The following is a 282,803-nucleotide window of genomic DNA, read 5'->3' as shown; positions in this document are numbered from 1 at the left end:
TTTTTTGCTGTAAAAATGCTTATTGGCAATAAATCTCATATTGTTGGAAGACCTGTTCATTTCCCTTTACACGGTTCCACATTTGTACAAAAAATACATTGATATTTTGCCCTCATGAATATCTTGCCAAATCCTCTCTGCCAATGCCAAACATTTGATTCTTGTCTGGTGTCATTTATTGGATGGCATGATTGAGATTTAAAGCAACAAGACACATTAGCAATTTACAAACTTATTTTTTTACAATACAGGAGCCTCAGTAAAGCATAGAATCTCTCATGCTGGTCACCAGCTTGATCAGCCAGTGTAGTTGAGTTGGTCACCTTGGCATGAACAGGACGCTCAAGCTGGTCACAAGTGTTCAGCTGGTTCAGGTAGCCTCTGATAAACCCTGCTCTGTGGGGTGAGCATTGCCTTCCTGGCAGATTATTCAGTCTCTAAAAGGGAAGCTATGGGATTGGCAATGGTGGCAAAATTTTATCAAACCTCGTTTTTCCAGTGAGGGAGATGTCACTCAACATCATCACACTGCCTCCACCAGAAGCTGTTTGGCACTGGCAGAAATGATTTAGCAAGCTGTTTTTATGGATCCAACCCACATGGCCAACTAAAATGCATTTTCCTAACAAGTGTGGCACAATTTCAGATGACCTGAACTGGATTTCCAACACCAGATTTAGAGGTTAGAAGCAAAAAAACTATACCCAAAGTAACTTACTCTTGTGCTGTTTGTTTTACTTTATGACATATTGAACTTGAATTCATGAGACAGGTGTGTCTGACTTTGTCCTGGTAACAAACACTCTCAACCCTTTTAAAAACCTCTTTAACAGATAGACTTCAAGCTGGGATTTTGACACATGGCTGTGTCAAAGGCACAGTAGGTGTATTTTCTCAAAAATAACACACTGTCTAGGCAGAGAACTGAGTTGAAATCAAACCACTGCTGTTATAATTTCAGCCCTGCAAAACAAGGTGGATTATAAGGGAAACGATGCAAGGCATGTCATAGACATCGTTTTCTGCCATTATTGGATGGGTTTGTATAACGGATGTATTTTACCACTCAGAATAGGATATCCCGCACATTTTATGTTTCAAAGCCCATATTGCCTGATGACGACGACCTCGGTAGAGTGATGATAAAGCTCCGAAAGAGAAGCTTTCCTCTCAAACCTCCTTCCCAAAACTGCAAAGAGAAGCCCCTCTCTGAGCTACCTCTGGTCGGCATACTGTTAAGGAATACCCCACTGTGGGCCACAAAATAAACCTTTATCAGAGATTTGTCACTCCTCCCTTACTTCTCGTTGTAATTCTGTGACGGCAAAATGAAAACGACTACACCCTTTACAAACTCCTTAAAACCAACACGCGCCGTTGCTCTGGAACACTGCCGCTTGTCGACCAATCGCTTTACAGAATGGCTCATTTTATCCAATTGTAAGGCATGTTGTTGGTAAGTGGGCGGAGACTAAAAATTACAAACCGTTCTGCCTCAATTTCCAGAAACTCAAGAGATTTGTTGAAATACAGAATAGAGACAGATGCTTTGAGCTTCTTATCTTCCACACAACAAAGGTAATAGTTTAACTGAATTAGAAATTCTGTCTGGTGTGTAATTAATTGTTTTTATCACAAAAACAAGGCTAACGTTTACTAGCTAATCACCTGTCGGCGTAAAGAGCTGCTCTGTTTACGTTCACAAATGTTTCTATTAACGTCATTTATTGGAAGCACAGTGTTTGCTTTATGTTGCAAAGACAGAGCTGTTTTTCTTTTAGCTTTACACTTGTTGCCATTCAATGAGCGCCCAAAAGTTAACTCTAGAGTAGTTAAAGCTTAACTGAGGATCGAAATGCTGGCGAGGAGAAATCTAGCAAAGATGTGTTCAGCCTAAAGTATCTGATCCAATTACCAGAGTGTGGGACAGAAACATAAAATCCCGATAACTCCTACAGTGATAATCAGACGTTCAGTTACACAAACCAAGGTAGAATTAGGCCTGAGTGCAGAGATTAGACAGAAAATCCCCAATAAATTCAAGTTTGTTCATCCAGTTCTGTACCAACACATTTTGTCAAGTTACAAACTTCATTTTGTTATATTGAGATTGTATGTGGTAGACCAATACAAAGTGGATGGGTAATTGTGAAGCTGAAGGCAAATGAAACATTGATGCATTTATTCAAAAACCTGAAAAGGATGTGTACTTATTTATCTGGGCTCTCTAAATAAACCCCAGCGCAGCAATTTACCGCCAGTCACTGTGGACATGTCACAGAGCACTCAATCAATTATACAAAAAATGGAAAGAGTCAAAGTGACATTTGGCAGTGGCAGCATCGTGCTGTGGGAATGCTTTTCTTAAACAGCCACAATAAAACCAGCCGCCACAGAGACAGTTTCTCTGATGAACATTTAATAGAGTACAGAACAACTGCATACTGAAGTTGCAAATGCACCTTAGTATATGTGTATATTTAAGGACATAAAGATATATGCATAAATATATTTAAAAACCCAGAGAGCAAAGTGTACCAGAGTCAAATTCCTTGTTTGTATGCATGAACTTGGCAATAAAGCTGATTCTGATTCTGATGAAGCTGGTGAAAGTTGATGAGAAGACAGCGCTAAATACCAGGTAGTTCTAGAGACAGCAACCTTAAACATACAGCCAGACCTGCAATGGAAATGTTCCCAAAAATGCATATTCATGTGCTAGAATGGCCTAGTCAAAGTTCAGACATAAATCCAAATCCATCTGTGGCATGGCTTAAAAAATAAAATTAATGTTCACAGATGCTTTCCATTCAATCTAACTGAGTTTGAGCTGTTTTGCAGAGAACAGTGGCTGAAAAATGCCAGTCTGTAGATGTAGAAAACTGCAAGAGACGTACTCCAAAGACTTGCAGGCTTTATTGCGGTGAATGGTCAGTAAATGCAGTTTAGATTGGTTGAGGACATTGTGTGATTTCTTTTATTAATTCCATTTCCCAAATATGTGCAGCTTTGTGTCGGTCCATCACATAAAACACAGCGAGGGTTTTCTGTGTGAAAAAGTTAAAGTGGTGTAAATGCTTTTGCAGAGAACTGTACTCAGTCAACCCGGGGAAAAAGAAAGGTTCACGTAAATAATAAATGCCAAAACAATAATGTGACCTTGCCACCGACGAGTTTGTAAACTTCTAACCAAAACTGTACTTTACTAAACCTTTACCCTCCTCTCCTGCTTTGTTTGCTTCTTTCCAACCAGTCAGGAGGAATGGAGTCTGCTCCTGTAAGAAAGAGAGTAGGCTGCGTGCGTCAGGAGAATGCCTGCCTGATCACAGAGGATGAGCAGCTCATCTGTGACCTGGATGCTTTGCAGTATGAACCAGGAGTTTCCAAGCTGCAGGTATAACATGGATCTCCACACAAAAGAAATATGACATATGCTTCAGTTCTATGGGAGCAGATGGCCAGATGAAGGAGGTGTCAAATCCAGTTTTTTTTCAGCTCTCACAGCCATTGTTCACCACATTGCTGAATTACTGTAACACACTGTATTTTGGAGTCAGTAGGTCCTCCACTGGACATGTGTGTTTGGTACAAAATGCTGCTGCATGTCTTTTAACTAACTCACACAAATGCCTCTTTATGTTTCCATTACTCATTTTGTCAGGCCTAGTATCTGCTTTTTTGAGACCTACTCAGGAGCAGGTATGATCCAGGCTGAGTAGGGACTACATGTGATATGAACAGACCGCTGTTCACTGATTGGTTATTGGACCAGTAGATGTGACAAGGTTTTCTCTAAGGCAGTGCAGGAAAAAGTTAACAACTCTGGAGCAGCAACAATAATATTAAGGACCAAAATCACCAGAGCGGTTCAAACCGAAATATAAATTTACTATTTACAAATCATAAACCATGCCTGAAGGCCGAAATAAAAGAAAAAGGACACATCAGCTTTCTGAATTACACGGAGGTTTGGTTCAGAAATTTATTGATGGTTCTTAAGAGAACCAGCGTCCGCAACATGAGGGAGCAGGCAGAGAGCAGCTGCCTGTAACATGACTGCCAACGTCGGATCAAATGAGGGGAAGACCTCGCTGAATCTGCAGAGCACGAATATCCAACATCCAACCTACAACTAACTTCACCATGGTCAGAAGTCCGTTGTTTTGTGGTTGTGTGGTTTTAAAGTCCTGTCAGTCAGTCAGTCATTTTCTACGACTTTTTGCATGGTGTGTTGTGGGGGAGCTTGTGCCTCCAGCTTGTATCTCCAGCAGTCTATGGTCGGGTAAACCCTGGACAGGTCCCCAGTCCATCGCAAGTCAACACACACACACACACACACCTGAGGGCAATTTAGAGAAACCCATTAACCTAACAGTCATGTTGTTGGACTGTGGGAGGAAGCCAGAGTACCCGGAGAGAACCCACGTATGCACAGGGAGAACATGCTAACTCCATGCAGAAAGGCCAGACAGAGGACAGCGGCTGTCCTCTCATCTCATCTCCTCCTGCCACAACCCCCTCACGTTAGAACCCCTGAACCTTATTTTATAAGTTCTGGCTGGGCTGTGGTCCAGTAATTATCTCAGTGGAAGATTTTAATACATAAAACACACATGTATAAGATATTCTTGCACATACAATAACACAAACATTATTTTCATTTTGTTTATTTATGTTTTTATTCTTATTTATTTATTATTTTTTATGTTTTTACGTAGATTGCTTTGATGTGACAACGTCATACAGTGACATTAATAGCAGCACAGCACACTGCACTGACTGCTGGAGGCAGGGCTTCATGTCCTAACCTCCTCCGTCAGTGGAACCACAGCAGGTACCATACGGAGTAGAGAGAAACCGAGTGAAGTAGAGCTGTTGCGGAGTTGGAACCCTCCGTGGAAAAAGTGCAACATTTGCCCAAATTTCACTGGTTTTAAGCTCACTGCACTGGTTGGTTGCCTGTTAATTTAAAAATTCTTGTATTAGTTTTTAAGTTAAATGATCTTGCCCTTCTCTACATCTCTGAGCTTTTACAGCCATATGTGCCCCCTCATTCTCTCAACTTTGTTGAGCGGCTGCTTCTGTCAGTGCTGAGAACCAAGTGGAAGCTCAGAGGAGACCTTTTCTGTAGCTACTCCCAAGCTTAGTTTTGAATAGCCTGCTGCTGCACATAAGCAGACTTCCTCCCTGACAGCCTGAAGTCTCTTTTAAAAACCCACCTTTTTTCACAGGTTTGTAATCCCCAAAATGGCATTGATTTTATGTTGGTTTTTGTATATTTTATTTTATTCATTTTATGCCTATATATATTTACTTTTGATCTATGCAGCAGTTTGATTTTACTGCGCTTAATAAATAAAGTTGGATTGGATTGAATTTGTTTGTACAGAAAAGTAAAGAATGTGATTTTCTTTGGCAGGTCCATCCCAGCCTATCTAGGGTCAGGCTTAGCAGCAGCGTGGCCGCCATGAGTGAACACATCCTTCAAATGGAAGCTGAACTGGAGACTCAGACTGAGGAACTAAAGTAAGCTTATTGATCTCCTGTGAAAGGCCGAGTTTCACATATATAAAACTTGGTTTCTGAACAAACTTAAAATGTTTTCTAATTAGAAGGAAGACATTCTTATTTATTAGTTAATTACTACTTTGAGGGACTGATCTTCAAAGATCTCAAATAGAGGGTGCTAATTTGTGTATACTATAAATAAATTGCACGTGCAATAAGTGGGTGTTTTGTGTGCAATTTTCAAAGATTGCGCGTGCAATGGATAACAGGTGCAAAACAGGTGCACACCGCCCTATTTAAATAAGTAAATTGTGTATGCTACTGGCTGGAACAAGAGGAAAAGCAAACAGATCCTCTGCTGTGTTGCTAGATCCAGTTGGTGATTGTTTCCTTCTGTTTTGCCCTTGTTTTTCTGGACTGTTTTTCTTTTTTTTTTTGGAGTTTATGTTTGAAGAGTTCGGAGTTTATCATAAACAGCCACAATATTTAAGCCTAAACGTAATATTAGCAACATAAAAGTAGATTGTTGTAGGAGTTGGTAATCCGTATGTTATTGCTTTGCTAATTTTAAAACATAGCATCACGTAACTGTCCTGCAAAAAAGTTAAATAGAACATTTATGTACGTAAAAATAAATTATTTTCCAATGATTTTACTAAATTAATTTTGTTTGTTTTGCCAATATTTTAACAATATACGTGCGACTGTTTAAATAGTTTTTTGGTGTCACAAAATAATTTTTAACTGCATAAACAGAATCCTCCCCTGGCATATGTTCACATTTAAACAACGTAATCAAACTGATCCAGCTCCGATTGCCCTGCAGTGACATAACGCTACTGTCAATAATGCTATGTGTTTTGTTTAGTGACAAGGTTAAAGCATACATTGTCTTTGTCACCACATGGAAAAGCTGCCTTAAAATGGTGATTTTTGACCTGCTAAGAAGTGATTTTAGCATCCAGTTTGCAAATGAAGGATTTAATCTGCCATATAATGTCTTTAGTTCTTTTATATTAATTATATTGTCAACATCAAAGCACAGTGGGTCTTTTGCATGATGTGCGATTACAGGCTGATCAGGTTTGTGCGTGTTCAGCAGATGATCAACGGCAGCGATGTTACGCTGGAATGATGTTGAATGAAGTGTTGCGAGGAGTTTTACCATAGGAGAAATATCATGGCATTGTTAGTGATTGGCTCCAAATCAGAGCTTAGATAATCCTACATAGAAATCCTCCATTCTCCATTCATTGATTTTGCAACAATCCCTCATACTGAGCATGCATTTAGCAACAGTGGAGAGGAAAAACTCCTTTTTAACAGGAAGAAACCTCCAGCAGAACCAGGCTCAATGTGAGCAACCATCTGCCATGACCAAAGGGGGGTTTGAGAGAACAGAGCAGAGAAGGAAATAGAACACAGAAGCACTGATCCAGGAGTACTTTCTATGGGAAGGAAAAGTAAAACAATGGTTGTAGCTCCTTTAGAGTCTTCATCTGGGTGAGAAAGACAGCTAAGCAGATGAACTCTGAGCCAGTTTTCAAGTCTAGAGGACGAAAGTGAGCGCATAAATCCTTTAGTTTCCATCCATCCCGTCACAACCGATGTGCCCCAGGACTCTGTCCTCAGACTCCTATTTTTAGTCATTTAACTTCTTCCCCTTGGCAATATCTTCCAGAAATTTAACATCCATTTTTACAGTTATGCGGATAACAACCAGCTCTATTTGTCTAGTGTTAGGTATTATTTAGTCAACTCAGAGGTAAGAACGATACAGTCAGAGTTACTTGCAGCAAGGGTAGCCCACTTTGCAGTGAAAACTACAAAGTTTTGACACCCTATCTCTTTATTTATATACACAATTCAACAGACAGTTCAGACAGGGTGTGTATGTGTGTGAGACAGAAAGGAGGCTGGTTCACACAGAGATAACTATGATCTCACACACACAGGGAGGAAGGCATAGTGCAGGTGCCTTGCAACACAAAGTTTTTACATGAGTGATAACAAGTTTTTGCACCCATCCAACAGTCCCTCCTTTTATCACAAGTAAAAACATTTAATATAAAAACGAGTAAGAAAAAATATTCTGTATGAGCGAAAACCCACGGACGGTAAACAGATTATATTTTGTGGGAAATACTCATACGGCCCCGCCGCCCTCGGCAACCATTAAAAGTTAAATGTTGATTAATACCTGAAATCATAAAAATAAAAGAATAATACTTGAAATCATAAAAATAAAAGAATAATACTTGAAATCATAAAAATAAAAGAATAATATTTGAAAACATAAAAATAAAAGAATAATATTTGAAAACATAAAAATAAAAGACTTGATGAAAACAGTAAAACATAATAAAGGAATTTAAAAATCTGCCCTGTTTATGTCATCATTGTACTTTTTCTCATTTCACTTAAGCAACAACTTCTTTCGATTTTCTGCTGTAAGGTCATTTTATGAAATACAATGTATGAGTACACTCAGGCTTTTGATGTGATTTATTTACAACATGTCATCATAATCGTCCCCTTCATTTTTGTGCATTTCTACCTGGTTCAGTGTTGCATATGCCACCGTGACTGACTGAGTTACTATTCTTTGTACCATGCATTTGCAACATGGGATGATACATATTGACAGGAGACACAGAAGGCCCATGCATGCTATTATTGCAACTAGGAGAACCTTAAAACAGATTTATCCATCCCCCTGTGAGCATCCAATCTAACCAAGAAGAGTTAGGATCTGGGTGGTCATGTGCCATGACATTTTGCAGATTCCGTAGGTTGTTTAATGCTCCCGTTATGTTTGCAGAGTGTATATTATCTGGGATATATGTGCAACAGGTGTTATTCAATAGAACACAAACGCCCCCCGTTGATGCTGTTAGAATATCCAAAGCCATGCGGTTTTGAATTATCATGGCTTGCATAGCGCTCATTTCTGTGTTTTGACCCTCTTCTACTATTATGGAGTTATTTAGAAACAATCCAAATCGATAACTTAAAGTTTCCACGCGCAGCATTAATTTGCCCACACCTAACCAGGGTAAGAGAGATAATAATGTTTTATCATCTTTAGACCAAAGTTTAAATTCATCTGGGACATTGGTTCCCCAAATGGGGTCATGTGGTTTAACATCTATTTCCCTTTTTGATCTCCTATGTGGTACAACTATAGTCTGCTTACTAAGTACCACAGTGTGATCTGATGTGAAAACTGGGGCACATACACCATACCAACTGGGTGGAAGTACATAAACGTTATTATCACATAACCATGCCACCCCTTCTATCCAGTATGTGCCGTTTCCGGGATTATTCCTGTAAGTGTAGAAGTAGTTACATTTCGTAGTATTCCCTACAAAATGAGTATGATTCCCTGTAATATTTTGTCTTATGCAGTGTCGATGGTTTCCGGGGTCTGTTACATATGCTTTGAATGGTTCTGATATCCCTGTAATGTTGAGAGGTTGCCATTGTTTTCTGTCGCAAGTGCAGTTTTCTGGGTCACAACTATAATTTAATCTCTGGTTACTGCGCAGTGTAGAATTCACAACGATCTGATTTTCATCTGTCCACATTCCAGAAGTGTTAAATATGAAAGATTGGTTTTGCATAAGAAATAACTTTTTATTTGTATATCCTATCAGGCCCATTGATATGGCGCAACTTGTCTCGGTGAGGTTCATAACTTTGACATATATGGTGGGGCCTTGGGAATGCACGGGCATTATGGAACACACATAACAATCAGTTTTATTTTGAGTTTTAGCTGTGTCATACACATAACGATACCAGTAATTTTGCAGAAATGGGTGTGTGTCATGTCCTTCCGTCAGTGGTCTGAGATGGGTCCCGTCTGATGTCCATCTCTTCTGGTTCGGTATCACCTCCTGTGGATCCTGCTTTAGATAGAGAAAGAGTCCTGCTACCAGAATTAAGCTCAGGCTTATCAGTCCTGTCCACATGTTACAGAGAGCCATTTTATAATTGGGCGCAGATCAGCTTTTTTCTTCACCGGTTTGAGACGCTGGGCCATATGGGTCCTCCAACTCCTTTGAACCCGGACTTCCTCTGCTACCCCGTCGGTTGGTTTGGCTCCTGTAATGGCAAAACTGGCTTACAGTGGCTTTTATGGATCCAGGAAGGCCTCTCTGCTATTTTCAGAGCTGTGGGCGTTGTCAGGAGTATTTGAAACGGCCCTTTCCACCGAGGAGTGCTCCAATCCTTCCTGTGGAGTGTCTTAATCAGGACCAGGTCTCCAGGCCTCAGGTCGTTCTGTGGGATAGGAGCAGAGATTATCGGCAGACAACTAGACATTTGTTCTTCTTTTGTCTGCAACATTTTATTCATCCACTCAGCTAATGAAGTTTTCTGTTGTGCTTTCTCTATTTCATTCATGTCAGAGGGCAGAGAAAACGGTCCGCCATGTACTATTTCTTTGAGAATACAAATTCACATCAGCAACTTGGTGCCACGTGATCTCAGGCTCAGAACACAGTGGGTGGAGTTATACAATGATGTACAGTAGGTGGCAAATGGAGTAAGACCAGTTTGATTTGGAGTTATTCTCATCCATAATTTAACCAGGGATAGGCATTCGGGCCGTGGCCTCCCTGTTTTTCCATTGTTTTCCTTAATCTTTAACTGAAACCCTAATGCATTAGAACTTAGTTCTATTAATTTATTTACAAAATGAGTTCCATTATCTGACCTTATGACCTGTGGGATACCATATGTGGGGAAGAAATGTGTCACTAGGTACATCTATTACAACTAGGCAATATTTCTTCCCCCGTGTTTGCAACAAATTATGCATGATCTGCAAAAATTCTTTGTATAGTCAGAAAAATTTATAGTGTAGGATTAATGCTTTACCAGATGTGACATATTCCCCCCTTGACACGTGGGTCTTCCCAATGTGTCACTGTAGCCGCTGTGTTGTATAAATGTTTTTGGGAGGATTGGTTTATCATCTATCTGATAGATGTCATCTTTTTTCTGTGCTCCTCTCTTTGGCCAGGCCTTTATTTCTGTCTCGGGTGCTGACTGTTGGGCGTCTTTCAGCACGTCTGTGTCTATAAATAGCAGATCTGACATTTTCTCTTTAATATGTTGAAATGAGTTAGTTCTGTCCCTGATGATGTTTAAAACCTCTATTTTGCCAAATCTTAGCATGGTGATGTACTGATCCGAAAACGTATTGGCTGTCTGTGTATATAGTAAGTATTTGTCCCTCATGTAATTCACATGCTCTTACTACAGCATATAACTCTGCAGTTTGGGCTGAGCATGTATTGGGTGGAGATTTAGCTTCTATTATTCTGTCGATGGTTGTTACTGCATAACCAACTCTATTCTTTCCATATTCATCTTTAGATGCTGAGCCATCTACAAACACAACACATGAATCTGGTATAAGGGTTTGAGAAATGTCTTGTCTGGGTTTTTTGTCTTCTTCTTTGCTTTATAAGAATGTGGTTTTCCATCTTCTGCAGTAGGTATTAGAGTACTTGGATTTAAAGGGCACATCTTTTTAGAGTTATGTTTGGCTGTGATAATAATAGTGATGTCAGTGTGATATGTCTTGCATGTAGCGTCAGGTGCTTCTCTTAATATTCCTGACTTCAACATATCTTGTATTACTGGCTTAGTACCTTCTTCAGCTTCTGGCTTTAAGGGGTATTGGCGGACTAATGGCCTTTTTTCAGATATTAGTTTAACCTTGTATGGTGGGAACCCCTTTATAAGTCCTACATCAGTTGATGATTGGGACCACAGTTCAGGTGGGACAGCAGCTAGGGCAGGATGCATGTTGCTCTCTTTGCTCTCAGCTAAGCCCTGTATTTGTCCCTCTGCCTCATCTAAATGTGTCCTTGGATGGACTTTGACTGTCCACGCCAGAATGAGCTTCCAGATTCCTGTATTAGGATCCACTTTCGACAGTGTCAGTGCTGTTCCTGCAGAGGTTTAAAGCCTCTGTTTTTCCAAATTCTTATTATTCTTTTTTATCATATTTTATATGTCCTTATTACATTTAAAAATGAGATCACTATTTTTGGTAGTTGCTATTATTTTAAATATTGCTTGGTTTAGTTCTTATTAAAAATAAAAACTCACTCACTGATGAACACAAAAAATGAAGGGCATATTATATCTTATAATCTTAGTTTGTTTTACCCAGTTTTATAGATACAACATCCAGTTTCAGTCAGCTTTGTATTTAATTCAAGTAACTAAAGTTTGTTTCAATTAACTAAAGTTTTATCTATTTCAGTCCAGTCCAGTAATTCTGTTAAGGTTCATTTCATCTTATGTTAAGTTTGAGTCTAATTCAATCATTTTGAACCTGACTGGAAAAAGTCTAAACATCTGTTAAAATCTTTTTGTTTTACCATAGAGAACTGACCTAATATTATTATGGTATGTTGAGGACTCTAATTTTTACATAACATGAAACAGACATTTATTTCACAAAAACAGAAAGTCAAACACAGACATTTGGCCACATGAAAGTTTAAATAACCTGTTTGTAAAAGAATTATGAAAAATTGAAGACGGGTCTATGAACTTTCTTATGTTCATCAGTATTTTCAATACAGGTAGAACCTTTGCTATCTTTATATGATTTTTCAGAAAAGATTCTGGAAACCTTATAAAGATATAAATTTGGCAAAGATCATCAGAACATCAGACCTTTATTAGCGCTTTTAAGGTCCCTCAAAGATGCATTACAATGAAATCAGTCATTCCCATTCACACACATTCACACACTACTTACTTGTTTCTCTGTCAGAGTCATTTTATTTGCAAAAATGTGAACATAATTTGACTTCTATTATTCTTAAAATGTACATTGTTTCCTCATAACCCCTTTTGTTTCCCCTAGGTCTGTTTTGAACGCTTCAATTCTTTTTTTTTATTCACCAAGAATCAATAAGGTGGTCTTAGTGGGGTCCACCTTAAAGGTGTTATCTGTTGGGTGTCATGTTATCATTGTCAGGTCAGTGAGGTTCATAAGTCAGTCAGAACATTGGTCATTTGTTCTGTGCACATAATGTTTCATAGATCCAGCCTATGATTAGTCAGCAAAACTTCCACCTATAGGAGAAAAATTGATTGTTAATGAATGAGCTGCATTTCCTAGGAACACTGTCTTCCTCCTGGATGAGCATCACCTGTTGAAAAACTTTCATCATTGTTTGTTTCACATATTCAATCAGATCTTTATATTATACCAGTAGGTGAAGTTGTTAGTATCTCATGTAGACTGACATATACTGTTGCATTTGGAGAAGATCTCAGATTAAATAAACTTAGTTAGAGCTTCAATCCAGGTTCATTTTGTGTCTGCAGACTTTAGCCAATTTTTCTTTTCTTTTTTTTTTATATATATAAAGAGCAAGATTCAAAACATTTTCAAAAGGCAGATTGTGGCAGAATGTAGACAAAACTATTTATTGATTGACAAAATAACATTCAAGCACACAATCACCATATTAAAAGGCTCTACTTCTAGAGAATCACTAAACTTCTGGGGTCCGGTTTTGGCCCGCGGACCTTGAGTTTGACACATGCAGGGTAGAGTTACAATTTTTTTTTAGACCTTTCAGCAGAGACAGGCTTCTGCTGTTTGCAGAAGTTTTATCTTTGTTTTCAGGCAGCTGCATCTCTTTGTCAAGGTCGTTTCACAGAGCTGAAATTTAACTTCTCTCAAAGAGGAAAAATCAAGAATGCACAAAATCTGAGCCAAATATGGAATTATTTCCCTGTAAAATGAATCTTTTGCATTTTATCATGATATCGTTGGTAGTATAACACCATAGAATGATTTTTAAAGCACCTGTTTCTCACTAATGCTTGCCTACAAAATGTTTTACTCTCAGATTACTTCTTTAACAACATTCTGTTCTCCCTTCTCTAGTCATTGTTCACTGGGTTGTCCAGTTGGACAGTTTCCATGTTGTCCACATTGTCACCTCCTCTTTTAACTTCCTTTACCACGTCCTCTAAAACCACCTCTTAGTCTTTATAATTTGGGGCTACCTTGGTATTCTAAACTGGGATGGGTGGCGGTCCACCCCCCTTTATTTGTTTTCAGTTAAGCTGAACGTTTTTTCCTGTGCTTTTCTTAAGGCCTCAGTATTATGGCTATGTCAGTTAAAAGCTGCTCTTATTGTTGTTTTTTTAATTAAACTTTTTGTTTTAATCTGTTTATCAACTGTGAGCACTCAGGGACTGAAAAGTCCCCTTTGAAATTATAATCTGGCAAGGTTTTTTATTGTCTCTTGAATCTTTTGAATGCATAATCTCCAGTTTAAGATCCCCGTGTAGTTTTAGGATTTCCGTGATAATTAAGTTACCTGAAAATCCGTATTTTTATGCCATCGTGTACATATTTCTGTTAAATCAGAGATTTTTCTCTGTTCTTTCCCCATTGTTCTTTGTTATTTTTCTCTTTTTAGTTTTCATTATTTCTAATTTTAGATCCCCTTGTAATTTTAAGACATCCTTTGTATCTAATTTGCCCAAAAACCCATGTTTTTTATTTTTTATTCCATCTATGACAGATCATACCGGCTCCTTTTACATAGTTCTCCATAAACGTTGCCTCCCCTTCTAAGTCAATTAGTTTACTTTGTTTCTTCCCCATTATGTTTTATGTTAGTTTAATTGTAGTATAAATGTCCCAGATAAAAGGTCACTGGCATGAGATTTATGGAGAGGACATTAACACGGCCTTCTACTGCGACTAATTCGCAGCGGTGTTCATTTTCTGGAATGAAATCCGACCTGAATCTCCAAAGTCACCAGTACGTAGTTTTAATCTGGGCAAAAGAAAACACAGGACTAGCAGAATCCTGCTGATTCTATTAAAATGCTTAGTCTTCCATACACACACAACACAGTCACACAGTTAGTTTCAGGTACCTTGTAATTTTTCTAAGTTAACTTGGTGTTATTTTATGAGCTCAATTTACTCCGTTCTTTTTACTTTTATAGCGCTTATTCTATTCCCTCGCAGGGAATAACCCTTAGTCGTTTTATTTGGCCCCCTTCTTGGCGGGGCCCTACCTTAATTTGTCACTATTTCTTTCACGGTGGAATAAAACCATCCTAATGCAGCGTCCTTACCGGCGACGCACTACCAACGACTGTTAAGTACTTTTCCTATGAACTGTATTTTAAAACTGTCTCACCTCGGAGTTGACTTCTTGGTGACTCTCTGGACCCTGTGAGAGTCACCCCGCGCCGAGGAAGGCGATAACCCACTGGCCAGGTGTGAATTCACACACACCGGGACTTTCAGCCACTCCGGCTAAAGGAGGCTGTGCAGCGGTGCTTCACTCGACGTCAGGCTTCCCCCACGGATCCCAGAGTCACTGTTAAAGCAAAGAGACATAAGGTTATTGAATTAATCCGGCTACGAAGGACCAATAAATGTTAGGTATTATTTAGTCAACTCAGAGGTAAGAACGATACAGTCAGAGTTACTTACAGCAAGGGTAGCCCACTTTGCAGTGAAACTACAAAGTTTTTGACACCCTATCTCTTTATTTATATGCACAGTTCAACAGACAGTTCAGACAGGGTGTGTGTGTGTGAGACAGAAAGGAGGCTGGTTCACACAGAGATAACAATGATCTCACACACACAGGGAGGAAGGCATAGTGCAGGTGCCTTGCAACACAAAGTTTTTACATGAGTGATAACAAGTTTTTGCACCCATCCAACATCTAGTTAGCCAGATCCTATACTCCCACCCTCACTTCTCACCTTTCTGAAATAAAATCTTGAACCTTTGATCCTCCTTTTCCATCTAGTTTACTGTTCCTTCTGCCTGCCTCAGCACCATGGAGAGCAGGGCTTTCTCCCCCTCTGCTCCCAAACTCTGGAATTCTTTTCCTCCGGACAACGAAAATACTAACACTGTTTCTGTTTAAGTCTAAACTCAAAACCCATCTGTTCAAGAGTACTTACTCACTGTGATTGCCCTGTTCCATGTAACTTTCAATTATGTGCATTTTTCTCTGGTTTTATTGTTGTTTGCTGCTTGTATAGTGTCCTTGAGTGCTCTGAAAGACACTTTTAAATAAAATCTATCATTACGATGATTATTATTTTGTTTTAACTGTATTTTTCTGGGATGTTGCACGTTCTATAGGGCAGCGGAGCTGAGGGTGGAGTGTAGTCAGGAAGCTTTAGCTCACCGTGATGCTGTAGTTGCCACAGTGACTGAGGAGCTGAGGACGCTAAGAGAGCAACTGGACAACAGAACATCATTAGGGAAGAGGTGGGGATTTTACACATGCTTACATCTGATTGTAATCTGACACAGTGCTGTCTGATTGTTGTCAACATGGGTTTTGTTGGAATAGTTACTTTCTTTTATTGACTTAAACAACTGAGTCATTTTACAGTCAGATCCCTTTATTCTGATATCTCAGATTTGCCTCCATGTTAAGCTCCCACAGTATGTTCAACACCTTTCCTTGCAGAGCTGAGCAACAAAGGAACCAAGCCCTTCAAAATGCAGAGAAACTCAAAGAAGCTTTCAAAAATTACAAAGACACAACTTCTGTTAAGCTACAAAAGGTACAGTTATTGGAATTGTCTTGTTTTCAATACAAACAAAGCCATTTTCGCCTGTTGATGCTGGAAATGTTTTATTTTGTTGTGCATTCAAGGTGATTGAGAGTGAGAACAAACTGAAAGAGAGTCTGATTGAGTCTGACAGGGAAAAGGAGGAATTGGGGATGAAGTTTTCTGTGTTGGAAAGAGAGAACGCTGCAAAGGACCAGACTATTAGGTACTGATTATCTTCTGTTGAATAAAAATGAAAAAGGAGGGTGTTAATATGATTATGTTGTTTTCTCAATATGTATTGAATCAGTAGTGTTTTTTTCATATTATTTTCATCTAGCCAGCTGCATGAGGAGATAAGGCAGACCAAGGCTGCCGCTGCTCATCTCCAAGCCCAGTTGGATCAGGTAGGACAAAAAGCCTCCCTGCTGGAGCAGCAGCTGTCAGAGCGAGGTGCAGAGTGCAGGGCGATGGCCTCTCTGTGCAGGGAAGTGGAGGAGCTTCGCACTCTGACCCGTAGTCAAGAGCAGAAGGTGGCCCAGAGCCACAGAGAGGCTGAACAGAGCCAGGCTGAGCTGGCTAGCATGGAGGCAATCCTGGCTCTGCTGCACCAACAAGAGGTCGGCAAGCTTTTAAACTCACACCCACATTCTTATGTGATCTCCCATTATATGATTTATTTTAGTGTTAATGACTGCATTAAAACCTAGTTGCGTTGTCAGTTGAAACCTGCTCCTAGAGCCAGGTTAGTAGTCGAAAAAATGTCTATGTGTTTATCACTGATCCTGCAGAAAGGAGGGAACCTGAATATTCTCTTTTACGTTTTAATTCATTTAGGCTCCTGCAGGGCCAATCTGCCTTAATCCATGCATGCTGCCCCCTGTGGACTATTCAGGAGCTGCACATCTGCTGAAACTAAAACCAGGTAGGCTCTAAATCCTTATGCTGCATAAAGGCAACAGCCTCATTGTTTGGCTGTGGGTGAGTTCGCCTCTTTACTAATTAGTACTCTTATTTTGTGTTGCCATTTAATCCCTTCTTCCATTACTAGTAAACAAAACATTTCATTGATTGGAGTAGTTGACCCTTATGAACTATGACTAATTATGATCACTGATTGCAGAGGATAACTCTGAATGATAGATTGTTTGAAGTCAAATATCTACACTGCCTCATAGTAGACTCCGAGGAAATCATAGAAAACTAGTCTTCATACGTCCTGGCAGGTATCAGTGTTTAGTAACGCACAAAAACTGACCTTGAAGATACACTAATGAAGCTCATCATTCTGAACAAGACTGTTGAGAAAGTCTTGAATATTTCAATGCACCCTGAGCCTGATGGTTGCTTCCAGCTGGTTTCTATCATTTCATTTGAAACTCTCTGAAAGTGTAAACAAACAGGTTTAAAAGAATAATGGCTCTCTTTGGCCTTGGTATGATAAGGTGTGGCAAACAATGCTGGACTTCTGTATGCACAGAATGCAGACATAGAAAGAGAACAAGATGAGATATGATTGACCGACCAGCTGACACACACATAGAACCGAGTTCTACCTAATCAGGTTAACCGAGCCTGGAACAACAGGGTTGAATTCATTCAGTTTGTTTTTATTCACCATAACCTCCCTGGACAAACAGTGACAGTGAGCCTTGGCTTTTCATCCACATTCAGCCTCCCCAAAAGAGGTCTGCTCCCAGAAGAATCTTCAGGTGATGTGTTTGGGCAATTAAAGTCAAAACATTCCTGTCCATTACCAGCTCTTTCATTATGTATAAGGGTTTTTTCAAAGATGTTAAAGCATACAGAGAGAGGGGGGGATCTTTGTCCGTTCTTCTTTGCTCAGTTTGTCCAGAGTCCTGAGTCCTCTCGGATGCTTCGGATTTCTTCAGCTCAGACAACAGGATTCCAAGAGAAGACTCAGATGACCATGGGAGATGGTTAATTTATGTGTCAAGTGAATCATTTCTGTCTTGATTTGGCCATAAGTTTTGGATCACTATTTTGATGGTAGACCCAACGACGACCAATAGTTTGCTGGTAGAGTCCACCTGATTTGTATTTAGAATCTCCTGGTATTTCAAACAGTTCATGATCACTGCACTCTACAAGTCTTCAGAAGGCAAAAAGACCCACAGGATCACACATCCTCCCCTTAACGAAACTGTGAGCAACAACCGGTATAAAAGCTGAATTTTATGCATGCTGTGCATTAGCTGGACATTCGTTTTAGAGGTGAAATATTGTCCAAAAAACTGTAGTCATAGCCTTCTCACTTTGACAAATATATTTGGTTCTAAAAGAAAAGTATTTTAGGTTATTTTTGCCAGAATAAAGGACTCATTTTGTAGGGGTTTTATACGGTCTTCATTTAAATGTCAACTAGCTAGATAAATAGGTAGCTAAAAGACAGTTTAGAGATCGTGGAGAACTTGTTTTGTTGTAGTGCTAAGTCACATGATCAACAGTACAGATTAAGGTCATTTGTACAATATTATATTTGAACATATAAATTATTATACAAATTCTTTCTCCCTCCATATCTCACTCCTTCCAGGTGAAGGCTACCAGCAGCTGCTCCGGGTTCTGCAGTTGAAGGAGGCTGAGCGGCTGAAACAGAAGAACCTGAACGAGCGTCTTCAGGAGCGTCTGAGCAGAGCCCAGGAGGAGATCTCCTCCCTGCAGAGCTCCATGGCCCAGAGGGCCTCCCACTACCAGAACCTCCACACTGAGCTGCTGGACAAAGTTAGCCAAGCCACTGACACACAGAAAGAGGTGATTATGTTTTCTTACCATTTCTGCTGTTAACTCCTCAGGCTTTGATTTCAGTGCAATTAAGCAGGACCAAAGAGGGGAGTCTGAGCACATTGTGTACAAACAGTGATTGGATCTTTGAAATGTTTGCTATTTTTTTTTACCTGCTGACTACCATTTTCAAAAACATCAAATGCCAGGAGAGGTTGAGTTTTGGAAATAAAAATGATTGGGCCCAAAATGTGCTTTTCTTTCCTTGTTCTACCTCAGTTAAAAAGGAAAAGTGCCCGGGTAGCGGCGCTGGAGAAACAGCTGCAGGAAAAAAGCTCAGCATACAGTCTGGCTGCTCTGAAGAACACCGAGCTGGAAAATGAGCTGAAGGTACATCCAAGGTCCTTGCTTTTTTATTTCGGTTTGATCAAACAACTACCTGAGACTCAGGTTCTGCTCTGGTCCTTGATTCTAATTACAGGACAAGAGCAGCAGCATTCAGCATTACCAGACTCTAATTTCGAAAAAGCAGAAAGAGTACCAGCAGTCATTGGAGCAATTTAAACAGTCTCACTCTAACCAGCTGGCTGAGCAACAGCACAGGATAGAAATGGTAACCTGAACTCAGCACACCTTCTATAGCAGTAATGTTAGTTGGACTAACTGTTTTTATGACCCCCTGCAGCTGCAGCTGTCTGTGGAGGAGGCCCAGTCTCAGATGGTGGAAATGGAGCAGCATTTGGGTTCTCTTCAAAGGGAGCGAGATGAGGCCCAGAAAGCAGCTGTCCTGCTACAGACCTCTATAGATCAGCTCAAACAGGTAAGGGCACAGGTATGTTTCATACTCATACAGGACAGAAGAGTTTATTTAGTGATGAAATATTATTTTCCTTATTGCAGGAGAAGCAGGTTGAATTTGGACACAATCAGAAGTTGCTACAGAGTTTTAAAGATCAGGCTTCTCACTCTGCCACCAAGGTTTGTACAGGGTCCATACACAATCTGGAAATGTCTTAAAAAACATGGAATTAAAGAATTTTCCATTGTCTGGATAAGCACGGAAAAATATTCATATTTCTAAACTTGATTTCCTGTCCGACTGTCTTAGAGTTGCATGCATGCTTGAAGAGACTGTGGACATTAGAACATTGAGTCTGGAAAAGTGTGGAATTTAATAAACATGAAAGTCTGTTTTGTGGGCTGAAGCTTGTCCCATACTGGGTCGTGCAAGTTGAAAACGATCCTAAACACAGCTGCTAGCCTGCAGTGAAAGGTGGGAAAAGAAAATAATCACGGCGAAGCAATAATCCAGTTCAGAACTCATCCTAAAAGAAATATAATGACACAACAGCCCTGCAATAATAAATGCCCTCACACCTCAGTAAATCCACACTTATAAAAACTCTGGAAATCTTTAATGCTCTGAAAGACAGATCAGGTCATTTTTAATACTCTACAATTGCTGCTAAAGGCGATTCTGCATGTTTTTAGGTCATGGGCTTAGAGGGGAATATTTCATATTGTACAGGAGCCATGGCTGCAACGATGCTGATGCCACCATCTGCTGTGTGTTTCTCCATAAGGTATCTGAGCTACAGTCCTGCCTGTCAGCATGTAGAGAAGAGCTGAACTTGTACCTGCAGAAGATGGAGGAGCTAAAGAAAAACTATGAGACTGAGCTGCAGAAGAAGAATGAAAAGGTACACCATTAGATGCTGTAAAGACATCTTTCAGTTTATTTATCGGGCTGCAAGAAAACAAAAACACACATGTCCCCAAAACATGACCCACTTCTCAAACAGTTGTCCCTCTTTGTTGTTTTTAGTTGTCTTCTCTGCATGAGAAGCTTCACAGCACCAGCCTGGTTTGTCAGAGCTCCAGCGAACAGAACCTGCAGCTGCAGATGACTCTGCAGCAGCAGCAGACCATGCTGACTGAGAGCACGGCTCGTGTCTCTGAGCTGGAGGAGACCCAGAGCAAACTGCAAAGACAGGCGAGTTTGACACACAGAAATGATGTCATGAAACTATATTAGTAGTAGCAAGATGTAGTAAATTCAATTCAATTCAAAAATACTTTATATTAATCCCAAAGGGAAATTAAATGTTGTTGTAGCTCATTATGAAGGTTTCCTCAAAGAGACATTGTAGATGCTGATGGCTGTGGGCAGGAAGGATCTCCTGTAGCGCTCCGTCTTACAGCAGATCTGAAGAAGCCTCTGACTGAAGACACTCTGTTGTTGTAGGACAGTCTCATGAAGAGGATGCTCATGGTTCTCCATAATGTTCTTCATTTTATGAAGAATCCTTCTTTCCACAATGATCTCCAGAGGTTCTAGAGGAGTCCCCAGAACAGAGCCAGCTTTTTTAATCAGCTTGTTGAGCTTTTTTAAGTCCCTGGCTCTGATGCTGCTTCCCCAGCAGATGATGGTAGAAGAGATCACACTCTCCACAACAGACTTGTAGAAGATATGCAGCATCTTGCTGCAAACACCAAAGGACCTAAGCTTCCTCAAGAAGTAGTCTGCTCTGTCCCTTCTTGTAGATGGCTTCACAGCTGCATCTCCACTCTAGTCTGTTGTCCAGGCGAACACCGAGGTATTTATACTCCTCCACAACCTCCACCTCTTCTCCCATGATAGAAATAGTGTTTGACTTATTCCTGTTTCTCTTAAAATCTACAATCATCTCCTTTATTTTAGTCACGTTCAAAATGAGATGATTGTTTCTACACCATGCCACAAAGCGGTCCACCACCTTCCTGTACTCAGCTTCTTGTCCATCTCTGATCCACCCCACGACTGCAGAATCATCCGAGTATTTCTGCAGATGACAGGAGTCTGTCTTGTACTGGAAGTCTGAGGTGTACAGAGTGAAAAGGAATGGTGAGAGTACCGTCCCCTGTGGTGCTCCTGTGCTGCTGACTACCTGGTTAGACTCACAACACTTCAGTCTCACAAACTGTGGTCTGTTTAACAGGTAGTCTTTGATCCAGGAGATTGTTGAGGCCTCCACCTGAGTCTTCTGGAGTTTCTGACAAAGCAAATCAGGTTGGATTGTATTAAATGCACTGGAGAAATCAAAGAACATGATCCTCACAGTGCTGCTGGCTTTGTCCAGATGACAGTGGGTTTGTTGAAGCAGGTGTATGATGGCATCTTCAACTCCAACTACACAGCAATAAGCAAACTGAAGGGGGTCCTGATGGTTTACTGTTTGCTTACTCAGGTGGGCCAACAGGAGTCTCTCTAGGACCTTCATGATGTGGGATGTCAGGGCAACAGGTCTATAGTCATTGAGGACTGATGGGTGAGTTTTCTTTGGTATCGGAACAAGACTGGAGGTCTTCCACAACACCGGAACCTTCTTCTGGGCCAGGCTAAGGTTGAAAAGGTGCTGCAGAATCCCACAGAGCTGCTCTGCACAGGCCTTCAGGACTCTAGGGCTGACATGATCTGGACCTGCAGCCTTATTCTGATTCAGTCTCTCCAGTTGTCTCTTCACCTGACTTCTTGTGACACACAGGTGGAAGGGGGAAGCAAAGGAAGCATCAGCATCTTCTGATATGGGTGAAGTCAAACATGTAGAAGCAGAAGGGTCTGGGCTGAGGTGGAAGATAAAAAATGTGAGGTGTTACTGGACAGCTGTGGGTCCTGTGGGTCAAAGGAAGATGGAATGTCTGTTTGGCTGTGAGCAGGAGAGGAGGATGTGAAGCTTGTTTCTGAACTGAACCTATTGAAGAATGTGTTCAGTTCACTGAATGTACTTCAACTGAACATAATCCGTGTGACATGCTTTATAAAATCAAGGCTTTTGACAGTTTTGAGGTCTGGAGCATCAGGTATTTGTTAACGCTCTTTCCAAACTATTTGAAGTTCATCATTCTGTAGAGAAAAAGATTATTACCAGCTGAAAAACATGAAACAGCAGTCAGTCGTTCCAGGAATGGACGTCCCAACAAATTTACCTATGGTTCAAACTATGCAGTTCTCAGAGAAACTGTAAAAAAATCGAATAAACAGGGTCTACTGCTCAGACTCTACAGGCTGCAACTTCCATGTTAAATGTTAAAGCTGGAGGTTATAGTTAGGAATGAACTGATCGAATACTACCTGCTTAGAAATGTTCCTAAGAGAAATCTTATAGCAGCACAATTCAGGTTTGCAAAGTTGCATCTGAATCAAAACCTGAATACCTCTGGAACAATGACAACAAGGCTGAGATATTTTGTCATGATGCACATGACCACATCTGGACAAAACCAAACATATCAGCACAAACGCCTCATACCAACTGTCAACCATGGTGGTGGAGGGGTACTGATATGGGCTTGTTTTGCAGCCAAAGAACTGGGCCACCTTGCAGTCATTGAGCCCATCAGGAACATCTTTGTATTACAGTATTTTAAAGTCAAATTTGAGTACATTTGTCTGATAGCAGAAGCTTGGTGGAAATCCCACCACAGTGTGAGACACTGATGAAGCCAAATAGAAAACAGCTACCTTCAGTTATTGGTGCTGAAGGTACGTAGTTCTTTAGGTGTACTTAGTTTTCCCCCATAAAGCCTTTTCAGTTTAGTATCAGCGCTAATGGTTGTGTGAAATCTGTTGTGTATTTTTTCACACTTGGGATTACATTTAAGTAAATTTAAAATTTTGTGAAGACGAGATCATTTTTTACTACCCCCTGTAATATTAAAGCCCTTGAATTGAAAGATGTATTTTCTTATTACCTTTTTGTTTCAATTTAATTCAATACAACCTGCAATTATATCTACATTTTAAACACAGTGTCAGACCTTGTTTCCTGCTGATCAGTTAGTGTTTGTGGCCGGGAAGAGAAATCAATTGATTATGAACATCAGCAAAATATTTCCATTTAGTTAGTAGAGCCATAGAAAGTCAGTTGCAGGATTGTCAGGAAGTAAATGTATCTCAACAAAAATCCTCTTCTTTTCAATTTTTATTCTCATAATGTAGAACATGAAAAACAGTTTCCTGGCCCCTTTTAGTCATCAACTGGCATTGCTTGGTCTGTTACAGGTGTCCAGTTTGGAGCTACAGCTGGAACGGGATCGGGCTTCTCTGCAAGATGAACTCCGGAGCAGAGAGCTGGAGGCGCAGGCTGCTGATAAGAATCTGCAGGAGATGACCCAACATAACAAGCAACTCTCTAAATCCATCAGGTCCAAACTAGTAAACATGTCTTCGAAAATAGAGCTAGGATTTTAGAAAGCTTCTCAAAACAACCTATTTTAATGTATTATCCCTTTGCTAAAAGACAAATATTTGAAACTCAAATGCATTTAAATTTTATCATTATGTGTAACTTTTGTAATATAGCGGAAACTACCTTTAAAATCTTAGAGAGAAAAGGTTGGGAGATCTATTCAAATCTCAAGATCACCTTTATGACCCTTCAGCTTTGCCAGACAGCTGCCTACCACAGTAGTCAAAACCGAGTACCGTACTTGAGATCCGACTTGTTGCCTTTTCCACTCTCACAGAACTGTGCAAACTCGAGGGATGGACTCCTTCTGGCACATAGAACCCTAATAAAAAGAGGATTACAACATAAATACACTTACTGAGTTAGGCTGAGCACGTTCTTTGGGGCCACCATCACTTACTGGTAGTGGAAACCCTGGAGTGCGTGATTTCTTGCTCTTTTATTCAGACGTTTCTTTATAACTACTGGAGAGAATTTTTTTTTCTAAATTTCCCGTCCGGCAGAGTAGCACTCAGAATGTTTGTGCCAAAACAAAGCCCAACAGATTTATTTTCACAAGTGGAGCATTTCAGCTAACGCTTTAAAGCTCTACTTGATATTTGTAAAAGAAACTTTATTCAAAAGTGCTTTGGTATTATTTCAAGTGTTACAGACACGGAGACAGAAAGAAAGAAAGAAAGAAAGAATGAATGGAGGAGAGAAAGATGGATGTAGAGAATACAAGATAACACTCTGCTTGCTCCTACACCAGTAGAAACATTCACATTAACAGCTTTTTTTTACCAAAAAATGAACGGTACTTATGAATGCAAGATGTATTTTAGTGCGGCTCAATATAGAACATTTGTGTATCTGTAAACACCTGAATCTAAACAACTGTGGGTGTATGTGTTAGTGTGCTTGTGTATATAAGGTTTCTCCATAAAAATATGCAACAATCACACATTACCACCCTCATGCGTAAAAACACTCACACCCACACACCCAACGTAAAGACACACAACAATGGAACCTCACTCACACTCCCCATACACACTCCATACTCCCAGGTTCATGTACAGATACCCCAGATGGGCAACCAGCCCCCAGATCCAGGAGGTGGACACCTTCATTCTGAGATGGAGACAGGCAGACCACCCCAGTCCTGGTCAGCACTAGTCTAGACTAGTGCTGACACTGCCGTAACCCGAACAACCCCGGTCCAGACCACAACCCCAGCCCTCAACGACCTCTGTCCCCATCTAGAGAGGGGGCCACCTGGTCCAAACGAGCCCGCCACCCAGAGACGTCACAGGGCAACACAGTCCCAACCCCCCCAAGGAATTCCAATCTCAAAACCCATGATTCTCTCACCCTCCATGAACCCCAACATGGATTTTCTCACACGGCCACCACAAACCAGGAGACATATATTGCTACATGCCCCTGAACCCAAACGTCATGAATTCCCTCCCCACAGGGGCACACCCACTACAGATGAGCTCCACCCCCGAAAAGCCGATGAAGACACATCCACACAGCGCAAGGTCCCTGCGTAACGTCACCCCAGCCTCTGCCCACAAGCGCAACAGTGCAAACACCTCAGAGCACCATACACACAATGGGCCCCCGACCCTACACCAAGACGGGTCAAACACACACTGCAAGCAGTCCCCGGCTGGGGGCACACACCCGGAGCCGACGGCTCCCACCATGCCCCCGCAATCACACAAACACACCATCTCACTGCCACTGCAACGACAGTCCAGGGAGAAACACCAACCAGCTAAGCTCTACCATCACTGCTCAGCTGATCCAAATGCTGGTGACCACACATCCAAAAAGAGGACACAACCCTCCATACCACACCCTGCAACCCCTCCACGCCACTCTCCAGCCTGCAGCCCCGATACCGCCCAACGCCAGCAGCCCCAGCCGGCCCGTCCATGAGAAAGAAAATAGAAAAGATTTAAGTTAATATGCTCCAGCCGAGTACCTGCACCTGGCCCGACCAACCGTCCCAAGCTGAGCACAACCCGCCAGCCGCCTCAGCGCAGATACAAGATGCGCTCCACCGCCCCACCTACCCAACTATGCCCCCCTACCCGGCGCCCGGCCCGGGCTGGCCAGACCTTTCCGTAAAATCAGTTAAACTAACTTTAAATGAAAACAGAAGGAATCTTTCAAACAGAAATATATAAGCGTATCTGTACCTTTTGCGTCAGTTTAGTGATCCAGCATAGCTTGCTGGCAGTTGAAGTCAAACTCATGCTCAAACACATAATGTCGAACCACATTGCAACTTCAGTGCTGCACACATGCTTCAGAATTTCAGAATTTTCATACAGTCTTTGGTGCTTCAGTGGCTAATTTTAGTACAGTCATGCAATTCTCTCAGCTCTGCAACACGTAGATGGAGATACAACCGAATGAAAGCACTTGGTGACACAGCCTTATGATTGAACCACATCTCATCTATGTAAATATTAGTAATGATCAGCCGTTCACCTTTCAGAAGAATAAATCTGATTTATTGGGGGTGATTTCACTCTCTGTGCAGGACAGCATGCTGAGCTTACTTTTTTCCTCTTCTTTATATGAATGTTATGGTGGTTAAAGAACCCCATCCAGAAAGTAGATTGTGTTGTTCAGTCTAGCATCTGGTACTTTTCTGAAGCGCTTTTCTTCTCTTTCAGTTTCCAGCGGAGAAGAGAAACAATAATGCACTCCATGTTTTCTGTTTGTTTTAGAACTAAAGTATTTCCACTGCAGCCAATTTCAGTTAAAGCTTAAAAGTTTACCACATGCTTTGCTTTTTTCCCCTGGGCAGCCATCTCACATCAGAGATGTTAAAATGTCGAGCTGAGCTTGTTTCTAAGGAGTCGGAGTTGGAGCACCTGAGGAGCCAAGCTGCCATAAAGACAGAGCAGATCACTGACTTGGAGCAGAACCTGCAGGACATGAAGAGCCAAATCATCAGCAAGACTGCAATGGGTAAGACATGGAGGATTATTTCTATGAAAAGCTTGAAAGCAAATGGTCAATATTTTATAGCAGCTTGACTGCTTACTGGGCTGCAGCATGTTCTCCATCAGTCTCATCTTTATCCTTTATCAACCCTCATCTTTCTCCAGTTGAAGATCTTGAAGAGAAGCTCCGTCGCTGTGAGGCAGAGCAGCTCAGCAGCACGCAGGAAGTCCAGGTCCTGGAGGGCCAGCTGCGCTCTATGCAGGGGGAGTTGGCCGACAATTTGGGGCAACTACAGGAACTCAAGGATGTCCTACAGAGAACCCAAACAATCTCTGACCAACGGCAAGCCCAAGTGGACAAACTCAGTGTTCGGCTTAGGTGAGGACAAGGCCATGTGTGAAATATCCCTCTGTGCACGGACACAAACAGAAGATCTATGATGAGTTTTCCTTTCAGTGAGTCTGCTGTTCTGAAATGCCCAGCCAGGAACCTTGGTAGTGTTTCAGTTGTTGTCTTTTTGTTAGAATGTTACAATGTCCTGGCTTTACTGACAGAATACTAATACTTCTCTAGTTTCTTAGGTGGAATTATGCCTTGTATACATCTGTGCAGCGAGTTGTTTGCTGTTAAATATATATATATTTATACAACTATGAAGTATTTAGAAGTCAAGTAGAACTTGATTACTATTAAACAGTGCAGTCAGATTCAGTTTATTATTCAAATTGGTTAAAACATTTTCTATCTAAGGAAACCCAGCAATCCCTCATACTGAGCATGCATGTAGCGACAGTGGAGAGGAAAAACTCCCTTTTAACAGGAAGAAACCTCCAGCAGAACCAGGCTCAGTGTGAGCGGCCGTCTGCCAACAATAACTGGGGGTTTGAGAGAACAGAACAGAGACACAAAAAGAACACAGAAGAACTGATCCAGGAGTACTTTCTATGGGAAGGAAAAGTAAATGTTAATGGATGTAGCTCTTTTAGTGGTTTCATCTAGGAGAGAAAGACAGCTAAGCAGGTGAACTCTGAGCCAGTTTTCAAGTCTAGAGTATAAAAGAGAGCACATACAGTGCCAGGAAGGTGCCACAGCTAAACACAGAGCCAAGTCAGATGTAGCTTCTAAAAAGAGAAAAAAAACAGATAGAACATAGAGCTTAAATAACAGCAAATAATGCAAAATTAGAGAGTCGTATGAGAATGTAGCAGAGAGAGTGAAAGTGGTCATTATGTCCTCCACCAGTTTAAACGTATAGCAGCATAACTACAGATCCAGTTGTGTTACACAGCTTAATGCAGGTTCCACAGTTATTGCACATCAAGCACTCAATTGCATAAACATGAGAAAAATCAGAAAACAAACAGGGTGTTATGGTTTATTGAGCTTTTTTTTGCCATTAGTGGCCTTTATTTTTTTAATTTTTTTATTTAACTTTATTTTTGACAGTAGGCAGATAGGAAAGAGGGGTAGAGAGAGGGGGAGACATTCGGCAAATGTCGCCGGGTCCGGGACTCGAACCCGGACCCGGCGGGACGGCCGCTTCGAGGACTGTAGCCTCCTTTTATGGTTGCGCACTTAACCCCTACACCATCAGCGCTGCGCCATGGTTTATTGAGCTTTTAAACTCTGCCTTTAAATCTACATCTAGGGCTGCAGGCACCTATATACAAGTGGAGTGTTAAAATTGGTTGCTTTGAACTCAAAGACCTGCAAAAACCTGCAAAAACTATAAAGAAAAGTCCTTATTTTGTCTTCTGCAATTCAGATGTTGTTACTGTTTTTGGTTTCTTTGACTTTCTAACTGCCCCTGTGAGTCCTAATAATCAGACAGTTGGTTTATAGTTTTATCAGTTCAACTGTGTGTGTGTGTGTGTGTGTGTGTGTGTGTGCAGTGAGACCCAGAGGGAGTTGGACAAGAGAACTCTTGAGGTTTTAGACATGGACAATATACTGAAAGAAAGACAGGGGGAGCTCCAGCAGAGAGCAAAGCTGGTACAATATATCTTCTGTGTACCTTGTATTCAATTCCATTACTGTTTTGCTGCCACCTCTCCTCACTGCTATCTCCTTCACGTTCACAGCTCGGCCAGTTGGACGTAGCCATCAGGGAGCACAAGCTGAGAGGAAAAGGAGAGCTGGAGAGGAAAGTCCAGCTCCTGCAGCAGTGCCTGGAAGCCCGGGAGAAGGAGCTTATGGACAGAAACACAAAGGTCAGAGAACCTGTTTTCTTTGCTTTTATTGTTTTAACCTCAAGTTTCCTACCAAAGATTTTAAGAAAGAGCAACAACTGCAAAAAAAACAACCCCAAAACATATAGGTAATATAAAAATTAAAGTTTTAGGTAAGTATAAATGTAGGAATAAATCTAGTTCTAATAAATATGTTATCCTTTTTATTCAACTTAATCATTAATTAAAATTATATTTCTAATTTAATAATTAAATTTAATTCCAGTAGGGTCAAACTAACCCACACCCAACTGCACAACACACGGACGGCATCTTCGACGACCGGGGCACCAAAGAAGGTACTCAATATGGCGGCGGCTAGAGTTCAGTGAGCGTGTGACGTCAGCTGCAAGGCATCTATTAGTGGGTGAACAATCCAACGCTTGGTGAATTCTGATTCACAATGACCAGAAAAGCCAACATCGAAGGATCAAACAGCGGCATCGCTTTGAACGCTTGGCCGCCACAAGCCATTTATCCCTAAACCCAAAAAGTCAGAAGGATTGTGAGGCCCCGCTTTCACGGTCTGTATTCATACTGAAAATCAAGATCAAGCGAGCTCCACAGGAGGTTTCTGTCCTCCCTGAGCTCGCCGTAGGAAACCTGCATTACCGTTTGACAGGTGTACCGCCCCACTAAAACTTCCTACCTGCCGCTGTCCCCGGAGCGGGTCATATTTACCAAGAAGAATGGGCAAAAACCTCCGCTGATAGCAACATGCCCCAAACGCTGCTGTAATTAACGCAAAGCATGGTTCAGCAATTATTGACTCGGGGTTGAACATAAACACACCACACCATTAAGATCTTTGTTTAAAAGAAAGCTGTATCATTTTCATTCCACTTCACATCGACACTAGTTTGTGTCTGTCTATTAAAATTCTGATAAAGTACATAGATGTGGCTGGTTGTAATGCAACAAAATGTCAGTCAGTCAGTCATTTTCTACCGCTTATTCCATAGTGGGTCGCGGGGGAGCTGGTGCCTATCTCCAGCAGTTTATGGGCGAGAGGCGGGGTACACCCTGGACAGGTCGCCAGTCCATCGCGGGGCAACACACAAACAACCATGCACACACTCATTCATACACCTAAGGGCAATTTAGAGTTACCAATTAACCTAACAGGCATGTCTTTGGACTGTGGGAGGAAGCCGGAGTACCCGGTGAGAACCCACGCATGCACAGGGAGAACATGCAAACTCCATGCAGAAAGACCCCCGGACGGGAATCGAACCAAGGACCTTCTTGCTGCAAGGCAACAGTGCTACCAACAGGCACCGTGCAGCCCTGCAACAAAATGTCAGGGATATAAATAGTTTTACAAGGCACAGTATATTGTTCAGACCTCCCAAAATTACTTCTTCCCAGGAATTCTTTGGAATATGATGGTTATCACTAATTTAGACAACTACTTTGAGCTGATGGATCTTCCTGTCTGTTGCTGTTTTTGTGCTTTTAGGAGTCAGAGGAGTTCAGCCAGCAGCTGCGTGAGTGTCAGCAAAGGCTCCATAAGGTGCTTGAAGAACATGAAGCATGTCAGCGTCACCATGAGGCTCTGACCAGAGAGCTGGATGCCACCAAACTGCAGATCAGGGAAACGGTGAAGTCAAAGTGCTTTGTTGTAGCCTGAGGGATTTCAACTGTTATCACTTGATCACAGTTTATTTTCTTGGCATTAACAGAAATAGTCTGAGAATGAATCATTTTTCCATTCAGGACAGCTGCCTCAGCGTTATGCTCATGATTTAACCCTCAGGTCTGTGTTTTTGCAGGAGGCCCAGCTGTGTAGTGTAGAGGAGGAGCTCACACTGAAGGAGGCGCAGTGGCTGCAGGAGGAAGCCAGGCTGCAGAGCACAGTCACTGCTTTGGAGCAGGAGCTGGAGTTGGAAAAGGAGCAGCACAGCAAAGAGGTACAGCGACACTTGATGCTGCGATGCTGGTGTCCACATCCTCCACTGCACGTGTTAAACTTCCCACTTTAAGCAACTGATTGCAGAACCTCTGTGTTTGCAGCTAAAACAGTTGCGCTGCAGCATAGGTCACACCCTCCTCTGATTGAGGAAAGGATATCATGCATGACATTTGGAAATAGTAATGTTATCAGGAAGACCTGACACCAGTTTTTCATAAGAATTTCTGTCAGGTTCTTATCAGTCCATGTGCTTCCTGTTGATCTCTGTAAGATCAGCTGTTGTGTTGTAGCGACTGCGGTGTTCGCCTTGTTCCTCAGTCTCTTCTGTTCTGTCTTCTGTTTCTTTTCCTCTTTTGATATTTTTTTCTCAGGGAAACATTTTTACATTTTCTCACATTGAAACAGCAAATTGTGTGTTATTGGAGTTGTATGTGATTGACCAATGCACAATATTGCCTAACTGTGAAGTAAAAGGAAAATGATTCATATCTTTTTATCATTTTTTGTGGGTGTTCATTTCTAGTCTTCCTCTCAGAGTCAATAAAAGATTAAATATACTTTATTATTCTTCAAAGGGAAATTAAAACGGTCACTGCAGCTGATCACATATAATCTTAAAGGACCCATAATTATAAATAGAATGAAACAGCCTGTAGATATTTACATTATTAAAATAAAAAAATGTTAACCATTTCATCAAACTGCAATACTTTGTTTAACCTTCAATTCTTATGGGGTATGTCTATTCCAGATTTGTAGAGCTGTAGACTGAAGCTTTTGCTTAGTATTTGTCAGATTGAATGGCGAGCGTATTGACTCAGAGTCTCAATTGAATTTAGGTCTGGGCTTTGACTGGACCATTCTATAAAATGAATATTCTTTGATCTAAATAATTTCATCGGTACTCTGGCTGTATCCTCTAACAGGATTTCTTCAAGAATTTTCTTGTATTAAGCTCCATCCTTCTTCCCACAGCATGATGCTACCACCGCCATGCTTCATAACAGGCATGGTGTCAGACTGTCAGTTGCCACATCTTGGCAGATTTGCGGTTGTTTCATCCTCTTTCCATTTACAGATGATGAACAGTGCTCCATGAGATGTTCAAAGTTTGGGATAGTGTTTTATAACCAAACCCTGCTTTAAACTTCTCAACAGAGAAGTTTAAAGCAGGGTTGACCTGTCTGACCTGTCTGCTGTGTGGTCCTTGGTGTGTTGTTGTGAGGTTTGTTCACTAATGTTGAACAACAAACCTCTCAGACCTTCACAGAACAACTGCATTTATAAAGAGGCTAAGTTGCTTGGCTCTATTTAGTATTTAGGTGACTTCTGAAGGTTGTTGGTTGCTAGAAACAAATCCACACCTTTCAGTTCTGTATTGGCAAACAAGTTGGAGAACCGTGTGTGATTTTCCTTCTGTTTCACTACTATGCATTACTTGAGCTGTCACAAAATCCCAGTGAAATCCATTAAAGTGTGTTGTTGTGACCTGTATGAATACTTTTGTAAAGCACTGTATCCTGAACATATGTTGTTCTCCTTCATCTTGCAGCTGGAGTCACTGCAGCACACTCGAGGCCAGCTCCTCAAAGTCTCGGAGCAAATCTCGTCCAACATGCGCTCCTCCCAGGAGCAGCTCACAGTGAAGCTCCAGCAGAGCCAGACCCAGCTGGAGGAAGCAAAGGCACGTTGCAGCCAGGTTAAAACCCAGCTGGACCAGGCTATGGTTGAGCTGGATTACAGCCACAGCCAAACCAGTCACCTCCAGATGCAGCTGGACCAGAGCCAGACACAGCTTCTGCAGAGTGAAACCGAGCTTGAGGAGAGCAGAATTCTGTATGAACAGACACGAGTTCAGAACAGCCATCTAAATGCACAACTTGAGCTGCTCTCTGCTCAATTAAAGCAAAGCAGAATGCAGGTATCTCAGCTCCAAACTCAGCTCCATGCATCTGAGAAGTCTGTGGAGACATCTGCTGATTCGCTGCTCATCAAGGTACAGTTTATCCCAGGATAACATATTGACTGTTCTTTCTTTTTTAAAGTAATTCATGCTGATTTGTCTCCTTACTGTCTGCAGGAATCTGAGGTGACCCGCCTCCAAGCCAGGATCTCCAGCATGGGACGAGCTGCAGAGCGGCAGAGTCTGCACAATCACGCTGTTTCCCTTCCTGCCCTGCACACATTCACAGGCCCTCTGGAGTTCTCCAGCTCTGCTCACCCAACTCAACCTACCCCCAAACAGTTACAAACCCCTGTCCCCTCTTCTTCATGTGGAGATTCAGTCCCCCGACACTCCCCGACAAACACACAGCCTTGCTTGTCTCCTCCTGCTAACTCATATCCTCAGTCTACCTCAGCTCCCCACCTGTCCGAGAGCCTCCCACCCTGTGATTGGCTTCAGAGCAGCAGTATCAACTCCTCCATGAACCTCACACCTAGCCTGAAGGCCACACTGAGGGTGGCTCTGTTCAAGCAGCCATGGGAGTCTTCCTCACCGTCTGTTTCAACTTTCCCAGAGACAGCTGACCACAGCTGGAAGGGACTCAGTGCCACAGAGGCCTCAGCGATGTCGGATGGCTCATTTAACCCGCTGACATACATGATGGACACACACAATGACACACACATAAGCATGGAGGCTCTCACAGTACAGCAGGGAGAAGATGTGCAGCACAGTGAGTCCAGGAGAGAGACTGGAAGTACCTCAGTGGAACAGGAGGAGGAAGAGGTGGATTTGAGCTCACTGACAGGGATGCTGAAGTTTGTAAATCAGACATTAGCCATGCAGGAGGATCCCTCTGCATGGAGCTCTACAAAGAAAATACAGACATGACAATCTGCTGCACAGCCGGTAAAAATATGTGTTCAATTAGCAATTAGTATTTATTATGTATAGGTATTTATAAAAGCTTTGTTTTGTTATCTGAAATGCAAAGTATCAGTGTAACAGTTACTGATATCTGGTGGTCAGGTTGGAGATCCCACCATGATTTGCAGCACAAGTTACAGTTACAGATTCTCTCCAAGCAATCTCACTGAGATGAGGTATTTTGGAAAAGTCTCTGCATATTCAAAGCTGGTAGAGACATACCCCTGAGGACATGTGTAGCAAAAGGTGCTTGTATGAAATAATCCCTCATGAGAGGGAAATGCTAGTGCATGCCGTACTTTTCAGATTTTTATTTGTAAAAAGATGTGAGAACTAAGTATCCTTTTCCTTCTGTTTCCCAGTAATGTGCTGCTTAGTTTTGATGCCTATAAAAAAAATCCATATACAACACTTTCAATAGTTATGAATACTGTTTATCTCCATCTGTTTCGTCTTTTATCATCGTTGTTTTATTCAAGTGATAGATGCCACAACAATATTGAATCTCCAGGTTTTGGCTTCTTGCAGTTAGTTACGCACACTGTTGCTTGTTCTTGCATAGTGCAATGAGCTTAATGTTAATACTTAAATATAAAAATGCAATTGAATAATCAATCCATAAGGCACCAAATCCGCCTTCCTGCTCCACACAGCCTTTAAACGAGTCTATTTGTAGTAGAAAGATGTTTTGCAGGCTATCATCTTCATATTAGCCACAAAGTCTTTTACTTTGTTTAAAAATAGTGACACACTTTCAGTCACACTGATCGTTTTCACAGTCACCTCTGTGGGAGGAGAAGAACACAGGTCCCACAACAGCAGGAACTCATTTAGTTTGTTTCTCCGTTTATCTTTAGGTGGGTCATGTTTGGCAAATAAGTATAAATTTATATGAAGTGCCTTGCAAAGTATCTGTTGTCATGTTACAGCAACAAACTCAGTATATATTATTGGGCTTTTATGTGATAGACCAACACAGAGTAGTATATTATTGTGAAGTGGAAGGAAAAGTATGTGTTTTTTTTTAAAGTTTTCTAAAAATGTGTTTCTGAAACGTGTGGTGTGCATTTGTGTTCAGCCCCTCTGAGTTAGCACTTAGTACAGCCACATTTTGCTGCAAGGATAGTTTTGAATCCCCACAACATGATGCTGCCGTCACTGTTTCCCTGTGGGTTGGTGGGTTCAGAGCGATATGTTAGTTTTTTGTCCAAAAGGTTTAATTTTGGTGTCCTCTGACTAGAGTACCTTCTACATTTTTACTTTGTCTCCTATTTGGACTGTGGCAAATGCAAATGGCCTTTTATGGCTTACTTTCAAAAATGGCTTTCTTCTTTCCACGCCTGCTTAGAGGTCGAATTAGGAGTGCACAACTGATTGTTGTCCTGACGACACATTCTCCCACTCCTCTAGAGTTGCCATTGGCCTCTTGGCTGATTAGTGCTCTCCATGCCCAGCCTTTCAGTTGCAGATGTCTTTGTAGGTTTGCAGTTGTGCCATACTCATTCTGTTTTCAGATGGTAGATTAAATCGAGCTCTTTGAGATGTCCAACTTTGATGTGGTTCTTCAGTTTGTTAGCTTGTAACTCTGTCTGATACAGCTGCGTTGAGATAACAGAAGGATCTTTCTAATAAAGTCTGAATGATCAGACTCACCATGTGACAGTTTTCCTGCTTTGCTACTGGGTTTCCCAACATGTTCTTTCTTTTTATCTTTTAGGGAGCTGTTTACATGGGAGGCATGCCAAGTTTTTATACACATATGATGTATATATATTCTGAATTTATGAACACTTTCCATAAACTATCCTTTTCAATGACCACTTTTATTGGAGTTTGTAAAAGAAAAACTCTTTGCTTCAGCAGAATGTAGCATTTACTTTTTATTTTGTTTTGGTTCTTGACAAATATTTCTGAATGTGAATCATTTTCTTATTAAAATATGTAAATTAAAGAGTTCTTACATAAAATCAGTTGAGTCTTGGTGAGGATCTATTTCTACTACCTCTGGAAGTTCCCATGCTGTGTGTGACTTTGGTGGAGCGTCATCAGGCTGCTCTCCGACCACACAGCTCCAGCTGGTTAAATTCAGTTATGATCACATGTGAACACAGAACAGAAACATCAGAAAGGTTTGGTTGTCAGAACCCGTTTGGATTGAAAACATTATCATTGAACTGCTTCTGTTACGTTTTGTAGGAGCTTGGTAATGTTTTTCTTCACAGCTCTGCACAGTCATGACCGAACGTTTGGGCAGTTTGAATGTTTTTAGTCTCTTTTACATATTTTTATGGTATACTGAAAAACTTCACATTTAAAAGGTTTCAGCAATTTTTATCATTTACAATGAAGTATCAGCAATTCCAGTGTTGATAATTCTTCTACAGCAGAAGTTACCCATTCTAGGTTTCTACTTGTTGACCACATTTTGTTGGCTTCTGCTTCTGCACCTCAGTCGGGTTAAGATCTGGGGAGTTTCCTGAACACAGGCCCAAAGTTTTAGTGCTCTGATCATTGAGTCTCTTCATAATTTTTGCCTTGTGATGTGTTCCTCCACCATGTTGGAAAGTAAAAGATAATTAAACTGTGAAGAACTTGCCCTGGCCTGCTCTTCACACATGGATGTTATTAGGAGGTTTTACTGTTGGGACCCCATCAGGTGCTTTGTTCTCCAGACAAATGATCCTCCACGTGTCCCATTTTACCAAAAAGAGAATCATCAGGGAAACACATTTGTACCGGTCTTCTGCCGTCCACACTTGTACGTCCTGCAGACTCAGTCTGTCCTGGAAGTTTTTATTGGACAGAAGGAACTTTCTTACAGTCCTTTTTGCCACAGAGTCATTGTCGAAATGTCTTTTCCCTCTGCGAGCAACTGCACTCACACTCACCTTCTGTCAATGCTGAACAAGCTCTACACTGGTGGCGACACAATTATGTGATTTGGTCATTAGGAAGAGACGGTCCTGGCACTCTGTACACTCTTCTGGACGTCCTCCATCCGTCTTTGCTGCAACTGACGCTCTTTTTGAAGTTTTCTATCCATTTTTCCCTTTATGCTTTCAGCTGCAATGTCCTTAACAACAGTTTCTTTCTATGCATTTCCAAACACTTTGATGCAAAGAGTTTATGCAATTTTTTCTCTGGAAGTGTGAATCATTTATTTTCATCAATCAAAAACATGCAGTGAATGATCAAAAGAGAAATCTAAATCAAATCAATATTTGGTGTGACCCCTCATTGCCTTCAAAACAGCATCAATTCTTCTAAGTACACTTGCACACAGTTTTAGAGGAACTTGGCTGGTAGGTTGTTCCAAACATCTTGGAGAACTAACCACAGATCTTCTGTAGATGAAGCCTTTCTCACATCCTTCTTTCTCTTCATGTAATCCCAGACACACTCCATGATGTTGAGGTCAGGGCTCTGTGGGGGCCAGACCATCACTTCCAGTAAGTCTTGTTCTTCTTTATGCTGAAGATAGTTCTTAATGACCTTGGCTGTATGTTTGGGTTCGCTTACTTAGCATTTAGTGAACTGTTAAAAATAAACAATCATCATTTATAATTCTGAAAGCATTCTCTGTTTACAGCATTTTTTCACACCTGCCTAAAACTTTTTGAATAGTACTGTACATCAGTTTCAGGGGGACTCTTTCACAGTATCAACTAATGCTGATGATGTAGCTATATTATGTTTATATTGTAAATCTAAATTCTACTGATCACTTGTGCGTGCAGAAAGACAGTGAAAAGCAGTTTTTAAATTTTTTAAGATAAGTATTTAGTCATTTAGACATAGGTCAGAGATATGCCTATATGTTGCTGTGATGTAGCCCTTTGTAAGCTTAGACTTAAAATATTGTAATAAGTCTGTAAATCATTCAAAAATACCAAAAAGCCTAAACCGAAACCTAAAGAAAGTTTAATTTGATTCAGCATATAAAGTATTTTATTTGTTTCTTTACAATGTGATAAAGATATAAATTTACAGAAAAGCTATTTCCAATGAATTAATCTGCATCTGATCACTACCCAATGATCTAAAAACATTTTACCAAATACATTGACGTCACTGCTAGACTTTAAGTAATGACTGTACATTATCAGGATGTTTCTGTTAATAATCACTGACTTAAAGCAGAAGTGTGCATGTGTATGATTATAGCTGACCTTTGAACTTATGGTGTCCAGAACTTGGTTTACTAGATGTAACTGACAATGATTCCTGGAAGTTACTGCATCAAGTCGGGAAATAGTATCATCTTATTACACGCTCCCACACAGCAAATGAAACTCTGTGAAACTCGTGTTTTTTCTTTTGTAATGAATCATAAAGCGATCTCTTTATCGGGACAGAGCTTGGCCTGAGGTCTGCTCATTTATGAGCAATCAGCAGAGTGTTTTTCTGTGGACATTGCTTTCTGTGCTGATTGGTGAGCTCTGATGGTCTCTTTTTTTAAAATTAGGAGAGAAACCTCTAACTGCATACAAGGTTGATGTGTACCTGACATGTTTTTTAGAAAATGATCAGGTCTAAAATGCAACTTGGATTTTTAAGCACTAATGTCAGTTATGTGGGCCTAAAGTATTTTTTCACAAATAAACCTCATATGTTGTTACATAAAGACTAAGCTTAATCAAATATTTAACCCTACAACTTTAATTCTTGGTAAGAGCACAAACAGCAAAGTATTGCTAAATATCTGTGAACATAAAAGTAGTCTCAGATGTTTTGCCCCATCACGATGCAAAGATCCTAAATAAAAGTAGATCTTTCTAAGGCTATATAACTGATAACATATCCCCCTATTTGCATATGTTATTTTTATCTTAAAAAGCACTTCTGACTTTCTGTTCTTGTTTTTTCTAACTGATTTAGTTCAAGCTGTAAAGCATAGAGGATGTGGTCTAAACAGTGGTGAATGGCGTGCAATGGTGCTGTGCTACATATCCCCACTGAGACTTCCTTTGTATTAGGCTGTCAGAAACGACTCTGCTATACTGTGTACTATCACTGCATGCATATACATTTGCACAAATAAAATGCTGCAAATATGATGATCACATATGATGGATTCTGCTAGGTGTGAGCGATGCTTAATTTGAAAGAGAAACTATTTTTTGGTAAAGAATCCAGGACATTTAAGTAGTGCCATCTATAGTCACAGTGCAGTCAAAGAGAACATAAAATGGAGGAATATGAGTGTTTTTAAATTGAGTATAATTTAGTAAAGTAAGAGTTATCGTAGAAAAATAACAGAAAATTTATATTTTTAGCTCCACCCCTATAATACATCTGCTCCACCCCATAATACACAAAGTGATAGGCCACAAAACAAATCATACTGTGGGGTCAGCAGATGCTGAACCACATGGTGTGCAGAAGTCACCAACTTCTTCAGGGACGTATTGTGCAGACTAGCTAAAGAACAGTGAGAAAAGAGCTTAATGGAATAAGTTTGTACAGCCAATCAGCTGCATCCTAACCTTACTGTACATCACTAAGTAGAATTCAAAGCATCAGATGGTCTCCTGGCAGATCTTTTTCCATAAACACATACCTAAACCTTGTGGACAGGCTTCCCAGAAGAGTTTAAATGTTAAAACCTGTAAATGGGCATTTTACACATTCTACTTCACTGTGCCCAAACATGTATCCTGGCCACCTGGATCACTGATAAACCTCCCACCCTTAGTCAGTGGAAGCAGACTGACTGGCATTATTCCGTGTGAAGCTTTCTCTACAGCTTTGAAGGATATAGCCTATTTGTTTCATCTGATTTGGGACCCATTCCTTGTCTACCTGGGTGGCGCTGGATCTTCTAGCCTGAGCTAAGTGCCTATAGATCTGGCCTGGGAAAAACATGCAGAGACATAGCTTGATATGATATCGAGCGTCAGTTTGTATTTTGCTGTCCCGTCTTTGTCTCCCTGAACTGTTTGTTTTGTGTTGTATCTGATTTGCATAAAAGGTTTAATAAATAAAAACAAAAACAAACAGAATCAATCTGTAAATGGTGGATCAACTCCATATTAAAGTTTTTCTATGTAGAATAGGATATCTTAAACCATGTGTGTGTTAACGGAGCATCTTCATAGTTTTTTCAACATAGTGTATTTTACTTCTGGCCTGGGAACATGTAAGGATCCGTGATGTTATCTCTATGTTCTGTGATAAAGTTGATGAATAAATACAGTGGGGAGAACAATATACTCCTGATTTTGCAGGTTTTCCCATTTGCAAAGCAAGTAGAAGTCTTTAATTTTTTACCATAGGTTCTCTGCAACTGTGAGTGACGGAATCTAAAACAAAAATCCAAAAATCATCTTGTGTGATATTTAGGTAACTCATTTGCATTTTACCACAGTCTCAGAGAAGACCATTAGTAACACACTACGCCACTATGGATTAAATTCCTGCAGCACACAGGTCCCCCTTTTCAAGCCAGCTCATGTCTAGGCCCATGTAAAGTTTGCCATTGACCATCTGGGCCAACAACTTCCTTCCCTCAGTAAGGGCAATGACGATGAGTCGTGGCTGGTTCTTCCAGCATGACAACGACCCGAAGCACACAGCCAGGGCAGCTAAGTAGTGGCTCCGTAAGAAGCATCTCAAGGTCCTGGAGTGACCAGCCAGTCTCCAGACCTGAACCCAATCCAAACTCTTTGGAGGAAGCTGAAAGTCCGTATTGCACAGCGACAGCCCCGAAACCTGAAGGATCTGCAGAAGATCTGTATGGAGGAGTGGTCCAAAATCCCTGCTGCTGTGTATGCAAACGTTGTCAAGAACTACAGGAAATGTCTGATATCTGTAATTGTGAACAAAGGTTTCTGTACCAAATATTAAGTTTTGTTTTTCTGGTGTATCAAATACTTGTCATGCAATAAATTGCTAATTAATTAATTAGATTAAAGACTTCTACTTGCTTTGCAAGTGGGTAAAGAACAAAATGTTCGGTACATGCCCAATGCTGAGAGAGTCCCATCCATCTGCCTCTGTTCCCCTCTCCATTACATGTCATTACCTTTTTGTCTCTCTCATTGTTTGCTTGTTTTCTCTGCCTTTCTGTTAGTTCCTGAAATTTCTGGTTTTAGTGGGTTATGTTTGTTCTCTAATCCTCGGGCCACTACTCTGCTGGGAGCAGCTCGCTGTGCGTTGTTCTCTCTGTAAAGTCCCCTGAGATGGATCCATTTTTCTCACCTCTCTTTATTGATTTTCAACATATTCGAACTAAACATGCAACAGAAGGTATAAGTAGTATCCAAGCTATTTTCATATAACCTCAAACTTCAGTAAACTAATCATCTCCATAATATACAAGTCAAAATGAGTAGGTTAGCAAAGGGTACTGTTGAAAAAGATTTATAAATACACTTGTACACAACCACCCATATATACATGCATACCTATAAATAAAAGAATTAAATTAAGTATTAATAAAACAAATAAATTAGGAAGAATAAGTGGATTAGCTAAAATCTGCCTGGGTTCCGGTTAAAGTAATCAGTGAATGGCTGCGAGATTCTACAGAACTTTCTTTCCTGTTTTTTTACTGAGACTCTTATGTCCAGCTCTAAATGATTCATAACGTCCGACCTTAGATTTGTACAAGTTGGGGCTATATCTTGTTTCCACTTGTGTTAAATCAGTCTTCCTGCAGATAGGCAAACAAATGAGACCATTCTATGTTCCATCTTGTTTTTTAATTAAGTCCTAGAAAACAGCCACAGGATCTGCACTACGTGGCCTGCATAAAAGACATGTTGGATTAAAATTATCATCAAATTAAAAAGATGTATTTTGACAGTTCCAGTATATAACCTTGATGCTGGTACCAGTCCATACCTGTTACCTAAAGCGTTAACGGAAGTGCATTATTTAAAATGGCAGAAGTCCATGTCATCCTGCCAGGAATTTGTGGTAATCTGCAGTCGCTGTACCAGACAGGTTTGGCGGATTTTAATACAATTTGGATGTTCCTCCCTTCTTCCAGGGATCCTGCAAAGGTAATGATTTCAGGGAAAGGGTAGGAGCATTTAGGTTTGATGGGTTGTTCTGTGTCATAAACCTATGTACCTGTAGATGTCATATTGGTAAATCAGGTGACTCTAGTACATGAAACAATTACAAAGGCAGAGTTCAAGTTAAACTGATTTATTGATAAACAGAAAAATACAACGGGGTCGTCTGGGAATCTTGGTTCTGCTGGTCGGTGCACTGAGGAGTAAGTGAATACAGGTTGCTGGAGGTAATGTTCGACTGTAAATGTTTGTAGATGAATCTTACTGTTAGGAAGAAGAGGAGTTTCCAGGGGAAGGTGAGTGAGGCCACTGAGACTGAGTTTGACCGATGAGGTTGTGTTGAGGTGGTGATTGTTCCTTTGGGTTTCCTTCCAGGAGGTGTATATGAAGGTGAAGGGTGGACAGGTAGGAGTCTTGCAGGCAGGCGATTGGAGGAATTCTTTAGATTTGCAAGTTCCACGAAGCTGAAGGAAACTCTTGGTTGGGGAAGCACAGTGAAGTACCTTTGGCCTATTGTGAACTCGGGCTCAGAACATCAGACGGAGACAATCCAGGTCTGGGTCTTTGGAGTCTTTTCCACTCTAAGGTACATACATTCCAATCAATCCTAACCATTGAACAGTGCAGTCAGATTCAGTTATTTATTCAAATTGGATAAAACGTTTTTCTATCTAAGGAAACCCAGCAGATTGCATCAAGTTAGAGACTTGCAGCATTCTCTCCTCCTGGATGAGCATGTAGCGATAGTGGACAGTCACTGGCGTTGACTTTGCAGCAATCCCTCATACTGAGCATGCATGTAGCGACAGTGGAGAGGAAAAACTCCCTTTTAACAGGAAGAAACCTCCAGCAGAACCAGGCTCAGTGTGAGCGGCCATCTGCCACGACCGACTGGGGTTTGAGAGAACAGAGCAGAGACACAAAACGAACACAGAAGCACTGATCCAGGTGTCCTTTCTATGGGAAGGAAAAGTAAATGTTAATGGATGTAGCTCCTTTAGTCGTTTCACCTAGAAAGAAAGAACAGATAAACTCTGAGCCAGTTTTCAAGGTTAGAGTCTGAAAGAGAGCAGATATAATTAGTTACAGTTAAGCTTAGTCAATCGCCATGTCTAGAAGAGAGAAAGTGTTAAACACTGAAAGACAGGGCCATGTGGATCATCGGTAGAGGGTGAGCATTAAGTTGTTGCCAGATATGTGCCTCCGTTGCATTGTCCCGTGAGACACACGGGAAATGGCAATTAAACTTTTTTTTTCGCCGGATTTATAATCCCGGGTGATGTCAGAGCTGTGATGTCTGTTGAGCTGTGCATGTTCAACTGTGCGACCAAAAGGGATGACTCCAACAAGGCTGAGGATTAAGTTGTTGCCAGCAGAAGCTTGGACGAGGCCCCTCTCCAGAAAAGTGTCACAGGTACCACACAGAGTCAGGCCAGGTGTAGCTTCTAGGAAGAGAAAAGAGGGAGAACATAAAGTTAAAAACTGAAATAACAGCAAATAATGCAAAATTGGAGAGTAGTGTGAGAATGTAGCGAAGAGGACATTTTCTTTGTCCTCGACCGACATTGTAGTCAAGCACACAATCTTCCACTGCTGCCAAGAATCCATTGTGTATCCAGAGAAGAACGTCCTGTCTGGACAAGAGGGTCTCCTTTACCCTGTCTTCCTGTTGAAAAGAAAAAAATTTGATCAATTACGTTGAGAGTCCAGCTGACCAAATCCATAATTTAAAAGTTTGGAGGATATGCAAAGCGAGGCTCTGAGAAAAATACAGACAAAAAGCAGAAGCAGGGATCAGCAGGGAGGGAGGGAGAGAGAGAAAACACGTGTGTCTTCCACCGAGAGCAAGAGAAAAAATATTAAAGCAATGGAACGTTGCACTGAATAATATAATTTGTGAACATATTCCTTTTGTTTTTAAATCTACAAAATGATTAGATGCATATCATTATCAGCTTGTATTTGCAATTGTACATTTTTTGTATGTGTAATACTTCCCTGTAAGGTTTGTGCAATTTAAATGTGTCTACATTCAAATATTAAAAATTTTCTTCAACTTAAGCCACTGAGTCTTTGCTTCAGAAGAAAGTCCAGTTCTGCATGCAGTTGCGGCAACAGCCAAATGAGAACCATGGCAAAGAAATTAGAGCAGGGACTGTGTGCCAGGGTTAACCACATTGGTAACTGCACTCTGCAGCAGTATTGAAACGTGTGCCTAGCAACTGAGTTAACCAGAGAAGGAAACCCATAAGGTCTCAGTTTTTCAAACTGAGCATAACAGACTGAACAGGACAATGGATAATAAAGTAATAATGGTCATTGTTTGCTGATGGTAGAATCAGGATGTTAGCTCTGTGGGCTGTGCAGTTCTTATTTGTGATGCAGCAAAAGACAAACGGTCTTTTAAAGGAACAACGTTGCAGCTGCAGATTTGTGTTATACAGATATTCTGCATGTGTCAATGCACGACACCCTAACTGCTTCCTTTGTAGCATTCACAGAAATAAACTCTCGTCTGCTGGTACATGTGTTCTTTTTAATTTAATTTCAATTCAGCTTATTTATTTAGCGCAAATTCAAAACACATGTTGTCTCAAGGCACTTTACAAAGTCAATTTAATTGAATCATACAGATTTCAAGTCAGGTACATACATTCCAATTAATCCTAACTATCAAACTGTGCAATCAGATTCAGTTTATTATTCAAATTAGTTAAAAAGTTTTTTTTATCTACGGAAACCCAGCCGATTGCATTGAGTCAGAGACTTGCAGCATTCATTCCTGAATCCATACCACAGATTGTTTTATTAGATTTGAATGGCCTCACAGAAGGTTGGCATCAACCTGTTGTTGCTTTACTAGGCAAAGCAATAAGGGTTGCCTCAACATTATTAAACACTATTATTAATGGTATGTGCTGTTGAAAGGTCAGTGTTATCTCTCTCCACAGCACTTAACATGCACCATGGCTGTTACAGCTCACAGCCCTCCCCTACACTAAAGTAAACCTTGACACAGAGGTGGTGGGGGGGGGGGGTGTGTGTGGCTTTTCTCGTTTTGTTGTTTTATGACAGTGCTGTGTTAGGCTGCAGCCTGAAGCTTTGGCTGCAGCAGACATAACAATCGCCTGAGCTGACTGGGTTCTGCTGTGGTTTTATGTGGGGATAAGGTTTAGACATTAATATGTGAATATGTCACATAGCTAGATAATTTGTGATGAGTTATTTGGAAAATACATTTCAAACAGTGTACTAACTAATGACTCTGTCTCCATTTTGCAGTACCTTGCAAAGTATTCATATCCTTTGGACTGCCATTGAGTAGTTGAAAAAAATTATCTGTTTTTCAAATAGAAATCTGAAAAGGGTGGTGGGCATTAGTATTCAGCCCCCTTGATAATTCTTTGTAGATTCATCTTTTGCTGCGTTTACAGGGACAAGTCTTTTGGGGGTATTCTCTATCAGCTTTGCACATCAAGAGACTGAAAACAGTTGGATCCTATCAACTCTGACCAGCTTACCTGCTTCTGCTCAAGGAAATCCTCCCAACAACATGATGCTGCCATCACCATGTTTCATATTGAGGATAGTATGTTCAGGGTGATACCCAGTGTTTTGCTACCAGAGCACCTTCTTCCACATGTTTGCTGTATTCCCAACATGGATAGCTGCAAGCTGCAGGACTGCTTATAACTTTATTTTAATAGGCGTTTTCTTTCTGTGGCTTTTTCAGAGAGCTTTGCAGAATGCATGACTAATAGTTTTCTTGTCAGATTCTGCCAGCTGAGCTGTTGAACTCTGCAACTCCTCCAGAGAGAATTCCATTTATCATTTTCCTCCCGCTTCACAATTATGCTCTACTAACTGTGGTTTTATCACATAGAATCCCAATAAAAATACATCCACTAAAAGTGTGAACACCTTTCTGTGTCACTTGTTGAATTTTGAAGGCACCTATGCCTCCGATGATAGGGATCTAATCCTTGTTTGGTGGGGTGCATTGTCCATGAGGATGTACATCGGGCGATCAGCAAAATGGGGCTTACATGACACATCCTGTTTGATTCAAACATCCACAACCCACCCACCACCAGCAAGTTGGCAGCAGTGAGCTCCCATTGCCAAAAGTAAAAACAAATGATGCCATCAAGATGAAACCAATACTTTTGTCACTACTTGTAAATTAATTTAAGGAAGAAACATAGCTGGGAGTGCAAGTTGATCCCAGGTGATAATTTGGCCCTGATGTTTCCTCCTTTTTTTATTGATACATTCATTCAGGTACATAGAAGCTTTTGGTTATTTGAGTGCCATATAACCACTCAGTGACAATCTCAATATCAATTAGTTATTTGGAACCTGTTCACACATTAATTTTCACTTAAAAAATTGGGATACCCATTAAATATTCAGTTCTGTATTGATAAATGTTCACAAATTGATGTCTAATGTTGCCTAGTTTGATCTCTGGAAAAAAAGTGATCTAATTTAAAAAAACAAAAACAAAACTGTTTTACTCATTAAACAAAAGATATGAACAATAATGTTCTTTTTAGTGGAGGAAACTGTTAGGACACCCCACCCTTAATAGCTAGTGTTACCCCCTTTGGTGAAAATACGTTCAGTGAGAAGCTTTTTGTAGCTATCTACCAGTGTTCTTTTGTAGAAATTTTGACCTACTTCTTACTTTCAACTGTTAGATGTTTGTTGGGTTCCTTGCATGTATAACCCGTTTCAGGTCACCCCACAGCATCTTAATGAGATCAAGGTCTTGGGCTTGGACTCGGCTCAGGACTTCACATTTCTTCATTCTCAACCAGTCCTTGGTGGATTTACTGGTAATTTTGGGTCTTTGACATGTTGCTGTCATGTATGGGTGGCAAATGACTCAAATGCAGAGCAAACTAAAAGTGAGAACATTTAATAGACAGACATTAGGCAGAACCAGTAGGAGCAACTGGAAACATAGAGAAATTGAGTATGGAGAAATGGAAGGAACCAGTAAGGAACAAAGAGAAGTGATAGGTATATATACTGAAGAAGGAGTAGAGAAATGACAGGCAAACAAGAAGAGATAACCAGATGGAATGAATTGCAGCTGAGGCAGAGCAAAAGCACAGCAATCAGAGGATACGTGGAGCAGCTGAGGCAGAAGTCAAGACCAGAGAAGGGGAACGAAAACAAATGTCAAGCAGAAATCTAACAGGAAATGTCTAAATGTACAAAGGATCTTAAGAAAAACACAAAATAATGAACTGAAGAAATACTTCTAACAATAATGGCCACAAGAAAATGAACTTATATGGCAAAATCCAAATGGCAAAAATAACAGAGTATGGCAAGATCTATAGAACATAGCAGGGTAAGTGCTGAAAACCACAAATGAAAACCATAACTTACCTCAGGATCGTTACAGTTGAAAAGTCTGTGTCTGCATCAGAATCTTGCAGTCTGCTTTCAGGGTTAACTTGTTTGGATGACCATTTATAAAACATTGCGTAGAATCTATAGTAAAAGTGTACATACACTCATGTTGCCCTCATGTTCTGCCCACACACCCACATTCACACATAAATGACCAGTGCAAAGCAACTCATCAATGTCAGTGTGTATTTAAATAAGCTGGCTGGTCAATGTTATTTCATGGTTAACAATGACAGCCACGGAGAAAAGAGCAAAAAACACAGTTTTAAATTTATTTTTTAGGCAGACAGGAAAGAGGGGTAGAGACATTTGGCAAATGTCGCCGGGTCCGGGACTTGAACCCGGGACGGCTGTCCCGAGGACCGCAGCCCCTGCACACGGTTGCACGCCTAACCCCTACACCACCTGCAAAAAACACAATTTCACTGAGGAAGAAATCAAGGTGTTGGTGAGTGAGGTGGAGAGTTGAAAAATTGTCATATTTAGTAGCCACAGTTTATGGTAATCTGATCTATCATATTAACAATACCATCCAGGATGGCAGGCAGTATTGCAATTAGTGCTGGCTGCGTTATCCCAGACCTGTGGGACATATGTTGTTCCTAAATGCTGCTAATTCAGGCGGAGAGTGAATTAATTGCTGACAATGTTACACACATACCTGTCGGCTAATTCGTGCTGGTAAGAGCCGGTTACTGGGAACCCCAGAGTTGTTAACACCTGTAATTGAACAGGGATACCATGGTTCTGCCGCGTTGGTCGCTCAAATACACATATATCCAAGAACAATGCTCTAGGGCAGGGTGGGCAACTCCAGTCCTCGAGGGCCGGTATCCTGCAACTTTTAGATGTGTCTCTGTTTCAACACACCTGAATCAAATGTACAGCTCATTACCAGGCCTGTGCAGAACTGGACTGCATACTGAGGAGGTAATTCAGCCATTTCTTTCAGTTGCCCGCCCGTGCTCGAGGGAGTCTAAATCAGCATATAAATCAGCATATTAGTCAGTCTTCATCATGGGCCAGGAAACCTTGGTAATCCCTAAAATGAGGTCCCTCCTAATTCTCCCATTTGAAAGGTCTACCAGCAGTACCAATGCATCCATCACACAGCATTATGCACGAGTTTCACCACAGAATTTAAATGTTTACAGCAATCAGTGTTATTGCCTCACACCTTGTCACAGTTTATGTGTTAATCTTTGGTACACATCACCCTGGTGATCATCGGGGAGAGGAATGTGAAAATGAAAAAACTTAAGATTTAAGTTGGCTTATATGCATTTTTTTATTTATGTGAAAGGTCTAGTTATGGCTCACCAGCATAAGGATAAGTAACACTGCAGTTTGAATGCTTATGATAATGTTAATCTATGATTTAAGTTTGATATGGAGTGAAATTGAATGTCTAAGAGCTTCAATTCCCCACCTCACAATCTGTATTGCTAGTTTAACCTGTCTCTAAAACGAGCGTACCCATTGGTCAGAGTTTCAGTGAGGGACCACACATTCTCCTGTCAGGTTGGTTTTTATAGATCACAACCTTTGCGTGGAAAGTGACGTATGATGGTTTCAGACCCTGTATTGTACGTCCAGGTTTTTAAATGAGACCCCTGGGCATGTTGACAGTTGTTTTAAAACTTGCTCCACTTGTGAGCCATTTTCACACATTGGAATGGCAGATTTAACATTCTTTTGTGACCTCTATAAATCCTCTACCAGGCTCATGGGAAATATTATTTTTTTTAAAAGCTGAAAATAATGTTCTTTTTTGTTGTTTATTTGGATCCCTTAGATTTTTCAGTACTGTGAAAATTATGTGTAAAATATGTTTGTCCAAAAAGGCTAGAATAACAGACAGGCTTTTACAGGCCATCCTCATTTTTCACATTATTGCCTATGAGCTTTGCTTATTTCAATGAATCTACAGTTTGGCTTGACTTCATCGGTGACACATTCTGTCCAAAAATATTTTTAGAAAGGATCTTTCTATATTTTCAGCTTCTCCACAAATCTAACATGATGAAATGCTTTGTGGATGCAATGAATTATCCAAACTAACTTCTCTCTGCACTGCTTTCATCACCATCAGCAACCTCATGTTGACATTAGGCTGGACTGCATTCAAGTGTTTGCTGCATCCTCCACATTAAACCTTAAGTGGGCTGGGGAGCAGCGCTTGGCATGGCAGTAGAGCATGTGACCCATATACGGAGGTTCGAGTCCCAACCCCTGAACTGCATGTCCTCTACCTCTCTCCACCCCACTTCCTGTCTGCCTACTTTCAACAAAATAATATAATATAAATAAAGGCCCCTGGTGCAACAAAAAATGTGGGCTGATGCAGACCTTATCAGTACCTGCAATAAAACGGAAGAGCTACACATCACACAAGAGAAATTCACTGGAAGTTCTTCTGAATTCATTTGAACCTCTGTCTAAATTTGTCTGCGATCTTTGAGGAAAACTGCTGTTATCTGGAAACATATTACAGCAGACTTATCATAAACATCTTTTCCCTGGTGAGGGGCTGACCAAGTGGTTCGTGCTGAGGCTCTTGTCCAAATGGATGTGTGGCCTGCCTGCCTGCCCTCTCTTCTCACTGTGAGGTATACATCCACATATGACATGAGTAAACATGCCATGTAAAAGACAAGAGTACAGCAGACATATGGTGGATGTGGCCTGTTTGAGCATGCAAGATTAAACTGAGGACTGATGAGTACACACACTGAGCTGCTCAGCTTGTTTTGACCTGCTTGCTAACAACAACAACAAAACAGTTGGCAACTTTTTGGCCTGCTTATAAAAGGATAAAAACACCTTTTTGTGATGGGCTGTGTGGACTGTGTTGTCTGTAGGCTGTTCTTTTCCAGCAACCGGACGTTCAGAGAAATATCGTTTCTCATAGTGGTCAAAGGTCATTTCTTTAGGCTTTATTAAACAATGCTAATGTAATGATAAACAGTAACTACAACCTTTTCAGTTCTGTGAAACTTAATGCAAATAAATCCTGCAGTCCTGGCCTGTTCCTTTAACATAACAGGAACTCAAACAACACCTTCTGTTCATTATTTTTTTAATTACTTGCTTCTTGGAAAGCTAAGCACACCTTTATTAGCAGCCACCTCCAGGAATCAGAATCAATTAGCCAGAACATTATGACCACCTCAGTACAATTAGGTAGGTGAAGTTACTTAGGCCCGAGCTCTTTCAGAATTTATCTACAGCCACAAACCTCAATGTATTTGGTTATAATTTTATGAGATAGACCAAAACTCTGAAGTGTAAGAAAAATGATACATGGCTTTAAAAATTGTTCACAACTAAAAATTTGAAAAGCTTTGTGTGCAGTTGTATTCGGTGTGCTTTAGACTGATGCCTATAAGTAAAACCCGGTGCAATCATCTGCATTCAGAAGTCACTTAATTAGTACATCCACCTGTGTGTAATTCAACCTCAGTATAAATGCAGCTGTTAGAGAACAAACAGCATAATAAAAACCAAGAACACACAGCGTACAGATCAGGAAAACTGTTGTGGCCTTATTTTCAAAGAAGTTTGGGTTATACAGCAATATCCGAAGCTTTGAGTATTACACAAACTTCTGTTCAATATGTTATCCTAAAGTAAAAAGAGCGCGACAAAACTACAAACCTACCAAGACATGGTCATCCACCTTAACTGACAAGCCGGTCAAGGGGAACATTAATCAGAGAAACAGTTAAGAGGCCCATGGTAACAGGAGAAGCTGCAGAGATCCGCAGCTCAAATAGATCCACCGAAAAGTGGTAAGAAGGCCAGGTAAGGGACACATCAAACACATGGAAGAACGTGCTCTGGTCCATGCTATGTGTGGTGGAAAAATAACACTATCACCACAATGAAACAGGGTGATGGCACCATCATACTGTGGGATGCTTTACTTCAGCAGGGGCAGAGGAGATGGGAAGATAGATGTGACTAAATACAGGAAGAAAAACTGTTAGGGGTTGAAAAAGACATAAGACTGTCAGGAGGGTTCACCTTCCAGCAGGACAACAACCCTAAAAACACACCCAAAGTTACCATAGGACAGTTTAGATCAAAGCATACACATATGTTAGAATGTCCCAGTCAAAGTCCAGCCAAGAATGAAAAACTGATGTTCACAGACTCTCTCTATTGACTCAGGGGGATGAATATAAATGCACAACACAATTGTCAGATTTTAGCTGTTAATAAAAACCAAAACAAAATATCTAGACCATATTTCTTATCACATTACACTTATGTGTTACCTTGTTTTGGGCTCTATCCATGCAGGTGCCCATGTTTCCATCAGTCAGTGCCAGTCACTCACAGGGCGACACAGCAAAACAACCATACACTCCCAGACCTAAGGGCAATTTGGAACAATCATGGTTAATTCATGATTTAGACTGTGGGAAGAAGCTGAAGTACCTGGAGGGAAGCCATGTATGCCCGGGGAGAACTTAAGTTGGCTGGGTTGCATGCAAACGCCATGCAGAAAGAAATTTACATGTCCCTCTCTCCTTCTATTGCAAGGACCTGGCAGCAAAACAGCTGTTCCATCGAGAAGCCTTGCGTTGGTCTATTAGATAAAATCCCAATAGCACATATAGATTTTTGGGGTTGTAACAAACTGAAAAGCTTTAAGGAGTATGTTAGGGCACACTAAAGCATATTAGGTGATCCCCAAAGAGAACAATGCCAGTTGGACACACCTCAGATTGCTGGCAGAGTATTCTGAATGTCTGATAAAAAAAAAAAAAAGACCTTCTGTTTTGAGTTTATCATACAAGAAGGCAGACCGCTAATAACCCGATGTGCAGTTTTTTTTAATTTTTACTTTTGGTGATCATTATGTTATGGCTGATTGTTCCTGCCCTCATCAACACTCCATACAGCGTCCGATTCGCACAAATTGAATGAAATCTGCAGAGCAGTGCTGTGCTGCGCAGTTGAAGTTCCTCAATCTGAGTGACAAGACCATCTTTACTTCTGCTGCTCTTTTGGCCCAATCAGTGCGCCTTTCTCCCTCTCTGACACGCGTTCTCCTCCTCCTCCTCCTCCTCCTCCTCTTTTTTAACTCCACAATAAAACACAAAGACGATTCGCAGACGCCCCACTCCCACACTTCCAACTTCAAGTAGCATTCCGCGCCTCTGTCTGTCTCTGCTGTGTGATTTATCCTAAAAACTGTGAGTGAGTCCAGTGTTTGATTGTTTTTATGCATGCTTTTACTGCACACGAAGTGACATTCGGTTCAGTTTTAACGCACGCTGTGTCTGGTAATTACTTTTATAATTCTGACTTGTCTTCTGATCATATGAAGCTCGTAAGGACTTGGTTGTGTGGGACTCGTAGGATTATTGGGGAGCTTAACGAGATTTTCCAGCTGTGGGAAAAATCTTGAGTTTGTTGGGACGACCGCAGAAGGAAAGGAGGGAGGGAGGAGGATAAACCGATGATGTAAAGAGAAGATTGGGGATCTGTTAATGCATCTCTTAAAATTATGTGTAATGTTACTAAACAGCGTAAAAGGAAATAAGAGCGCAAAAAGGCAACAGTTAAAGTGCGGAAAGTTGTGCCGTGAATGTTATGCAATACTCAAAAGAGAAGAAAAAAAAAAGAAAAAACATCGGAAGCTTGAATCTGTTGTTTTTCTTTTGTTCTAAATAAATGCACATTTCATGTTAAAATAATTAATTAAGTGTTAATTGCTGTGGAAGCAATACATTAAAAGGAAAATCTGAAAGCTCCTCCCCCGCAGTCGGGTTCTCATTACTATGATCCATCAGTGTTACTCCATCAGTGTTACTCCTAGTGCATCTGTTAATGTGCATTAATCTTCTGGAGTGTGGAGACTCCATGATGGTTGCACTTACCGATCAGGAGAGCTCTTACAAGAACTCCACTTTCCCATGAAACTTGAGCCAGCTGAGCTGACACTCAGCTGCGCAAACTCCTCTGTAATAACAGTTTTAAAGGTGGGTACATTTGTGTATTTGCTACTGAGAACAGGTTTTCTTGTTCAACATGGTGCAAATAATACAACCCTGTGGATGCGAAAAGGGAAGTAAATATGGTGACAGGCTCCCATAGTAATCCTGCAGCCACAAATGTGTAATCTGGCTCTTGTGTAATCATGGAAATGACAGTCAATGTAATCTTCCGTGTTTGACAGTGCTGACACTCACTTTTCCGTTTGCATTCAGTAAGAGTCTCAGACTTATTTATGCTTAACAGAGCCGGTCAGGCGAAAAGGCCAGTGGTTTTCAAAGTGGGGGGCCGCGGCCCCGTAGGTGGTCGCCATGGGGCGCTAGAGGGCCTCAGAAAAGAATGTATTGATTATTGAATAGTGAATAAAATACATATTAAAAGGTTGATGTTTCTTCACATAATTTTATTAAACTAAGGAAAACACCTAATATTAAGCATAAAGAAATGAACTGAGGAACACAGTAGTTGAAGAACAACGTAAGCAGTAAGGATATGTTCAAAATACACAAAAATTAAAACAAAACAATGTCAGGATTGTAAAATTTTGTAAGAAATGCTAACGATTTATTGACTATTTTACTTCTTTGCTCCACTGAGTTTCCATTAAAACGCAGCACTGACTGTGGAATATCCCAGTCCCAACAATGTGTTTAAAGCTTTCAGACTAATTACTACAACAATAATTATACAATATGTAATATCTTTTTTTTTTTTTTTTTTTTATTTCAGACAATGATTTCGGTAAATAAATCAATTTCAGAAATGCTTATAACAAACGAACAAATATCCAAATACCATACAAAAAAGTGTTTGGTAAACATTAAATTAAATTTCCAGTTCCAAATAAATTAAATTAACTTAAACACAAATAGCAACCAGTAAAATAAACATAAAATAAACATATTCCAACAAGCAAACTTGTCAGTATATTTAACTTGAGATCTGACATTGATTATTAATTAATATAAATTGTCTGAAAAGGGGTATGAAGAAGTAAAACTTATTTTTAATACCCCTTCTCCCTCTAATTGCACTTAAATTAACTGAGTAACCTTCCTAATTAACATCTATGTTTTTGATCCAGAATTCACAAACCAAAAACTAATAAATAAATATATATACACAATTATCTATATATATACATATACACACATATACACATATATATATCTACACATATATACATACATACACATACACATACATACATGCATATATGCACATGCATAAATACCCACACGCATACATACACATACACACATACATATATATATATCTACACATATATACATACATACACATACACATACATACATGCATATATACACATGCATAAATACCCACACGCATACATACACATACACACATACATATATATATATATATATACACACATACATACATATACACATGTACACATACAGACAAACATGTACCTCCACATATGTACATGTAACTGCACACATGCATACCTACACTCACAGAAACACACCACACATTAGGCCTAAATCCACATTCACATTCTTGTATATCGGCACTTAGAGACCCCCCCCCCCAAATCATCAGAGCCACAATCCAACACCACAGCTCCACCACCACCAGCTCCCCCCACCAATCCCAACCCCACACCCCATAGTGCAAGGTGGCAGACAAGATCCCCAGGACCCCCCTGAACTAATATCTAATTTTATTGTCAAACCAGGAAGCTCATGAAATTTATTGTTGGCTCGTTGTTATCTTAAATACGCAGCATTCTGTGAGATGTGGTTGTGTGGTAGAAAAGTGGTCCCAGAAATCAATACCACAGAATTCAGCCTTGATCCGGCCCCGAAAGTTAACGTAGCAACTACTTAGAATGTGCTGTGACTTTAAAATGTTGTCCATTCACATCGCCCTGACTGTTTATTTTAGCAGAGATACCAATTAGATATCTGCTGATAGCAGCATAGAGGCAGTGATGTGGGTTTATATGGATTTTCAATGTATATTATAAAAAACGCTCTTTATACCTTTATACTTTTATTTAATTACACCTCCAGTATAGAATACTATTTTAGTCTATATTAAAAAATAATTAAACACCAAGTTAGGCACCAAGAAGGAAAGGTTTCTATGGATGTGATGTGGCAACCATGCACACCAGTGATGCCTATGTAAAGATTTAATTAGTAAGGTGCTGGCAGCTTCGGAGCATTCACCAGAGGGCAAACAGTGCAGGTCAGACGTTTACACACACTCATCATCAGTATGAATATCATAATACTTTTGGAGCCTTTAGTGATGCAGCTGTTTTGTTTTGTTTTTATAGGGTGGAATTACTTTCCAAAAAATAACTTTAAAGAATTCCCATAGCAAGAGGTGCACAAGTTTGAAATTAATTCATCTTCTGTCTAATCAGATGAGAGTCAGAATTATACATACAGGCCCAGTTTTATCCAGACATGCTGACTTATAGTTGGATAAACGTCTGTTGATAAGTTCCAGAAATACACATACTATTTGTAGCTTTTAACAAGGTCCTGGCGAGAATTCTGGTTGGAAACTTGGTTTGATTTGCTGGCACAGACCCAGCTTTTAAACAAGGTCTATACATTTTGAATTTTAATTAGGTCAGGGCATTCTAAAAGCTTAATGTTGGTCTGTTTTATTCATTCCAAAAGCAGGTTTGGTGTGTTTCTGGGGTCATTGTCTTGTTGGAGCTACCAGATAACAAATGGCGACTTTAAAAGTGAAGCAGTGATACAGGCACTAACTGGAGCATCATACAATCAGCCCCAGACACAGAGGATGCCTCATATATATGTTAGACAGCATTACCAACCCTTGGTGGAATTTGATAAGGGTCACATTTTTGGTTCACTGGGGCCATTGTACAGTCTGTGCACCTTAGATACTGAACATTTGCAGGACACAACATATATGCCTATCATCTGTGTATGATCGGGTATTTAACTGTTTCTACCAGTAAGCATATCAAAAAGCTTGCTCATATTAGTTGATTTTTAGGGATCCTTATTTTCAACCACCTATTTACACCCTTTATTTCACCAAACTCCTACCTTATAATTTTACATTTATATTCAAGCACCAAATCTTTATGTTTTTACATAAATTGATGATATTATCTGAATGATTCAGGCAAACAGGCAGCAGCATTTGCTAAGACAAGCTTTATTTGGCCAACCAACAACTTCTCCAATCTATGCCTTAAAAGCTTGTCTAAACTAACTCACCTCAGTAGTAAATGACCATTCAGTACAATTCCTTACCATCACATATGACTCATACAAGTATTGTCACACAAATGTCACTGTCATGTGTTTTCCCCAAAAAGCCACAATATCCTCAAAAGTGAGCACGGTGTAGGCCTAATGGCGCCATTGCTTCCAGCTGTAGGGCAACCAAAATACAATATATGTATTTTCACTTCCAAGCTGTGTTCAGAAAACGATTAAAGCACACGTCTCCCTCTTCATGGTCAACACAAAAAATTGATTTGTCATGGCTGATTTCAAAACTAAAGCTGATTTTCTTATTTTCCATACAGACATGCCAACACCACACAAGTTACAATGATGCTTTTGCCTATGTTACCATGAAGTACTGAATGGATCACCCCAATCTGTTTTTCTGGGCTGTCTCTTGGATTGAAATAATGTCAGTTTATTGAAATATAAGAGATGAAACAGTAACATACATAAAAGAATATTGCTTTATTACATTATTTCTGAAATTAGTAAAGTAAAGTTCAGTTAAATAAACAAAATTGTGAGTCTCAAAATTGTAATTAAATGTTTTTTTTTATTTATTTGACCTCTCCTGGCATCTCAGTGTGGTGGGTCTGGTTGCCATACAGTGTCAGTGCAGAGAGGGGAAAATGAGATATTCCTCCTCTTGCAAAACTGAGTTTATGGAATCAATGGAGCAACAGAGCATATCAGGTTCAGGCCACATCCATTATAAAAACAGAAACATAACAAAAGATATAGAGGAATAAAAGAGGTGATATTTTTCAGAAATTGCCAAAATTGCATTTCTGCTCATTGGCTTATGCTCTTGATGTATCTAAAAGCTTTAAAGCAGCGGATGACTAGGGTCTCTCGTTTTGTAAATGCACCAAATATTTAAATAAGGCAAGAGATCTCAAGTTAAGAACTCATTGCCACAGCAGGTTCCGCTCTCTCTTTTCTTACCAAGATACACTATGAGCGCTGCTCAGGAAACACATCATGATGTTGATGCTAAAAAAAAAAAAACAACTTGTAACTTTGTGGTTGTAAAGTTTCTGTGTTTTCCAACTCTCGCGTATATCTACCATCTATCCTGTCATTATGTTCACAAGTATCTATGTGTTGCAAGTTCTTGCAGAGCCAAATCAGTTTAAACCTGCGCCTTTGTCTCACCCACATCTCCATAATTTCCCTTCTTCCCCTCAGAGCCGCCATGGTTTCCCACAAGGAGTTTCAAAACGCAGGGAAAGGCCCGGGGCTGCAGGTGTGGCGTATTGAGAACCTGGACCTCAAGCCTGTTCCCAAAGCCCTGCATGGCAGCTTCTACACCGGGGATGCCTACCTGCTGCTCTTCACCACCCCAGCACCATCCTACAACATTCACATGTGGCTGGGTAAGATTACCACACATACTGTACATAAAACTTTAAGAATGGCCCTAAGCATACAGCCAGGGCTGCAATGGAATGGTTTAGATCAAAGCATATTCATGTGTCAGAATGGCCCAGTCAAAGTCCTGACCTAAATGCATTTGAGAATCTGTGGCAAGACCTAAGACTTTTCACAAAGGCTCCCTATAAATGTGAAAGTGTTTGAGACAATTTACCGAAGAAGAATGAGCAAAATTGTAACAGCAACAAAAGGTGGTTCTGCAGAGTACGGGCTCAGGGGGACTGAATAAAAAGGCATACCACACACAAAAAATAGCGAAAATCATGTGTCCTTTTTTACTTCTACTTTACATGTATGCAGAATTTTGTGTTGGTCTAAAAGATAAAATCCCAATAAAACATATTTTATGCATTACAATGCTTTTTAATGTTAGCTGCAGATTGTCTGCAGTGGCAGCTTTAAATGTCACTTCCTCCAAAGCTGATGCAAGTATTGTGCATATAGTAATCATTGTATCATGTTCAGGCATCATACGATGCTTACACACAAAACCACTAAAACAAGGTAAAATAGCAAGGTAGTTTTATTTTAAAATCTGAGGTTTCTCCTGTAGGTGCAGAAACATCCTCTTTTGAGTGATGAGCTGAAATAATCTACCCTGTTGTGATTAAGAATCTGTATAGAAGCCTACTTGTTGTTTGGATGATACTGTGTGCAGCTTTTTGCAACTTTCCATCCCTATGATAGCGCTGGAAGTTATTAAATTTGTCTGACTTGAATTTAAGTAACATGACTTGACTCCACATCTCTGATATTTTCTTCTCATTTTCCCAGTGCAGGCAGTCAGCTTTAACTTCTCTGAACTTAAATCCAGAGTCAGTTCCCATATCCAGTAAACGTTTCTGCTGCAAAACAAGAACAGGGACACAATAGAACCCACTATGTGTTAGCAGGAAAATCCCTTTAAACCACAGAAACGTAGAAATGTAGAAGTTCGAAAGGTAGAACCATCTGCTCTCTGAGTCTTGTCTGAAGAGCTGCAGCCATGATCAAGATTCAAGAGAAAAATGTACGTCCATCTGTGTGGTATATCAGCCATGTAAAAAGCACAGAGTAATATCAATAGATGTGTTATTACAGGATATGTGTTTATGTAGTTAATGTGACCTAACCAGCCTATGTGCAATGGTTTGCTCTGAAAGAAACTCAGTCAGTTTGTTCTCTGCAGGCAACGAATGCTCGCAGGATGAGAGTGGAGCGGCGGCGATCTTTGCTACACAGCTGGACGATTTCCTGGGTGGTGGGCCAGTCCAGTTCAGGGAGGTGCAGGACTACGAATCCAACATCTTCCTGGGATACTTTAAGTCAGGCATCAAGTACCAGGTGAGCTTTACAGGTGCTGCACAGACTGATATGGAGGGAGTCTGACACAGCACAAGATTATTTGGTCAAAATATATTTATGACGCAGTCCAAATAAGACCAAAACTTCAAAAATGACATTAAACAGATTTATCTTTTCCATTTTTACCATTATTATCACTATTCCTTTGTACTTGTGGCTAACAGCTTTTACTAAAATGAAAATAATTATTCTTATTGTGGTATACCTTTTTTATGGTTGACCTTTAAAAGAAAGTTGGAATATTTCCTGTCAGGGAATAAGATAAAATTTAAAAATAATTGAGTTACCATGAATATGTTGAAATGTAACCTTTTAGAAAGTCATTATTTTATCCCGTAGACTTGTTTCATGTTGCAGTTATTATTATTTTCCTTTATATGTTATATGTGGAAAACCAAAACCCATGTGGTAGGTTTAGGAAACTGAGTAGCAAGTTAGGATTCATAAAGAAGGGTTGAGCTTAAGAAGAAGATCTGATTTGGGTTTAATAAGAGCACCCACAACCATTACACTTCCTGTGTCTTTGAGTCATTATACAAAGGCAAAGTCCCTGCCTTCCTTTGTCAAGAAAAGCAGTTATGAGATCTAATATTGTATTTTCATCTAAAAACTACTGAATTCTCTGAAAACTGTTCCAAAACGGCGAATACCCCAATGAAGCTCAGTTTTTTAGTGAGAATACATGAATACAATCAGAACCTTATAAAACATAGAAAGAATAAATGAGCGACATGCTAACATGAACATAGTTCTAGGAAGGTTAGAACCAATGATACTCAAGCAAGTGTCAGCTGTGGCTAAGGGAACACCTAAAGTGCCATTATGGCTTTTTTATACTACACACGTTGTGCCAAAACCAAGTGTTTTATGCTTCTTGTGAACAAAATAGATTATTTCAAGAATTCAAAAGGGGAATTACTAGGGCATGGTTAAAAGGTAAAAACACCTCATAAGGAAAGCTCGTTTCATGTGATGCAAGATTTCTATTTTATGTAGAAGCTAACATTTTCTGTGGACTTAAAAATTATAAATTTGAGAGATGGTGGAACTAATAAGATCAGACTTAGTGTGAAACAAAATATTTGGGACAATTCTCTGGTTATGTATTTTGCTGGCTACCTGCTTATTTGTTTGTTGTAAACACTTTGTTCTGTTATATCTAAATCATTTTTTAAAAGGATGTTGTGAAAGAAGAACAAAATTTTACATGTACGTTTTAACTATTGTATAAGTAAGTATATGTTAAATGGATTGCAACATGACCCTCCTTGAACCCCCTCCACCATAACGTGGTGGCAAACAGGCTCTGGGTGACAGGTCAAAAAAAGAGCGGTTCAGACGCTTTCATGGGAACCATTAGAGGCACATGACATCGCCGGTACGGCAGAGCCGGAGACCCACCCTGGAGCCCATCTCCCAGTGGGCCTACCACCTGCAGGGGCAACCATGAGGGACCGATGCAAAGAGGATCGGGCAGCAGACGAAGGTGGAGACCCAAGTGTATAGTAAGGGTCTGCTGGGATCATCTGGCGGAGCCCTCAGCCAGGGATATATTCAACTCCCAGCTCTGGGAGAGCTTTGACCAGATTCCGAGGGAAGTTGGAGACATAGAGTCCGAATGGACGATGTTTTCCACCTCTACTGTCGATGTAGTTGCTGTGGCTGTAAGGTCTCTGGTGCCTGTCATTGTTGCAATCCCCGAACCCGGTGGTGGACACCGGCAGTAAGGGACGCTGTCAAGCTGAAGAAGAAGTCCAATCAGATGTGGTTGGCTTGTGGAACTCCTGAGGCGGCTGGTGGGGACAGTAAGGCCAAGCGTGCCCTGACCCAGGCTGTGGCAGAGGCAAAAACCCAGAGCTCGGTGAGGCCATGGAGAAGGACTACCGATGGGTCTCGAAATGAATTTATTTAAATCAATAAATAAGCTGTTACCAGCCTGTAGCTTCATAACCCTTTGGTAAGACTACTGTACCATGGTGCAAAAATATTCATACCCCTTTGACTTTGGTTCATTTTGTTATCTAACAACCACAAACGTCCCTGTATTTTATTGTTTTATGTGATAGACCAATGTGGTTCTTCTGTCTGACACATATCTCATTATTTAATAATATTACTACTGTGAGAAGGGTGCATTGTTTTAAAAAGAAAACTCATCTAAAAGTCTGACAGGTGTGGCATACATTTGTTTTTTCACTCCAATTTACTGTGGTGTTGTTAAATAAAATCCAGTGCACAAAACTGCATTCTATAGTCACCTGTGTTTAATTTAGTTTTAGCATAAATCTGGCTGTTCTGTTTCTGAGCTCAGAGGTTTGTTAGAGAACACTAGAGGACAACAGCATCATGAAGACCAAGGAACACAGCAGAAAGGTCAGGGAAAAAGTTGTTGAGATGTTTAAGGCAGAGTTAGGTTCTAAAACGACATCCAAAACTACGGACATCCTACAAAGCTGTGTTCAGTCCCTTATCTGAAGATTGAGAACAACACTACAGCGAACCTAGCAAGACATGGGCGTTCACCTAAACTGACTGGTAATATGAAACCAACATGACCATCTTTGGTCCACATGCAAAATGTGCAGAGAAAGGTTTCTGTTGCATGTCATCCTCAACACACTTTCCCCAAGGGGAAACATGGTAGTAGCAGTATCATGCTGCAGGGATGCTTATCTTCAACAGGATCAGGGAAGCTGGTGAGAATTGATAGAAGATGGATTGAGCTAAACACAGATCAATCCTGGAAGTAAACCAGTTGGAGGTTGCATCACACCTGAGACTGGAGTGGAGGTTTAACCTTCAGAGAGAACAACCCTAAATATACAGCCTGAGCTACAATAAAATGGTTTAGATCAAAGAATATTAATGTGTAAACAAAAATAGGAAATAATTTCAGTCTCTAGATGTGCCAAGCTGGTAGAAACACACCTGACAAAACTTGCAGCTGAAATTAACAAAAGGTGGTTCAGCAAAGAATTCACTCAGGGGGGCTGAAAACAAATGCATGCCACACTTTTCACATTTTTATTTGTGGGCCCATGTTAGCCATGTTTCATTTTCTTTCACAAATATGAGCTTTTTTTGTTTTGGTTGATCACATAAAATCCTAATAAAGTATATTAAAGCTTGTGGATGTAATGTGATAAAATGTGATAAAGGTCAAGTTGTATAAGCACTTCTGCAAGAAACCATAGTATCTGAAAAACTGTGACTGGTGGCACCTATTTTTTATTTTTATTCTTTTTGCACAATATGATCCACCTTGCAGTATTGTGTGAATAAATTAATAACTTGTGCACACATCATCAAACAACATCAATGTCTCTTTAGGTGATAAACAGTATTTATTTCTAATTAATATCTGCTGATTCAATGGTGTATTTTAAGCTTTATGCATGTTTAATATCAGCCTGTTGGCCTCGATTATATGTTACTATGCTGATTACAGTATTCAGTTCAAACCACGGCTGCAGCTATAATCCCAGCATCACACAGCTACAGAAAATAAGTCACTGTGACTGATTGCAGGTAGACAGCTTTTTATTTTCTACAAACCAAAAGAAACGTCCGCCCCAAGTTGATGACTGAATTATGAAGTAACTCTCGTTTTGATATTTTTATTGTTTCTAGTTAAACTTTTACCAGTTTAATGACAACCAAATTCACATACACTGCGAGGGTCAGAATGACTGAAGGCATGAAGAAGGAGCTATAATCGATTGACCTAAACTGTTTAATGATTGTCATGTTCACCTGAACTTTGCCACAAAGTTAAGCTTATGATTTATATGTTTAGAGAACACACCACACATTCCCCTAAGAGCTCTTTTCGCCGTTAGGGTGTGTCTAATTGTGATCGACTTTAACCCAGGCAACCAACTAGTTCAAAAGAGGACATCTGAAGCACGAAGCTAAACCACTTTTACCAGTCATGTGTTTCTCATTTCCACACAAACACAAAAAAGAACAACTACAGCCATACACACAAAGCTTGGTTGAACTGAATGTAATTAGCTCAACGTCTTGTTTACTACTTTGGCTGGAGGTTGGAAACTCTGCGCTGCACATTTTGGTCCACATGCACCTTCGCAGCGAAGAAACAGAACCAAACTTCATCTACTTTTCCAGGTTTGGCAGCTTCGTTGTTAGAAAACAACAGGGGCCTCACTGTTACCACGGAAACCTTTAAAGGCCATGCAGCACAAAGAACAGCAAAAATCTGGTATCCATTCGGAGGTCTAAATAGCGAATTCCTCTGAATTTAATGGTCTGTCTCTGGTTAAGGGGCTGACTCATGCTACAGAACACATCGCTGAACAAACCACTAAACGAGAAATGTTCACTTTTATTGTTGTTCTCGTGGAAATGACAGCTTTAGTTTCCATCAGCCTCAGCTATCAAAGTCACAGAATCCTCTCCAGCACATCGCACCAGGAGCTCATATCCAGGAGCTGTTTTGCATGCTGTCCAACCCTTTTTTACTTAATTGTTTCACCCAAACCAGCACATTGTATCAAAATCCTGACCCACATCAATGATTGTTTTTTTGATCCGAGGCAGATGTTGTGTAATTTTTTTCTTCATTTCAGAATATTTGTAACTTTGTCGAACAGTTTTAGTTATCTACAACAGATTTTTATCTGTGACGTTTATCTATCTTTGCCACCACTGTGCAGCAGTTCTGTGCCTCATGTTAGTTCAGCAAAGTTACAAACAGTTCTTATGGCTGATCTGTGTGTATGTATTTATCTTGCCCCCACTTACACAGTGAGCAGGAAGGTAAGGGAGGTAAAAAATGTCCAAAGTTGTCAGAGAATGGCAGCACAGAGTGGCACCTCTTAATAATAATCAGTGACTCTGTTGGAGTCGTCATCTCTCAATATCAGTGATTTTGTTAAAAACAGCTACTGTGGCACAACTGTGGCTCAGTAGGAAAAGTAGCTGTCTTGCAATCCAAAGGTTTTTGGTTTGATTCCAGCTTCCTCCTGCCGCATGCCGATGTACTTCTGGGCAAGGCAATTAAACCCAAGTTGCCTACCTATCATCATATTATGCATGATTGTGTGTTTGTTTGTCTGATTACCTAAATGGGTGGGTATGTCCAGGAAAGCACTCCATAAATTTTGTTCATTTACAATTTATTTCTTTAATAACAGATTTCTTTTTCATACTGGATATATTTATTCAATGTGAGATTATCCTAATGTAATAAATGGTCGATTTTAAAGCATTTTACGCATCTTTTACTTATGTTCCCACGTCTGTGGGACGTACTGTGCTTGTGACAGAAACCACAAATCTAAAATGAAAGAAATGCTTCTTTGCACCGAAAGTACATGTTTCTGGGACTGATTCATATTTGAATCATTCATAATGTTTTCCATCATTCATCTGTTACTTTCTTTTGCAGAAAGGAGGTGTGGCGTCAGGTTTCAAGCACGTGGTGACCAACGACATGAGCTTAAAGCGCCTGCTTCACGTAAAGGGTCGTAGGGCCATCAGAGCAACAGAGGTGGACATGTCCTGGTCCAGCTTCAACCAGGGAGACTGCTTCATCATTGACCTAGGAAAGGTAGGATGCCTTTTAACCTGTAAATGTCCAGCCAGATGTATTATAGCTTTTTAATAGTAAAACTGTATAAGGAAATAATTTATTTGAATTAAAAACTGAAAAAGATGGATATCATTTTAATTCTACTGGTGACTTTCATGATTTTACAATGCAACAAATTGTAGATATGACTTCATGGCTTAGCCCTAAGCTGTATTTCTGCATTGCTGCAGCCATCTTGACAAGCAGCTCAGTACTAAAGTCAAGTAGCTTAGCGGTTTGCACAGAGAGCTCAACCAAGTCATGTCTAAAAGATGAGTTTATGAAAAGAATTCTGAACTAATAATGTGTCTGTTTGCCACCTTACAGACAGAGAAAGGGTCTAATTGTCTAATTGTCAAAGGTACAAAGCAAAGTGGTTAGAGCTGATACAGCCTGGCCAGCTGCTTTTAAACGTTTACCTGTAAACGTTTAAAAGCAGGCCAAGAAATTGATGTTAAAGGTAGAAAAAGCTGGAAAACATGCTGTTGTGACAAGGAGCACAAGTATAAATACTGAGGCAAGTGAAGACAAACAGAACCCAGGTGGGAGGTAGTCAGCTGATCTCTAAACAGGTTTCCAAAGGAGATAAGGTGACAATTCTTTAGTTTCAAAGACAGACAGGCAGTGATAGAATAAAAATCCCACCTAAAAGAGAGAGTCCATGAAGGTTAAGGAGGCTGAATACACTTTTCTATCTCTAAAAACTGTAACATTTTACTTCCATTCACAATTATGTACTGCTTTGCCTGTCGCATAAAATCCCAATAAGGGAATAAATACTTTTGCAAGTGACTGTGTCTGGTACTGTATAAATGAATGAGAAAGTGGACAGAGGGCAACGGCTTCTTAATCTAGACTTAGAAAATCTTTTGACCTCTATGTCAAGAAATGATGCTACAGGTCACGAGCCTGTCCTCAAATTGCTCTTTCTAAGGTGTCTTTCCAGAAAGATCAGGGTTTAAATGTCCTTTTCCTTTCTTTTCTCTTGCAGAACGTGTATCAGTGGTGTGGCAGTGAGTGTAACCGTTTTGAGCGGCTCAAGGCCTCCCAGGTGGCCATTGACATCAGAGATAATGAGAGAAATGGCCGAGCCAAGGTGCAAATGGTCGAGGAGGGGGGTGAGCCTTCTGAAATCTTAGAGGTGAAACATGCGCACATTCCTCTTTTTGTCCCTTTTTCTTGATGAACTACATCAAACCTAAGCTTCAGACAGGATCTTTCTGTGTAATTAATGTTAGTCAGCGTGGGAACGAATGGACGCAAAGATGCTCTTCGTCTCTGTGCCAGTTCTGTGCTAGGGTGACATTGTAAACAGTTCCTTTCCATGGAAGAGGCCTAATGAAGCTGATTACAGGGGGGAGGTTTTAGATTTTGTTTTATTTTTTATTATTTTTGATCAGAGGTTTGTTGGGCAGCAGCCTCAACAAAGCAAATTGCTGCCACGCTGTTGGTTTCCTGTCTGAGTTGATTGGGACACAAACACTGCGATTTACTCTTCAGCTTGTTTGTGCAGGTTCTTGGACCCAAACCCACCATTGCTCCCAGCACTCCGGATGATGACATGGTGGACTCCTCCAACAGGAAGAAGGGTGCCCTCTACATGGTAAAAAAAAAAAACAGCTCTTTTGAATTATCTGTGGCTCTGACCTTATTCGAAGTTTTTTCCGGAACCAGAAGAACATTTGATCTGGATATTTGGGAAAGAGTTCTCCAGTGTATCTTTGGAGCTGTTTTATTGTAAAGTTTCACTCCACTACAGTTTAAAAACCATAAATCAAAGGTTCCAGGTTAATTTGAATACACGTCTTTATTTGCTTCAATTTAATCGGATGGTGTGTTTTCGCTCTTCAGATCTCAGATGCTTCTGGTTCCATGAAGGTGACAGTTGTGGCTCAGTCCAGTCCTTTCAAACAGGCGATGTTGTCCCCTGAAGAGTGCTACATCCTGGACAATGGGGTGGACAAGAACATCTTTGTTTGGAAAGGTACCAAAAGTGTTTATATCCTAATAATGTAGCAGTCATTTATTAAAATTATGCTCCGGCGTTGGCCAGAATGCCTCATTCATTCGACTCTTAATGTTTTATCTGAACTGTTAATGCAACATACATCCTTAAGGGCTGCCTGTAAAACAATAACAGGGAAAACAAATTCAAATTTACTTTAAAAATTATCTGATCCATATAGGCTCAAATGTATACATACAGGCTGAAGAATGTGTATATATCCCCCTAATTGTTTAATAAAATGTTCGTTAGCAAGTTGCAGACAAACCAGTCCGGTCCATAATGCTGGTTGGATATTTGACCACTCCTCTTATCAGAAATGGCCCAGCTAATTTTAATTGGTTGTTTTCCATGCATAGACTTAACATTTATTTAACCTGAACAGGTCCGAAGGCCAATGCTTCCGAGCGTAAAACAGCCATGTCTGCTGGGCAGCAGTTCATCAAAGACAAGGGATACAATGACAAGACACAGGTAAGGTCCAGGTCTTGCTTAAGCACTCAAAAAGTTCTACATAGTTTCACAAATCTAAAGCTAACAGTCAACTTCCACTTGCAGATCCAGGTCCTTCCTGCAGGAGCCGAAACCACCTTGTTCAAGCAGTTCTTTAGTGACTGGAAGGACAAGGATGAGACAACAGGACCCAGCAAGGCCTACACCATTGGCCGCATTGCCAAAGTGGAGCAAGTGCCCTTTGATGCCTCCTCTCTGCACACAAACACAACCATGGCTGCCCAGCATGGCATGGTGGATGATGGCAAAGGCCAGGTCCAGGTAGGAATGTGTTTCTAAAACAACCTGGCACAGAGAGTCATGGTGACAGACCTGTGTGAAAAGACTATTCTCTGGTGTTTAGATCTGGCGTGTCGAGGGTGGGGATAAGGTACTCGTGGATCCTTCAACCCATGGTCACTTCTACGGTGGAGACTGTTACCTCATCCTCTACAGCTACAAACAGGGAAGCAGGGAGCAACACATCATCTACACCTGGTGAGGAAACAAAGGGTAGAACCAATAAGAGATGTTTGAGACACAGAGAAGAAGAGTTCCTCAGACTGTATGTGTTCCTCTGTCAGGCAGGGGCTGAAGTGCACACAAGATGAATTGGCAGCTTCAGCATTCCTCACAGTGAAGCTGGATGACTCAATGGGAGGATCCCCAGTTCAGGTTGGAACATGACACGCACACACAAACACACACAAACACACACACACATTTTGGGGATGTGAGCAAACACAAATATTTGGTATCGAGTTCTTGATAAGTCAGATAAAATTATTATTTTATTTAAGCTGCAGTGTTGATTATGCTGAGTTATTTCATTCTAACATTTAAAGAAATAAGACATTAAAACCCACAGAGGAATTGTAATATGAAATTTGTTTTATTTTTAATTTATTCAACCAACTACCTGCTAAGGAGACTGAGATGTGCAGCAGGTGTACCTTCAACCTTTGGACCTTTCTTGACTCTGTGGTGGCATCAGCCATCTTCAGTGCAGGTGGTGGGAGACAAAAGAACTCTGGCAAAAATAACATCACCATTAGACAAGGTTTCCTACTTCATGCATGAACTGTTGCAGAACTGAAGAGCTCCCTCAGTGACAGACTGCTGTACCCTAGGTGCACAAAGACGTTTTATCACAGACCCTTCCTGCCAGCAGCTGTCTATAACTGACTTTATAGCCATCACTGCCGCCAACAAACACAATAAGTTTGCATCCCTGCTGTTTTTACGTTTCTTGCACATTTTGTGCATTTATAAAGTCACCCTACTCAGTGGCACATTTCATTTAGTCTGAGTATGCTGTTTTTAGAACTGTATTGTATTTTATTTTTTACCTATGTTGTAAATCTTTGCCTTACTCCTTATTTTTTGCTTTTATATTTTTTACCTTTGTGTGTATTTGCATGCCTCTATTTGACTTTCACTTTGCTACTGATACACCTAAATTTCCAATAGAAAGGATAATGATGAGCATAAAAGATATTTCTGTGCTGTTCCTTGGACACAACTTGACACAGTAGCTTTAGTACAATGCTTGGTGAATAGAAAACTAAATGGTTTTAGTGATGGTTAGTAATGCTTAGTACATTTTTATGTGGACTCAGTTTAATTATTCAACTTTATTTCCTGGTGATAACTCAAACAAAATAACTACTCATGATATCCTGCAGAGGGCAGTGTTTCTTTATCTTTGACATGACCATATTTTTACAGCAGCCCTTCTAGAAGGACATCAAGGTTTTCTCTCCAACATGGCTTAGACTTCTGAGACTTCTGTAGGTGATAACAAGCTGAAGCCAAAGTCATGCTAAAATCAACCCACACTACTGAGTTTAAATGTTTTGGCTCATATGTTTTTGGCACATATATATTGCATAGTTCCATGTAATGGTTAATCCTTTAATTACCATGCAGCCTTGGCAACAAGTCAATAAACAGGGAATTACAGGCATGGGAAAATTGTTTAAAATAAACAAAATATAGTTTCCTAGCTTCTAAATTTAAGCTAAGATTTCTTACATGTTTCTGATGATTTTATTATCAAATGAAATGCATTCATATTTTTGAGAAGTGTTGATAGATTTGAGTTTCTAGACCTAGTCCTGTCAAGGACTAAGCCCTCTGTATATGGGTCGTGCGCTTAACCCCCTACAACACTAGCGCTGCGCCCAGAGGAGGAAGTTTTGATCGCATTATTTATTTATGGATGTTTTCCAGCAGAATCGTGACGAAGCCCACTTATTTTGAGGCGAAGCATACCAACACCTGGATTAAATCAGGATGCTTTTCTGTTTCCATAACAAAATAACTTGTAGTAGTTGTGGCTTTTCTACAAATTATTTTTCAGATGTTGCAAACCGTGAGAAAATATCAATCCAAATAAGTTGTCTTCTACTGTCTATTTGTGTTCTTCCTGCCAAATTCCAGTGGGTCATTGATATTGTTCACAGACAGAAGTGGCTTCTTTGTGTCTTTCTTTCCCAAAAGTAATTACCTCACCTGGAATTCTAATTTCCCCTCGGGGATCAATAAAGTATCTTTGAATTGAATTGTATGCTTACCTCAACCTTGTGGCAGGCTTGAGAAAGCTCTGTACTGTTGACAGCACAATTATGTAGCACTCTCCTCAGTCGTGACACTTCCTGGAGACTCTTTAATGTCCTGAAGCTTCTACCCTTCTACCAAATGTCTTATCTTGAAGTTTTTGAAGATCCAAAAACTGTTCTTTGAGCTGCAAAATTCTCAGCAACACTTTCCCTCCTTGTTAGGGTATTTTGATGCAAAGCCATGACTGCTAGTTTTCTTTGTAGGTGACTATTGCTAACACAGAAAGACAATGAACCCTTGTTCTAAAATACAACTCCTTTATGTGTTTGTGTAATAACTTTATGTGAACCTAATATCTCTTTTCAATAAGTTCTAAAACCTATGACCCAATGGGAGAGGCTGCTTCCCTCTCTTATGGATTTAAGAAATAATTTTGTTCCACTTGTCCACAGGTGAGGGTGTCTCAGGGTCAGGAGCCTCCTCACCTGATGAGCATCTTCCAGGGCAAACCTATGATCATCCACAGTGGAGGAACTTCTCGTAAAGGTGGGCAGTCAGAGCCAGGCAGCACCCGTCTCTTCCACATCCGCCAGAGCTCTTCCGGCGCCACCCGTGCCGTGGAGGTAAGTTAGTTTGCAGAAATATGGATTTATGTGAGTGCACAGGTGGTGTCGTTTGTTCTACGTTTTCTTAACTTGTGCCATCAGGTCAAGGCCTTGGCTTCCAATCTGAACACCAATGACGTGTTTGTGCTGAAATCCCCGAAAGGCCTGTTTGTGTGGCGAGGAGTGGGAGCCAGTGAGGAGGAAATGAAGGCAGCAAAGCATGTTGTGGACTTTTTGGGTGGCAGTCCAAACAATGTGTCAGAGGGCAAGGAGCCAGGTTGGTCTCAAACTCACAGCTGGCATAAGCGCCTTGTGACAAGTTGAAAAGTTAGGTTTAGTTTAAAAAATGGTCACTGGGGACTTTAACCATGTGATTTTGAAAGAACATGAAGGTATAAAAGGAAGACAAAGAACAGAAAAACAAATAAACAAAAAAATAAAAGCTTAGAAGTAAAAGTGGGCACATGTTTCAAGTTTGGTTTCAATTATACTTGATAAAGATGAATTATCTTGTCTCCAAAGCAAGGAGGCTGTTGTTCATTTCTGTTTAAACAAGCAGGGGTAGGCTGTTGTGCGAACCTCACAACTGTCAAGGGTTCCTCCTGGCCTTTTTTAACCATCTCACTACTTTAGGACTTTAAATTACAGGACTGGTGTACTGAAGAATCGGCCCATTCCTACAAACAAGCATAGTGGCAGTTACTCTGATGAACCAAACTACTTTCAGCTAATTGCAGTTGTGTTCTCTTCCTTCCCAGCTGATTTCTGGTCTACACTGGGTGGCAAAAAGGAGTACCAGACCTCAAAGAGCCTGCAGAGCACAGATAGACCCCCTCGTCTGTTCGGTTGCTCCAACAAAACCGGAAGACTTATTGTAAGTTGGAAGTGATAACAGCAGAATGCTAAATAGATGCTAAATAGATATATGTATGTTATCATTAGGTTATAATGCATTAGTAAAAAGCTACATACCTACAGTACATGCTGTCAGAGTGTATTTTCATTTGCACTGGCGCTCAGGTGGAAGAGGTACCAGGAGACTTCACGCAGTCAGACCTGGCCACTGATGACGTCATGATCCTGGACGCCTGGGATCAGGCAAGATGAGCTTTTTTTCACACCTGAACTGTCATTTTAGCACTTGAAACTCTGCAGACTGTGCAGCGTTACAGTTTTGATTTGAACATCAAACTGGGCTGTAGACTACCAGACTGGATTTTTACTAAATGTGTCTCCTTCATCCCTGCAGCTCTTCCTTTGGGTTGGTAACGAGGCTAATGCAGAGGAAAAGAATGGAGCTCCCAAAATAGGTTGGTTATATTAAAGCTGGAAGAACAGAAACAAATGCAGGGTGGATTGTCTTCTCTTAGGTGTTCTGGGTTTAGAGCTGGTTCAGATGAAATTAAGGTTTGAAAAATTAGAAAATGATGAGAAACATATTGTGTTTAGGTAATTTTGGCTTCTAAAGAATTCTCACAAAGTTACAATACACATCTAACATGTTTTCATTTAACATTGCTGGAAGTTCGAGTAAAATCATTTTGTTTAAACCAGACTAAAATATTTAGAGAACAGATAGTTGTAACATCTGCAACCTTCACTAAATTCTGCATGTAGTCAGCCATCTAGCATGGTTACCAAACTGTGGTTTCCCACAGAGTTAGCCTAACAATCCGCGGTTTATTATTCAATATGAAAGCTCGCATATTAAATGTAGTAAAGGTGGCTGATATTAACGATTTATTAGCCCATCAGTTTGTATCTGTTTAAAGCAGTGGGGCACATATTGCAGTAAAATGGTATTAGTGAACATGTGCCTTTTGTTTTTAAGTAAATAACACTAATGGAAATACATTATTATTAGCTTGTATTGCTAATAGCATTTAGCCACCACAAGTAACAAATCCCATTATTTTCAGATTTGCATCTGGAATGTTCCACACTCAGGCATGACACCATTTCCAGCTCAGAGCTCTTACTTCCAAGAGAAATCAAAAGCAGCAATAGCCCCTCCATCTTTTTTTGGTTCTGACCCAGGGTTCCCTCCCAGTTGGATGCATTTTGAAAACTATCAAAGGGCCCCAGGCAACAAAGCCCCTTACTATACCTTTAAGGCAGAACCCAGCCACCCCATGCTGAGGAGATGTGGGATCTGAAATGGCTTTCTCTTGGTCATGATCTGTATCTTAGGACCATAGGTGAAGGCTGAAACAAGGAAGTACCAGTAATTTAAAAGCTCCCCTTTTTTTGGCTTTTCTCCTTTTTTACCACACTTGTTTCAGACAGAGCCACAAACCACCTCTCTACCTCTCACTCTGTCCACCACTTATGAACAACACACCAAGATACTTGAATTCCTCTGCCTGAGACAGACTTTTCTCACAATGCAGAGGATGCATTCCAGCTTTCTTTGGTTCAGAACCATGGAGTCATACTTCAGGGATAAGCTGACTTCAAACCCAGGTGCTTCACACTTGTCTGTGTACTGTTCCAATGCATGCTGAAGTCATGATCTAAACACATTCATGAAATTATCAGTTTGCTCCAAAATGTGCTGAAATTTTTTTTTTTTTTTTTTTTTGTTAAAATAGAAACCTTCCTTGGCTGGAAACCCTGAATGTTTAAAGATTCTAGAACTGTTTCTGAAACATTGCATTACTCAGACAAACAAGAGAAACACCATATGTAGTTAGTTACTTATGTATGATTTGGCATGATTTAGCAGCTAAAGAAATATATTTATGTCAGAAACATACTGCTTTTCTTATTTAATAACTGGGGTTATGTGGAAGCCCTGTAAAGTCAAAGTATTCTCAATTTCTTAATTTGCAGAATTGCTTAAGATATGGATGAGCTATAACCGCAAGTCAAAACATGAGCAAGAAAGGTTAATTTTTACCATCAAAAACAGCTCTAAGCACATATACTGTACATATTTATTTCAGTGAAATGTCTTTTTAAGTATTTTGTTTTGGCATTTGACTTTTTTCTGTCAGACAGCTATTGTCCTAAAGAATCAAAATCAGTGTGACTGTCAGCACAAAGGCTTCTCAGTATATCCTGATGCTGGCTAGCTTGATTTCCCGAGTCATTTTAATCTGATACAAAAGTAAGGCACGTGTTGTAAATTGGTACTATGTAAATAAACTGAATTGAATAAAAAAACAATAAAATTGTTTACGTAAACTGCAATCATACTTTTGCTATTACACAGTTTTACTTTTAGATCTCAAAATTACTCTGACTTTTACATGTTCTGTTTTCAGCACATGTTTCACACAGGCAGATTGTTGGTGGTGTAACTACTGCTACCAACTTTTCCTGTGTATAAAGTCAGCAGTTTTTCCTTAAATAACGTTCCTACTTGGACTAGCCATTAGCTTTAGCCTGCAGGAAAAGCTAAACTGGATTTATACTAAATGAAAAACCCAGTAGTTATCTACTGCAGGTATGACATTAACAGTTCATATCATTTTAACAGAAGCTTACTTCAGAATCCTGAACTATCCCTTTATGTTACCTACATTAAATGTCTATTGTCTGCAGAGTAGATGCTATAAAACTCTCTGTTTCTACTTTTCACTTCTCGTCATACAGCCAAAGACTACGTGGACTCAGATCCGTCTGGTCGCAAAGGACTGCCCATCACCACCATCAAGCAGGGGGCAGAGCCTCCTACTTTCACTGGCTGGTTCCAGGCTTGGGATCCTAAGATGTGGGAGAAGGATCCCCTGGACAGAATCCGTGCCAGTTTCTGAACACAAAACTCCAGCCTTATCCTTTGCACTGTGGCTCTATACCTATCAGCTCTTCATGTTGCAGTATAATTCCTGCTTTATGCAAATACCTAAGTGCCAGTAGCAATGTTAATACAGTTATCAGGTAGAATGATACTGCTATGGTTCATTCATCTTTCAATCAGACCTTGTTGCCTTTGTATAGACAGGAATGATAATACCTACCAAGAATCTCAGGTAAAAAAGAACGAAAAAACTGCAAGTTTGCTCTGTTTCTGTCTGCTACCCCTGCAAACTTCAGTTGATCAACTACTACAGCAAAGGTCAACTCCATTACTTCTTATATCTGTTTGTGTCATGTTTAGTACAAGAAGGCTGTAAAAAACATATTCCAGAAGTTCCTGCACGTTCGTGTCAAATTTCCTGCTTGTGAATTTAGGACATACCATTTGTAAAGGCTACTTGTGTTAATTCCATTTTAAGCAACACTGAAACATTTTTGTGAATGGCTTTTAAATAAAACGTTGCCATGTCTTGGTATGTTCTTTGTGCCATACTCTTTTCATTTTCAGATGATGATTGATCAGTGCTTTGTGAGATGTTTTAAGATGATCCCTAACCCTACTTTAAACTTCTCCTAAACTTCATCTGTCTGGTATGTTCCTTGATCCACATGATGCTGTTCGCTCACAAGTGTTCTCTAACAAACCTCTGAGACATTCACAGAACAGCTGGATTTATACCAAGGTTAAATTATACACACGTGGTCTTTATTCTTTAACTAGGTCACTTCAATGAGCAGCAAATGTGCACTACACTTTCAAGAGTTTCTTGGTTAAAAACTTTGAAAATCACGTAACCTTTTCTTCCACATCACAATCAGGTGCTACGTTGTGTTGGTCTACCAAATAAAATACCAATAAAACACATTGTTTGTGGTTTATGACAAAATGGGAAAATATTCCAAGGGCAGGAATACTTTTGCACAGTGCCATAAATGCTGACATGGTGAAATCTGTGGAGTTTTGTGCACTCAAGGTTTGATTTCAATAATTTTGGAACCTATTGAAGATCAGGTCATTCATGCACTGACACCATAGAATAAACAGGTATGTAATGGAGGGATGCTAAGAAAACTGACGTAGAACATATCAACTAATACGTACAATAATTAATTCAATACTTATGTCTCTAGTTGATTGTGAGGAGCTAGTTAAAACAGAACAACAACAACATACATAAACATTAGTTTACATTAAACCAGTCAAATGTTTTCAGTTTATTTTTATTTACAATAAGGGTATTTCTCTGAGTAAACCTTTATGGTTTAGCTGAAGCTGAAGGTTGAGGGTTTAGCTCTCTTCAATAATCTGTTCTTGGTTGCACACCCACATACAGGGTGAAGGTCATCAGCCAAATCAAAGCAGAGTGCACCTTGCCAAGATGTTGCATTCCTGCTTCAAATGGAAGACAGCTACACCACACATTTTTTCTTTGCTAAAACCAGTGCAAAATGTAGGGGAACTTTCCACTACTCATAACACTCATATCTCAGAAAAATCTACTTTGGAATGAGAACCTAGAATGCAGGTTAGGGTACAAATACAAGTTAATTAACAGAATCTGCAAAACCCATAGAATTTGAGGCAGAGTGTAATGGCAGGAAGAGATTGAAAGACACAGGGATGAAAAAGGAACCAGGAGAATCTGACAGTAAATGAGAAAACCTGTGAAAATGGAAAGAGTGTTAGTGAGAGGGGACTGCTGGTAAGAGGAGCTGAGAAACTAATGGAATTAAGGAAACATAAAGAAGACCAAACAATTCAGTCCAATAAATTTAATGACAAATAATGCACCAGTCAATCACAAAATTAACATCTTAACCCTGTTATCATGATACTGATGTTTGAGGTACACCAAATCAGAATCAGAATCAGAAAAGCTTTATTGCCAAGTACGTTTTTGGACATACAAGGATGTGTCAGGCAGGCAACAAATCATACCAATTTACCATGTTTTAAATATCCGCTATCAACATTGACTGATCATACTTAGGAGATGTTAGCAGCATATAGTTGCTGTTTGGACAGCCTTGGTGTCAGTCAAACAGGTACTGGCAGACCCCAGCAGGACCTACGTCTCAGCCAGGCTTAGTGAGCAATGAGTTCCAACTGGCAAAGCTTCTAAGGGCAGGCTAGATTTGTCCTCTGCACAGGCCAGTCTCTCTCTGTCAGAGCCTGTGTGTGAAGTAGAGCAGTTCAGTAGCAGTTACCTGAAATGTCTCCACTTTCAGATCTACAGAGAACCAGTGAGAGAAAGTAGCTCCAGCTTCAGCTTTCTGGTACACAGATGTTACATTAGCAAAGGAATTGGCAAAGCCCTGATCCCAGGTCATATAAAAAGAAAAAAAAACATGGTCAAACTAAGTAAAAGTAATCTCTGTGAAATATTAGCTATGATCTGGCCTTATTTGTAAATATCAGCATCTGCCAGACAGAGCCAAGAAAAAGCAGAACTGAGCTGCTGCTTAGGGGTCCTAGAACAGGAGGGCACCCCGAATTGAGCTTTGATTCTCTCACAGAATCCAGATTACAAAAAGGCATATTGATTATCAATCCCATCAAAAATGAGCCTACTTTGAAATTTGCTCAGAGGCTGAATAGCAAAAAAAAAAAGCATTTTAACTTTAAATTTAACATTAAAAAGACTCATTACATTGTCTAGATGACGTCACACTAAAGAAAATATTTATAATTTGATTAATATGTTAAAAGTCATTATTTATCATACTTTAATAGATTCTGATGCTTGTCTGTGCGGGTGTCACATGTAATGCACAAATTAACAGTTTTTTAATACATCTTACAAAAAAACATTTTTCTAAACTTATATTTTGGAAACACCTTTTAAAGATGGCATCTCCTTGCCATTGAAATGTTGCACATCGAACAGGAATGCCAGACTAAGAGTCATAAAACTAACTATGCCTCTAATATTGATTCACAGCTGGGAAATGGAACTTGCAACATCTGCCAAAGAAGGAAGACAACAGGAAGGCACAACCTACATCTGCACTGTCATTTGAAATGCACCGGCAACCAGATTCCTTCTGAAAAAAAGGAGCAGATGCAATTTGACCTGATGGAAATTTCATGTTCTTGTAGCATGTATTATATTTTCAATCTTCTTCCTCCAAAGTGCTAATTAACAATGGGAATTGACTTGTCACATTCTGTCATAAAGTCAGTATCACTGACTTTCTCATTAATTACATACTCAGAAAATTTTAATATTGCACAATAATATTTTACACAATAAATTATTTTTTTTTAATACAGACATGTTCTGTTATGGACACTTTTTGGTCTTTACAATAATGAGGTTGTCCAGAAGTCAGTCACTGACACCCTCCACAAGGAGGATAAACTAGAGAAAGCCGTTGCTGAAGAAGCTGGCCGTTGACAAATGGCTGTGTCTAAGTATGTTAATGGAAAGTTGAGAGGAAGGTAAACAATGTGCCAGAAAAAGGTACACACAGCAGCAGAGAGGATTGTGAAACAAAGACAATACAGGAATTTGGTTGAAATTCCCACGGCATGGACAGGCGTCAGAGCTTTAGGAGCCACTACACAGACATTCCCATGACAGGACCTGGGCTACAACTGTCACAGTGTGCGTGTTAAGAGACTGCCAAACCAGAGTTAACGTCAGAACTGGCTTACAGCAGCTAAGGAGAGAAAAAAAAAGTGGACAATTGATTAGTGGTCCAAAGTCCTCTTTGCAAATGAGAGTACATTCTGCATTTTATTTGACCCAGAAGAGAGTGGAGAGGCAATGAATACAAGTTGACTAGTGACCAGTGTGAAGTTTACACCTACAGTGATTTATGAAGTAAAAAGTCAGCTTTCCACTGCTGACAAGATTTATGAATATGCTTTTTTCTTTTCCACGCAGGTCCTGCTCACAATTCCAAAAGTATCAATACCTGTTCAGGATGATAACCTCCATGGCACGCTGCATTGATGCAGTACTATATGCAAAGTACTGAGTGCATATACTGTAGAGTAAATGGACAGGTTTTTCATTAGCTCCACATTCCTGTATGAAAAATCATTTTTCATTGGTCACTTTTAATATTCTAATTTTCTGAGAACCTGAATTTTGGGTTTTCATTTGCTGTCAACTATTTCCATAAAAAAAAAAAAATACACGTTTGAAATAGACCACTCTGGCTGTATGAATCTCTATAAAATACGAGATTCCCTTTTTGAGTTAATTAAACCTTTAAATATTATATTGCGATGCACCTGCATTTTAGTTGTTAAAACAAAAAAGAATGTGAACTGACAAAAGACACAGATTATTCTGTATGATTATAAATCTGTAAAAAAATGGATTAAAACAAATCAAGCAAATATTTTAAAGATGTTTTGTTTACAAACTCGATTGACGATGAACTCATAATACTGGAATTAAGCATATAAAAAGGCCATCCTTATTCAAGTGCATTAAGAGCAGATGTCCATGGAGAGTGCAATGTCGACTATTTAACAGTGTAGGTGGGATGGGACCCTGAAAGCTTCCTTTAAATAGCCCCGCAGGCTGTCCTCGCACAACAGGGTCGCTATTCCAGGCATCTGGCAGCACCGTAACCTGCATTTCTAGCCTCTAATGCAATGCGGTGGCGCTCCACAGATCATCCCCCAGGTCTAGTGTGTGTTGGCTGTTTGGGGATAAAGCACGGCGCTATTCGGTCATGTGATTCCTGCCTTTTTCTCCTCCTTCTAAGTTGAAAGGCAGGAGCAGAGCGGTGGAGGGGCCCAGCTCAGCTCGTCTTTCCTGCTTGTCGCGGATGCAGCGTTTTCTCCCCCTTTTTCACCACAGTGATATTTCTTTTTAGCTCGGGTTTTTTTTTTCTTAAACGAAACGTTTTTTTTTTCACAATGACGGGGGCTATCATCGAGAATATGAGCACCAAAAAGTTGGTGATTGTGGGAGTTACTCTGCTTTTGTTCCAGGCGCTCGCCTTCATGGTCGGCGGGTTAATTGGTAAGTTTTCATCCTTCACTTTATCTGCTGCTTAGCTAATGCTCGCGCCTGCTGAAACACGGACGGAAAAATTGAGAAAAAACGCGGAGTTTAAAGTTGAGTTGTGGGTTGTAGACCCAACTTTTATCGGTAACAAAAACACCTTTCACAGAAATAACAGCCGACCTGTTCTAACTTGTAGCTATAAATGCTGGTGGAGGACACCTCAGCTAAAATCACTGCTGCCTATCAAGGTGTTTGCTGCATGCTACAACTGCTACCCTGTTTTCTTTGAACAACACTGGAGGTAGGGCCGGATTTAGCAGGATGTGGGCCCCTGGGCTAGAGCCAGTATTTGTGCCCTGCCCAGACAAGTGTTTTGATTTATTTATATTTTCCCAAATACAACAGATTGATAGTTACACATCAGTTTCTAGGTTTTTAGGTCTTATTTACAGTTTTTCTTAAACCATCTTGGTAGTTTTTCCTAAATGTGCCTTATGAACATGGCATCTGTTCTAGAAATGTGTTCATTCATAATAATAAATAAAATAATGTCTTAAAATGTTAAAGTAGCTATGCCATGCCTGTATGTAGCAATGTAACAGTCACTGGATGCTCTTCTTAAGTTACCCAACGATCACCTAAGAAGAAATCATGACAAAGTACTGTGGAAGGAGTTAATACCTGGGATTTTTCTTTAACCAGACAAAAGGAATCTAGGGTAATTTGTGTGCTTTTTGTTTGCACTGCTCTAAATGGCCATGGAAAATGTATTTAAATCAGTCTAATGATGTCTGGGGAAAGTTTTGAAGAAAACAGCACCACACCTCCAGTCCAGCAGGTGGCACTAATAGGAAACCAAAGGCCAAACAAAGCACAACTGGCTTTTTTTGCTTGTGGTGTTGTGACACATTTTATTTGTAAAAGTGTGCCTTAGTATGAATCTCGCATAAAGTAGAAAACAACAACATGCAGGTTTTAAATATGGCGGATGGGCAAGAAAGGGTCCACCAATAACCGTGCCCTTAAAAAATCCTGGAGTAATCTGAAAGTCCCCCCCCCCAGAATCAGATTGTATTATTTCATCATAACCTGCTGATGCCTCAAATGTGTCATAATATAGCTAGCGATCACACAGACACCCTAAAGTTCACCATATCTGGTAATTCATTGGCTTTGTTCATTATTTCAGGTATAATTTCTATCTCTAGATTTAAACAACTCTATGTTAATATCAGTCAAGTGGTTGAAGTGTGTGTCCGGTGCTCTGAACAGGGCATCTGAGGCATGCTGTGGCTGAAGCGCCGTAGGAAACATGCAAAGCCCACAAAATGGTGCTCATCCACTGAAATCCAGAAAAAAAAGAAAAGAGTGTGTGACTCAGACTTGAGGACATCATAGCCTACTTTATCGCTCTGCTTTAAAACACCAGGGCTGGTCTAACGTAAAAGCAAACTTTGCAGCTGCTCTGGGCCCTGTGTTTGACTGGGGCATTGACCGATGTGCAAGTTGTACGCATGCAAAGGAAAACCTTCATAGCTTGAAAGCTATGTTAACAGAGTCAGAAAGCTAAATGAATAATTTCTGCTCGTGTCTGACCTCAAAAAACATTTAATGCACACAGTAACTTCTTGCAGATCAGTGAGCATTAGCCTTTTTTCTGTGGCGGCTTACACATGGCTCTTTAACATCTGGTTAAGAACCTATGGACTTGCCATTGTCATGTTTGAATACTATTAAAAAAATCAATATTTTAACAGACGTAACTAGGACTGCACAATATAAAGCAAATGTAACGTCATTAGGATACAGGTGTACACATAAATCATGTTTAGTCATTACTGTTTGGAGTGGAATAATTGCTAGCCAATTTATTTCCAGTGTTATGAAGGGACATGTAGTATTCAACCTGCTGGATGAAGTCTCATAGCAGTAGATGCCCACAGATGATACAGATAATAGTCCCCAAGATGCTAAAAGTCAGTGTTGGAAGCACAGAACAAAAAGAGAGGAAGAAGGGAAACATATAGACATCACAACTGTTATAGTTATCACAGTATTGACAGTAAAATCCCTGTGGCAGATTTTCTAATATGGTTCAGGCCTATATGTAACATTGCAATTCGTGAGAGTTTAATAAAGTTTCACAAATGAAGCTCCATTGTCTGGAAATGTTATTAGATGTTATCAGTGATATCTGCACTTTTCTGTTCTATTAGACTGTGGTAGTTAGAACAAACCTCTTACTACATGTGTCAATAGAAGACAAACATGAATACCAGACCCAGATCACTGTTTGCATAGGAAGGAGATCAATGAATATCCTCAGATTTATTTTTTTTCCCTCTGTGGAAAGCCCCACTGGTTCCTCCTGTATATATATTCTGCCTGCTCTGTGTGAGGCCCTCAGGCAGCATCTCTACCTTCCCTTTACTCCCTCTAGCGTCTTCTCTTTTACTCAAAAGCCTGCATGTTTCTTCCTCTTTCTCCCCCAACGTTGATGCACAAAAACTGCACACCCAGCTGACAAGCTTGAATTTTGCCTTCAGGTTTGAATAGGAGTTGCTGTCAAGTTTTCTCAAATCCAGCCTCCCACACTCAGTTTTTCTTTTCTACACAGACACACATTCATACTGAGGCACAAAGTTAGAGGTTGAGCTCTTACTACAGGTGCCCAAATTTTTTGTGGGCTGAATCTGGGAACATCCAGAGTCTGTCTCCCTCCCTGCAGTCCTTAGCCCAGTACTTTGCTGATAAATTAGCTTGTTTGGCTCTTTCCTGGCTGAGATGGTTTTAATGAAGCCAGATTCCTTTGTGTTTGCTCGGTAGCTTGGGGCTGCGGGGGTAATTGAGAAGAAAGGGTTTTTTCTCCCCTTGTTTCCTGACAAACCCGTTAGCACAGCATGGGGTCAAGCGAGCTGAGGGGATGGCCATTATTGGGGACCCGCTGCAGTGGTGACTCGAGGAGAGGGTGGGCTGCTGGACTCACAGGCTCACTAGGTGTTCATATTTAACCCTGACTAGTATAATCAGACTTAGTTTGTGTCCATGGAGGTGATTGCTGCCTTGTTGACACTGTCATGTTTAAAACTTGGATATTCCATTTTTTATCCCCCTAGACCTCGATCAGACCTTGCACTAACATGGCTCTGCTAGAACCAGACATGAGTGTTCTTACCTACTTAAAATCTGACCTGAATGCTTAGATCTGTTACCTGTATATGCAACTCAGAATTGAGCCCTATGCAGTGGGCTGTTAGCAATGCTTTCAGCAGATTCAATTCAGTTTATTTATATAGCGCCAATTCACAACACATGTCGTCTCAAGGCACTTCACAAAAGTCAGGTACATACATTCCAATTAATCCTAACCATTGAACAGTTCAGTCAGATTCAGTTATTTATTCAAATTGGATAAAAAGTTTTTCTGTCTAAGGAAACCCAGCAGATTGCATCCAGTCAGTGACTTGCAGCATTCACTCCTCCTGGATGAGCATGTAGAGACAGTGAACAGTCACTGGCGTTGACTTTGCAGCAATCCCTCAAACTGACCATGCATGTAGCGACAGTGGAGAGGAAAAACTCCCTTTTAACAGGAAGAAACCTCCAGCAGAACCAGAACCAGGCTCAGTGTGAGCGGCCATCTGCCACGACCGACTGGGGGTTTGAGAGAACAGAGCAGAGACACAAAGAGAACAAAGAAGCACTGATCTAGGAGTCCTTTCTATGGGAAGGAAAAGTAAATGTTAATGGATGTAGCTCCTTTAGTTGTTTGTTCTAGAAAGAAAGAACAGATAAACTCTGAGCCAGTTTTCAAGGTTAGAGTTTGAAAGAGAGCACATAGTTAGTTACAATAAAAGCTTAGTCAATTGCTATATCTAGGAGAGAGAAAGGGTTAAACTCTGAAAGACAGGGCCATGTGAATCATCGGTAGAGGCTGTAAGAATTATGATTATTGATCAATTAATATCTATCAAGAAATATAATTTAAAATCATAATTTGAAAAAAAAAAATTTCTTATCAAAAAATCAGAGATGTCCTCTGGTGTTGTGATTATGTGCTCAAAGCTCTTTAATAATTACAATTAGCTATTCATCATTAATTGATAAATTATTAACCAAAACCACAAAATGTCAGTTTATTCAACCACTTCACCAAAGGTGCGGGAACTTTGACCTTGTTTTTACAGATAAATCACTCTTGCACAAAATAAACACAAACTATTCTCTTAATTATATATATGAAGATTTATTGAAGCCAATGAAGCCTATGAAGATCAAACCAGCAGTTTTGTGGACAAAATGTGCAATTTGGGTTAAATGGAAAGAGAAATCCTCCTGTTGTGCTGATGTTTCAATTGCAGCAATCAGCTGTTAAAACAGTGGGGCCACGCCCCTTTAGCCGTACAGCTGATTGCCCCAAATCTCGAACAAAGAGTCATAAAACTCTGAGGTGGAAACTCAGTGGAAAAACTCCAGTAATAAACTGGAACAAAGGAGTAGTCAGACGAGGCTCAGACTGCAGTTGCTTTGAATGAAAAACTTTTAAAAGTCCAACTTCTAACTCCTGGCTGATTTGGGATCAGCCAGACAAAACATGAACACACATGATTCAGCAGCGCTTGTGCAGCAAATCAAAACACAGCTCAGTATAAAATACTTCAATCAGTATTGCATGCAACAAGTTGATACCTTGGATTAACTACTGGGGATTCTAAAATCACCTTAACTATGCCTCATCCTGCCCAGACCTCTAAATGCACCTATCCAATTTAATATAAAAAGAACGGAATTACTTTGACGTTGATTTCTTCTCTTCACCGGTTGGGTCAGGTCTGAAGAAAAACGAGGGAGGGGAGATCATGCGTCCGTGATCACCTCGAGAAAAATACGGTAAACTTCTCCTCCATCCAGGAGGGGAAAATATGAAAAACCGTTTAGTCGACTGAATCAACAAGGAGGAAACTCATCTCCTTGGAAATAAAACCTCTCTGGGTTTTCACCTGCGTCTTCGATTGGCGAAATAATATTCTGACCACCTTGTATCAGACAGATTTCCAGCTTTCAAGCTCTTTCGGGAATGGCCATGTGGAGGAAAAGTTAGCCTGCGAGCTTTTGTTTCTCCAGATATGCGCCTCCGTTGCGTCGTCCTGTGAGACACGTGGGAAATGGCAACTAAACTTTTTTTTTTTTCCAGCGGATTTATAATCCGGGGTGACATCAGAGCTGCGATGTCTGTTGAGCTGTGCATGTTCAACTGTGCGACCAAAATGGATGACTCCAACAAGGCTGAGCATTAAGTTGTTGCCAGCAGAAGCTTGGGCGATGCCCCTCCCCAGAAAGGTGTCACATGTAGACACAGAGTCAGGCCAGGTGTAGCTTCTAGGAAGAGAAAAGGGAGAGAACATAAAGTTAAAAGCTGAAATAACAGCAAATTAAAGCTGCAAGCAGCCTTGAAGGCCCTCGCACCTCAGCGCAACTCGGTCTGTGCGGCGACCGCGGAAACCTGGCATCGCCGCCTATGCATTCCACACATCGCCACTAGGAGGGACTGTGAGCGACATGTCATATTATCTTGGGACATGCAGAGTTGTCATCTGGCGAGAAGCATTTAAAATTTGGGGGAAATTGGAACTTCCAGATGGAAGCTGCATTGAGTTTTTTATTAGTTGGCGGAGCTGAAATGATGTCATGAACTGACTGTGGCAACATGTTCAGCATTGATGCCTCATGATGTGTACTACATTTGAAGTGGATCCGATGATGTATGAGGGAGATATAGCCCTTGAAGTGTCCTAGGGGGCGCAGTTGATCCAAATTCCAATGTAATCCAATAGAGGTGTTTGGGGGCTGACAGATATCAACTATATTTATTTTGGAGTGAATCGGACCATGCATGTGTAATTTAGACCCAAACGTATGGCTGTGGCGTGACATCAGAATTCGCCACAGCATCATTTCCACACCCTCAAGCTAAAGCAGTCATTACTGGCGACTGTCTAACTGTCTAAGACCATCATGTTATCTGTTACTTAGGACATTTTCACATTGATTAAGTGAAGAACATCAAACATTGTCTATGTAAAGGAAAACGTGATACTTCCTGTTGTCAGGGGGCGGGGCTTCGATGATGTCAGCATCTGACCAGTGAATATTGTTCAGGCCTAGAGGCAGATCAATCCCAGAAGGTTTCATGTGTCTGTGACTTTCCTTGTAGGAGCTATATGAATTTCCTCTTTTATGGCAAGAAGTCATATTTAGAGGTGTGGCCACGCCCACACGATTTCATGTATCAAAAAGTTTTTGATAACTTTTGATCCCCAATGCCTTAAGAGTATACTGAGTGATTTTGAAGTCTGTAAGTCAATAGCTGTAGGAGGAGTTCGCTCAGATACGTGGGCTAGAAACAGCAAAAATGGTGTCAAAATGGCAACTTCAATCCAAAATGGCCGACTTCCTGTTGGGTTTTGACCAATGCTCCAAGAGACTTTTTTGTAGGTCCTGAGAAGTTACATATGTGTACCAAATTTCAGAATCCTCGGTCTAAGCATGGCTTGGGGCTGATTGTAATTTTGTAGGGGGCGCTGTGGACGAATTAGGCCACGCCCACCAAATATGGCATCAGATCTCTGTTGGGGACTGGACAAGGATAAATCACATTGAATTTGGTGCAGATCAGATGATGTATGTGGAAATTAGAGCCAAACGTATGGCCATGGCGTGACATCCAACTTCGCTGCCACACCCTTTTATGAAAAGTTACTGTGCGTCAAACAAAGTTAGACCCACTAGTTGTCTGTCTTCTGACACACTTTCAAGTTGATTGGGTCAAGAGGGTCAAAGAGGCACCTTTGCAAGTGAAAAAAGTGACTTCCGGTTCTCAGGGGGCATGGCTTTGATGATGTCAGCATATGACCCCATAGGATCGTCGGGAACCCAACGGTCCTCCTTCATGTCAACTTTGGTTTGATTTGTCGTTTCTTTGGAAAAGTTATTGCATCTTTTCACTTTGAGCGCGAACGCCAAGTTCGTGTCCCGGCCACGCCGCCTAAACATGGCCGAAAAGTCAGGATTTTTTATCCCTCATGCCTTATCTGCATATTGACCAAATAAAAACGGCCAAAAATCGGCCTTTGACCCAAAATGGCCGACTTCCTGTGCGTTTTAGGGCATACCCCCAAGAGACTTTTTTTCTTTGTTTGAGGAGCTTTAGCAGTGTGCCAACTTTCAGATCTCTACGACTTACGGTTCGGGCTAACTCACGTTTGGGGGTGTGGCTAAGTGGTTTGGCCATGCCCACTGACAACTACATTAAGGATCAAAAATTTTAGTCTGGGACAATTTTGTGTAAAATTATACGTGTTTTGGGGAATGGCAAAGCCCCCATATTGCCCCGCCAAAAGTCCCCGGAATAATAATATTAAGAATTCTAGCGATTACAATAGGCCCTTGCAGTTTTCCTGCTCGGGCCTAATAATGCAAAATTGGAGAGCAGTGTGAGAATGTAGCAGAGAGAGTGAAAGTGGTCATTATGTCCTCCAGCAGCCTAAGCATGAAATATGATCTCTTTTTAATTTTCATCAGAACTCTTGCTGCAGCATTTTGAATCAGCTGAAGCCTTTTAACTGCATTTGTGGACATCCTGATAGTAAAGAATTACAATAGTCCAGCCTTGAAGTAACAAATGCATGGACTAGTTTTTCAGCGTCACTCCTGGATAGGATATTTCTAATTTTGGCAATGTTACGGAGATGAAAGAAGGAAATCCTAGAAACTTGTTTAATATGGGATTTAAATGACATGTCCTGGTCAAAAATAACACCATGATTTTTACTTTATTACCAGAGGTCAATTTAATGCCATCCAGGTTAAGTGATTGACTAAGCAGTTTCTTTTTTAAAGACTCCGGTCCAAAGACGACAACGTCTGTCTTGTGTGAATTTTTAGAAGCTAAAAAATTTAAAGTCATCCAAGTTTTTAATGTCTTCAAGACATGCTTGTAGTCTATCTAACTGGTTGGGCTCATCAGGATTTATGGATAAGTAAAGCTGAGTATCATCAGCGTAACAGTGAAAATTTATCCTATGCTGCCTGATAATTTGACCTATTGGAAAAAAAAAAATGGTCAGACAGGACAGGGTTATGAGAAAATATTATGTCTTTACACTCAATGCCATATGTCAGCACAAGGTCCAGAGAATAAAGACAAAGGAGGGTAGGTTTGTTAATGTTTTGAGCAAAGCCAATTGAGTCTAAGATAGCATTAAAGGCTATATTTAGGCTATCCCTTTCAGTGTCATCATGAATGTTAAAATCCCCCACAATAATAACCTTATATGCATCTAATGCTAAATCAGATAAAAAGTCTGAAAACTGATCTAAAAATTGTGAGTAAGGACCTGGTGGACGATACAAAACAACAAACAAGTGGTTATAGTGCTTTGAAATTTTGGATGAAGAAAACTAAGGATTAAATATTCAAAAGAGTTGTAGCTATTAATTGGTCTGGGACTAGTCAATAAATCGGACTGAAAGATGGTTGCTACTCCTCCTCCTCACCCAGTATTTCGAGGAATGTGAAAATTTAAATAATTAGGAGTTGACTCATTCATAGTAATGTAATCCTCTTGCTGCAGCCAGGTTTCTGTGAGGCAAAATAAATCAATCTGATTGTCACAAATCAGGTCACTAACTAGCAAAGTCTTTGAAGAGAGAGATCTTATGTTCACTAAGCCACATTTAATTGTTTTATTGTTTTGTTTAGCCTGAGTTGTGTTTATTTTTATTTGATTTTTCTGATTTACTCCTTTTAGATTATTTTTTAATCTATTAAATTTTGGCCGTGGGCGAGACACTGTCTTAATAGGGTAATGGGTGGGTAGCAGTACAGAAGCTGCAGAGAGGAGTGTTAAACTACGACCCTGCTTCCTGGTCTGAACCCTGGGTTGTCAGAGTTTTGGAGAACTAATAAATTCGGCCAGATTCCTAGAAAGAAGAGCAGCTCCATCCAAAGTGGGATGGATGCCATCTCTCCGGATCAGACCAGGTTTTCCCCAAAATGTTCGCCAGTTATCAATGTAACCCACATTATTTTCTGGACACCACCTAGACAGCCAGCGGTTGAAGGACAGCATGCGGCTAAACATGTCACTGGTCAGATTGGGGAGGGGACCAGAAAAAATTACGGAGTCCTACATTGTTTTGGCAAACTTACACACCGAAGCAACACTAACTTTGGTGACCTCTGATTGACGTAACCAGGTGTCATTACTGCCAGCATGAATTACAATCTTACTGTATTTACGCTTATCCTTAGCCAGCAGTTTCAGGTAGGAATTGATGTCGCCCGTTCTGGCCCTTGGCAGACATTTGACTATGGTCGCTGGTGTCTCTAGTGCCACGTTTCTGACTGTGGAGCTGCCAATTACCAGAGTTGGCTTCTCAGCGGGTGTGTCGCTGAGTGGGGAAAATCTGTTAGAAACGCAGACGGGTTGGTGGTGACCTGTGTGCTGGGATCTAGGACTATTCTTTCTACGTACTGTCACCCAGCCGGCCTGAGGCCCCGGCTGCGCAGGCTCTGCTGAAGGACTGCTACTGGGAGCTACCCATTAGGTTTACTAGACATAATGTAACTAAAATATAACCATAGACTAATTTGTGACTCTATAAAGCTTCTGTGAAATCCCACTGTAGCACAGGGCAGGATGATTATAAAGGGTGAAAACCTAGATTTGTTATAAATAATGTGCATGGCCTATAATATAGTTTTAAACACGAGTCTTGATATTTAAAACTTGTTTTGAAAGGGGTGGAGCTGATATCAAATCAGACAGTATGCTGGCAAGAGATATTCTGGTACCAATTAGGGCTGCTCAATATATCGCAGTATCACTACACTACAATTGGCCAGATTTTCAAAGATTATAATAAAGGAGCGCTAAATTGCTTGCTCCAAAAAAAAAAAAGTGCACATGCAGTAACTGGGTGTGTTGCTCACGATATATTGCTTGCGCAATGGATAACGGGTGCGAAAGTGGTCTTATTTAAATGGAGGAATTTTGTGTGTTTTTGGATGTCAACATGGAGAGTGACGGAGAGCAGAGCAGCCGTAAGGGAAACATGAAGATCAAAGCCATGGAGTTTGAGCTAATAATAAAAATAATTATAAATTGCATTTATATGTCTCAAAGGACTTCAAAACAACAGTAAAAACATTTAATAACAATAACTTTTTGATTTAAAAAGAAATCTAATGATCTAGAATGCAATATGCAATTGACACATTATGCACTTTTTTGTTTGTGACCATTTTCACTACAATGAAACTGTGTTGATGTCAAGTCTTCCAGAAAGCACTGAGCATTTAACATGTTGATGTTGGCATCTTCTGCTAAAAATGTTCATGTGCGCACTAAAGACATGTTATGTTATTGCATTTAAAGCAATGAAATTATAATTTTCTTTTTAAGCAATTGAGTTGTTTACTTGCACCTTCACTTTCATGCATTTCTATCATTCATAAAATAAAATTTAAATTAGAAGAACAATCTGCGGAATGCTCTTTTTTTTATGAGATTACTCAGGATACTTGATTACTGAAATAATCATTAGCTTCAGCCATCAGGTCATTATATTTAAGTAACATGCATTAGGGCTTGGTATGCCTGTAATATCTTTGACACTTACAAAGTTTTAGGGGTAAAGAGGTGGTCAAGTCCGTAAGCAACACTTTTTAATTATTGTCATGTCATGTTGTTTATCTCAAAATTCACTAATTTTCTTAATATTGTGCAGCCCTACTACCGATGGTATAACAACCATTTATTTGGGACCCTGATCTGATTTTTGTAATTATTAATTACAGAATTTTTCTGTCCAGTGGAAGCAAATGCTGAAAAACTATTAATTTGGTAAATGGAAATATATGTTTAGCTACAATCCAACTACAAAAACGTGCTATGTCTTTAAAAATAGTTTGCCAGTTTGAGGGCTGCTATTAAAAAGTTAAAATGAAGGTTTGGTGTATTTGTATTGGTTTGATTTGGTAAGATGGTTGGTTCCCTGTTTGCTAGAACTGCACGATAATAAATCATTACTGGTACCAAGAAAACACTTAGATGCAATATTTGGTGGGATATAATATTTCAGGTGTCATCAATCCAGTCTCTACTTGCCAATGATACATTTAGCCAAATACTTGGATTTTCACAATCCTTTATTCTCATACCTAACCTGGATTTTGTTGATCATGATGCTAAAGTTCAAGGAGAGTGTTGCAGTCAATGAGATGATGGCCACGGGAGGGGTGACCATCTGGGGTTGAAAATTGATCACTATTCACAGTCTACAAGTGCCCCCAAGTGGACAGATGATTGTGGCTCCATCTATTGGATCTATTTTCTGATTTAATCAGAAAATAGATTCAACTCCTCTGCCATGTCATTCACTTTAAATGTTGGACATGCTAAGATAAGTGAATCCTCATCATTAGAGACAGAGCACCTGTGTAGTATAGCATGAGAAAAGGTAATATTATTATTGCTATTGGGTTTTTGGGGTTAATGAAATTGGGTTGACATTTATGTTGTGCCAATGTTAAGCAGTAGAACATGTAGTAGAATCAGAATCAGAATCAGAATCAGAAAAGCTTTATTGCCAAGTACGTTTTTGGACATACAAGGAATTTGTTTTGGCGTAGTCGGTGCAATACAGTACAAATTAAACAGTACAAACATATCTACAATATAATATAAATATAAGTGCACAGTTTTAAGTGAGTGAGAGTAAATATAGAGCAGTATAAGATGCAAGAGCAATACAACAGTGCAGGTGATCATTGTGCAAGTAAAGCAGTGCAAGTAAGCAGGAGTCCAAGCTGAGCGTTAATGTAACGCATAGAGTTACAGGTTACAGGTGTCCTGTCAGCAAAAAAAGGGGGGGTGTGGGGTAAAGGGAGAGTGTCAGGGTGGTTTTCGGGCTTTGTTAACCAGGCTGGTGGCAGATGGGAAAAAACTGTTCTTGTGGCGTGAGGTTTTGGTCCGGATGGACCGCAGCCTCCTGCCAGAGGGGAGAGTCTCAAAGAGTCTGTGACCGGGGTGGGAGGGATCAGCCAGAATCTTCCCTGCCCGCTTCAGGGTCCTGGAGGTGTACAGTTCCTGGAGCGACAGTAGACTGCAGCCAATCACCTTCTCAGCAGACCGAATGACACGCTGCAGCCTGCCCTTATCCTTGGCTGTAGCAGCGGCGTACCAGATGGTGATGGAGGAGGTGAGGATGGACTCAATGATGGCTGTGTAGAAGTGCACCATCATAGTCTTTGGCAGGTTGAATTTCTTCAGCTGCCGCAGGAAGAACATCCTCTGCTGGGCTTTCTTGATGAGGGAGCTGATGTTTGGCTCCCACTTGAGATCCTGGGAGATGATGGTTCCCAGGAAGCGGAAAGATTCCACAGTGTCAATTGTGGAGTCACAGAGGGTGATGGGGGCAGGTGGGGCTGGGTTCTCCCTGAAGTCCACAACCATCTCCACTGTCTTTAGAGCGTTGAGCTCAAGGCTGTTCTGGCTGCACCAGTCCAACAGATGGTCCACCTCCCATCTGTATGCGGACTCGTCACCATCAGAGATGAGTCCGATCAGGGTGGTGTCGTCCGCAAACTTCAGAAGCTTGACAGACTGGTGACTGGAGGTGCAGCTGTTGGTGTACAGGGAGAAGAGCAGAGGAGAGAGAACACAGCCTTGGGGGGAACCGGTGTTGATGGTCAGGGAGTCAGAGACGTGCTTCCCCAGCCTCACGCGCTGCTTCCTGTCAGACAGGAAGTCAGTGATCCACCTGCAGGTGGAGTCGGGCACACTCAGCTGGGAGAGCTTCTCCTGTAGCAGAACTGGGACGATGGTGTTGAAGGCAGAGCTGAAATCCACAAACAGGATCCTGGCGTAGGTTCCTGTGGAGTCCAGGTGCCGGAGGATGAAGTGAAGGGCTAGGTTGACTGCATCATCTACAGACCTGTTGGCTCTGTAGGCAAACTGCAGGGGGTCAAGGAGGGGGTCGGTGATGTCTTTTAGGTGTGAGAGCACAAGGCGCTCAAAGGACTTCATCACCACAGAGGTCAGGGCGACGGGTCTGAAGTCATTAAGCCCTGTGGTCCTTGGCTTCTTGGGAACAGGGACGATGGTGGAGGACTTGAAGCAGGCTGGCACATGACATGTCTCCAGTGAGGTGTTAAAAATGTCTGTGAAGACTGGAGACAGCTGATCAGCGCAGTGCTTCAGGCTGGCTGGTGAGACAGAATCCGGACCAGCAGCTTTCCGGGGGTTCTGTCTCCTGAAGAGTTTGTTGACGTCCCTCTCCTGGATGGAAAGAGCCGTCCTCGGCGTGGGTAGGGGGTTGGGTAGGGGGCTGGTGGGGGGGAACTTCAGGGTGGGGGTTGGACGTGCCAAGGCCCCTCTTGAGGTTGGGGAGGTGGGGGTGGTGGATTGTGGCTGCAGCTGTTGGGGGGCGTCGTGGGAGATGGTTGCAGGACTGTCCCTTTGTCTTTCAAAGCGGCAGTAGAACTCGTTCAGGTCGTTGGCGAGGCGTCGGTCGTTGATGGAGTGGGGGGCTTTCGGCTTGTAGTTGGTGATTTGCTTGAGCCCTTTCCAGACAGACGCAGAGTCGTTGGCTGAGAACTGGTTTTGGAGCTTCTCAGAGTACAGTCGTTTGGCCTCTTTCACTGCCTTGCCAAACTTGTACTTGGCCTCTCTGTATACAGGTCCTTCTCAAAATATTAGCATATTGTGATAAAGTTCATTATTTTCCATAATGTCATGATGAAAATTTAACATTCATATATTTTAGATTCATTGCACACTAACTGAAATATTTCAGGTCTTTTATTGTCTTAATACGGATGATTTTGGCATACAGCTCATGAAAACCCAAAATTCCTATCTCACAAAATTAGCATATTTCATCCGACCAATAAAAGAAAAGTGTTTTTAATACAAAAAACGTCAACCTTCAAATAATCATGTACAGTTATGCACTCAATACTTGGTCGGGAATCCTTTGGCAGAAATGACTGCTTCAATGCGGCGTGGCATGGAGGCAATCAGCCTGTGGCACTGCTGAGGTCTTATGGAGGCCCAGGATGCTTCGATAGCGGCCTTTAGCTCATCCAGAGTGTTGGGTCTTGAGTCTCTCAACGTTCTCTTCACAATATCCCACAGATTCTCTATGGGGTTCAGGTCAGGAGAGTTGGCAGGCCAATTGAGCACAGTGATACCATGGTCAGTAAACCATTTACCAGTGGTTTTGGCACTGTGAGCAGGTGCCAGGTTGTGCTGAAAAATGAAATCTTCATCTCCATAAAGCTTTTCAGCAGATGGAAGCATGAAGTGCTCCAAAATCTCCTGATAGCTAGCTGCATTGACCCTGCCCTTGATAAAACACAGTGGACCAACACCAGCAGCTGACACGGCACCCCAGACCATCACTGACTGTGGGTACTTGACACTGGACTTCTGGCATTTTGGCATTTCCTTCTCCCCAGTCTTCCTCCAGACTCTGGCACCTTGATTTCCAAATGACATGCAGAATTTGCTTTCATCCGAAAAAAGTACTTTGGACCACTGAGCAACAGTCCAGTGCTGCTTCTTTGTAGCCCAGGTCAGGCGCTTCTGCCGCTGTTTCTGGTTCAAAAGTGGCTTGACCTGGGGAATGCGGCACCTGTAGCCCATTTCCTGCACACGCCTGTGCACGGTGGCTCTGGATGTTTCTACTCCAGACTCAGTCCACTGCTTCCGCAGGTCCCCCAAGGTCTGGAATCGGCCCTTCTCCACAATCTTCCTCAGGGTCCGGTCACCTCTTCTCGTTGTGCAGCGTTTTCTGCCACACTTTTTCCTTCCCACAGACTTCCCACTGAGGTGCCTTGATACAGCACTCTGGGAACAGCCTATTCGTTCAGAAATGTCTTTCTGTGTCTTACCCTCTTGCTTGAGGGTGTCAATAGTGGCCTTCTGGACAGCAGTCAGGTCGGCAGTCTTACCCATGATTGGGGTTTTGAGTGATGAACCAGGCTGGGAGTTTTAAAGGCCTCAGGAATCTTTTGCAGGTGTTTAGAGTTAACTCGTTGATTCAGATGATTAGGTTCATAGCTCGTTTAGAGACCCTTTTAATGATATGCTAATTTTGTGAGATAGGAATTTTGGGTTTTCATGAGCTGTATGCCAAAATCATCCGTATTAAGACAATAAAAGACCTGAAATATTTCAGTTAGTGTGCAATGAATCTAAAATATATGAATGTTAAATTTTCATCATGACATTATGGAAAATAATGAACTTTATCACAATATGCTAATATTTTGAGAAGGACCTGTATGTCTTTGTCCCCACTCCTGAAGGCCTCTTCCTTATCCAGTCTTAACCTTCTGAGTTTAGCTGTGAACCAGGGTTTGTCGTTGTTGTAACTCACCCTGGTGCATGATGGTACACAGCTGTCCTCACAGAAGCTGATGTAGGAAGTCACAGCCTCTGTGTACTCGTCCAGACTGTTGGTAGTAGTCCTGAACACATCCCAGTCTGTACAGCCTAAACACGCCTGGAGATTCTCCACAGCCTCACTGCTCCACTTCCTTGACGTCCTCACAACAGGTTTGCAGAGCTTTAGTTTCTGCCTGTATGCAGGAATCAGGTGGACCATGATGTGGTCGGATTGGCCCAGTGCAGCACGTGGGACGGCGTGATAAGCGTCTCTGATGGTGGTGTAACAGTGATCCAGAATGTTGTCCTCTCTGGTCGGACATTTTATAAACTGTCTGTATTTGGGGAGTTCGTGGGTCAGATTACCTTTGTTAAAGTCACCAGCGACGATTACTAAGGAGTCCGGGTTGGTTCGCTCCACACTCAGTATCTGGTCGGCGAGCATGCGCTGTGCGACCTGCACGTTAGCTTGTGGCGGGATGTAAACACCGACCAGGATGAACGAAGCGAACTCACGGGGGGAATAGAAAGGCTTACAGTTTAAGATGAAGGCTTCCAGGTCTGGAGAACAGTGCTGCTGAATCACTGTCACGTCGTTGCACCAACCACTGTTGAGGTAAAAACAGATTCCTCCACCTTTCGCTTTGCCGGAGAGTTCCGTGTCTCTGTCCGCTCTGTAGAGCTGGAATCCTGCCAGCTGCAGCGCAGAGTCCGGTATTAATCCACACAGCCACGTCTCCGTGAAGCACAAAACTGCCGATGAATAAAAGTCCCTGTTTTTCCCCAACAACAGTTGTAGTTCCTCCATTTTGTTGGGAAGTGAGCGCACGTTAGAGAGAAATATTCCAGGTAACGGTGTTCGTAGTCCACGCTGGCGAAGACGTACCAGCACCCCAGCCCGTTTCCCTCTCTTCCGGCGTTTCACCGCGTGAACAAAGGTGAGCGCACCTTTGACCAGAATGTCCAAATATTCCAGAGCAGTAGGCAGAAAAGTGGGAAATAACTCCTCTGGTGTAGTAGCCCTGATGTTCATGAGTTCTTCTCTGGTGAGAGAGCTCCGGGTACCATCACAGAAGAGTAGAGGTGGTATTTGAGTTTTGATGCTCATGATATGGATTTTCTCCACATGTATGTAAAATTAGTGTTTGCTGGTGATCATTTTACGTATGTTTCAGTATCGAAGCGTAGAAAGGCAGTTTAATTGTTAAACATTTCATGCATTGTCAAATATTCCTACTTAGTGGAACCGACTGGATTTAGCTTATTTACAAGTTTTGGTCCGTCTGACAAACAGACTGTCCTGAGTCCTGCTTTTTGTCTTAGTGTGATTTATGCAAGACCCGAGATTGTGCAGGGGGGTCCATTTGCTATTGTTGCACCTCTATGGCACCAAATGAGGTATCTGAGTTGGTGAGTAGGTATAAGTTGGTGAGTGTATGACAAACGGTGCCGCTAACACTCAATAGTTCTGCTTTGCTGGCTTCATTTTTTTTAAGCACAACTTGTCACAGGTGTCCGAGCTACCGCACCCTGTTGCCGGTCAGACGCCTCGGATCTCCCCCGAATTCTTTTTCCCTAGAAGCGTCACCACTGTTTACAATCACTTTCTCTTAAAAGTAATGACTCTCAAACTGTTCCAAACTCTCAACACTTTTATTCTAAACAAGGCAAAGGAATGTTTTATAGAGATCAGCGCTGATGGCTCCCGTCCTTAGTCCACTTGGTGATTGAATTGACGAAACAGCCTCGAAAGAAGGTCACACGTGGTTTTTGTCTCTGGTACTCCCTGCAAGGGATGTAAACTCCCTCAGTGTTTATCAGTAGACTATGTGTCACCATGCTGGTGTCTGTCTGATAGTGTGCAACAGCAGGTGTCCAACCCTGAATCTAAGTGTGGCTGCAGCAATCTAATCGCTCCTGTTACAATTGTTCCACAATCAAATCCAATGCACTAAACTTTATGTCAAACTGTATGTCACTGAGGATTATTATCCATAAGTGAAAACATAGCATTTATACTTTATCATTCTGGTCTGTGTGTGAAAGGTCATCTATAAGTAGTAGTAAGCAAGGTTATTCCTAACACAGGGCATGGCTGACTCTAGTGGTTGACTTCTGAAAGGTAGAGACAGCCTTGAGAGGGTTACCAACTGTTCTGTGAAGAAAAAGGCTTTGAGTGAATTTGGGTAAATTTCTTTAGCCATTGCATTCAGATCTCAGGAAACAAGGCTATAGAACTTCCTTTAATTTGAGGTTACACCTGGACTTTGACCTACGATGCCATTCCCATCCCATCTTGGGCTCTCACAGCAGGAACTCAACTTTTTGGGGGGGGTGCTAGTGATGTCTTTTGAGTAGCAACTAGCTGCTTCTTGTGAAGCTCATAAATCTCAATGCATAAATGCTTCAAGTGGTGCCTCTGAGTGTTTAGCGATCCCCCACTTGCCTCTTAAGGCCCCTTTCCATTAGTACCTCCTCTAATTGACTTAGAGTGAAATGAGAATCAGAGAAGACTGCGAGCGGCTACATGAAACACTCTGGCCCAGTACAGGAGACGGAAGCCATGGAGCGGTATGAGCTAGAGGACGTGTGAGGTGTAGCTAATGCTACCTAATGCTAGCTTGCTGTTCAAAAACATATCTGAAACATTACGCATTAAGGTAAAAGTTATATTAATTGCAACATATGTCTGCTCCAAGTTCCTTGGAGCCCGAAGAAAATATGCGCGAGAGGTACATTGGTTGACCCAGCTGGAGCAAGACTGACTGGAATGGAACAGAAAATTTTAGTTATTCCGTAATTTGACGGAGAGCGGGTCCGTCGACGGTGACGTTCGGAGTAGTCACGGAGAATGTGGAACTGTTCTCATTAATTAACATACAACGGAGTTGCTCCGTCGGTCAGAACAGAGCAGGAATGGAGGATGTGGAATTCTTTCGCCTCCCTCTACGAACAACTATAGCAGCTTCGCAGGCAGGAAGGAGCCGGCGGTGTTGGTTTTTCAAAATAAAGTAAATTTTAAGGTTTCATGATATTTAAATTTCAAACTCTGTGATTATGGTTAGTATAAGTGCGTAAATAAAAAGTAACAACGCATATATACACTCACCAGCCCCTTTATTAGGTACGCCTGTAGAAAAATGTTAACTGCTCGTAAACGCAAATTTCTAATCAGCCAATTACATGGCAGCAGCTCAATGCATTCAGGCATGTAGACATGGTCAAGACGATCTGCTGTAGTTCAAACCGAGCATCAGAATGGGGAAGTGACTTTGAACATAGCATGGTTGTTGGTGCCAGATGGGCTGGTCTGAGTATTTCAGAAACTGCTGATCTACTGGGATTTTCACTCACTACCATCTCTAGGGTTTACAGAGAACGGTCCGAAAAAGAGAGAGAATATCCAGGGAGTGGCAGTTCTTTGGGCCCAAATTCCTTGTTGATGCCAGAGGTCAGAGGAGAATGGCCAGACTGGTTCGAGTTGATAGAAAGGCAACAGTAACTCAAATAACCACTCGTTACGACCAAGGCATGCAGAAGGGCATCTCTGAACGCACAACACATTGAACCTTGAGGCAGATGGGCTACAGCAGGAGAAGACCACACTGGGTGCCACTCCTGTCAGCTAAGAACAAGAAACTGAGGCTACAATTCGCACAGGCTCACCAAAATTGGACAATAGAATATTGGAAAAACGTTGCCTGGTCTGATGAGTCTCAATTTCTGCTGTGACATTTGGATGGTAGGGTCAGAATTTGGTGTCAACAACATGAAAGCATGGATCCATCCTGTCTTGTATCAACAGTTCAGGCTGGTGGTGGTGGTGTAATGGTGTGGGGGATATTTTCTTGGCACACTTTGGGCCCTTAGTACCAATTGAGCATCGTGTCAACACCACAGCCTACCTGAGTATTGTTGCTAACCATGTCCATCCCTTTATGACCACAGTGTACCCATCTTCTGATGGTTACTTCCAGCAGGATAACGAGTCATGTCATAAAGCACAAGTCATGTCATAAAGCACAAATCATCTCAGACTGGTTTGGGGACTGGTTTGTACATGACAATGAGTTCACTGTACTCAGATGGCCTCCACAGTCACCAGATCTCAATCCAATAGAGCACCTTTGGGATGTGGTGGAATGGGAGATTCGCATCATGGATGTGCAGCCAACAAATGTGCAGCATCTGTGTGATGCTATAATGTCAATATGGACCAAACTCTCTGAGGAATGTTTCCAGTACCTTGTTGAATCTATGCCACGAAGGATTAAGGCAGTTCTGAAGGCAAAAGGGGGTCCAACCGGGTACTAGCAAGGTGTACCTAATAAAGTGGCCAGTGAATGTATGCGTGCGTGCGTGCGTGCTTGCTTTTATATTGCAGTGGTGGTGCGCCATGATCAATTACATGTAGCGGAAACCTTGAGTGACGCCGCCCCCTACCTAATCAGTGATTGACAGTGTTATGATGTTGCGTTTTCAGCCCTACTCGGCCCACTTGGAACCATTTCCAACCAGGTACTAAAATAGTAATGGTTCCATTACAAATGGAAAAGCCTAAAAAGAGAGTGGAGCCATGCCAAACTGCACTGAGTAGGGGCTAGTTAAAAGGGGCATTATTACCCCATTGTGAGCAGAGCTTTCTGTCTTGTAATTGTGCGCCTGCACCCTTCGCTACTCCACGTAACCCCAGGAGACTTAATAAAAACTCGTTCATTCGGACTCCTTTTTTGTTGTTCTTCTCATCAAATGCGCTGCTTATACGTCACATTGTATGGTACGCTCAGAACGGCACACATTCAAACTGCAAGTGAACTGCTCCAAGGTTCGGATAAACCATGCCAAGACCGGCAATTGTAACAGTAGCGGGGTACGGTTCTCTGGTCCATTTATGGGTCTGGGACAGGTTCACACTGACGTGATCCGCTTCAGAAACTGGACTCTGGCACAGTATAAAGTGTTCAAAAGGTTTGGTTTGAAAGCACAGAAAGATTTCTAAAAGTTGTTTGGAAAATGTTTGAACTCTTCAGTCCTAACTTTGTTAATTTATTGATTCATTCAAACATTTTGTGTAGTTTGTTAGTTTCAGCATGAAGCATGATCTCAGCAGGGCACTGAAACACTTTACTGAAGTATTTTACTGTGACATTAATCCTAATGCTTCTCCCCAACATATGTCTCACAGCTCCCAACCCCACCAGTGCTGTTGAATACATGGCGACAAAGTGTGTGGACACAATCAAGCGCCGACAAGAAACCAAGTGGTTCATGCCTTGGGGTCCTAACCAGTGTGACAAAATCCAGACCTTTGACGAGGCCATGGCAAAGGGGATTGAAGCTAACAACATCGTGTTCGCTGTGCATATTCCTATGCCCAACAACGAGATGAGCCCCTGGTTCCAGTTTATGTTGGTCATCCTGCAGTTTGACATTGCATTTAAGATGTACAACCAGATCGGTGAGAACCAAAGCAGCTTTGAGTTTTGCTAAAAGTGCTCAGGTTTCAGCCACAAGACATAGTTATACAAGACTGGTGGGAAGTACAGTAGGTTATAATTAAAAGGTATTAACTTGAAATTTAAAGAACAATGTAAATAGTTTACAGAGTACCAAGTCATTTTGTAAAGGTCTTGTTACAATTTCCACATTACTTTTGCATGTTTGAAACCAGACCTTTCCACACACTGTATAAGATACAAAACCGTTTTCTTTTCTTGCTCTCTGACATTACACCAGACTAAACTTTCCTTGTTATAGGCCAGTTAGGATTATACAAATTATTTTTATTTGTTAAATGCCTAAATGATTTTATTGCTTCAAATTCAGAGGTTTAAATGCATTTTTAGTATGTGGTGGAATTGTCTTTGACCTGAGTCATACAGTTTAAAACATTTGGGTTTCCTTTCACAAGCCTTTATGATCATTTGCTGGAATCTTTGCCAATTCCTCTTCATGGAATGCATCAGCTTTTTGCCTTGCTCACTCATACACCTTTTTTTAATTTTGAGTTTTGATTAGGGTCATTGTCATTTTGGAAGATCAATATGTGCCCAAGCTTTATCTTCCTGACTGATATCTTAAAATGTTGCTTCATTTCCACATAATATTCTTTAATGACTCTATTATCAGCAACAGCTAGCATCCTCACAGGGTATTTCGCTTATGTTCTACAAAACACATTAAACTCGTCGACACAGAACCTGTCTCCTTCCTTAACGGTATGATCACTGCACATTCCCATGCTGCTAATACTTGTGTATAAGTGTCTGAACAGTTGGGTGTGGCACCTTGAAACATTAGAAAATGTTACCCAGGCATAAACCAGACCGGTGGAGTTCTACAATTCTCATCCTGATATTGACTTAGCCAACATTTTTATTATAAGTATAAACTTACTGTATGTAATTTCCTTTTAATATGAAGAAAGTAATAAAAAGTTCTCAAAACAATTCTCATTGTTCTGGCATTTAGCAAATAGAAATATTTTTGGTAATCCTAACTGACCTAAAACGAGAAACATTTGTCCACTTTATAGTCATACAGTAAAAGCTGCAAAAAAACGCTTTCTTTTTTTTCAGCGTGTTTAAATATGTGTCAATATTTTGTCCTTGGTGGTTGATTGTTTCACAATCTGATGGAAAATATTAGCAAAGCCTCACATCCATGACTAAGATGGTGTGAGCAATATTTACACTTTGGCAAATCTAATCGCCTTCATTGTGTATTCTAGTGCTGTCACTGTTTTTTCACATTTGTTTGTTGAAATTCACAGGAATTCATTTTTAGTAGATTGGGATTGTTATCCTGAAAAGAAGCAAACAATGAGGGGTCCCTTGATGTTTGTTCTGTGTAGCCTCATAGCCTTGAGGACTTTTAGCCAGACAGTTCAGTCCTAATATGGTAAATTATTGCAATGTGAAGATTATGGCAATTTAGAAAGGAACAATCTGTTTGTTTTTGTAATGTTTTTGGTGAAATATTCAGTAAAAGTGGGTGATTTTGTTGCAGTTGCAGCTCTAAACACTGAATGCAGAGTGTTAGCCTAGTCACAAAGATCATTTACTTGCTCACATTCTTGGCCACATTTCAGTCGAAATGTGTCGGGGGGGGGGGGGCTGAGATGTTTATAGGCTGGCCTGCTGACAAACAAATTAGTGATTCAGCCAAGTCCACAGACAGATCTTGTTGCCAGATGCTACAGACTAATTTCATTTCATCTTTTTATCTTTCTGAGGAACATGATGAGCTGCTGGAGACTGTGGGAGACAAGTGCTCTTGGTTCTATATTTCCAACATTGTGATGCTGTGTAAAATGTAGCACAACTTTTTAGAAACTCTTAATCCACAAAATCCAACACTGAAGCAATCAACCCAAATTTATAAAGCTGCAGTGCCTTGCAAATATTCATACCCGTTAAACTTGAACTGTAGGAACAATATGACAGAATTTTAGCAACCTTAAAACCTCAATGTTGATACACCTTGATACCAGTGGCTAGTGTTGTAGATGTTCTTATCAAAGTGAGAGAGAAGTCAACTCATTAACAAGAGAAAGACCGGACTTTGTCTTTATAAGTTTATTCAAAGGCATTCAGCGTTTGAAGACCCTGTCACTGAGTTTAGTCAGTGAAGCAGAGCCCCGAACAGAATTTACAGACAGTATTTAAACAGTATGTGGGTGTTACCTCAACTAAAAAGAGTTTGGAAATATAGCCCCTAGACCCCACCCCGGGTCAGAGGTAACAAAGTTATGTAGGGCACCCATCTACCATCCCTTGAGATATAACACTTCAGGGAGTGTTAACCATAAAACTCCTGATAATGAATTTAGAGTCCATCTGCTCTTATGTAAGCAAAACACAGAGGTCAGAGAGGAGAGAGGGTAAAAAGGAGGTCAGACCATTAAAAAGAATTTTCCATTCAATTAAAAAATACTTTATTAATCCCAAAGGGAAATTAAATGTTGTAGCTCATTATGAAGGTTTCTTCAAAGAGCCGTTGTAGATGCTGATGGCTGTGGGCAGGAAGGATCTCCTGTAGCGCTCCGTCTTACAGCAGATCTGAAGAAGCCTCTGACTGAAGACACTCTGTTGTTGTAGGACAGTCTCATGAAGAGGATGCTCAGGGTTCTCCATAATGTTCTTCATTTTATGAAGAATTCTTCTTTCCACAATGATCCCCAGAGGTTCCAGAGGAGTCCCCAGAACAGAACCAGCCTTTTTTATCAGCTTGTTGAGCTTTTTTAAGTCCCTGGCTCTGATGCTGCTTCCCCAGCAGATGATGATAGAAGAGATCACACTCTCCACATTAGACTTATAGAAGATATGCAGCATCTTGCTGCAAACACCAAAGAACCTAAGCTTCCTCAAGAAGTACAGTCTGCTCTGTCCCTTCTTGTAGATGGCTTCACAGTCCTCCTCTAACAAACAAATGTCTTTTTTGTTTGTTATTCATTTTTTTATTTTATTTGGGGCACTGGTGGCATTCATTTTTGTTATTTTTCAAAGTTTCGCACACAGGAATTGGGGTGTAGAGCAGGGGAAGACAAACCCAGGAAAGCTGCTTTGGGTTGTGTTCTCTACCGCTACACACGTGCCTTGCAAATATCTTTTTTATGGTTAAATTGCCTTTTTTATATGGTTAAAATATAAATTGGCAATTACTTTGTATCTCTTGTTGGCATTTTCATTGTTCTGGAATGTCAAAGACCAGTTCCTCTCCCACGATTGTGAGTAGACCAGCTAGAATACCCTGGGAGAAGAAAATTGCCTGCAGCTGCTATTAAAAATTTTATTCTGAATTTTTTTATGCTATTCAGTTTAAGGTTGAAGGTAAGGATGGATTTTTCGTTTAAACCCTAAAGGAATAAACAGGAGTAAGTGGCCTTATATACCATCTTCTTTTGTTTTCCAAAGCTACAAGGCAAATTAGCTCCTCCTCCTCGTCCAATGACGGCGTGGCAGAAAGTGTGGGAAATGTATGAATTTGAACATGTGAAATGAAGAAATTTGGTTCACTCGACCAGGGTGTTTTTAGGATCATGAAACCTTGTGGTTGGTCAACAACTCCTTAGGAGGATGATAGAAATAAAAGGGGAACACATCAGCAACTGGATCATGCATAATGATGTAGCGTAACAACCCCCACATGCCTCAAGCACCACAGCAGAGGGGAATAACCTCTGACCACAGGGAGGCTTGATTACATTCAACCTTAGTGACGAAGAACAACAGAAATATCTCACCCTGAGCAGCGTGGTGCAGCTGTGTGCGCCACATGACATGAGAGAGCCCACACAGGGCAGAGGAGATGAGACATTGCTTCCACCCCAGTTATGAGGGGAAAGATGAAGCCAATTATCACCGAGCCTCTCTAAGCACTCCCATTCAGCAACCAGCCCCAGAGACGGATCAGTGTCTGGCCTGTCTCTGATTGCCCCTTACATCTTGAGGAACGCATCCTCCCTCCACAGAAGCTGCCACGGGCGGCCTGATACTAACTAACTCATGTTTGGGAACCTCGGTGCTCCTGGGCTCTTGGGGGCTGTAAGAATCAATGACAGCTGTTTCTCCCTAACCGCTACTGGAGCAGTGGGATCAGCAGAACTGAAGGAAAAGCCTAAACAAGCATCTTTGGCCATGGACTGAGAGCAAAGGCGTCCACTCCTAAAGGTGGATCCTCTCTTGGACTCGGTGAGAACCAAAGCTGGCACTGCACATTCTCCCATGTAGTGAACAGATTCACTACTGCTCTGCTGAATCTGCTCCAGGTCTGATAGATCAGGCTAAGGTGGAGCCTCCAGTCACCGTGTCAAGGATAATTTGTCTGTTCAGGATGCCAGGAATGTACACTACTTTGTAGAGCTAATATGTGTGCGCCCAGCTCAGAAAAATAAGTGTAAAAAAATCAATATACAAAATTAAGTACACTTAAATACTATAAATAACTAAATCAACAACAATTGGTAATATGTACACTTAAGATACATATTTACCACAATTATCAACCAAGGATAAATTCAGTTTGCCTCTGACTTTTATCTGGAACTGTTGACAAAACATCTTTAGCCCTGGAAGCCCAGGTCTAACGATGCGCCTGCGCTCCACCATGAAATATCAAACGTCACAGTACACTCGCAGTATACCCGCTCTGTGGGAGCGTTGAGAGTGAACTGAAGCCAGTTGAGTCAGGTGTGCCTCATTTAATAACTCGGCCTTTTAAATTTGTTATAATCCTGATGAAAGCCATGATGTCAAAGTTCAGCTGTTTCTGCTGCTCTGCCTTCTCACAAATGAGCACAAAGCAATTTCTTTCTTAGCTGCCCTGTCTTTCAGTTTTTATTTGGAGTTCTGTTCATCCCTGAGAAGAGCAATGCCCATATTATCCTTCCCACCCACCTGCCCGCCACCAAGCACCCCTTGACCTATGTCCAGCAATAACACAGCTGTTGAGCAGGCTTAGTTTCTGTGGTAATAGTCTCTGGGCTGGAGTGGAATGTTTGCATGAAGAGAGCTGACATTTGAGGGCGTCGGGCTCGACCAATGGCACAGCGGAGAGCATTACAGAGACACTCGGCTACCAGGTCTCATCTAGTTCTCCCCCCTTCTTTTTGTCCCTTTTCTTACAGCACAGGCCACTGGGTTTCTTTCTCTTTTTTACTCTACGTTTCCTCTCAGCACAAGAGGCAGTCTGGAGAGCTGGAGGAGGGATCTTGGCTTTGTAATGTGATCTAAAGATGTAGTTTAATAGATAACTTGCTGAGTTGGGCTGTTGAAAGCCAGCTTGAGTTTAGTTAAGGTTTCTATAAAGCAGGGATGAACAAATATGGGCCACTGTGGTGAGAGCAGGCTAAATAATTTAATATACTGCCATATTTTGGAAAAGAATTATTAAAATTTGACTGCTGGACCAATTGTTTTTATTTTTAAAGGCATAACCACTCATTTTCTTCAGCAATTTGAACTGCAAACTTTACTAAATCTTGGACTTCTTCTGAAGAGTCCATCAACTGATTCTGCTCTAAAACCTCGTAATAAGCAAGATATATGGGATGGAAAGTGTGCTTTCTGTGCTTACATTTCATGTTCAATTGAAATATCAATGTCTGCAATATCACAACAGCAAAGAACTGCTTTGACACAATATTGTGATATTTCAGTTGCCATGCATTCAAACTCTGCATCCCAGTAACATATTTGGCCATTTGGGTCAACTTGCACTGTTGTTTACGCCTGCGCTGATAATTTAGTGACGAAGATGCTAAAGCTTTCAGAGTGGTGGGAACCAGTGGGGATGGACATTCTGGGTTATTCACAATCGATTCTACCAAAGTATTCAATAAAAACGCAGGAAAAAAAGCAGAATCGGTGGAAAAAAAGTTACTGCTATGACATTACAAGGTGCTGCAACATTTAAACTTTTCTAGATTTATTTTTATATAAGAAGACATTAAAATTGATTATTGCAAACCTTTTTTTAAAATTCCTTTTTAAAATGTTCAATCCAGTTGAATAAAACAGGGCTATTGTTATAAAATGAATCTGATCCATGCAAGATGCATCTTAAAAATTAAAGAACTTAAAAGATCTACTACTAACAGACTTTCAGAGCTTTACAGTTCATGATTTGCAGTTTCCTTTTTAAATAGCTTCTTACATCTCTGTGCATCAGCTGACATGGCCCCCAAGACGTTGATTTAAAATGTAATTTAAATGTCAAATTTAAACTACACCAGACAGTGCCTTGCAAAGTATTTGTACACCTTGAACTTTTTTTCTCATTTTGTCGCCTTACAAACACAAACCTCAGGTTATTTTATTGTGATTTTATGGGATGGGGACTACATGGTGGGGCAGTTGGTAGCACTGTTGCTTTGCAGCAAGAAGATCCTGGCTTCAAATCCTGGCCTGGGGCCTTTCTGCATGGAGATTGCATGTTCTGCCTGTGCATGCATGGGCTCTCTCCACACACTCCAGCCTTCTCCCACTGTCTAAAAACATGACTGTTGGGTCAATTGAATCAGCGTACTCTAAACTGCCCTTAGGTATGAGCCTGTGTGTGTGCATGGTGGTTTGTCTTTTGTGTGTCTGTGTTGTGTGTTCCCTGCCTCCCACTCAATGACTGCTGCAGCCCCCCCTCAGCGACCCTGCAAGGATAAACGGGGTATAGACAATAGATGGATTTATGGGATAGACAAAGACCAAGTAGCACCTAAGAATACATGGTTGTTATATATTTTAAAAATAAAAACCTAAAAATGTGACAGATTTGTATTAAGCCCCATGAGTCAATTTTTGTGTAGAACCAACATTTGCTGTTGCAGCTGCAGGTGTGTTTGGGAAGTCTCACTAGTTTTGCTGCAGATGCAAAATCCATTTGGATTTAGGTCTGGACTTTTACTGGACTATTCTGGACTATATAAGATATAGTCCAGAATATCTGGACTACATCTTATATAGTCCAGATATTGCAAAACTTTGTTCCTCCATCATAGAAGGTGATCTGCTGAGATAACGGCCGTGTGAGCTTTCAGTTCATACAACTGGGGTTGTGGAATCAAATGGGCATTGATTGGGGATTTCCGCTGAAGTTTTTCCAGAGGCCTCAGCTTTGTGTCGTGCAAGCTGTCTGAACTGTGAACTGAGCAGTCGCTGCAGTCCACTATTTACTTTTTCACACTTGATCCCATATTACCCCTTGCTGGTCATTCTGGTGACATGTTTGTGGCTGCCTTCTGAGATGGATCAGGATCATATTATTGGTGGGGAGACCGAACACCTACTCCATGTAGGCATTTTCAGTTGATTGAGGCATAACAAAGATGACAAAAAGATGCTCTCAGAGGGTTGTTATGTTTAGGACTGTTGTCCTACAAGAAGGTAGAGCTCCTGAAATCATTTTACAGCCAAGCAGGTTTTCTCCCAGTATTGCCCCTGTATGGAAGCTCCACCCATTTTCTCATCAACTCTGACCAGCCTCCCTGTCCCCGCTGGAGAAGAGGATCCCCACAGCATAATGCTTCCACCACCATGTTTCACAGTTTGGTGTGTCCAGCCCAACACGCAGTGCTGGTTTTCTGTCTCATGTAGCATTTTCCATGTAGAACAAAAAGTTTTGTCTTTCTCTCACCCAGTCAGAGCACATTGTTCTACATGTATGCTGTGTTCCTTACACAGCTTGTTGAAAACTTTAAATCATATTTCCTATTGCTTTCTTCCAGTATTTGCGTTCTTGCTGCAATTCTTTCATGAATCAGATTTGTGGAGTGCATAACTAATAGTTATCTTGTTCACCAAGTCTCCCATCTGTGAGTGGAGATTTACCACTGGCCTCTTGGCTGCTTCTCTGATCAGTGCTCTGCTTGCAGGCCTGTCGGTTTAGGATGGCCATATGTTGGTATAACATGTTCAATTTACTCACGGGGGGGTGATAATTATGTTACTTCTGAAGACAGTTGATTGCACTGTCTTTCCTTAGGGTGTATCAAACACATGCAGTATTTTTCAGATTTTTATTTGTGAAAACTAATTGGTTTTCCTTTCATTTATGTTGTGGTCGACTTTGTTGGTAAGTCACATAAATACCAAATAACAATATTGATCTCCAGTTTGTTACCAGCAGAAACCTTTGTAAGATGCTGTAAATAAATGTGAGAATTTGGTGCACTGGTTAGGTTAACAATACAATTAACTGTTACGGTGATGACTCATTTCCAGCTGAAGGAGCGGTAGTCACTATTGATGTTGGCCTGGCCTACCGAGATGATTCATTCAGCGAGTGGACAGAGATGGCTCAATCATTTGAACATAGGAACCTAAACTGCAACTTTACAGCTGACAAGGTAACGAAATGTTGCAGAGGTTTTACAGCATATTTGTTTTTTACTCCTGCACTGTTATAGCATGTGAAAAAGAGGTTGATCTAAAAAAAAAAAAAAAGTTTTCATTTCTTTATAGTTTACATTTATTCATTTTAAGCATTTTCTAGATGGGGAAAAACTGCCAAATAACTGAAGCTTTGCACCATTTTGGTTTTTGTTCCTGTTATTCATTTTTTCTGGTTTAGAACAGATTTCTTCAATGAAAAAAATCTATCTTAAATAGATGAAAGTGTTCCAACCTGTTGCTGTGTCTTTGTGTTTGTCAGACCTTTGAGAATGAGGGCCGTTTCTATGAATGTGACCCCCTACCTTTCTTGGAGGTGGGGAGTGTGGCTCATAAATACTACCTCATCAACATCCGCCTGCCAGTCAACGTGCGCAAGAAGGTTAATATTGGGATTGGGGAGATCAAAGACATTCGTCTTGTGGTAAGTTTGCATATGAAAGCATCAAGCAGCGTTCCTGGTAGTTAGTCGCCTTTTATCTGGTGTTTTTTTTAAAAGGGGGTGAAACAGTGATTGTGTTGTTTGCATTATGTTACAGCTCAAAAGAATGTATCAACCCAAGTCAAACACTAGATGTTTGATGCTTTTTTCATTTTCTCAAGGGCATCCATCAGAATGGAGGCTTCACTAAGGTCTGGTTTGCCATGAAGACGTTCCTCACACCCAGCATCCTCATCATAATGATCTGGTACTGGAGACGGATCACCCTCATGACTAGACCTCCTGTCCTCCTGGAAAAGTAAGGCTCCTATTTCCTCAACTGGAGTTGGAGTAGAATATAATCAAATAGAACAGAAATATCCTTTATTGTCACTCAGTGGGGAAATTGAGAGTTATATTGCCTTGGAGAAGTATCTATTCAAATGGAACATTTTTACCTTTTTGTCACAGACCAATCACAAACTGAAATGTATTTTATTAAAACTGGGAGACACCAACATAAAATATCCATGTAAAGCAGAAGGGAAAAGGTAAATGTTTTCTTTAAATTAAGTCTAATTGGTAAATGGTCCATCTGGATCAAAGATAACCTGAAAAAAAGAACACAGTTGAGAGACTGAAGTATTGTGTGCCTGACCAGGTGCTCAGGAGCACCATAGTGGACTTTACTCTCACTACTCCTTGTTCTGGATGTATGAAGTGTACAGAGTCCCGTCATCTGCAGACTCAGATGTCACTGCAGTTCTCACCCGTAGCAGAGATGGACAAGAAGCTCAGTACAGAGAGCTGGTGGCCCACTTTGGCAGGGGGTGAAAGAAATTAGGTCAAGACCTAATTTCATCATGGGAGAAGATATGAAGGTGGTGGAACAGTATATGTACTTCTGTGTTCACCTGAACACCAGACTGGACTGGAGATGCAACTGTGAAGACATCTACAAGAAAGGACAGAGCAGAATGTACTTCTTGAGGAAGCTTCCTTTTTTTTTGCAGCAAGATGCTGCATATCTTCTACAAGTCTGTTGTGAAGAGTGTGATCTCTTCTTCCATCATCTGCTGGGGAAGCAGCATCAGAGCCAGGAACTTAAAAAAGCTCAACAAGCTGATAAAGAAAGCTCTGTTCTGGGGACTCCTGTAGAACCTCTGAAGATCATTGTGCAAAGAAGGATTCTTCATAAAATGAAGAACATTATGGAGAACTCTGAGCATCCTCTTCATGAGACTGTCCTACAACAACAGAAAAAGTCTTCAGTCAGAGGCTTCTTCAGATCTGCTGTAAGACAGACCACTACAGGAGATCCTTCCTGCCCACAGCCATCAGCATCTACAACTTGATGAAATATAGATGGTTCAGGTTACTATTTATAATCTTCTCTCACAATTCTGTACTTTGTGTTGGTCTATCACATAAAATCCCAGTAAAACAAGTTTTTAATTGTGATTGACAAATTGTGGAAACGTTTGAGGGTATGAATACTTTTGCAAAGCTCTGTGCATATTGGTCATCAAGCCCTTGGAAGGACCCTCATTCTCACACTTTAACATCATAAAGCCAGTCCTTCACTGTTGACCCCCACACATATTATGAGGTCATTTGGACAGAGTCAGCGTGACTTTAAGTACCTGCAGTAGAAATGTTGCTACGTTAAATAAGTTAACCAGACCCTCAACAGTTGTAACAGCAATCAGTGTGTTGCTTTTTTTGCCTTAGAAGTGGATTTGAAATGCACAAATTTGTAAAATTCCTCATCCAGATGTTGTAAAATCCAAGTATTAGCCACATTTGCCTGGACCAGGTAGTTTTAAATGCCATGCTGATAGAAATCTGAAGCCATAGATGGAGCCCAGTGTCGGGACAACCTCCTGCTGTGCTGGGACAATGGATCAGTAAAAATGCAGCAATCTGTGCCGCAGGAAGCACCCGACGAAGCGTGAAACATGTTACGAAATCTTCCAGCACTCAACAGATGCAATTACATGCATTCTTAGGGCGGTAGCACACACACACACACACACACACACACACACACACACACAGAGCCACTTGCACACAGTCTTTCCATCCCACTTGTCTCTTCCAGCTCAAGGCTTAATTCCCAGATGACCAGCAAGCTCTCTAGAAGTGTGACTTGCTGTACCCTATTTGTGGATAGTAGATGATTTTTTTCATGCTGTAAAAGCTTTGCTAGAGGTTTCTGCCATGCTTACCCACTATAAGGTATCAGGATGGTAAACCTCAGATTCCCTCTAAACTTGAGTGATGTGAGGAAAACTCTTTTTGGTTTAAAAGGCTGACATAAATTAAACTCATAAACTACATTTAAAATATGGGATTTTTGTGGGATGGCTAGATGTAAGAGCTCAGGATATTGTTTTTCATTAGATTTGAAAAAATGAAAGCTAGTCATTACACACACTGATTTTATTTCAAGCTTTAAGCTCTTATTTCTATTCATTTTGATGGCTATAACTTACAGTTCATGAAAACCCCTAATTGAGTTCTTTAGAAAATTAAAATATTACATAATGTGTAAAAATATAAACGGCTAGTCCCAGACCATATGCCAAATCAGCTGCCTGGTTACTGTGCTAGACTGTAAATGTGCAGTCCTAACACAGAACGTTTCTTATTTATTAAAAGGAGTAACAGAGTGTATATATTAATACATGGTCACAGGTCCCTTGCATTGGTTAACACTGTAGTCACATAACGACAAGCTTATCTACTGAGCAACAAAGTCCAGGACAGTGCTTCTGTTGTAAATAGCAATGCTCAGGTCACAGGTGAGTGTGAGGTGGGGGAGTGTGTTAATCTAAGTCATTCTGTAGCAGAAACAGCACAGTGCTTTAAACAAACTTGTCTAAACATCATGATATGTAGAGAACACTTGCATTGTGTCTCCCTTCTTTACTAAGCATGTCTTAAACAATTAATGAAAGTGCAATAAGAATGAAATTAAACATTTTCCAATATTCCACATAAGACCAATAAAAAGGTATTTTTAAATCAGCAATTTGACCCTACTGGAAAAATATGTTCTTGTACCCTCCAGTATATGCATTCACCACTTGGAGGCGATCATTCTGTGGGTCTGGTGAGGTGTTCAGGAAGCCCAGGTTGCTTCTATGGTGGCCTTCAGCTCATCTGCATTGGTATATATTATCTGAGTTTAGGTCAAACCAGTCAAGCCAAGACACCGTGGTCCATAAAGCAGGTACTTTTGGCAGTGTGGCAGGTTCCAAGTCCTGCTTAAAATTGAAACCAGCATCTGCATAAAGCATAAAGAAGTGCTTCAAGACTTCCTGGTGTAAAGGCTGAGCTGCATGTTGGACTGAAACACAGTAAAGCAACACAGGCAGATTAAGTGGCATCCCAAAGCATCACTGAGTGTGGAGACTTTTCACTGGACCTCGAGCAGCTTAAATTCTGTGCCTTCACTCTTCCTCCACACTGTGGGACCTTGATTTACAATAAAATGGAAAAATTACTAACAGGAGACTTGGGACCCCCAGCAACAGTGCAGTTCATGATGTCTTGATCCAGGAGTGGCTTAACACAAGGAATATGGCTTAACCAAAGGAATATAACCATTGTAGCTCAATTCCTGGATACATCTCTCTCTACAACTCCAGCTGTAGTCTGTCTTGTTCATCCCCCACCCACACATTTAAATGACCTTTGTATGAGAATCCTCTCAACACTGCAGTTATCTCTGCTGCATCCAGTTTTTCCTCCCACTCAACTTTCCATTAAAATGCTTGTCTGTGAACAGCCAGCTTCCAATGACAGCTTTCAGCAGTCTTCCCCATGATTGTTTGGGCCACAACATGACCTTTTTGTATTCCAAATCATTTGTTTGGTCTTGTGTAGTATTTAAATTTTCAGAGAAACTACATTTTGGATCTTATTAGACATAAGCCAAATTAATATGTGAAATGAACATTTGACATTTGCCACGGTTTAATGAATTTATATCATGGCCTATATTAGTTTTACTTTTTGAATCGAATAATAAATTAAATGAATAACTTTCTCAGTGAGATTCTAATTTACTGAGATGCACCTATAGATCAACCGATCCTCAGCAGTTGGCCATCCAGCCTGTCGTCTATATCACGCCATTCACCATCACACACATATCATCGAAGACCATCTTTATCTCTATAAAAATCAGACCAAGCCCTTGATGATGGTAGATGGAGCCAAAAATATTTTATATTCCAAGAGCGGCATCTGCAAATGTCATTCTCATGTGTATTTTTTACTAGTACTGCTTGAGCTTCTCCTGGTGTCTTGGGTTAAAATGTTCAGTATAAGAAGCGAGTAACCTCTCATTACCTTCATGCTTCATTTACAAGCTACATTCAGAGACATGGTTTATTTGAGGTGCGTGCCTGAAACGTCGTAAATCAGAGCTTTGGCCTATACAGGTTTCCATACTGTGGTACAAACCACCATGGCTGATTTCTCTTCCTCCATAGTTTTTTTTTTTGTTATTTGTTTTCTTTAGAAAAATTATTTCAAAATAGTAACTTTACTGTCAGAGGAAGCGGTCGGCCCCGCTCGTCCAGTAAAACTATCAGGGGAACTTTTGACGTTTCTCCATGTCCCCCCGCTCCTCATGTGTGCGTCTACATGGCGCAGTCTTACATTGAGACTTAAATAGGCGTGTTCCTCCATAATGTTTGAAGCGGAGGGGAACCTCACACTGCTTCGGTGCTTAACGGGCCTGCTGTCCAGCTTGGACTCCAACTGAAACATGGACCATCTTGAAGATGGGAATTAAATGCCAGTAACCTCATTTTGTTAAGTAGCAGACGTCTTGTTGCCAGGAGGAACAAGGATCCATCTATACAAAGAAATCAGTTTAGTTTCTTCAGTTTCTAAACAAATGTTTCATTATTTTTTTTTGTTTTAAATTACCGTACTTTTATGTTTTTTTTTTTTTTTTACTTTTCAAAGGCGTGGTACCTGACAAACTTGGTACATTTCTCCATACAGGAACAGATAGTGTATAATTGACAATTAACTCCAGCGACAGACTTGGCACGTTTTTGTCTCAAAAATAGGCAATAAGTACAAAAGAAAATTAATTCCTAATGATATCTACTAACAAGTACATACACAGTATAGGTAAGCTGTTAACCTAGTAGGGGTCATTATCTTTTTATATGGTCCCAAAACCTGTCCCAAGGAGTCATTAATCTACTGAGCATACATTCATAGGATGCAGTTTCAGTCATGGTCCCAACCCATTCTTTCACCTGTGGGCTTACTGATGCCTTCCGATGTCCTAAAATTACTCGGCAAGCTGTTGTTGTACCCACTGAAATTACAGAAAAATTACTTTTGGTTATATTGGGTAACTGAGATTTATCCCCAAGTAAGCAGAGCACTGGATTTGAGGGGATTTCTGCTTCAAATCAGTTGCTTAAAATATCTAGAATATTAGTCCAAAAAGGTTTTGATTAAAACACATTCCCACATACAGTGGAGGAAAGTACCAACCTCTTTGCATTTCCAACACAAACCATTGTCCAGGAGCTTCATCCTATACAATCTAGATGGGGTGTAGTACCTATGCAATATGTTGTGTAAGTTTACCCCTCGTCTCTCACATATTTACCACAATCAGCCACAATTGTTCTCCATCTATCATTCTCAATCTCTCTTCCAAGTCCCTCTGCCAGATCATCTTTAATTGGTTAGAGTCGCTGAAAGAGAAGTTGGCTATTATGTAGAAGTGTGAGGCTTTTCATTCTCCGCTTTGAGAAAACACAACTCCTCGTTTGCAGAAATGATCTTGTCCCACCAAATTACATTTCTGCCTCAGTTTATCATATGACAAAAGCACCCTGTGTTCAAAAAGGTCTTTAAATGTTACATTTATGTTTTATTCTTAGGGTCATCTTCGCTCTGGGCATCTCCATGACATTCATCAACATCCCTGTGGAGTGGTTCTCTGTTGGTTTTAACTGGACCTGGATGCTTCTTTTTGGAGATATCAGACAGGGTATTTTCTACTCCATGCTGCTGTCCTTCTGGATCATCTTCTGTGGGGAACATCTCATGGTACTTTTATTTGTCAAACCAAGTTGTAACACAGTCTTATCTGCTAAGATCTACGAGTTAAAAAGGTTATTAACTCCATGGCAAAACATTTCAATATAGAACGATGTGCAAAAGTCTCCAAATCACATAATACTGTTACGCTACAGTCATTGTAAAAAGTGTGTCGAAGCAACGCCAGAGGAAAAACATTGGCAATAACAACAGAAAAGCAATTTCTGCTCCCATCAGAGAGAATTATAGGGCCTTTTCTGAACAAACTGAAGTCACAAAAGGCCTTCTAGCCCAAGACATTCTACACAGAGGATTGTTCACAAATCATTTAAGACAGCTGCCAGATTTCTCCATCAATGGGTGCTTCTGCAAATTGAAGGTCCTCTTAAAGCCTCTGACTTCCAGTAATAGTCTCAGTACATCCAACTACAGAATATTAGTAGTTTCTGTACTTTCATTGTACAGTTTCTTGTGCTGTGGATTTCCTAATTTTGCTTTTAGGCCCCTTCCTGATGCTTCAATGTTTTTGTTGGTCTTCATGTTGGTTTACGTTCCACTTTGTTTGTTCTTGCTCCGAATTATAGGAAACCACTTACTTATTGGTTTAGGATCCTTTTTGAATACATTTGAAAATCCTTTAAACCTTTCTTTTACAAAACTATTTAGACGAAATCAATCAGTTTAACTTTTTTGTTTGTTCTGAAAAGTTTTTGCAGGGTTTGTTTACATGTATTTGCAGACAGTGCAGCTAAATAAATTCTAAATGAGCTCAACATGGTCGTGTGTAGATCTGATGACCTTGTAATCACAAAAAGCAGAAGTATTTTGTTGAAGGACTTTTATCACAGTACTGTCTGCAATGCAAAAGAGTTTGAGCACAAGACTTTGGAGTAAAAACTGTTTTTCTTACTTCCCTCTCAGGACCACATGGAAAGAAACCGCTTTTCTGTCTACTGGAAGCAAGTTGGACCGATTGTGTTTGGTTCCTTCTGCCTATTTATCTTCGACATGTGTGAGAGGTGGGGAACAAAGGCTTCTTTTTGTTCTCAGGCTTTACTTCAACACTTATTATTGGGGATCATTGTGAATTATTGCCATTTTGTCTACGGTCTTTACAATTATAGATTCTTAAAGAGAGAAAGAAAAGATGTTTTTTACCGATAGACATAAATCGTCACTCTGTTTGTCTTTTTGTGTCACTTAGAGGTGTGCAGCTAACAAACCCTTTCTTCACCATCTGGGCCTCAGATGTGGGAACCGAGCTAGCCGTATCCTTTTTAAACCAAGTTTAACAGAACCATGACAATACTTTAGTTGTTCAAGCAGAGAAGATGGAAATCAATGTATAAGTGGTCATAATTTGTATTTCAGCTCAGAAACTAACAGATATGATGCTCTTGTTCCTTGTATGTAACAGTTTTAATTACCAGAAGACTGTCATGGACCTGCACTAGAATCTGGATCAGTCTATATTATTATCATGAGAAAAAATTCAGTGGTACTGCATGTTGAAGCATTGCATAGGGACTCTATGCATTTATGTTAACCTAGCAGTTTTTTGCCTACTGATTTTGTGAATCCTCATGTCTTGAAGGCATCTTGGTGTCAGTTGTTTACTGCTCAAAAATAATTGGTAATGTATAAATACTTTCTCATCATAGAAAGGCCAATTTAAACATTACTGTGACAATAAGCATTTTTCAAAAATGTGTGAGGGCTGTATATTCATGATCTTTTGTCATATTGGCTCATTACGTCCTTGACCAATGCTTTCTCAGATGTCATTCATAACTGTGGCAGGAATCTGTGCCTGTCTCTACTTCCTCTTCCTTTGTTTCATGGTATTTCAAGTCTTCCGTAACATCAGTGGTAAAAGGAGTTCCCTGCCTGCCATGTCGAAGGCTAGACGCCTGCATTATGAGGTACAGCTTAGTTCCAAGTTGTTTAATAGATAAATACAGACATACACTAAGATGAAGGGATGGATTATGTGTCCCATAACAGGAGACCTCTTTATAATGGTGGAGGATGTAGCTGGTAAACATCATTATCCACCGTGTCCCGTAGCGACATGGGCTGGAAGGCCTCTCAGCAAGGAAGAAGCAACTATTCCAAAAACAACATAAAAAGGCTGATTACAGTTGTCGAAAGCACTCTGGGACAAAGAGCTTGATGTTCTGTTGTCTGAAACTCAAATTAAAGTCTTCTGGCCTTCATAGTAAATTTGTGGGCGGAGCTAATAGATGTGTACAGAAAGGTGGCCTACAACCGGACTCTGTTACACTGGTTCTCTCAGGAGGAATGGGTCAAAATTCCAGCAAACTGTTGTCAGAAGCTTTGGAAGGATACCCAAAAGGTTTAACACAAGTCATATAGTTTAAAAGATGCTACACAATACTAAGTAAATATGTGTATACTTCTGAATTTGAAGAATGTAGTAAAAAATGTAGAAATTCCACCATTATTATGAAATGTAGCAAAGAGAAATCATTTTTTGTAATCCTTACTGAACTAAAAGAGGAAGAGTTTGTTTTAATTTATTGTTAGCCAGTGAGTTTAAAAAAAAAAGTCCTCTTATATAGTCAATGTGACGCCTTTATAAAATGTTTAAGGTTTTACTATTCGTTTAATGTACTTCAGGTTTTTCTCCTTTCCTTACTGACACCTTGTGGTAGCAGAAGCACATTACAGCCAGGAGTCGTTAAAAACACAATTTGGTAAACAATTTGCTCTTTTTTTAATTCATAATTCACAACTATTTAAATTCACAGAAGTGCTAAAATGTGTGACCTGAGTGTAGTAAGTGTGAAACTAAATTAGTAGCTCCCCTAAAACCTAACCAAAGACATTCCTCCTTGTGAAATCTGTCAGCTCTGATGTATATAGAGATGCACCAATCAACCATGCAGTGATTGGATTGACCAATATTTTGTTGACCATCGCCAATTGGGGATCTTTAGGCTAAAAATGAAAAATCAAAAAATAAACCTTTTTCCTTGATTAAATGCACTAAACCACTGTTATCGGTCTATACACGTCAGCCATGTACTCGGATCCAGTTTTTTGAGTTTAATAAAATCGGATTCAGGTCTGGGTAACAGGCGGGTCAGTCCATAGCTTCAATGTCTTCATCTTGCAGGAACTGCTGACACACTCCAGCCACATGAGGTCTAGCATTGTCCAGCATTAGGAGGAACCCAGAGCCAACCACACCAGCATATGGTCTCACAAGGGGTCTGAGGATCTCATCTCGGTACCTAATGGCAGTCAGGCTACCTCTGGCGAGCACATTGAGGGCTGTGCAGCCCTCCAAAGAAATGACACCCCACACCATTACTGACCCACTGCCAAACCGGTCATGCTGAAGGATGTTGCCCCAATTTGTAGACGTCGGGCCCTCATACCATCCTCATGGAGTCGGTTTCTAACCGTTTGTGCAGACACATGCACATTTGTGGCCTGCTGGAGGTCATTTTGCAGGGCTCTGGCAGTGCTCCTCCAGTTCCTCCTTGCACAAAGGTGGAGGTAGTGGTCCTGCTGCTGGGTTGTTGCCCTCCTACAGCCTCCTCCACGTCTCCTGGTGTACTGGCCTGTCTCCTGGTAGCGCCTCCAGGCTCTGGACACTACGCTGACAGACACAGCAAACCTTCTTGCCACAGCTCGCATTGATGTGCCATCCTGGATGAGCTGCACTACCTGAGCCACTTGTGTGGGTTGTAGAGTCCGTCTCATGCTACCACGAGTGTGAAAGCACCACCAACGTTCAAAAGTGACCAAAACATCAGCCAGAAAGCATAGGTACTGAGAAGTGGTCTGTGGTCCCCACCTGCAGAACCACTCCTTTATTGAGTGTGTCTTGCTAATCTCCAAAGATTTCCCCCTGTTGTCTTTTCCATTTGTACAACAACAGTGAAATTGATTGTTGCTTCCTAAGTGGACAGTTTGATTTCACACAAGTTTGATTTACTTGGAGTTATATTGTGTTGTTAAAGTGTTCCCTTCATTTTTTTTAACAGTGTATATATCTTGACAGACCAATAGAAAGGGCATTATTATTAACTTATTCCCCCTGTCTAGAAAACCATGAAATGCTTTCCGAGTGGCCCAATATTTACATGGACAGATCATCCGAAGCATGGTTCTGGAATGCACGTTGTGTCAATGAGCTGTGATTCTAAGTCCTCCCACTTTCCCCCCATTTTTAGGGTCTGATTTTCAGGTTCAAATTCCTCATGCTGGTCACTCTCACCTGTGCTGCCATGACCATCATCTTCTTCATCGTCAGCCAGGTGAGCCTTGCTGGTGCTGTTTTAAAAACAGTCTGTCCATTTGATTAAAACTCTGTCTCTCTGATTCATGCGAAGAAGCTTGATAAAGACCATCACTGTGATAATTTTACATCAAATGAATTCCTTATTGCTCGGAAATATGTCTGCAGATTTGCCAGTGATGTGTAGATGGGTCCTAGAGAACACGATCCTTAGAGAAATTCTTTGATTCCAGGTGACTGAGGGTCACTGGCACTGGGGGGATTACAGAGTGCAGTTGAACAGCGCCTTCTTCACTGGCATCTATGGAATGTGGAATCTGTACGTCTTCGCCATCATGTTCCTGTATGCACCTTCTCACAAACGTTATGGAGACGAACAGTCAAGTGGTCAGTGCATTGCTGGTAACTACACGCTCCTACTAACTTTGAAAAGGATTTGGATTATTGGGCAAATTCTGTTAGATTTATCCTTCATGTTCTTGTTGAATGTCGAGTTGAAATAACCATGTTATTAATTGACTTCACTGTGTGAAAGTAATGTACTGTAATTTGTCTATAAGCCATCTGTTACTCTCATTTTAGTCTTATATGGAGCAAGGGTCTGTCCTCTGTACTAAAGCTGCATAATTATCCAAAGATTGTTGAGGGCGGGACTGATGATGAGGACCCAGATTCCCAGGGGAAAGAAGGCTCTCTTTGGCCTGAGACAGTGATTCAAATTGACACCAGGCTTGCTTCCAGGGAGAAAGGAAAACAGTGAGAAGAGGGGGTGGGGAGAAGTACAAAGAAATAATGAAACCCATCCATCCATCTCTTGTCAGAGACGAGGGGAAAGGGGGGAGGGAGGAAGAGGGTCTGAAGTTGTGGAAGCTTTCCCTGAAGTCTGTCAGGCGTCCTCTGAGGGGAGGGGCTGCTCTTTCCAAATTCTGCTCATGTTTCAGTGAGCTGGAAGTGTTTATGCAAATGGAAATCCACTAAAGGAGGCTCATATGCAGCATGTTATTGCCAGAAGCATTGCAGGCAGGGACAGCTACCAAAACAAGCTAATGCTTTGCAAAACTATACATATCCTTAGCTTTTTCACATTTTGTCATAATACACTCGCAGCCTTCATGATGCATGTTTTTCAAATTTGTTTTGGAACGAAACAAATCTGACAAGCGTTGTGCATTTGTATGCAGCAGCCAACCAAACTCCCCAGAAGGGAATACTTCTTAGAAGCACCTTTTGCTGCAGTGAGAGCTGAGTGTTTTGGGGTATGTGAGCACATCAAGAGACTGAATCTTTTCCCCACTTGGGTCCCCACTGACTCCAGCTCAGTAAGACTGGATAGAAAACATCTAAGTGTCAGTTCCATAAAAATCTTCAATTTTCAAGCCACAGATTCCCTATTAAATTTGGGTTTGGACTTTGACTGGGTCACTTTAACATTAGCATGCTTTGATTTAAACTAGTGATTCTCAAACATTTTATAGGCAAATACCAGGTTACTATTTACCATTATAATGACATCTTCTCAGTTGCAAAAACAGATGTGAAGATCCCACTGTTGTTGGAATTTTAAGTTGAAAGGTCAGATTTCTATTTTCAAGATTCTACATTTAAGCTTAGAATCAGTAATTTGCTTTGTATTTAACCTGTGAATAAATGACACCAGCAGTCTTTCGAAACGCATGCTATGGTTCAGATTTTTATATGTGAAAGATCACGAAATGCATATCATTTTCCCATGTCACATGTATGAACTAAAATCCCAGAATGTGTAAAGGTTTAAGAGCAGCAAATGTACTACATCCCCCTTAGGACTGTAAGGGATATTTTGCTTCTAATGATCTGTTTTGTGTGTCTAGGTGATGGTGGAGCCACAAGTGGAGAGGACATTCAGCTGACCACCACAGTCACCCATGTTGACGGGCCTACTGAGATCTACAAAATGACTGGGAAAGAGGCCCAGGAATAGTTTACACACTGTCCGAGATGGCCATCTGCTCTGCACTACCTTCGTCTTTCATATCCCCTCTCCACATGCTTCAACAATCCACCTGACAAACAGCTGCTCAGTGCTGCACTCTTTCTATCACAGAACACTAAACCTGTTTAGGTGCCGCCCTGTTTCTGTAGTCCTTCTTGTAACCTTCACGTCGGTCCTTTTTATTTCAGTGGACTTACTGTCACATTTCACACTATATGTACGCTGTGGTGTGTGTAAATGTTACACAATGCGTTTTACATGAAGCTGGGTACTGAAAAGGATGTTTGCTACCTGGTAAAATCCTATACATCCATTATGTTACAATGTAGATATCCATGTTTTTTATACAAGAGCTTATTTTCAGCTTCACAATCTGTACGCACCAAGCTCTGAATGTTTGTGAAGCTGACACTCTTCTTCACTCTGTATTTAGTGTAGTCTTTTTCTTTTGTATGCTTATTTAAATAAAAACTTTCTGAACTGATTGTTTTTTACACCACTAATCTAGGTGTCACTCACCTGTCATTCCGTTATTCTAGAAAAACAAAAAAAATAATTTGTCTGATTAAACAGTAGAGAGAGGGCGCGCTCTTGTGGCTCAGTATACAGAAAGGCGCTAAAACAGGAAGTGGTTCTTAAAAACAAAAGTATTTCTAAAAAAAACTTCTGTTCCCAGAGAAATAAAAACTAGTGACAAGTGGTATTTATTTATTTATTTGTTTTTGCGTCTCAAAATTTCTTCTGGTCGAAACCAGAGACCAGTATTGCATGACATTTGATAAAAAACACAGGGTAAATTTGACCGATATACTGTAATCTCATAACCATCTGAGATTTTACACAAAAACACTTCTGAAATATTCTCAGTTTGTGCTGTAACTACATGTCTAATGGCTGATTTTAATAACCGTCTTTGGTGTGGAAATTCCTGATCTCTGTGATTTGAGCTGGCTTTCAGTAAAAGTGGTCATTTTTGTAAAGTTGCGGAAGTTCCACACATCTCACTCTGCAGTAGGTAACTTGATGCTGTGAACCTCCACTTGTTCTTGAAGTTGGTGTCCGACTTTGAGCTTTCGCTTCTGCACTTGTGGTTTTAAAACCGCTAGACTAAATCTGATCAGCTCAAATTCAAAGCCTAAAAATACCTATAGGTCCGAGCTGGGATGGATTATTCTAAATTAACTGAAGGTTCCTCAGTTTGATCAGTAAATTCTTTGTTGCGTTTTCAAAAACACAAAAAAAGGCATTTCAGTGTTTTGTGTGTCTGTGCCTTTTTTCACAGCACGTGGGTTCTGTTTCTTACACAAGTTAAATAGGCATTTTACACCGATTGCAGATTTTTAAAAGCTCAGGTTATAATTTGCAAAAGTTATTTTTCTATTTATGCAACAACAGAAAAACATCTTTGGTGTTTTTGGCAGATCGACCAAGAAACATCTTCTTGGTGTTTTCAAAAAATGGAATTAAAAATGCACAGACATCTTGAAACTATATTTTAAACAAACTACAGTGTTAAACAATTCAGTAGATTAATTTTGTTTAAACAAATCATAAACTGTGTTTAAAGAATATGTAAATGCTCTGGGATAATCTAGCCTACAGCGGTTTTTATTTTTTAGCTGAATCCCATCTGATGTAGTCTAAAAGCCAAAATGCAACAAATTAAGAGATTTCTCTGTTTCACAATCGGGGAAGATGTTTCCCAAATTAGAAACCGTTTGGAAGAATGTGTAATCAGTGAAGAATAATTCTGTTCAAGTTTGACTTATTCAAGGCTAAATCCCCTTTTCTAAGGCAAAAGCCATTGCTAATTAGGAAGAACACAACAGCCTGTCTCACATTTCCCAAACAGCACAACATACAGGTCCTTCTCAAAATATTAGCATATTGTGATAAAGTTCATTATTTTCCATAATGTCATGATGAAAATTTAACATTCATATATTTTAGATTCATTGCACACTAACTTGAAATATTTCAGGTCTTTTATTGTCTTAATACGGATGATTTTGGCATACAGCTCATGAAAACCCAAAATTCCTATCTCACAAAATTAGCATATCATTAAAAGGGTCTCTAAACGAGCTATGAACCTAATCATCTGAATTAACGAGTTAACTCTAAACACCTGCAAAAGATTCCTGAGGCCTTTAAAACTCCCAGCCTGGTTCATCACTCAAAACCCCAATCATGGGTAAGACTGCCGACCTGACTGCTGTCCAGAAGGCCACTATTGACACCCTCAAGCAAGAGGGTAAGACACAGAAAGACATTTCTGAATGAATAGGCTGTTCCCAGAGTGCTGTATCAAGACACCTCAGTGGGAAGTCTGTGGGAAGGAAAAAGTGTGGCAGAAAATGCTGCACAACGAGAAGAGGTGACCGGACCCTGAGGAAGATTGTGGAGAAGGGTCGATTCCAGACCTTGGGGGACCTGCGGAAGCAGTGGACTGAGTCTGGAGTAGAAACATCCAGAGCCACCGTGCACAGGTGTGTGCAGGAAATGGGCTACAGGTGCCGCATTCCCCAGGTCAAGCCACTTTTGAACCAGAAACAGCGGCAGAAGTGCCTGACCTGGGTTACAGAGAAGCAGCACTGGACTGTTGCTCAGTGGTCCAAAGTACTTTTTTCGGATGAAAGCAAATTCTGCATGTTATTCGGAAATCAAGGTGCCAGAGTCTGGAGGAAGACTGGGGAGAAGGAAATGCCAAAATGCCAGAAGTCCAGTGTCAAGTACCCACAGTCAGTGATGGTCTGGGGTGCCGTGTCAGCTGCTGGTGTTGGTCCACTGTGTTTTATCAAGGGCAGGGTCAATGCAGCTAGCTATCAGGAGATTTTGGAGCACTTCATGCTTCCATCTGCTGAAAAGCTTTATGGAGATGAAGATTTCATTTTTCAGCACGACCTGGCACCTGCTCACAGTGCCAAAACCACTGGTAAATGGTTTACTGACCATGGTATCACTGTGCTCAATTGGCCTGCCAACTCTCCTGACCTGAACCCCATAGAGAATCTGTGGGATATTGTGAAGAGAACGTTGAGAGACTCAAGACCCAACACTCTGGATGAGCTAAAGGCCGCTATTGAAGCATCCTGGGCCTCCATAAGACCTCAGCAGTGCCACAAGCTGATTGCCTCCATGCCACGCCGCATTGAAGCAGTCATTTCTGCAAAAGGATTCCCGACCAAGTATTGAGTGCATAACTGTACATGATTATTTGAAGGTTGATGTTTTTTGTATTAAAAACATTTTCTTTTATTGGTCGGATGAAATATGCTAATTTTGTGAGATAGGAATTTTGGGTTTTCATGAGCTGTATGCTAAAATCATCCGTATTAAGACAATAAAAGGCCTGAAATATTTCAGTTAGTGTGCAATGAATCTAAAATATATGAATGTTAAATTTTCATCATTACATTATGGAAAATAATGAACTTTATCACAATATGCTAATATTTTGAGAAGGACCTGTAATGTTGACAAACATAGTGGCAGTATGAGGATGTTCTGTGTCTGCTTTGCAATTAAGATCCGTGGAATGATTTTGAAGAGACCATTCATGCTCAAACTTCCACCAGTGTAGCTGAACATAAACAATACTGCAAAGGAGAATGGGCCAGAATTCCCCATAGCTAATAGTTTCGCTACCAGTAATCACACACTGTACCGCTGATGGCAGTTGCTGCCTCTAAGGATGGCCCATCCAGTTTAGAGGTATAGGGAGCCATTAGTTATTAAATAAGGTTTATAAAGGGTTGGGTTCATTTTTCTCGCAATAAATAAAAATTGTTTATAAACTGCTTGTTGTATTTACTCAGGTTAACATTTTCTGATTGATCTGGAACATTGAAGTTTGACAGAAAAAGCAAAGCAAAAAAAAAAAAAAAAAAAGAATTACAACCAGACCTCAGACATAACTCCCAATAGTGTGACTTGATACAGCTTGTCACAGCTGACCTGTCTATTTTGATTGGAGTCCTGCTGGTCTGTGATTAAAAAAGAAATCAGCCAATCAGAACCCAGCAAGCTCATTCTGTTAAGTATTTGAAATCTTGTTGACAAGGAATGACAGTGATCTCTTTTTAAAATTAAATTAATTTAACTTCTTCGTTCTCTAAACAAATGTGTACACAAAGGCCTGTCTCACATTGACCAAACACCTTGATGATCCCATGACTTTTGGGAACATGTCTGTCGACTAATGAGACAGAAGCGTAACTGTTTGGAAGGTGTGCCTCCCGTTACATTTGGAAGAAAACTAACCCAGCATTTTAGAAAAAGAACATATCAACAATCAGTTGTGTTGGTAGAGCGATGGCTGGGGGCTTTTTGGCCTCTTCAGTACCTGAATGACTTGCTATAAATATTAGAACCAGGACAATGATCCGAAACACAAACAGGTCCAGCTCGTATGTTTATAGACAACACTTAATGCAATGTCATTAAACATGGAAATGCTTAATGACACAGCTCTTAGCACTGTTGCCTTACAACAAGTACTGGGTTTAAATCCCTGCCAGGGGCCTTTGTGCATGGACTTTGCATGTTATCCCAGTGCATAGGGGGGTTCTTTCTGGGGACTCTGGCTTCCACCCACAGTCCAAAGGCATGCCTGTTAGGTTACATGGTCTCTAAATTGTTCGTAGGCCTCCATGTGAGTTGCTGTGACTGGGTGTTTTGTTCTGTGGTACCCTCTGATGGACTGGTAAAGTTCCTAACAAATCATCACCAGCAAATAAAAATTAAAAACTGTCCGATTGTTTTTACATTCGGGCATCTTACAGACAGGCATCTACTTCTGCAACCATCATACTAGGACTGTAAGCAGGGCCAGTTCTGTTGTCCCACATATTTCTTTTGTTTTATTATTTTCAATATGAAAATAAACTTAATTCCTTCGTGTTTGTTTCTAATAAGAAAATATGTTTTTCAGCTCTTTTATTGGAGCTGATAAGCTTTTCTCCAGATTCTTTGGACTAGGTGAAATAGCCCTTTATAGAATCTCCAAATCAGACGCCAACTTCAGCGTCGCATGTAAAGTGTTTCGGGTTGGTCCGCCTCTCCGTCCTCCCGTAAAGAGTCGGCACTTTTCGTCCAAGTGGAGAAGGAAAAACGAAAGGAAAGAGTGGTCAAACTGCTCACGCTGACACAGAAGGAGAAAGTAGTCGCGGTTTAAACGTCCACGGCGGCTGTGTGGGGAAAGTGAAGCTGCGGAGCGTCTCGGAACAGAACAGGTGGTTTATCCGCGGTGTGTCCACAGACCAGTGTTGACATTGCGCCGTGAGCGTCGGAACGGAGAAAGGTCTCCTCCCAGCTTCTTCGCGGACACAGCTCGGGAACTTGACTGCACGTTGTTCCGGCCAGGTAAGACTGACGTGTGTCGGTGTCAGCTCACATTAACGGCGCCCGCTTTGAGTAGAAGCAACAGTTGGTCTGAGAGTGGAGACATATTTACCGACAGCTTTCACTCCGTCAGTCTGGGCAACCAGTTAAGTGTCAGCCCGGACAGTTTGAACCCAGCTGCTGCTTGTCCACACTAAAATGGGACTCACTGCTTTCCCCAATGGGCTCTTCAACAGGTTTCCTCAGATCTCTGGGCCTTTTGCTCCGCTGGTTCCACCTACTGCCTTCACCACAGTGGGATTTATTTTGAAAAGCGTATAGATTATTCATATAGATCTGAACACCACCAGTTATTCGGTTCCATTATGGATGATGGTTTCCATCAGCACAGCTTGTGGGATGTATGGAGGATGAGGTGGAGGCCACCTACAGGGAAGAAGCTGAGATGTTTACATGTGGGCCATCAGCAGCTCTGTTCATGACCCCCCTGGCCATTAGGAAGACAGAATACAGACCAACCATTGATAAGACCAACTCATTAGTATCCCATTCAGCACCATCAAAGCCTCCTCTTGATGCCCATCAGCCCGAGTGGGCCGCCAGAGGCCCAGGATAAGCTCCAGTCCTTTCCTTGGTGAAGGTCCTCAGGCTTTATTTTGAAGGAGTGGGCTGCATGTCACACAGCTAATAAGGAAGTGGCACAGATTTATAAAAGGAGGGGAGGAAAAATCTGTGCCAGGCTCACTCTGCATGCATGCTGCATGCAATGCATGAAAAGCAGCTGGTTTATTGTTTCTATTAGAAGTCAAAGTTTGCACTGTGCTGTTGGATCAGAAGGCTGCTTTGGTGACAAACTCCTTCAAGACTTTGCATTTAGTTCCTGCAGCGATTAAAACTGAGTAAATGAGCTCAGACTGCAGGAAGGGCTGATGTGATGTGTGATGCATGTAAATAGATTTGAACAGAATGAGGGGCAAACAACATCCTGCTCAATGCATGGATCAGATGTGGCTTGAGATTGACTCAGTTGGATTCATGGACCCAGGGATGAACATGTAGGCCAACATGCAACTTCTCTGGCTTAGATACAATTCTGCTGGACTCAATCAGCAGCTCTGTGGACAGGTTTTTCTGACAGGCAGCCGTTCTGGAGGAAAAGGCAGCGCCAACTCTTCATTCTGAGCCACTCAGCAGCCAGGATCTGTTTCCTCATAGCGCTGTCTGTGGAATCCCCTCTGTGGACAGTTTGGTGAAGTAGGACTTGATATGTGGACGTGCTTGTCTTATACACGCTTCAGTGATTCTATTACTTCCTTCGCAGAATGAGTGATTCATGTAGGTTTGTGTCTCACACTCATCTAATTATGAAGAAAATGAATATTTAACAATTCAAAGAGTTAGAGTGGCTCTTAAAAATTGCCACACACTTGTTAAAATACCAGGTTTATGTGATGTCATAAAATGAGACCAGGATAAATCATTTAAAAACTTTTCTCCACATTTAATGTGACATTTATTCTGTACAATTCAAGTAAAAAACAAACCTGTATGTTTAAAAGGTACTATAAGTTCTGTAAAGAACCTGTCTGTGCCCCCTTAAACCGAGCCTTTGTTGAACCACCTTTTGAACATCCAGCCTTCCTTATTTGGAGTCTATCAGCATCCCACATCTTGACTATGTTGCGTTCCATTAACCTCGGAAGTCAACTGGGAAATCAGAGTTTACGTCATCTCCGAGTTACAGCGTTCCAGTTTCCTGCTTGTTTTTGTTCGTATTGCTAGCAACTGTAACACCAGTTAACAATAACAATGACAATAGTCACTGTTCTAAGGGATATTTTGTGCGCACAAACTATATTGAAACATCACGTCTTATAAACACTGAAAAGTAGTAGGTGTACGACTGACTACATATTACATAAAACATACAGAACTGCTAAAATTAGTAAAAACACTTTTCTCCTACTCCTGTTGAAACGAGTAGCAGCCATCTGGAATGTGGAAGTCAGGTATGGTCCTGTTGCCCTGACTTTCTGACTCTCAATGTCGATTTTGGGGGGTGTTCCAGTTGGCATTCCTACTCGGAACTCTAATGTCCACGTAGAAATGGAATGCACCTTTAGGATTTGTACACGCTGCCTTACCAAGGTTCTGGAAATGCCTCAAAGTGTGAGAACATCTGTCCACCGACCTGTTTTAGCTGACCCCACAGATTGTTGAAGTAAGTTCTGGACTTTGTCTAGGCCATTTTAAAACTTTATCTTTTCTCTCATATAGTCATACATTTGCTGACCTGGATGCATGCCTGGACTCACCGTGAATCCCTTTTCATCTTCATCTTTCCATTTGTTACAAAAAACTATGGGGAAAAAAGTAAGCATGATACTGCCACCACCATGTTTCAGTGTGGGCATGGTGATCTTTGGGTCCTGAAACATGCCGATCCTTTGTAACTTCTTTTATACACTATGACTTCAGCTAAAGGAGCCAATCAGTAAAATCCTTCTAGGACTGCTGGACCTTATCTCTGCTTTATCAGATTTACTAGAGTTGACGGCTGGTGTGCTTCCACAAAGTATTAGTTCAAGGGGGTGCGGCCTTATGGCTATAAGGTTAGTGCAGATAATTTTTTTTTACCTTAATAATTGCTTGTTTTAAATTTTCATTTCATTCATTCATATGTGCAACAAGTTTTTATTAATTTATCATGGTCCCTGTTTTTACCTGGTATTTTACCTGGGGTGTGTAAACTTTGGAGATCCACTGGATCTCACATCGCTTCACCTCTGAAGGTCCTTCAGCTGCTTTATTAGGAAGTCTGTCACTAACTCGACATATGCTGGCTCTGCTTTCTGTGCTGTGTTGTTTAAAACATGCAACCGTGAACTTATTATTTATTATTCAAAGGGTAGGCAGTGGCTCGGGGCCCCAAGATATCATGGGGCCCTGTAAAAACCGTATAAAAGTACTCCAAAAAACACTTGAGGTTACTAAATGGTCAAAATGATCTGGCTTCCTCCCTGTTGGAGGAGTGGGTTCTTCCACGTTATTAACAAACATCAGGGGTGGTGGGGAGGTTTTCAAGCTCTCTTTAATCAACATAAGCATCCTGTTTGTTGCTGGTAACACGTGTTCACAGAAATGCATCCCTACTCTGAAGAGCACCCTCTGGCTTTATGATGTACTACATTATTGAAAAAACAGAGATGCCTGCCTTCACATACATTTACTTTAATGACATCTCATTCTCTATCAAGGGGCTCTGGTAAGGAGTTGGGCCCAACCTTTGCAGCTATATTGGCTTTGTCTCTTTTAGGAAAGGGGTCCATGTGGGAATATTTGACCATTCTTCCAGGAGAGCATTGGTGAGGTCAGACACTGGTGTTGGACGAGGCGGACAGGCACACTCTTAATACATCTCAAACATGTTTTATCTGGCTGAGGTCTGTGCAGGCCAGTCAGGTTCCCCTACACTGATCTCACTCATTCATGGCCTTATGGTTCTTGCTTTGTGCACTGGTGCACAGTCATGTTGGAACCTGGAGTGATCCCCAAACTGTTGGGGTTTAGTTCCTTTTACTGAAACTAAACAGGCCAAGCCGAACTCTTAAACAAGCTCATACAGCAATCCTCCCTCCACCAAACTTCTGAGGGGTCTCCTTCACACCATGTGACCTTGCTCTATGACTTTACGAGGCCTACCAGTCTCTGGCTGACTTGCTGTTGTTTAATATCACTTCTACTTTGTTATGAACAGTTGACTTATGGGATGATTAGTAATGAGGACATTTCAAGAATGAACGTAGGCTTAGTTTAGTGACCCATTAATGTTTGTAGAAGCAGTCTGGATGCCTAGATGTTTGATTTTCTACACCTGTGCTTCTGGAATCCTGAAATCAACAATGTTTTGAAGCGTTCAAATCGGTCGGCAATAAACAGTATGGTTGCAGTTTCAATTTGTTTTGGTGGTCCCAGCATTGCGTGCTTATCTCCAGGCATAAACGTTCTCATGTGTTCCTGTTTAAACATACGCCGTATTTGTTTGGTTACACCAAAAGGGCTTTAGAGAAAAGTTTCTGTACAAATAACTGTATCATTAGTCCCCAATATTTTTATTTACTGCAGTTTTGACCATATTTGACAGACTTACATGGCCCTGCCTTGTAAGAGCTGAAACACAAGGCAGGGCCCCATACCTATGTTCCACCTTAGGTCCAATTATGACTAAATCCTTTTTGGGTGAATTTATTTAAAACAAAAATCTTATTTCATTGGCAGCGGTCCACCCTATGACCCTGCATATATTAAGTAGGTATGGAAAATAGATGGAGTTTATAAGTATTTTAAAGAGACATGCTTATGCCGTATATTAAGCAGCAACAAATATGAGGGCGGTCCAAACTAGATCTCAAATATTGGATCGTTCTCCTGATGATGGCATTTTTTACTGGTTCATATTGGAGGCACTGAGTACACTAAAGCCCTAATCTACATTGATGACCTGCTATCTATATTTTCAGCCCTGTTTTAACACAGGCTGCTGTAAAACGCTGGGATGCCAACATGTCTGTGGTGTAGGATTGTCTGACACATTAAACCTTTCCATGTCAGTGTTTCATAAAGTAATCAAGTAAATTCAGCCCAACTAATGTAATCAAGCCCTTAAAGTTACAACAATGACAATTTCACTCATAATTGTTTTTCTGGTTTATAAAAAAAATGAAAAGTTAAATAAAAGTAAATTTTACTTCCAGTATAAATTGTGCTTGTCTGGCCTGTGAACTCCAGCAGGTATCAGGCTAAGACTTGGTATCAGCAAATACTTCAGCTTTTAGAACTATGATCGATATAGGAAAAAACTGAATCAGAAAACTGATCAAAAATTTCTTAAAATGTTTTAGATGGTTTAACCCCAAAGAACAAGGAAACACAACTGCCTACTAGACTGTCAAAACAAAATAAATCATGGAAAAATGTTAAAACTTGTGAATTCAACAAATTCTTCAACTGAATAAGGGCAAAATTAAACAGTAATCCATTAAATCCATCGTCTATTCCTGCTTGTTCTTGTGGGGTTGCGGGGGGGGGCTGGTGCATCCCTCCAGTTGGCATTGGGTGGGAGGCCAGGAACATTGTTAAAGTTCCTCTGGCTTTTCTCTTCTTTCACATATGGAGTTCAACAATGAGAGTTCAGTAGCTGACACAGGTTGAATTAAATGTGGACCATTTACTCAGCTGTAAAGATGACAACAACTCTCCAGATGAAGGGAATTCTGCTTTGGGTGTGGAATGCAGTCCTCATGAACCAGTTCTACCATTTCAAATCAAGATGTCTGCTGTAAAGTATGTCTGGGTCATTTTGTCAGGCTGCAGGAAATAATATGACTGTATTTGATTGCTGTATCAGTTCCATGTCAGAACAATGAAGCAGTAAAATCATGACATAATGAGTTTCAGCTCTGTAGATAGAGATGTCAGATAAGGGGGATTCCATGTCACCTAACATTGATTTTGACAACTGATAAATGCAAGAAAACCTTTCATGCCATTCTTTAGTTTTAAGTTGAACATACTCCTGGCTGTTAAATATAATTTTCTGTAAATGTATTAGCATGTATGAAAATGAGACAGCACTTCCATGGAATCACTAACATATTAGTGTTGAAAAATTATTAAATGATAAGTAATAAAAATACCAAAAATAAAACACTATAGATAAAATGTTTTCCTTTAGAACCACAATAAAGTAAGTAAAATAAAATAAAAACTGTTTAAAGCGGTTCACACAGGAAGGTGTGGAGCAGTGTGGTGGTTCTGCTTCTGATGCTGCAGTGCCAACTGCCTGAGGGCAGCCATTCACTAAGTTAATGCACTGCTTGTAAGGTAGGCTTGGTGCAATATGAAGCTGTCACAGTCTTAGTAGCCATAAGTAAAATTACAGTTATGTATTTACATAAAAATGTCAAACAAAACTAAAAAAATGATATAAATCCTTTTATTTAACAGAGAAAAGCAGCTATTATTCCCTAGCAGAGATATTATAATTCTTCTGCTTAAATGCCCATGCCTGTGTGGGCAGTGACAGCGTTACCTGGAGGGGTGTGACTGGGAATAAAACCCTCCCTGATCTGAACCCCAGCTGTGTTTTGTTGTTGGACTTCTGTGCGAGGATCAGAATGTCCATAACGAACACCATATTCGAGCACAAGGTAGTTCATAAGTGCATCTGGTACCAGGCCACCTTGGGCCACAGGTCGATTTTGTAATCGTATTATCAGACCTCTGCTGCTTTACGTTTTGAAACTCGTTTGAAGAGAAGGCAGAGCTGTCAGCAGGTCACCACCTGGTAGTGAGTTGTTAGGCTGAAGAAGGAGACCTTTAGGGAGGGGAACTGCGGAGCAGGACTGAGGATATTGTTTGGCGGTGGAAGGAGCACTTTGAGGTCACCATGTCCTCGGTGGTGGAGGCAAAGTCTGAAGGCTCAAGGAAAGCGATTCCATCACTCTGGCAGAGATCAACAAGGTAGATAAGAACCTTCCCGGTGGCAGGGCGCCAGGTGTAGATGAGATTCGTCTTGAGTTTCTCAAGGCCGTGGACATTGTGGGGCTGTCATGGTTGACACGCCTCTTCAGTGTTGCATGGAGGACCGGGACAAAGTGCAGTTGCAGACTGGGGTGGTGATCCCCAGTAGTCCCTTTCAGAAAAAGGACTGGAGAGTGTGCTCCAATTATCAAGGGATCACCCTCTCAGCTTCCTTGGGAAAGGTTACGCTGGGGTGTTGGTGAGCAGGCTCTGAATGATTGTTAACCCTCGGATCCTGGAAGAGCAGTGGGGTTTTTCATCCTTGTCGTGGAACTGTGGACCAGGGCTGGTATTCAAAAATAAAATCTTAGAATTTTTCAAATAATAAGATTTTTCTTATTATTTTCTTAAGTTATTCACAAAGCATCTTAGGCCTTAGGCCTGGTTCACACAGCAGGAATTTAATGCAGATTTTTGCCCCAATCTTCCCCTTCCAACATTCCCCAATCATCGTGATGACTCTAAAGATAATCTTATGAGATATTCCTGCTGTGTGTGGAGTGTTAATAGTTATCTAGTCTGCTCAGAAAGACATCAGGACTGCTCCGAGCTTAAATCAGGGAAATTCATGTTGGATTGTCTTGGTCTGATAACCTACGGTATGGGGTGTTCCTTGAGTACAAACAAGCACGCAGCCTGTTGAATGTGACATGTAGCCAATCAGAAAGCGAGGTGGTGGAAACACGGAAGGGAATTATTCTGAACTCACGTTTGATCTCAAGACGGTTTGTGAAATTTCCCATCTGAAATCCGAATTTTTGTGAGTGAAATCTGTTTGTGTGTGGTGTGTTGTGCTTGCCGTGAGGCTGGACACCACACACTGTAGGATCGAAACTGTTATACCTACGATTTTTTTATCTTCACATGTGGGGTCTCTCAGGTTTTAAAAAATCAGCCAAGCATTAGAAAATCCTCCCATGTGAACCAAGCCTTAAGAGAGCTCTTAAAGTGAACAAATGTTAAGAGTAGTGAGGAGGAAGAGTTTCTTGAGCAGAGAAGATAGTGGAAAGACAGAGAGATATTCTCTGTACAATGAACAACAGTGAATTAATAAGACGTTACCGGCTCAATCATGAAGGGATCCACCCCCTAAACAGTCAAGTTAAACAGTACATAAACTTCTATAACAATCATACAATTATTAATTACAATTAGAGATATGATAAACTTTATCATCCCCCTAGGGGGAAATTAAATAGTTTCAGTAGCAGGACAGGTTAAAGGTGAACCTCTAGTAAGGCAATATGAGGAAGGATAAGTAAATGATAGAAAAAAAATGAATAAACATGAATGAAAAGTGAAGAAAATTATAGAAATATAATACAGAATTATTGAAATATTATTTTCAGACTGTAAAATGCTTTCAAAAATACACCTTTTTAAAAAAAATAGAAAAGGCACAAAACGTATATAAATGAATACACACCAGATAAGATACTGACAATGATATAAACACTGTATACATAAAAAGAAGATGTAAATTAGTTGAAAACATTGCTGTATTGGTCACTGATGAACAAATGAGTAGTAGTTTTTAAGTGCTTATTGGTTTCTTAACAGACCTGCCATACATAGCCATCCAACTTTGTTTTAAAGCAGCTTTACCTAAGAGAGATCGATAGGGATCCTTTTTATTTCCACACCATTTTTCTCTGTGTTTATTACAGTCAGAAATATTTCCAAACAGCCAAATTTATTCTTTTTGTGAGCAAGGAAATGTTTGTCAGGGTTTTCAGCCAGCTGAGTGGCAGTACACAGCAATAGGTGTGAAGGAGCAGTGCTGGTTTTCTCTGTGCTCAGTACAGCCTGGGCCCTCTGACAGCAGCTCTGAAACAGATTCTGAACCAAAGCTAGGACAGTCCAATGTCCTTAATGTCCTCTGCAGAACCCTCTTCCTGACTTATTGAAGCTGAACTACCACAAGACGCAGCACGTCAACACACTCTTAATCTCAGCTCTATAGAATGTCGTAAGGATGCTTCCCTCCATTCAATTAAATCCTATCCAGAAATACTTCATGAATGCCAAAGGAAAATTAGATTACTGTTAAAAGTCTGAATTTTCATTTCTTCCTCATAATCAGATGTGACTCACTTAAATGGTAAATGGCTTGTACTTGTATAGCAATTTATCAAGCCCCCAGAGACCCCAAAGCGCTTCACACTACATTCAGTCATCCACCCATTCATACACACATTCACACACTGACAGTGGTGAGCTATATTGTAGCCAAAGCTGCCTGGGGCAGACTGACAGAAGTGTTACCTGATCTCTACATTTGTCTCATCTATTTATTTATTTAGTTCTGTACAGAAGCATGTAAAGATGTAATTAAAAAAGTTTTCCTAACATACAGTGTTGTGAAGAAGTATTTACCCCTTAAAAAGGTTCTTCCATTTTTCAGACCTAGATGTTTCAGATAGTCAAGCGAAATAATAAGAGATACAAAAAATACAAAAAGCAGTTTTCAAAGGATGATTTTATTTATTAAGGGAAAGGAGCTAAAATCAAACCAACCTGACTGCATGTGAAAAAGTAATCACCTCCTTTTTTTTTTTTTAGCATTAATAGCTTGTTTATCGTCATACCATGGCATCCTAATTGGACTTGGACTAGGCCTGTCAAAAACCTTCATTTTTAACTTTCTCTGGGCTTGTTGATGTGCTTCAGATTATTGTCATGCTGCATGCTAACCCAAGTGTGCCTTAGTTTAAGGTCACAAACTGATCATTGCTCATTCTCCTTCAGGATTTTCTGCTAAAGCAATTCACACCTTCCAAAAAGTTTGATCTTTGTCTCATCAGTCCACAGAATATTTTCCCAAAGGTGCTGGTGATCATGACTTATTTATTTTTGTCCAGTGGCCTTTTTTACACTGTGCGATTTTAGCAATCTTATAAGACTATTCCATGACACACTGTACGACGTTGAGTTTGATATGTGCACATTCTACAATAACCGTTTACTACTGAATTGGCTACGACGTACGGCAATAAGCAACATTCTCAGCATCATCTGGGCCGCCAGAGACAAACACAACAAACAATAGGATGAGTGCAACCCTTGTGGTTTTGGGATTTATGTGCATTGAACCAAATCTGAAGCAAAAGAAAAGGAGGAGGAGAACGTGGACGCGGTCGTGGCTGGGGACAAGAGAGAACTTGGGATGCCAGTTTTACAGAGAGAGTTGGAGGTATGTATTTATTACTCATCTATAAGCAGCTAGCGACTATTAACATCTATAACGAATACTGCTATTAATTCTCAATTGATATATCTGGTTAAATAGAGAGTAAATCAATAAAAATACAGCCACAAACACACACTACTTGTAACGTAGGCCGTAGCAGCGGTCACACTGTGAGATAGTCATTCTAAATGCCAGACACTGTCGGATATTTATTGAAGGTTTTTTTTTTTTTTGTCGCAAGACGCTAACAACAGCCGTCCTTAAACCTGTCTCACAGTGCAACATAAGACCGTGGATTTAGAGCCACGGCCAAAGATTTCTCCACGATCTTCCTCCAGTTGTCTTCTTTCAAAATCACACAGTGAATATTATAATACCAGTCATATGTGCGACATGCCTTTGTGTTCTTTTTGGTTCGGTGGGGTTCTCACCTTGGGCCTCTCCCATGGAAGCCATTTTTTTCCATGCTCTTTATGATTATTGAATCATGAACTCTGACCTTACCTGAGGCAGGTGTGTTCTGATGAAGCTAGCAGTCATTTTAATGGTTATTGTGATGAAATTTCCAATAACTATTTAGCAACCAATAGAAAGTAGTTGGATGTTTGCTAATATTCAGAAAGGTGTCCTTTTTCTTACTCCTTTTTTTTTTGTTTGACTTTTTAGATTACCAGCATTGTAGTTGAGGGTCTAATTTTGCTCTTCATGGCTGCAAAAACAATACGAGGCTTCCTGTCTGAAGCAGTTCGATGATGGTCTTTGTTGGTAAAAGCCTCAATACAACAAACTAAACACCTTTTAACAAAACTATGGATAATATCGAGTCGGAATCCAAATCTTTAGTCACATTAATATTTGATTATGATGCAGAAGGCTACAAGGTGATTATTGATTATTGATGTAATATGTCCCATTCCCAACAACTCTGGGGTGTAGGCGAGGGGTTGGGGTCATTCACTTTTTCCACATGGGGCTCTTTCATATTAGTTTGGATAGCTTTTTTCCAGCTGATAGTTGCAGTCATCATTTGAAAACTGCTTTCTGTCTGATATTGAAATTCATTTGATGATCTGAAATATTTCAATGTGACCACAAAGTAAAAATGGGAGGAGTCAAAATGCTTCTTCACAGCAATGTGTTCAGTCTGTGTGGGTACGCTCCACAGTGTTTGCTTCACTTGGATTCCACTCTATGCAGGAGTAGATGCAATGAGGGCAGCGCTGGTGACTCCACGAGTCTACAGGCTCACTCATGTATTGGTTTGCTAGCAGAAGCTCTTAAATAAGAGGCCAAACATGGCTAGGAATCATTCTGTTTGGCCTGAAACAGGCCAGGTGGATCACATAAGCGTATATGGGTAAGAAGCACTCATTTAGTAATCGTTTCATCAGCCTAGCAGGAAGTGTTGTCATAGTAACCATCTCAAATAGGTAAGAGAGGCAGCACCTTACACTTGCCTCATCTCTGAAACTATGTCATGGTTTTCAAAGAGTGTGTCATGATTGCAGCTTGGATTCTGCACTGCTACTGTTGCACTTTCTGTCTGCTTTTCACTTCTGGGACACTGAGGCCAAAAAAGACCAAAAACCCAGAGGTGATGTCTCCACACAAGGTCAGAGCATCTGAAATGCACCTGAGAGCTGATTTATGGCAAAGCTTAAATCCAGTAACTCATCCCTGCACAAAAGATGTCATCTAACAAATCACTAACCAACCCTCATGCTTTCTGTAGCTTTTTCTTACTAAAACTGGGAGGCATATTACTGCATTAAATATTTCCTGAAAGCCTCTAGTGTGGGTTTTTGTTGCTGCTGACAGAACCTTTTGCACCAACATTTTGGACCTATCCGTGACACCTAAAGTTCTTTTCTGGCTCTTTATAGGAGTAGTTTTGCAATGTCAGTTCTGTATGAGGACTCAACATTGCCATCTGGAGTCCTCTTATTGTTGAAACAGTTTTTCTTTTGTTCAAACACAGTGATGTGCAGATAAATGATGGTGTTGTTGATCTTTTAACATTTTGTCAAGTCACTACAATAAACTTTAATGTACTTTATTAGGATTTTAAGTAATGCATAAATTGTTGATGATTTAATTTATTGAAAGCTGTTTTTCTTTCAAAATGCATTGCAAATAAAAATCGGATTCATTGTGGCAGCAAATGGACAATCAGCAGTTTCATGGATCTGTTTGTTATTCCACCTGAAATAATTCGATTTCCTCCTAATTGATCATATTTTTCTGATGTTATCTCCTCCATAAACTGTCATAGTAAGCTGACAAACTGTTTTATGGAGTTTGTCCACGAGGATTCGGTTTGCTTCCAGCACAGAACGACACATTGCTGGCTCTGATTGGACAGAGAGCAGGAAGTAAATACTCATGTTTGGAGTGTAAATTGTTCCCAGGGCTGAAGTGCCTCGTAGGCTGTTGGGTGAGGTCAGGCTTGAAGCAGTCAACCTCTGTTAGCGAGCTGTGAATCTGACTCGATACCTCCACGGTAATCAGTGGGATCTCTGGAATCAGATTGATTTTCTTGACGAACAGTGCCTTGCAAAAAGTATTCATACCCTGTCAACTTTTCCACATTTTTACATCAGTTAATAATAAACTTTATATAGCACCCTTCATAGATAAAAATCACAATGTGCTTTACAGAGTGCAAAAAGTAGATACAAATAAATACTTAATAGAAAACAAAGAAAGCAATACTTAAATGGTTTATTTATTGTTTTTTTTAACTAAAGATTTTCTGAATAAAATTGTCTTAAACTGCTTTTTAAAGAATCAACAGAGTCGGCCACATGGAGAGACAGGGGCAGGGCGTTCCACAACCTGGGGTCTACTGCCTGAAAGGACAGGTCACACTGAGTTTTAAGGCGGGTCTTAAGGACCTTCAGGGGGTTCTGCGCTTAGGACTGAAGAGTGTGGCCAGAAAAACAAGGAATCAGCATTTCGTTAATGTCTGTCCATTAAAAGCTCTAAAAGTCAAGACAAAACTTTTAAAATCAATTTTAAATTTGACAGGTAGCCAATGTAGGAAGGACAAAAGCGGTGTGATTAATTAGTGAAAAGGTGAAATCATTGGTGACCAAAAAGGGCAGTAGTGATTTTCAGCCTGCCAGGTACAGACACTTCTTCCCATTCGTTCAGCCTCTGTGATTACAGTCACATCCTGCAGTCGCAGCTCGGGGTGGAAAGGAAAGATATGCATTGCTGCCAGAGCATAACAGACGGGAGGCCTCCGTGTCAAAAAACCAAAGCATCCAAGGAGACAGACAACAAGCCAGGAGAGGTGCCTTCCTGGTTTGCTGTCTGATTCTGTGCTTCCTTCCTACTGTTTACATCACAGGAGTGGAGGAAGTTCGAAGACTGTTGAACAGTACTAACAGGGATCCTTAGGAAGCAACCTTGAAACAGCACAACTGACTTTGAAATCTTTTAAGCTTTATCGCCATTATTCAAATTTACAGGATCACATAAAATAGTAAATTCATGAAGAAAATAGAGAAAATGAAAACAAGGGTCCTTGCTTTTTAAGTAAGCCTGAACTTTACTGCTACATTTGCACACTGCATTCTCCTTATCAGAAAGCCCTGTGCTGAAAAATACGGACACGGTTACCTGTAAAAAGATCTGAAGTTTGGCTGCGTTTCTGTTGCTGTGTAGGAGCTCCAAGGATGATGAATGTATTTCTCTGTACGCTTTTAGATCTTTCTGACATGCATTTCAAGACTTGCATTCATAAAATATCTGTTCTGTTGTTTCCATCTGTTCATCACTGAATGTACAGTAATTGTAGGATAGATCATATGAAGAATTTTAAAGTGGTTTTTCTTTAACCTTTGGATGAATCGGTAAAAATGTTGCTTTTTGAGTTTCCCTTCATGAAAGTTTGGTGAGGGATCAGTGAGATTTTATCCATTCATTGAGAGTTAATAACGGGAAGCGTCTATGTTATTTGTACATGTTACAGCAGAAGGACTTTTAGAACATGTAGTATTTTCTTCAGAACTTTATTATACTGTTTACAATTATCTGTCTGTCATGGTGTGGATTCTCATTCATGTTTTTACCTGTTTTCTTGCAGTACCATTTTCTTGCCACAGAGTGGGGCTCTCTGATGTCTTTTATTTTTCTATAGCATGTTATCTACCTGGGTTCAGCTCTATTAACAAAAACCATCACTGGAACTGGGGTGTGATGTGAAGTTTTCAGGAACAAAAGCTTTGCTACATTTGTAAACTGGATCTCATTTCTACATGCCCGCTTTATGGTGCAACCCATTTACAACTTGCCCGCTTTTTCTGCTCCTTGTGCAGTCCTGTTAATGAACAGACCATATGTCACCCTGGCACTGCCAGGTGGTCCAAATGTACTGGAAACTTGTCCATAATGCTTTACCTTCTCTGTTTGTTCCCATGAGAGAACCAGAACGTGTGAAATGTTTCTGAAAGAGGGCTAAACCTGCAGCACAGGACATTGTGTGGCTTGTTTAGTGTTTGTGTGTGTGCTGCTGCTGCTGTGACGTGAATAACGTTTTAGTCATTTGTCCCATTAGACGGTTCAGGTTCGCGTGTGTGTGGAGTCCCACATATCATATCGCTGTCAGGTTTATTTACTGGAAGGACTATGTCTTAAACAACACAAGCAGGGTGTAATAAATCTACCACGCATGTTTTGCATGGGAATATAAATCATTTACTAACTGAACCCAGTGTGAAGCGTTAATGTATTTCTCAGAATATCAGATTGCATGTTTTATCCTACATGCATTCCCTGTTTTCATGGATGCATCTGAGTATAATCAAAACCTCATTTATGAAATGCTTCACTGAAAGCAGTGTATAGTATCCTGGCAGCCTGGATTTCTAGAATAAGTGAAGTGGGTCCCCCTGTCCAGTCTGACCGGTTGAGGTACTTTCGAACTACTCCCACGTACAGTAAGGCTTACCTGCTGTAAGTTTTCTTTTGTCCTCTCTGTCATGTACTGCATTTCATAAGCCAGAAGTCCAAATTTGGTCATATCCTGTGAGAGTATGGGATAGTCTAGCCACCATAAAGCAGCTTCCTGTTAGACAGGTATGGAAGAATGAAAGAAGGATAATGCAACCTTTGAGCTGATTTATCCTAACGACGACCAAATATGCACATATCAAGACGAGGGGGCATGGCATTCGCTTTAAACTTCCTGAAGGAAAGCTTAAGCTGCATGCAGCCCAGCTTCGTTTTCCAGTAACAAATAAATCATTCATGATGCTTGTAGTGGAATCGGTGTGTAAATTTGGCTAAGGAACAATGTCACTTTGATGGATTCTCATGTTTCCTTCAAATCCCAAAGCATCTCCAAACAAAGAGCAGTGTGTGCTTTCTCACTGAGGCCCAGTCAGGACACCTGTAGCTAGAGGGCAGAGCGTCTACAAGTTTCTCAAACAATAAACTCTTAAAAGTCAATCTAGCCCACAGTTTGTGTCGGGCAGGAGGCACAATCCTACCCTGTCTTCTTTTGCACAGTCTCTGTGTCTGTGCACTCGCTCTAGCCAGGTGCCTTATTCACACCCTGTGAAATGTGTTCACTTTGGATGTCCCTCCAACATTTCATTTACCATGATTTATTTAATTCTTTGTGTTCTGAACAAGGCTCTCATTTTGTCCAGGGTTACTTCCTGTTCAGCAGCTCCTCTTGTTGTCACCTCTCTGAGTTGATACTGTCTCCCACCCGAGACTCTTCGTCTGATGGTGTGAAATGTTTGCAGGACCAATTAATTGCTGATAAAGGAAACTGAACATGAAAAGAGGAAGTGAAGGGTAGATGAGTATGAGGAGCATGCAGGGATAATTTTTTAAAGGGAATTCAGTGTGGGCTGCAGAGGAAATGGCCCCAGTGTGACCCACAGTGTGAGCCCCTTCCTGCACCCAACATGTCTTTGAAACTGTGGGAGCTTCCATTCATGTAGACTCTGATTAATTGCAACTCATACATACCCCTTTGTGTGGGTGTGTGATGGTGTGTGTGTGCAGAGGGTTAAGTCTATCAGACTGAGTGGGTTAGTCTGAGTTCTTGTCTGCCTCGGGATTTGATATTTTTTGTCAGTATTTGCAGCTCACTGCAACACTTTCCAAAAAAGCTGGGACCGGAGCAACAAAACAATGGGGAAGTTGAGGAATGCTCTAAAAACACCTGATTTTCCCTAATAGTTGTCCTATCAATAAACTCTCCCATGAGTTGTGGATCTCTGCAGCTCCTCCAGAGTTTTCATGAGCCTCTTGGCTGCTTCTCAGATTGATGCTATCTTCCCCTGAACTGTCAGTGTTCGTGCATCACCATCCAAGTCTTCGTAGGTTTGCAGTTGTGCCATACTCTTCATCTTCAGATGATGGATTGAGTGGAGCTCTGTGAGATATTGTTTTATAACAATATATTATATAACTTAGCTTACTTTACTCAATACAGTTGATTCCTCTTTGACTGCAGTTAGGGGAATTTGGAGTTTTGATTTGCATTATCTCTTTGTGCACATATAGAAACAAAACCAAAAGTACTTTTCACTTGTCAGATTTTTTGCATGTCTCTTCTTCTCTTTGCTTCACTTTGAGATTTCCACAAGCAAGGTCCTCAGCAAGATTGGAATCATGTTTTGTTTTCAGATGGAATGCATTTGGAATCTTGTGTTTTTTCTCAGTTTCTGATCTAGCAAGAAGGGGGGGGGGGGGGGGGGGGGGACTACCAGTTTGTGCTACTGTTTTTCATTTTCCACCTCACCCATTTTTCCTTTTCAGCTGAAGAGTTCCACTTGTCAAAGATGTCCAGCATCAGGCTTTTGGATTGCAGCTGGAATTTTCCACACAGGAACAATGCAGAGTTGTAGTTAGCCTTAACAACAGCAGGGCAGTCTCATGATCTTACCCTTATTACCAAACAACATGGATTATTTATGCACAAACTATTTCCATGTTGTTAATCACAGAGCCACAGCTGTGTTCAAATAAGGATTATCTGTTCTCTGCCCATTTGCCATGACCTCAACCTGTCTTCCTGTTCAACTCCATCTAAGGCCTTAAACGGTACCACAAAGAGATTGTAAATTCTTTTACCTGGACTTTGAAACTGTGGGAAGTAAACGTGAACAACTAGGTGTAGGAATCTAGTGATGATAAGGCTACATCTCATATATCATCAGCAGATGTTCATTCTGCTGTTGCAGTTTCTGTTGTTGCACTAATATTTTTGCATTTGTTAGAATTATTGTTGCATTATTAGCAGAGAGGTGGTTCTCCCCACTTCACACATGCATCAGTAGGCCTGTTTTACTGAGTTGTAGGTTTCTGTTCCTTGCGTGACTTGTTCCGAGAACTCGTGTAATAATCTGCTGATCATCTGCATGCCTGGCATTCCTTTTCCTGTTTATTCAAAAATGGCCCGTCATGCCTACTGCAAGTCACTGGGTATTCAGGACGTTCTGTCAGTGCTTAAAAAAGAAAAAAGACCCAAAATGACTTAATCGCATGTGGGTCATGGTTTTAAAATCACTTTAGCATCCATCCTTTTTAGTGCCTCAAGTTTCACCACGTTTCTTCTATACTGTGATGTGGGTTAATGCAAGGTTAATTATGACTTGTTAATTATGACTTGTAAATTATGACTTGTTTTTTATTATATATTTTTTCTTTTTTTAAATTACTTTTTATTATAATTGCAAAAACGTATTTTAGTACCCGACCACAGAACTGCTGTTGTCTGTGTGTGCAATTTTTCAGTGTCCTCTCCTCTTTTGTTCCGTCTGAGTGGGAGAAGTAAGGAAGTTAAGTTGAACTTGTTCAGCACACTGGGATATTTTTTGACTTTGGTGTATGTCTTTTTGCACATTTATGCTATGTTTTTTAATAGCGTGTGCTGGAAGATCTGGGGGCAGAATAAAGTGTTTTTATTTTTGTGTGTCAGGAATAAATGTAGTTTGACCCGACAGTGGTTCCAGCCCTCTTTACACAACGCAGAGGCTAATGACCACTGCTTACACAGACCTATTGGCACCCCCAATAAAGATGTTTAGATTGCCTTTAAATAAATTCATGTTTTATGGCAGCATTTAGTTATTATACAAATCACCAGTGGCACAATTATTGTCAGTGCTCTGTACAACCGCCTTTGGCCAATAGGACAGCTCTCAGTCTTCTCCTTCACTATATCACAGGGTTTGGAGCATGCAGAGAGAAATCCTCTTTGTGCTCCTTTGTAGATCAGGGCTTTCAAACTCACGTCCTCAGGGTCTGTGTCCTGCAACTCCTAAATGTGTCTCTGGTCCAAAGTACCTGAATCAAATGGCAGAATTAGCTCCTCGGTATGCAGTGCAGTTCTACAGAGTCCGGCTAGTGACCTAAATATTGACCCAGCAGAACTGGACCAGACATTCAGGACTGGAGTTTTAGACTCCTCAGCTAGGTCATCCAGAATCCTGGGTCCTCTTTTGCTGCGTGCTCTCTTGTCTTTAGCTCAGTCTACAGGTTTTTAACAGGAGTTACGCCTGAACACTGAGGTTGTCATGGAAGAAGGTTGATTTTGTCTGGTGAACAAATTCAATATAGATTTGGCAATATGTTTTGGATCCTGTAGCTGGCAAAGCTCACCAGATTTTTATTTACATTCTCACAGTGATATCAAAGAGTTAATAGTGCCATGCACTCTAGCAAAGTTCCCAGAGCTTTAGGAAGAGAAACCGGCCCGCAGCATCACTGGCCCTACTCCATACCTAACACTGTGACAGCCTGATTGCTGTCCATTTCATCATGCACCTCTCACAAACTTACCACCACGCCCCACCTGTTCTCATCCAGTTAGTATTCTCAGATACCACCACCGTCCAGCCCAGTACTTCCTTGAGGACACCCTGCTCTCAATTTCATAGAGCGCCAGTTGGAAGTAGGGTAGATCCTCTGTTGGCTCCTTTTGGTCCCATTCAGGCAACTAAATTGTCAGGAACAGCAAGTCAGCGGGTAGTTTTATCTCGCTTCAGGTCGCTCCACTGTGAGCAGTACAAGGCCGCTGTGGATGAAGGCAGTGGATCTTTTGCCCAGAGGAAAGTAGCTTTGAAGTGCCATTGCAACATCAGTATTGTAAATAGAGCAAGCTGTTTGTCTTTGCGGATGCTGCTACAGGCAGGACATTGTTTGCTGCTGAGCACTATGTGATCCCACTTCAGGATTGGTTGGACAACCCGTAGTGGATTTTTCTTCAATACATTCAAGCCTTTCTAATGAAAATGTGTTTTTGGGGTTTTTTCATTTGATGTTTATTAGTAATTAGCGTTGCCTTTTGCTTACATCCTTTGTGTAGTTTTGGTGATATATTAACCCCAGACAATCTTATGTCATGAGACAGACCTGACTGGCACCCTGAAACAAATAACCCTGATTTCCTGTTACACCTGTCAAATGTTTTATTAGAAAAAGGTTTTCTCACCAGACGGTATTTAACTGAGCTGATGATGTCAGGATGCTGGACGGCTGAGTCTATACTCTCTGATATGAGCCCACTGAACCCGTTGTGGTCGCTAAGTTATAAAATTAGTTTTACAAAATGCCCATATGTGGAATACTCAACTGCCTCTATGCATAATGTTCCTAAAGTCTCTGTGCTGATGTTGAGCTGTGAAGCCAGTAATCATTCTGTTTCCTCTGATAATGCTTCTGGTGAAACTACACAGGGGAGATTATAAAGAGTTTCTATCAGAAAACCCAACAGAAATGTGTCTCAGATGGATTTCAGTCACATCCATCTCTGAATGATGATGTGGTTCAATTGAATTAGAGGATGTGATGTTACAGAGGCATCAATGGACATCCACTCTGTGATGTAGCTAGAGGTTTGTTTACATGTTAAGTGGTCAGCTGGGATCCCATCACTCAGGATGGATTTTAATACCAGGTGGGGCTTATAACCAGACCAGTCAAGATGCATGTTAATGCCAGGTCTGAACCGAACCATAGGGACAATGTGACCCCAAGATGTTCCAGTTCTCTGATGTTAACGGACCTGCTCTCTGTGTCACAGCAGGATAACCATGGGTCCTCATCCAGCCTAGTGGCTAGATGAACACACCTCTGTGTCATGTCATATTTATACCCTAATAAAACAAAATGTCATAGACTACTAGAAACTGATCAGCCTAAAAAAAGTAAAATGTAAATTTAAAAATCTTCAGTTACATTTATTTTAAAGTGATTGTTTAAAGGGATCCTCATTCTTGTGCTGCTGGGGATTTAGTTTTCTCAAACACCTTTTCTGAATAATGAAACCTCTTTACAAGGGGGAACAATAATGTCAACAATTAATGTCTGCATGTTCTGTCCTCTTTGCTCCTGTTAGAGGTTGTAAAAATGGAAAGGACCACTGTTTCGATGGCCTGTTGACCATTAACATGTAAGGACAAGACTCAGCAGAGAGTAGACAAATGTTAACATGCATGTGACACACTAAAGCAGGAGGAGCTTCTCTGATGTCACTGTTTAAATGATGATGTGGTAAAAAAAAATGTAACAATGTCTTTTTATAGAGAGGTGTGTGTGTGTTTGTGTGTGATAGAAAAAAAACACTTAACCTATATTTTGTAATGAGTTGTTGGTGGATACCAAGTATTCAGACCAAGTGTAGGGACAGCCTGCAACGTTAAACAACATTCCATATCAACAGTGCAGTTACTACCGCCCAAACAAACAAACAAAAAAAACATGACCTGGATTGAAACACCTGTAGCTACTATGCCTTGTAAGAGTAATCATTGCAGACACAACATAGGAAAATCCATTATCTCCTCTCCTCTTTGCTCTGGCCATTGAGCCATTAGCCATATTCAGGGGTGACTGTTGGCATGAAGCAACATAAAACTTTAGTATATAAAGACAATGTCCTGTTGACACTAACAGAGCCAACTAAATCATGACCAGCTATGGCTGAGTGTATCAGGGAGTTTGGCTATATGACTAACCTGGACAAATGCCAGAGATTATGCCCCTCTGTGAAAGTGGTACCACCAAACCTATGTATGTGAAACCATTGTGTTGGGGCCCAGCAGGATCTGTAAAGTTAGGAGTTAAAATTACACAGAGAAATGGTCAGCTTTATGTAGAAAATATTAAGTCTCCGACAAAAGAAAGTCTAATCACATGGAGTTCTCCAATATCAATTCTAGGCAGAATTAAATGTATTAAGATATTAATATATATATCCTATATCTACGTTGCTTGTGACTTTAAAATCAGAGCGTATCAAAGTGAATATTAAAGCAATGTCAGATTTTATCTGGGCTGGCAGAAAGCCTAAAGTTAAACTAGTGACTGATTGCCAGAGGGCCAGCTGGTTCCTATTCAGGCCCGAATTCTCTCCTTCTGGGTTAGGAGACAATGTCCTTGGTTAGAGATGGAGTCAGTGTTGTGTAACCTTTTTCGCCAGTAAATTTGTTAGAGAAACGTCCAAATGAATAATCACCTATTGTTAAGAACAATCTCCTGATAAAAAATAAGTTATGAGCATGGGGAAACCTGAGGATAATATTTGAAAGTAGCTCAAATAATATTCTTCTAACTTTAGAAGACCCGGAGTGTGGGATAAAGTTGGCAAAGAGCAGGAATAAAAAGAATATATGAGCTTTTTGATAACGGAAGCTTAACAGCATCCGATTTAATAAAATCTCAAAAATCACCCCTCAAATAAGGATTTCTGCACATACCTGCAGATTAGACATTACGTTCTTAACAAAGCTGGCTCTCTGAATCTCACAAAAGAATCTCACCTGCTGGCCAATTTTTTTTCTGAACCACAGAGAGCACTAACAGTTTTTTTATCAAATTTTCATGTTAACATATATAGTTTGAGCTTGGATAAACCTACATGGTTAAAATAATCCTGGTGTACTTTTAAACTGCAATAGAGAATGATGTTTGGGAATCTCAATATGTAATAGATTTAAAGAGTTGCAGTGGAATATGCAGCAAACTGCTTATATTTCACTGTATATTTTAATAAGTATACAACAAGAGTTGTTCCAAACTGTTCTAAATGTAAGATTCAAATTGGAACAAGGCTCCATTGTCTGTGGGTATGTAGCATCATTGAGACCTTCTGGAGAGCTGTTTGTGCAAACATCAGTAAAGCAATAAGTGATCAAGTGCCAGTAGATGCAACAGAAAGAAGTTATTCAAACACTCCTCATGCTGCCAAGGTAAACTATTCTAAATAATTTAGTGGGACATGAGTCTCCACCTCTCTCCATATGGAAATCGGCAATCTTGGAAGTTTATGTTTCAATAAAACTACGATATTATGTTGATGGATGGACCGATGATTTTCTGCCGAAATGGATGAAACCAGTGGAATCTCTGGGACCAGAATGTACATTGGACTCACAGATAGTATGTACATGATCACATAAGTGGTTGGATCCGTGTGGAAAGGATCTATCATCACATCATTTGAAATATTTTGGTTTTGTGTTGCTATGCATCGCTTTGTGATTGACCAGTTATGTACTGGTGTTGCAAAAATAATAAACAAGTTAAAAAAAACTTATCGATCCACTTGAACTTGTTAACATTTTTCACACTAGAACCACACATCAGTGTATTTTAATGAGATTTTATACAAAAGACCAACACAAAGCACTGCAGCATTAAGTAAGGAAAGAAAAAAAATCAATGGGGTTTGCAAGATTTTTATAAATAAAAATCTTAAAAACTGTGGCATGCGTTAAGGGTGCACCAATTGCAGTTTACTGGCCGATTAACGATTACCAATCTCTCAAAAGCCTGACCTGCCATTATTTTCTTTTTTTATAACTGACACAGTCAGGTGTTATTAGGTCACAATACACCTCAGAGAAGATTGACATTCCAATCAAAAACATTGAACTTACCCATGAAACAAAACAAACTTGTTTTATCTGCACATGAGGCGGTGCTCTCAAATATAAATTAAACAGAGCACTGCACTTCTTTTAGTCTTTCATTTTTCACAATTTAAAAAGAAACAAAATATGCACAATAGGTTAGACAAGTAGATAAGATCGGAGGATTAGATCAGTTTCACATGTAAGTATCAGCCAATCACTGATCTCCCAAAATTAAGGAAATCGGGGCACCCCTAGCATGCATATGTAATTCAGAGCATTACTTTGAAGAACCACCTTTCACTACTATTATTATACAAGATTTTTGGGAATATGTAAAGCTATGTACATCTTCAGACTGAAATTTCTGTCCTTTCTTCCTTGCAGAATAGCCCAAGTTCAGTCAGAGTGGATAGAAAAGACACATGAACATTAACTTTTGCATTTTGCTACAAATTCCTCATTGGATTTAGGTCTGGGCTTTGACTGGCCCACTCTTATTCATGCATAGACATTGATCTAAACCATTCAATGTTAACACTATTGTGTGTTGTTCTATCACATTAAATCCCAATGAAATACATTGACGTTTCTGGCTGTAATGTGGTAAAAATGAGAGTTTATAGTTTTTCATTAAAAGAAAATAATGTGACCTGCAGATGTAAAGAATGACCGTCGGATTAAAAAAATTCTTTCCATTCCTTCCACAGGAGAGGCAAGGTGTCGTTTGTAATTTATGTTAAACCTTTTCCTGATGTTTAACAGAGAAAACTGGCAGTAGACAAAGGATGTCACACGTCAAAGTGAAGCAGAGGGCTTCCAGCACCTATGTCATATCAGCTGGAGTCTGCATTAAAAATAGCCCACAGACCTGAGTTATTGCTGCCTGTTGTGGACCAGGCTGAAACTACTTCAACTGTTGCTAAGTGTAAGTACTCTGAATACCAGCTGGCTATCATCCAGATTAGTCAGGTTTTTGTAGTTTCCACGGCAGTGCCTATGAGCCTTTGGTTCCTCAGTAATGAGCCATTATCAAACCCCGAACAGCCCAAAACAAACAGAGGCCTTTGACAGATAATGCCGTACAGACGTCACTGCAGACGCATGGAGTGTGGCATGTAGGAGACACGGGGCAGTGTCTCACTGCTTTGCCCTCGCGAAACAAATGGCATTGTTGACCAGAACCTGCACAAAAGACAACCCAGCACAAGCCCAGTGGGGTTTGCTGGAAATGTATGCGGGAGAGGAATGAATGACCCGGCAGTGAGCTGCACGCCTGCGGCTGAGGTTGGCAGATAGATAAGGGTCTGTGTGTGTTATGAACGGGGAGTTAACCTGGTGAAGGCAGGCCTGCAGCTGTGTGTATGTTGCATTTGGTCTCATGCCAAAAATCTAGAGCTGGCGACAGAAACGGCATAAAACTTAAAGCTATTGTGAGTAGCTTGCCTTTCGCTTCAGCCCTGCTTTCACTGTGAAAGCAACTATTCATGATGGAGGCAGAGAGATACAACACAATGGCTGTCCATTTCTGGCCAAACACTGCCCTGCCTATATGGAACAATAAACAAACGTATTCAGTCTTTCCAGGCTCCACCCCTGAGCTTGACAGCCTGCATTTGTGTTGCCACTGCAGCAAAGGTGGAAGAAAGAAGGCCAAAGGTCTGAGGTGATGCTCATCGGTTGGAGCAGATGCTTAGGAAAAACTTCATGCGTCGATGGAGTCATTGGTGGCTTGGACGTCACAAAAGGTCATTTGAAAACAACTTAAAGGTTGTAAAGGTGTTTGTATTTTATGGAAAGAGGAAATGGGATAAGTCAGAGGCTGACATCAACAAGGATGGCTTGTTTGTCTGTCAGACAAAAATTGAGATTCTATATCCAGGGGTGCAGTGTCCATCTTTGTGAGTGGAAGGCCTTAATGGTTATTCGGTTGTAAAGTTGCTGTTTTAAAAAAGGTTAAAAAAAATAAACTCATTATGCACAGACAACGTTAGATCCATGCAGTTATGGTCATATATATATCCCATGGTTTCCCTTCTGGACTGCCAGGAGCGGAAGTAAACCTATACACGAGACTGCGGTCCAGGATAAGCTGCTAAATGACCACCATTACAGAACTAAAGTACAAACCACACTAGAATAAGTTATTATATTCCTAAGAATCAAAAGCAGTCACGACGTCTGGAAAGTAGGGTAAAGGGATAAGAAAATTCAGAGTGGAAATTTCCTTGTTTAACACGCTCAGGTTACCGAGAGAGAGCAACAGAACTTCCACTGCAACAAAAGAGCTTCAGAATACAGTAATAGTTTGGCATTGGATTATCCAAGAAAACAAAATTTAACCTTGACCAGTGCAAATAGGTCTACGTTATGGAGAACACCTGAAAAGTGGGCTTCCTACCTTCCATTCCCCTCCACCTAAAGACAACTGCTGTGGTTTGATTAGTGGTGTGACAAAGGAGCAGTTTAACATCTGATGTTGATCCTAATTTCCACTGGAATGAATGAATGTCCTGCTGACTCATGAACAGATGCAATCACACATGCTTGTGAGTCCCATTGTATATGAATTCTGCCAAAACAAGAAAACTCTCATTAATGTTAATGATAACATTAGAAAGTACAACTAAATGGCAGCCATTTTTAGCAGTTCATGGACAAGAGGCAGGGTACACCCTGGACAGGTCACATGAGGCAACAACCACACACACACACACACATACATAATAGACCCTGCTGCTCTCGAAAGAGGATTTCAACAGATCATTTGCAATGTCTGCATCAGGGCAACAGCATGACTGACACTGATGCATTTAATGTGCCTCCTCAGCAGTTCAGGAGCCACAGCTTTGCACCTGATTCTAAGATGAGAAATATGAGAATAGGAGGTTTTGGGGCTGCAGCTTCAAATATTTTAGGAATCAAGTACTATTTAGTATAATTCTTGAGTAACCTTATACACGAGCCATGCCAGGTAACCCTAGCTTATTTTATTCAAGCAGCTCTGCCTCCTCTTTTCTCTATCAGAACTACACGCTCATATACCCTACCTCATTATCTACAGTCAATTTGTAAGTCAGAAACTCACACAAGGTTTTTCATATATCATTGTCCAGAGATGTGTTGTAAGGATTTCTGTAGCAGAAAGTCTGTTGATAAAATCATTTTGGAATTTAAAAGGCGGTAACTATGTTTCTTTTTTTTTTTTAAACTGTAACTATATTTCTAACCCACACATTCCTGTAGGATCTTGGCATTATTTAAAAGGGGTTTAATTCTCTTTCAAAACTGTTTTGAAAAGTTCACAACCTTACCTACTAGAGTTAAATGTGTTTTATTCATTGTTCTTTGATATAGTCCCAAATGTATATAATTCCAGTTTTTTCTCCCATCTTTATGTTGCTTCATGTAACCAGAAGCACGTTTTGCAACCTCATAAACTGTCCCCCATGAAACACATGACTGCTGAACAGTATATAGTTGTACTGAAGCAATAAATGGGGAATTTTGTTTCAACGATTTTTAAAACAAACTCACTCAGGAAGTCACCCGGGAAATCACAGACACAGACAAACTGATGCATTTCTTTATTTTCAGTAGAATAGATTATTGTAACGGTGTCTATACTGGTGTCTGTAAAAAATAAAATAATTAGACAGCTGCAGTTCACCCAAAATGTTGCTGCCAGAGTCCTGACCAACACCAGAAAAATGGATCATATCAGACCGGTTTGTAAATCACTGCATTGATTCCCTGTTTCTAAGAGGATTGACTTTAAAGTTCTGGTATTGATCTATGAAGTACTTAATGGTCTTGGGCTGAAATACATTTCTATGTTGCTTCTCAAGTATGAACCATGTGGACCCCTCAGGCCTTCAGAGACCTGCTTACTGTTGCCAGGACCAGAACTAAACAAAGTTAGGCAGCATTTAGTTTTTATCCTCTGCTCTGGAACAAGTTCCCTGAAAACTTGAAATGTGCAACAACTGTTGGTTCCTATAAAACATGACTGAAAACATTTTCGTTTACAGCAGCTTTTGATCAAACAATCTGATTGATAATCTTTTGGAAACATTTGTTTTATTTATGCCTTTAATATGTGCATTTTAACATCTGTTTCTTTCATGCAATGACTTGATGCTCATGTTTTATTTTCTGCCTGTCATTCCTCTGATGTTCTGTAAAGCACATTGGATTGCCTTTTCTATGAATGTCATATAAATGAACTTGCCTTGCCTAGAGCTATACCATACCAGAGTGTTCCCTTTTCCTGTGCTATCACAAGGCAATCCCAGACCCTGACACTGTGTCATACTTAGCTCTCTATCAGCCCCAGTCATGTTCGCACATTGTGAAATAACATAATGTTTTAGGACACATATTCACCCACTTGGCTGCCTATCTCGTGGCTGCACTGCTTATCTAACATGACATTTAGCTCTGCTCTGGAGCCCTGGAACATCCCTGGGACTAGTCTGACTTGTAAATCCTGCAGCAGAACTTGTCTGTTGTCTCATTTGTGCTCATTCTGAAATACATGAACATGAACTGCATTTAAAGGGCATCATTTATAGTGTAATTATAGGGAACGAACCTTCAGTAATTGCACATTTATTTGAGATTCAGAAATTCTAGTAAATTGAGACCAGTCTAGCCGGCTGTCTGGACAGTGTAAGGGTTGTGCAGTTGCAACAGCATTCTGGGTGTATTTTTCTCTTGTCTTGTCAGAAAAGTTACAGGATTGAACAGTTTGTGCAGCCTTGGAGAAACCAGCAATGCGGCTTTAGATTTCATGGCAATTTTTTGTGGTAGTATTGTTAAAAAAATATATATTATTTGACACTTACCCCCAACAGGTTTGCTTTGTTTTTGCTTTTTTTGTTTTTACTTACCAACAAAAAAAGATTAATATTATACAAAGATAACATGAGTTAATACAATATACAATTTTCAAATGATGATTACATTTCTGAAAAGAAAATAGTATCCAAACCGAACTGGCTCTGCTTGAGGAAATTCTTGCCCCTGAACCTACTAAGGCCCTGTTTACATGACAACGATCCATTGAAAACATTATTTTTCCTTCGTTTGTGTTAACATATCTACATGACAACGTTTTCATTGCAATCTCTGTTCACACGGCAACAAGCCACTAGTTGGCAGTGTGTTCTTTGAAACCCTTGAATAACATGCACAAACACTTCCTGCCTGCAAAAGGGGAGAGAAAATGACCACTTTGCAGGAGAACCATTAGATTCTAAAGAGTCAGCAGCATAAGTAAGTCCATTGTTGTTGATCTCTTCATCTTCTGTGGGTTTTAAACTGGTTGGCAGCTGTTTTGTTGTGCAAATGTGCATTCATTTCTACAGATTCCAGTCATACTGCATATGAGCCAGGGCTTCTCCATAAGAAAGATTCAATTTTTCCTGTCTACAAGACAACATATGACGGCACATATCGTCTCATGCACTTTACAAAGTCAGCTGGGTTGAATCATACACATTCCAAGTCAAGTACATACATTCCAGTTGATCCTAGTTATCAAACAATGTAGTGAAGTTCAGTTTATCATTCAAATTGTTTAAAAAGTTTTCTATCTAAGGAAACCCAGCAGAGTTACTGACTTGCAGCATTCACTCCTCCTGGATGAGCATGTAGCGACAGTGTAGCGTTGACTTTGCAGCAATCCCTCATACTGAGCATGCATGTAGCGACAGTGGAAAGGAAAAACTCCCTTTTAACAGGAAGAAACCTGCAGCAGAACCAGACTCAGTCTGAGCAGCCATCTGCCATGACCGATAAAGGGTTTGAGAGAACAGAGCAGAGACACAAAAAGAACACAAAAGTACTGATGTAGGAGTACTTTCTATGTGAAAGAAAAGTAAAACATTTATGGCAGGAGTCGCTCATTTAGTGGTTTCATCTAGGAGAGAAACACTGGTAAGCAGATAGACTCTGCAACGGTCAGTTTTCAAATCTATAGGATGAAAGAGCAACAGTAAAAGATCATGAAGTTGTTTGGCAGCAGTAGCTCAGATGATGCCCCCAAGGAAGGTTTCAAAGCTAAGCAGAATGCCAAGCCAGATGTAGCTTCTCAGAAGAGAAGAAAACTGAGACGGAACATAAAGATAAAAGGTAAAATAACAGAAAATAATGCGAAACTGGAAAGTAGTGGGAGAATGTACCAAAGTTCAGAAAAGTCGTCATTATATCCTCCAGCAGTCTAAGCCTATAGCAGCATAACTACAGAGATAGCTCTGGATAACCTAAGCCACTCTAACTATAAGCTTTATCAAAAAGGAAAGTTTTAAGCCTAGCCTTAAAAGTAGACAGGGTGTCTGCCTCACGGACTAAAACTGGGAGCAGGTTCCACAGGAGAGGAGCCTGATAACTAAAAGATCTGCCTCCCATTCTACTTCTAGAGACTCTAGGAACCACCAGTAAACCTGCAGTCTGAGAACGAAGTGCTCTGTTAGGAACATATGGAACAATCAGATCTCTGATGTATGATGGAGCTAGATCATTAAGGGCTTTATATGTGAGGAGGAAAATTTTAAATTCTATTCTGGATTTAACAGGGAGCCAATGAAGGGAAGCTAAAATAGGAGAAATGTGTTCTCTCTTTTTAATTTTCATCAGAAGTCTAGTGAATTTCAACTTAATCACAACTGTTTCATGATCTAGAGGGGATAACAATTACTTTTCTACGTAGGGCCAAGTGAGTTTGAATAGATGTATTCCTTTAAAAACATTAGATCATCATCATTTTCAAATGTCTTTTTCATTTACTGAGTTTATTTTTTTGTCTAATGTTAAAATTTGTATGACAAAAACAGCAAAAATAAAGGAAATCTATAGAGAATATTCTTTCACAGCTCTGTGAGTTATGTTATTCCATGTTTTACCAGAGCGTCTTCCCACCAGCCCTGAAAACGGTCCGGTATATCTTCCTGGAATTGTTTGATTCTGTTGGAATATTAGATGCCCATCAACTTATTGCAACCAAGCAGTTGTGAGGTAGTCATAAAAGCAGTAAGTGTTAACATGGGTGGGGTCCTGTTGGCATCGCTGATCTCAGCAGCCATACCTGCAGCTCTGTTGTTCATCAGAGTTGCCCTCAAAACACACACTTTACATTTCTGCTTTAATGTGTTTTTATTTCCATGCATTGGGGACACTGCAGATTATATTCTAAATCAAACCATGAAGAAAACTGTATCAGTCTTTTAATCACATTATAGAAAATGAAGAAAAATTAACTTTGGGCTGTTCAATAAAAGACCGGTGTCTGCATTTTAGCTTTGCAAACTCAAATATTTACTGTATAAACTGAAAAATGTTTGGGATTTACAGTGGGGAGAACAAGTATTTGATATGCTGCCGATTTTGCAGGTTTTCCCACTTGCAAAGCAAGTAGAAGTCTTTAATTTTTATCATAGGTACTCTTCAACTGTGAGTGAATCTAAAACAGAAATCCAGAAAATCACATTGTGTGATTTTTCAGTAATTACCTGTATTAACTGCACCTGTTTGTACTCGTTATCTGTATAAAACTACGCCTCCTAGTAAATAATTGGCCATGTGGTAATATGATTTCTACCATAAACAGTGAATGATCTAGATGGACCGCTATTATTTCGAACACAACTGTAATTTTGCCTAAAAATGATGAGGAACGAGCTTATGTTTTTAAATTTAGATATAATAACAAATGCATGTTTTTGCAGTGTTTCAGTCTTTTAGTGGAATATTTCCATTGAATTTCCACAAAAGAATGACATTAAACCTACAAGTAATACATTTTTCATTTCGTTAGATTGGAAACTTTCTTTACATAATTTTCCACAAATATCAACATCCCATTAAAGAAAATGTATGTATTCTCTTTCTGGAAAATTTTATTTTTTTCTTTATTCTTTATTTTAAAACCTTAAAGTAGATATTTAAAAAAACAATTATAACTTGTCTTTTTTCAAAAGATTGTGTAACTTTTGCAGCTCTACACAAGTTTTATTTACCTGGACTGAGGGCAAAAAATGGTTCTTTGGATTGTAAAGGTTGCAGACTCCTGACCTAAGGGAATAATTTCAAATCGTTTTACAATTAATTTGAAATAGTCAATTTAATTCATGCAAATAACACCAAAAGTAGAAAGAAATATATACTTGAGTTTCTTTCTTTGTCCACTAGAGCCAAACCAGCCCATAAGCCTATGTAAAACACAGTTTAGTTAAGTTGATTCGTTCTACCCGTTCTGTGTCGTTCTACCCAACATGCGGCGTTCAGTAATTTTGCAGACCAGCACTTATTTTTTTCGCAGAAGTCAGGGATCAGAAGCCAAACCCTAGTCGGCTGGATTTTATATTAAGAATTGCAACATCGACTGGTTTAGTCAAAGTGAGAGTCTGCATTGCATGCCCTCACACACCCCTACATTTTAAACATTTCATGTTGAAATCTTTGTACTCCTCACATGCACATAAGAGTTTCATGCTGCATATTACATAAAACAGCAAGAAATAATTGTACATAGTTTTATATATATATATATATATATATATATATATATATAAACGTCACCTGTAATTATATATAATTACAGATGAAGTATCTGTAATTGTGAATTTTCATTTTTGCTTTTTTTTTTGGTAATTTATCAATTTGTATATATTGTATCCACTACTTTTTCCACATATACAGGGGTTGGACAATGAAACTGAAACACCTGTCATTTTAGTGTGGGAGGTTTCATGGCTAAATTGGACCAGCCTGGTAGCCAGTCTTCATTGATTGCACATTGCACCAGTAACAGCAGAGTGTGAAGGTTCAATTAGCAGGGTAAGAGCACAGTTTTTCTCAAAATATTGAAATGCACACAACACTATGGGTGACATACCAGAGTTCAAAAGAGGACAAATTGTTGGTGCACGTCTTGCTGGCGCATCTGTGACCAAGACAGCAAGTCGTTGTGATGTATCAAGAGCCACGGTATCCAGGGTAATGTCAGCATACCACCAAGAAGGACGAACCACATCCAACAGGATTAACTGTGGACGCAAGAGGAAGCTGTCTGAAAGGGATGTTCGGGTGCTAACCCGGATTGTATCCAAACAACATAAAACCACAGCTGCCCAAATCACGGCAGAATTAAATGTGCACCTCAACTCTCCTGTTTCCACCAGAACTGTCCGTCAGGAGCTCCACAGGGTCAATATACACGGCCGGGCTGCTATAGCCAAACCTTTGGTCACTCATGCCAATGCCAAACGTCGGTTTCAATGGTGCAAGGAGTGCAAATCTTGGGCTGTGGACAATGTGAAACATGTATTGTTCTCTGATGAGTCCACCTTTACTGTTTTCCCCACATCCGGGAGAGTTACGGTGTGGAGAAGCCCCAAAGAAGCGTACCACCCAGACTGTTGCATGCCCAGAGTGAAGCATGGGGGTGGATCAGTGATGGTTTGGGCTGCCATATCATGGCATTCCCTTGGCCCAATACTTGTGCTAGATGGGCGCGTCACTGCCAAGGACTACCGAACCATTCTTGAGGACCATGTGCATCCAATGGTTCAAACATTGTATCCTGAAGGCGGTGCCGTGTATCAGGATGACAATGCACCAATACACACAACAAGACTGGTGAAAGATTGGTTTGATGAACATGAAACTGAAGTTGAACATCTCCCATGGCCTGCACAGTCACCACATCTAAATATTATTGAGCCACTTTGGGGTGTTTTGGAGGAGCGAGTCAGGAAACGTTTTCCTCCACCAGTATCACGTAGTGACCTGGCCACTATCCTGCAAGAAGAATAGCTTAAAATCCCTCTGACCACTGTGCAGGACTTGTATATGTCATTCCCAAGATGAATTGACGCTGTATTGGCCGCAAAAGGAGGCCCTACACCATACTAATAAATTATTGTGGTCTAAAACCAGGTGTTTCAGTTTCATTGTCCAACCCCTGTATATATAGGAATTAAAAATGCAATGCATTGTGCTTTACTATAGTGCTTTGCACCTTCATACCTGATCATGAGTTGAGTTTCTTTGTTATTATTTTTAAATTAAAGTTGCTTTACACATTTATACTGCAAACCACCTCAGTTATTTAGGAAATCGTTGGAGCTATAATTTTAATGTCTATGTAGTTCCTGCACCTACCCAAACCAATGCCCCACCCGACACCGCTCCTGATCTGGTGATATTTACCCATTAGGCCTAAAATAATGAACCTCTCTGTGTGTTAGCTGCCCTTTTGCTGCAAAAGCAGCCCCTACCTGGAAAAACATGGACTCCTCTGGACCCCTAAAGGCGTGCGGAGGTATTGGGCACCAAGATCCTTTAGGTGCTGGAAGTTGTGAGGTGGGGCATTTATGAACCCGACTTGTTTATCCCATACATCCCACAGCTGCTCAGCTGGATTGGGATCTGAAATATTTGGAGGCCAAGTCAGCATTATAAACTCATTGTAGTGTTCCTCAAAAAATCCCTGAATTATTTTCACCTTGTGTCAGGGTGCATTATGCTGCTGAAAGGGGTCACAGCCATCGGGCAAGATGGTTTCCATGAACCTATGAGCGTCTACACGGTCTGCAGCAGAGGTTAGGTACTTTGTGTGCGGAGAAAGTATCACATGGAAGGCAGGACCCAGAGTTTCCCAACAGAACATTGGCCCTAACTTTATACTGTCTCTGTTGGCTTGCCTACTTTCTTTGGTGCATCATGATGCCATGTGTTCCCCAGGCAAGAGACAAACATGCAGGAGCTGCATCTTTGGAGTTGCTAGATGTCAGTTTGGCCCTTGTTAAAATCAAATCCTTAAGCTTTCCATTTTCCTGCATCTAACTCATCAACTTTGAGGACATAATGTTTAATTGCAGCCTCAAATATACCACCCACTAACTGGAGCCATGATGGAGGATAATCAGTGTTCTTCACTTCACCTCTTGGAGGTCATAATGTTATGCCATTTTGGTGTATGATGCTGACAATAAGTATTGTATTGTCAGTTTTGTAGATATTTCTTACTGCTTGTGGTTTTGGTACTTGCTGTGAAACATAAAGGTCCTCTCTTATCTCTGTTGGCCCCAGCTCATGGAATGACCATATTTGTTCTATCAACTGTTGCTGCAAAACACATTGCAACTCCTTTCTTTTCTGGTGGGAAAGTGGTGATGTCACTCACAGCTTTATGAACAGTGCTGCCTAACCCTTTCTTTTCATAGTCTCCCGCCTACTTCATAAACACAATCCCCCTTTACTCAGCAGCAGGACTGATGACTGAGTGTTACTGCCTCTGCTATGCCTGGTAGCGACCCGAGAACAAGGCCATGTTTATGGTGAACCAGGTACAGTCACTCTGGGTCAGGGTGTAGGTGAAGGAGGTGACGGTTTTTCAGGCAGCTGGAAAAGTGCTGACTGTGTGTGAGAAGGCTACTTTTAGCTTGGCCTGCAGAGGGAAATTCAGAAAGAGGAGGAGTGTAAACTGGAATTGTGTGTGGGGGGGGGGGTACACAAGGGAGAGCTAGTATTCTGGCTTGTGGCAGGAATCCAATTTTTGAACTCTTTTGTTCAATGCTTCAGACATCTGTCTACATATTGCAGTTCAGCCGTTTACTGTTCTCACCAGTTGGTGAATTCAGTCAGTTACCAGATGGTTTTCTCTTTTACAGTGAAGTAAGGGTTACAAATAAATTATGATTTGGTTTTTAACAGATTGAAGTGCACAATTATGTACATGTAGCTGTGTGGAGTAACAGGAAGTGATGTAATGCTAAAGAAAACAGTAAGCTGCTGCTATATCAGGAGCACACAGAAAATGAGTTGGGGTTGATGTTCACCAGCCAGCTAAACAAACCCATATGGATATATGGAGGTCTTTATTCCTAGCAGCCTTGATCTCTGTTCATTAACAGGTTCTCTTCCACATAGCAGCAGCTTATAGTGGAACATTGCCTTTTAATGGCTCATTTATCTTACTGTTTGTACATCTTGCAAAATGATTTGAGGTTAAAGACATTATTTAGCAGGAACTTAAAAAAGCTCCAACACGATCTAAAGGACAGAATATGGTGAGATGGCCTCTACAGTAGAATTATAAGTAACAACAAGGAAATGGTTTTAATGAACATCTGCAGAATTCTGACTTTCAAGATGTTAGTTCACTGCTTCTCTCTGTATTCACATAAAACTAGCATACTATCTTACTATTTTCTGTCTGCCATGTAATAAACTCCAATGAGGTCTGTCAAAGCACCAATTATGTGGTGAGTTTAAGGCTGGAATATGCTTCTCTGTAGAGGCATGCATCGTGCATAAGGGTGTTAAATGCAGATGTTTGTTTGGATAGTATCTTTTATTCCTCTGTCAGTGTGATAAAGTGTTAATGAACTTTTGTTGCCCAAACTCAGGAGTTGGATTTAACTTCATGAGCAATTTTCATTGTCCTCATTTCTATTTCTTGGGGTTCTATTGTAATTGATTTTACTGTAGCATAATCTACAGAGGCTGATGGAGCTTAACTCGGTGCCACTGAAGAAGGATCAATACGTTGTGGTGGCCGACAGGTTCAAACTCGCAGCAGACACATAAATGATGCAAACTTCGAAACACAAAAAAATAAATCCAACAGAAAAACTCTGCAGTCTCATTTCACCTCTTCCCTTCAGTCTTGGCTCTGACTCTGGGTTTTGCACCATTGGACAGTTCGTCCCAGTTGTTTCTGTGGTTGTAGTTGGAGGGCTGATTTTTCTCCAGTACCAGTAATGTTTACATTCAGCTTGATGTTGTTTCAGGTGAGTAATTCAGTGCGAGCTACATACCTTATTGCTGTTGCAAGATGCGCATTGTTACAACCCCTGCGAAACCTTTGTATTTTTACTCAAGGTTGTCACAATGTGATAATGCCATTCTGACCCGTGTCTATTATCATATGAGGCACCAGGATTTTTTTGTGCCCCTTCTATTATCTAAATAAGGTGTTGCCTTGCTGTGAGGAGGTTCTGAGTTTAAGTCCTTACCTTTCAGTGTGCAGTCAGCATATATTGGCCTGTGCATCCATGGGTTCTCTCTTGGTACTCTGGCTTCCTCCCACTGCCTAAACACATTTAGTTTGGTATATTTGCCATTATCATTTGTACCTAGGTGTGAGTGTGCATGGTTATCTGTCCTGTGGCCCTATCCAGGGTATACCCTGTCTCTAACTTATTGACTGCTGAAGATAGGCGCCAGACCCCACCACCTTGAAAAGGGTTTGCTCAATATAGATTTGTGTATTCTTTTTCTTTAAAAACTAACAATGGTATCATTTTTTTTTTCTATTACCGATTATTTTAAAATGGGAGATCCCATTTCTAGTTAGATAAAAATCCAACTAAAAATGGGAGGCTTTGGAAGGAAAATATTTCTCATGTCTTTCATCACCTCATGTTAGTCAAGTGAAGTGCAGCCGGCATCTCTTAAGCTTCAAAGTAGCTTTTTTTCCTGCAGTGTTACTTTATTACAAAAGCCACAGCGGCCCTGAAAGCCTCAGAGAGTCACTGAAGAGACCACACATACTGTACAGCTGACAGGACCGGCTCTTCATTTGGATCTTAATGGACGTCTTTGTGTTCTTCAGCAGCCTCTTTAAGAGATGTCTTTGGGTTTAAGCCTCAGTATAGTAACAGTTTGAGACCTAAAATGCAGGTTTTCATCTCTGAGTGCCCGTGTTAATGGAATTGACTCATAATAGCTCCCTGTTCTTAGCGCTTTGAAAACTACTAATGAATCGCATGTGTTGGTTGGCGTGTGTGTATAAGGTAGAGTAGAGCAGTGTGGCTTCACTGCTCTAAGCAGTAGGTGGTCCGACTACTTGTGTGTGTGTGTGTGTGTGTGTTTGTGTGCATGCGTGCGCGCGTTATGTTGTAAAAGAGGTGGTCTTCTTTCTGATCCTTTTTTATTTTACAGGTTTGTATATGTACAGTATGTAGGTGGTTCTTAATGCCACACTTGAGTTCAAATGTTGGTGCCCTCCCATTGCGCTTCAAATCATGCTGGTGTTGCTGGTAAGAGCTGGCATCACATCACAGGTTCTGCACAGTTTAGCTGGTTTGATCCACTATGGATGCATTTCCTGTAAAAACACTGTATTAGAACTCTATTTTGTCTTACCTTTCCCTCCACATGCTGTGTAAAATAATAGACATGTCTTGTGCAAAACAATAATTGCATATTATTTCTGTCAGCTATAGAAGCAGCTTTTTGTGGGATTCACAAATGACATTCCAGGAAATGCGCTCTGATTGGAATCTGATATTGTGCTGAGGTCAGCATTTAGGCAGTTTTGTTAGTTCATTATTGCATCACTTTTCCCAATACTATTAATTAATCCTTGATTATGATTCATAGTAGTGGTTTTTCTTTTGTATTTTTACATTTTGCAGCATTTATTTTTAACCTTTCAAACCAAGATCTATAATTGTCACATGAACTGGAACCAGTTCTACATGGGATTTCTGCCACTTTAAAACAAACCTGATCTTTAAAAGATTTTGCAGTACATTCAGACACTAGTTTTCAAAGCTTTAGCCCATAGTCTTTTATTGAGTTAAAAAGTTAATTGACATAAAAATTGATGGATTTTTACAATCAACACCATGTTGGTTACCAGCGGCATGTGAACAGACGAAACGAAACAGGTATACTCTCTTCAAAAATGATTAATAATAGCACCACAAAGGTTTTCATAGGCAGTTAGCATCATGTTGGATCAGAGTTGGGACTTCGGTCTGGTTTTATCTGAAAACTGTCCTAAAGGTAAATTTTCTCCAACTTTAATAACAGTTAAACTGTTAAAAGCACAGATTGACAGCCTCTGCTGGATAGTCTGCCTTGCTTTGTTGTACTTAGAAGCCATTTCTACTTTAACAGCAAGAAAATATCTTTGCAGAAAATATTTGGAGATTTTGAAGATGACGAGATTTTTTAGAAATAAACAATAAATGACATCTCATTTATGCATAATTAATAACTTTTATAGAAAGGTTTAGCATGTAATAGAACACTGCATGTCACTGTGATACATTCTTTACCACTTTACACTGCAGGAATAAACACGGCCCTCATTGTAAATAGATAAAGGACCTTTTTCCCGCTTAGGGCCTCTCCTTAATGACTAAGCCATGAATGTTTCCTTAGGATGTCATCAGTTAACAGTCAAGTCATCCGTGGCCATGCTTTCTTTGGAGTGATCACTTTTCTTTATATGGAAATTAAATCCTAATCATACATTCACTGAAAGAGGTCACAAAATAGTTTCTTCTTTCCTATTTCCGTTTTTTGTCCTAATTCTTCCTTTACCCATTATTCCCAAAAAGAAGAGCTTTCTGAGCGCTTGCTGGAAGTCATCCATCATGCACAATAAGACATGCAGACACGCTCTAACTACATAAACTTACTGTACAGTCCAGTTATGTTAGGCTTAATGAAAAGGCTTCAGACCTGTTGTACGTCTCACTCTGTGAATTTTTACATTTACCCCACCTTCCTTTATTGCTGTTCGAACTTACTGAGGTTATTCATTATTGAGGTTAGATAGCCTTTTTCATTTGAAAACTGCATAGTGTATGTACTCTCATTATCTTTATTCAAATACAAAGTTGTTAGGATTATTAATCTGAGAATATTATTTAATATTTAATATTAATATTTTTATATTTTTATCAAATAATATTTCGGTCTGTTAAGGATTGTCCTGTGAATACCAGCCCAGTAAGGTGATGGTATTTAGGACAATATAGAAAGGTGTGAGACGAGCTCTGACATTATTGAACAGCATAAACTCTGCACGCACATGGAATGAATTCACACAATTTCTTAAAATACAAGAATTTATTAACAAAAATAAGTCAACTCAAAGTCAAACATATTTCAATCAACAAACTCTTTACTATGCTAAAACAATCTGACTAAACTAGACTACCAAGCAGAATTACAGAATAACGAAGACTAATAGGCTATGTACAATATAAACAAGTTGATTGAGTGATGCAACATTACCATGCAATGTTTATGTTTGAGAACCAAGGATTATCTTGAAGAATCTGGAAATTAAGTTAAGTTAGTCTGGGAACTAACTTAGGCAATAATCAGCAAACGTTTAGACAACCCTTCACAATGCAAGATTAGATAAAATATTATTTTAATAAAATAATGTTTTAAAGAATGATCTGCTGAATAAAACCAACCTTCTGGATGACTAATTCTCAACGGGGTCTCATTAGCTGCCTTTATTTATTAAAATAATATTTAAAGAAATATTATTAAAAATGGTAGAAATGGTAAAATATTTAAGAGAATATTTTGGAAAAGAGACAAATCTGTCTGGAGAAATGAGGCTTAATGGTGTTTACTTAGTTACCAAATTTAGTAAAATGATGTTAGGGACACATTATTTACTGGATTGAAAACTAAACCTTTCTGGGTAATATTATTTGGCAGCAAGCACGTGTCCTTAGCTGTTAGCCGTTGAAGCTAACAAAGGAGGCTGATAGCTTAGCACCAGAATCAAACACACACCTTTAAAAATACCATCAATAAAAGGGTTAAAATGCATAAGCGCGGACGGCGCGTTATAGCCGATCTTCTGTGTTTAAAATCACCCTTTAAATAAAGTTTGTCTTAACTTTAAAAACACAGACACAGAACACAACCTGAACACCTGTGCTGCAGATATTTTGCTAGCACCAAGATAGCCGAGTTCAACACAAACAAAACCAAACTTCATAAAATGAAAAACGTTTAGATCATTTCAATCTAAATCACTTCTATAATATTATTCTGCCCAAACACTTAACTTCATGAACTGTGGTGAGGAACGTTGTCCAAGGCGACGAAGTTTGAAGAAACGTCCACAGTCTTTAAACGGTTAGCTACAGCTAACAACCTTAGCTGTGGGGAGTGGCGGCTGTTCTGTAGGTCGACCAAACTGCACCTTACTGTAACCACGGTGATGCGGCTCCTGTTGTCCTTCTCTCAGACAGGGAAAACCGCTTCACTCGGCTTGTAGAAACAGCGTCTCTTCTGGGGACTTCTCTGGGACAGTTTGCTTCTGCAGGCCTCAGAGAGAAAGTAAGCAATGCTTATACCTTAATTTACCCCTTTTTATGAATGAATACCGGATTCTTTCAACAGTAATTCATCAGTACATCAGTACTTAACTTGTGCATATGATCGCGGGATCGTATGACACCCTTGGATCCAGTTGAAGAGTTTATGTCTTGTTTGCCAGCAAAGAGACATTAGCACGCTGTTTCCTCCTATCCTGATGATCACCGGCGTGGAAGAGGTCGGACCATTGGAAAGGGGGTGCTTTTATGCAGCCAGTGGCATCATCGGACGTCCGCTGCTACAGTTTGCTTGGCTGTGCCGGAAGTAGGTTAATGCAATTTATTTTGAAAGTTCCAGAAAAGTTTGTACCGGAGTTTAATGTTGAAATCCATGGTTGTGGGTCCCAACAAAGTTTAAAAAAAGGATAAACAGAAATCTACAAGATGCCGTTAAACGTTCTTAGCTAAATTTACAGCTGGCAATATAAACTATGAATTTTCCACAAGATACTCCTTTAGCTTGTTAAATGTGAGTACATGACATCATGTAATAAGTCAATTATTCTCCACTGTTCTCTGTGCTAACATACTGTATATTGTTCTTATTTTAACATGTCTTTATAACAATTTTATGTTTTCAGATTCCAAATTGTGATTTTTTTTTTTTATATATTTCAACAAAATATAGGATGTGGAAGATTTTTATACCCATCTCAATAATCAATGGATAACCTTTATTGGCATTAGAGCAATTACGCACATTCTATATCTTCCATTAAGGCTGCACAATATATCGCGAATAAATCATCATCACAATGTTAGTGTGCGCAATATTCTATGGAGAGCCGTTTCATTCAATATTAAATAAATAAATAAATACTGCTGTTGATAAATTATTAATAAATATTCCATGAAATAAAACAAAATAATTGTTAAAAGAAATTTTCATCTTATTTTATTTAATTCATTTCAAGATTTATTTAATTTACCAATGCAGTTTTATTTTGTGACACTTTTATTTTGTAAAGCTACTTTACCCCCTTGAACCGTCACCTTAACGTGGTGGAGGGGTTTGAGTGCTCAACTGATCCTAGAGGCTATGTTGTCTGGGGCCTAAATGCCCCTGGTAGGGTCTCCCATGACAAACAGGCTCTAGGTGATGGGTCAGACAAAGAATGGTTCAAGAACCCCTCATGAAGAACAAAATATCGAGGCACGTGACGTCGCCCGGTACGGCGGAGCCTGGGTCCCACCCTGGAGCCAGGCCTGGGGTCGGGACTCGTCGGAGAGCGCCTGGTGGCCGGGTTGCTCCTCGCGGGACCCGGCCGGGCCAAGCCCGAACGAGAGACGCGAGGCCATCCCCCAGTGGGCCCACCACCTGCAGGGGGAACCGTGAGGGACCGGTGCAAAGAGGATTGGGTGGCGGACGAAGGTGGAGACCTCATCGGCCCGATCCCCGGATGCTTAGGCTGGCTCTAGGGACGTGGAATGTCACCTCGCTGGGGGGGAAGGAGCCTGAGCTTGTGCGGGAGGTCGAGAGATATCGACTAGAAAGAGTTGGGCTCGCCTCCACGCACAGCGTGGGCTCTGGAACCCATCTCCTTGAGAGGGGTTGGACTCTCTTCTACTCTGGAGTGGCCCACGGGGAGAGGCGGCGGGCTGGTGTGGGTTTGCTTGTTGCCCCCCAGCTCAGCCGTCTCGTGTTGGGGTTTACCCCAGTGGATGAGAGGGTTGTATCCCTGCGCCTTCGGGTTGGGGAGAGGTCTCTGACTATCATTTCAGCCTACGGGCCGAGTGGTAGTGCAGAGTACCCTGCCTTCTTGGCGTCCCTGTCGGGGGTGCTGGAGAATGCCCCTCCCCGGGACTCCATTATTCTGCTGGGGGACTTCAACGCACACGTGGGGAACGACAGTGACACCTGGAGAGGCGTGATCGGGAGGAATGGCCTCCCCGATCTGAATCCGAGTGGTGTTTTGTTATTGGACTTCTGTGCTAGTCACGGATTGTCCATAACGAACACCATGTTCAAACATAAGGGTGTCCATCAGTGCACTTGGCACCAGGACACCCTAGGCAGGAGGTCGATGATCGACTTTGTTGTCGTATCATCAGACCTTCGGCCGCATGTTTTGGACACTCGGGTGAAGAGAGGGGCTGAGCTGTCCACTGATCATCACCTGGTGGTGAGTTGGATCCGCTGGAGGAGGAGAAAGCCAGACAGACTTGGCAGGCCCAAGCGCATAGTGAGGGTCTGCTGGGAACGCCTGGCGGAGCCCTCGGCCAGGGATGTATTCAACTCCCACCTCCGGGAGAGCTTCGACCAGATCCCGGTGGATGTTGGAGACATAGAGTCCTAGTGTACCATGTTCTCCGCATCTATTGTCGATGCTGCTGCCCATAGCTGCGGCCGTAAGGTCTGCGGTGCCTGTCGTGGCGGCAATCCCTGAACCCGGTGGTGGACACCGGCAGTAAGGGATGCTGTTAAGCTGAAGAAGGAGTCCTATCGGCTGTGGTTGGCTTGTGGGACTCCTGAGGCGGCTGACGGGTACCGTGAGGCCAAGCGTGCTGCGGCCCGGGCTGTGGCAGAGGCAAAAACTCGGGCCTGGGAAGAGTTCGGTGAGGCCATGGAGAAGGACTACTGGTTGGCCTCGAAGCGATTCTGGCAAACCGTCCGGCGCCTCAGGAGGGGGAAGCAGTGCTTTGCCAACACTGTTTATAGTGGGGGCAGGAGACTGCTGACCTCGACTGAGGACATTATCGGGCGGTGGAAGGAGTACTTCGAGGATCTCCTCAATCCTGCCATCACGCATTCTGTGGTGGAAACAGAGGCTGAGGACTTGGGGTTGGACTCTTTCATCACCCAGGCTGAAGTCACCGAGGTGGTTAAAAAGCTCCTCGGTGGCAAGGCTTTGGGGGTGGATGAGATCCGCCCTGAGTACCTCAAGTCTCTGGATGTTGTAGGGCTGTCATGGTTGACACGCCTCTTCAACATTGCGTGGCGGTCGGGGACAGTGCCTCTGGACTGGCAGACTGGGGTGGTGGTCCCCCTTCATAAGAAGGGGGACCGGAGGGTGTGTTCCAACTACAGGGGGATCACACTCCTCAGCCTCCCTGGTAAGGCCTACGCCAGGGTATTGGAGAGGAGAGTCCGACCGATAGTCGAACCTGAGTTTCAGGAGGAACAGCGTGGTTTTCGTCCCAGCCGTGGAACACTGGACCAGCTCTATACCCTCTACAGGGTGCTCGAGGGTTCATGGGAGTTTGCCCAACCGGTTCACATGTGTTTTGTGGACCTGGAGAAGGCATTCGACTGTGTCCCTCGTGATGCCCTGTGGGGGGTGCTCCAGGAGTATGGAATCGGGGGCCCTTTATTAGGGGCCATCCGGTCCCTGTACGAGCGGAGCAGGAGTTTGGTCCGCATTGCCGGCACTAAGTCGGACCTGTTCCCAGTGCATGTTGGACTCCGGCAGGGCTGCCCTTTGTCGCCGGTCCTGTTCATAACTTTTATGGACAGGATTTCTAGACGCAGCCAAGGGCCGGAGGGGGTCTGGTTTGGGGACCAGTGGATTTCGTCTCTTCTTTTTGCGGATGACGTGGTCCTGCTGGCCCCCTCTAGCCAAGACCTACAGCATGCGCTGTGGCGGTTCGCAGCCGAGTGTGAAGCGGCTGGGATGAGGATCAGCTCCTCCAAGTCCGAGGCCATGGTACTCGACCGGAAAAGGGTGGCTTGTCCTCTTCAGGTTGGAGGGGAGTTCCTGCCTCAAGTGGAGGAGTTTAAGTATCTCGGGGTCTTGTTCACGAGTGAGGGAAGAATGGAGCGGGAGATCGACAGACGGATCGGTGCGGCTGCCACAGTAATGGGGGCGCTGTGCCGGTCCATTGTGGTGAAGAGAGAGCTGAGCCGAAAAGCAAAGCTCTCAATTTTCTGGTCGGTCTACGTTCCTACCCTCACCTATGGCCATGAACTTTGGGTCATGACCGAAAGAATGAGATCACGGATACAAGCGGCTGAAATGAGCTTCCTCCGTAGGGTGGCCGGGCACTCCCTTTAGAGATAGGGTGAGGAGCTCGGCCATCCGGGAGGGGCTCGGAGTAGAGCCGCTGCTCCTCCACATCGAGAGGAGCCAGTTGAGGTGGCTCGGGCATCTATACCGGATGCCTCCTGGACGCCTTCCTCGGGAGGTGTTCCAGGCACGTCCCACCGGGAGGAGGCCCAGGGGACGGCCCAGGACACGCTGGAGGGACTATGTCTCTCGGCTGGCCTGGGAACGCCTTGGGCTCCCCCTGGAGGAGCTGGAGGAGGTGTCTGGAGAGAGGGACGTCTGGGCGTCTCTGCTGCCCCCGCGACCCGGTCCTGGATAAGCGGAAGACGACGAACGAACGAACGAACTTTACGTATTTCAGCGACTTTTACTTTTTTCATTGGAAGCTCTTTTTATTTCATGTTCTTATATTCAAATGAGGGGGCGGAGTTTTATCGGTGGGGTGGCGCTGAGACAGCAGGACCGAGCTCAATTCGTGGCTGAGGCCAGCAGAAGTACGCCACTACCTGCCAGAAGAGAGCATGGCGGAGGGAACCAGGGGATTCTGCGAGGATGCCAGAAAGGTGCCAGACCGGCCGTAAAATCCTGCCACGGCGGTTGCTGCTGTTTTTGTAGAAGCTGTTTGTGCAATAAGTCTTCGTCATCCTTTCATCCTTTTTGCCGATAATCAGCTTTGGTTTCCACAAAAACAGCGGCGACTGCCGTGGCAGGCTTTTACGGCCGTAGCCAGGGGAGGGAGCAGAATTCCCTGACTCCCTCCGGCATGCTTCTGCTGGCCTCAGCCACGAATTGAGCTCGGTCCTGCTGTCCCAGCGCCGCCCCACAGATAAAACTCCGCCCCCTCATTTGAATATAAGAACATGAAATAAAAAGAGCCTCCAATGAAAAACGGGATTAAAAAGTAATAGTCACTGAAATACATAAAGTAGCTTTACAAAATAAAAATGTCACAAAATAAAACTGCATTATCAAATAGATAAATAAATCTTTAAGTAAATTAAATACACCTTGAAATGAATTAAATAAAATAAGATGAAAATTTAATTTAACATAATTATTTTGTTTTATTTCATGGAATATTTATTAATAATTTATCAATAGCAGTATTTATTTATTTATTTAATTTGGAATGAAACGGCTCTCCATAATATTCATACCACAAAGGACTCTACCTGCTTTTTAAGCAATTTCATTACGGTTATGTGGAACTGTTTTAATACCTGGGTGGATGTGGTTCCAAGTGAGCTGAGTCATGCTGAAAACGTGATGTCAGAAGTAGGGATGCGCGATATATTGGCATTGACATCGGTATCGATGGTAGTCAAAGCATATTTTAATAAATAATATCTTCAATCGTTAAATTGTTGTACGCATGGCTTATTGTGTATAAGACCACTGTAGCAAGCTAGCATTAGGTAGCGTTAGCTTTCCCTCACACGTCCTCTAGCTCATAGCGCTCCTTCCTTTCCTTTCCTTTCCTTTCCTTTCCTTTCCTTTCCTTTCCTTTCCTTTCCTTTCCTTTCCTTTCCTTTCCTTTCCTTTCCTTTCCTTTCCTTTCCTCTGTCTCCTGTACTGTTCCAGAGTGCTTTCTCTTGGCGCCTGTCCTGCCGCTAATGACGATCCCACCCGCATTGCGATGGTGCTCAATTGTAATAGAAAACAAACCAATCAGAGTTGAGTCTCATTGAAAACGAACCAAACCAACATGCAGGTTAATAACAAAATGTAATAAAACATTAGCATAAATGGTAATTAATGTTTTTACTGTATAACCACTGCTGTTATTGCATCATTCTGTAGACGTGTTGTATTGAATAGAAAATGACCTCCAGCCCTCATTGAAAGGTCATCGGTTGCCTCAGTCTGAAGAGCTCATCATGTCCAACATCAAACTATTTACAGCATGCCGACGGATTTCAGCAGATGTTCTACAACATTTTTGTCAGCTCAACGTTGTTGAAAAGACAAAGAGAAAAATTGTGTTGGAACTTTTTAGACTCTGTACTTGCAGCTTCCTGTTCCCTTCTTAGTAGCAGGGTTGGTGAAAGTGATGTGTCTCAAGAAGACTTTTGCTGCAAGTTAATAGGAAATGTGTGTTTTTTGACAAATGACAGTAAAAATAACCCAGAGAGTAAAACGCTGATCCAGGAACGAGGTCTCCCCTGTGGACGGAGGGATTTGTCCAGGCTTGTTGTTGCGAGCTGGTCTGGTAATGATTAACAGGAACTGGAACCACAGTCCAGACTCTCTGGCGTGCTTTGCCATCATAAATACATCAACCTTCTAAAGTTGATCTCTTATCAGTCCTTACATCAATCCATCATCATAGGTTTTAATCCACACACCTTTTCACCTCCGATCTTTAGTCATGTTTATTTTTGCTCATCATGTGTTAGACTTAGGTTTACATTTGGGTTTTACAAATGTTCCTGCACACCTTGGCTGTGTGTGTTTGTTGAGTAGGTGCTGGTGCTTCAATGGAAGTGGAAGTAGGAAAGAAGGGTTGCTGGCACTGGTTAAGTCAATATTTCTGGGATTTACAAAACATCAGCTGCAGCACATGTGTCCACAACATTTACTGACATGATGTTAGAAGAGGTCTGAACTGCTACACTTACTGAGCCTACTCCATGGGCTCATGAGCAGTTTACATCCTAGCTTGGTTTGTGTTAAGAAATGAAACAAATGTGTTGCCATTGTGCAACTGGGTTGCAGAGACTTCTGGATTTGTCCCTGACCTGACCTGACCTGACCTGACTTGACCAGTGGAGGAGCTATACATTTGATCGATCAGTCTTATTTCTATAATTTTATCTGCATTAGAAAGAAACTATTGTCTTTACTTTGTATTTGTGTCATTCCACCTTTGGGTGACATGTGAGACTCCTCACCTTCTCCACAGCCATGCTAAGGCTTTCCTTTCCTGTTCTTCATAACAGTGTTTTGCTGACCAGGATGTCTTCAAAGGCTCAGAGCTCCAATAACCTGAACCAGGCCCGGCAGACAGTGCAGCAGCTGAGACTAGAGGCGAGAAACGAGAGGATAAAGGTAAAGCACCCAGTACAACAACACTTCTTCCGTGGGTCAGCCTGTCCCTGTTTACCTTCTGTAAAAGGAGTCAGTCTAATTTGACTTTCCTGTATTAGAAATACATTGTAAGGCTTTTTCTGTGGCTTTCACAACTTTCCTCTTTTCTTTTCTGTTCCACATGAGTTCAACAATTAATAAAAGGGTTAAGTTTTTCATGTTTTTTCATTTTTAGAGCACCTTTAAATTTATGAGTGCTGCATTGTGGTGTTTCAGGGGGTCTGAATCGGATGAATTGTCATCCATCAACATTTACTTTTCTTTCCCATAGAAAGTACTCCTGGATCAGTGCTTCTGTGTTCTTTTTGTGTCTCTGCTCTGTTCTCTCAAACCCCCAGTCGGTCGTGGCAGATGGCCGCTCACACTGAGCCTGGTTCTGCTGGAGGTTTCTTCCTGTTAAAAGAGAGTTTTTCCTCTCTGCTGTCGCTACATGCATGCTCAGTATGAGGGATTGCTGCAAAGTCAACGCCAGTGACTGTCCACTGTCTCTACATGCTCATCCAGGAGGAGGGAATGCTGCAAGTCACTGACTGGATGCAATCTGCTGGGTTTCCTCAGACAGAAAAACTTTTTATCCAATTTGAATAAAAAGCTAACTCCGACTGCACTGTTCAATGGTTAGGATTAATTGGAATGTATGTACCTGACTGTTGTGAAGTGCCTTGAGACAACATGTGTTGTGAATTGGTGCTATATAAATAAAAATGAATTGAATTGAATTGAATCCAGATCAGACTGTTGAGAGCTAAGCTTGGTGCTTTTGAGGAAAGTTTTAATATATAAAACATAATCTGTATTTATACTTTTAAATAAATGGTTAAATGTTTGAGGATTCTAGTGTTTCTGACCAACACGATAAATCTCATGGTGAAAAAAAGTTAGGTATATTTTTGTCTTTTAAAGCCTTAACCCAGAGGTCATTATGATTTACTGTATGGGAACACAAACTGCACCACACTATGCATCTATATGCTGAAGATGTTGATGCAACAAAAAGCCATTAGATTTACTTCCTGTTTCACATAGGGCCAGGTTGGCTGTTGTCATGAATTCACTGCAGTGTAAATGTGAGAACTAAAACCCCACAGCCAACAATGTAATGTTTCTGCTGCCTGTTTCTCCAGGTCTCCAAAGCCTCTGCAGACCTTATGAACTACTGCATCGAATGTGCCAGGACTGACCCCCTCCTCATGGGCATCCCTGCTTCAGAAAACCCTTTCAAGGAGAAAAAGCCTTGCACTATATTGTAGTGGATGCCCTCTTCTAGCCTGTATTATTTTTCTTCTGCTTATTAATGTTGCTGTATTCTTCATGTTGGGAGGAGTGGGAGATGAACTGCAATCATATCACGTTTTAACAGTTCATTCATTACCATTCAGAATGATGTGTGGCTGTCCCGTTAGTGAGATATTTACCAAAACTACTGACCTGCCACTGTTCATTGAGAGCTCCAACCCCTTCAGAGATCATTGGCTGCATGGATTCTGATTGCATCACATGTTCTTTACAAAGCCTCAAGCTTATTTTCCAATTCTTCTAACAGTAAAGGCAGCACTCAGTGATGGGTTTGCTCTTTCAGTTTTTATGCAGTTGTCTCCAGTGGGCAGTGACTGTTATTTGCCTCTCTGGTTTGCCTTAAATGGATACCAACAACCAAAGTTCCCCACCCGTCCTTTTATATCAGCTTCAGATGATTGCGAATCTCTGTAGAAATTGTACACATGTGCAGCTAATGCCGCTAAATTCTAGTTTCCAAATGTTGCCATAATGTTTTTTATTGAGAGAGAAGCACGTAGTATTAACTCAAAGTATATGACCACAGAAGTCTTTTACAGCCTGTCATAGCTCCAACTGGCCAATGACAATCCACATTCCATTTAATTGCCTGTGTAATGAAAACCATGGGACCAAGCCAAATTTGTGCTACTGCATATAACCGTCTTTATAAGCAGAGATGCACCGATCAGAACTTTGTGGCCAATTTCTTTTTAAAAAGCTTTGATTTGCTAGTACCAATTTTAACAGTATTCCGTTTTTTTTAAACTGTAAGAAAATATAATTACCAGCATTTAAAATAGTTTTTCTAATCTTCCTTCTGTGAGTGATTATTATTAATGCTATAAGAAGTGTGTTTGGGAGAGTAGTCACTAGAAGACTGGGTTTTACTAATATTTTACAGATTAGTTTTAAACTAACTTTAACTGACATAGCATTCACAGCTAGCATTACTGAAACAGAGTTCTCTGTGTGCATACCCTAGAGCAGTGATTCTCAAACTGTGTATAACAAGTACTGTTGTAGTAAATGCTAACGTTTCCCAGTACCTCCATGCTGACATCCAATCTGACACTGTATTTCAGTCCACCTACGATTGCTTTGTTTTTTACCAAGACAAAAACAGGGAAAGGATGCAGCTTAAATTGAAAACAATAAAACTAGAAGGCCCCCAGAAGTCAGAACTTCAAGTGGAAAGGTCTGAAGTTTGCCATCAAACCCATACACAAAACCCAATATGGCTTCCATTCATTTAAAATGTTTTGGTAGTTGCAGCAATAAGCTATGAACCTTACAGGTTGTATTAACTCTTACAGGCGTATTACTGCATAACTGCTGTTAGTGAACATGTTTCCTTTGTATTTGAATGCATAAAATGCTAAAAATCACACTGTTACTAGCTTGTTTTGCTAGTCAGAGTTGGCTTGGTAAGTTCTGACTTCTGAGGTAAATGGAATGCAGCCCAGTTAATCACTAGCTCCTGTTCTTGGTCCCCTGTCATTCATTTGAGATTATACTGGTTCTCTAAACACTCTCCAGTTCACTCTTCTTTTGTGTATTCTCTTTTTAAAGGTTCAAAAACAAGAACAGTGTGCTAGAGCAAGCCATCTTTTGTGCTGTTTATGCTTACTTGCTCTAAAACACAGTTGGTTAGTTTCATGTTTACCTTAATAGCTGGTACAGCATTTCTTCTAAGTACCACCATTGGTGTTTGAACCCCAGTTTGGGAACCATAGCCCTAGGGAATGTAGATCCGTAATTTAACTCTTGAGATTTCCAAAATAGTGCCAGCATTTTTAAATCCAGCCTGTTCCATGATGGACAGAAGTCAAACTCTTAACGGATCAACTTTCTTATTATTTCTCTGCTGAAAGTGTCGCTCGGCTTGCATGTCATGGAACATATGGTCCTGTTTGCAATAGCTGCTTACATCTCTATGCTTCCACTGATTTCATTTTACTCATTGAAACTCAAAAATCACTAACTTAGAGTCTTTTTCCCGGTAACAACTTCCACACTGAAGGGTATGGTTGCAACCTAGCGGCACTTAGGCATGGTGTGTTTACTGACTGGTAAAAGATTTTAGGGTTTCTGATAATCATTCAGCTTATGGCCGATCTGTCGGTGCATCTCTGTTTACCTCTGTTAGCTACTCTGGAAACCCTCTGTGCTACACTGTTTTATCTCTGGCTGCACAGAACTCTACTAATGTTGCAGACCACTGTGAGCTAACAACAAAACTCTTACTCAAGTAAACGTGCATGTCAGGACTTTTAATTGTTGCAGGTGCATGGAATAAAACCAATCTCCCAGGACTACTTTTACATTTGTTTTATCTGTTTTATTATTGGTTTATGTGGGGGGGTCAACATGTCCTGCACATTGTGGGTTTCTGGGGTTTCATGTCTGTTATGGTAAGTTTAGATGGCAGGAATAAAATCAGCCTTACTCATGTTTAACTCACATTATGAAAAATCATTTTTCTGTTGTTTTTCCTTTACAAAGAAGAGGTTTCTGTTTTACCTGTGAAAGGATAGATTTGGTAGTGTTGCCTTCTCCATAAGGACACCTTCAGCTGATCCAGTGTTCTTTCTCTGCTCTACATCTGTAAGATTGTCTCTTGCCGTCTGTTTTTCTTATCTGCAATGAATCAGCTCTGTATGTTGATGCCATGTGATGATTTGGGAACAAAGATTAAAAATACAACTGCCGTGTGTTGCAATGTCTCCATTTGCAGTGAATCTGTAATTCTTGTTCCATTGAGAGATTAATTGAACTGTCAGAATCTGCTTTTTCTGTTGGATAAATGTGTTTATTAATATCTCAACCTTTGTATGGAGACTTAATGATGATTAATAAAGATGCTTCACATCTCAGTTAAACTGTTTTCTGTACACAGGTGAATGATCACCCTAGCTAACACCTGGTCTGACAGTTCAACAAAGCAAAAAACAAAAAGCTGAGTCGGGTCTTTTGATTGCCATACAGAGATTTATTGGCACCCCTGGTAAAGATGTGTCATTGCTGTAGCATAATGTCACACTGAACATGTTTGAATCATCCATACCTTTCATTTGGGTACATTTATTCAGTGAGGAAAAATCCCATGTTTGTCCAACTGTTAACATATTCGTCTGCAGCCACTTACTGGTAGCGCTGCTACCAATACATTGTAAAAAACCCTTTCACCAACAGGACAGTTGGTAAAAGCGGGTTCACACCCCCTCATCCTCAGGCCACACTGTCCTACATTCTTTAGATGTATTCCAGCTCCAGAACACCTGATCCAAACAATCCAGTCTTTTTCTGGGTTAAATTGCCAGAATATTTTGAATCATAATCCTGCTGAAAGACCCAATAACATTCAATGTTCAGTCCACCATATTTTTATTTAAAATGCACTCTAACAAGGTTCCCAGGGCCTTTAAAAGAGAAACTGTCCCACAGCATCACAGATCCTCCCCCTTACTTAACAGTGGGGGAGTGAAACAAATGCATTCTTTGTTTCACCGTAAACCACACATGTTGCATTACAGATGATGCCTAATAGTTGTTAAGGAGACTTGGTGACTTTCAGGTGCCACTCTTTGCTGTGGGACTCCATCAGTGCGTTTTGGAGATCATTTTTACCTGGTAATCATCCTGCTCACTGTGTGTGTTGGCAAGATACATACGGGTTCTCAGCCAGACTAGTGGCTGAAAGAAATTGCCCTCTTTCATCATATTTATACCTCAAGAAAACTTTAATTATTAATAAGAAGCTCCTAGAAGCTACTTGTTACAGAAACCAGTAAATTCAAAACTGCTGATTTTGTAAATTTACTCGAAAGCTGCATTTTTTTTTCCCCACAATGAGGTGATGCAGCTGAAATAAAGATTTATTTTAAGACTTTATAAATATCTTGACCAGGAATGCCTCACAATTTCTCTGGGACTGTATGTGGGCCCACTTCCTCACATTAGTGGTCCAATGCTTTCTAATTTTGGGGAGTAGAGACTGCAGCCCTCTCACCGAGGGACGCCCTGAGAAAACAGAGAACACTGGAGCTAAATTTAGAACGTGCCAAGGCCCAGTTTCCGCTCTTGGAGGGCACAGGAACTATTTCTGCTCAGTGTTAGTCAGTATTGCCCTGCTGGGTTTCTCTGACCTTGTTTCTGGCCAGCTGGAAGCTGCACACACTACTGCATTTTCTGCTCCACACAATGGGAAGATCACACAGGAATATTGCATTGTTAAAGCTGCACATGTACTGCAGTGGATGTGGCAGTTCTCACACATAACGCAGCAGCAGTGGTGAAACATTGACAATGTCTCCTTTATTAAAAATCAGAAAGTTGCCTCAACAGCAGTTTTTCACAAATAAGACGTGTTGATGCAGGATGGACCAGGTGCATTTATGTTGAGTAAACAGAATACACCCCACTAAAAATAGCACGCAGTGTGAAACTGATCACTGAGAACAAAGCTAAAAAAGTGAACAGCCCTACACACTCAGTGATCCAGTACAACCCCAGTTACAAGCACATTATCACCTCTGAGGGCCGTGGGACCCCACTCTCTGCAGTGATCCCTGTTTGCGGGGGCGTACGGTTCCTGTCTCCTGCTGTGAAAAGCTCTCCTGGCCGTTCTAGTGTCAGTGTGTTGGAATGTGCTGTGCTGGGAGAGGAGAGGGAGGGTGATGATGTGTACTAGGGTGTGGGCTGATAGGGCAGTCTGCAGAGGCACAGTTATCTCAGTTCTTCCACCTGCCTCCACAGTCTTTCACATCCCAGTTATGACAAAGTCCAAGTTAAACACACTTGTTTCCTCAAACATGTTCATTTTGAAGTTTGTGGCATAAATAAAAATAGGGGGTAGGACGTTGTTTAATGGTGTATTCTGTTTTCACTCAAAGTCAAAATTTGTAAGATCCAAATAAAAAATAAAAAAAACACAGGAAAGTTCCCAGAAGTTAGAACTCTAAGTGAAAAAGTATCCCATTAAACCCAATATGGCTTCCAAACTTTTAACATGTATTGGTTGCTGCAGTAATAGGCTATGAACTTTAAATTGATATTTTCTGCCATAAAAAGAAAAAGCTAATGGCATTAGTCAGGCTTTGGGTGTTGCTCTGCACCTTATTCCTCATTCAGTGAATAGGTATCTCTAAATGTGTAACTATGGCCCCACCTAAATCTCTGCCAGCATTTCTACGATTGTAAAATTGTAAAGTGGAAAGATTCTATTACTTCTAAATAAAAGTCAGTTAAATGGAAAGTGATGGTGTTTTACCGTGGGGATGGTGTGTTCAGGGTGATATGTAGTATCAGATTACCTCCACACATAGCCTTTTATATGTAAGCCAAAAACTTCAACTATATTCTCATCTGAACAGAAGAGATGTTTGCTGAGTCCCCTACATGGCTTGTCACAAACACTGACTTTTTAAGGTGTGGAATCCACAACTGATAGTTCTCCTTTCAGTGGAATCTCATACCAGAGCTGTGAATCTCTGTAGCTCCTCCAGAGTCAACTTAGAAATGTTCAAAGCTTGGGAGATTGTTTTGTAACATAACACTGATTTAAACTATTCCACTGCTTTCTCCGTGACCTGTCTGCTGTGTTCTTTGGTCTTCATCATGATGTTCATTGATGTTCTCTAACATCTGAGGCCAGAAACAGAACAGCTGGATTTATACTGAGATTAAATTACACACAAATTGCATCTCTTTCCTAATTATGTGACTTAAGTACAAATAGATTTTATGACTTCTGCAGCCAATCAGTTGTGCTGGATTTTATTTTTGGGATTTCAGAGTAAAGGGAGCTGAATGCTCGCCGCACTAAACCAGATTATTTTTTAGTAAAACATGTCGAACAATCTTGTGTCCTTTTCTTGCCACTTCACTGTTATGCATTACTTTGTGCTGGTCTATCACATACATCTTAATAAAATACACTAAGATTTGTTGCTGCAATTTAACAAAAAGTTCAAGAGTTCTAAATACAATACATCTATTTTTAATCTACTACATAAAACCTTAAATTAAATGTGTATAGTTCTTTGTGCCACAACTGTACATACAATGCTGCAACAGAACCTCAGACTTCTTAATTGTATAACCTGCAGAGAATGTTCAGTCACTGCGCAAAGAACAACCTTTTTAGAGAGTAACTTCACTTGAATGGAAAATTTGTATCAACGTTTCACAGTATGAGTCTTAAAATAACCTTTAACTTTCTACCACAACAATATTGCGTTACATCAGTAAGCGTCACACCCTTGAGTCACACGACAGGCAACCTTTCACACAGTGCCAACCGACACCATGGAGCCCCGAGGAGCCACTCAAAGGCAGAGAATCACTTTGAGTCAGATATTCCTGGGAAGCCTTTCTGAGCACTTCTGAATAATTTCTGAAGGCCAGAATTAACCAGGCAATAATTGGCAGTAGGTATCTGGTGCATAGTATTTAAACGTTTAGCAGTTCTTCCTGATGAATCAAATGAATGGTGGATTTATGCAGTACACCAAAAACACGACATTATAGTCATTATAACAGGAAAATATCAACTGTCTAATGGCTTTTTGTTTCACTTTTTATTATATGCGCTTCCAGTGGAGGCCTTTGGGGAAATGTAGTTAGGCAGAGTGATAACTAAAGAAGGTCATGAATTCCTGCACTGTGGCCAGCTCACTATTGAGTCCATCCATCCATCCGTCCGTCCGTCCATCCATGAGAAAATCAATTAATACAGCTGAAGTCAGGTGAAAGAAAAACTTTGTAATATTTTTTGTTAAATCTATTTTAAAAAATGTGATTTGTGGTGAAGAATAATTTAGAGCCTTCTGATTCCTTCTGAAAGAAGACTGTACCCTTTGTGTCTGGCAGGAGATTTAAAGCGGTACCAAAATAATTTGATATCAGCTATTCAACTGTATGAAATATAGCTTACATTTGGAGGACATTCAAAATAATTGCCAGCTTGCCCAGATCTGGCAACCCAAAGAAATGCACCCTAAAAGCAGACTGCAAGAGGCTAAAAGAGGTCTTCAAAAACCCTAAAAGGTCATCACTGAACCTGCAGCAGGCTCCTGCTACAGTTTATATAAAAATTCTGTACAATCAAAAAGAGACAGCACAATCGGAATTTTACCTTTGATATGTGCAAGGAGACACCTTCACTTATTAAGAAAAACATAAAATACACCAGGAGCAGGACTTCCAAAATGTAGTCTTTAACTGAATTATTTGGACACCAGAACATACGACATGTTTGGCATAAAACAAATACAACATTCAAGGAAAAGAACCGCATACCAACTGTGAAGCATGGAGGTGGAAGTATTATGATTTGGGGATGTTTAGCTGCAACGGGACCTGGCCAGCTCACCATCGTAGAATCCACCCTGAATTTTACCATGCATCTGAGGGCACTTGAAGAAAATATGAGACCATCTGTAAAAAATGAAAGCTGAAGCAGAACTGGACCCTGAAACATGACAATGAACTAAAAGCTACCCGTAAATCCACCGAGGAACAAAGCCCAGGTCAGCAAGAACACAACTGAAACATCTCACAGCTGAAAGTGAGGAGTGGGAGAAACTTTTCCACAGCCTGATGAGGAGACTGGTAGATGGCTACAAAAAGTTACTTCTGTTAAAAACAGTAAGACTAGCTGAAGTAGGATTTAATTGAATAATTTTCTTTTCCAGAGTTGAGCCAATGAGATTAGACATCAATATGTGCAACTTTCTTTTTAAAGAGCTAAAACATTTTGCTAGTTTGTATGCATGACACAGCAAAATAAATGCTTGATTGATCAATTTCTATCCTTGAAATTATGCAAAGCTTCCACTGAAACCGTATCAGAACTTATCACATGACCTCTCACATGGAAAAATGACCTAGATTACAAAACTTACTTATGACTTGGCACTTTCAGAGGGGGTTGCCTGTCTTACATCAGCTGAGTGACATAATCAACTTCCAGCTACTGGAAGATCACCTGCTCCTGTGATCATGTGACTCTGTTGGATAAAGAAGGAAGGGGCAGAGCAGCTCAGCAGGGCTTACACAACAGATTACATGACAAAAACTTCCTACTAACTAAAGTATTTCTAGCTCGGTACTCTCTTGTAATCCGCAGAGGTTCTTGCTTCCAAAGTCTAAAAGCTGATAAATTAAAAACTTAAGACAGTCAAGTCTTTGATAATCAAATTGCAATCAGATTTTTCTGCATGAGCCTTTCTTCATTTGAATGCAAACCAAAGGCTGTGACATACAGGTCCTTCTCAAAATATTAGCATATTGTGATAAAGTTCATTATTTTCCATAATGTCATGATGAAAATTTAACATTCATATATTTTAGATTCATTGCACACTAACTGAAATATTTCAGGTCTTTTATTGTCTTAATACGGATGATTTTGGCATACAGCTCATGAAAACCCAAAATTCCTATCTCACAAAATTAGCATATCATTAATAGGGTCTCTAAACGAGCTATGAACCTAATCATCTGAATCAACGAGTTAACTCTAAACACCTGCAAAAGATTCCTGAGGCCTTTAAAACTCCCAGCCTGGTTCATCACTCAAAACCCCAATCATGGGTAAGACTGCCGACCTGACTGCTGTCCAGAAGGCCACTATTGACACCCTCAAGCAAGAGGGTAAGACACAGAAAGACATTTCTGAACGAATAGGCTGTTCCCAGAGTGCTGTATCAAGGCACCTCAGTGGGAAGTCTGTGGGAAGGAAAAAGTGTGGCAGAAAACGCTGCACAACGAGAAGAGGTGACCGGACCCTGAGGAAGATTGTGGAGAAGGGCCAATTCCAGACCTTGGGGGACCTGCGGAAGCAGTGGACTGAGTCTGGAGTAGAAACATCCAGAGCCACCGTGCACAGGCGTGTGCAGGAAATGGGCTACAGGTGCCGCATTCCCCAGGTCAAGCCACTTTTGAACCAGAAAGAGCAGCAGAAGCGCCTGACCTGGGCTACAGAGAAGCAGCACTGGACTGTTGCTCAGTGGTCCAAAGTACTTTTTTCAGATGAAAGCAAATTCTGCATGTCATTCGGAAATCAAGGTGCCAGAGTCTGGAGGAAGACTGGGGAGAAGGAAATGCCAAAATGCCAGAAGTCCAGTGTCAAGTACCCACAGTCAGTGATGGTCTGGGGTGCCATGTCAGCTGCTGGTGTTGGTCCACTGTGTTTTATCAAGGGCAGGGTCAATGCAGCTAGCTATCAGGAGATTTTGGAGCACTTCATGCTTCCATCTGTTGAAAAGCTTTATGGAGATGAAGATTTCATTTTTCAGCACGACCTGGCACCTGCTCACAGTGCCAAAACCACTGGTAAATGGTTCACTGACCATGGTATCACTGTGCTCAATTGGCCTGCCAACTCTCCTGACCTGAACCCCATAGAGAATCTGTGGGATATTGTGAAGAGAACGTTGAGAGACTCAAGACCCAACACTCTGGATGAGCTAAAGGCCGCTATCGAAGCATCCTGGGCCTCCATAAGACCTCAGCAGTGCCACAGGCTGATTGCCTCCATGCCACGCCGCATTGAAGCAGTCATTTCTGCCAAAGGATTCCCGACCAAGTATTGAGTGCATAACTGTACATGATTATTTGAAGGTTGACATTTTTTGTATTAAAAACACTTTTCTTTTATTGGTCGGATGAAATATGCTAATTTTGTGAGATAGGAATTTTGGGTTTTCATGAGCTGTATGCCAAAATCATCCGTATTAAGACAATAAAAGACCTGAAATATTTCAGTTAGTGTGCAATGAATCTAAAATATATGAATGTTAAATTTTCATCATTACATTATAGAAAATAATGAACTTTATCACAATATGCTAATATTTTGAGAAGGACCTGTATCAGAGTTGTTGAAAAGGGAGCCCTGTTTGGATGAATGCACATGGTCCTGCTGACCACCGCAGAAGCCTGTGCAGGGAGCGAGGGCTGTGGATTATTGTTCTTTTTTACTCAGAGGTGGCACTGGGGCCACAGGGGCCAGCATGACCCCTGTGATCTACATGTGACACCTCTTTCACAACCTCAGCTGCAACAGGTCAGCATTCAGCTTCGCTTTGTTTGATTTCAGTATAAAATAAAAGGATTCAATCGACACATTTTAAATTTTGTTTTCAAAAAGATTTTATTGACAGTAAAACATTTATTTGGTACTCAGATCTTGCTAGTGTGTAAAAAAATAACATAAATATGCATAAATATAATTAGAAATAACTTACATTTGAACAAAAGAACTACTTCACTTGTGCCAAAAACCAGCTGGTGTATTTATAGATAGTAGATAGGTAGAAGAAACACTAAACAAACAGAATGTCTTCACTGGATGTGTAGCCCTTCCCTTTTGAAATTATAACATCAACCTCAACATGAACAGTTGTAATGAATAAGTTAAACTGCATTAGGTCCAGTGTTTTTACAAGTGCTTTATTTTTGCATAGACAGACTGAGTCCTTGGTCCGCTCAACAGCTCCATGCTCCGGTTCCTCCCAACTTCTTCAGCTCGTCACAGGGACCTTCCCAAACAAACATGATACAGTCCTTGTGTTCAGCTACAGGCTTCACACTGAATAGCACACATGCTTAATAACACTTCCACCTCCAGACGAATAAAGTCCTTCGCCATCTCCTGTTGCTCGCAAAGGCTGACGGACGTAACTCCAAACAAACCCAGTTCGAAGTGGAAATTCCGACCCCACGCTTTTTATTTTCCTTTTAAACACATCCCACAGCAGACAGCATGTGTTTTTCTTCCTTTTTTCTCTTTTAACCAACTGGCATAGCAGCAGAATTTATTCTCTGGGTGGTAACGTGCGTCAGTTGGGGTTTAAGACATGCTTCCTGTGCAGATATGATCTGTTTCTGGACAGGTTTTTTTGGATCCTGGGATGTTCATCGTTCAGGGAGATTGATGATGGGGACCCACTGATCCATGCAGCGGCTCTCTCTGCAGAATAGGTTGAGTTTGCTCAAAGCCGGGTCCTTCCATGATGTCGAGTGAGGGCTCTGAAAATGTTAAAAGAAAGAAAATCTAGTTTTAATCATGCAGACACCTTGCTGAGTAGTTACAGGCTTGGCAAAAAAGAAGCTGCACCCTTACTCAATCATAGCGTTTTAACACATACATAATCTGGTCGTTACTTGATTACGTCGTTGAAATGATTACATTTGCTTTTTAGCACTAATGGGTGTCATTTCCACTTTTCCCTTGCTGCTTGAATGAGATATTGTCAGTTAATAAGTCAATTAAGTAAACTGTTCAACAGGAGGAAGTTCTCACTCTCCACCTGTTGTAGAGCAAATCTGACCTGACACCGCAGGGCAAACAGACCCACTTACTGTTTGCCCTAGCAAACAGGACAAGAAACACCCAAACATTAAAGGAATAAAATAAAAAGCACAAAACCATAAACTACAGATTCTACCAGGCAATTTATTAAACAAAGATATTTGTAAAATAGTAAGAACACCCCAAGAATCTGAGAAAGGTAAAACTATGAATTTTGAAAGCAGATGTACTATCTTTCTACCATGAGTGTATGTACAGATGTGCATGGCTGCAACCCTGCCGGTCCCTGAGTCTGAGTAGATACATTCCAAATGAAATTCTTCAGGAGTCAAATGAAGGAGGAGCTCTGTAAAAGTTTTTATCACGGGCAAAAGAACAAGTGCAGGCATGTTCCCGTCTGAGTAAGAGTTTCACTCACGTGCCCACACCAGCAAATCAAGAGCTGGACCATCAGGAATTAATCTGTTCGAAAACGAGCAGCTCAAAGAGTGAAGGTACTTACAGTGACAAGGACACAGTGCAGGTCCATAGGTTCACCCCCGCTCTGTTTTCCTCCACCCCCTCCAAGGATCTCTGCCAGGCGGTGGGTGTTATTGACTCTCAGGATGTTGATGTCGTTCTCGCAGCAGAAAGCCTGAATGAGCGTAAAGTGAATCTGCAGGGCCACGTCTTTAACATCGTCCTCATCAGTGGCCAAGATGCACAGAACCACATTGTCAGGGTCTCTGTTGAACAAGAAATATTACAGTCAGGTAACAATGTCTTAGAAATCCTGCTTGAGATATGTGCATCACTAACAGAGTGACACGGTTCATGGAACTCTGTACTTACACGTTGAGGGACTTAGCTGCCTCGTAGACACCAACTGTAATGCAGCCCTGTGGCAAGGCAGAGGTGAGGACTTCTTCCAAGGCTTTCGCCACTGTATCCATTCTGCAAAGCACAGACAAATGCATGTTCATGTCGCTGGAGATGCATTGTGTGAACTTCAGATTGTCCTATTGCTTGTCAACGTTGTTGTGTCAAGTCGAGGTTCCTCCAGGTGAGATGCAGTTCCTTGCCAGTTGTGCTTCTACACAGCGTTTTGCAGCAGATTTTTAACTCCACGCTGCATTCAAGTCAAGCTGTGTACTAGACTATCAAAAACGTGAAATAAATCCAAAATGATCCAGAAGTCACCCAAGACTTATTCAACATCTTAAAAGTAACATTCTCAATCCTTTTCAAATGCTTTAACAAATGATCAAGTCAAAGCTCAAATCACTTTTATACTGTGCAACAATGAAATGAAATCTAAAAAGTTCAACATGCTCAAAATTCGCATCTTTTTGAAAGCTAAATATCAAATTGGACAGTCTGACTTCTGTTATTACTAAAAAAAAAAACACTTTCAAGATGCTACAGTAGATTTTAAGTATATATAATTTTTTTCATAACCATTTCATTCTGTTATAGCATTTCAAAGTGGACAGCATAGAACTTACTGAAGTTTTGACTGGAAGTACTGCAACGACAGAGGTGACATTTTATGATGAAATCACTTCAGAGTTCTTTCAATCTACTGTACTAGCTGTCCTTGAATCCGCCGCTTGTAGCTGTAACACACTGTGTAGAAGTGAAACGCAGTGACAGTAGGGCACAACTGAAGGCGAAACACTTTCAAAGTGGACTCGACAAGACACAACACCTGACTTCATGCTAACCACCGACATCGTTTTAAGAGACCTTATAAAGACCCGAATCTGTTGTTACAGAACTAAAATTAAGGCTGAAGTCTCTTTAAATCGTACATGAACCGAAAAAACAACAGCGAGTCTGCTATACCAAGCTAAGAGATCACATCAGTCCACATAAAGACACTTTGCAGGCCCGCATTGGCTTATTATAACCAAGAGAAACTATTACTATTTCATCAATCAAACATTAGCTCAAAAAAACCATGCATAAAAATCAACAATATTTACCTTTCTTGAGAATAATCCCCACTTAGTTCCTCAAATGTCATGTTGTACATTAAAACCAAATCCACGGTCTTGCAAAAAGTACCGAACAGTCAAGCTTTGCTGGCCTTCTCGACTCTACGAACTCTCTTTATCTGTCCTCCACGGGGCTGCAGCTGACAGAAATCTGGCAACTTCACATTAAAACAGCCTCGAGACAGCAGGATCAGGAGGTGATTTACATGGCTGCGCTGATTGGTCGGATGCAGACCGAGCACCGTTGGGATTGGACAAAAACCCGGCGACAGGCGTGTCCGTTTGTAACCGAGTTACTACCGAACCTTCAGCTGTTTGGAGCCTCTCACTGGCAAAAAACCCTTTCAGTTTCCTCACTGCAACACTGAAGGGTTTAAGCCACGTTAAGATAACTATCGTTTTAGTTTTGATGGAGGAAATATCCCCAAACTTTCCTCCTGTGTCCCTTCTGATTCGGTTTCTCTGCAGGTCCGAGACTGTGTAAAAACAAGCTAATATGACGCAAGAGGCGATAATTTTCACAAATACATTCAAAATAATTGTTATTCTATTTCCTGTCTATTTGAATAAGTAACAACATATTCTGCTTTAGGTTTCGTGCAGAACTCACCCTGGTTGCCGTCCACAGCTGCTACAACCTTCAGCACAACTTCATGGCAACAGGACGTTTCCTGGGAAACCTGTCCTCTGATTGGTCTGTTGTGGAGCGTGTGAAACCCCTTCCGGAACAGCGCGCGAGATACAAGGGACTGGCGCGAGAGTGATCGGAAAATAAAGCTGAGCTCAGAGAAATCTGAGCACACAAAACTTCTCAACACAAGAAAAACGGATCAAAAACACCCATCCAGTGATAATTTACTGCTCAGTTGCTCACCAGGATAATCTTTGTGTTTGTTTTTATTTTGTTTCAAAAAACATGCTCAAAGAATTGTAATATATTCGTATTTTTCCCCAAGAGCCTAACAACATATCACAAACAGTTAGTTTGGGATTTTACGTTAATTTTGTTCCGGACTTGGAGCAAAATCATGCAGTTTAGAATCTGATATTATCTAAAAATTTAAAAATTTACAGAAAGGGCGACTAATAACTTTTAAACTGAGCCTGGTATAAACCAAAATGTTAATTTAACATATTATTCTGCCATTTCTGCAAAGGCAAACCATAATTAAAAAGTGCCTGCATGGCACATCATCATGGTTTCTTTTGCCAAATATTAAAGGACCTGCTTGTTTAAAAATGCTTAGGTAAAATGCAAAACCAGCATAGAAAGTTTACCCTAACTTTTTCTATAATTCAGCTATTCTGCTTTGACGGTAACCTAAAATGTTAACCTAGATCTACACAAGTACAGGTCCTTCTCAAAATATTAGCATATTGTGATAAAGTTAATTATTTTCCATAATGTCATGATGAAAATTTAACATTCATATATTTTAGATTCATTGCACACTAACTGAAATATTTCAGGTCTTTTATTGTCTTAATACGGATGATTGTGGCATACAGCTCATGAAAACCCAAAATTCCTATCTCACAAAATTAGCATATTTCATCCGACCAATAAAAGAAAAGTGTTTTTAATACAAAAAACGTCAACCTTCAAATAATCATGTACAGTTATGCACTCAATACTTGGTCGGGAATCCTTTTGCAGAAATGACTGCTTCAATGCGGCGTGGCATGGAGGCAATCAGCCTGTGGTACTGCTGAGGTCTTATGGAGGCCCAGGATGCTTCGATAGCGGCCTTTAGCTCATCCAGAGTGTTGGGTCTTGAGTCTCTCAACGTTCTCTTCACAATATCCCACAGATTCTCTATGGGGTTCAGGTCAGGAGAGTTGGCAGGCCAATTGAGCACAGTGATACCATGGTCAGTAAACCATTTACCAGTGGTTTTGGCACTGTGAGCAGGTGCCAGGTCGTGCTGAAAAAGGAAATCTTCATCTCCATAAAGCTTTTCAGCAGATGGAAGCATGAAGGGCTCCAAAATCTCCTGATAGCTAGCTGCATTGACCCTGCCCTTGATAAAACACAGTGGACCAACACCAGCAGCTGACACGGCACCCCAGACCATCACTGACTGTGGGTACTTGACACTGGACTTCTGGCATTTTGGCATTTCCTTCTCCCCAGTCTTCCTCCAGACTCTGGCACCTTGATTTCCGAATGACATGCAGAATTTGCTTTCATCCGAAAAAAGTACTTTGGACCACTGAGCAACAGTCCAGTGCTGCTTCTCTGTAGCCCAGGTCAGACGCTTCTGCCGCTGTTTCTTGTTCAAAAGTGGCTTGACCTGGGGAATGCGGCACCTGTAGCCCATTTCCTGCACACGCCTGTGCACGGTGGCTCTGGATGTTTCTACTCCAGACTCAGTCCACTGCTTCCGCAGGTCCCCCAAGATCTGGAATCGGCCCTTCTCCACAATCTTCCTCAGGGTCCGGTCACTTCTTCTCGTTGTGCAGCATTTTCTGCCACACTTTTTCCTTCCCACAGACTTCCCACTGAGGTGCCTTGATACAGCACTCTGGGAACAGCCTATTCGTTCAGAAATTTATTTCTGTGTCTTACCCTCTTGCTTGAGGGTGTCAATAGTGGCCTTCTGGACAGCAGTCAGGTCGGCAGTCTTACCCATGATTGGGGTTTTGAGTGATGAACCAGGCTGGGAGTTTTAAAGGCCTCAGGAATCTTTTGCAGGTGTTTAGAGTTAACTCGTTGATTCAGATGATTAGGTTCATAGCTCGTTTAGAGACCCTTTTAATGATATGCTAATTTTGTGAGATAGGAATTTTGGGTTTCCATGAGCTGTATGCCAAAATCATCCGTATTAAGACAATAAAAGACCTGAAATATTTCCGTTAGTGTGCAATGAATCTAAAATATATGAATGTTAAATTTTCATCATTACATTATGGAAAATAATGAACTTTATCACAATATGCTAATATTTTGAGAAGGACCAGTATAAATTGCGCTAACCTGAAGATGTAAAGAAATGCTATGCTGACCCCTTGTGGTCTACTGAGAAAAACATGGCTGCACACTAAAACTTCCAAAGTGGTTAAAACATTGCTGAAAGGCAAGATACAAGCATCTCTGGTGGTACTTAATTTTAATTAATAAAATGCAAGGCCTTCCTCTGACATGATTGTTTACCGAGGAGAAGATACATCTCTTCTCTCCGGGGCTTCACATCATGCTGACCTCTTTTAGATATCTGATGCTCAAAGTCTGTTTTATCTCCCTTTCTTCTCTGTATTGTGAACTGCATTCTCAGCCTGTGAAGAGCTATAAAAGGTCTGTGTTTTCCTGTCTGCAACAGGACGGGCAGACTGAGACACTGGTTTGGTTTGGTTGTATCCTCTGTCCGTTCTCAATTCTTGCAAGAATTAATAAAAATGCCACTTTGATTCTCAACGTTCTCCTTGTTAAGTGAATTTATTAATGAAGATTTTGTTTTTTCCATTAACATTCATTAAGTGTGGAAAACATTTTATGTAAGCCTGAATGCAAACCAAAGAAATCTTAAAAAACTAAACAGTACTAAAACTAACCAGTTTCATAACTTTCCAACAGGAGACGATGCATGATCAATTTCTCAGTTTTTACTTCTATAATCCTTTCCTCAAACTGCTCTTTAGAGTTTGGGTGGTGTGTTTTTAACACACCAAACAACACCATCCTATCATGATATTTTTTTACATGTGAAATCCACATTCAAATATGTTTTAATTCAGTTAGGTTTATTTATTTCACTATACAAGACAAACAGAGCCAAATCCTATCCAGAAATACACTATATTGCCAAAGGTATTGGGTCACACCACCAAATCAATAAATCATGGCGTTCCAATCCCTTCCATGGCTGCAGGTGAATAAAGTTAAAGAACCAAAATCACAAAGACCCAGCAGTTATGACACCCATGTAATTCTTAAATGAATATTTTTGGTTTGTTGTAAATGACTAAAATCAACTAATGTAGGAGTCCATGTCTAACTATCTTCTAGTCTTGCCCTACTTTGTGGATTTCTTGACTTTTTCACAAACTCGCTGTGACATGACATTCGTCTACTACAAGCAAGGGAGCTGTTCATACAGAGCAGGGAAAATCGGCCTTTTGTGAGAAAGCACTTCACATCAGGAATATACTGCAACAACATTTTAAACGAACATGATTGATTCTATTGCTCCAGTCTTTTTAAATGTCTTTATCATGATTTTAGAAATATTTATTTTATTGATTGTATGTAAAATAAAGATTCTCCCTCAATGGGCTTCATGAGGATCGACTAATAAATATATAAATAAATTAAAATGGCTGATAAGTTCACATACCTTTAAAATACCACTAATAAAAGGGTTGAAATACATAAGAGTGGACGGCGCGTTATGGCCGATCTTCTGTGTTTAAAAACCACCTTTTAAATAAAACTTGTTTTAACTTAAAAACACAACGCAAACAAAAACCAAACATCATGAAACAAACCTTTAGATATTTAAATTCTAAACCAATCTTCTCTGCCCAGACACCAAACTCACTTATGTCTCCTTGCTGTGAGTTGGTGCCTCTCCTGTTCGGTTCCCGTCTGGAACCCGCAGGGAAGGAAATCTGTTTGTAGGAACGCAGGGTATCTTTTGAAACAGTGACGTCACAGGTAGGAGAAGGTTACTGTGATTTATTTTGAAAATTTCAGAAAAGATCAAACTGGCCTTTCAAGTTCTCAATGAGGTGTTAAGCAAACTGCTATATGGAACAAGGGTGATGCTGGATATCATTTGGAAATACAAACTCTATTGTGCTTAGTTCATTGTGTTGTTAGATTCTGGTTTTAAATAAAATGTCTTGCAAAAGTCTTTGTATCCTGACAGGTTTTTTACATTCTGTCACATTACAACCACAATCTTTGGTGTATCTGTGTATTTTATTAGGACTTTATGTGATAGTCCAACAATTATTGTAAAATGAAAAGAAAAGGCTACAAGGTTTTTAATTGTTTTTTACAGATAAAGACCTAAAAAGTTGGATGTATGTATTTACCCCTCTTACTCTGATACCACAAAAGGAAATCCAGTGCTGCAAACATCCTTCAGAAGCCACCTGATTATTAAAATGATTAATTTGTCTCAGTATAGATGTTTAGTAAAGGGCTCAGAGGTTTGTTAGATAACATCAGTGAACCTAAACTGACAGGTTGGGTGAGGAAGTCGAAGAAATAGCCAATAGGCGCTGCAGAGATCTACAGCTCAGGTGGGAGAATCTATTGTCCCTTCACTCTTTGTGAAGGGACTTCTTAAGGACGAATGTCTGGATAAACAGTGACAACTGTCTGAACCTATGGTCTGCTCAGGAGCTGTTTAATTTCTCCAACCAACAGTTTTTTGTGCTCTCTGGCTTGTGAAGCTTCTCAAAGGGAAACATGTTGCCTTTCATAATCATTACATTATACTGTCATGTGGTGCTTGTTGTGTTTGGCATGGACCTAAATTCAGTCTGATTACTGTCTACTGCTAGTAAGTTGGTTACTACTTATCAGCACCCCAGACACCTGAGCTCATAACAGCAGTTTCTTTAATATAGTATTTGTATGGTAATATGTGCACAGCTTTACAGAGGTTAATGGTAATTAGCAGCTATAACAGAGTTGCTCCATGACATCATCATAAAGGTGCTTAGGTAGATATTATTAATGAGGTAAATAGAACGGGCTGCACGGTGGTGCAGTTGGTAGCACTGTTGCCTTGCAGCAAGAAGGTCCTGGGTTCAATTCCCAGCCTGGGGTCTTTCTGCATGGTGTTTGCATGTTCTCCCCGTGCATGTGTGGGTTCTCACTGGGTACTCTGGCTTCCTCCCACAGTCCAAAGACATGCCTGTTAGGTTAATTGGTCTCTCTAAATTGCCCTTAGGTGTATGAATGAGTGTGTGCATGGTTGTTTGTGTGTTGCCCTGCGATGGACTGGTGACCTGTCCAGGGTGTACCCCGCCTCTCGCCCATAGACTGCTGGAGATAGGCACCAGCTCCCCCGCGACCCACTATGGAATAAGCGGTAGAAAATGACTGACTGACTGAGGTATATAGAATGTTATCAAGTCATTCTGCTGTTCTAAGGGTTGGATGGATGCTGCAAGCCAGATCCTGTTCTCCTAAACTGTCTGCTGTTTTGCGAACTTTGGTAGGCTACAACATTCCACAACAACTGCAACAAGTATGAAAGATAAAGTCGATTCAATGCCTTGCAAAAGTATGATTAATTTTTTGGTGCTTTTTAATTGTCTCACTGCCTGGAAAAAAAAAGAAAAATTAAAAGAAATTTCCTCTAAGCTCCACACTTTGACTAGGCCATCCATTCTAAGTTAATTTATTATTTTGAGTGCTGAAATTAAATCCCATGTTTATCCCAATTCAGAAAGACTGAGATGTCCTGAACAATGCAACTCTGTCTTATAATATTCAGCACTCTTCCATTTCTAACTTATTTTTAAGTTCTGCACAAGAAAGCATCCAATAAGCATGATACATTTACAGCATGCTTCAATGTAGAGACATCGGTCTTAAGGTAATGAAAACTTTTTAAAGCTTTGCCCATATTTAAGGCGTTGCCAAGAAGCATTTTTTCTCCTCCTATAAAGCCCATAGTCTGGCACCAGTTTCTGGTTTTCTTTGCCAGTACTGTTGGGACCCAGCCATGAGTTACAACATTAAAGGCCAGTAAGAACTTTTCTGGTACTTTCAAAATAAATCACATCAACCTACTTCCAGCACAGCCAACAACAAGAACAAGAGAGGTAACAGCGGAATTCCCGTTCTCACACATTAACATTGCACGGTAATGTTGCATCACTCCTTCAGTCATGGTTCTCAATCATCTTTAATCAACTTGTTTATATTGTATATAGCCCATTAGTCTTCCTTATTCTTTAATTCTGCTTGGTAGTTTAGTTGAATTGTTTTAGCATGGTGAGGAGTTTGTTAATTGAAATATGTTTGACTTTGAGTTGACTTATTTTTGTTAATAAATTCTTGTATTTTAAGAAATTGTGTGAATTAATTCCTTGTGTGTGCAGAGTTTTGCTGTTCAATAATGTCAGAGCTTGGCTCATCCCATTTAATTTTGTCCTAATACCACCGCCTTATTGGGCTGGTATTCGTAGAATAACCCTTAACAGACCAAAATATGCTTAATATTAAAACATTAATATTAAATAATATATTCATAATCACTACAGTACACAACAGCAATTGCAACAACAAACAGTGATATTTTTAATAATTTATATTATCACTAGTTGCATGGTTTTGTATCAGAAAATTACATAAAAATTACATAAAATGTTGTACTGTTGCCTTGGAGCAAAAAGGTCCTGGGTTCGACTCCCGGCCGGAGGTCTTCTGCAAGTAGTTTGCATGTTCTCCCTGTGCATGTGTGGGTTTTCCCCGGGTACTCCGGCTTCCTCCCACAGTCAAAAAACATGTTAATTGGTCTCTCTATAATTGTTCTTGGGTGGGTGTGTGTGCATGGTTGTTTGTTCTGTGTGTGTCTGTGTTGCCCAGCGATGGACTGGCGACCTGTCCAGGGTGTACCCCATCTCTCGTTCGTAGACTGCTGGATAGGCACCAGCTCCCCTCGCAACCTTATAAGAAAGAAGCAGGTATAGAAATGGATGGATGGATGCTTAAAAAATGAAAATATTAAAGCTGGGTAAGCTCTTGCAAAGCATTGTTCTTCTGAGCTCTCAGGTAATGTGGTGCAGGATTTAGTGCATAATTTTGTTTCCTTTTTTATTTAATCTTCAGAAACCTTTGCCTTGTACATACTGAACTGTCTGACCAGCTTTGCTTCTGGCTTCAGTGTCTTCTCTGTCCTTTGCTTTATCTCATATGAGCTGGGTGTTGAAATCTCAACTGTGGCTGACTCAGGTATGAATCAGTACAACGATGAATGTTTCTGTGACCTGTCTTCACTTAAATACATGCTCAGAAGAAAGAAAGGTGTAAAAATATAATTATTTAATTTACTTATTTGATCAAACTACCTTTTATTCTTAAAAAAGATTAAACCTTTGATTGAAGGCCACTTTAACCATCTAAACACATTTTATCTGTGAGTCCCACACATCCAAATCCTGGCCTTGCATTCACTGCCCATATCCATTAGGCCTTCACCTCAGATGTGGGCTGTTTTCTTCTTTCTCGTGATCATCGTTCTTGGTCTGGACAGTCAGGTAAATGCATGTTTGACAGAAAAAAAATGACATCACAAGGGAACAACTTGAATGTCACCTGTTGTTTTTTTTTTCTCAAGGATTCTGTAACTTTATAGATGCTCCAACCAATCTGCATCAAATTTTTAGTTTTGTTTTGGATTGTCTCATATTTTGCTAAAATAAATTATTTGATAGAATGGCTCCTTTTAATTTATTTAACATACAGAGGTTGGACAATGAAACTGAATCACCTGGTTTTAGACCACAATAATTTATTAGTATGGTGTAGGGCCTCCTTTTGCGGCCAATACAGCGTCAATTCGTCTTGGGAATGACATATACAAGTCCTGCACAGTGGTCAGAGGGATTTTAAGCCATTCTTCTTGCAGGATAGTGGCCAGGTCACTACGTGATGCTGGTGGAGGAAAACGTTTCCTGACTCGCTCCTCCAAAACACCCCAAAGTGGCTCAATAATATTTAGATCTGGTGACTGTGCAGGCCATGGGAGATGTTCAACTTCACTTTCATGTTCATCAAACCAATCTTTCACCAGTCTTGCTGTGTGTATTGGTACATTGTCATCCTGATACACGGCACCGCCTTCAGGATACAATGTTTGAACCATTGGATACACATGGTCCTCAAGAATGGTTCGGTAGTCCTTGGCAGTGATGCGCCCATCTAGTACAAGTATTGGGCCATGGGAATGCCATGATATGGCAGCCCAAACCATCACTCTGGGCATGCAACAGTCTGGGTGGTACGCTTCTTTGGGGCTTCTCCACACCGTAACTCTCCCGGATGTGGGGAAAACAGTAAAGGTGGACTCATCAGAGAACAATACATGTTTCACATTGTCCACAGCTCAGGATTTGCGCTCCTTGCACCATTGAAACCGATGTTTGGCATTGGCATGAGTGACCAAAGGTTTGGCCATAGCAGCCCGGCCGTGTATATTGACCCTGTGGAGCTCCTGACGGACAGTTCTGGTGGAAACAGGAGAGTTGAGGTGCACATTTAATTCTGCCGTGATTTGGGCAGCCGTGGTTTTATGTTTTTTGGATACAATCCAGGTTAGCACCCGAACATCCCTTTCAGACAGCTTCCTCTTGCATCCACAGTTAATCCTGTTGGATGTGGTTCATCCTTCTTGGTGGTATGCTGACATTACCATGGATACCGTGGCTCTTGATACATCACAAAGACTTGCTGTCTTGGTCACAGATGCGCCAGCAAGACGTGCACCAACAATTTGTCCTCTTTTGAACTCTGGTATATCACCCATAATGTTGTGTGCATTTCAATATTTTGAGAAAAACTGTGCTCTTACCCTGCTAATTGAACCTTCACACTCTGCTCTTACTGGTGCAATGTGCAATCAATGAAGACTGGCTACCAGGCTGCTACAATTTAGCCATAAAACCTCCCACACTAAAATGACAGGTGTTTCAGTTTCATTGTCCAACCCCTGTAGTTCATGCCTCACACTACAAAACTGACCTCACTGCAAGAAAAACAAAGTTTGGGTATTTTCAATACTTTTTAGAAACTGAAGATACTGTGAGAGGAAGCTTGGGTACCCCTGTTCGGGGATAGAGTTTATGACAGATAAAAGATGAACATTTTAAGGTTTTAAAAACAAGGCTACTTTAAGCTTTTATTGGCTAGGATTATTCCACATTTTATTACAATCTTGAAATGTCTGCATGTAATTTTTCACACAGTGCTTCTACATTTTGGTGTCATGTGGAATGCCAAAACAACCTAACATAGCTGGTACATGTCAAGATTTACATAATTCGGGATTAATAAAGTATTTTGAAATTCAATTGAAAGAGTTGAGTTTTTCTTGCTTTTCTTCATTCCCCTGCAGTTTGCTTTTAGAACAAGACACATTTTTCACTGTCTGTGATTCTATCACAAGGAGGACTGTACATATTTCTGCTCTTTAAATACTATGCCTACAGTGGAATCCCAGTGCTAGTACTGGAGTCCAGTATTGTAGGATGGATAGTTGGTTAGAAAACACATTTAATTACTAAACATAATACACAGTCATGGTTACAATGGCCTCAAAAGTTTCAGATGTTTTGATGGGCGACTGAGAAACAATTCACACATTTCAGAAGTTTCACAGGTGTTTATTAGCAATTACTTGAAATGTACCCAAATAGTCAAAACTGCCAGGTTTTCTTCTTCATAACTTCTGTAATTCTAATTTCAGTTTCAATTTCCCCATGCTAGCCCAGAGAAGCCGGCAATATTTCTGGGTGTTGTTGATTTATGGCTTTTGCTTTGCATGGTAGAGTTTTAACGTGCAATTATAGATGTAGAGATGAACTGTGTTAACTGACAATGATTTTCTGAATTGCTCCTAAGCCCACGTGGTAATATCTGTTACAGAATGATGACGGTTTTCAATGCAGTGCAGTAAAAAAACCCCAACTCACTTCATTTAAAATAATGTTAATCAAACATTCTATATCATTTATTTTCATTCATTTTAATCTCCGTGTGCTTGTGCATCACTCCTGCTCCTACTGAACTCTGAACTCCTGCCTAACCATGCTGCCGCTTGCTCGCTCCATAGTTGCCAAGGGCTGATTACATGTTTGTTCTTCATCTTTCACTGCATCAGTCCCTCTTTTTTCACCTCTTTTATCAACACCATCTTCATTATTGGGCTTGTTGAAGACACTTTGGACATTAAGCTGCCATGTCATTTTTCCAAATGAAGCCAGACAGGTCATGCATCACAGCCTATTATAATAGTGCTAACTTTCTACCAAGTGGTCAGGGGTGTGAATTGCAATCTGTCAAAGTGACAGATGGCCTTCAGATTTTTCCGTCACTCTTAAAAAAAAGGGTTAGGAACGGAAAATATTTCGTTAACACAACCCCTTCTTAACATGAAGCCAGTTTTAACCACAGACTCTAGATTTAAAGTGTGGTTGTGTGTGTTTGGGATCATTGTCTAGAGTCAATTTTCAACCATCTAGCTGTTAATTTCAGGAGAAGTTGAATAATTTAAATGTAGTCCTTTGACTTCATCATTTTACTGGTCACTGGTAGCAAAACAAACCCATTGCTTGATGCTGCCACGGCCATGCTAGACAGTTTGTACAGTGTTCTTAGGTTTCAAAGTCATAACTTGACTCATTTTATGCTTCGGTCAATGTTCTGCTGTAAAGATTGGGTAAATTGCTTTAATAAAGTTATATTCACTGCATCATGTTTCAGTGGATTTTGGTTCTGCTTTTCTTTTACTAAAATAATAATTGTAGATATTAATATGCTGATAATGTACTGTAATCGTTTGACGATGTACCGGAGCATCTTATATGTGCAGGAGAGTAAGCCTGTGGATAATGTTTTATATTTAATTTTCACCACAGAAAAAATTGTCTTTGCAATTTTAAGTTAAATAAGATTCAAAGATTTTCAAGGTGTGCAAATCCAACAATATATGTATCAGCATGTGCAGCTGTGCTGAAGTTTTGACTTGTCCACCAGAGGGAGTCAGATATTAGATATTCCTGTTTTTTGCAGTTATGTGAGGACCTCTCACTATTATCCACACATATCAGTGTGTTTAAGAGTTGACTTGCGAAACGTTTGAAAAATCAAAAAGTCTCAAAGAGTTGATTCACTCCAAGTCAGGCTTCTTGTAGCAGATTTAAAAACGTGTTTGTTAGTAAAAAGCAAAACATGACAAATACTCCACGTTTAAATTAAATAAACCAATAAACTAATAAATTAATGAAAATATCTGCAGTCTTAGAAAGTAGACATTTTTAACAGCCAAAATCCATATTGATTAATGCGCATAAATACAGTGTACACAATCATGGGAAACATTGCAGACATGACAGATGTCCATGAAGAGTCATTGATGGCCTCCTTCAAGGAAGGAAAGCCACATATGATCAATGCTTATGGTGTAGTCAGGGTAGTACACTATAAACTCATTGTATTTCACTTGTGCAATGACAACATTCTTTTCTGATAAAAAAAAAGCTAGTTGAGTGTGCTGTTTCCAAGTATCGTAATGGAATGTTTAGTGGAAGGAAACACTGTGGCAGAAAAAGGTATACAACAGCTAAGTGCATCCTTGAGAGGATCGTGAAGGAAAGTTCATTCAAGAGTTTGGGGGAGATTGAACTGCTGCTGGAGATGAGGTTTTGACAGGCCCCATGCACAAATGTGTCCAGGAAATGGGCTGCAACTGTCCCATTCTATATGTTAAGCCACTTTTAAACCACATCAGCAGTGTCTTACATGGATTAAGAAGAAAAAGAATGAAGTGTTACTCTGTTTTCCTTTAACAAAGAAATACATTTTGTATTTCCTTTGGAAATATAGATCCCAAAGTCTGGAGGGGGGAGTGAAGAGGGACAGAATCCAAGCTGCTTGTGGTCCAGTGTTTCCACAGTGATGATTTGTGGAGGCATGTCACCTGTTGGTCATCAAATCCAAAGTTAAAACAGCCATGTGAGCATCCTTAACTCCTCAGTAGATGATCAGCTCCATGCTACTCTGCAATGATAAAATAATGCAACAGGAGCCCAGGGTAAATGTACTGTATTTTCAAATTTTCTGAAAAACTGAATTTTAGGTTTTCATTATCTGTAAGACATGATCATTACAATGAACTGAAATAAACACTTGTAACTCTGTATGTAAGAAATCAATCTGAGCATCTGTTTTTAAATTAATTTACAGAAGTAAATGAACTTTTCAATGATATTTCTATTAACATCCACTTGTGTGTCCACCATGTTTCAGAGTGAAATGGACACATGTCTGTAGTGCAGATAATCAAACAGCGATTTTGGAGCAACTGCAAATCCCATTCACTAAAATATTGGAACCTCAAATCATTATGTCAGGACCCCCAGATAGACTTTAAACAGAAATCAACAGGGGAAACAGATGTTCTGCACCCCACAGTCCAGTTTGTATCATTCATCACAAGATGTTTTCTGCTAATGTGATTTCATTTGAAAATTTAACACGGACCCAGTGGCAGGAGAAAAATGTGAAGAGATGTGCAAATTGAAAGCTTTAAGACTGTGTGACAACTGTGATGAATAGAGGCGGCACTGACATGGCCATGGAAAAAGACAAAAGATAGCTTTTGTTGTTGGCACAGAATTTCTAATCTGGTTGACGATGGGAGGGTTCTGTTTGAGCGAACAAGAGAGAAGGAAAAAAGAAAGCAGGCAGATTCCTGGTCAGCAATGATAAATGTTGTTGCATCAGAAAAAGAGCTCAATATGATGTTTCTCTCTAATGGCCTGATTGCTCAATTAATTCTGCACCGCTCTCTGCTGGCCTCTTTAATGTGAAAACAGCTATAATTTCTCCCAGATTAGTATAGATACCTGCTGACAGTCGGCACTGCTCAAGGTATTTCTGAGGTATAATTCATTCATAATGCCACAATGCGCCCCATTTATCATCTTGGACTTTTCATCCTCTAACTTGCCACTTGCTCCCTCCTCTCATTCCAGGCTCCTGGCTCTTCTGGGTTGGGAGGTGGGTGGAAGCGGATGAGGGCACACTCGGCCCTTGACTATGTGGATGTGCATACATGAATGCAATTTATTACAAACGTCAGGTTAGTGTTGAGGTATGAAGTGTTTGTGTGTGTGCTTGCAGGGGCTGCAGGGCCATGCGCTGGTGCGAGGTCGGCATCATCTCCTCTTCCTGATGAATTAGCTGGCATATGCAAGCGATGAATTACCAGGCAACGGGAGTCAATTATCCAGAGAACACGGATCCTGTGCCTGTGGCCCCGGGGTCCCTTTTCCAATTGAGAGAGTGATTTTCCTAAAATGTCGAGGGGAAAAGAAGAGCAGGCAAGCAGTCTTGAAGGACTGCAAGTGAAATGACGAAGGGCTGGAGCCAAAAAAAACAAAACAAAACTATATTACAATATATACACATTCTCACCCTCCTCACCTTTTCCACTCCATCGTCCCCTCTCTCCCTGATCAAATCCAGAAGGCAAAGTGCAGTGTGAAAATGCAAAAGGCTATTATCAGGCCTTCAGAGTCCTCGCATGCCACTTATGATGGATGAGTGTGGGATTTAGAAAGGCCTGCCGTCAAACACATGCTATTTCGCTCCATAAGTAGTCCTCTCTATTCCTCACCTGTCTCTTGTATAAAAACAGGCCTCTGTGGAAGACATTTGGGACTTTAGACAATGGGCAAGCCTAAGCTGTCACACTTTCCTTTGCTATTTCTGCTTCTTTTACTAAAGACATATAAAGACACATTGCTGTTAATGTGTAGCATTTCTAATAATAAAAAAGAGTATAGTTATAATACTATTACAATTACCACATTATAAGCTATAAATACAAAAGATTACTATAAATTTAATGCAGATCTTTCTGCAAATGTCTTTACATACAGAATCTGGGAAAAAGAACAGACATGGCTGGCTGGGTAATAGAAATACCAATGCAGGAAATTAAAGGGAAGCAAGATTCATACATTCCTATGAATGCAAACACTTTTCCAAACTTCTCCAGACCGGAACAATACTTTAATAATATTTCATAACCTTCCAGTCTGCACAGGAACCTTGTATATTGCTTTTAAAATAATATAGAATGCAAGAAGAAAGGGAGGTAGTTTATTCAAATAAATGAAGTGGTGTAATAAGTAGATTTGTTCTGTTTGCCTGTAACATCCAAAGACCTGTCCAGATGTTTCATCCTTCATGGAGCTTCTTTTTATAAACCAATTTAATCACAATAGCGGAGCTCTGAGTGAAACCAAAGACCATAAGGAAGAAAAAAAGAGGATAATATAAGCTCAGTGGGAGAGAGCATGGCCAAACGTCATTAGCAATTTTAAATCCTGAACTGCTAAAAGAAGACAAAAATGCCATCGACAAAAGATTCTTAAGTCAAAAGAATAAGTTCACTTCTATAACGTGTATCAAAGCTGGATGAGACCTTCCAGTCAGAGAAAGCAGAAGAATGAGCAAAAACAAAAAGCAGCAGGATTTAGTTGCCACACGGACTAGTTTCATGGTAACCCTAACACAAATAAATCAGGGCGGGCAGTTCTAGAAATGGTGCAGTGCAACCACCACATGCTCAGGGTTCTACTGTGCAATATGAATAAAACCTCAAGATTTTTTCAAAACAACTGGCAACAGCATGATAATTGTTTTTCTCTATATTTAGCCCTAATTGTCAAACAAATAACATCCCATAAAAAGCAGAAACACCAGTCATAGTCCTACAGAGCAGATCAGAGTGCAAAACCACAGCGCAGAACTTTTTCAAAAACTCTAAGGGAATCTCTACTATCATGTTGCTGAGCACTGCCAGAAAGCTAGCTGAAATAAATGCTGCTTCAGTTCTCCATCGCATACAGGGATGAAAGGTTTGGCTGCTTGGAAACATTTCAGATTGTGAAAAGCACAAACAGCAATAGTTTGGAAGCTAAGCTACAAACAGCATGTTTGATGAACAGCTGACTGCAGGGTAGCTACTTAACTCAAGGTTATCATACTGTGGGAATCTCCTCTTGGCATTTACCTAGTCTCAACAAAAACTAGGCATCTCATAAGCCTGGTGATTATTCTGCAGAATTGCAGTATCACAAAAAAATTTGAAATATGACAAAAAATAGAAAAAAGTACATTTTAATCAATTCAATTCAATTCAATTCAAAAATACTTTATTAATCCCAAAGGGAAATTAAAATTTCCCTTTGGGATTAATAAAATCTAGCATTTATTTCAGCTAGCTTTCTGGCAGTACCAAATTGGTACCTAATCAAAACGCCAAGTATAAGTATACATTTCAGGCAAAAGAAAGGACATTTACACATGTGAAGGATATGTACTCTTTATTGCACCTTTGTCTTCACACTCATATGAACTTGAGTGACCTCCCATTCTGATTCCATAGGGTTCAATATAATGTCATCCCATCCTTTGCTGTTATAACAGCTTCAGCTCTTCTGGGAAGGCTTTCTCCAAAGTTATGGAGTGGTTTTATGGTGTTACATCATTTCTCCAGTAGCGCATTTGTGAAGTCAAACACTGATGTTGGGCAAGAAGGCTTTGTTTGCAGTCTCTGCTCTAATTCATGCCCGATGTTTTCTATCAGGCAAAAGCATTACGAGTTCATTCCCTGGAACTAAACCCAACTCCTGAAAAAAACAGCCTCACAACAACCCTCTCTGCACCAAACTTTACTCTGAACACACTGCAGTCAGACAACTACTGCTCTTCTGGCAACTGTGAAACCCAGACTTATTCATGTAATTGACAGACAAGGAGGCATCATTCATTACTACAGAGAACATGTTTAGACTTCTGTGCATCTAGTGGAGACTACACGTCACTGATGTAAGGCTTGGATGTCGCTCAGCCATGGGGCTCCATTCCTTGAAGCCCTTTATGGACGGTTGTTGATCCAATCTGAACAAAGGCTGGAGGTTTGTAGCTATGGACGTTGCAGAAAGTTTGTGACCTCTGAGCATTCTGCACCTCAGCATTATCTGGCTCTACTTTGGGATTTTACGTGGCCAACCACTCTTTAGCTGAGTCGCTCTCACTTCTAATTCATTCCACTTTGTTACAAGACTGCATTTTTTAGTAGTGAGTAAATTTCATGACGGACTTACTGCACAGGTTGCATCTTATGATGGTATCACGATGGAACACACTGAAGTCCTGAGAGTGACCCATTCTTTCAGAAATGTTTGTAGAAGCATTCTGCGGACCTGTGGCAGTGGAAGTAATTTGATCACCTGAATTTAGTGATTTAGAGGGGTTAATAAATACTTTAATATATTAAAATATGGTGTATATGCTGGACATAATGAGTCTATCTGTTGCAGATAAAAACATTATTAGGAGATTAAGGATATAAAAGCTATATTTTTACTACTAATATTAATAGTAATTATAACACTAATAATAATAGCAAATAGTATGTAAGTTTCCCTTTGTCAGAGAGGATATTTACAGCATTTCTGTATTTAAGACATATTTCACTTTTATTGTTTCATCTGAGATTTGTGCCTATTCTGAATCTTATCATAACTTAAAAATGTCTCCTACTTTTTTCCTATGGATTTCAGCAAAGCTGTCTGGACTACGATCTGTGCTACTCATCTCACAATCGCAGTACCTCTCTGGGACTGGCGGCCCCGTCACTTCCTCCATTACCCCCCCCCCCACCGCACACACACACACACACCCACTAACACACACACATCATCTCCTCTCGCCCCGAGGCGACGTGCGCTCCACAATGGCAAACGGAGTGGTTTGGGAAATGATGGTCATTTATAACTGCCTGACGCCGTATCCCACTACCTCAAACTACCTCACACACACGTTCACACAATCCACTGCGGAGAGTTTTGAGAAAGGGTGCGGATGGAGATACAGGGGAAAAAATGAGAGCTGAATATTAACACAGATAACCATTATACTAAAGTATAACGTGACACAATAAAGGCAATGCAGGTAGATAGACATTTTACAGACATATTCATATTCATACTTCTTTAACTGTTATTTGTTTCGTAGTTCACAACCAGATAAGGCTAATATGGAACTTTTTGCTCTACATGCAAAAGGCTGTTTGGGGCAGAAAACTTACACAGGAAATCACTAGTCCAACATGGCGGTAACCACATCATCCTGTGGGCATTCTTTTGTTCAGCAGGGCTGAAGCAAATAATTGGAGCTTAACACAGGGCAACCCTGGAAGAAAACCTGTTAGAGCTGCAAAAAACTAGAGACTGGAGTGGAGGTTTACCTTCTAGCAGGACAATGCCACTAAACATACAGCCATAGCTACAAGAAAATGGTTTAGGTTAAAGCATAATAATGTGTAGCATTGGCCCATTCAAAGTCCAGGGCTTAAACAAACTGAGAATCTGTGGTAAGACTTGAAAACTGATGTTCACATACGCTATTCATCCAGTCTGATTAAGCTTGAGATATTCTGCAAATATTTCTGTCCTTAAATATCCAAAGCTGGTTGAGACCAAAAGACCTGCAGCTATGACAGGAGAGAAAGAAAGGTCGTTCTAATCTTCTGGTTGCAACATGAGGAAATGTGAAAATCTGTAAGGGGTATGAATACTTTTGCAAGAGAGTGGAATTTCTTTAATTCCTATAATTCATTCATCTGTCTGAACCTTTTCTATATCTGTTTAACCATATTCAGAGTTGTAGGATGGAGCCTGACCCAGCAGGTCAACCCAGGTCAAGCTACCTGTCCATTACAAGGCCACAAAGAGACACACAAGAAAAAAACTTCTGCAAACTCCCATTCACTAATTTAGGTGATTTAGAAGATTAAATTTACCCAGATGCATGTTTTTTACCTTTGCAGAGAAAACTCTTACATTCAAAGGGGTGAAGATGCAAACTCTATTATTATTATTATTATTATTATTATTAAACAGCTTGGAACATTTTAAACCATATTAATTAGATGAAAATGTAATTTAAAACTGTAAAATTATTAAAACTATTAGTAACAATTGTGCTCAAAGAAGGTAAAAATATGACTTTTTTGCTCTTGTTTCTAAAGTGATCATAAGAAGCACATATGACAGCTGTCAGAAATCCAATTGTATATTTAAATGAGTTTGCTTGTAACCGACATGGATGAAGGTCCAACAGTTTGTATGGTATTGTATGTTGTGAGTTGGTGAGGCCTCTGCCCTTCACTGCGCTGTATGTGCTGTCACTTTCTTAATTGCCTGAGCTTGACCTCGCCCTGCTCTGCTCAACTGGTTAATTACTGGGCCTTTTCCAGGCAGATGATGCAAATTCATTCAAGCTTCACTGGTGTGAACAGAGAGCTTCTGACATTGTCATAATACAATGCAGACAGTTTGTCCTTCCAGTTGAATTTCACACCCTGAGAACTACACCATTCTCAAACAAGAAAATGCTGATGATGGACAGGAAATCATGCAAAACTCACTGATTGTTGTCATGACTCAAAGAGTTAGGTATGCCTTTCAACAAGAACAGAGAGAAGGAAATCCAGCATAAACATCAAAATATTGGAAGCTGGACCTTTTAATTTCCCTCTAAATATACACCCCAAATCTTTTCCGTTAAGTCACAAAAACAACAACAAAAAACATCTGATGTAAATTAAAAAAAATAGAATTAACCCCCTACTAAGACATGAGGCAGATCTAAAAATGTAGAAATTGTGCAGACTCAATTAAAAGCTGATGAAGTCAAATAAAATGCTAATGCGATGCTAATGAGCAAAGGGAGGGAGCGTCAGGTAGGAGGTAAAGTTTGGTTAGAGCGCGAGCTGGCGAGACAGCAGCCAAATGGGCAACGCTTGAGTGAGCAGTGAGTGGGCTACCCATGATGCCTCACTAAGAAAAACAACATTAGGCGAGCGAATGACGGCAAGATGGAGAGAGGAAGAATCTTCCTCTCTACTCATAGGCTAATGATTGCTGATTAATTTCCAAATTACAGTTCACATCTTTATTTTCTTAAGTTTGTGTTCCTCATCAAAGCCACCTCTGTGAGTTTTAAATGACTTTTATTCTTTGAGAATGAATTCATACTTGCTTGTCTTTGAAAGCTCCATTAAGCCCCAGTTAAATACTGCTTGAGTCAGATGTCATGCAGGTCTATTAGTTCATGTAAACTTTTATCTAGTGGTCCATCTTTGTGGGAAATGAGTTCACCCCAACTCTCAGACAGTGAGAGCGTTTAATGTGCACTTGGAAGAACAATTCTATCAATAGGTTATTGTAGCTATGTTCTTTAGTTTCTTTACTTGCTACCTCTCCAGAGGTATTCCCTACCAGGTATTAGGTGTTCCTGCTTTGTGGCCACAACAATATGAACCTTAATAAACTGCCAACAATCTGATACATTAAATATACATGAGAAACAAACATGTTAACTTTAAACTTTGTGGTTCAACAGAATGCAATTTAAAGCAATATGATTGATTAGGATGTTGCAAAGTAATGATGTCCTGCAGCTGTATTAATTATTATAATTTAATGATTATTTGTTGACCTCACAAAAAATATCAGTCTTTCAGAAGAATCTATCACTTTGCACATCCCAGTAGTAGAATGATATGCTCCACAACACAGAAGTTTGGACGAAGTGAGAAAAAGTCTGAAAATCAAGGAGGAAACATTGAATACATTGTGAAATAAATGTGAATTTTATTAATTAAAGGCTTAGGAAATATAATGAAAGTCTGAATATGTGGAATCAAATACTGCTGAGCACTGCTCAGGACATGGGAATTAAAAAAAAAAATTATTGCAATAAGAAATAAACTATTTTACCCCTCTAATCGGTGGATATTTGATTCTTATTTTTAAAGTGAGTGTTTCAAACGTTCTTACATTTTGTGACGTAATTTGCATTAATGGATCCGATTCCACGCTTTTTCTGTTTACTGCATAAAGAGTCAATCATTGTGACATTTAAATGTTTTAAATACGCTGTTAAACGATGGTATGGGTACATAAAGGACTGAAACTATGTAAGAATGTAGTTGAATACATACGCTGTTATAGGGAAGGTGTGGAACAGAGAGCTGTGGACAAGAGATGTCCTCACAATCTGGTGTGGAACGTCAGAAGAAGGCCAGGCACATGCTGGACAGGTCACAAGTCAATCACAGAAACATGGAAGACAGACAACAAGAGGAAAAAAATATGCACATTTATCAGACTTCATAAAAATGTATGAGATTTTAAAAACATTTCCTTCTTGCAAGAACATTTAGCTGCAGACCATGTTATCTAGTATCGATCCACCAATCTCTACTTAAACAATAGATGAAAAAAATTCAACAGAAAAATTCAATGTTACAATGTACAGGCCAAGCAATTGTTCTTGTAAGACATGTTTTATTAAGGAAAAATAATCAACATTAAACTTGAGCTGACTAAAGGAGGCAAACAGGACACTTTTTGACTTAAAAGTCAAGAGGAAGATGTCTTTGATGGCCTAATTAAGAGTTTTACAACCTTGCTGTAACTTTCAGACAAGTGTTAATTTGGGAGAGAAAACCATTCAAGGTCCAGTGTTGCAAACTTCCAACTGTATTTCTTTACACAACCAGAATAATACAGCAATATAGGATTTCAGAAAAACATTCATTATTTGTAGAGATTTGCTTTTTGTTTAGTGAAAGGTGTGTTGTTTTTTTTAGCTAAACTAAGAGTTCATTTTGACTAAATAATAAAAGCCAGCTGGTGGATTTTTATTAATCAGCTTTATCATTTATAAAGGTCAAATATAAAGGTCGGTTCACACCACGAGTATTTCTCCAAAACATGTCCAGATATATACTTAGTTTTTAACATCAGTACAAGTGAACAGTGCACATTAGTGTATGATTCAAACTCAAACATGGCTTTTCCCTTCCATATTTATATGTACTTCAACATGAGTCCTGTCCACGTGTAACACAAACTCTGACACATTACATCATTTAGGAAACATTACACTGTTCTCTTGTTTCCTTCACGTTTTAACTATTAGGACAACAGATGAGTTGTGTCTCTTAAATAATGAGACTCAAACAAGATACTGGAGATGGTTACATTCCAGTTTCTTGTGGTGTTTCCAGTGGTGGAGCCAGGGGTCATGTGTTTTCTGGTGGAGATTTTCCACATGATCTGTTATGGGCAGTTAGATGCCCTGACAAGCAAAAAACATTTGCAGCACCATCTAGAAATTGCAAAAGTACTTTTTTTTTTTTTGTCTCTTACAGGACAGAAGAAAACACCTTGCAATGCTGCATGAGGACTTTATTGTGACTCAGGATCTCTGATCTTAAAAGCTCTCATCACGGCCCTCTTCCTATTAACTGTGACCACATTATTAAATTCGACTTAACCAAGAACTCTAATAATCCAAGAAATTTGTCGCAATTTTGCACGTGTAAAACTCTAATTTTGGCAAACATTACTTGCACTACAGTCACAGAGGGACAAAACAAATCCTTCCTCTTCTAATTCTATGGTTTTAGGGCATGTTAGTTTATAAAAACACAGCAGATTCCACATTCACATTTATTAAAATCAAAACATTATTTTAGCTATAAAAAATTTATTAAGAAAAGAAAATTCTATGGGCCTCTGTTGACCAACAGGCTCTGGGCACATGCCCACTTTGCCCGAGTAGGGCACCAAAACTGACTCTAGCCAAGGGGCCAACTACTTCTACACCTGACCCTGCTGTCCAAGTTTCACCTTCTGTAAACTTTAGGAAGGACTCTTAGGTTGAAAACCAATGTTCTACAGATTCTAACTTGTTTTATTTATTGTGGGTAAAATGTAATATGTACACCAAAAAGCTGAGCTGAACCAATATAAATAATTGTTGTTGATCCGCAGCACAGTGTATTCCTAATGTGTTCTTTTACTGTCAGTGCAAAAGTCATCATTGATTGTTGTCTAAGATAAAAAGTAAATCCTGTTCCTCAGTGCCCTCAGTAAAAAAGTCAAACAGTTACTCTGCACTCTCTTCCTCTTTATACTGCACTCTGTGATAAAGACTTGCCCTAGTCTCTGCTAATGGCGCCACTCCATCTTTTCTCCCACAGCAGCAATCCCAGCTGCTTCATTTGCTGCTGTCAGTGTTTCCAACTTAAAGACCCTCGGAGAGACAAACAGAGCAAATACCTTTTTTTATGCCTGTTGGGTTCTCCGCAGCTTTTACAGAGCAACACATACACATGCTCCCATATGCAATCATCAGCTGGGAGAGAGGCAAAAAAGTGATCATCTCTGTATCACCCTGATGTGTTGGTAGCGAGGAGGAGCATCACAATGCCAAACGAGCACGGGGAGGGAAAATGGCAATATTTAAAATAGGAGACAAACTCCATTTCTCTTAGAACCAAATATTAACGATCTTTCATTTGGATCTCATCACAGATGCGGCCGGGTGAAAATTGCATTGCGGGCGGCAGAGGTCTGGGGAAGACGTGAGATAGGATAATAGCCAATAGGTGTTTTGGAGAGAGGGAGTCAGAATGAATGAGAAAGGAAAGACTGAGAGAAACAGAATTGACAAATTCCCAAGATGGGTGCAGTGGGGGTGGGGGGTGCAAAAAGAGAGGAAAGATTGGAAATTGAAATTTATGACATTGAAAATGACTATGACGGAGACAGAGCCAGGTCCCTCTCTCCTCTCCCCTCTTCTTTGGTGGCAGTCAACCTTGCAATGAGGGCAGATCAAACAAAAATAGGCTGTTGAGGGGGCAGAGGGGGCGGCAGACATTGAGCACTGCGGATGGGATGGCGGGGTAGCGGTGGACAAGGTAGCAGGACAAGGGGAGGGATCGAGGGATGGGAAGAAGGTGTAGACAGAAAGGAAGGGGGACATTAGAGGAAGAAAATGGTGATGTTGTCAGTGAGCGATGTAAATCGTGGTAGATACATAGTCAACAGATACAGTCGGCTGGCTGTGCGGGCTGGGGCCTGTCTCAGCTGCTGTGGCACTGACAAATGGAATATTTTCAGAGGACTTAATCAGAGGAAAATGGGCTTTCATCTGCTCGCCTACCCGCTCTGCCTCTCGCATGGAAAAATGATTGCCTGTCGCTCTTCCTCTGCCTGACTCTTTCCTCTCATACAGTCACAGAACGTGGCCACTGAACCTTGTAGAGGTTACAAAAATGAAATTTATCAGACAGTCTGTTACAAAAGGATACAGGAACATTGAGACAAACACAATCATATTTCCTTCATAATGGTCTTTGATTTATGTTGTTGATGGGAAGTTTGCATAAGCGCCTCTGAAAGCTAAAATAATCCATTTTGGGATCAAAGAAAGTAAGATTAAAGGAATGACTTTGGTGGTAAAACTTTGTGTTCTGTGATCTACCAATATGCTTTGTACCGTCATCATCCACTCAGTAAAACCTATTAAGTGTCATAAAGGCCTCATTTCCTACAGTGCTATTGATGTAGCGCATGTCTGCAGGCCCAAAGAAGCAGCACAACAGACAGAAGTGACATGATCTATTTCTCCCCTGATGAATGGACCAATCTGCTGCCCTGTTGCCCTGTCCGCCTAATTTGTTATGATGTGACACTATGTCGACTTTTTCCATGATGATGAACTTGCAGCTGGAGTGTGCGGCAGCAAGTAGGACACTAAAAATGTCAGGATTTTGCACTTACACTGTTCACGGACAGTTCAGAACATCTTTTGGTATTTAGGTTTACATTTTGGACTAGGATTCTGCAGAGGTTTTCCCGGATTAATCTGGAATAAAGGAGAAAGGATGTGATAATTTAGAGAGTTGAGCTTTATCTGTGGAGTCTTGTGATTACTGGCAAGTGGTAAGGAGACTCAGAGCAGGAGTTCTGTCCCAGTAGACAAATAACTGGCCAACTCATGGACCATTGAGATGGTTCCTCAGGAAAAAGAAGTTATGTTATGTTAGGGAAATTGAGCTGGATGTGTAAAAAAGAGCCATAGCAAGAGATAGAAACAAGGATTATAATCCATTAGTGCCTGAATTTGGCACATATACTACACATAAATGTAGGTATTTAGTATGCAAATGGGCCAAATTGGGCATAATTTGCCATAAATACTAAATATGGGCAGAGCTGCTTCTAATGATCTTTGGTACGTGTTAATGGTACACATACCCCACCATGGCTTTGCTATGGTTTGTGGCGAATTCATCATGGGTTTTAAAAGGTAAATGAATGGAATAAAAAGCAGTGGGATGAAAATGGGTTGGTACGAAGAATAAGGTGGAAGATTGCTAAGAGGGATGAGGGGAATGAGTTGTATGAAAATTGGCTTTAAAGAGGGATGAGGTGAATAAATAGACTTAAATTGAGTTAGAAAGAGCAATGTTAGGATGGTTTCTTTAAAAATGCTACTTGTTACAATCACAAATTCTTCAAAGTCAATTACTTTAAGAAAGTAATTTGTCTAATTACAAATTAGTTAGATTTGTAATTACATTAGAAAATGCTGTTACAAGTAACTCATTACTACCCAACCTTGGTAAGGAGGAATGAGGAAAATTAATGTGAAGAATGATTTATTAAGAGACAATGAAGAATAAGGAATTACAGAAGAAATAAGTTGGATAAAAAAATGTTATTTAATAACATCTGATGCACAGAGGAATAGGAAGGATGAGAGAAGAGCAGTTAGGGTAGAGTTAAGAACATGAGACAGTGTTGCACATGGGTGAAGTGTTCTCACATCGTGATTGGACTGGTGCCACTGACTAAGTTAATACTCCCTATATTTGATCTGAGCCTGGCTCAAACACATCACTTTCAATGAATCGAACCTACTACTTGCTTTCTGGGAGCACTGACTGCTGTTTATGATTTAGAAAGAAAAATGAAGATTCTTAAACCATAGGGTGACTAGCTCTTACTCTCAATTTCTTTGGTAAAGTTTTGTTAACTCCTCCCCAGGCCATAATTGATATTTAATAGTCGTTTAGTAGGTTGGTGGTGATTTGTTGCCTGTCAGACCAAACAGATTTCCTTGTGGCACCTTAAGGAAAAGCACACACACCCACACACTCAGATAAATCCTGGTTCTGGACTGCCGGGCAGCAAGCTGCCCTGTGAGAGAGGCTAGTAATGGCTTGTTGAGCGTCTGTAAGGTTGTGCCTCAGGGCCGGTCACAGCCATACCTTACAGAGTATCGATCGGCTTCGAGCTAAGCGTGGCCCAGAGCTCTTCATCCCTTCTCCATCTCTTCTTCATCTCCCTCTTTCCCTGTTCTTGATCCTGTAAAGTTATAGCTTTACTCATGTCAGCCAGGTAATTATCATTGATCCGTTGCCACAGACAGTGAAATTCTGCTTTTGCTCTATTGGTTGCTCTGTAATCTGTCACAGCCTTCAGTGTAATAAAGGGAGCGTGTTGTTGTGAGGTCTCTAAGTGGACAGACTGTAGCAGAAATGTCTGGCATACTGATCATAAACAGAAAATAAGGATCAAAGTATTCATTTGACTTACCCTTGATTTCTTCATGGATTTATTGAATTTAAAGACTAACCTTTCTATAACTAACGAAACTGATGACAGACATAAAATGTTTGAACACAGCAACTCATACTTGCATACAGCAGCAACTAATTGAAATATTATGATCTGAGATGGCATTATTTACAAAACCTGTATTCACCTGCCAACTCAGACTGTGTGCAAGCATAATTCTTTAGGAGGCTTTGAGTCCTGAAAGAGTAAAAACAGGTTTAAATAGGAAACAAAATTAAAGAAACGTTGCGGTGTAAAAGAGAGATCAGTACCAGCCCACGGCAACACATCCCTGAATGTTTCCTCTAAGATCTCAGCTGTTTTCACACACACACATACACACACTCTGATTGTTCAAGTAACACAGGTTAGCAAATGACAATGTCAAGTGCGGTGTAGCGCAGGACCCCGGAATGCAGACGGGCAGGATGCATAGGTGGTGAGTGAATGATTTAATAAATAAACTTACTTCAGAATGTGGTGGCAAAAAACAGACATGGGCAGGCTGGCAAGACAGGCTTGGCATGAGCAAAAGGACAAGACATGAACAGAAAGTGAATGATCCAAAATGTTTCGGCGAAGAAAGAACAGAATGAAGGTGCATAAATGGAACATGGTACAGGTGGAAAACAAAACTGATTAACATGGTACAGGTGGACTAAATTACAAAGAGAAAAAAAAGTGACTGGAGCAAAACAGAAATTCAATGATACAAACTAATCAGGAAAACATAATGTACAGAACATGAACTAGAACGCAAGAAACTAAAGCACAGCCAGGAAAAAAGAACAGAAACAAGATCCAAAACGTAAACTGAAAACAAGAACAACAAAAACCCAAACACCCTCAAATCATGACAGACAAAGTCTCTATTCCAATGTCACCTGCAAATTTCGACTGCTCATACTGAATATGAATCAGGGCGGATCAGGTTAATCGGATGAAAGCTGCTGTGCGCCTTCGTTTGGAGAAGTCAGTCATGTTACTGACACATTAAGGCTGCCTGTGCAGATGATTCAAGGTGACATAAGAACCTATAGAACTCTGATTCCTCTTATAAGCATTTTAATGCAATGGGAAGAATAAAGTGAACAATAGATGACCTGTTATGAACATCCTGACTGCACAAAACCAAAGATACCTGAGTTGGACTTTTAAAATAAGATAAATAAAAGAAGCCTCTATTTTCAAGAAAAGAAAACCTAGATATCTGATAAAACTAACAGGAATGAAATAGGACAGGATTTATTAAACAGGAAAAAAGAAAGGTAACTAAAATCGAAGAATTTAGGCTAACAGTTGTCAAGAAGTAATGCGCGCCGCTAAACCATGTCTAACATACTTAACCGTAATATAATAACACAAAACACCAAAAAGCCTCACTGCACTTTCCTAAAATGCATGTTCAAAAGCCTTCAAGTTTCTGGAAATTTCTTTTGATGGAGGGATTTTTTTAAAGTGACTGATCATTAAAAGAGAAAACTAATTTATTTTCTTTGCTGATTTCTTGAAATAACCGTCAGTTAAGTGGATGTTTAAATTATGTATTTTCTCTACTTAAAAACATAAAAGAAATTAACTTCTTTAAACTTGCTTTTACATTCCACTGTTTTTTATTTTTACATAATGCATATGAACGTGGAGGTTCCAACTATAACAGGTGATGGTAAAATTTGCAATTGTTGAACATTTATTGCAATTTAACATGCACAAAATGCTTTCTAAATATCCCAAAATCTTTATTAAAGTATGTTTTATTGATAAGAATAGAGGTAAGGAGTACGGAATAAGGTGAAAAAAAGAGGTAGACCCAATGTATAACAGAATGTTGTGAGACAGTGCAATGTTACAGTCCACACACAATGCTACTGCTGTAATCACACACCACGTTGCCCAATGTATGGAGATACTCGTCCAGTTTGGTGACATTGTCAAAATGTGTTGAGATCCTTCCAATGTATCCATGCAGAAATTAATGAAACACTCACAATAAATGAAATATAAAGCAGTTCATATTCACATTCTGAAGCTGTGAAGTCTGTGAGGGCTATTTGGAGTCGTGCTATTAATTCTATTTTCTTTTGCAGAAGGCTATCGCCATGATTGAGACTAAAACAATTACATATGATGAAATGAGAGATTAATCTGCAGAGTATCAAATGAATGATGGACATACTACATGATTAAGATGTCATGAAAAAAAGAATGAAGGGTACTTTCTTTGAAAATCATGTTAACCTTATTTTATTTTGTATAATAATAAGTGCTACTGGATTAACATATTCAGCTATATGGGTAAGGAAAGTATTGATAATCACTTGTGATAGTGAAGTAATGGTTTTAAACTATAAGTCAAGTAAAGGCTGTAACTAAAAGTTGAACCAGCAATGATGTAAGAATTAAAGCCTCTGTTTAAGAGGAAGTGTAATGTTGAGTGAGACAGGAATAGAGCAGATGTTGAAGAATTGGGGAAGGGAGAGCTGTGCTTTACAGTACAAGTCTGATGACTGAGGCGAGGGCGCAGGTCAGGGAAGAGGTCAGTAGATGGCTCAGGACTGAGGTGATGATGGCTCATGTCTGATGTGAAGCACTCGGGGAATTCCAAGGAAAAGATCACCTTATATGATCGGTAACCAATGGAAGAGCCATGGCAACAACCACTGGCCAATAAGCACAAAGAGAGTGGGGAAAATGCTCTATAAAATGGGCAAGAATAGAGGAACCGGTTGGTTGTTTCCTAGTAGAAGACCAAGATCGCAAGCAAGCAAGATCGGACGGAGATGAATCAGAGAACCCAAAGCACAGCCTAGTTGATAAGCTGCATTTAAAAGAGGATCAAACCTTACGGTGTGGCGTAACAGTCTGTTGTTACGCCACACCGTGCTTTGGACTGTGGGAAGGATGTGAGCGGGCTCCTGGGGCCTGCGCAGCTCCCGGGCAGGTCCCTAGGCATAAATTTCATACCGCACAGAAGGAGTTACAATTAGTCTGTTTCCAGGTCCTTCAGGTCTGAGGCCTAGTGGTAACTCACCATCGAGGAAACCTGGCCTGTACAAACAGGACCAATATTAACACAATTTTCTAGCATTAATGATATAAAAATCACCATTAACACCATAAATACTTATATAAATAAATGGTACTAATTATTAAAAAGTAAAAAAGTATTATTATTATTATATAAACCATCAAAATTTACCTGATTAACTATTAAATTGTTTGTTACATCATACATACAAACAATTCACAAATACATTACTCTTCCAATTTAGACATTGCACAATTATATGTTAAATATTGCACAGTGACACAATATATGAAAACATTTCATCCATTGAATACTGTTTAATACCATCTAATACCATTTAAATTTAAAGGCTATAAGCCTATAAACAATTAGGTTTGGCGGTAGCTTGCTAATGCTAGCATGCTACAAACAACAATACAGAAACTCACCAGTTCATTTGATTCCAGTTTCTTAGCACAACAACAAACTTTTCTTACAATATGGAGGCGCCTAGAAACTGAAAGGCATATCGGTAAGTAAAAGACATTCAAGGTGAAAAGAAAACCATTTAAAATGTTTTAATGCCCACCTGCAGCAGCTCTGATTGTTTCCCAGTCACCCACATGTTCTCCCAAACAATGGACGTGGCCATGTTTTTTTTTTTAACTCAAATCTCGCAAAATCTCACAAAGTCTTGCAATATTTTATAATTAGTCTTAGAACAACAGACAAGGTGAAAAATGTAAAAGATGAAAAGAATGGGCTCAAGCAGTAAAAACAACTGGGTTAGATGTGACTCGAAATTGAGAATCTGATTAATTTATTGCACTTAAACCCAGACAACTGAAGTGAACTTGGCCGATGAACAATTGATTGTACCGAGTTTCAGGCTTCCGGAAGTCCTGAACCAACCTCAGTTATACCTCAAGGGTTTCCTTTAACTCTTCAGCCTCTGGAAGTTACTGACTACTGAGACATATGACAACAATCTTTCTGACTTTAATTAAGACATCAGTGACAGACCACTGAAACCTGGAGCATCAGTGCCTGTCTGCTTAGAGGAAGTAAACTTTAGATTTCGGTTGCCTTCCGCCCAAGAAATCCACTCGTTGACTCCTGAAAAGTTCATCTCCATTGGGGGCATGGATGAGTCTCAGCCTTCAAAGCCTCCTCTTAAAGCTCACCAGTTTCAGCATTAGGAAAAAATAGAAATGAATAAGTCAACTTAACTTATTATCTAAATATTGTGTAACTGAATTTCATGCTTTTGCTGACCCCTGCCAAAGGGTTACTAATTACAGAAAGTATGTACAATTCTAGATGAATTGTGGACAGTTCATTATTTGAGTCACTTTATTTTAGTTTTTTTATTGGTGTTAAAAAATCTTGGTTAATGGTTCTCAAATGCTTTTAGGAGGTTTTTAAAGGTTGCCTTAAGCCAATTTTGTTAAAACCATGCCCTTGGGGTTTGTTCCTACTCACTAAAACTTTTTTTTTTTACCTTGTCCTGTCCGGCAGAGTAGTTCTCAGAATTGTTGTCTGAGTGCCAAGAAAAAGCCCAACAGATTTATTTTCACAAGTGAAGCATTACAGCTAACGCTTTAAAGCTCTGCTTGATATTCATAAAAAGAAACTTTATTAGAAACTACTTTGGGATTACCGTATTTTCCGCATTATAAGGCGCACCGGATTATAAGGCGCACCTTCAATGAATGGCCTATTTTAGAACTTTTTTCATATATAGGTCGCACCAGATTATAAGGCGCATAGAATAGAAGCTACTGCAGTCAAACGTTTGACTGGGGTTGCGTTATGCATCCACTAGATGGAGCTGTGCTAAAGAGAATGTCAACAAAACAGTGAGATAAGTCAGTCAGTCAAACTTTATTAATACACTACAAACCAGCGTTCTGATAACTCCATTCACTCTCATGGTAAGGTCTCCTCTACATAGAATTCTATTGAATAGAGCCAACCGCACGTTAGGAATGCATTGGAGTCTATGAAGTTGAAGTTGAAATCAAACGTTAGTTAAAACGTGAAAGGGAACTTTTCCCTGATTCAGTAAACACGTAAAAGAAACAGTTTGATGCACTAAATCAAACGTTAGTACTGTTAACCTTTCCTGTTTCTGTCCCCTGACCGTAGTCTGATGACACAGGGGAGACGCTTTCTCCAGGGCCGAAGTTACTAGTTTCCTCGGGGCTAACTCCCTCACTCATACGTTGCTGAGTTGAGCATGAAGAAACAGCATCAAAACACTGAGTTGTTGACGAGATTCGGGGTTCTTTTTAATGACTTTGCAGCACGTAAAAACACAGGGCTTACAGACTCATACACCGCTGCTCCGGTCGCCGTCTCTACCCACCCCACACACACAATAATACCGACGTCACTCCTTCACTCTTGATTCTCAGCTACGGCAGCACACAGCGCCACCTCTGTCCGGCGGAGTAATGTCAACATCTTCCATACACACACACGAAACATACAGGTCCTTCTCAAAATATTAGCATATTGTGATAAAGTTAATTATTTTCCATAATGTAAAGATGAAAATTTAACAATCATATATTTTAGATTCATTGCACACTAACTGAAATATTTCAGGTCTTTTATTGTCTTAATACGGATGATTTTGGCATTCAGCTCATGAAAACCCAAAATTCCTATCTCACAAAATTAGCATATCATTAAAAGGGTCTCTAAACGAGCTATGAACCTAATCATCTGAATCAACGAGTTAACTCTAAACACCCGCAAAAGATTCCTGAGGCCTTTAAAACTCCCAGCCTGGTTCATCACTCAAAACCCCAATCATGGGTAAGACTGCCAACCTGACTGCTGTCCAGAAGGCCACTATTGACACCCTCAAGCAAGAGGGTAAGACACAGAAAAAAATTTCTGTATCAAGGCACCTCAGTGGGAAGTCTGTGGGAAGGAAAAAGTGTGGCAGAAAACGCTGCACAACGAGAAGAGGTGACCGGACCCTGAGGAAGATTGTGGAGAAGGGCTGATTCCAGACCTTGGGGGACCTGCGGAAGCAGTGGACTGAGTCTGGAGTAGAAACATCCAGAGCCACCGTGCACAGGCGTGTGCAGGAAATGGGCTACAGGTGCCGCATTCCCCAGGTCAAGCCACTTTTGAACCAGAAACAGCGGCAGAAGCGCCTGAGCTGGGCTACATAGAAGCAGCACTGGACTGTTGCTCAGTGGTCCAAAGTACTTTTTTCGGATGAAAGCAAATTCTGCATGTCATTCGGAAATCAAGGTGCCAGAGTCTGGAGGAAGACTGGGGAGAAGGAAATGCCAAAATGCCAGAAGTCCAGTGTCAAGTACCCACAGTCAGTGATGGTCTGGGGTGCCGTGTCAGCTGCTGGTGTTGGTCCACTCTGTTTTATCAAGGGCAGGGTCAATGCAGCTAGCTATCAGGAGAATTTGGAGCACTTCATGCTTCCATCTGCTGAAAAGCTTTATGGAGATGAAGATTTCATTTTCCAGCACGACCTGGCACCTGCTCACAGTGCCAAAACCACTGGTAAATGGTTTACTGACCATGGTATCACTGTGCTCAATTGGCCTGCCAACTCTCCTGACCTGAACCCCATAGAGAATCTGTGGGATATTGTGAAGAGAACGTTGAGAGACTCAAGACCCAACACTCTGGATGAGCTAAAGACCGCTATCGAAGCATCCTGGGCCTCCATAAGACCTCAGCAGTGCCACAGGCTGATTGCCTCCATGCCACGCCGCATTGAAGCAGTCATTTCTGCAAAAGGATTCCCGACCAAGTATTGAGTGCATAACCGTACATGATTATTTGAAGGTTGACGTTTTTTGTATTAAAAACACTTTTCTTTTATTGGTCGGATGAAATATGCTAATTTTGTGAGATAGGAATTTTGGGTTTTCATGAGGTGTATGCCAAAATTATCCGTATTAAGACAATAAAAGACCTGAAATATTTCAGTTAGTGTGCAATGAATTTAAAATATATGAATGTTAAATTTTCATCATGACATTATGGAAAATAATGAACTTTATCACAATATGCTAATATTTTGAGAAGGACCTGTACACCCCACACACTGAGCTTCTAATCACATATAGTTCAGGCAATTCCTGCAACAGTACATTCAAACGTTATACACACACAAGTGGTGTTGGACTAGGAGTAAGCACAGTAAAGGTGTTTACCGCTATTACTTCGGCGACGCCTCTGACTACGGTAGCCGTAATGCTGCAAGCGGTGCGGCTTTGTAGTTTACCAGTCGTACTGAAACGTTTTGACAGAGCGCCGTGTACAACCAGTATGGATCAACCAATTAACCAATTGATCCATATATAAGGTGCTCCGGATTACAAGGCGCACTGTCATTTTTTGAAAAAATTAAAGGTTTTTAAGTGCGACTTATAGTGCGGAAAATACGGTATTTCAATTGTTACGGACATGGAGACAGAAATGGAAAGGAAAAAAAAGAAGCACGAAAGAGAGAAAGGCGGGCAAAAAGGAAAAGGGGAGAGAAGGAGAATAGAATGGAGGAAAGAAAGAAGGATGAAGAGAATACAAGATAACACCCTGCTTGCTTCTACACCTGCAGAAATGTTCGTATTACCAGCCATTTTACCGAAACATGCACGGTACTTATGAATGCAAGATGTATTTAGTGGTAAAAGCGGCTCAATATAGAACATTTGTGTATCTTTTAACACCTGTATCTAAACACCTGAGGTGAGAGCGCTTGTGCATACAAGGTTTCTACATAAAAATATGAAATAGTGAATGTGAGGAGTCACAGACCCGCCCCCCTGGACCCGGGATAGATACGGAGGAGATCCGAGCCACAGACATCCAAAGGCCCCCCAGAGCACAGGAACCCCAGGAGACTACCGTAAACCCCCCAGAGAGGAGCAGGGGAGAATCCCAGGGGAACCACCCAGCAGCCACAGTGCAGAAGCCCCAGGGAGAGATACCAACCACCGGCAGGTAGTGTGGCGGGGAGGGAATAGGCCCCACATTCGATCGGGGGCCTAAACTGATCCAGGAGAGGGAGCAGCGCAAGACCCAAGCTGACACAAAAAACAGGCACACACAGTCACAATCACACATTCCCACCCTCAGGCGTACACATAAAAACACTCACACCCACGCACCCAACATAAAGACAAACAATAATGGACCCAGGAGGTGGTCCCCTTCCCTCCAGGGGTGGAGACAGGCAGACCGCCCCAGCACCTGAACCTGGTCTGGGTTAGCCCAGGCTCGTGCCTGAACCTGAGTGACCCCGGCCCAGACCCCGACCCCCCGTCCCGACCCCAGTCCCCAACCACCCCCATCCTCATCCGGGGAGGGGGCCATGTACAAAAGAGGGGTCTACATGGTCCAAACAAGCCCGCTAACCATAGCCGCCACAGAATAAAATAGTCCCAACCCCCAATGAGTTCCGATCCCAACCCCATGAGCCCTCCACCCCCCATGAACCCGAGTCACTAAAATTAACCTAGCCCATATACCAGTTGCAAGTTGTAAAATTAGCGAATGAGCAGCCGTTAACAGAAGTGACTGTTGAGGGTTGGCTACTCTGTTATGTCCAAATCACTGAAAAAGGGTGAGACTTTTGGATGTAGGCTGTAATTTCCTGACACCAGCTTAAACAGATCTTTCAGTAAACCTGCTTAGTAAGACCTTTCAGGTTTAGGGAAGTTTGGACCCATTGGATGAAGAGCTAGAACAAGCAATCCGTTTAGAAAAAGGGAATTAGAAAGGAGGGGTTAGCTCATCTGATAACGACTACATCATGTCTTCCGATCATATCCATGGCTGCAGGTGTAAAAAACAATCGACTAGACAGCTTCCACAAACATGAGATGCTCAATGAATTCAGTTGTGTAACCATGATAGGATGCCATCTGGGCAAATCCAGAAATGAATCATGCACATAATGTGCAAACGTTGTTAGCTATCTGCAGAACCAGTGGGTACAGACATACAAAGTTTGTGCTGCCTTTAGATTAACTCAGAGACAGCCTGGTGGGAAGTACTCGTACTCGTCGTCTTCCGCTTTATCCGGGACCGGGTCGCGGGGGCAGCAAACTCAGCAGAGACGCCCAGACGTCCCTCTCCCCAGACACGTCTTCCAGCTCCTCCGGGGGGAGCCCAAGGCGTTCCCAGGCCAGCCGAGAGACATAGTCCCTCCAGCGTGTCCTGGGCCGTCCCCTGGGCCTCCTCCCGGTGGGACGTGCCTGGAACACCTCCCGAGGAAGGCGTCCAGGAGGCATCCGGTATAGATGCCCAAGCCACCTCAACTGGCTCATCTCAATGTGGAGGAGCAGCGGCTCTACTCCGAGCCCCTCCCGGATGGCCAAGCTCCTCACCCTATCTCTAAGGGAGTGCCCGGCCAACCTACGGAGGAAGCTCATTTCAGCCACTTGTATCCGGGATCTCGTTCTTTCGGTCATGACCCAAAGTTCATGGCCGTAGGTGAGGGTAGGAACGTAGACCGACCGGTAAATCGAGAGCTTCGTTTTTCGGCTCAGCTCTTCACCACAACGGACCGGCACAGCGCCCCCATTACTGTGGCAGCCGCACCGATCCGTCTGTCGATCTCCCGCTCCATTCTTCCCTCACTCGTGAACAAGACCCCGAGATACTTAAACTCCTCCACTTGAGGCAGGAACTCCCTCCAACCTGAAGAGGACAAGCCACCCTTTTCCGGTCGAGAACCATGGCCTCGGACTTTGAGGAGCTGATCTTCATCCCAGCCGCTTCACACTCGGCTGCGAACCGCCCCAGTGTATGCTGTAGGTCTTGGCTAGATGGGGCCAGCAGGACCACGTCATCTGCAAAAAGAAGAGACAAAATCCTCTGGTCCCCAAACCAGACCCCCTCCGGCCCTTGGCTGCGCCTAGAAATCCTGTCCATAAAAGTTATGAACAGGACCGGTGACAAAGGGGAGCCCTGCCGGAGTCCAACATACACCGGGAACAGGTCCGACTTAGTGCCGGCAATGCGAACCAAACTCCTGCTCCGCTTGTACAGAGACCGGATGGCCCCTAGTAAAGAGCCACCGATTCCATACTCCTGGAGCACCCTCCACAGGGCATCACAAGGGACACAGTCAAATGCTTTCTCCAGGTCCACAAAACACATGTGGACCGGTTGGGCAAACTCCCATGAACCCTCGAGTACCCTGTAGAGGGTATAGAGCTGGTCCAGTGTCCCACGGCCGGGACGAAAACCACACTGCTACTCCTGAAGCCGGGGTTCGACTATCGGCCGGACTCTCCTCTCCAATACCCTGGCATAGGCCTTACCAGGGAGGCTGAGGAGTGTGATCCCCCTGTAGTTGGAACACACCCTCCGGTCAACCTTCTTATGTAGGGGGACCACCACCCCAGTCTGCCAATCCAAAGGCACTGTCCCCGTCCGCCACGCAATGTTGAAGAGGCGTGTCAACCATGACAGCCCCACAACATCCAAAGACTTGAGGTACTCAGGGCGGATCTCATCCAACCCTGAAGCCTTGCCACCGCGGAGCTTTTTAACCACCTCGGTGACTTCAGCCTGGGTGATGAAAGAGTCCAACCCCGAGTCCCCAGCCTCTGTTTCCACCAGGGAATGCGTGATGGCAGGATTGAGGAGATCCTCGAAGTACTCCTTCCACCGGCCGATAATGTCCCCAGTCGAGGTCAGCAGCTCCCCACCCCCACTGTAAACAGTGTTTGCGAAGCACTGCTTCCCCCTCCTGAGGCGCCGGACGGTTTGCCAGAATCGCTTCGGGGCCAACCGGTAGTCCTTCTCCATGGCCTCACCGAACTCCTCCCAGGTCCGAGTTTTTGCCTCTGCCACCGCCCGGGCCGTGGCACGCTTGGCCCCATGGTACCCGTCAGCCCCCTCAGGAGTCCCACAAGCCAATCACAGCCGATAGGACTCCTTCTTCAGCTTGACAGCGTCCCTTACTGCCGGTGTCCACCACCGGGTTCGGGGATTGCCGCCGCGACAGGCACCGCAGACCTTACGGCTGCAGCTACGGGCAGCAGCATTGACAATAGATGTGGAGAACATGGTCCATTTGGACTCTATGTCTCCAACATCCCTCGGAATCTGGTCAAAGCTCTCCCGGAGGTGAGAGTTGAATACATCCCTGGCCAAGGGGTCCGCCAGACGCTCCCAGCAGACCCTCACTATGCACTTGGGCCTGCCAAGTCTGTCCGGCTTTCTCCTCCTCCAGTGGATCCAACTCACCACCAGGTGGTGATCAGTGGACAGCTCAGCACCTCTCTTCACCCGAGTGTCCAAAACATGCGGCCGAAGGTCTGATGATACGACAACAAAGTCGATCATTGACCTCCTGCCTAGGGTATCCTGGTGCCAAGTGCACTGATGGACACCCTTATGTTTGAACATGGTGTTCATTATGGACAATCCGTGACTAGCACAGAAGTTCAATAACAAAACACCGCTTGGATTCAGATCGGGGAGGCCATTCCTCCCAATCACACCTCTCCAGGTGTCACTGTCGTTTCCCACGTGGGCGTTGAAGTCCCCCAGCAGAATAATGGAGTCCCCAGGAGGGGCACTATCCAGCACCCCCGACAGGGACGCCAAGAAGGCCGGGTACTCCGCACTACCACTCGGCCCGTAGGCCGAAATGATAGTCAGAGACCTCTCCCCAACCCGAAGGCACAGGGATGCGACCCTCTCATCCACTGGGTATCCTCCTTGAACCGCCACCTTAACGTGGTGGAGGGGTTTGAGTGCTCGAATGATCCTAGAGGCTATGTTGTCTGGGGCGTGGGCTCTGGAACCCATCTCCTCGAGAGGGGCTGGACTCTCTTCTACTCTGGAGTAGCCCGCGGGGAGAGGCGGCGGGCTGGGGTGGGTTTGCTTGTTGCCCCCCAGCTCAGCCGTCTCGTGTTGGGGTTTACCCCAGTGGTGGGAAGTGTCAGCTTTTTTTGAAGTGATGAATCCTGCTTCTGTGTGGCAACATGATGGATGACTCAAGGTCAGTGTTTCTGAACCTGTGTTCTATCGAACCCTAGGGGTTCGATGAGCCGGTCTCAGGGGTTCGGCGGAGCCTCTGCCGCAGAGGTAAAGACACACTTGTGTAAAGTCGTGATGACACGCCCCGCTTGGCCATCACTTGGTGCAGAGAATCACGTTACATTGCTTGGCCAATCAGTGCTGCGGGGAATTTAGTGCGCGCAGTAGTCAACGGCTGTCGTAGTTGTACGTTGTGTGGTTTCTTTCTTAATATTTTAATCCATACTAAATATGTCGAGCAAAAAAAGAAAGTGGTCGGACGAGTATGTACAACATGGATTCACATGTATAATGGAACGGGATGGGAGTCACCGTCTTATCTGCATGATATGCAATGCCAAGTTGAGCAACTCTAGTCTTGCATTGGCAAAACTACAGGAACACTTCTTTAAGCTACATGGAGATGGGGAATACAAGAACACAACACTTGCTGAATTCAAGGTGAAACGAGCCAGATTTGATGAAAGGGCCACTCTGCCTGCTCTTGGATTTGTACCCGTTAACAAACCGATCCTCACAGCATCGTACGAAGTTGCTTACTTGATCGCAAAGCAGGGTAAGCCACACACCATCAGTGAAACACTCATAAAACCAGCAGCGTTAAAGATGGCGAATTTGATACTCGGAACAGCAGCCGAAGGTAAATTATCCCAAATTCCTGTTTCAAATGACACCATCAGCGACAGAATAGAGAACACGAGTAAAGACATCTTGGCTCAAATAGTTGCAGATCTAATTTCAAGTCCGGCAAAATTCAGCCTTTAACTTGACGAGACCACGTTTCTAATCTAAGCCAGCTTGCTGTTTTTGTGCGCTATGTGAAGGAAGACATGATAAAACAAGATTTTTTATTTTGTAAGCCTCTTACAACAACAACTAAGGCAGCCAATGTAAAGAAGCTTGTGGATGACTTCTTCAGAGACAACAATCTTTCTGGTTTCTGCAGTTTGTACGGACGGAGATCCAGCCATGCTGGGAAGAAAGTCTGGTTTTGGTGCGCTACTAAAAGCTGATGCACCACACATCATTGTTACGCATTGTATTCTGCACAGGCATGCATTGGCAACTAAAACATTGCCTCCAAAAATGGCAGAAGTATTAAAAACTGTGGTGGAATGTGTGAACTATGTGTGAAATAGTGCTCTGAGGCACCGCATCTTCAGTGAGCTGTGTAAAGAAATGGGCTCTGAAGTCGAGGTACTCCTGTACCATTCTAATGTTCAGGGTTCGTTATGGAAACGACGAACAGAGAACAATAACTTCCCAAACTTTCCCCTTCTGGACGACTGTGTAAGCAAGAGCAAAGAAGTGTCTGGAATCTGAGACGTTTCTGTACCCATAGAACTGAAGCAAACAATTGCCAGGCACTTAGATGAGCTTACAAAGTTTCTCGACGGATATTTCCCTATAAGAGAGTCATATCCAGCATGGCTGAGACAGCCATTTACATTTACTGTTGAGACAGCGGATGTCAATGATGAATACCAATGATGAATAATTGAAATTCAGCAGAGCCAGGTTCAACTGCAGCTTTTCAGAACAACAACACTCTCAATGTTTTGGTGTTGACAAATGGAAAAGTACCCAGTTATGGCTAAGAAAGCCCTGGAGTCTTTATACTATTTGTTACAACATATCGTTGCGAGCAATCCTTTTCGAGGATGCTGGACATAAAAACAAAGAAAAGGAACAGACTGTTGTGAAGATGACATGAGAGTAGCACTTGCCAAGGTGAAGCCACGCATATCTAAACTTGTCTCTCAAAAACAACAGCAGAAGTCAGACTGATTTGCAGGTATGTAAATTGGGCAATGCTTTATTCAGGCCCCAAAAAAGTGTTTTGTGGATTCAAAACGACAAAAAAACAAATTACATTTACAATAAAAAAAGTAATTTATTAAAAAATGTTAAATTCTTTTAAAAAAATCCAAATTTATTTTTACTTAGTAAAATAGTAAAAAAATATTTTTTTGGGTGAAATTCTTTTATTGAGCTGAAATATTTTTTGGGGGCCGGAATAAGGTAATACGGTAATTTGTTGTGAGTTCATGCACTGTGTTGGTTTTGTTCTTTGAGCAAGGTGATGTTCATGTACAGCTCATTTTGTGCACCAGTAAAAATACATATAACTATGTATTAAATTTGGAAAAAAAATCATATTTTATTTATCACTAAAGAAGGGTTCAGTGAATGCACGTATGAAACTGGTGGGTTCGGTACCTCAAAAAAGGTTAAGAACCACTGCTCTAGGTATTGTGGTTGCCAGAAAAACAGCAGTTGTCTGACTGGTTTGTGTCAAGTGTAAAGTTTGGTGGAGGGGGGATTATGGTGTGGCTTTGTTTTCAGGAGTTGAAGCATGGCTCTCAGTTTCAGTGTAAATGAACTTCAATATTGCAGCATACAAAGACATTTTAGATAATTTCATGTTCTCAACATCAGGGAACAGCTTGGGAATGTCTCCTTATTGTTGAATAATGACTGTGCACCAGTGCACAAAGTTAGGCATGTAAAGACATGTATAAATGTGTTTGGTATAGAGAAAACTGATTGGCTTGCAAAGAGCTCTTCCCTCAATCCAAAAATCCACCTTTGGGATTATTTAAAATCAAAAGAACAAGCCATGTCATCTCTGTGCCTGACCTCACAAATGGTCTTCTGGAAGAATAGCATAATATTCTTAAACTGTTATAGCTGCAAAGAGAGGAATAACATTATTTTAAAGCCACTGCATTAAGAAAGGGATATTATTTAACTGCATGTGTTTACAAATGTAAGTGGCCCAATATTTAGGCAATATAGCATGTGCTAGATGTTTTAGTTCTATATTTAATTCATTCACACATTTGCAAGGTTTTATATCTCCTGGGAACCCTGGATTAAAACTCATAACAACTCCGTTCTTAGAAGTTTATATAATGTGGGGAAATTTCAGGCAAATTAAGTGCAGTAACCCCCCTAAAAGACCAAGCTCTCTCTTTAATCACTGATTGACTTTTCATCCCAACCATTCACCTTAAATACTGATGATTTTCTATAGTGTGATTTGGGCCACCCACCCACCCACACACACACACACACACACACACACACACACACATAAAGGCCCCTCTGCACACTAATCTATAGCAGACAAATGAGGCTGGGCTAACGGAGTGCGGCAGTGAGAGAAAAGATTGACTCGGAGAGGGAGGCCTAATTAGCAGAGACTCATTAGGAGTCTTTAAGAGGCTGTGATTAGGGATGTTTGTTCACACAGCATGCTGCTGCTGCTGGGCTTAATGAATGGGACAGATCACTTGCTAGTTTAGCCTAGAGCATGACGGTGTTTGAAGAGGGGGGAGCATGAAAGATGTGCACACTAACGTGGCTGTGTTCCAGGGAGTCATTTGTCTGCAGTTAACTGATATTAAACACAGGAAGAGGAGAATCTTTGGAGCCCTTTATGTTTCTTTTGTAGATTGATATCTTGTACCTAATAAAAGTGCAAAATGTGCTGAAATAAAGCAGAGGCCCCATGATATGGTGCTTAATGAGTAACTTGAGTTTTTGGTTTGGTCCATTGCACGGTTCAGTATCCTCATTAAAGTGTCAAGCAATCAATTTTTCTAAAATTTCTTATGCTATCATCAGCTACATTGAATGTACTGGTGAGCCTTTTTATCCCTGATAACCATCCAGGTAATTTAAGAATAGGTATTGGCTTATATGGAATTCCATTCTTAAACTTCACTGAAGTTCATAAAATCAATGCCAACAAGAGAAACATAAAAAAAAGTATTTGCCCCCTTACAGATTTATTCTGTTTTTGCTTTTTGTAACTAAAATGTTTCAGATGATTGGTCAGCTATCTCAAACCTGTCACGGAGTGACATTTTGGACTTTGTCTTATGGTTTCTGTGATGGTTTATTTTGTCTAGAAGTTTCTAATATGTTTATTAGTCTGTTTTGCTCCAGCTACCGCCTCCTGGTGTTTTGTTGTTTTCCTCCCTTACTAAGTTTTCCTTATGGTTCTATTATTATGATTAATCTCTATATTATGGTTCTTTGTTCTCCTGGATTCTTTAGCTCCTCTTTTAGTATCTCTGTGTTTATTTTTGTTTGGTATGTTTTCACCTTGCACTCTTCTTGTTTTTCTAGTCTATGTTTTCTGTTCCTCCTCATCGTTATTCCCTTTCTGTGTTTTTATTCTGTGCTTTCTAGCTTAGTTCTTTATGTTTAGTTTCTAGTGTTCCAGTTCTTCCTGTTAGGTCAGCTTGAGTTATTGTTTACTTTTATTCTAGTCCTCTGCTTCATTCTCAGTTTGTTCTTTCAGTGTTTGTTTGTTTACTTGTAGTCAGGGTTTCTTTATGGTTTCCTTTTGCTTAGGCCTTAGGTTCTTGTTATTCTTCTGTTCCTTCCAGTTCCTCTGTTTCATTTACATCTTGGTTATTCTAGATTTCTTATGTTTTGGTTTAGTCTATTGTTCTGCTTAGGTCTTTGTTTCTCTTTATTGGTTAATCAGTTCCACCTGTCCCTTCAGCCTCCCTGTCTTCTTGCCAGACCTGTTCTGTGTCTCTTTGATTATCTGCCCTTTGTTCTCCTCTCACGTCTCCCTGTATATTAGTTGGTCTGTGCTCTTTGTTCCCTGCTGGTTCCTCTGTTTGTTCACACTTTGTTCTGCCTGTTCATTCACGCTCGCAACCCTCGTCCTTGCCATGTTTCTGCAGTGTCAGTAAGTTGTTTTGGATTCAGACTCTGGTCAGTACCTGCAGTGTGTTTTTGTTACGGTTTTGATATTTTGAATAAACTGAAGACTGATTGAAATGCTGCGCCCGAGCTCTTGTCTGCGCTTCAGTCCACCCCAAAACCCCACTGTGACAAAACCAATCAGGACCAAGGTGAAAATATAATTGCCCTTCTTGCTAAATCACTAATTAACTGTCATTAACCAAATTGTTTGGTTCAATCTCACTAGCCACACCCAGTCCTGATTACCTTCAGATCTGTAGAATCAGGAAAACACTTAAATAGAACTTGTATGACAACAAGAAGTTGGGATAAAGATCTCAAAAACCCACAAATCAAACATGGTGGCAACTCTTCAGGAGGTTATGTCACACTCTAATCATCCTCATTTGACCAGGCTTGGGACTTGCAGTTAGTGTAGTTTTTTTTGTTTTTATTTGACTTCTTTTTAACATGTAACATTTCTTTTCTTATCCATTGTGACTTCCTCTCTCTTAAAAAACACTTTACATCCCATCCTGACTAGTAGGGGTATTATTCAGCATTTGTAATTTTTTAGCAGTCTGGAAGTGGAGGGAGCAGTACTGGCTGTAGCTTGGAGGACTGCTGTGAGAGGACCGGGCCACTAGGGGGCTATTTGGGATGGAAGAGCGGACCATGGCAGCATCGGATGCTCGGTGACAAGACTAAACATTATATGTGCTTCTGCGTCAGTCTTCAGCAATACACAAAAAAAGTTGCTAGGTTTCTTTCTAGTTGCTTTTTTTGAAACAAAAATTGTTAGGGGAGTCTGAAAACTTGCTAAATATAGAGACAAAGTCATTAAGTTGTTAACTGTGCAAAACCACTGTAAAACCATCCAATAGACCAACAAACCTCAAATGTTAGTCCTCAATGACTATAGACCTATTGCCCTGACATCCCACATCATGAAGGTCCGAGAGAGACTCCTGTTGGCCCACCTGAGTAAGCAAACAACAAACTATCAGGACCCCCTTCAGTTTGCTTATCGCTGTGGAGTTGGAGTTGAAGATGCCATCATACACCTGCTTCAACAAACCTATTGTCATCTGGACAAAGCCAGCAGCTCTGTGAGGATCATGTTCTTTGATTTCTCCAGTGCATTTAATACAATCCAACCTGATTTGCTTTGTCAGAAACTCCAGAAGACTCAAGTGGAGGCCTCAACAATCTCCTGGATCAAAGACTACCTGACAAACAGACCACAGTTTGTGAGACTGAAGTGTTGTGAGTCTAACCAGGTAGTCAGCAGCACAGGAGCACCACAGGGGACAGTACTCTCACCATTCCTTTTCACTCTGTACACCTCAGACTTCCAGTACAAGACAGACTCCTGTCATCTGCAGAAATACTCGGATGATTCTGCAGTCGTGGGGTGGATCAGAGATGGACAAGAAGCTGAGTACAGGGAGCTGGTGGACCGCTTTGTGGTATGGTGTGGAAACAATCATCTCATTTTGAACGTGACTAAAACAAAGGAGATGTAGATTTTAAGAGAAACAGGAATAAGTCAAACACTATTTCCATCATGGGAGAAGAAGTGGAGGTTGTGGAGGAGTATAAATACCTCGGTGTTCGCCTGGACAACAGACTAGAGTGGAGATGCAACTGTGAAGCCGTCTACAAGAAGGGACAGAGCAGACTGTACTTCTTGAGGAAGCTTAGGTCCTTTGGTGTTTGCAGCAAGATGCTGCATATCTTCTATAAGTCTGTTGTGGAGAGTGTGATCTCTTCTGCCATCATCTGCTGGGGAAGCAGCATCAGAGCCTGGAACTTAAAAAAGCTCAACAAGCTGATAAAGAAGACTGGCTCTGTTCTGGGGACTCCTCTGGAACCTCCGGAGATAATTGTGCAAAGAAGGATTCTTCATAAAATGAAGAACATTATGGAGAACTCTGAGCATCCTCTTCATGAGACTGTCCTACAACAACAGAGTGTCTTCAGTCAGAGGCTTCTTCAGATCTGCTGTAAGACGGAGCGCTACAGGAGATCCTTCCTGCCCACATCCATCAGCATCTACAGCGGCTCTTTGAAGAAACCTTCATAATGAGCTACAACATTTAATTTCCCTTTGGGATTGATAAAGTATTTTTTCATTTGAATTGAACTGTATTTGGTGTTCATTTACATGAGGTACATTATACATTTATGCCAGTGAAACGTGGCGGCCGCTCTCAGTCTAACAGCTAGAGTGGGTGGTTGACTGGTACTGGTGCTGTAGTTCAGTGGACGGTGCAGTGGTTTAACTGCTGTCTTCTTCAGGCAGTGGGAAAAACCACCTCGCCAACATAAGATTGCCGTGTGGCTCCTATTGCTGAAATATAATACATATGTACTGTCCTTACACAATTGGTCCTGAAAATTGATATATTTTATTGAATCTAAATCAGATCATCTAAAAATTGCATTTACATGAATAATTATACAAGACAGTGTTTCCTCAAGAAGTTAGATCTTGGGGGGTGTATATATATATATATATATACACACACACACACACATCATAAAGAATGTATAAAAATAAATAAATGGCAAACCCATTGTTTCTTCTGACTGGAGCCTGTTTAAGCTCTTTGCATATTTGACAAAACATCCCTATGGAAAAAAAAACCTCAAAAATATTCTTTATTCATCTTGTTACAACTGCTGTATTTATATATCATTTCTATATTTTTGTTTTCTGTTTTAACTGTCTCTCCATCTTTCTGTCTCTTTTATCACATCTTTAATCTGTTTCTGTCTCTTTCCAACTTTCAATCTTTATCTATTCTCTGTCTGTCTGCCAGCCAGCTAGCTACCCAGCTTTGTATTCAATTAAAAGCTCAGTCTTATAAAACAATTTTTCAACCCTGGTGCTCAAGGCACACTGCACTGCATGTTTTAGAGGCCTCTCTGCTTTAACATACCTGATTCAGGTGACTGCAAGTAAGCAAAAGAAGCAATCAACTGATATTAGATGTGCTGACGCAAGGACACATCTAAAACATGCAGGGGAGTGTTCCTAAAATACTGTTATAGAGCATAAACCTTGTATTCTGTGGTGACTGGACTTTAGCTGCGGGTCCGGGGCAGGGCATGAAACACTTGGGCTATTTTGTGTACTTGTACCTTCGCCATATGTACCAGGAGCAGGAGAGTCAGCCCTGCTGCTGCTCGCAGGAGAGGAAGTGCTGCCATCAAACCTAAATTTGGTGCTTTTTAAAACCGCAGATATCCTTGTCTGCATTCTGCTCTCTGTCTGGAGCGCGTCTTCACATACGTGAACGCGCACTTAACTCAGCGAGTCAGCGTTGGTGACACAGAGTACGGAGTGTGTTTTCGTCCAGCTTTTGACAAGTTTGGCCATAGAAAGTAGAGCAGCGACAACGCAGGGACAGAAATCGCTCACGACGTGATCTAATAACTGTGAAAATTTACTATTACTACATGCCGTGATCCTCTTGGAGGGGCGGGCGGTTTTGTTGGCGGGGTGGGGCGGGGCGCCCCCCTTGGATAATGGTAGGGAAAATGCTGCAAGAGTTTTCTTTAGTAATTTGCTTTCCTAAAGTTATGTAAATGACTTGACAAACCTTTGTCATTTCTATGGATTGAAGGATGGTGACACTAACTGGGTAACTGTTTAAGTATTATAAAAATTATTTAAAAGTGTAAATTCACATTAGATGTAATAAACTTCAGGATAACAAAGTGAATCAATAAATGTTATTAACTGTTCTTATTGGGTTTATTTGTGTCTCTTTGCCCAATACAGATTGGATGTTATGTGTGCCCAAGATGGTACCACCAAAACTGCATGAACAAGCCATTTAAAGGCAAATCAAAAAAATATGTCTGTGAAGCAGGTCATTCAAAAATACAATTTTGGGTTAATGTATTGAAAAGAGTTGATTGCATATTGCCTTTTGTTAAACTTATATGTAATATTTTTGGGATTTTTGACAGGAAAAAGTAGTTTAGAGAAAGTATTTGTATATTTTGGAGGCATTTGACATGAAGCAAAGTATCGAGCGAAATGTGAAGTAACGAATGACATTGTTAGGAAAAAAATAAAGTCATTTTAAGGCAGATCCAGTCCTTCAAGGCCAAACTGGGCTATAATCCGATTTTCGCAGGGAAAAAAATACCATTTCAAAGTATTCCATGTGGTGAAACATATTGTTTATGGTGTAATCTCGTTATCAAAAAAAAACTACCATAAACTATTTTATGCTGCTAATATTACATTCAGGCATAAACTGTAGCAGTTTATAACCACAAAACGCCTCAAACACTCCCACAGGGAAAAAAAACACGCTGAGTCTCTATAAAGAATTAAAATTTAAAGGAAGACAAACTTCTAGTAAAGTCCTTGATAGACAAATGTTAGTATATTGTCTTAATTGTGCTAAAGCATGATTTGTATATCACAAACTAAATTCACGTATATATTTAATTTCAAACGGCATTTCGTAATATTAATTTCGGAAACAACAGAGTTAACCTAGCTAACCCTAACCCTAACCCTAACCCTAAGCCACGTTGCCTCAAAATTTCATTTCATAATGAAAAGTCTGTAAATCAGGTTTCCATCACATCACAAATCAATCTTCAAACAGAAAACGCTATTCTTGGCATAAAATAATAAAATATCTAATCCTTACCTTGTGTAAGACAGCGTTTCAATGAAACCTTACGGACTTCGATGCACATGCTGTAGCGTAAAGACGGACACAAGAGTCGGCACTGACGTCATGTGGTCACGTGACACGAACACCTTTGACTTGAATTTGATATTTATAGTTTCAGTTCATTTTTTCCATGGTAAGTGATTTAAATTTTACGTGAAATTAGTGAAAATGAAATTAAGAGTTTCAAACCAGAAATCCTAATTGTCCATTGTAACCATATAAAATGCAAATATATCTAAATGACACGAACGTTTGATTTTTTTCAGTGTCCTTAAGGCTCAGAGATCTTTCAGTGACAAATATGCATGTTCCATTTTAACATACATATTCATACACGTTTGAAAGTTAACAACTGAGTGCAAGCTGTCCATAAACCCTGAACTACTTTGAGTAAATCTGATAAGTTGTACGGCGCTCTTCTGATATGTTTTTCTCCCTCAAAGACTGTTCATGATCGCACATTTTCCTGAGTCTCTCTCGTTCCACTTCCTGAACTAGGGCGGATCGTCTGGAATAAACTCCAATCCTCCTTATAAGAAGAACGCAGGGGATGGAGAGGTGGGGGGAGTGAAAGCTGAGAGGATCAAGGATGCCAGGGCCAAAGTAGAAGCTCTCCTGTTAGTATTCTTATCCACCCATCCATCCCCACAGTTGACATCGTCCCCTGCATTTTTCCCCCTAGCCACTGGTCAGCGCTAAAGCAGTGCCGCACTGTGGGGATTGCAGTGACAGGTTTCCAGCAAGCAGAGGGACTGATCCATTCGTTTGTTTTCTGAATCTGGGATTTGCTGAGATAGATTGGACAACAAAAGCATATGAAAAAGATAAAGAACACTTAGGTAATGGATTTTGGAGGACTCTCCGGCACTCGAGAGAACTCATCCTCTTTTTCTCTCTTAGGCCTCGCATCTTTCTCTCTGCTCTAAATATGCTTATTTCTTGGGGCAGAACAAATTAAAGACTGCAAATATGTGTGAGGACTACCTCTCTGCCAAAAGACAGGTGGCATATATTATGGTGAATTGACTATATACATTTGGAATGCTGCAAAGTTAATTTAATGGTCCCAAAAAGGATATTCTTCAAATAAATTTGTAAAAAACTACTTAATGTTTATGCTAAAAATATTGTGTTCATTTTTTAATGAGCAGTTGTGATAAAAAGATTGTGCATTCCCTTTCTTTTCTAGGTTTTACACGTTTTGTACTTAACGTGTTTAGGGTCTTTGGGATGCACTTAGTTTTTCACTTACTTGATGTTTTTACCTGAGAAGGTCTGTATGACGTAGATTCAAGTATCCAGTAGTTAGCCAGATATAACCAACACTGGATTGCAAAAGTATTCATACCTTTTGAAAATTATTACTTTTTGTGAAGTCATAACCGCAACATAAGAATATATCATAATGAACACAAATTTGTGTATAATTATGAAGTGAAAGCAAAATATGCTTGGATTTCAAATAGTTTTATACAGGTCTGAAAAGTGTGGTGTGCATTTCTATTCAGCCATTATATAATACCCCTTAGTAAAATCTTACTCAAACAATTGCTTGAAGAAGTCATATAATATATACCCTTTCATTTAATCTCTGTATAAATGTAGCTGTTCTGTGAAGGCCTCAGAGGTAGGGAACCAACACCATCATGAAGATCAAGGAACACAACAAAGACATCAGGGTGAAAGTTTTGCACTGTTCAGTCCATCATCTGAATGAGAAAAGAAAATAGAAACAGTATGGCACAACTGTGAACCTAAAAAGTCATGGTTGTCCACTGTTTGGAAACCTATTCAGAAAATCCCATGTTTTTCTAAGGCATGGACAGGGAAACTGGTCAGAGTTGAACGGAAGATGGATAGGGCTAAATTCAATTCAATTCAGTTTTATTTATATAGCGCCAATTCACAACACACGTCGTCTCAAGGCACTTTACAAAGTTAATTCAATAGAATCATACAGATGTCAAGTCGGGTACATACATTCCAATTAATCCTAACTATCAGACAGTGCAGTCGAATCTGTTTAAAATTAAAATAGGTTAAAATGTTTTCTAAGGAAACCCAGCAGATTGCATCTAGTGAGTGACTTCCTGGATGAGCATGTAGCGACAGCGGAGAGGAAAAACTCCCTTTTAACAGGCAGAAACCTCCAGCAGAACCAGGCTCAGTGTGAGCGGCCATCTGCCACGACCGACTGGGGGTTTGAGAGAACAGAGCAGAGACACAAAACGAACACAGAAGCACTGATCCAGGAGTACTTTCTATGGGAAAGAAAAGTGAAACATTGATGGTTGTAGCTCCTTTAGTGGCTTCATCTAGGAGAAGACAGCTAAGCAGATGAACTCTGAGCCAGTTTTCAAGTCTAGCGGATGATACACATACAGTTAGTCACAGTAGAAGTTCATCCGGTAGCTATGTCTAGGAGAGAGACAGGGTTAAACACTGAAAGACTGGGCCAAGTGGATCATCTGTATAAGGTGAGTTGTTGGCAGCAGCAGCTCAGCCGATGTCCCCCTCGAGGAAGGTCCCACAGCTAAACGCAGAGCCAGGTCAGATGTAACTTCTAATTATTACATTCAGGTGTGCTGAAACAGAAACACATTTAAAAGTCGAAGAAAACCAGCCCTGGTATAGATGATAGCATTTTTATATTTCAGAATTGCCAGTCTAAGTTTGAGAATCTGTGGTAAGACTTGAAAAATGATGTTCACAGGTGCTCTTCATCAAAGCTGAGTTTGAGGTATTTATTTTACCTCTTAAACCCCAGGCCTCTTTTTGAGAGTTCTGCATGGATAATGACCATAAAACAGCAAAGGAAAGACAGTATTTAAGTTATTTTATTTAGCTGCTCAGTGTTGGAATTGGGTCTTGTTGAGGTAGAAAATGTTTCTAGTGGTGCAATAATGATTGTTTGGCTATTAGCAACTTTTAATCATTATAATAAATAATGAACAGTTATTAACAAAATTATTAATAAAGTTAGGCTATCAAGTTTACAGTCAGACTAATAAATAAGGGCACCACCTTATCAGCAGTCACTACCCAAACAACTTTTGGTCTGTCAAGTATGGTCCTTTGAAAACCAGCCTAATATGGCATGGCATTGTGGAACAATAGATGAAAGAGTGATTCGAGCCCTGCCGTTCGGTAACAGCAAGCTCTGCATACATATGGAATAAACACAGACAACTTCTATCCAAAATATAGGAATTTATTAACAAAAACAATTCAACTCCAACTCCAAGTTCAAATATTTCAATTAACAACCTCTTTATCTAGGTTAAAAATATAAAACTAAAACTAATTTAAAACTAAAACTACCAAGCAAAATTAAGGGAAAAGGAAAGATTATAAACTGTATACAAATAAAGGAAAAAAGGACCAATAAAAAGGGATGCAATGATATCACAGTTCAGTGTGGATTTTAATGTCTAAGAACCAGTGTTTATTTTGAGGAATTTGGAAATGAGGTCAAATTAGTTTAGGCGGCAGGGCTACAGTTCCCACGGTGTCTTTTCAGTATGTCAGAGAGTAGACAGTGCTATGATGTCTACTATGACAGTATTCAGTTTCAATTCAGTTTATTTATTTGCTCCACTTGTGAAAGTAAATCCGTTGAGCTTTTTCTTGGCACTCAGACAACAATTCTGAGTGCTACTCTGCCGGACAAGACACGGTAAAAAAAAAAAAGAAGACAGCTTCACACCTAGCAATGGAGTCAACCACACCTCCTCACTAATTCAATTCAATTCAGTTTATTTATATAGTGCCAATTCACAACACGTCGTCTCAAGGCACTTCACAACAGTCAGGTACATACATTCAAATTAATCCTAACCATTGAACAGTGCAGTCAGATTCAGTTATTTATTCAAATTGGATAAAAAGTTTTTCTGTCTAAGGAAACCCAGCAGATTGCATCGAGTCAGAGACTTGCAGCATTCCCTCCTCCCGGATGTGCATGTAGAGAATGTTTAATTATGTTGAATTACTTGATTAAGATGGAGAAAAAACACCAAAGAATGAAAAATCATTCAGAAATAATAATAAAAAAAGCATGTAGTCAGTATTTCAGAATGATTTTAATGGTTAAAAAGCATCAGCTATCACTGAAATATAATGTCTAGTCAGTAGTTTGGGACTTTCATCCCCCTGATTTGCAGTGGGAACAGAGAACATTTCTAGTGTGTGCAGATTGAGTGACTGCGCTCAATCTAATCAGAGAAATGTTTACATTTTCTGGAAATCAGAAGATTAAATAGCAACAACTATGTATTTTTCACTACAAATCTAATGCCATCACCTGGGACTCCACAGTTTTGAAGATAAATTAGACCTGCATGTGGGGTTACAAGAGGGAGACAGTGAGTAGTGGAGTATTGGTAGTAAAATCACATTTAGCTTTTGTTATTTATGGTGAAATCACCAAAAACACCTTTAAGTAAAACAAAATGATGAGAGGCCACCTGAAATAACGATTATCATGTTATTACAAATGGTTTTACAATATAGGAAATACTATACAATTTTTGTATGTCATGAGAAATATGCTGTTATAGCTTGGTGAAGTGTCTTTTTATACAACAGTAGACTATTTTTCCAGATTGAGTAGGAGTCCTCTAGGTGTGTAGAGCGCCATTTTATCTCCAATTTTTTAAAGTGCAGTATGGGATTCAGAGGATTTAACAGTGTATTTGTCTGTGTACAATCCAAGTCTAAGTTTCTTCCATGGCTTGGGCCCAGCACAAGCCTCTCCAAGTTACGTTGATATGCAATATGCATTTAATATTTCATGTATAGCATGTGTTTGGACTGATTTTGTTGGTGGAAATGCTGCTACCAAGGGTGCTTGGGTTATACAGTTTCAAGGATGGGCAAAATTTCAAGTCTCTAGATGTGCAAAGCTAAGAGACATACATCTAAAGACCTACAGCTGTAACTGCAGCAAATGGTGGTTCTACAAAATGTTGATCATAGGGGCTGGATACAAATGAATGGCACATGTTTCAGAATTCTTTTGTAAATTTGAAAACCATGTATCATTTTACTTTCACTTCACAACTATGCATTACTTTGTGTGTCTGTCAAAAAATTTACTAAAGTTTGTAAGTGTAACGTTACAAAATGTGAAAAGGTGATGTGAAAAGTGATTTGAATAATTTTGCAGGGCACTGTATAATTGCAGACTTACTGCAGCTGTGCCAATTCTGTCTGGACTGATAAACTGGAGATTTTTAGCAGTAGTAACCAAATCAGGGAACATGTATTTGATGCCACTTAATGTGCCATTTTAATACACTATTGATAGTGTCTTTGCTGTGTCTATGTATTTTCTTTGCATAAAGCTGTTTTTCTTGTTGATATTGTGCTGTGTGGACATACACTTGGTTTTTAGGCAAGCCTTAATTGTAAAATCAACCGTGTATACAGTGTATCATATACACAATACACAAAGAGGTGACCAAGGACCCAATGGCAACTTAGGTGGAGCTCCAATGTTCCCTTGTGGAGATAGGACAACCATGTAGAAGGTCAACTATTACTGATACACTCCATTAAACAATTAAACATTTACTCAATTCAATAAAAAAAAAATTATAATCCCAAAGGGAAACTTAATGTTGTCATTACTCCTGTAGCGGTCTGTATTATGGATCTCAAGAAGCCTTTTCTCCCATTATGGAGAGAATACTTGACCTATTCCTGTTTCCCCTGAAATCAACACAATCTCCTTTGTCTTGCTCACAAGATAAAATGATTGTTTCCACACCATGATGTATCTTTGATACATCCGGAGACTGCAGAGCCATCTGAATATTTCTGCAGATGACAGGAATCTGGCTTGTACTGGAAGTTTGAGGTATACAGAGTGAAAAAAAACCCTGAAAAAGCAAATCAGATTGAATTGTGTGGGAGGAAGCCGGAATACACTGAAAGAAGCCATACATGAAATGGGAGAAGTCCATGCAGAAGACCTGCCTGAGATTTGAACCCAGGACCTTCTTGCGGCAAGGCAACAATGCTGCAAGAAGATGATATTTTAAAAGGTTTTTTAAGTTCTCTTACTTGGTGTTCCACAGATGGGTCTGGAACCCAACTTTGGGACTCACTACTATCTTTACACAAAACATTTGGAAACTCTGTTATCTACATCATCTGTGACACAAAAATGTTTTTCAGGATTTACCTTTATTCCATATTTTACATGTATGCGTTATTATCGATGTCACTGTACTTGTACTGACAATGAAATCACATCATTCCTCACATCACATGTTCTGATGCACCAGGAAAGTAAATACGAATGTTTATAAATCAGCATGTTTTTTGGTTTTTGATGAAAAACCATTCGCACTGTGTACGAAGGACTTCTGTTTAAAGCACTGTTGCAAAAACTTAACTGGTAGAGTTTGGACCCTTTTGCTCATTTTATGCTATTAGAGGAGAATAATTTTAAAGCAATTTAGAAAACACCTTGAGTTTCATTACTTTAATGAACAAACATCAGCACTATGCCTATTTAATGAGTTTAGACTTTAAACAACACTTGGAAAAATGATCCTCCCTAATAGATCCCAAAGAGTTCATTATTTTATGAGGGGATTGAGTGTGTGAGGCACGCAAAGGCAAATACAACTGTGCACATGCATGCTCACAACAACACAGACTCTTTTAAATAACAAGAAGACACAAGCTTCGGTGACACAACTCTCATGAATTATCACCTCCTGGCTCGTGGCAGTTTATGAATACAAATTGAATTTCTGCTGCAACCTTGTTGCCGTCATGGCTCATTTGATTTATTTCTTAATGAATATTTCTCCATTCAACTCACAAAATGAGAAAACATCTTCGGACCAAATGAGACCTTGCTTTTATTAGAGCCCATCCTTCCCTACATCTAGAGGTACATTACACTTATGGTTGCATTGCTGTTTTGGATTGAACACTTTGCTTTGGCAGACAAATAAACTAAGACAGTGGTAACAAAGTGTTATGGCTATGAATGATTTTAAAACTGTAATGGCTGGACTCTCAGTTTCCCTAATTTGACCAATAAAAGATACCAGTATTTCTCTGTCTTACACTGAATTAAGAAACTGTCACCAGGGTTAAAGACAGATAAGTAGATCTGCCTGATGGATTCAGAGACTAAAACCCTCTGTATTGACTGTCCAGTGTGACAAAGATGCTTGTAACCACATTGCTCAACAACTGCTGTTGGGTAGATTCTGCATGAACACTATTTACTAAGTAATGTTGTGTTGATAATGTGCGATTGACTGCACACATGTTAAATAATGTAATGGCTAGTTTGGGGCCAAAGAATTGAATTTAAATAGTATTGACAGGCTAAGCTGCCATGGTTTAGGATGTGTGCAGTCCAATACACCACCCCCAACTTTCTATTAGGAAGCCAAAAAATGTGCTGCTCCCAGCAAAAATAACTCAAAGAAATGAAGGAGTTAAATAAAAAAACAAAGGGAAATAAAGAAACAGCTTTGGAGTTACATGTCCAAGAAATGGAGGGAAAGGAGGTGAGTGTGGGTGGAGGAGGAAGAGGGATGCCGTGTTAAGAGATGGAGTAAGAGTGAGACATGGAGACATCACTGCATGGCCAGGGGCAGCTGCAGGAGTAAAGTTGTTAATGAGTGTATGGACAAGGGTGTCAGCCAGAGCAGAGGTCCATCAGGGAAATGAGACGCCTGGGTTCTATTATGGCCTCGGGTGCATTATGGGAGGACAAAAGGAAACTTTGTTGAAAATGGGGTGAAGAAGAAAAGACAATGGGATATTCATTCTTTTACAAAATTTTTATTTTGGAGTTTTGTTTCTTTAAGTTAAAGTAAAAATGAACATATTTATTTATGATGTATTCTCTGAATACTGCGTATATTTTAGGGTTTTGGTTTATGTTTGAAATGGCTTCAATCTGAATTTGTAATACCTGGCACATTATGATACATTTCAGGTGTTAGATACATTAGTTGTGCTTGCATCTGCCAAAGAAATAGGAATCAAATTACTTAGGACTACCTTAAAATCACTTGAAGAGATAAATGGTTGTATTTGAGCAGCATATTATTATAGGAAATCTGATATCATGTATTGGAGAAGTTCCTGTTTGTCCTCAGAAATGATGAGTCTTCCTCACACATCTGAATTAGTGATGGGGTTCCTCAAGGTTCAGTGCTTGGACATACAGGGGTTGGACAATGAAACTGAAACACCTGTCATTTTAGTGTGGGAGGTTTCATGGCTAAATTGGACCAGCCTGGTAGCCAGTCTTCATTGATTGCACATTGCACCAGTAAGAGCAGAGTGTGAAGGTTCAATTAGCAGGGTAAGAGCACAGTTTTGCTCAAAATATTGAAATGCACGTAACATTATGGGTGATATACCAGAGTTCAAAAGAGGACAAATTGTTGGTGCACGTCTTGCTGGCGCATCTGTGACCAAGACAGCAAGTCTTTGTGATGTATCAAGAGCCACGGTATCCAGGGTAATGTCAGCATACCACCAAGAAGGACGAACCACATCCAACAGGATTAACTGTGGACGCAAGAGGAAGCTGTCTGAAAGGGATGTTCGGGTGCTAACCCGGATTGTATCCAAACAACATAAAACCACGGCTGCCCAAATCACGGCAGAATTAATTGTGCACCTCAACTCTCCTGTTTCCACCAGAACTGTCCGTCGGGAGCTCCACAGGGTCAATATACATGGTCGGGCTTCTATAGCCAAACCTTTGGTCACTCAAGCCAATGCCAAACGTCAGTTTCAATGGTGCAAGGAGTGCAAATCTTGGGCTGTGGACAATGTGAAACATGTATTGTTCTCTGATGAGTCCACCTTTACTGTTTTCCCCACATCCGGGAGAGTTACGGTGTGGAGAAGCCCCAAAGAAGCGTACCACCCAGACTGTTGCATGCCCAGAGTGAAGCATGGGGGTGGATCAGTGATGGTTTGGGCTGCCATATCATGGCATTCCCTCTGCCCTTGTGCTAGATGGGCGCGTCACTGCAAAGGACTACCGAACCATTCTTGAGGACCATGTGCATCCAATGGTTCAAACATTGTATCCTGAAGGCGGTGCCGTGTATCAGGATGACAATGAACCAATACACACAGCAAGACTGGTGAAAGATTGGTTTGATGAACATGAAAGTGAAGTTGAACATCTCCCATGGCCTGCACAGTCACCAGATCTAAATATTATTGAGCCACTTTGGGGTGTTTTGGAGGAGCGAGTCAGGAAATGTTTTCCTCCACCAGTATCACGTAGTGACCTGGCCACTATCCTGCAAGAAGAATGGCTTAAAATCCCTCTGACCACTGTGCAGGACTTGTATATGTCATTCCCAAGATGAACTGATGCTGTATTGGCGGCAAAAGGAGGCCCTACACCATACTAATAAATTATTGTGGTCTAAAACCAGGTGTTTCAGTTTCATTGTCCAACCCCTGTATGTTTGTCCTTAAGGTGCTAAATTTACAGGCCAATCCAATGAAAGCAGAAAACGTGAGGCTGGTATAGAGGTTCACTCTTCAGCAGGACAGTGACCCAGAACACACATACCAGCTAGTGCTACAACTGAAAAGTCTTAATCAAAACATATTCTTGTGTTAGAATGGCATAGTTAAAGTCCAGACTTAAACTTGGACCAACACGTTTTACTTTATAAAGGCTTTTATTACACACATAAGACAGGACATGAAAATGTCCACTGTGATGCTGATAATACTGAACTATAGAAAAACATTTAAAAAAGAACCCAATCATTTACTCTTCTAAATTCCACCACACTGGTACATTGAACCATTTTACAAGATAAACACCAATTAACGACACCAAAACTACTGACAGATAAAGTGAAAATTCATGGATGTCCCATGTTTCATCAAGTCATGGACTGTAGGGGTCTTTTAACTTTTTGAGATAATCCATGTTTCCCTTATTGTTTCTGCTTCTCTGTGCACCTGTATTCCTTTAATTCTTTTATGCTTCTTTAATGCTTTTATGTCAGATTTGGTCCAGATTTGTTTGGTAATACAGTTGCACCTCCACGTTCTACTGCTCTACTGTGTTGTGTGTTTGGGTTCTTTCCTACCACTTACCATAACTCCACTACATTTCATTTGCAGCAAATAGTTTCCTGCGTTTTGTTCCACATTTGAAGCTAACGTTAAAAATACAACATACGTCATGTTTCTGGCTTGTGTGTTTGAATGTGCATGTGTAAGGTGGGTGTTTCCTGCATAGTGGACCTCCACTAGTGGGCATGGCCTGCACTTGCAGCTTTCACAACTGACTGCAATCCTCTTATCAAGATCTCTGTGGATGAAAGGAGCTGCTGGATAACTACAAGTACTGAAGGACTGGTAACAGCAGGTGAGGCTGGGGAACATTTTTTCTGCACAAGAACCATCAACACACCCCTGGGTGTTCTCTCCCCACTCTTCTTCTCCATCTACACCAACGACTGCACCTCAGCGGACCCGTCTGTGAAACTCCTGAAGTTTACAGATGACACCACTGTTATTGGACTGATCCATGACAGTAATGAGTCTGCAAAAAGACAGGAGGAGAATCGGCTGGTGTGGTCAGAACCACCTGGAACGTAACCCATTTAAGACTGTGGAGATGAATAAAAAAAAAAGACTGTGGAGATGATGGTAGACTTTCAGAGAACACCACCCCACACCCCGTCAACATCCTCAACAACAAGGTGTCTGCTATGGACCACTTCCGGTTCCTAGGAACCACCATTTCTCAAAACCTGAGATGGTGCTCACACATTTATAATGTGTGGAAGAAGGCCCAGCAGAGACTGTACATCTGTACTGTTTTCTTCCATCTCAGTGTGGTTTGGCTCATCTACAAAACAGGAAAGGTCCAGACTGCAACGGAAAATCAGGCCTGCAGAGAGAATTATCAGGGCTGACCTTCCCTCTCACCAGGACTTATACAGGTCTAGGGTCAGGAAAGGGGCAAATACATTTGCAGTATCAACTTGCCTCATCAGCTGACTGTGAATCCATCAGGATGATTTTCAAACAACTGAAAAGCACAAAACCACACCATCTTTGATGCTGCTGCACAACTAATGCAAAATTCAAAGGTTTGCATACATGTCACAGGAAATCTGATGGATTGATACAAGGGGCAGCTTCTGACAACCTAATTTCATGGAGGATGTTCGGCTGAACAAAATATCATCAAACAACAAGCTCACAGTGATATGACACTTTTTCCTTACAGGTAGGGAAACTTTGACTTTTAAGAACTTCAGAGAAACTCACTTTGAAATCCAAATTAACCCTTTAATACAAACACACTTGTACACCATGTGTACTACAATTCTAGAACCGTTGGCATAGGTTTTGATAGAACCATCCACGAAAAAGCCTAGGAAGAAAAATACCAACAAGAGATCACAAACAGTTTGAATCCCTGTAGATCACTGGTTAGTCTGTTCTACAGTCCTTAGCTGCAAAACTCTGAATATCTGGTGTTTATTTCATCCAAACCTCAAGAAGTGTTTAGTCTTTAATTCCCTCCAAACCTGATTTGATGTAAACATTTAGATTATAGAAGCAGCAAAACCCGTGTAAGGCAGAAGGTTATACTCTTCCTCAAACACCTCTTAAATGGTTACTGTTGTGGATTCTGTTGGGAATTTACACATTTAAAGCTGCAAAACAACAACCAACTTACCAAAGATACATGACACGCATCCTTCAGCTATTATGAAGAAACCTCAGATTTAATCTGTTATGATCGCTTTTAATGATAAAGACAAACATGTTTCTCTGAGCATTAGTCAGTTTTTGCACATAAAGTGAGAGCGGTGGCCTCGGGCTGTGCACTTAGTGGGGATTGTAATGGGACAGCTTTAAGGGAGGATTAATGCTGTGTAGTCAAATGAGAAAAACACTGTTGCAGAAACAAACACAGGCTATAATCAATAGCACAAATCCAACATAAAGGAGCAGATGCATTACCATTAAAAATAATTTGTCCCTTTATAGATGTCTTCTTTTTAGCTTTTTTTGTCACACTTGGGTGTTTCAGACCATCAAATAAATTTAACACAAGAAAAAAGATATAGCTTGAGGACAAAATTCAGTTTTCAAAAATATGATTTCATTTATTAAGAGAAAAACTTTCCAAACCAACCTGACCCTATTTATGAAAAAGCTATCACCCCCTAAAAATAATAACTGCTTGTGACATCTTTGGTTGCAATAACTGCCATCTAGCATTTACAAGATCTGACAAGCATCTCATTCATATTTATGTCCAGACTTTGACCTGTTCACTCTTTACGGGTTTTTTTTTGTAGCCTTTTAGAGGTGGGGTTGCTGACATGCTTTAGACCATTTTCCTGCTGCTGGACACAAAAATCATAACAGGTATCTTTTGTAATTGAGAACTTGTGTCTCAATCAGACTACCTAAATGAATAAAGGTTTAATAATAATCCTCCTTTGGGATTATATGGTGGAATTTATAGTTATATCAACTAGAGCATGGTCCTGAATAAGTAGAGCAGCCCCAAACCATTGTTTGTCTTGTGAGTCCACACAAATATTTTCTCAAAGGTCTTGTGGATCATCAAGATGTTTTTTGGCAAATATAAGACGGGCCCTTGTGTTATTTTTGAGAGCAGGTATTTTGGCCTTGGAACTCTCCCATGGAGGCCTGGTCTCTCTTTCTTATTGTTGAATTATGAACTCGGACTTTAACTGAGGCAGGTGAGGCCTGTAGTGCTTTATATCTTGTTCTGGGTTCTTTTGTGACCACCTTGAGGAGTTGTCAATGTGTTCCTGGAATAGATTTTGTAGGCTGCTCACTCATGGGAAAGTTCACCACTATTCCATGTTTTTTTCTATTTGTGTATAATGGACCTCACTGTTGTTCACAAAAGATTCAAAGGTTTAGACTTTGCAACCCTTCTACAGACTAATAGATGTCAGTGACGTTTGTCACATCTGTTAATCTGTTTTCTTAGATCGGGGTGTTATGTGGTGTTTTCCTAGATCTTTTAGCCTACTTCATGTTGTCAGACAGGCTCTATTTAAATGTTTTTTTGATGATACAGGTCTGGCATTAGTTAGATGTGGATGTGGTTTGTGAAACTGGACAAAAACAAATAGGTTATTTACATACAGAATTATTACATAAATTTAATAAATGGAGTAACTACTTTCTCACATAGAGCTAGGTTTTGATAGATTTCTCTCTTAAAGAAAATTATAGTTTAAAACCATTTTTACTCAGGCTTTCTTTGTCTGATAAAATCTGTTTGATGATCTAAAACACCTGTCCAGGGTGTACCCCGCCTCTCGCTCATAGACTGCTGGAGATAGGCACCAGCTCCCCCGCAACCCACTATGGAATAAGCGGTAGAAAATTACTGACTGACTGATCTGAAACATTTATGTGAGTTAAAAACAGAAGAAATCTGTAAAGTGGTAAATACTTTTTCACTGTCCTGTGTTGTACTTTACTGACTTGCTTAACTTAGTGATTGGCTGCAATACATGGAGAAGTTTAATCATTATTACCTGCAAAATGCTGTTTTTATGGTTCTTAACTCTCCTCATAAATGTTAGTCTACAGACAGTTAGTTGCACCTTTCATCTTTAAGTATGTCAGAGGATCATAAGTTCACATTTAATATCCAATATATTAATATAGGCCATTCTAATATCTTCCCCTTTTTTAGCCATCTCTCTTCTTAGCCTCTGATGTTCCCTCTTTGCCTGATAAACAGCTTTTCAGCCCTCCACAATATGTTTGTGGCCCATATTCATTCACATGTGTGGTATACTATATATGTGCAAACAGATTCTGCTTTGGCTATGGCAGAGGAAAAGAAAAAAAAATTGAATAATAAAGTAAATAAACAGTGAAATTAAACAGGCAAAGTAATAAGGTTAGCTGTTTAGGTTTTCCAGAGATTGATATTTCCAGGCAAAGCGGCAGGAGAGGGCAAACTTAATGACAGCAGACCTAATGCCATCAGGATACTTCGGAGTGTGTCCAATACTTTAAGTAATAGCGTTAATGGCGAATTTGAAGGAATTTAATTTTGAACTTCAAACGGCCGCGCCTCTTTCGAAAGCCGCCACCCATGGCCTCCGCATGGCCGGATTCTGCGGAGCTTCTGAACTCGCTCCCTCTCAGAGGGAGGAAGAGGAGGAAATCGTGTCGGGCATGCAGGGAGGCAGGCGGCTAAAAACTTCTGAGCAGAACAGCCTTGCGACTTGCAGGGCGACGCTTGTTAGGCTCAGGCCCAGAGGAGGGAGCATGGCCAGTAAGTAAGGTTATTGGGAAATAATTAGCCTAGCCAGGGAATCAGCAGGGATAGCAAAGTCCTCTGGGATAGAACGATGGTGCCCCTGGCCTCGTTTCCACAGCTAATTAACTTTGCAGAGAGCCTATTAATAAGGCTGTCTTTATAGAAAAGGCTTAAAACTATATGGAGAAGGAACTTTTTGATGTGTCTGGAATTCAATTCTTTGCTGAAACTGAAAGTAATACACAAAACGTGTAGTAATTGTGGAAATAATGACAAAACCATATACTATTACTGGATTTTACAGTATCTCAAAACCTCACCGACAGACTGTCCAATCGATTCCAAAAGAACATATGCTTCAGATCACTTGGTTCTCACTTTTACTTCCTCAGTGGACTTTGGCCCCAAGTGGCCACATGTCCCCGTACCTGTCATCTCAGAACCAGCTGCGCTTGCCCCCTGCTCAGGTCTGCTAGAGGAAAAAAATACCTCAGGCTGTGTGAGGTTGACGCAGGTCTCGCAGCCTAATCACCCTCCTCCCACGACAGCACTCATCAAGACAGCAGCTTCAACAAATCAATCTCCCTCTGACAGTTCATTTAGACTGAATTAATTTGGAATTAGGGGCCATTACTGCAATTGGCAGGCGTGGGTATTCCCCTAACGTAGGCAGTTATCCTGCTTTGGGGATAAAGAGAAAGAGACAGCTTTTGGTTTTCTCTTTTTCCCTTCAGGATTGACTGGATAAGGTGCTTTTTCTGTGCTGATCGCAATGCTGAATGAAGCAGACGTTGGATGTTCAGTTTCACCAAATCATCAATGTTCTCAATCAACACACAGACTTTGCTGATTGTTTGTGTTGTTCTGGTTTCTAGTTGGTGCCAAATGGAATTAGAAAATGTGTTTAAATGAGGCACATTACTCTATTGACAGGTAAATAGTTGCCAGGGGCCAATGCTAAACCCTGATGGCCTGTTGTATCAGCAAAATAAAATCAAAATCAAAATATTTAGGAATCATGTTAGACCAGAATAAATCCATGAAAGTATAAATTCAGTATTTATTAGTTAATTTATACTATTTAGAGGTCTATCACCCCTTAGCAGGTACAGAAATATGTTTTTCTAACAAAATGGGAATTTAATCTATAGTGCCATGCAAAAGTATTCATATCCCTTGCAATTTTCTATATTTTGTCACATGACAACTGCACACATCCCAGTATTAGATTGTAATTTTATATGACAGATCAACACAAAGTATGGCATCATTGTGAATTGGAAGATATACAGAATTTAAAAAAGTTTTTTTGTGTGCATTTGTATTTAACTTCTTAATTCAATACTTTGTAGAACCAGGCCTATATTTTTTTGACTTGTCCCTATTGAATTGTCCCAGTAATTTTGTTTACTGATTTTTCTTTTTCTGGACCAGTACTCCTGAATCTGTTGTTTGCGTTCTGTCTTTTAGACGCACAGTCACCTGTGGCAGAAGGCTGTTCATGCCAAGCCAGATCCTGTTGAAGGTCTCACTCTCATCCTCTTAAAACGGAGTTGTTCCTTTCCGAGGTTGCTTCATGTCTTCCAAAAAGCCCAGATGTTAAGAGTGCTCGACTAATAGTTGTCCTGTGAACAGATTCTTTTTTGAGCTGCGGATCTCTTCAAATCCCCTTTTCAGATTTTGTTTATTTGTAAAAAAATGGAAGACTGTGAAAAACTGATTTTTATTGCAATACTTTGCGCTGGTCCTTTGCATAAAAAAGAAATAAATTACACTGTGTTTGTAACATGGCAAAATTAATACCTTGGTAGACACTGTAAAGCCTGCACTACAAGGTAAGTTGCCTTGTACTTATTATTTTGATATTCCTGCTGCTGATTCGCTGGACACTCTCAACAAACCTCAGTGTCTGACTGGGAGTCAGTCAGCTTGAAGTTTACTCAGGGTTTACTCCCTCATGACCTGAAGGTTTGACCACGAAAGCTCAGCTCCATGGAGACGAAGCTTTGAAGACAAAAACAATCCAACATAACACGTATTACTCCACAGAGATACACACTGACATGTGAGAAAAATCCGTAGCAGCCTTGCAGATGGTATTCTGTGAAGGTAGTTTTTTACATGTTATATTTCAGATTCACTTAGTCACATTTTAGTTGAGGTTGTTGGGATTAAAATACAAGGATCTTTTAAAAGCTGCCTCATTGCAGCAAAGTGCAGACATAAAGAAGCGGAATGTCTGGTAGTTCTTTCAGACCATGACATTACAGTCATGATTTGAGTGCAGTTTTAGAAGATAAATGTGATTCACATGGGTTAAACATGATGCATGCTTTTTTCTTCCTTCTATAGTCTTTTAATCCATTTTACACTTTCAGAGGTTAAACAAATCTGCCATGCTTGGATTAAGTCAGTACAACTGGCAGTTATGTACATGATCCACTGTGCAGTGACAAACTAGGATACCCATTCCAGCAAACATTAACCTATGCACAATTTTGTTCTACTACAATTTACAGTTTCTTTGAAGCTGGTTAATGTGTTGCTAAATTTTGGGAGATGCCAGGCTGGAAAGGAAACTATTATCAGGAAATGTATGAATTGGAGTCTTTAAGCTCTTTCAGGCACTTCAGTGCTGTTTTAGTTTAGGAAATATGAGATTTTCATTGTGCCATCCAAATTAATTAGAAGTAAATAGTTTTAAACTTTACACATTCTCTTAAAATGTTTTGAATAAAAAGCTTGGTTGAATACCATCTACTGTGACTAACTGTATGTGCTCTCTTTCATGCTATAGACTTGCAAAATGGCTCAGAGTTCATCTGCTTAGCTGTCATCTCCTAGATGAAGCCACTAAAGGAGCTACAACCATTAATGTTTCACCTTTCTTTCACATAGAAAGTACTCCTGGATCAGTGCTTCTGTGTTCATTTTTTTTTCTTTGCCCTGTTCTCTCAAATCCCCAGTCGGTCGTGGCAGATGGCCGATCTCTGAAACTTTGAAGCAGATACAATAAAGCAGCAGAAGACCTGACCAGGTGCCACCCCTGTCGGCTAAAAACAGGAAGCTGAGGCTACAATTCACATGGGTTCACTAAAACTGGACAAACTGGAAAACATTGGTCTAATGAGTCTCGATTTCAGCTGCAACATTCGACTCCATATTTTTCATGGATTGCAGATCTATGCGGTGTACTTTTTTTTGGTACTATTTTTCACAAACGTTTCTATTTCTGCATTATTTTTCTTCACATAAGGAATGCTGCAATATATGATGTGTGGAATGGCAAAACTAAAGTTAGATTTAAACCATTTTACAACCTGGTAAAGACCAAATTACTCACATGTTAAAATCTTACAACTGACATTTGCTATCAATATGCAGTGAAAAATGTTTTCTGCTTTAAACACGTGTTAAGAACAGGATCAGACAACATAAAATCATATAAATCAGTTTCATATTATAATAATATTAATATAAGTTGTGCATATAGATCAATATGAGTTGCCCTCTATGGAAGGCAGATAGCTAAGGTCACAGTTCTTAAACTGTGGTAAAGGTACCACTGGTGGTACCTGGGTACTTTTAGTGGTAATATTTTGCACCAACAGCCAAAATATGAGCTTTTCAAATATTTTGATCTTTACTTTATAAAGAACCTATTCAAATGAGAAGAGCAGCTAAGAACATTTGAAGAACTATCTGTACAAATCAATGAGGATGAAAGCGAACCAATGAGTGCTGCTGGCCAATTATGCTGCTGCTGCTTTCCATTTATTTCTGAAGTCAGAACTCCTGGAAATGACATCAGACCTTTCTTAACCATGTTCCAGTCCCAACTTAAAAAACAAGTAAGAATTGCTTAGTAACCTACCTGACTGCTATTAGCCAGAAGACCAATTATGATGTATTTATTACCATAATACTTTCAAACACCTTAACAACGTTCACTAAAGAAGGATGCACAGTACCATGTGTGTGAAGATATTAATAAAAAGGAATCTTCAAACATTCCAATCAAACTGTTTTTATTGTGTCTATCACAAAGTTTAATATGGAAGGCAGCCATATTAGACACTGAGGTCTGACATGATGAGAACCCCGCAGCTTTACCACTTCAAATTCCAGCTCCAGGGGACTTTGCTACTCAAAAGTTGAAACCCCAGAATTCACATGAAAATGTTCTAGTATTTTAACTGTTAAATTTTTCAGGCATTACAAATTCTATCTCAGTGTTCTGAATGTTCTAAAGAATCCTAACTTTAATTTTAGTAAAAGGGATTTTGCAGATTTAATGTTGTCGTTTTCTGCTGTAAACAGATGAGGTGTGCAAGGTGTTTTCAGGGCTGTCCAACCATGAGGTCAGAGTAAATATCAACCTGACACCTTGCTGTGGAAATACCACAGTGATTTACAGGGGCTGTGAGGAGCAGGGCAGTGGGATGCACGGGAGGGGACGACAGACGAGTGAACATGGGCATTAAGGTAAGCTGAAAGGTAAACTGCAAAGTAATGCACAGATAAACCACTGGATGTGGACACACCCAGGCTGATACCCTCTTTGCCCTCCCTGCTCTAACACTCCAAACCTCCAACAGCTCTGATGGTCTGATGACATGTTCATTCAGCACCTTCACAGAGCTTTACCTCTGCAGCACAGACATCAGTCTGTGCTGCAGACTGATGTCTGTGCTGTGCTCACCATGACATTAAGTCTCATCTAACACAGGAAATACCTTAGTCAACAAAGGTAAATGTTTGTTCTATAAAATTAAATGCATAGATTTATTTAGCAGTGCTACTTGACTGTGTCCCCTTAAATGTACTGGGTTGTTATTTTGCTACAGTTCTCCTGCTCAGAGTGGTTTCCTTCTTTCTGTTTTTCATCTGTAAAAACCAAGGAAAGGATGCTGGGATCTGAGGCTGCGGGTTTGAGAGTGATCACATTACAAACACATGCTAAAGCTGAGAGAAGACAGTGCAGCCCTCTATTTAGTATGTTTTCAGGCCTGGACAGAATGTTCCATCAGCCTGAGAAATATGATGCAGAGTTCACCGACACAGACCCTCAGGCCTCATAACTGGATGCAAAGCACAGCATAATGTACGTGGTGGTGGACATGCATGTGGTTTGTGCTTTTACGCAGACTGAAAAAGAAAGGAAGAATAGACAGAGAATTTTGAAAAAATTTGTGGTGGGGGTGTGACATTTTATCACTGAGCTGATAATGGAGTCAACATACTCTCCACAGGTTTAGAAGGAGAAGGATGTATAAGAGGAATTTAATGGTGACAAACTGAAAGGTTTTCATGCCACAATGAGATGGCAGTTACCCACATGTTATTATTTAATTTACTGACCTGTGATTCACAAATTATTGAGAACATATCAAGAAGCAACAACATCAGAACAATCATTCCCCAGAAAACATGGCTTGCAAAGTAAAGCATAGAATAGGAACAACTACATTTATATTAGACCTTACCTGCAAGCTTTGACTACAAATGCAAAGCTAAATTAGAAAAAAGACAATATAACCCCCCATTCCATGGTTTCACATTTTGTACTATTGTACTTTTATTTATGTATTTCCTGTCTGCAGTCTAAGTATGTATGTCAAGTCAAGTAAGTCAAGTATGAAGTCTTTGTTTTTCAGACTTCATTGCAACCTGATTTAGAGTCTGAGACTGGAATCACCATCTCTACCTCTTACAGCAGGGTATGTGTTCACTGATGAGAAAAAGATAGAACTTTTTGGTTTCCAACTGGCCATTTTCTTAGAGCATCTCTACTTTCTGGTGCCTGGGTTCTCACACATGTTGCTGGTTGCAAACAATATTGCAATGTTTTACTCAAACAACAAATGAAAAAGGGCATTTTTTATAAATTGTTGTGAAGCAGATTTAAGGTTGTTTGTGACACTTCCCAGTCACCGAGCAACACTTAGCTGATTATATCACTGCTAATCTGATGTACAGAGTAAACACTGGTATAATTTTCCAGTGAAACAAAGAAAAAATATATATTTTTCAAAGTCATTTACGACTAAATTACTTCAAATGATTGTAAATTAAATATCTGCTGCTGTAAACTGAAATAGTCCATCATACCATATAAAACAAACCAAACACACAACATTTTTTTGTGTTGATCATGTAAACCATTTAAAGGTTATGGAAGCAACCACCAGGCATCTTTGTAAAATGGGATTTCAACACCCTCTCCAGAAACACATACACACACTGACAAGATTTGAAGATTATCAGCAATGGAGATGCAGCCTAATCGCTGGATTTTTGCTGGTAAATGCCTCAAAATCCTGGGATTTTCCTCTGTGGTTTAGCTTTAAATCCATTGGGAGAAACACAGTAGATACAACTATGGCCTCTGTAAACATAAGTCATCTAAAAAATATAGCTCATGGCAGCTCTGCAAATTAGATAATGTAGTAAAACAGCCTGGGAGCACTGATAGTAAAAGTCTGGTATTAACACCAGCAGGGACACTTCGAGTGATGATGATTACCTCCCTGTTTAGGTGAAATAATATTTGATTTTTGTTGTTTTCCACGTATTCTTGAATTATTTAAAATGCTACAACTCGAGCTATTTTTATTCTCACAGCTAAATCAGAACCATATCCACCATATAATACTCACCCTCCCAAACCACTTAGGGTTCTAAAATGTCTAATGTTTCATCTGAACTTTTGGTCTCATGGTACAGATAAACTCCCACAGTGCTCTGCTAACCACTTCTAAATGGTAACCATTGGGAGCAAGGCAGAGGGATGTCAAGTAATAAAAGAAAAAAAAAAAAAAGGGGGGGGGGGTCAGGGTTGGGGGGGGGGGGGTGGCATGGTTATGCAATAGCAGGAGATGAATGAGATAGATGGGAGGAAATGCAGAACAGGAGGGTTAAAGGGTGAGGCGCGGGGAGGGCCGCATGGAGGAATGAGGAAAGGTTGTAGTACTCAGCGGAGGGAACAGTCTCTCTGAGGTAGCATTGTGGAACCTCCCATGGCCTAGTAGTAGTTAAATCATATCAATTAAAGCAGGGGTGTCAGGGGATTAAGGGTTAATCTCTCTCTTGAGAGAAACAGTAAATTAGAGAGGAGAGAAAAGGTAGAAAAAGGAGAGATCATAATCAGATAAGTTAAAAACGAAAGAGTTTATATAATGAATTAGAAGGCAAATAAAAGCCTTTTTCAATAAATTAATCAACTAGCAGCAGACTGCTGCATGTTTCCAACAATGTTGTGCTAAATTATTCTGCAGATACAGAGCAGTGTGGCACTGTGTTTGCTTTTGCCACCAGGACTGTTAGGGACCAGTAGTGACATTTAGGGATTAAAGACAACACACAGCAGGAGAAAATCCTAAAGCCCGGCCACACCCACCTGGGAACTGATTTATACCGTCATCACTTTGGATGAGGCCTTGCAAGGACAAAAGTTTGATGCATAACTACACTCCCTCAAATGCATCATCGCCTTGTGACCATTATGACAACCATCTTACTTCTAGATATCCTTGTTGACTGAAAATTTGGTCATATGAAATGAGAGAAGTTCTGAGAGGTTGGAGGGTCTATATCTGAGGGGGAGATTGGAGGGCTAAGCTTTTGGGGTCTGGAGAACGAGCAGGGGATCCCCTCTTTCTTCGGTGTAAATGCAAAAATGGCTGAAGTGGGTAATGGAGCCGTGCGGTAAGAGGATTAAGATCAACACTCGGTCAGGACTGATAGGGAAGTATTTGGTAATGGAAGGACAAAAGGATGACTGAAAGAGAAAAGGAAAAGGGGCAGAACGAAAGGCAGAGAGAAAGACAGAGAGGGAGAGTTAAATGGGCGGGGATGGGTGGGCCTGGGTGAAAAGATCATGGCCGACATTCAAGAAGAATCCTAAGACTAAAAGTAGCTCCTAGTGACGTAATTATAAGAAATATCTTAGAATTTGAGAAATTCTAAGATATTTCTTAGAATTTTACCTCAGTAAGATAAATGTTATTCACAAAGCATTTTAGGCCTCAAGAAAGCTCCTAAAGTCAGCTCCTAAATCTCCTAAAGTGAGCAAATGTTAAGAGTAGTGAGCCTAAAGGCTCATTTATAGTCACACTTTGGGGTGTTGCTCAGGGCTCCTCTTACGGTGCTCGAGCTTGAGCAAGTGCTTCAGGCTTTCATACTTCTCGCTGATGTTGCTGTAGTATTCCCGTGGAAATGTAGTAAAAAAGAGATTCTGTTTCTTGCATTTTTTCTGATTCATAAATGCAAAACAATGAAGAGCAAACCGCTTTTTGACTTCTTTGTAATGGATCTAAAAACTGTACCTAGATACAAGTTTGGACTCTTAACAATAAAAAAATTTGTTAAGGTATACAGCATAACTTTGCAACTTGCATTTCTCTTACCTTTTTTTTTGTTTGTTGTTTTTATGTTGTGACTCTCTTTCTTCTGTTCATGTAGAAGTGATTTATTGGTGAGTGATATGTTTGAACCATTAACTTCGTTCATTTTCAATGAAGTGTCGCACGCAGCACACGGCAAGTTACAAAAACCCGGAGGTGCACGACCAGGCGTGTGAGGGCCTTGAGCACGGGTGGGGACGGCACAATTGCGTCACTGTTGGCTCGCGCACCCTTGCACCCTCGCACCCTCGCACCCTGTTTAATGTGCCACAAACCTAGCTTAAAAGTGTCTTAAGCAGGGTAGATGGTGGAAAGACCAAGAGAAAGGAGAGATGTTCTCCAAGCAATAAACAATAATGAATTAATAAAACAATACCGGCTCGATCGTGCAAGGATCCACCCCCTAAACAGTCGAATAAGTGAGCACATAAACCTATACAACAATCATACAATTAATAATATAGAGATAAGATTAACCTCATCCCCCTAGGGTGAAATTAAATATTTTCGGCAGCAGGACAGGTTAAAGGTTAACCTCTAATAAGGCAATATGAGGAAGGATAAATGAATTACAGGAACAATAATAAATAACCATGAATAAAGAGTGAAAAAATTTACAAACAATATAGTACAGAAGAATTTAAATATTATTTACTGAATGTAAAATGGTTTAAAAAATAAACATTTGGAAAAATGGCGGTTTTGGTTGGCAGACTGGTTTGGACCAGGTCAACCCCTGTTTATTTATTTATTTTTTTGTTTTTGTGATCCCGTCTCTGGATGGGGGCGGGTCGGTGGGTCAGGATCTGAGCAAGGGCCATTCAGGTTTGGGCAGTGCTGGCCCCAGTCTGAACTAGTGGATCGGCCAGTCTACCTGTCTCCACCCCGGAATGAAGGGGACCACTTCCTGGGTCTGGGGGCTGGTTGCCCCTCTGGGTTATTAGTACCTGGACCTGGGAGTATAGAGTGTGCTTGGGGAGTGCGAGTGAGTGTACAGTGTTCATTCATGGGTATCTTTACATTGCATGTCGGGCTGTGAGTCTGGGTATGTGTAAGCATGTGTGATTGTGACTGTGTGCCTGTTTTCCTTGCCTGGGTCTTGGCCTGCCCCCCTCCTGGATCATCTTAGGTGCCACATCAAATGTGGGGCCTTTTCTTGGTATCCAGGGCTCGGTGCTCGGGTGTGTGCCGGCACACTCCCAGTGGCTGCTTCTCGGGACCTGGGGCTTTTTGCTGCAGCTCTGCTCTAGGCTTCTGCACTCTGGCTGCTGGGTGGTTCCCCTGGGGCTCTCCTCTGCTCTTCTCTCTGTGTGTATGCGTGTGTGTGTGTGTGTGTGTGTGTGTGTGTGTGTGTGAGGGGAAGGGGGGTGGGGGATGGGGCTGGTTTGGGTGATGGGGGGGTCCGGCATTGGTTCTATATATTAAGCTGCAGATGCCACTAAATACATCCTGCATTACTTAGTACTGTGTACTTTTCAGTAATGTTGTCGTTGTATGCATTTGTTGTTTGTCCCTGTGTTTTTTTTTTCTTCTTTTTCAATCTCTTTCTGCAGGTGTAGAAGCAGACTTTTTTGTTGTTATCTTGTATTCTCTTTATCCTTCTTTTTATCCTCCATTCTTATCTCCTTCTCTGCCTTTTAGTTTTTTACCCCACCTCTCTCCCTTTCTTTCTTCATTTTACCCCATTTCAATTAAATTCAATTCAATTCAGTTTTTTTATAGCCAATTTAGAATGGGCTATGTGTAGGGGTACTAAGTACAATAATTAACTGATAAAGTTTGTCCATCTAGAGCCTACTGGTGGCCATTGTTATACTAAAAACCACAAGGATTGGGGATACCTCTCTCTGTCAGACTGATTATAACCATTGGAAAAGAGAAGGGGTTATACAGGTAGCAGAAATGGAAGGTGTGTTTTCACCTCAACCATAACTGAGCCGGTTTGGGCTAAACCTGACTCCCCCTTACTCCATCCAACAGGGAGGGAGGAAGGCGGAAGTAAAAATAATTGGAGAGTGTTGTTTCCTGTTGCATTGTGTGAAAGGTGGGTAACTTTAAAATGGGCTGAGTCAATTCAATCGAATCATACAGATTTCAAGTCAGGTACATACATTCCACTTGATGTGTCTTTCGACATAATTGTTTTAAGAAGTGAGAAGCAACTCATTGCTTCAGCTTGAATTGAATTTCTTGCATGCAGAAATCATCCAATAGTAGGATCGTTCCTATTTGCTTTGTTAAAGTGTATATCAAGCGGAGCTTTAGAGCAAAAGCTCTTATGCTCCACTTGTGAAAGTATATCTGTTGGGCTTCTTTTTGGCACTCAGACAATAGTTCTGAGTGCTACTCTGCCAGACAGGACCCATTAAAAAATGCTGACAGGTGAGTGTCCACATTAGTATCAAATAGGTAAGGTAGGAAAATGACCAGTTATATGAGTAAACATAATATTAAGCAAATCAAAATTATGATGAATGTGTAAATAAGGTATGTTCAAACATTTTGATGCGTTGTGACAATTTATTTAAGTTTGCTAAGTTTCATCATCGTGATTTACACATTTCTTAATCCAATTATGAATATAATATTTCATATTCATATTTTAATATTTTATTAAATAATAATTCGGTCTGTTAAGTGTTGTCCGGGCCATGTAAGGCTGTGTTAGGAATAAGTCAGTGTGATTTTGAAAGGTGCATACAGGCCTTCGATAATGTATAGTTCGGAGGTTGTTCATCCATGTTCATCCATGTTTCACTTCATGGCTGAGGTCCCAACAATCAGTTAACTTCTCTCCACTAATTACTAGGACCACATTTTGTTTTCTTTTCTTTTAGTCTTTTACAAAAACCGATCACTACTCTTAGAAGACAGCTTCAGGTGTTAACAGATACACAAAGTTCTATATTGAGCCGCATTTATTGCTAAATACATCTTTCATTCACAAATACCGTGCACTTTCTGGTAAAAAAGCTGGTAATATGAACATTTCTTCAGGTGTAGGAGCAAGCAAGGTGTTATCTTGTATTCTCTTCATCCTTCTTTCTTTCCTCCATTCTATTCTCCTTCTCTCCCCTTTTCCTTTTTGCCCACCGTTCGGTTTTTCGTGCTTCTTTTTTTTTACTTTTCATTTCTGTCTCAGAGTTTGTAACAACTGAAATAATCCCAAAACAGTTTCTAATAAAGTTTCTTTTTATGAATATCAAGCAGAGCTTTAAAGCGTTAGCTGTAATGCTCCACTTGTGAAAGTAAATCCGTTGGGCTTTTTCTTGGCACTCAGACAACAATTCTGAGAGTACAGGACACGGTAAAAAGAAGAAAAAAAAGAAGACAGATTCACACCTAGCAATGGAATCAACCACACCTCCTCACTAATTCGATTCGATTCAATTCAGTTTATTTATATAGTACCAATTAACAACACATGTCGTCTCAAGGCACTTCACAAAAATCAGGTACATACATTCCAATTAATCCTAACCATTGAACAGTGCAGTCAGATTCAGTTATTTATTCAAATTGGATAACAAGTTTTTCTGTCTAAGGAAACCCAGCAGATTGCATCGAGTCAGTGACTTGCAGCATTCCCTCCTCCTGGATGAGCATGTAGAGACAGTGGACAGTCACTGGCGTTGACTTTGCAGCAATCTGTCATACTGAGCATGCATGTAGCGACAGTGGAGAAGAAAAACTCCCTTTTAACAGGAAGAAACCTCCAGCAGAACCAGGCTCAATGTGAGCAGCCATCTGCCACGACCGACTGGGGGTTTGAGAGAACAGAGCAGACGAAAAAAGAACACAGAAGCAGTGATCCAGGAGTACTTTCTATGGGAAGGAAAAGTAAATGTTAATGGATGTAGTAGCTCTTTTAGTGGTTTCATCTAGGAAGAAAAAACATAAACTCTGAGCCAGTTTTCAAGTTTAGAGTAGGAGAGAGAGCACATACAGTTAGTCACAGTAAAAGCTCAGTCAGTAGCTATGTCTAGGAGAAAAATATGGTTAAACACTAAAGGACAGGGCCAAGTGTATCATCAGTAGAAGGTGAGCATTAAGTTGTTGGCAGCAGAAGCTTGGACGATGCCCCTCTCCAGGAAAGTGTCACAGATAGATACAGTCAGGCCAGGTGTAGCTTCTAGGAAGAGAAAAGAGAGAGAACATAAAGTTAAAAGTTTAAATAACAGCAAATAATGCAAAATTGGACAGACTTGCAGTTTGCAACATAACACAACTTCAAATATTCAGTCAGTTCTATACATTCCTGCCATCTCAGTTTCTCTGCTGCACACCGACTTTAACACAACTACTTACTTCTACATCTATAATTTTTTTAAAATAACTTCAATGGCTGTAGGAGGCTGAGGCTGAACCAGCAGCCAGTGAACAAGATTAGTAAATCACAATGCCAAGACAGAAATACACAACACCCACACCTAAAGCCAGTTTGCAAATTAAAAACAATTGGCGAGTGTTGTTTCCTGTTGCATTGTTTGAAAGGTGGGTAACTTTAAAATGGGCTCAGTCAATTCAATTGAATCATAAGATTTCAAGTCAGGTACATACATTCCAATTAATCCTAACTATCAAACAGTGCAGTCAGATTGAGTTATTTATTCAAATTGGTTAAAAAGCTTTTCTATCTAAGGAAACCCAGCAGATTACATCCAGTCAGTGACTTGCAGCATTCCCTCCTCCCGGATGAGCATGTAGAGACAATGGACAGTCACTGGCGTTGACTTTGCAGCAATCCCTCATACTGAGCATGCATGTAGCGACAGTGGAGAGGAAAAACTCCCTTTTAACAGGAAGAAACCTCCACCAGAACCAGGCTTAGTGTGAGCGGCCATCTGCCACGACCGACTGGGGGTTTGAGAGAACAGAGCAGAGACACAAAGAGAACAAAGAAGCACTGATCCAGGAGTACATTCTATGGGAAGGAAATGTAAATGTTAATGGATGTAGCTCCTTTAGTCGTTTCACCTAGAAAGAAAGAACAGATAAACTCTGAGCCAGTTTTCAAGGGTTTTCAAGGGTTTTCATGAGTTTGAAAGAGAGCACATAGAGTTTGTTACAGTTAAGCTCAGTCAATCGCCATGTCTAGGAGAGAGAAAGGGTTAAACACTAAAAGACAGGGCTATGTGGATCATCGGTAGAGGGTGAGCATTAAGTTGTTGGCAGCAGAAGCTCGGACAATTCCCCTCTCCAGAAAGGTGTCACAGGTAGACACAGAGCCAGGCCAGGTGTAGCTTCTAGGAAGAGAAAAGAGAGAACAAAGTTAAAAGCTGAAATAACAGCAAATAATGCAAAATTGGAGAGTAGTGTGAGAATGTAGCGAAGAGGGTGAAAGTGGTCGTCATGTCCTCCAGCAGCCTAAGCCTATAGCAGCATAACTACACAGATAGTTTCAGTTCAGATTATTTAGTTAAACGGCGCTTATTTACAACAATGTCGTCTCAAGGAACCCCACAAAGGGTCCCACTGATGGTCATTGTTATACTAAAAACCACAAGGATTGGGATACCTTTTTCTGTCAGACTGATTATAACCATTGGAAAAGAGAAGGGGTCATACAGGTAGCAGAAATGGAGGGTGTGTTTGCACCTCAACCATAACTGAGCCGGTTTGGGCTAAACCTGACTCCCCCTTACTCCATCCAACAGGGAGGGAGGAAGGATCCCTCCCTGATAACCTAAGCCACTCGAACTATAAGCTTTATCCAAAAGGAACGTTTTAAGCCTAGCCTTAAAAGTAGACAGGGTGTCTGCCTCACGGACTAAAACTGGGACCTGGTTCCACAGGAGAGGAGCCTGATAACTAAAGGATCTGCCTCCCATTCTACTTCTAGAGACTAGGAACCACCAGTAAACCTGCAGTCTGAGAACGAAGTGCCCTGTTAGGAACATATGGAACAATCAGATCTCTGATGTATGATGGAGCTAGATCATTAAGGGCTTAATATGTGAGGAGAAGAATTTTAAATTCTATTCTAAATTTAACAGGGAGCCAATGAAGGGAAGCTAAAATAGGAGAAATATGATCTCTCTTTTTAATCTTCATCAGAACTCTTGCTGCAGCATTCTGAATCAGCTGAAGGCTTTTAACTGCATTTTGTGGACATCCTGATAGTAAAGAATTACAATAGTCCAGCCTTGAAGTAACAAATGCATGGACTAGTTTTTCAGCGTCACTCCTGGATAGGGGAAGAGCAGTGAAGAACAGAAAAAAAAAACAGCAAAGTACAATGATAACCAAAAAACGTACATACAGGGTGAATTTGAAGGGAACTTCTGGGCTAGCAGGTGAGGGTAATCAGGTGGAGATCAGGAACAGTTGGAGACAAATGAAGTGAGAAATCTGAGGGAGAGAAGATAAATTTACCAGAGAGCAGCTGAATATAACAAAGCACAAGAATAAACTAAAAAATAAGTAAACAATAGGATGAACTAAAATGCCGACACTAAGAGACTATAAAAACGGAATCAAAGAAACAGAAACTCGAAACAACACAGCAGAATCACAACAGCATATGCATCAACTTATAGCTTTTATTGTGTTTTGTGTGTGAAAATCTAAAAAGACTTATAAATCTGATACAGTTTTAATATCAAGCAGTTTCAGAAAACAAATTGGGAAACTAAACAGAGCCATGGGCTCAAAAATGGTTTAAGGTGAATGAAAGTTTTTCCAAACTTTTTCATCATATAGTCTGAATCTGCCTAGGAAATAAAGATGTAGCCAATTAGCAGCCATAGCAGACGGGGAGCCTCAAGTAACTGATCTTCTGACCAATACTTCTTGGTTTAGCCAACTTGCTGCCATTTTAGGATCAGACTCAGCTCTTATTTGCCACCCAAAGAGGCTCAGCAGCTCGACCTCAGCAGTAGCCTAATGGAGCCACGACTCCTCTTCGAACCCCTCCCTGCCTCAGCCATCCCATCCCGAGTCTTAATTCACACACTTTGAAGTATTTTGGTCTTTGTAGAAGATTCACTCAATCAATTACGAATGAAATAATCTCCTTATATGATATTTCAAGGTTCCTTCAAGTAGAGGAGGGGGCAATGGAAGAACAGATTATGGAAGCCAAATCAGTCTCTCAGCTGCGTTTAAAGTGACAGGGGTAGAATCACAGGAAAGGACTTATGTATAAGTGTGTCACCTCCAAACACCACTGTGAAATCTCCAACGTGATCCATGAGGAGTGGAAAAATGAGAAAGGATTTTTGCAAGCCGTGTTTTAAGAGGAACCCATGATTGCTGAGGAAGCTCTCTGCATACAACTCTGACATAGAAATGCGTACATATCGGGGAGAATGGCTGGAAGAAAATGAGCTAAAGAAGTCAAAGATTACTTGTTTTACAGCATAAAATCTAATTATTTGTCTGATGAACTCTGAGATATTCCTCATAAAGTTAGGGCGAACTGGTTCAACTTTTTGTAGCGACTTGTTAGCAGGTTAATAAGTGCCAGGTTAGCTAAGTTCCAGTGAATTAAGGGGATTTTCAACATGTGGAATGGTAGTTAAGATGATTACTTTAAAAAAGTATGAACACCTCAAGCAGCTTTTGGTTTGGAATAATGACAGCCATATTGTACAAATGTCATCATTATAAAAATTACCTTCTTTGTCAACCACCCTTGCTTTGGACCTATCTATACAGGTCCTTCTCATAATATTAGCATATTGTGATAAAGTTCATTATTTTCCATAATGTCATGATGAAAATTTAACATTCATATATTTTAGATTCATTGCACACTAACTGAAATATTTCAGGTCTTTTATTGTCTTAATACGGATGATTGTGGCATACAGCTCATGAAAACCCAAAATTCCTATCTCACAAAATTAGCATATCATTAAAAGGGTCTCTAAACGAGCTATGAACCTAATCATCTGAATCAACGAGTTAACTCTAAACACCTGCAAAAGATTCCTGAGGCCTTTAAAACTCCCAGCCTGGTTCATCACTCAAAACCCCAATCATGGGTAAGACTGCCGACCTGACTGCTGTCCAGAAGGCCACTATTGACACCCTCAAGCAAGAGGGTAAGACACAGAAAGAAATTTCTGAACGAATAGGCTGTTCCCAGAGTGCTGTATCAAGGCACCTCAGTGGGAAGTCTGTGGGAAGGAAAAAGTGTGGCAGAAAACGCTGCACAACGAGAAGAAGTGACCGGACCCTGAGGAAGATTGTGGAGAAGGGCCGATTCCAGACCTTGGGGGACCTGCGGAAGCAGTGGACTGAGTGTGGAGTAGAAACATCCAGAGCCACCGTGCACAGGCGTGTGCAGGAAATGGGCTACAGGTGCCGCATTCCCCAGGTCAAGCCACTTTTGAACCAGAAACAGCGGCAGAAGCGCCTGACCTGGGCTACAGAGAAGCAGCACTGGACTGTTGCTCAGTGGTCCAAAGTACTTTTTTCGGATGAAAGCAAATTCTGCATGTCATTTGGAAGTCAAGGTGCCAGTCTGGAGGAAGACTGGAGAGAAGGAAATGCCAAAATGCCAGAAGTCCAGTGTCAAGTACCCACAGTCAGTGATGGTCTGGGGTACCGTGTCAGCTGCTGGTGTTGGTCCACTGTGTTTTATCAAGGGCAGGGTCAATGCAGCTAGCTATCAGGAGATTTTGGAGCACTTCATGCTTCCATCTGCTGAAAAGATTTATGGAGATGAAGATTTCATTTTTCAGCACGACCTGGTACCTGCTCACAGTGCCAAAACCACTGGTAAATGGTTTACTGACCATGGTATCACTGTGCTCAATTGGCCTGCCAACTCTCCTGACCTGAACCCCATAGAGAATCTGTGGGATATTGTGAAGAGAACGTTGAGAGACTCAAGACCCAACACTCTGGATGAGCTAAAGGCCGCTATCGAAGCATCCTGGGCCTCCATAAGACCTCAGCAGTGCCACAGGCTGATTGCCTCCATGCCACGCCGCATTGAAGCAGTCATTTCTGCAAAAGGATTCCCGACCAAGTATTGAGTGCATAACTGTACATGATTATTTGAAGGTTGACGTTTTTTGTATTAAAAACACTTTTCTTTTATTGGTCGGATGAAATATGCTAATTTTGTGAGATAGGAATTTTGGGTTTCCATGAGCTGTATGCCAAAATCATCTGTATTAAGACAATAAAAGACCTGAAATATTTCAGTTAGTGTGCAATGAATCTGAAATATATGAATGTTAAATTTTCATCATGACATTATGGAAAATAATGAACTTTATCACAATATGCTAATATTTTGAGAAGGACCTGTATTTTATAAAAACAAATTGATGAATGAACAGAAATTAGTTCAATTTTAACTAGAATAAACTGAAGTTGAACTAGTTCTGCTAACCATTACATCAAGGTGCATACCCCTCCAATCTTCGACTGGATGGTAGCCTGATTTAGCCCAAACATGGGGCACTACTTCAACATTTCCACATGTGCACTGTACTCAGGCTTCTGTCCCAAGCAAACTAACAGAGAACTTTACATACATTTAGCTGAGATCACCAAGAACAAAAGAGCACACCCTATAAAGGACTTAAACTACAGCGACATTCAGCCTGGCATGCTTCTAGGAGGATTCAGCCACGAGTTGACAGCTGAAAGCCCTTTATGGAAATATTTTTCCTACAGCCTTTGTCCTGCTTGTTTGCTGCAGTGCCTCACCAAAAGTGTTGGGGTGGTTGGGTAGAGGACTGTATAAAGAGCTGTTCCACTGATGTAACTGCATTGGAGTTACATTATTGGAAACGTTGAATCAGATGCTAACTTCAGTGACTGGGTTTTGTACTTGAAACGTTTGTAACTTGATGTGTAAACAGTCTTACATGACTTTAGAAGACCTCTTCAGTGCTGTGAGCTTAGTGAGAGTCTGTATACCTTCTTCTTATCCAACAAAAGCGTATTTTTTGCAAAATTCACAGATTGTCTTCCATTTATCTTTTTTTTACTGTTATTATCAATTCACTATTTCATTTTATTCAAATTAAGTAGTGAACCTGTCTGCTGCGTTCCTTGGTCTTCATGATGCTGTTTGTTCACTATGCTCTCTAATAGCCCTCTGAGGGCTTCACAGAACAGCTGCATTTAAACTGTGATTAAACTATAATTCTCAAATTATTTGAATCGTGACATGAAACTAATTTTTTCCACCTTTTTTAGCCTCTGCCAGTCTGTCCTCTCCCACTCTCAAATGTCTACTGATTTTCTTCATGGCTGACTGTTGTTTCTAATATTGCAAGCTCAGCCATCACTGCATCGATCCTTCTTCGTCATCCCTAGCTTCCCCTCCATTTTACTTGACTGTGGCGACTAATTCCCCTGCTCTCGCCCTTCTTCATCCTGGATACACAGGGTTGCCAGAAAAAAAAAAATCAATAACTTCGTCAAGTGGGGCAGGGCTAGGGGTCAACGAGGTCCTTAACAAATGTGTCAGGGGAAGGAAGGAGAGAGAATACGAAAAACTGCTTGTCTGTGAGTGTATGAGGGTTACCTAAGGAGTGGTCAGGAGAAACAGGGTGCAGGTGTCAGCCTGTCAAGGATCAAATTTATGGCTATTGATTGGAACTGTGTGCCGTTGTGTGTTGGATAGTGATGAATGTGTGTTTCTGTTTGGATCATGGCAGGATCTGACAGAGGTGAAGAGTCATCATATAAAGCCTATTATGGCCAAACAAGCCAATGAAAAAAACGATTCCCAGAAGACGACACAGAAAAGAGGGCAATGCCTCTCATGTATCTCGGTGTCCAATCATCCCTTTTAGCTTGAATCAAGTCTGAATGAGTTAACTGAAGCATGGCTTTCATTCACCAAAACAATTTTCCTCTTCATAAACAACTATCAGAAGTGTAACACCTCCCTTTACTATCCAATCCATTCCAGTTTTACTTATAAAGCACTTTGCATGACCACACGAGACACACTTTAATGCTGTACAGAATACATAAAAACATTAAAATTACAAATGACATTACACAAACAAACAAAAAAAAAACATGTTAAAATACAAAATACTTTAAACACACATATAACCAGCTATGCAGTAAAAAGTAAAACAAAATAACCGCAAACTAAAATCAACATCTCACGTGTTATCAAAAGTTTTAAGAAGTGATTAAAAGACAGATAGTGATGCAGTCCTTCTCATGTGCAGTAGTAAGTCATTCTACATTTTAGGACCTGCCACAGGAAAGCCACATCCCTTCTTAGCTCACGTTTGTTTTAGGCACACTGAGGGGAAGCTGATCAGCGAACCTGAGAGAGCGGGAGGGTGAATAATCATGCTGCACCTCAGAGAAGTAGGAAGGGACCATGGAGGGCTTTAAAACAAACAAAAGAACTTTAACATTTATTCTCAGATATGTGTAGCCAGTAGAGTGAAGCTGAGATGGGGCAAATGTGCTCATATTTACGTGTGTTAAAGGACACCCAGCAAACTAAAAACATGACGTTACAATAGTGCTAATCTGGCTCTCAAATTTAAGATCTGCATCCACTTTAACCTGTACTCAAACTCATACGCCGCTGATCTGGGAATGGGTCGCGGAGGCAGCTGTCTCAGCAGACACTCCCCTCTCCCCAGACACCTCCTCCAGCTCTTCTGGTGGGAGCCCAAGGCATTCCCAGGCCAGCCGGGGGACATGTCCTGGGCCATCCCCTGGGCCTCCTCCCAGTGGGACATGCCTCACACACCTGCTGAGGGTGGCATCCAGAGGACATTCAAAACAAATTCTGACTCCTCTCGATGTGGAGGGGCAGCGGCTCTACTCCAAGCCCCTTCCGGATGGTCAAGCTCCTCACCCTGTCTCTAAGTGAATGCCTGGCCACCCTGCGACGGAAGCATTTCAGCCGCTTGAACCAGAGTTCATGCCCATACCTGAGGGTAGTTATGTAGACCAACCGGTAAATCGAGAGCTTCGCCTTTTGGCTTAGCTCTCTCTTCACCACAGCGGACTGTGACAGCGGACGCATTACTGCGGCAGCTGCACCATTCTGTCTGTCAAGATCTCACTTCTATTCACCCCTTGCTTGTGAACAAGACCCCGAGATACTTGAACTCCTCCACTTGAGGCAGGAGCTCCCCTCCAACCTGCGGAGGGCAGGCTACCATTTTCGGTTCTAGAACCATGGCTTGGGACTTGGACTTGGAGGAGATGATTCCCATTCTCACTGCTTCATACTTGGCTACAAAGTGCCCTAGTGGATGCAGTAAGTGCGCAGGTCTTTAATATAAAATAAAACTTACATCTGGGCATAAAAAAATCTGAAGCAGGCAAAAACATGAGTGGGCATGGCATGAGCAAGCAGTTTTCTTCAGCGAGGAGTAAACAGAACAGAAGATTATATATAGAGCATTGCACAGGTGAAAAGAGACTGATTAGAATGAAGCAGGTGGATGGAATACAGCTGATTGTAGTGGCAGTGGCTGATAATAGTAACAAAACATGACAGGACCTAAACAGAGAAACAAAGACAATGAAACCGAAAGATCAATCTTACAGAATAAACAGAACTAAAGTGCACCATAAAGAGAACAGGTAAGAAACTAAACCTAAAGGAATAAACTAAACCACCACCTAGAAAACATAAACGATTATGATCGGAGGTAGAACCCTAAACAAAACTCAACACTTGCAAATCATGACAGGGGCAGTCTCAATTGAGCTTCTAAAAACCATGACTTTAGTCTTACTTCTGTTGAACTTTAAAAAGTTGAGAGCCATGCGGGCCTTTAGGTCTTCAAGACATTTTGGCTGTGTAGCACAGTTTCCATGTATCTTTTTGAGTGGGATATAAATGTGACTATCATCGGCATAACAGTGAAAGACCACACCATGCCTGTTTTCACACCATGAAAATAAAAAGCATAGAGAAGGGGGCCTAAAATAGATTCCTGTGGCACCACACATGAAAGAGGATTAGTGATGGTTACATGGCCACACATGCTAACACAAAAAGTTTGATTTTCCACGTGTGATCTAAACCAATCAGTTCAATAAAATCTTGCGGAACACTGTATCAAATGCAGCAGTTGAATCTAAAATGACAAAAAACAACACAGTCAACAGAATCTATAGCTAACAATACATAATAAAAAACTTTTTAAAAAGCTGATTCAGTGCAGTGTAAAGTTTTAAAACCACATTGGAATACCTCTAAAACATTATGCTCTTCCAGAAAGGCCATCATCTGACCAGCTTCTCAATGATTTTAGAAATCTACAATTACCTAAAACTGTGGGATTTAGAGCAGGTTTTTTTTTTTACCAGGAGTTGGACAACAGCATGTTTTAAATGTACAGGAACCACACCAAAGGGCAAACTGCTGTTAAGAATAGCAAGAACAGAGTGCTCTAGAGTGATGAAGACCTCTTTAAACAGCCGGAGAGGAACTATCTAAGTCCGGGGAGGTATATGGGGAACCTGCAGGCTTTAAGTGACCAACAATCTTGTGTAAGGATGACAGTCACAGGCTCAAACTGGTCACAACAGCAGAGCCGGTTACAGAGACGGATGGATCATAACCAGCATATGAGATTAGAGCCCTAGATGATACAACCTTATCAATAAAGAAATGAAGAAAGCTTTCACAAACAACAGAAGATGGCTCAATAAAATTAATCCGCGGAGCATTAACAGCAGAGTCTATAGTCCTAAACAAGACATGATGATTGTGACAGTTGGCCCCAATAAAAATAAAGAAAAGCTTTCTTTTTGTGTTTTTCACAATTGTTTGATAATGATGCCAGCAGTTCTTTAATATTTTACAATATATTTGAATTTTGAATTTTTGAAAAAACACCTGCAGTTTGTCCTTTTTTGCACTTATGCTCAGTTCGATGGCACTCACAACTCATGTTGTGTCATTTAGTCTTACTTTATGCTGGCCCAGGAGTGGCACTAATCTGATTAAAAACAACAGAAAATTGAGTAGCAGAGGAGGAGTTAAAATATGACAATGGCGAGCAGCAGTGCAAGGTTTTAAAGTGGGAAAGGCAAGAGCCACTTCAAATAAATGGGGCTTATGATCAGAAATGACAGCCTCATAAATCTAAGTTAAGAACAGGAAGACCATAGTATAAAATAAAATCAAGAGTAGATCCATGTAAGCATATGGGGCCAGAGACAGACAGTACAAGATTAAAAACAATTGATAAGTCATTCAAAAAGTATTTGATCTGTGAGGCTGATAGATTAGACACAACACAGTCCGGTACCTAGTTCAAATGTGCTCAGTTCAATGCTGGTACAAGTGGAGGAGTTAAAATAGCAACAGTCATTTGGCAGAAGTTTAGTAAATATGGACTCACCAACACTCATTCAAGTCTCAGTGGCAAACAGAAAATCTAATTACAGTGATGTGTGTTTTATGATGCTTTTGAAGTAATAGCTTATTCCTCACTGAGTGGCCCTTCAGTCGATGTTGGTGTTGTGATTATGAATATGAATATATTATTTAATATTAATACTTTAATATTTTATTAAATAATATTTCGGTCTGTTAAGGGTTGTCCTGTGAATACCTGCCCAATAAGGCGGTGGTATTAGGACAAAATTAAAAGGGATGAGCCAAGCTCTCACATTATTGAACAGCAAAACTCTGCACGCACATGGAATGAATTCAGAAAATTTCTTAAAATACAATAATTTATTAACAAAAATAAGTCATCTCAAAGTCAAGCATATTTCAATAAACAAACTCTTTACTATGCTAAAACAATCCAACTAAACTACCAAGCAGAATTAAAGAATAGGGAAGACTAATGGGTTATGTATAATATAAACAAGTTGATGAGAGATGATTGAAAATCATGACCAAAAGAGTGATGCAATATTACCATGCAATGTTTATGTTTGAGAACCAAGGATTATCTTGAAGAATCTGGAAATGAAGTTAAGTTAGTCTGGGAACTAACTTAGGCAATAATTGGCAATGCAAGATCAGATAAAATATTATTTTAATAAAATAATATTTTAAAGAATGATTTGCTGAATAAAACCAACCTTCTGGATGACCAATTCTCAACGGTGTTTAATTAGCTGCCTTTATTTAGTAAAATAATATTTAAAGAAATATTATAAAGGAAATAGTAAAATAATATTTAAGGAAATATTATTTTGAATAAGAACCAAATCTTTCTGGATAAATGGGCTTAATGGTGTTTACTTAGTTATCAAGTTTAGTAAACTAATATTTAGGGAAATATTATTTCCTAGATTGAAAACTAACAACCTTATTGGGTAAATGATCTTTAGCTGACAAGCACTTGTTCTTACAGTGCCTTGCGAAAGTACTCGGCCCCCTTGAACTGGTCAACCTCTTGCCATATTTTAGGCTTCAAACATAAAGATATAACATTCTAGTTTTTTGTGAAGAATCAACAAGTGGGACACAATCGTGAAGTGGATTGAAATTTCTTGCATGTGTCAAACTTTTTTAACAAATAAAAAACTGAAAAGTGGGGCGTGCAATATTATTCGGCCCCTTTACTTTCAGTGCAGCAAACTCACTCCAGAAGTTCAGTGAGGATCTCTGAATGATCCAATGTTGTCCCAAATGACTGATGATGATAAATAGAATCCACCTGTGTGTAATCAAGTCTCCGTATAAATGCACCTGCTCTGTGATAGTCTCAGGGTTGTGTTCAAAGCGCAGAGAGCATCATGAAGACCAAGGAACACACCAGGCAGGTCCGAGATACTGTTGTGGATAAATTTAAAGACGGATTTGGATACAAAAAGATTTCCCAAGCTTTAAACATCCCAAGGAGCACTGTGCACGCAATCATATTGAAATGGAAGGAGTATCAGACCACTGCAAATCTACCAAGACCCGGCCGTCCCTCTAAACTTTCATCTCGAACAAGGAGAAGACTGATCAGAGATGCAGCCAAGAGGCCCATGATCACTCTGGATGAACTGCAGAGATCTACAGCTGAGGTGGGAGAGTCTGTCCATAGGACAACAATCAGTCGTACACTGCACTAATCTGGCCTTTATGGAAAAGTGGCAAGAAGAAAGCCATTTCTCAAAGATATCCATAAAAAGTCTCATTTAAAGTTTGCCACAAGCCACCTGGGAGACACACCAAACATGTGGAAGAAGGTGCTCTGGTCAGATGAAACCAAAATCGAACTGTTTGGCCACAATGCAAAACGATATGTTTGGCGTAAAAGCAACACAGCTCATCATCCTGAACACAACATCCTCACTGTCAAACATGATGGTGGCAGCATCATGGTTTGGGCCTGCTTTTTGTCAGCAGGGACAGGGAAGATGGTCAAAATTGATGGGAAGATGGATGGGGCCAAATACAGGACCATTCTGGAAGAAAACCTGTTGGAGTGTGCAACAGACCTGAGACTGGGACGGAGATTTATCTTCCAACAAGACAATGATCCGAAACATAAAGCCAAATCTACAATGGAATGGTTCACATATAAACGTATCCAGGTGTTGGAATGGCCAAGTCAAATAATCTGTGGAAAGAGCTGAAGACTGCTGTTCACGAACGCTCTCCATCCAACCTCACTGAGCTCGAGTTGTTTTGCAAGGAAGAATGGGCAAGAATTTCAGTCTCTCGATGTACAAAACTGATAGAGACATACCCCATGCGACTTGCAGCTGTAATTGCAGCAAAGGGTGGCGCTACAAAGTATTAATGCAAGGGGGCCGAATAATATTGCACGCCCCACTTTTCAGTTTTTTATTTGTTAAAAAAGTTTGACACATCCAATAAATTTCATTCCACTTCACGATTGTGTCCCACTTGTTGTTGATTCTTCACAAAAAATTAGAATTTTATATCTTTATGTTTGAAGCCTGAAATGTGGCAATAGGTTGACCAGTTCAAGGGGGCCGAGAACTTTCGCAAGGCACTGTAGCTGTTAGCGGTTAAAGCTAACAAAAGAAGCTTATAGCTTATCATCAGAATCAAACACATACCTTTAACTACCATTAATAAAAGGGTTAAAATGCATAAGTATTGGTACAGGACTTGTTTCACTCTGGATAATGACACTCTCTGACCAGCTTCATCTAGCATCTTCACAAGGTCTTTCGCTTTTTTTCTGGGGTTGATACACCCTCTTGGAACCAAAACCCAGGATTCAGAACTCTTCCTTAATAGGAAGATAATTGTGGAATTCAACATGTCTGGTTCATCCTTGGGTAAGGTTTCCAGATACCTGAAGGTGCACTCTTCCTGATATATTGACAGATTTTTCTTTTCTTTTTCCTTGGGTTTACATAAAGAAGCAGTTTGTTTCAGGTGTTGCCCTCCATTTAACTCAGAGGTTGTGAGTTAACTTGTAGGAACTTCGAAAAGCTTTGAAAATCTTTAGGGCTTTCCCAAATAGTAAAAAAAAAACTATTTGTGTATAAGAAAGTTAGAATTTGAAGAAAGTAATAAAATAAAATTCTAAAATTGATTTTTCTTTTTCTGTCATTAAGCAAACATAAAAATAATTTGATAATCCTAACTGAGCTAAAACAAGGATGTTTAATCAGATTTAATGATAGACAGTAAGAAAAAAAATTATGGGACTTTTCATACAGTGTATGTAAATATTAGGTTTTAACTGTAGAGCCACAGAAAACAACAACAACAACAAAAAAGACATTTTTCCCAAAACATCTGCTTTTAATTTGTAAAAGCTTTTTGTTTTTGGGCCATTGTGATTCCAGATCAATACATTAATAGTCAACATTTGCATCACAATGACAATTATCCTTACAGTACTTCATCTGAAATGTTTGGTTGAAAGAAACATTGAGAATGATGAGATGCATGAAGTGACTCAATGGTGTGTTTTTACCTCTTTAATCAAGCATTTGCTTCATTCTTTTAAATAATAATGAGCTGGCTTAGGTGTTGGGGTGTTCTGCATCTGAGAGGCATCCTTACTGTGCATCCATGCATTCAGGATCAGAATCAGCTTTATTGCCAAGTACAGACAAACAAGGAATTTGACTCCGGTACACTTTGCTCTGAATATTAAAGAATATCTTTTTAAATGTACATATATACACAATTGACTTTAGATAGAATATAATGTGAGATAAGTCCAAATATGCATGGTGGTGTTCTTGAACTCTGACTGTCAGGTGTTCATCAGAGAAACAGCCTGGGGGAAGAAATTGTCTCTGTGGTGGCTGGTTTTAGCAGACAGTGCTCTGTAGCGCCACCTAAAGGTAAAGCCTAAACAGTTTGTATGCAGGGTATGTGGGGTCTGCAGAGATTTTAGCTGCCCTTTTCCTGACCCTATAAGTCCTGGTTAGAGGGAAGGTCAACCCTGATGATTCTCTCTGCAGACCTGATTGTTCATTGTAGACTGGATCTGTCTTGTTTTGTGGATGAGCCAAACCACGCTGAGATGGACAAAGACAGGACAGAGTGAATTATGGCAGTGTAGAGGATGACCAGTAGCTCATGTGGAAGGTTGTACGTCTTGAGTTGCCTCAGGAAGTACAGTCTCTGGTGGGCCTTCTTCCACACTTTGTCTATGTGTGAGCACTATCTCAGGTTTCGAGAAATGGTGGTTCCTTGGAACAGTGTTGTTGAGGATGGTGAGGAGGTATGTGGGGGTGGTGTTCTCCGAAAGTTCACCATCATCTCCACAGTCTTGAGCAGTGTTGGGAGTAATGGTGTTACATACAATGGTGTTAGTAACTGTGTTACTTTTTCGGTAACGAAGTCATCTAACTAATTACTTTTCTCATTTCTGTAACACCATTATGATATTTGCAATGTAATGCAATGCATTACTACAATTCAATAAGAGGGGTTCGATAAGAGCACAGTCTGCTGCTGCAAGAGATCTGCTTTTCTCCTGCGGCTGCATTGAGTGTTTTTTAAAGCTCTTCAAGGAAAAAGCAGGAGGTGGCAGAATAGGAGAGCAGTGCACGGACAAATAGTGGCATACATGACGCCGATTGGCTGAGATGGCATCAGGTAGGCGGGTTTTCACCACACAGACAGAGTAAACCAACAGCAAGAGAAAAACATGACAATGGAGGAAAATCTTGTAAATTTAAAGACAGTGTTCAGAAGTTGGAAGTATAGGAATTATTTCACATTGAAGTTAAAGGCAAAAATGTGCATGTAAGTTGCAAGCTATTTCCAGGAACAAATAAATTATCCACGTTGGTGACCAGCAACTCCAACCTTATGAAGCACCTTGCATCGTCTCACCCCTCCACAACCTGAGTCCTGCTGCGGCCAGCACCAGCTCCGACTATCCTACACCGTGCAAACAGAAAAGGCTTTATTTTTCTAGTCAGCAACTTGCAACATCATTTTAGATTCTAAAGTGAGTTACTTTTATGGTTACATTGTATAGTAACTAGTTACTGTGAAAGTGCAGTAACTGAGTTACTAACTCAGATACTTAGTGGGAGAAGTAAGTAGTAACTATAACTTGTAACTATAACTACTTTTTTAAAGTAACATTCCCAACACTAGTCTTGAGTGAGTAACTTCTAGGTGATTCTGGCCACACCAGTGTACCAGTCGATCCAGCTCCTGTTTTGGATCAGTCCCATAACAGTGGTGTCATCTGTAAATTTCAGGAGTTTCACAGACAGGCCTGCTGAGGTTCAGTCATTTGTGTATAGGGAGAAGAGGAGTGGGGTGAGAACACCAGGGGGCACCGGTGCTGATGGTTCTTGTGAGGTAGAAAATGCTCCCCAGCCTCACCTGCTGCTGCCGTTCAGTCAGGAAGCTGGAGATCCACTGTCAGGTTGAGGCCGGTACTGTGAGCTGGGTGAGCTTCTGGTGGAGGATGCCTGGGTTGATGGTGTTGAAGGCTGAGCTGAAGTCCACAAACAGGATCCTGGCATATGTCCTTGGGTGGTCAAGGTCTTGCAGGATGAAGTGTAGTCCCAAGTTCACTGCATCATCTGCTGACCTGTTTCCCCGGTAGGCAAACTGCAGGGGCGTCGCGCAGGGGGCCTGTGATGTCCTTCAGATGCTTCAACACCAGTCGCTCAAAGGATTTCATGACCACAGGCGTCAGGGCAATAGGCCTCTGGTCATTTAATCCTGTGATGGTGGGTTTCTTGGGTACTGAGATGATGGGGGAGCGTTTGAAGCAGGGGGGAACCTCACACAGCTCTTGTGGCTTGTTGAAGATCTCAGTGAAGATGGGTGCCAGTTGGATGGGGCAGAGTCTCAGGTATGTTGGGGAGACATTTTTTAGGCCTTCCTTGTTTTCAGGCACGGAAAGATCTTATTTACTTCTTCCTCTGAGACCCTACGTGCAAGTAGGGGTCTGAAGATATGGGGGTGGTTGGAGTATGGCAAGAATTTCTGTCTGAATGGGATGTGGAGGAGTTGGGTTGAGGTGTGAACTGTTGCTTTTCATACCAGCAGTAGAAGCCTTTCAAATGATTTGCCAGGCACGGATTCTGCTCAGGGTTGACGGAAGGGCTTCTGTAGGTAATCAGGTTTGGAAACCATTCCAAACAGCCGAAGCGTCTCAATGTCAGAAGCTTTTCTTTAGCTTGTCACTGTAGCTTCTACTTGCTGCTTTGATTTCCTTGGTGAGTTTGTTCCTGACCTGCTCATACAGGGCCCGGTCCCCACTGCTGTGATCTTCCTTATCCCTGCGCAGCTGCCTCACATAAGAAGTGAACCAAGGTTGGTTGTTATTGTATGTGCAGAAGGTCTTGGTCTGCACACACATGTCCTCACAGAAACTGATGTATGATGTCACCACCTCAGTAAGTTGGTTTAAATCAGTGGTTGAAGTTTCAAAAACAGTCCAGTAAGCTCCAACCAGTACAAATGAGAAGAACTCCCTTGGTGAATAAAACAGTTTACAGTTTATGAAAAATAACTACAGGTCAGGACTACATGTCTTCTTCAACACTTTGATGTCTCTGCACCAACCTTCGTTTACATACAAGCAGATTCCACCTCCTCGCTTTTTCCCCGACAAGTCCACGTTGCAAACAGTTTGTCCATCTTGTTGGCCAGGGTACGCTCATTTGCCAGGTAGATTGAAGGCTAGGGTGAGTGTAGTCCCCGCTGTTGGAGCACGGCGGCTCTCTTCCCTCTTCGCCATCTCCTCTTCGCCCATACAGGGCCGCCGCACTGCTGGCCAGGATCTCCATGAAGATTTCGTCAATGAATAATGGTGAAAAAATCCCAAGAGAGGACTGTCTGATGCTTAGAAGTTCTTCTCTGCTGAGAGACCACAGAATGGTGGCAGAAAGCACCACAAAAGCATTCAGAAAACAAGAGAGCAAAGCTCCGAGGCTGCCATCAGCGGCACTATCTTGGATGGCAAATTCAGAAGAAAGACGAGTCAAAGAACTATTTGCAATTTAAATAGAAATGTAATGAGTCCACAGTGACAGTGAATTAGGCCGCTGATCAATTGATCATGTCAAGGACAAATAGGTAAACAAACATATCCATTAGCCTCCTGCTCTGCCTCCTCCTTCTGCTCCCTGCTGTGGAGAATCACTGAGAGGTGAGAAGACAGTGTGTGTCTGTGTGAGTGTGTGTGAACAGACTGAGTAGGAAACGGTGGTGACAGCAATCACAGTTTTAAATCTGATCTCATGGGGAGGACCACAGAATGAGTCCATTGCGCTTGTGGCAAAAACATACAGTTTAACCAAATGTAAACACAGCCTCCCTAACAAGTCCCACACCCCGCTGTGACCGGCCTGCCCTGCTCGTTACACAGGCAGTTGGGCCCAGCAAGGCTCCATTCAGAGGCAGTGGAGGGAGCAGAGCAGGAGGAGTTAAAGGAAGAAAGCGGTAGACTCAAGCAAGTGGTGGGATGGAATCAGTGGGGGAAAGTTGAGTGAAGAAGACAGCAAACTGGAACCAGACCTGCTGCCTCACCTCACCCCTGCTAAGTTTCGTTTAGAAGGTCTTGCATTGAAAAAAAACCTAGACGCGTCAAGAGCTTTATAGCAGAGGTGTAACTACTAATAATCCAAAATTATTGTTCAATTTAAAGACTCCATCAGACTTCTCATTCATTTCAGTTTCACTCAGTTAAGCACTCCAAAACATTGATATTCCATGAATCATTTCAATCCAGCCTTAGAAAGCCATATCCATCAGTCACTGCTAACGAATCTGTCAGAAGTCTCAATCACCAAAACTAATCTGTCCTAATAAAAACCCAATGAAAAGCTCCTGTGATTCGACTGCCTGTCAGAATAACTTGATTACTGCCTATTAGTAAGAGCAGACAGAGAGAAAGGTGAACTTAAGCAGGCTTTAACCAGTTTGGATAAAGAATGCAGTCCCTGCTGTACAGGACCACGTTATCTCACAACAACAAACTTCAATTTATTTTATCTGGATTGTGCGATAGTCCAAAAATAAAGCAGTTCATCAAAGACAATAATACACACCTTCAGTTTTTTGGCAAATAAAAATCTAATAAGTGTGCATTTGTATTCAGTCCCTTTAACTCTGATACCCCTAAAATAATAACGTGAAAATGGAAAAAGAATGACACAACTGCAAATCTACCTAGAAGGAGCCAAGAAGCCCCTGGAGGAGCTACAGAAATTCACAGATCTGGTGGGAGAATCTGTTCACAGGACATTAGCTATGCCCTCCACAAATTGATGTTCTGATGCTACCCATTCAATCTGACAAAGCATGAGTATTTTTAAAAAAGATGAATGGGTGAGAATTTCAGTCTAAATGTGCAAACCTGGTGCAAACACAACCTAAACAGTATTTAGCTTAACAGTTATGCTCTACTTTGTGTTGCAAATAAAATCCCAATAAAATGCAGTGCAGATATTGTAATGAGACAAAATGTGCAAAAGGTCATTGCTATGAATACTTTTGTATTATACTGTATAATACTACACAAGCTAGTTTTATGGGAAAACATCAAAAACAGTCATAAAACAAAGATAAATTAATTTCTGAAGTTGGGTGTGCATGTTTTTGTTTAGTCACAAAACCCCTAAACTTTCAAAGTAATATCTTTCATTAGTAATGTATTTTTGTGTCTGTGCCACATTCTTGGTATTTTGCAGAGGGGGCAGAACTTCTTAGCAGCATAAGCAAGAAATATAAGATTTGTGAGCAGTCCATTTTGAAAGTCTTTGTGCCATGACGTTTTGCTAAACCAAATACTGTAGCTTTTAATGACTAAAGCCAACTAAAAGCAGAGGTAAGCAGTAAAGGGAGCAAAAGTACAGTTTTAAACTCAGGTCAGCAGGTCCTTAGCTCCACTGCAAACACCTCCTGCCTCTGAATATCTGTGATTTACCTGGTAAAGTTTTGTGTTCATTCCTGCAGAAATAGTGCACCAAATCAGTAGATTTAGTTTGGGAAATTCTTACAAAATTCTGTGAGATTGTTAATATAAGTATATCAAGAATGTGGAGATGATGGTGGACTTCTGGAGAGCACCTCCCATGCTGCCTCCCCTCACTATCCTCAAAAACCCTGTATCTACTGTGGATCACTTCCAGTTTCGAGGAACCACCCTTTCTCAGGACCTGACCTGGTCCTCACACATGTGTGACACATGACACTGTTCTGAAGGAGGCCCAGCAGAGCCTGTGCTTACTGTGGCAACGGCAGAAGTACAATCTTCCACATGAGATGCTGGCCATCTTCTACATTGCCATTATTAAGTCTATCCTCTATTCATTCATCTCAGTGTGGTTTGGCTCATCCATAAAAACCAATAGGTTTGAACTACAACAAACAATTAGGTCTGCAGAGAGGATCATCAGGGCTGGCCCTCTCTCCGTTCAGGATTTGTACATCTCTAGGGTCAGAAAAAATTAAGCTCAGAGTTTCGCAGATCCCACACATCCTGGACACGAACTGTTTAGACCTTTACCTTAAGATCAGCACTACAGAGCGATATTTGCAAAAACCAGCTGCCAAATAATTTCTTCCCCAGGCTGTTTGTCTGATGAACACTTGACTTGTTTGTGTGCACAAACCTGGCAAATAAAACTGATTCTGAGAATAACTT

General features: G+C 40.7%; 5 protein-coding genes and 1 long non-coding RNA gene across 12 annotated transcripts; 5 read left to right on the top strand and 1 right to left on the bottom strand.

The window, feature by feature from the left end:
- Positions 1–1,458: 1,458 nt before the first annotated feature.
- On the top strand, positions 1,459–36,005 carry ccdc18 (coiled-coil domain containing 18). The gene is made up of 24 exons (XM_047367172.1): positions 1,459–1,578; positions 3,254–3,394; positions 5,420–5,526; positions 15,683–15,811; positions 16,017–16,113; positions 16,206–16,327; positions 16,442–16,721; positions 16,939–17,026; positions 18,659–18,876; positions 19,126–19,236; positions 19,328–19,459; positions 19,532–19,666; positions 19,747–19,824; positions 20,430–20,546; positions 20,672–20,839; positions 23,888–24,030; positions 26,884–27,047; positions 27,188–27,401; positions 28,916–29,015; positions 29,105–29,233; positions 30,711–30,851; positions 31,024–31,161; positions 32,716–33,159; positions 33,244–36,005. The coding sequence occupies exons 2-24, from the start codon at positions 3,263–3,265 to the stop codon at positions 33,997–33,999; spliced, it is 4,143 nt and encodes a 1,380-aa protein (XP_047223128.1). The 5' UTR covers positions 1,459–1,578; positions 3,254–3,262; the 3' UTR covers positions 34,000–36,005.
- A 16,556-nt stretch (positions 36,006–52,561) lies between these two features.
- On the top strand, positions 52,562–75,046 carry scinlb (scinderin like b). The gene is made up of 17 exons (XM_047369103.1): positions 52,562–52,684; positions 57,923–58,110; positions 59,337–59,491; positions 64,923–65,084; positions 66,097–66,246; positions 66,619–66,708; positions 66,957–67,089; positions 67,496–67,584; positions 67,669–67,884; positions 67,967–68,100; positions 68,187–68,277; positions 70,617–70,787; positions 70,872–71,046; positions 71,528–71,643; positions 71,790–71,867; positions 72,019–72,079; positions 74,367–75,046. The coding sequence occupies exons 2-17, from the start codon at positions 57,930–57,932 to the stop codon at positions 74,525–74,527; spliced, it is 2,163 nt and encodes a 720-aa protein (XP_047225059.1). The 5' UTR covers positions 52,562–52,684; positions 57,923–57,929; the 3' UTR covers positions 74,528–75,046.
- Positions 75,047–79,120: 4,074 nt separating this feature from the next.
- wls (Wnt ligand secretion mediator) lies at positions 79,121–122,110 on the top strand. 2 transcript variants are annotated; one of them, XM_047369466.1, is made up of 12 exons: positions 79,121–79,555; positions 100,181–100,453; positions 108,711–108,835; positions 109,141–109,302; positions 109,482–109,618; positions 115,224–115,392; positions 116,305–116,402; positions 116,588–116,651; positions 117,162–117,305; positions 119,589–119,672; positions 119,887–120,040; positions 121,504–122,110. In XM_047369466.1, the coding sequence occupies exons 1-12, from the start codon at positions 79,450–79,452 to the stop codon at positions 121,611–121,613; spliced, it is 1,626 nt and encodes a 541-aa protein (XP_047225422.1). In that variant the 5' UTR covers positions 79,121–79,449; the 3' UTR covers positions 121,614–122,110. The 2 variants fall into 2 exon arrangements, with proteins under 2 accessions (XP_047225422.1, XP_047225421.1); XM_047369465.1 differs by having other exon boundaries at positions 79,125–79,555; positions 119,887–120,055.
- Positions 122,111–126,645: 4,535 nt separating this feature from the next.
- Positions 126,646–177,989, top strand: gng12a (guanine nucleotide binding protein (G protein), gamma 12a). Of its 3 annotated transcripts, none has more exons than XM_047369296.1 (3): positions 126,646–126,989; positions 173,691–173,799; positions 174,963–177,989. In XM_047369296.1, exons 2-3 carry the CDS (start codon positions 173,707–173,709, stop codon positions 175,086–175,088), a joined length of 219 nt encoding a protein of 72 aa, XP_047225252.1. In that variant the 5' UTR covers positions 126,646–126,989; positions 173,691–173,706; the 3' UTR covers positions 175,089–177,989. The 3 variants fall into 3 exon arrangements, with proteins under 3 accessions (XP_047225252.1, XP_047225251.1, XP_047225253.1); XM_047369295.1 differs by lacking the exon at positions 126,646–126,989 and adding an exon at positions 151,252–151,366; XM_047369297.1 differs by lacking the exon at positions 126,646–126,989 and adding an exon at positions 154,758–154,895.
- Positions 177,990–185,253: 7,264 nt separating this feature from the next.
- gadd45aa (growth arrest and DNA-damage-inducible, alpha, a) lies at positions 185,254–189,270 on the bottom strand. 4 transcript variants are annotated; one of them, XM_047367273.1, is made up of 5 exons: positions 189,020–189,270; positions 187,918–188,038; positions 187,265–187,366; positions 186,936–187,158; positions 185,254–186,150 (listed from the first exon to the last, which is right to left on the bottom strand). In XM_047367273.1, the coding sequence occupies exons 2-5, from the start codon at positions 187,956–187,958 to the stop codon at positions 186,037–186,039; spliced, it is 480 nt and encodes a 159-aa protein (XP_047223229.1). In that variant the 5' UTR covers positions 187,959–188,038; positions 189,020–189,270; the 3' UTR covers positions 185,254–186,036. The 4 variants fall into 4 exon arrangements, with proteins under 4 accessions (XP_047223229.1, XP_047223227.1, XP_047223230.1 ...); XM_047367271.1 differs by lacking the exon at positions 189,020–189,270 and adding an exon at positions 188,398–188,537; XM_047367274.1 differs by lacking the exon at positions 187,918–188,038 and having other exon boundaries at positions 189,020–189,266.
- On the top strand, positions 188,738–189,201 carry LOC124869434. The gene is made up of 2 exons (XR_007038583.1): positions 188,738–188,877; positions 189,002–189,201. It is a non-coding gene; the product is annotated as an uncharacterized LOC124869434 (long non-coding RNA).
- Positions 189,271–282,803: the final 93,533 nt, after the last annotated feature.

Source organism: Girardinichthys multiradiatus, chromosome 6, assembly GCF_021462225.1.
Source record: "Girardinichthys multiradiatus isolate DD_20200921_A chromosome 6, DD_fGirMul_XY1, whole genome shotgun sequence".
In the NCBI taxonomy this organism is placed as follows: domain Eukaryota; kingdom Metazoa; phylum Chordata; class Actinopteri; order Cyprinodontiformes; family Goodeidae; genus Girardinichthys; species Girardinichthys multiradiatus.
This window is presented reverse-complemented; position numbering and strand designations above follow the sequence as displayed.

Coding starts and splice junctions, on each gene's coding strand:
- gng12a (XM_047369295.1), top strand. CDS start 151,308: ATGCTTAGGAAAAACTTCATGCGTCGATGGAGTCATTGGTGGCTTGGA. Junction 151,367..173,690: donor TGGCTTGGACGTCACAAAAG/GTCATTTGAAAA, acceptor TCTTCATAACAG/TGTTTTGCTGACCAGGATGT. Junction 173,800..174,962: donor CGAGAAACGAGAGGATAAAG/GTAAAGCACCCA, acceptor CTGTTTCTCCAG/GTCTCCAAAGCCTCTGCAGA.
- gadd45aa (XM_047367270.1), bottom strand. CDS start 188,447: ATGTACAACATGACATTTGAGGAACTAAGTGGGGATTATTCTCAAGAA. Junction 187,367..188,397: donor GGGGATTATTCTCAAGAAAG/GTAAATATTGTT, acceptor TGTGCTTTGCAG/AATGGATACAGTGGCGAAAG. Junction 187,159..187,264: donor GCAGCTAAGTCCCTCAACGT/GTAAGTACAGAG, acceptor CTTGTTCAACAG/AGACCCTGACAATGTGGTTC.
- wls (XM_047369465.1), top strand. CDS start 79,450: ATGACGGGGGCTATCATCGAGAATATGAGCACCAAAAAGTTGGTGATT. Junction 100,454..108,710: donor TAAGATGTACAACCAGATCG/GTGAGAACCAAA, acceptor ACTCATTTCCAG/CTGAAGGAGCGGTAGTCACT. Junction 116,652..117,161: donor ATGTGGGAACCGAGCTAGCC/GTATCCTTTTTA, acceptor ATGCTTTCTCAG/ATGTCATTCATAACTGTGGC.
- scinlb (XM_047369103.1), top strand. CDS start 57,930: ATGGTTTCCCACAAGGAGTTTCAAAACGCAGGGAAAGGCCCGGGGCTG. Junction 68,101..68,186: donor CAACACATCATCTACACCTG/GTGAGGAAACAA, acceptor TTCCTCTGTCAG/GCAGGGGCTGAAGTGCACAC. Junction 70,788..70,871: donor GCGCCACCCGTGCCGTGGAG/GTAAGTTAGTTT, acceptor TTGTGCCATCAG/GTCAAGGCCTTGGCTTCCAA.
- ccdc18 (XM_047367172.1), top strand. CDS start 3,263: ATGGAGTCTGCTCCTGTAAGAAAGAGAGTAGGCTGCGTGCGTCAGGAG. Junction 19,460..19,531: donor AACAGCACAGGATAGAAATG/GTAACCTGAACT, acceptor GACCCCCTGCAG/CTGCAGCTGTCTGTGGAGGA. Junction 33,160..33,243: donor CTGATTCGCTGCTCATCAAG/GTACAGTTTATC, acceptor TACTGTCTGCAG/GAATCTGAGGTGACCCGCCT.